This window comes from Euleptes europaea, chromosome 17, assembly GCF_029931775.1.
Source record: "Euleptes europaea isolate rEulEur1 chromosome 17, rEulEur1.hap1, whole genome shotgun sequence".
NCBI lineage: Eukaryota > Metazoa > Chordata > Lepidosauria > Squamata > Sphaerodactylidae > Euleptes > Euleptes europaea.
The window spans coordinates 27,368,947-27,571,645 of NC_079328.1; the positions used below are offsets into that span (position 1 = coordinate 27,368,947).

General features: G+C 45.2%; 7 protein-coding genes across 7 annotated transcripts; 4 read left to right on the plus strand and 3 right to left on the minus strand.

The window, feature by feature from the left end:
- Nucleotides 1-7,676: 7,676 nt before the first annotated feature.
- On the plus strand, nucleotides 7,677-17,620 carry POLR2C (RNA polymerase II subunit C). The gene is made up of 9 exons (XM_056862348.1): nucleotides 7,677-7,763; nucleotides 9,196-9,245; nucleotides 11,269-11,337; nucleotides 11,563-11,615; nucleotides 12,506-12,634; nucleotides 14,029-14,080; nucleotides 15,037-15,205; nucleotides 15,581-15,655; nucleotides 17,485-17,620. Exons 1-9 carry the CDS (start codon nucleotides 7,678-7,680, stop codon nucleotides 17,618-17,620), a joined length of 819 nt encoding a protein of 272 aa, XP_056718326.1. The 5' UTR covers nucleotide 7,677.
- A 20,175-nt stretch (nucleotides 17,621-37,795) lies between these two features.
- Nucleotides 37,796-42,808, minus strand: LOC130489079 (metallothionein-like). The gene is made up of 3 exons (XM_056862788.1): nucleotides 42,770-42,808; nucleotides 38,990-39,055; nucleotides 37,796-37,894 (listed from the first exon to the last, which is right to left on the minus strand). Exons 1-3 carry the CDS (start codon nucleotides 42,798-42,800, stop codon nucleotides 37,800-37,802), a joined length of 192 nt encoding a protein of 63 aa, XP_056718766.1. The 5' UTR covers nucleotides 42,801-42,808; the 3' UTR covers nucleotides 37,796-37,799.
- Nucleotides 42,809-53,147: 10,339 nt separating this feature from the next.
- LOC130489050 (metallothionein-1-like) lies at nucleotides 53,148-56,955 on the minus strand. The gene is made up of 3 exons (XM_056862756.1): nucleotides 56,897-56,955; nucleotides 55,622-55,687; nucleotides 53,148-53,392 (listed from the first exon to the last, which is right to left on the minus strand). Exons 1-3 carry the CDS (start codon nucleotides 56,925-56,927, stop codon nucleotides 53,298-53,300), a joined length of 192 nt encoding a protein of 63 aa, XP_056718734.1. The 5' UTR covers nucleotides 56,928-56,955; the 3' UTR covers nucleotides 53,148-53,297.
- Nucleotides 56,956-84,905: 27,950 nt separating this feature from the next.
- Nucleotides 84,906-113,761, plus strand: BBS2 (Bardet-Biedl syndrome 2). The gene is made up of 17 exons (XM_056862501.1): nucleotides 84,906-85,058; nucleotides 86,838-87,065; nucleotides 88,237-88,362; nucleotides 89,819-89,881; nucleotides 90,938-91,015; nucleotides 94,218-94,322; nucleotides 96,448-96,534; nucleotides 97,438-97,573; nucleotides 98,705-98,844; nucleotides 99,320-99,467; nucleotides 101,970-102,141; nucleotides 103,730-103,859; nucleotides 106,698-106,829; nucleotides 108,018-108,155; nucleotides 109,505-109,617; nucleotides 111,710-111,858; nucleotides 113,643-113,761. Exons 1-17 carry the CDS (start codon nucleotides 84,942-84,944, stop codon nucleotides 113,747-113,749), a joined length of 2,169 nt encoding a protein of 722 aa, XP_056718479.1. The 5' UTR covers nucleotides 84,906-84,941; the 3' UTR covers nucleotides 113,750-113,761.
- A 7,825-nt stretch (nucleotides 113,762-121,586) lies between these two features.
- On the minus strand, nucleotides 121,587-136,484 carry OGFOD1 (2-oxoglutarate and iron dependent oxygenase domain containing 1). The gene is made up of 13 exons (XM_056862595.1): nucleotides 136,301-136,484; nucleotides 134,161-134,306; nucleotides 131,873-131,919; nucleotides 131,280-131,380; nucleotides 130,201-130,317; nucleotides 129,071-129,162; nucleotides 127,348-127,476; nucleotides 126,792-126,905; nucleotides 125,633-125,712; nucleotides 124,053-124,361; nucleotides 123,305-123,420; nucleotides 122,100-122,158; nucleotides 121,587-121,748 (listed from the first exon to the last, which is right to left on the minus strand). Exons 1-13 carry the CDS (start codon nucleotides 136,482-136,484, stop codon nucleotides 121,587-121,589), a joined length of 1,656 nt encoding a protein of 551 aa, XP_056718573.1.
- A 2,430-nt stretch (nucleotides 136,485-138,914) lies between these two features.
- On the plus strand, nucleotides 138,915-149,227 carry NUDT21 (nudix hydrolase 21). The gene is made up of 7 exons (XM_056862556.1): nucleotides 138,915-139,081; nucleotides 143,525-143,725; nucleotides 144,486-144,549; nucleotides 145,608-145,697; nucleotides 146,993-147,068; nucleotides 147,783-147,897; nucleotides 148,947-149,227. The coding sequence occupies exons 1-7, from the start codon at nucleotides 138,966-138,968 to the stop codon at nucleotides 148,966-148,968; spliced, it is 684 nt and encodes a 227-aa protein (XP_056718534.1). The 5' UTR covers nucleotides 138,915-138,965; the 3' UTR covers nucleotides 148,969-149,227.
- A 7,531-nt stretch (nucleotides 149,228-156,758) lies between these two features.
- On the plus strand, nucleotides 156,759-195,078 carry AMFR (autocrine motility factor receptor). Its single transcript, XM_056862461.1, has 14 exons — nucleotides 156,759-157,051; nucleotides 168,536-168,628; nucleotides 172,461-172,625; nucleotides 173,916-174,068; nucleotides 175,153-175,193; nucleotides 179,218-179,350; nucleotides 181,883-182,016; nucleotides 184,342-184,452; nucleotides 185,515-185,705; nucleotides 187,828-187,931; nucleotides 188,385-188,519; nucleotides 190,983-191,066; nucleotides 193,082-193,266; nucleotides 194,931-195,078. The coding sequence occupies exons 1-14, from the start codon at nucleotides 156,776-156,778 to the stop codon at nucleotides 195,073-195,075; spliced, it is 1,950 nt and encodes a 649-aa protein (XP_056718439.1). The 5' UTR covers nucleotides 156,759-156,775; the 3' UTR covers nucleotides 195,076-195,078.
- The last annotated feature ends 7,621 nt before the right edge of the window (nucleotides 195,079-202,699 follow it).

The window sequence follows — 202,699 nt, forward strand, 5'->3', positions numbered from 1 at the left end:
TGAGTAAATACAGCACACAGAATAGCAGGTCTTACTCAGCATCAAAATGCCACAAAGGCTTAGCACTGAAGATGTTTAGAAAAACCTCTTATTTGCCTCTTTAAAACTGAAATCTGCAGACACATGCTAGAGAATCTCCTAGTATTTCACCCATACAGGCAGAGCTTAAAACGGGAGGCGAGAAATCATATTGGAATGTTTTAAATTCACTTCATGGCACCACGAAATGTTACAGGAACAAATGAGAGATACAGGAGACAGATGTGTCTTGCATGAGACATATTAATTTAAACAAGGAGGAGCTGTAGTTGATCCTGGTGGGTTGTGAAAGGAATGGTATACTCAATTAAATATGTTCCAACATTAAAACAATCAAGATGTATACCATTTAAATCCACTATCATATCTCCAACAGCAGCCAATGCAAAATGACTAAGAGTCAGAAGAAGCTGCAGCAAAAAAAATGTAGGAGTTATTCTAACACTCGCATGCTATGCCCAGACTGCTTAGGATTCAGACAGACTTCATTCATCTATCATAGCTCTAGCCCTGCAATGCAGGTACACCTGAGGAAACACTATGTAGCCAGTGGTCAATGCCCATTTGCAATGCAAACAATTGTGAGTAGTAAAGAAAGTGACCTTGTGCAGTTTCAATGCACTTGTCCTATGCACAGACAGTAACAAAACGGGCCACATCACTCTGACTGTGAAGATAACTCCTTTGAGCCCTACCTAATGCTCTAAAGCAATGCTCCTAGTGCTAATATCTTTGCATACCACGATGGCTGTATTCACACCAAACCCACAGTGTGCTTTTAGGAACATATATAGAAACATTACTCCAAGACCAAGAGAATCCAAGCATGCCCAGATCTAAAAAGCGTGCTAAAAGCATTCCAATTATTAGCGCAAGACCCAGCACTCAGTATCAGCCCTACACACACACACACGCCTGGAGTTCTGAAGTGCCACACAAGGGCAGAAATTCATGGCACCAATATCTCTTTGGTGCAAAATGTCATTACAAGATTCAATACACAGAAAACGCAAGGGAGGAATGATTTGCTTCAGCACATGAGCAGCACTGACATGAATGTGTTAATCACAAGGGTTAAAAAAGCTTTAGATAATCCCTTGTGAAAGTAATATGGGCAGTTTCATAGGGCATGGTAAGGACAGAGACTGCAACAACAAAAGTCAAAATCTGATACATAAGCTAAGAATAAAACATGGATTTTCCCCCTTGGTCATTCCCCTGGAGTGTTTGAGGGAGTCTACCCCTAACTGGTTCTTGATAAATCTATTCACCTGCTGCAAAAATGACTGCAGCCAGATTCTGTCAGGAAAAGGGTTTGCTGCCATTTTGCTCAGTTACAAAAAGCTTGTGACACTGTACAAATCTGAGTGGTATCTTATGCTAGGCTTTCTAAAGATTAACCAAGAATTGGGTACCATTTATAATCAGACACTGGGCCACTCTCGGGGCGGGGGGGATTAATGGTGCAGGTGAACAAGCAAACTGCTACAAAGAAAAAAGCCAAGAGTGCTTAGCGGGGACAATTTCAGATATAGACCATCCTGACTGGCATCATGAGAGAAAACAGGAAGCTGTTGAAATCCTTTACCATATTAGAAGAATGAACAGTGCCTGATAAAAGTAATGGGCAGCCCCAGAAGACATGATGCAATGAACGCATCTCTTGCTAGAACAGACCTGAAAACACTTCTGTCAATGGGGCTTCATCCCAGGAAAGTGTTTTTAGGATGACACTCCAGGTTTCCAACTCTGGCTTGGAAATTCCTGGAGATTTGTAGGTGATGCCTGGGGAGAGCAGTGTTTGAGGGAAGGGATCTCAGTGAGGATGTAACCGCAAAGGGCCCATCCTCCAAAACTGACATTTCTTCCAGAGGAGCTCATCACTGTAGTCTGGAAATCAGTCATAATGCTAGGAGAATGCCAGACCCCAAACTGAACTCAGCAACCCAGCATTCCAAGCTTTCTAAAATGCTGTCTTAGTTCTCTGTAACGGCTTTTCAGTTCCCGTCGGCAACTTCCAAATGGTACCCATTCATTATTTTAGGCTAATTTCAGGAGGGGGGTGGGGAAGTCAGGGAAGATCCCCACATTACATAAGAACACACTGGATCAGACCAAGGTCCATCAAGTCCAGCAGTCTGTTCACACAGCGGCCAACCAGGTGCCTCTAGAAAGCCCACAAACAAGACAACTGCAGCAGCATCCTGCAGTAGTAGAAAAGGGCAAGAGTCCAGTAGCACCTTAAAGACTAACAAAAATATTTTCTGGTAGGGTATGAGCTTTCGTGAGCCACAGCTCACTTCTTCAGAAAATATTTTTGGTGGTCTTTAAGGTGCTACTGGACTCTTGCCCTTTTCTACTACTGCAGCATCCTCCTGCCTGTGTTCCACAGCACCCAATATAATAGGCATGCTCCTCTGATCCTGGAGGAATAGGGATGCATCATGACTAGTAACCATTTTAACTAGTAGCCATGAATAGCCCTCTCCTCCATGAACACGGTCCACTCCCCTCTTAAAGCCTTCCAAATTGGCAGCCATCACCACATCCTGGGGCAGGGAGTCCCACAGTTTAACGATGCGTTGTGTGAAGAAACACTTCCTTTTATCTGTTTTGAATCTCTCACCCTCCAGCTTCAGCAGACGACCCCGCGTTTTAGAACAGAGTTGGAAGGTACCATCAGGGGTCACCTACGAATGCAGGGATTTTACAACTACCTCACACACACACACACACACAGTGACCCCCTACTCCATGCCCAGAAGATGGCCAAGATGCCCTCCCTCTCATGAACTACCTAAGGTCACAGCAGAGGCGGATCTACTGTGAACCACGGTCCACTCCCCTCTTAAAGCCTTCCAAGTTGGCAGCCATCACCACATCCTGGGGCAGGGAGTCCCACAGTTTAACTACGCGTTGTGTGAAGAAACGCTTCCTTTTATCTGTTTTTGAATCTCTCGCCCTCCAGCTTCAGAAGGTGACCCCGCGTTCTGGTATTATGAGAGAGGGGGAAAAGCTTCTCCCCTGTCCACTCTCTCCCATAACGTGTATAATTTTATAGAGCTCTACGTGCCACGCGGGCCCATCGGCCTAAAAGCGCTTCTCTCCTCCTCCTCACGGCAATAAGGACAGGAAAGGAGCCGTTGAGGGAAGGGGGGAGGGGAGGAAGCGCCGCCTCAGCTCCAACGACTCTTACCCTCGTTCGTCCGCCGCGTCCCTCGCCCGCCGCTCGGTCACGTCAACGGCGAGCCGACGCCCCGCCGCGCGCTCTGATTGGAGGAGAGGCCGGTTTCTCCCAGCCGCCCCTGCGGCCGCGCGACGCGGCTCTGGCCACGCCCCGTTTCAGCTGGATCGACAAGCGGAACAAAAGGGAGAGGAGGAGGCGGAGCTTGCTGGGATGCCTCTTTCGGGAGGCATGGGGTCGTTAGTTCCGGGTGGTTTCCCCGCTGCCTCTTTCAGCTTGCGGGAGCCGTGAGGAGCTGCAAAAGGAATACAGGCCAGACCACGATGTCACAAAAACGGGGGATTTAAAAATAAATAAATAAATAAATCTCATTATTTTGGAAACAAACCTGACATACAAGAAGGGATTAAACGACCATGTTAATTATATGTATGGAATGGTATAAGAAAATAAAAAAAAATTACTAAAAAAAGGAAACAAACCTGACACTGACCTTCCCGGTCAGCAGACATTGAGTAGCACAGCATAACCAGTGAATGGCATTTGTATTTCTTTCCAGATTTAATTGATATTTGACATAAGTACACTTCACGGCTCCTTGACCTGCTGTGCTCTTTTTATACCCATGCACAGGGAGAATGCTGTCACTGCATATGAAGAAGTAGGTCCTAGAGTCATTGTGACACAGGTAAGGTTGCCAGGTCCCTCTTCGCCACCGGCGGGAGATTTTTGGGGCGGAGCCTGAAAGGGGCAGGGTTTGGGGAGGGGAGGGACTTCAATGCCATAGAGTTCAATTGCCAAAGCGGCCATTTTTCTCCAGGTGATATGATCTCTATCGGCTGGAGATCAGTTGAATTAGCAGGACATCTACTGCTACTACCTGGCAGTTGGCAACCCTAGACATAGGGTTGCCAAGTACCCCTTGGGCACCAGCAGGGAATGGGTTTGTTTGTTTTTTTGCTTGGTTTTTGCCAGGAGTTAGGAAACTCCTGAAGATTTGAGGATGGATCCTGGAGAGGACAGGGCATCAGTGGGCTACAATGCCATAGAGTCCACCCTCCAGAGCATCCATTATCTCCAGGGGAATTGATCTCTGTAGTCTGGAGATGAGCTGTAATTCCAGGGGAATCTCAGATCCCACCTGGAGGCTGACACCCCTAGTGTGACAAAACGTCGGACTAGGATCTGGGAGACCCAGATTCAAATCCCCACTCTGCCATGAAAGCTGACTGGATGACCATGGGCCAGTTATACACTCTTAGCCTAACATACCTCACAGGGTTGTTGTAAGGATAAAATGGAGGAGGGGTTTTTTGGGTCCTCACTGGGGAAAAAGTGAATGAAATAAAGTTTATGTTGGAAGGAAATTTGGTGGGTCCATACCTCTACATTTTATTCATAAAGGCACCATACCTTATTACAAAGGGGCATATATTACTCTTACACAACTACATAATGATATTCCATACCAAAGGTTTCCAACTGCCAACCCTATGAGTTAAATCTTGGACTTGGAAAGGTGTTTAGGATGGCACCGCAAATATTATCGGGATGAATAACAGCAGCTTTTTGATACTGGAGTAAAATCTCGGGGTGTTTCCCCCTCCATACCTCTAAAGTGGGGATCCACTAATTACATCTGAAGAAACACACTGTGGCACATCAGTTTATGTTGGGATAAAACAGTGTTCATCTTTCACTCCTTATTAAAGTGTGTGTGTGTGTGTGTGTGTTGTAATTGCCAAAGCAAACACGTGTTGGATGCCCTCATGCGTGCAAGAAACAAGTGAGGCTCGTAAGAACAAAAAGGGAGTGAACCAGCTGGGTTAAGAACATAAGAAAGGCCATGCTGGATCAGACCAAAGGTCCATCAAGTCCAGCAGTCTGTTCACACAGTGGCCAACCAGGTGCCTCTAGGAAGCCCACAAACAAGACAACTGCAGCAGCATTGTCCTGGCTGTGATCCAAAGCACCTAATATAATAGGCATGCTCCTCTGATCCTGGAGAGAATAGGTATGCATCATGACTAGTATCCATTGTTACTAGTAGCCATGAATACCCCTTTCCTCCATGAACATGTCCACTCCCCTCTTAAAGCCTTCCAAGTTGGCAGCCATCACCACATCTTGGGGCAGGGAGTTCCACAATTTAACTATGCGTTGTGTGAAGAAACAGTTCCTCTTACCTGTTTTGAATCTCTCACCCTCCAGCTTCAGCAGACGACCCCGCGTTTTAGAATAATAGAGTTGGAAGGTACCACCAGGGGTCATCTAGCACGAATGCATGGATTTCACAACTACCTCTCACACACACACACCCAGTGACCCCCTACTCCATGCCCAGAAGATGGCCAAGATGGCCTCCCTCTCATGAACTGCCTAAGGTCACAGCAGAGGTGGATCTACTGTGAAACTAATGAAGCTTAAGCTTCAGGGCCCCAAATTCCGGAGGGCCCCCCGAAGCAACTTTTTTTAAATGAGTGAATTTCTCAACAAAATCGATGGAGTTTTTTAGTGATAGAATCATAAGCCAATGGGTTGAAGTACTTAATATTGACCTTAGAATATGCTCTAACACCCATTTCATATGGCCTCAAAATGTCCCTGTAATTGCCAGAAGCTATTCATAGCCTACATTTTGGGAGCTGGATCCTCAAATCCTTTGTTGGTTATGGCTTAATAGTTCTGTAGTTTTATTTCACCACTGCATGGCCCATTTTCAAGGACTCCACCAACCTGTTCACCACCATCAAGGTCCTTGCAAGGGCAGCAAGGCCCTTTGGACCTTGTTGGATGTTGCCCTATTGTTGCTGGTTGCAAAGGGGGCCCCATAACAGTTCAAGCTTCAGGGCCCCAGAAATGTACGTCCGCCACTGGGTCACAGAATCAGCATTGCTCACAGGTGGCCATCTAGCCTCTCTTAAAAACCTCCAGGGGAAGAGGGCTTAACACCTCCCGAGGAAGCCTGTTCCACTGAGGAACCGCTCTAACTGTTAGAAAATTCTTCCAGTCCCTCTACAGTAGTGAGACAGCAAGGTAGACTTTCTTAGAATGTGGAGGATCCACTTAAGTATTTTGGCTTAGTAGTTTGTGGTAATCTTTTCCCCTTTCTGTAAATGTATTGAGATAGCAAGGGAAGTCTGTTGCTGGGCAGGATAACTGTGTGAAGGCAGTGGGTGAAATGTCATGGAGTGTCAGAGTGAACGATAAACAATGATAGGAGAAACTGGATGAAACTGCAACTGTACTGAGTCGCCTTTCTGTCTGTAATACAATCAGAGATGCATAACTTGTTGATGTATCGTCATAACTTGAATTGGGATAAATAACTCTTCCCCAGTATAACCATGTGTGTGTGTGTGTGTGTGTGTAAAGTGCCTTCAAGTCGCACCTGACTTATGGCAACCCCTTTTCTGGGGTTTTCATGGCAAGAGACTAACAGAGAGGTGGTTTGCCAGTGCCTTCCTCTGCACAGCAACCCTGGCATTCCTTGGTGGTCTCCCATCCAAATACTAACCAGGGCCGACCCTGCTTAGCTTCTGAGATCTGACGAGATCAGGCTAGCCTGGGCCATCCAGGTCAGGGTGTGTGTGTGTGTGTGAAGTGCCGTCAAGTCGCTTCCGACTCATGGCGACCCTATAAATGAAAGTCCTCCCAAATGTCCTATCTTTGACAGCCTTGCTCAGATCTTGCAAACTGAAGGCCGTGGCTTCCTTTATTGCGTCCGTCCACCTCTTGTTGGGTCTTCATCTTTTCCTGCCGCCCTCCACTTTTCCTAGCGTGACTCCGCACCATGCATGCTGCAACTGTAGGCTCGTGGGCTGCACGTCCTAAAGATAGGACATTTTGGAGGACTTTCATTCATAGGGTCGCCAGGAGTCGGAAGCAACTTGACGGCACTTAACACACACACACACACACACACACAGGGCCTCTGAGTCAGCAGCTGCAAATAAACTGTTTTTTCTTGATAACGGTCTTGGGTCTCTCTCCCCCCCAACCCAACCCAACCCAACCCAACCCAAGTTTACCCCATCATTTCCATTACGAGAGAGGATAATTCACAGTGGGTAGCCGTGTTAGTCTGTTTGCAGTAGTCAAAAAGGGCAAGAGTCCAGTAGCACCTTAAAGACTAACAAAAATATTTTCTGGTAGGGTAGGAGCTTTCGTGAGCCACAGAAGTGAGCTGTGGCTCACGAAAGCTCCTACCCTACCAGAAAATATGTTTGTTAGTCATTACGAGAGAGGATCTCTCTCCGCACCATGCGTGCGGCAATTGGAGGCTGGTGGGCTGCAGGTCCTCCCAGGTCGCTAGGGGGCGAGGGAGAGCAGGCGAGCCGCGCCGGCCTTCGCTTCGCCTCTCCGGGCAGGCGGTGATTGGGCCGCCGGGCTGGCTCCGCCCCTCCCCTGGCCCGCCTCGCTGTGGCAGGGAGGCAGGGAGTCGGCGCGCGGCCATGCCGTACGCCAACCAGCCCACGGTGCGCATCACCGAGCTCAGCGACGAGAACGTCAAGTTCATCATCGAGAACACCGACCTCGCGTGAGCCCCGGGCGGGTGGGGGTGGGGAGACCCTCAGAGACCCTCAACGGTTCCAGCCTTCGCGGGTACCCGCGGGTCAGATTTCCGTTGGGGAGGCTCTTTTCAGACAGCAAGGCCTGGTCTAGGGGTTAGGTGGGGGGGGGGGGAAGCTGGGTTCAGATCCCTACTCTCCCTTGGAAGCTCGCTGGGTTGACCTGGGGCCAGTCAGATGCTCTCAGCCTAACCTACCTAACGAGGAGGTTGTGAGGATGGAATGGAATTGGGGGGGGGGATTTGGGGAGGGGCCGTGGCTCAGTACCCAGCTTGCTGGGGGTAAAGGGAAGGCGGCTGGGGAAGGCGCCGGCAAACCGCCCCGCAAACAAAGGGGGTGACCGCACTTGTATTCCCAGCGATGTATGAAGAGTTTGAAAACGTTTTTAAAAATACTGTTCGCACTTTCTGTGTATTCCCACCGATGTATTAAGTACGTGTATTAATGTATCACACATTAACAGATCACTTCAGGATACAATGGTTCCATATTAACATACCACACCCTCATTAGCACATTTATCTTGATACTTATAGGACAATGATTAGCACATTACCTTTGATACTTTTTGCAGGACAATGATTCAGCTCAACCCAACCCCTTTCTGACTATATATTACTCTTCCTACACACTTGACACTGAGAGACACTGTCCTTCAGTGTGACTCCCCTGAAGATGCCTGCCACAGCTGCTGGCGAAACGTCAGGAAAGAAAATACCAAGACCACGGTCACACAGCCCCGATAACCTACAAGAACCGATGTATTAAGAGTTTGAAAACGTTATAAAAAATACTGTTCGCACTTTGGCCCCTTTAGCTGTGAAGACGTTTTCCAACCATTTATAAGCCGTGGTATCCAAAACGCCTTTTAAAGCGATGTTTTTTTATAACATTTTCAAACTCTTAATACATTGCTGGGAATACAAAGTGCGGTAACCCCCAAAGTCTGCCTAGGAAACGTTGGGATGTGACGTCACCTCATGGGTCAGGAATGACCCGGTGCTTGCACAGGAGACCTTTACCTTTTGACCATGGCTCAGAATGTTTGCTTGACATGCAGAAGGACCCAGGTTCAATCCCCAGCATCTCCAGTTAAAGGGACTAGGCAAGTAGGTGATGGGAAAGACTTCTGCCCGAGACCCTGGAGAACCGCTGCCGGTCTGATAGTAAATACTGACTTTGATGGACCAAGGGTCTGATTCGGTATAAGGCAGCTTCATGTGTTCATGTGATGTATGCTGCCTTAAGTGCCTTGGAAGTGGGGTGGGATGGAAATGTACCAAATAAAGTCTGTAGAGGGGCACCAGATCATGCAGGCTCTGCTTTTATCATTTTTAATATGAGCATTTGAAAAAAATGCAGTAGCTATAATTGTGAGTCCGTTTGTTTGTTCTCTTCCAGGGTTGCAAATTCTATCCGGAGGGTGTTCATAGCTGAAGTTCCTACTATAGGTATTTTCCCATTCATTAAGTTTTTTACATCAGCTTCTGAAGATAGTTACTTTGCATAAATACCAGTATATGTTACTATGGTGCCTGCATACAGCCTTTGGATTTTGGCTTGGAATGTCCTTCTCATTCCATCTAGAAAAGCGCAGTGATTGACCACTGTCATACCTTTTCCCTCTGGACATAAGGAAGCATCGACACAAATGACTGGTTCTTCTATGTCCCTGCATGCATAGTGGTACAAAGAAGGCTGGCTTTAGCACACGCACACCCCTCCATGTACTCCCCCTTCCAAAGTTGGTGTTGCCCTTTTCCCTTTTGTTAGTCGTGGCAGTTCGGAGGTCAGTCAGCAGTCTGCTCTTTGCTGTCTTGTTCTCCTACATCTCAGGATCCTTTTACCACTACTCCTTTCCGCATGTGTTTCTTCAGAAAAAAAACCATACTTTTAATGTTGGGTAACCATGTTAGTCTGTAGCCTGCAGTAGCGGAATAAAATTTAAGTCCAGGAGTCTTTGAAAAATGTTTGAAAACCATAATTTCGTTGGCCAGTAAGGTGCTACAGTACTCAAATTTTGTGCGCTACTACAAACTTTTAAAAAATGCAAGTCGAACAATGCAGCCTCCACTTCTGGTTCAAAACTGAAAGCCACCACTAGCCGTGAGGCACTGTAAAGGTAGATGGGGGTTGGGGGTGGAACTCTGGCTCTGCGTCCCTTTGGTGTCAGTTCTGTGCATCTGGAGTTGGTGGCCACTGAATTTAGTGTTGTACAAGGAGTGTCAATCAGAATTATAGTCCCATTAGTTTACATCAAGGGTCTTCAAACATGTTGATCCTGTGGGTGTTATTGGAATTTTGGGAACAGGGAGTGGGCATCACCACAAAATGGCTGCTTTGGGCCAATCACAAAATGTTGGTCATTTCTAAGCTGAGTGTCTTCCTTTGAGAGCCAGCGTGGTATACTGGTGTAGTGGTTAAGAGTGGTGGTTTGGAGCAGTGGATGTAAATTTGGAGAACTGGGTTTGATTCCCCACTCCTCCACATGAGTGGCGGACGCTAATCTAGTGAACAGGGTTGGTTTCCCCACTCCTACACATGAAGCCAGCTGGGTGACCTTGGGCTAGTCACAGTTCTCTTAGATCTCTCTCAGCCCCACCTACCTCACAGGGTGTCTGTTGTGGGAAGGTGATTGGAAGCTGGTTTGATTCTTCCTTAAGTGGTAGAGAAAGTCGGCATATAAAACCAACTCTTCTTCTTTGATGGAGGCAGCTACTTCTGAATGGGTGTTCCCTGTAAACAGAAAGGGGATGGCTCTTAGGCTTTTCTGAAGCACTTCCCTCTCTTGTGAGGTGGTAGAAGGGCAAGACTGGGTCTTTGCTTTGGGTAGGAAGAGTGTGAGCTCCAGAAAGCTCATTGGCAGGTACCGGGAAACCAATATTTCCATAGTGAGGATTCACTGACTTAAACAAAGGAAGTGGAGCACAGTGATTTAAGATTGCCAGAATCCATCGCCTGCAGGGGGTCAGGTCCTGTGACCTCATCAGGAGGTGAGGCTTCATATTGGAAACAAGAATATGTTTGCCATGTGCATTTAGCAGGCCAAGGAGAAATTACCTAGTTTTTAATCCTTAATGAACTAGATCTCCTTAATTAGGAAACAAAATAAGAATACACGCTGCTGTTCCTTAGAAAGCGGATGCATAATATTGTTGTTAGTTGCAGTTGTTCTTTAGCAAGAGAACATGCTCTGTGCCTAAAACCTACTTTATTTGCCATGGCTTCTCAGAGGGCTCTTGGAGATTGTAGTTCTCAAAGACACTTTGCTACAATCCCTGGTAAATTCCAATGAACCAGCTTCCCTGTCAGGGTTTCTTAACAGAATGTTAAGCTACTGTTCTCAAAGTTTCTTAGGAAAAGCTGGGAAAAGTGAACTAGTTTAGGCTTGCAAAGTAAATATGGCCTTGGGATCAACATTACCATAACATCTTAGAACAAAATACATCTTTTTTACTGTCGTTTCATTCTTAGCCATTGACTGGGTCCAGATAGATGCCAACTCTTCCGTGCTCCATGATGAGTTCATCGCACACAGATTGGGTGAGTTCCTTAGCAGCTTTCTCAAAGAGAGGTCTGTGGGGCTTCCCTAGATTTTTATTGTGTTCTTTTCAAATCCCACATCAATCTAAATTGCAGAGCTTTTGAGCAAACTGGTCTGCTGTAGCCTGAATTTTAAAGTATGAAACTCTTTAATTATGATCTTGTCATCCTACCCCTTGCTCAGCCTATGTTGTTATTTTCATTATTTTCTCTCTTGTTCCTCAGGTCTGATCCCCCTCACCAGTGATGACGTTGTTGATAAACTGCAGTACTCCAGAGTAAGTGGAGGGCATTGGACAGCAACTCGATTTCTCATAGGGCTGCTTTGAGAACCGAAGGGTCAAGCCCCCCCCCTTTGTAATCCATCTAAAGTGGCTTCCTAGAACATTCTGTTGCCAGACATGTCACGTTCTTGTATTTCATTTGTCTCTCAATTGGCTTCCAGAGAGAGCCAAACAGGGTTCCATGGGAAGTTGGATTGAGCTCAAGGATCCCTGTATGCTAACATCTAGTGTGTGTGTGTGTGTGTGTGTGTGTGTGTGTGTGTGTGTGTTAAGTGCCGTCAAGTCGCTTCCGACTCATGGCGACCCTATGAATCAATGTCCTCCAAAATGTCCTATCTTTAACAGTCTTACTCAGGTCTTGCAAATTGAGGGCTGTGGCTTCCTTTATGGAGTCAATCCATCTCTTGTTGGGTCTCCCTCTTTTCCTGCTGCCTTCAACTTTTCCTAGCATGATTGTCTTTTCCAGTGACTCTTGCCTTGTCTTGTCCAGTGGCTCTTGCCTTCTCATAATGTGACCAAAGTACGACAGCCTCAGTTTAGTCATTTTAGCTTCTAGGGTCAGTTCAGGCTTGATTTGATCTATAACCCACTGATTTGTTTTTTTGGCAGTCCATGGGATCCGTAACATCTAGTACTGAGGTTTTATAGCAGCCTGAATAACCCTGACTAGCCTAGTCTCATCACAGCCTGGAAGCTAAGCAGGGTCAGCCATGGTTAGTACTTGGATGACCACCAAGGCTCGCCATGAGTCAGTTGCACCTTGACAACACACTATTATTAGTAGTAGTCGTACTAAGGTTCTTCTGGTTTTCAGGGAAGGATACCGCCAGTGACTCTCATTGATTGGGAATTTCCACCCCCTCCTTCTCTTTTTTCCCCTTCAGGATTGCAATTGCGATGAGTTTTGTCCTGAGTGCTCGGTGGAGTTCACCCTTGATGTCCGATGCAATGAAGACCAGACCCGCCATGTTACATCCCGGGACCTCATCTCGAACAATCCTCGGGTTATCCCGGTCAGTACAACATGTTAACCTCTCTTTGGACCCAGCCTCTTGCTCCTTTTCTCCAAAGAGAAATTACTAAGGCTCCTGCCAGGAGTGGTGATTCTATTGTGTTTGCTTTCCAAAGCGTTGTGAGACTCAGAAAGTTCCTTGCGGTCAGAAGCTGGCTGCCTTTCCTGAGGCATCTGGGCAACCGAAGGGCTTTTAGGGCATCAGAAGGAAAGCAGGTCCATCCATCCTTAAGGCAGAGGCATGGAGTACAAACTCCTCCGTAGAGTGAATATTGAAAACCTGACTAAATGAGAGATATCTAGCCATAACTAGCTCCATAGCCTCAGCAACTTTCAAGGCAATAGATTTGTCCAATGCTTGAATGGAGCAGATTGTGAATGTCACCTTTCATAGGCAAGGGAAATTTTGGGGAGAATGGTTTAGTTTGGCGTGTTGGGCCACTTTCTCCTCTACTTCTTTTTTCAGTTTTAATATTCTAGAAGACAGGGATCCACCTTGTGCTTGGAGCTGAACAGCAGGCAAAAAACATTGTTGGGATTCAGCTATACTTTCATACCATAGAGTAGTATTTTAAAAGCATTGGAGAGAGTTACCTCTGCACCTCTTTTCTAAGCCAGAATCAGAAAGTTAAGTGGGATGGTATTTGCTGGGACAAACGGGGACCCATGAGAAATTCACGGGGTGGGGAAATGCCACTCACCTCTACTGGTCCCCAGCCTACTGGTTATTTCTGTTCCCCTACCCTTCTCCTCCTTCCTTCCCACTGTCACATCACCACTCTCCTCTTACTGCTGATGTCCTCCTTTCTCTGTCACCACCTTCGCTCACTCGTTCACTTGTCACTTCTTCCTTCATTGCCTCTTTCATTCACTCACCTGCTCGCTGCCACCACCTCTTTCCTATTTGCTTGCTGCCACGTTGCTTTCCATCTCTTGCCCACCCAGCCTCTGCTGACACCTCCTTCTGTTGTCTTTCTTGCTGCCACCCTTGGTCTCTTCTCCTGGTGTCAGCTACGGCCACCTGCAACAAGGTTTGTGGGGTTGCTGGACAACCCTTAAAATGGCGGTAGAGATCTTTTACCTCCCCTCCATGATACGTTGAAACTTGGTTTGCTGTTATTTAATTTTTAATGTTCTTTTTTCCCCCTGAGATTTTTCTGTAAAATAAGTGTCTCTCCAGTTTTTTTTTTATCATGCCCTTATGGAACTATGTTCAAAAATAGATATGATAGTTTTCAGTAATGGATTCCAAAAAGTGATTAATAAAAGCTCCATTGCCGTGTTGTATGTTTTTTGTTGAAGACTTCATTCTGATCCAACTCTGTTGGCAAACATTGTGTGTAAGTGAGGAACGTGGACTCTGTATTCATAAAACATTTCACCTCCTTTGTACAGGTGACATCCCGGAGCAGAGATAATGACCCCAATGACTATGTTGAGCAGGACGGTATGTATCTAGTGGAATGTGATCTGCAAGGATGACATTTGTTTCTTAGCTTCGGTTGGCAGGTTCCTAAAATGAAACATCAAGATGTGAAGAGTCCAGTCCAGTTTAAAATATTATTTAATTAAACGAGACATTGTTCAGATTTTGTCTAATCCACTCTGATTGTTGGAAAGCAAAATATAAATGTAATAATAAAGTCTGCCCTCCCCTGCAAAAATGGGTATGGGGGCCGAGTCAGGGTTTCACACTTGAAATGTGGAATGGCATCCTGAACATTCACACCTTCTTCATCCCAGTCTCTCCATCCTTAAGGGGAGGATCCCGTTAGTATGTGCTTTGCATTTTCTTCCTCTCATCTTTGTAAGCTGTAAGAAGGGTGGGGCCAGTATTTAAACTTGGCATGTGAAACTGTTCTCTGAACATGTTCTCTTGTTTGTAGCATGCTGGGTCCACTGAAAAATCTCAGTGAAATTTGGCAATCAGAATGCCCCATGGCCTAGCTGAAACTTCAGGCACACTTTGCTTGCCCAGTTCTGCAGAATAAGCCAACGTCCTTATTGCCTTAGGTACATAAAGTTGGGAGCATTTGGGTGTCTTTGGTACAAAATACACGAGAGGGCACAGAGCACATGCTTTTGCATACAGAAGGACCCAAGCTTAATCTCTGCTGCTACCCATTAAAAGGATCATGGATTGCAGAGCTTGGGAAAAATTCATGTCTGCCTTGTTTGAGAGCTGCTGCTAGTTCTGGCCGAGATGAGCCAATTGCCAACACAATATAAGGCAGTTTCATATACCCGTAGCGATACGGGGTACTCAGGTCTCCTGTTCCAGCAGGGTATCAGCTGGTTCTTTTAGGAGCCCTATAATGGCACATCTAAGGTGAGAGTTCCTTCTAAGTAGGTAAGATTGTACTCCTAGGCCTGGAAAGTCACAAACACCTGTGTTTTCTTTAGACATCCTCATCGTCAAGCTACGCAAAGGCCAGGAACTGAGGCTGCGGGCCTATGCTAAGAAGGGTTTCGGCAAAGAGCATGCCAAGTGGAACCCCACGGCAGGCGTGGCCTTTGAGTATGACCCAGACAACGCCCTGCGGCACACAGTGTACCCGAAGCCCGAGGAATGGTGGGTTTCCAGAAATGTATCATTTTAACTTTTGCAGAAGGTCCCAGGTTCAATCCCCGGCGTCTCCACTTAAGGAATAAGGTTGTAGGTGAGGTGAAAGACCTCTGCCTGCAACCCTGGAAAGCTGCTGCCAATCTGAGTAGACAAGACTGATGGACGAACAGTCTCATTCAATATAAGGCAGCTTTAGGCGCATGTGAACTGCATAAGCCTGAGGCGTATTTACATGGCACCAGAGCATGGTTGGACGTTAGAGCTGAATTGGCTTATTGAATGTTGACCTGTAGTTCTGGCATATGAAGAAGTTTAGACGTTCCTTCTTTTGTATGAATGGGAAGTTGTTGCATGAAGCCTCATTTGCCTGTTTGATCCTAGGCCAAAGAGTGAATACTCTGAAATCGATGAAGATGAGGCTCAGGCTCCTTATGATCCCAATGGGAAGCCAGAAAGGTGAGGAGTTGGGTAACTGCAATGGGGTAAGGGGAGCGACATGAACGTTCGTCCTGCTTCTGGCCTCAACGTGTTGTTCGGCGCCATTCTCTGAGTGTGGCCCTTCAGACTCCTACGCTAAAAAAGAAAGAACAGGATGATTTATTTAGAAGGTTTTTATGCCACCTCTCCAGAGCCCGGCTCAAGGTGGCTTACAATTACAATAATTAATTCTCAAATCTGAATTATTGATATAGACCGTCTCATTCTGAGACCACCTCCATAGGCTAGGCTACAGCTTTAGTGGCCAGCTTTTGTGCAGAAGATAATCCCCTTTTCTTTTGCATCATGTGTTTGAGCATGCAAGTACTGCTCATGCTTTTACTGTGCAATGCTTACAACTACCCTGTGAGATGGGTCACCTCTAGGGTTGGACCTGTGGATCTGTTACACTGCTGAATTACAACTAATAATGAAGCTCAAGACTATGCATTCTCCAGGACTTAATAGAGAGCTGGGATTCCTGTCTCATTGCCAATGCTAATTTCTCCACGCCTACTACCCCTCTGCATATCACACCTAATCCAATCATGCCTGCCAATGTCATTTATTTGCTTTTGACATTTATATTGCCGTTGTGTGTCTAATTCACTTGTCTTTACTTAACAGCTAGAATGCGATTCTATCTGTCCTTATCTGAAGAAGTGAGTTGTGGCTCACGAAAGCTCATACCCTGCCAGAAATGTTGTTAAAGCTTTAAGGTGCTACTAGACTCTTGCTCTTTTCTACTACTAGCAGAGGCACTTTCCTCCAGTAGAAGTAGCAGTTCCCTGAACCTGCATCAGGGAATGGCACCTTCTCCCATAGGGGAGAGAAAGAGAGAGAGACTGTGGTGTGGTGATTAGAGTGCTGGGCTAGGATCTGGGAGGCCCAGGCTCAAATCCCCACTCTGCCATGGAAGCTCACTGGGTGACCTTGGTCCAGTCACTCCCTCTCAACCTCATCTACCTCACAGGGTTGTTAGATCACAATGGTTAGCCATGCTACAGCGCATTTCTGAGCCTCCAGGGTGAAAGCCCTTAGGAGGCCAGGAAGGTGCCACGCCGGCGTCCGGGCAGCCAGCGCCGGTGTAAGTGGCCCATACGGCAGCGGGAAGGGCTGGACACTGGTCGTGGGCCGTTGCCACAGCAGCGCCAGCCCGGGACACCGACGCAGCCTTCCACCAGCGTCCGGACGCGGGCAAAGGCCGCGCCAGCATCCCATGAGGCGTTCTTAGGGCGTAACGGCATCCTGGGAGGCGTTCCTGGGGCATAACGGTGCCGGGCTGGGGGCTGGGCCGCCCTTAGGCAGCCTCCAAGGTCCTTTTAGCCCAGAAACGCCCCTTTTTATTTTTGGCGTTTCTGGGCTAAAAGGGTACGCCCTTTTAGGTGGCGTACCCCCCGTGCAACCCTCATAGGGTTGCACAGATTTTTTGCGCTGGGAGGAGGCGGTGCCGTTGCATTGCCTCCTAAGCCTGGCACAGACATTCCTCTCAGGAATGCGCTGTTAGTCTTTAAGGTGCTGCTGTCACAGGGTTGTTGTGAGGATAGAATGGAGGAGGTGAGTCAACAGCATATAAATATAGAAATGAATAAAAGCACTTGATTAACAGGGCAGATACCGGCAGGATCCAGCACCTAACCCGCAGTAGGGGATGACTCAGCTCCCTTATGTCCCCCTCTTTTAATCAACATGCTGGGTAGGGAAGAAAAGGTCTCTTGTTTGTTTTTGCCTTGCTTGGTGTGGAACTTCATCAAGGGCAGTGATCCGTTTCCTTCCAAATCTGTCTGGTGTTGTTTATCCTTGTGCAGGTTTTACTACAACGTGGAGTCCTGCGGCTCTCTCCGCCCCGAGACCATCGTCCTCTCAGCCTTGTCTGGCTTGAAGAAGAAACTGAGTGACCTCCAAACCCAGCTGAGTCAGGAGATCCAGAGCGAGGGAGAGTGAGAGAGTGAATGAACGAGTTGATCTGCATGTGGCCCTAGGCCATGACAAACGTGTCAGCAGTTAATCCAGAGCGAGAGGCTGACTGTAAATTGAGCCTGGTCTCTTTCTTGGTAGCTGTTATGTAAGCAGAGGCAGAATTAATAAGGAGACTGCTGACATTGGGGGGGGGGACGTTGATCCTTGACTGTTGGAGCCACTTGCTTTTAATCCTCCGCAGGAATACGATCTGTGTTGCTCCCTCGAGCCAAACATTTTTCAGCCCTCCCTTACGGAAGCTACTATCCGCAAGTGCAAGGATCTGTTGTTTAGGCCATTAAAAGTGAAGTGTGCTTCATTCCCTGTGGAGGACTTGCTCTCCTGATTCTAGGGAACCTGGGAATGTATGCAAAACAGATTACACACACACGCATACTATTTGTCCTCTGCCTTTCTCTATGCTGGACTTTTGGGGTAAACAATCCCTACCTGGCAGCTGTCCGAGTTATGTAACTGAAGTTTGTTAGCTATTTGTGTTTGTTGCTGTACTGAATAAAAGCCTTTCCCCTGGCTAGCCATGTGTGAATGCTCATCTGGTGCCTTGGGAAGGAGATCTTGGGGCGCTGATCACTTCCCTGCTAACATTTAAGTTAATGAAGGTTGCTCTGAGAATTTCCTTTTCAACAATGTTGTCTGACGGGGGGAAGTCTCCAAATCTCTGCCCTGGCCACCAATACCCAGAACATCGATTTATGTAAAATGCAAAAATCCTAATCCTAAAAATCCTAATGCAAAAATCCAATTGAGCAAATCAGAATACTTAAAAGTTTCTAGTTCTCATTGTGACAGACAAGGACAAAATATCAGAAAATATGTCATCCTGAAAGCCTAAGAGTTACAACTGAGTTCTGAGGGAGATTCCAGCGGTCCTTCTTCGCTGTCTTGGTGGTGGTGGAAAGTGCCGTCAAGCCGCAGCTGATTTCTGGCAACCCTGTAGGTAGGGTTTTCAAGGCAAGAAACATTCGGAGGTGGTTTGCCATTGCCTACTTCTGCGTAGCACCCCTGGGCTTTCTTGGTGGTCTCCCATCCAAGTACTAACCAGGGACGACCTTGCTTAGCTTCCAAGATCTGAAGCCTGGGCCTTCACTGTATTTGGTACAAGCTTATTCCTGTTTCCCTTGCTGGCAATGCAGTAGGTCCCAAGGCAACATTCTTCCCTTCTCATTTGGCTTTAGAGAAGGAGAAGAAGAGTTGGTTTTTATATGCCGACTTTCTCTGCCACTTAAGGAAGGCTCAAATTCACTTACAATCACCTTCCCTCCCCACAACAGACACCTTGTGAGGTAGGTGAGGCTGAGAGAGTGTGACTAGCCCAAGGTCGCCCGGCTGGCTTCATGTGTAGGAGTGGGGAAACAAATCCAGTTCATCCGATTAACTTCCGCTAATCTCCTCCACATGAAGCCTGCAGGGTGACCTTGGGCTAGTCACAGTTCTCTCTGAACTCTCTCAGCCCCACCTACCTCACAAGGCGCCTGTTGTGGGGAGAGGAAGGGAAGGTGATTGTAAGCCGCTTTGAGACTCCTTAAAGGTAGAGAAAAGCAGGGTATTAAAAAAAACACTCTTCTTCAACACCCAGCCAGCACCCGGGTGAGATATAGAACAATTCCAGAATGCTCTGCAACGTGGCAAGGGTGTGTGTGTTACGGGGCAGGCAAGCCAGTGTGAAAAGGGTTTCCCGAAGCTGCAAAGCCTGGAAAATGATGATTTCATGCAAACCACATTTTACTTGATGTTTATCCTCAGTGAAGTGAAGAGTGTGTGCGCGTGGGGGTGTATTTCTCCCTTGAAGAGGCAGAGGAGGGAAAGGCTGGCTCACCCTTGGGGCCGAGTCTTGTCCCTTGAAGCACAGACTTTTTAAGAATGAAAACGAGGTTCTGCAGCCTCTTGGGCTGCACTCCCGCCTGCTTTTGAGATCGGGTTGCTGTTAACTCTCGTCTCCAGATGTTTGTCTGAAGGAAAAGATCCGTTTCCCTTCTCCGACCCCCCCCACAGCCCTTTTCCAGCAAAGAGCTTTGCGTAACTTAACTCTTTTGCAGGCCAGACAGTGTGTTTGGAAGGCCTAGACTGACTGGCTGGAGCTGCTTTCTGCAACGGTGCGCAGCCAGCCAGGCTTGGCCTGGGGACAGCCTGATGCTCTGGAAGGACGATTTGATTTCCTTCCCATGGTGGGCTGGAGAGGAGACGGCTGGTCTGGAACACGTTCTCCATTACCCATCTGGAAATAAATAGCTACAGGAAGAGCCGCATGGATGAAATCCCTTACTGTTAGTCAGAAGCAGGGGCTATTTGTTACATTTGACCTGCTCCCAGTTAATGCCCTGTCTTTTTAAAAGCCATCCTCAAGACTTGGAAGGAACAAATGTTCCCTATTTTGTTATTTGTAGAGCTGTTTAAACTTCTGTCCACACTTGGCTCGGTGGTAGAGCATCTGCTTGGCATGTAGAAGGTCCCAGGTTCAATCCGACTGATCTCCAGCCGATTGAGATCAGTTCACCTGGAGAAAATGGCCGCTCTGGCAATTGGATTCTGAAGCGTTGAAGTCCCTCCCCTCCCCAAACCCCACCCTCCTCAGGCTCCACCCCAAAAATCTCCAGGTATTTCCTAACCTGGAGCTGGCAACCCTATGCATTGCTGTTTCACTCACCATCACCCCTCCAACGACTTTGGATCTTTGTGTTGATTATGCATGCCGTTTCTGACTGTCAGAGGTCACCTTGCTCTCCCCCTGCGTTTCCCCACATTATGCCTGCGTTTTCAAAATCAGGATTAAACAGGTCTCTGAAAATGCGGGTGAAATGCAGGAGGAGAGTGAGGCGACCTCTGACGGTCAGAAATGGCATGCATAATCAACACAAAGACCCGAAGTTATCAGCGGGGGTGATGGCGAGTGAAACAGCCAAGCATAAAAGACCATTATCTACTTCACTGGCAGCAGCTCTCCAAGGTTTCAGGCAGGGGTCCTTCCCAGCCCTGCAGCCAGAGGATGTTTTAAGAGGAGAAGCTAGGCATTGAATTGGAGACTTTCTACATATCGGGTCTGTTGCGTTGCAGAGCTTTTCCTACTTAACACCACACCAATAGGGTTGCCAACCTTCAGATCTCCCACTATTACAACTGATCTCCTGCCGATAGAGATCAGTTTACCTGGAGAAAATGGCTGCTTTGGCAATTGGACTCTATGGCATTGAAATCCCTCCCTTCCCCAAACCCTGCTCTCCTCAGGCTCCGCCCCAAAAAACTCCCTCCGGTTGCAAAGAGGGACCTGGCAACCCTACACACCAATAATGGTTAAAAAAAAAAATTCAGAAGCAAAGTTTGTGATCTGATCTTGCAACCAGCATGTTGAAGGTGAAACAAGACTGAAGGTGGGAGGCAGCTTTCTGATAGGGTTGCCAACCTCCAGGTGATAGCTGGAGATCTATTACAACTAATCTCCAGCCGATAGAGATCAGTTCCCCTGGATAAAACGGCCGCTTTGGCAATTGGACTCTATGGCATTGTACTCCCTCCCCAAACCCCGCCCTCCTCAGCCTCCGCCCCCAAAATCTCCCACCAGTGGCGAAGAGGAACCAGGCAACCCTACTTTCTGAACTGTTTCTCATGCTGGCACCAGCATACTGTGAGGAAGAAGTGGGGGGAACCTGTTTCCCAGCAGCAACCAAGCCAAGGCAAACAACCCTTGCGTAAGTGACCCTCATTCACAGGTTTGTTCCTTTCCAAGATCATCCAGAAACAAGATATTAAGAGACCTACAATGCACCTTTCATCTTTTGTTTGATTGTCCGGGGCTCCCTTTGAAGCAGAAAGAAAAGAACAAAAGAATTGTTTCTTTCCTGGAACCAGTTTGCCGCTATTGTTGTTACCATACTATTGCATATATAAGTGTATTACTTTCGTGGGGAATGGCTCACCCAGGCTCTGTTAAATATGGAGCTGCCAGCATATGGTCTTTATGATCTAATAATTTTAAAGCCAACCTCCAGATTTTAAACATAAATGATGGGGAAAGTTGGAGGGGTGGGGGATCGACCTTGCTGTTTGGAGTTTGGTACTGTTCCGGTTTTCTTTTCTGGGCCAGATTTACATTTCCTCAACAGCTCTTGTGATTCACATTGCTGCCTGCTGCAACAGCAGAAATCCTTTTATCTGTATATTTACATCTTCATATCTCTGCCCCTGGAGTACAAGGAATGCAGTAAAATCTCTAACATAAAATCTGCAGCCCATAAATACAAGGGGAGGCCAGGTCTCCGGGATAAAAAGCCAGTTTTAAAAGCCTGGCAGCTTCTTAGGACTCAGAGATTCTCCAATAGAAGCAATTCAGTGAAGTGCAATCCTTAACAGAGTTACAGCTTTCTTAAGCCACACTGAGAGAGTGTTGAAGTTGTTAAAGTGTCGGATTAGGACCTGGGAAACCCAGGTTCGAATCCCCACTCTCGCCTTGGAAACTTGCTGGGTGACCTTGAGCTAGGGTTGCTAGGTCCCTCTTCACTACCGGCAGGAGGTTTTTGGGGCAGAGTTTGGGGAGGAGGGACTTCAGTGCCATAGACGTTAATTGCCAAAGCTGCCATTTTTCTCCAGGTGAACTGATCTCCATCGGCTAGAGATCAGTTGTAATAGCAGGAGATCTCCAGCTAGTACCTGGAGATTGGCAACCTTACCTTGAGCCAATCACATACTCTCAGCCCTGACCCTGGCTAGTATTTGGATGGAGGACCTCCAAGAAATACCAGGGTCATGATGCAGAGGCAGGCAATGGCAAACCACCTCTGAATGTTTCTTACCTTGAAAACCCCATGGGGTCGCCATAAGTCAACTGTGACTTGATGGCAACAACAACAAAAAAGAAAGGTGTAACTCCATTTAGGATTACACTGTCATTCAGTTACATCCATCAGTTTTAAACCCTGGAGACAGCCACTGTAAAAGGGGGCCGAGATTGCTCTTGTAAAGAATCTGGATGCATCTCATACTAGGGCAACATATTTGAGGTGGTTTCTTAGTATTTTAATGAGAAATTATTACGTTTTGCTCACCTGAGAGACCATTTTAGAGCTTCATGTTTCCACAATATAATTGGTGTTAGGATAGTAGTACAATATTGTGTTTTATTAGCGAATTAATTAAGTTAATGTAATTCCACACTTGCTGGTCACTGTTCTGGTTGAGGTAGTAAAAAAAAAAATGGACTATACCTTTTCAGACTGCATGGCGGAGTGCTTTTCAGAGTTTTGGACTAGGATCTGGGAAAGCAAGGTTTAGATCTCCATTCTGCCATAGAAGCTTGCTGTGTGACCTCAAGCCTGTCACACACTCAGCCTAAGCTACCTCACAGGGTTGTTGTGAGGCTAAAATGTAGATGATGAGAATGTTGTAAGCTGCTTTGGAGGGGAGCAGGACATAAATGAAGTAAAATAAAATGTCAGGAAGAAGGGTTCATTGCAGAACAAATATGTTTTTCTCCAATTTGTATTTTACCTTTTAAAAATGCAGATCGTGGTTTTAAATGTAGGCAGGACAGGTTTATGTAAATAAATATAGATCATGGAGCAAAGGCTTCAGCAAGGTATAATGAGGGGGTGGGTCTTTGGTATCCGAATGGGAGCATTACCTGGATTCTATTTTTGTCTGATATGTTAGAGGTTGTGTAGTGACAGCTTGCTTTCAAAAGTGTACAGAAAGTTGTCTCTGCCACTAGGTGACACCAACCATTTACAGCAGTGGTTCCCAGACTTTTCGGGCCACCGCCCCCTTGGTTCCATAAACTCAACCCCAGCGCCCCTGTACCCTGTCCTATAAAAAGCATTATTCAAAATAGGGGTTTTCATGACGCCCTAAAGAAGATAATAACAATACAATTTCAAAACAGTAACAATTAATTGCACATCTATTCAAAAACAAATTAAAACTTTTTAGTTGAAATTTGTTTAACAAAACTGATGAACTTGATCCAGTGGTACCAGCTCTTCAAAGTCTGGAAAATAATTTTTGGTAGTTTCCACCAAATTAGCCAGAATGGTGCCATAGCTTGCTCTATTGTAAATTAATGAACAACACAGTTGAAGGGGCCCACCTCTAGCACCCCCCTTGCTGCCCCCTTGCGTCTTAGTGCCCCCCTAGGTAATCCCACCGCCCCCCAGGGGGTGGTACTGCCCACTTTGGGAACCACTGATTTACAGCAATGAATGCTGCACTTTATAAAACTAGCAAACTAGAAAGGTCACAGGCGTTTTCTGTCTGACACTCCCCACCGTCAGAAGCTGCAGAGCAAAACTATGACTGACAGCTGCCCAGTGGGTAGCTGTAGTGTTCCAGACAAGGCTGATAGCCAGATAAAAACATCTTATCCTTCATGTTATTGTGGCTTTTGCCCAGAAGAGGGAGACGCTGGCCTGCAATTCACTGCTCTTGGGCACTGTGTAGCTAATACTGTAGGGGAGGGAAGACGGCATGGCATAGCCCAGGGGTCTGCAAACTGCGGCTCCCGAGCCGCATGCGGCTCTTTGTCCAGTTGCCCCCGCTCACACCGGCAGCCGGGCTGCAGAGCCGGCGCGCCTGAGTGAGTGAGCGAGTGCAAGAGAGCGGGCGCACTGTCTCTCCCCCCCCCCCCCGCCGTGGAGAATGGCCAGGTCCCTCTTTCCCTTGCCCTCAATGGTTGGGAGGCTAAAGCCTCCCCATGCCTCTAGCCGCGCGATTGCTGGGAGGGCGGCTCGGTGGCTCCTGCCCCCCCCGCCTATCAGCTGTTGGGTGGGGTGGGCTTCCTTTGGTAGACCTGTCCTCCAGCTCAGTCCCATTGGGAGGCCATGTCTACCCACTGGCTTTCTTGGCGGTAGACCTGGACTCCGAGGAGGGGGGAAAAGTCCCTCTTCAGAGGCCAGGTCTACCAATTGGCTTCTATGGGCCTCCGGAGGCCAGGTCTACTGCCAAGAAAGCCAATGGGTAGACCTGGCCTCCCAATGGGACTCAGCCGGAGGCCAGGTCTACCAATAGGCTTTTATGGCGGTAGACCAGGCCTCCAGACGAGGACTCCAGACGGGGAAGGGGAAATGGCAGGGACTTACAATTTAATTTTTATCAATAAATAAGATCACTATTAAGTATGATATCAAGTTTTATTCAGTGTACTTATAGTTTAATTAAGACTTAAAACTTTAATTAAAGTTCATTAAGTTAATAAACAGTGTACCTATCTATATAGTTTAAGTTTAAGAAATTTGGCTCTCAAAAGAAATCTCAATCGTTGTACTGTTGATATTTGGCTCTTTTGACTGATGAGTTTGCCGACCCCTGGTATAGCCTGATCTTGTCAAATCTCAGAAGCTAAGCAAGGTCAGTACTTGGAAGGGAGACCTCCAAGGAAGACTCTGCAGAGGAAGGCAATGGCAAACCACCTCTGCTTCTGACTTGCCTTGAAAGCCCCTTGCTGGGGACGTCGTAAGTTGGCTGCGATTTGACGGCATTTTACACACACACAGTGCTGTAGGTGTCAGATGAAAGCAAGGGTCAGATGAAAGCAAGGGTCGATGAAGGCCCATCTGATCCTGCAGACCGTTCAGATCCAGCTTGGCTCCTCGGTTTGAGCAGTGTGTCTCTTCAGAAAAGATCTGCCTAGCTGTTGAACTTTCTGATTACCATTTCTGTACTGATTCCAGATCACCGCAGAAAAGTGGCATGTAAGGGAAGCCCTAACCTTCTTGCTAACATGCTAATTTTCTATGTACACAGAAAAACAAAAGCATATTGTAGCTTCAAAAGCCACTGGCATATATTTGACATAGACCTGTATGTAAATCATGTCCAGGCTTGTGCTTGTGGGGTGGGGGTGGCTCCTATGTCTTAAACCCTAGATGGGTTTACCCCTGAAAGATGCTGACTGCAGCTGAAGAGGCATGCAAAGAATGGAGAGCAACCCCTGCTCAAAGCAATATTCCTTTACAACCAGCTTTCATTTACTGAATAAACTGGTTGTTGTTGCTAAATCGAGAGCCCTTTTCTTGTGTGCTCCCAGCCCTCCATCTTCTGATTCCAGGCTAGAAGAAAAAAGCAAAGAGAAAAAAAAAGGAAAAAAATAAATATAGCATTTGCCATCTTTGTATTCTGAGTGTTTTTGAATGATTTCCCAGGCAAAAAAATAAAACAAGCCTCACAGCCAACTGGGGATTTGTCACCTTCCATATAAATGTAATCTTCCAATTCTCAGCATTGCACCATTACACCAGAACAGCTACGATGCTCTGCTCGAGAAATAAAAGACTGGGGGAACGGACAGATGTGCAATTATACTTCTTGCTAAGAGACAAAGGAGGGATGGTACAGTGAGACACTGATAGAAGACTGAGAGAATTACTTCAATGTAGGAGTTCACTGGCAAAAAGAAGAAGGAAAAGAAGAGTTGGTTTTTATATGCCGACTTTCTCTCCCACTTAAGGAAGAATCAAACCGGCTTACAATCACCTTCCCTTCCCCTCCCCACAACAGACACCCTGGGAGGTAGGTGAGGCTGAGAGAGTGTGACTAGCCCAAGGTCACCTAGCTGGCTTCATGTGTAGGCGTGGGGAAACAAATCCAGTTCACCAGATTAGTGTCCGCCGCTCATGTGGAGTGGGGAATCGAACTCGGCTCTCCAGATCAGAGTCCACCGCTCCAAACCACTGCTCTTAACCACATCACCACGCTGGCTCTCCTGGCCAACAAGCCAATTCTTTGACTCAGCATCACACCAGCAGTGCAATCTTAAACGGAGTTATACTCACTGAAGGCCATTGAAGTCAGTAGCCTTAGAAGCATATCACTCTGTAAGGTTGCCAACCTCCAGGTACTAGCTGGAGATCTGCTATTACAATTGATCTCCAGCCAATAGAGATCAGTTCACCTGGAGAAAATGGCCGCTTTGGCCATTGGACTCTATGGCATTGAAGTCCCTCCCCACCCCAAACCACACCCTCTTGTGGCTCTGCCCCAAAATTCTTCAGGTATTTTCCTACCCAGAGCTGGCAACCCTAAGAATAGACTAGGCAAGGCTTAGTCTTAGTAATCACCGGTATCTGGTGATTACTTCATTACTTAATCAAGCCCCCTGAGCCAGGTGAACTGATTATCAGCTGGAGATCAGTTGTAATAGTGGGAGATCTCCAGCTACTACCTGGAGGTTGGCAACCCTATTTGTTCTGCTTAGCATAATGTGGTGAGGTGCTGCCCTACACGTGTCTTGGAAATGACAGAAATCCTGTATCTTGGCCACATATGAGCATCAAGATGGAGGGAGCCAGCCGCCAGGAGAGAGCAAGACTATCCAAAATGGAGGTCTGTGGCAATGTTACAGTGCATTCCTAAGGAGAGTTACTCCAGTCTAAGCCCATTCATTTCAATGGGCTTAGGCTGGAGTAACTCTCCTCAGGAATGCACCGTTAAACAAAGAGCTGGCTTTTCGATTTTGACCAACTGCTCCTAAGGTTGGAAGTTAATGAATGGAGGGGCAGGGACAAAGGAGCAGAGAGAAGGTGTAGTCTGGTAGACCTGTTAGTCTGTTGCACCAAAATAACCAGGAGCCTTGGGTCACTTTAAAGGCTAAAATCTTTCTTTTCTTTTCTTTTAGCACAAGCTTCATGGACTAGAGCCCAATTTTGACAGTGGGAGGTAGCTGACAAAGTCTTATGCTATTATTAAGAAGTCGTTTGTCTTCTTAATTTGTCCTTCAGCCTTCAGCTGCACACCTTCTCTAAAGGGCTAATAACAGGGTTGCCAGCTCTGGGTTGGGAAATACCTGGAGGGCAGGGTTTGGAGAGGGGAGGGACTTCAATGCCATAGAGTCCAATTGCCTAAGCGGCCATTTTCTCCAGGGGAACTGATCTCTGTCGCCTGGAGATCAGTTGTAACAGCCGGATATCTCCAGCCATCATCTGGAGGTTGGCAACCCTAGCTAATAATATTGGCCTGCCTTTCTGGGTTATTGTAAAGAGAAGTCAATTTATTGGCATGAAGCACTTTGAGGAAGAAAAGCAGTAGGTCGACACTCATTAACTAAAATTCTTTGTTGGAGAACCATCCTTTGAGTTGAGGCTGCCTTTGTTTAAAAGAAGAAACAATAACCAGGTTCGTCAGAAGCGAGTCTTTATGCTGGTAGCGCTGCATGCACCAACACAGACCAAAAACAATGTGCTGAGCATTCCAACTTTGTTTGTTTTTTGCATACTCAGGACTCTCAGATAATCCCTTCCCTTTCTTCTCTAGCTCTGTGCCAAAGTTTGTTTCACACATGCTCTTCATGCACAGCAATCCCAAGGCACTGTCTTCCCAAATGGACAGACTTCCCCCGCACCAAGGAGTCACCCTCTAGCTTGGGGGGCAGAGGCATATGTGTGTGTGTGTAAAGTGCCTTCAAGTCGCAGCCGACTTATGACGATCCCTTTTTTGGGGTTTTCATGGCAAGAGACTAACAGAGGTGGTTTGCCAGTGCCTTTCTCTGCACAGCAACCCTGGCATTCCTTGGTGGTCTCCCATCCAAGTACTAACCAGGGCCGACCCTGCTTAGCTTCTGAGATCTGACGAGATCAGGCTAGCCTGGGCCATCCAGGTCAGGGCACAAGACTGAAAATTGATTCCTCCTTCTTCTTCTTTTTTTTTTAAACATTTCACATTTCTAGGCCACCTTTCCACTAGGGTTGCCAGCTCCAGGTTGAGTATACCTGGAGATTTGGGGGCTGGGGCCTGAGGAGGGTGGGGTTGGGGGAGGGGAGGGACTTCAGTGGGGTATAATGCCGCAGAATCCACCTTTCAAAGTGGCCATTTGCTCCAGGTAAACTGACCTCTGTCACCTGAAGATCAGATCTAATAAGGGGAGGTCTCCAGCCACCACCTGGCAACTCTACTTTCCACCCAGATAGGTTCTCCCAAGGCGGTGAACATCAAGGCATCAAAACATTTAAAACTGCATTTTGTGTACGTAAAATATTTAACAACCCAATTTAAAAAGAATAGACATAGAGACACAACACAACAATAAGAGTTTTACTGGAAGAACTCCAAACGAAACAAAAAAGACTTTACCTGCTGGCAGAAGACAATGACTGAGCGAGAGAGAGAGAGACAAATCTCCCTGGGGAGGAAGTTCCAAACTTTCAACACCATGACCAAGAAGGCCCTTTCTCAGTTTGCCACCTGTCTAGCCTCGGATGGCAAGGTAGGGTAGCCAACCTCCAGGCAGTAGCTGGAGATCTCCTGATCAATTCACCTGGAGAAAATGGCTGCTTTGGCAATTGGATTCTATGGCATTGAAGTCCCTCCCCTCCCCAAACCCTGCCCTCCTCAGGCTCCGCCCCCAAAACCTCCCACCGATGGCTAAGAGGGACCTGGCAACCCTATGGCCAGGGCACTCAAAGCAGGTCCTATGAAGATGACCCGAGTGGACAGGTGGGTTTGTATGGGAGAAGGTGGTCGTTAAGGTGATCTATAAAAAGCAAGTGTGTTTAAATCCTACAGAAAGGTCCCAAAACACTCTAATAATTTGCACATCTCCCAATAGTCCAAGCTCATATTACCTAGACAGGACAAATGGATTGTTCACAAACCCTGAAATTTAGAGTCAACGGATCCCAAATTGCCTTAAAGCAGCCAGCAGTCCATCTGAAGGCTAAAAAGACCTACAGTTATATCAGCTTTGACATCAGAGAAGCATTAATGAGGCCGGGTCACATAGGCCTGGCCGTGATCACTCCCCTTCCCATTCTGTAATTTTCTCCAGAAACGAGGTAAAGGTGTTTCTTTCTTCCCACAGTAACTGAAGAAGTAAGCCCTGTCTCATGAAAGCTCATACTGGAATAAATCTTGTTAGTCTTTAAGGTGCCACTGGATTTCTGTTTGGTTTTGTTGAAATAGAGTTACACAGCTACCCCATGAGATTAGGAACAACCAGCCTTTAAAACTGCAAGAGAGATCAGGGGTAAAGAGAGAATGGTCTGACCATGCTAATGGCCCCTTGCTATTTTAGAAAGATATCAGAGACATTTGTTGAACTTAGTTTTGCTATGGAGTATAATCAATTTATTGCCTCTTGTCTGGAATCATTTGAAACTGGCTCCATCTGAATCTTTTCTGCATCTAACAATTAATGCAAGCTTGAACAGGATTTAAGGCACCCTGCCCTTGAACAGGACTTAAGGCACCCTGCCCTTCCCAAACCTCTTTAAAACGTTTTTTTAATTACATCAAATCTCAAGAAATTCTGGTGAACTCAAAAGTGTGCATAAGGTTGCCAGCCTTCCAGTGCGGCCTGCAGATCTCCTGGGATTACAACTGATCTCCATATGACTGAGACCAGTTCCTATGGGGAAAGTGGCCTGCTTTGGAGGGTGGGGCTGTATGTCATTATACCCTGCTGATAGGGTTGCCAACCTCCAGATGGTAATCAAAAAACAAACAGCCTATGGCAATATGATAGCGGCTGAAGAAATCTGTGAAACAGGATATTCATACCGGGAGCCTGTCCCGCTCCGTTCACTGGATGATCACTTTCAAAAGAAATCGATTCTAATGTTGTTTTATATGAGCTGTATAAAATCATCAAGATGTTTATAAATTTATGTGAAAGTAGCATGAATTTACTTGCTTAAAGCTTAACTACCTAAGCTAAAATATACCTTTGAAAATATACTTTTTGGAAACTGGAATTTGAACCTTGCTTTGTGTGATACATTGTATACCCCATATTGCCATAGGCTGTTTGTTTTTTGATTACCTGTGTTGTAACAGCTGAGTAACTATTTTTGTTGACTGAACCTCCAGGTGATGGCTGGAGACCTCCTGCTATTACAATTGATCTCTAGCCGATAGAGATCAGTTCACTTGGAGAAAATGGTTGCTTTGGCAATTAGACTCCATGGCATTGAAGTCCCTCCCCTCCCCAAGCCCTCCCCTCCTCAGGCTCCGCCCCAAAACCTCCTGCTGGTGGCAAAGAGGGACCTGGCAACCCTACCTGCTGAGGTCCTTCCTCTCCCCAGATCCTGCCTTCCCCTGCCTCTACCCTGAAATCTCCAGGAATTTCCCAACCTTGAGTTGGCAACTCTAGTCCATACTGTTATGTGTCGTTGGGTTGGTCCTATGGCTGCCCACTTGAAAGGCTTTAAGAGGGGAGTGGACATGTTCATGGAGGAGAGGGGTATTCATGGCTACTAGTAAAAAAATTAGGCATCTATGTGTCATATGTATATGCTTATGACTTTGTTGTTAATGAGCAATAAACGAATACATACATTTGTGGCTACTAGTAAAAATGGATACTAGTCATGATGCACGCCTATTCTCTCCAGGATCAGAGGAGCATGCCGAATACATTAAGTGCTGTGGAACACAGGCAGGATGGCACTGCTGCAGTTGTCTTGTTTGTGGGCTTTCTGGAGGCACCTGGTTGGCCACTGTGTTAACAGACCGCTGGACTTGATGGACCTTGGTCTGATCCAGCATGGCTTTTCTTATGTTCTTATATAAAAGGTATTACATGGATTGTTTGTGCTCTTTGTTTTCTAGACTTTTGGACTGACACAGCTGCAAAAATGTCTTCCTTGTTCGAGTTGCCAGCTAGTAACATGATGATTCTGCTTAAAGCACTGAAGCAATGAGAGAGAATAGGCCGACGATATCTTCCACTGGTCTTTTGACCAGTGCTCTGCCGGATCTGTTGGAGAGGGGAGAAGGATCTTTGTTGGACAGCTGTGGATCCTGCCTATCACATCCAGGCAGTGAAATGTTTTGTTTTGAGGTTTCTTTGCTTTCACTGGTGCGTGTTCAAATCCTGAATTGGGCTACAAGAGCCCAATGCACACATGCCTACTAATAACAGAGGCCAATTTTAATTCTTTGGGGATATGAAAGGAATAAAAATTGGGGTGGGGGTAGAGAGATGAGGTCCAAATAGCTGGAATGCTTTTTTGTCCATTCTGTTTGTGGCCAAATCATTTGTAATTGAATTACTACTATATGCTTTAGGGTTTCCAGCTCCGAGTTGGGAAATACCTGGAGATTTAGGGGGTGGAGCCTGAGGAGGGTGGGGTTTTGAGAGGGGAGGGACTTCAAAGGGGTATAATTCCATACAGTCCACCTTCCAAGGTGGACAGTTTCTCTAGGTCACTGGTTCCCAACCAGGGGTCCATGAACCTCCAGGGGTCCGCGAGAACTAAATTAAGGTCCGCGAAACAAAGTTATAAACCCATAATAAATTAATATTTTCAATTAAAAGTTCCTTATTATAAAAATATATTAAAATATTATTCTAAGTTTAATGTTTAACTAACAGTTATGATTAAAGTTTATTTTCAAATTCTATGAATTTTTATTTTGAACCTTGGGGTCCCTGCACCGAACAAAAAAGTCCTAGTGGTCCCTGGTCAAAAAAAGGTTGGGAACCACTGCTCTAGGTGAACTGATCTCTGTCGCTTGGAAATCAGTTGTAATAGCGGGAGATCTCCAGCTACCACCTGGTGTCACTTATTATTGTACCACCTGGAGGTTGGCAACCCCACTTTACAGTGGAGTGTGTGTGTGTGCACGTGCCAAAGTGGGGCTTCCCATTGGTTTGAACAAGCAGTGACTGCAGAGAATTTGACATTTATGTGCCATATAAAGCAAATGATGGTTTTTGCTATACTTGATAGGCTGCGACAGAAACTACCTGTTCTGGGTAAACCCCGCCTCCGGTTGCCCTGGAGGAAGGGCGGGGTAGAAATGTCATGAATGAAATGTTTCAGGCGCATTCTCCCACAACGTAGTAATTATAGTGATGATCTCTCAGTTTCAGTTTGTACTCCACACCCCATTCCTAAGTTTCTGACCTCCAGGGTCTCAGGCATTTCAACACATATTTTTCACTTATAAAAGGCTGGTTCCCTCAGGATTATCCTTGTCCCCCAGGGAAGCCTGTCTTTCAGCCAAGCTGTCTCTACCAAGTAACTTCCCGCAACTTTGCCCGTTGTAGGCAGCCAACTCTGCTTTTAATCCTTCTGAAATAAATTCCTGAATTGGTCGGGCCTCCGGCACATACTACGGCCTTCTTTTCCTGTCACACATTCCCTCTCGCTGTCAAGTTCCCGCTGTTCTCCTCAGAACAGCTAACTTTCTTTCTTTTTCTTTTTTTTTAAATATTTTTTTTATTGTTTTCTTCATTTAATACATCAAAACAAAATAGTAATTTAAATATATAGTGACTTCCCCCTCACCCTCCTCCATCCAATAATAAATTGTGTATACTTTTGCTTACAAAAAATCAATCCCCATCTTGTTTTATTAATATATACTTATCTTATCCTGCCTATGATTGTTAATTCGATAGCTTAATATAAACAAAATACCAAATATGTATAAGGGATTAAATTAATGAGTATCCTTTAAACGATCCCATTAATGAACAGCTAACTTTCTTGACTTCCCTTCTTAGAGAAATATTAAACTAATTTGGGGGCAAAAAAATTTCCCAAATCAATTTGCGTTACTGTGGGGCTGCCAACTCTGGGTTGGGAAATTTCTGGAGATTTGAGAGTGGCGCCTCAAGACGGCAGGGTTTGGGGAGCAGAGGGGCCTCAGCAGGATATAATAGTCCACCCTTCAGAGGAGCCATGTCCTCCAAGAGAACAGATCTCTATAATCTGGAGATCAGTTGTAATTCTGAAAGATCTCCAGCCTCAAGGGTGCTCCCCCCAGCATTCTAGCTTTGGATACTGTTAGATTTGGGGAAATTGGGTTGCTGGTGGGGCGGTTATAGGGTTGCCAGGTGCCTCCTCGCCACCAGCGGCAGAGCCTGAGGAGGGCAGGGTTTAGGGAGGGGAGGGACTTCAATTCCATAGAGTCCAATTGCCAAAGTGGCCATTTTCTCCAGGTAAACTGATCTCTATCGGCTGGAGATCAGTTGTAATAGCAGGAGATCTCCAGCTAGTACCTGGAGGTTGGCAACCTTAGGCAGTTAAGTATGAAGGTATTACATTTGGCAAGTGGAATCTTAAAACAATTTTTTTAATTCATCAAGAGTTAAATGCTCCTTTAATGTTTTTTTTTTAATTACAAAACAAAAATCTGTTCATGCTTGAAGTAAAGATTCGGATTCTGCAGTTATTTGTTTTCCAAAGCCTCCTACTCTCAGGCACACCAAGTTCCTTTCAGGAGTGTGGTCATAATAATTCATAGCATTTGGGCAGATGTCACATTTCCCACACAAATGCCCACGCCCGGGCCTTGTTCCTTCTGCTTTCTTCCTCCTAAGGCCATCCCTGTTCCCACTGGCCTGTCTTCTAGCTCACCTCTAGGCGTGGGGAGCACCAAGGTTCATTGCCGTGCAAACCTGCAAGGCAGACAGACACATTTTACTTGCCTAGGTAGCTTGTTATGCATGTGTTCTGTGTGCTCTAAAGGCATGAGTAAATAATATGCCCAACACATACTGTCTGGGTCACAGGCGCATGACCAAACTCATAGTCCAGATGTACATTGGGGAACTCACCTTTAAAAGCGCTCTGCGGGAGGGAGTGCTTTCTCTACCACTTAAGGAAGAATCGAACCGGCTTACAATCACCTTCCCTTCCCTTCCCCACAACAGACACCCTGTGAGGAAGGTGGGGCTGAGAGAGCTCTAAGAGAACGGAGACTAGCCCAAGGTCACCCAGCTGGCTTCATATGGAGGAGTGGGGAATCAAACCCGGTTCTCCAGATTAGAGTCCACCGCTCCAAACCACTGCTCTTAACCACTACACATTGCTGGCCTTTAACCAGCAGCTTGATGCGCAGACGTTAGCAGGTGGTGAAACTCTCCAGAAGGTGAAGAAGAGGCATTTTCTTCTGTTTCTAGCTTCAATGGAGGGCCACAAAAACTAGCCAAGCAATTGTTTTGCTGGTCAGCTGGTAATCCAAGCTGCTCCCATACGAAGCATCTGGCCCAAAACACATTCCAGGCCTTAGAAACTGGGCAGGGGGCTGGTTTAAGGGAGTTGCAAAGAAATAACATTATCTCTTCTCATCTACCTAGTAACAATTGCATGTTTTTAAATTCCAAAGATGGCATCGATCAGGGCTCCACACCCTTGTTGAACCGATAGGCACTTTAGGAATTTTGAGAAAGAGAGTGGGTGCCACCACAAAATCATTGCCACAGAAGAGGCAGTCCCAACAAAAAGTTGGGACAACTGCTTCTGAATAGGGACCACGGTGTGTTCTTCTAAATGCATTCTGAGCAATGGCAAAACCATACTGTGCAATGTGAAAATACGTTTTTGTGCACTTGGGCACGTGGGATTTATTAAGAGCTAGATTGTTTTGTAAAAAACAGATGTTGGAAAGAGAAGAAATATTTGGGGGGGGGGAGATGAATAGTGTTTCTTCTCAGTCTTCATTACCTTACACCAATTGTATATTGGGGACTAATTGGGCTTTTCTTGACTGCAACGTGTAGGTGCTAGAAGAAGAAGAGTTGGTTTTATATGCCAACTTTCTCTACCACTTAAGGAAGAATCAAACCCGCTTACAATCACCTTTCCTTCCCCACAACAGACACCCTGTGAGGTAGGTGGGGCTGAGAGAGCTCTAAGAGCTGTGACTTGCCCAAGGTCACCCAGCTGGCTTCATGTGTATGAGTGGGAAAACCAACCTAGTTCACCAGATTAGGTCCGCCACTCATGTGGAGGAATGGTGAATCATACCGTTCTCCAGATTAGAGTCCACTGCTCGAAACTACCACTCTTAACCACTACACCACACTGGCTCTCTAGTCAGCATAGGAGAGTGTTTGGTTTTGTACTAGCACTCTTGGATTAATTTTCCCCCCAACCAACTCTTCTTCTTCTTCTAGCCCAAGGTCACCCAGCAGGCTTCATGCGGAAGAGCGGGGAATCGAACCCGGTTCTCCAGATCAGAGTCCACCACTCTTAACCATTACACCACGCTGGTTCTCCCCCAGGGAACTCTTCAGAAGGCGGGTCCAGGAAGGGCCAGGCCACTCCTCAGGCTACAAAGGAGAGAACAGCTGCTGTTGGAGGAGAGGGAACAGGGTGCAAGTAAATCCCGTCCCCCTAATAACAGGCCTTCTTAAGGCCCACTGAGGAAAAAGGGGAAGATGGAGGGCATTAGACTCTGTCCCTACCACAAAGGAATCTGACAAAAGGCAAAGGGGTGAAGTTCAGTGCAGGCTCCATGTGTACTGTCTTCCTCACTCCCCTGAAGTATTGTCTTGTCTTGTGCCCTGGCATTCAATAGATGTTAGCCCTGGCAGTAGTTAGGTAGCACTTCGCCAGGTCAGGCCCTCCACTCCTAACTCAGTGATCTGCAGCACGGTGCCCCGTCCATGGCAACCCACCAATGTATTTTCTGGTGTCCAGATCCTTCTTCCCAAAGCAAAGAGCCAATCCTAGTTTTCAGAGGAGCCCAGGAGATATAACGTCTGTGTCTGCAGGAAGCACTCATTTGGAAACAGCTGCCTCCCTTGTAGCAGGATACTTGGGCTGGAAGGGAACCTCCCAGCATTTTGTGGATGGGGCATCCTTCATGATAGCCATTTTGTGGTGGCACCCACTACCTGTGCTCAAAATCCCAGGAATACCTGCTGCCCTTCCCCTTTAACAGAAGTTTAATCTAGGGAAATAGGCACCTGTTGCTTCTCATGGCATGGAAGTAAATAGCATCTCATTGGGGTGGATCCAACCATCTTTTCTGCTGATAAAAACAGGAGGATTTGTCTTCCCTTTGACCACACAAAATACTTCTGTTAAGCATCATAGGACTTACACAGATGTACACCACCTAAGATAGGAGCTGGAGAAAGGAGGGTAGTTGGGCAAGGTTGAGTGGAAGAACTGGTTGGATCCACCCCACAATCTATGAAAGGGACATGCCCAACCAATGGGGGATACTTTCATTATTTTCAAGGCTCCTCTATTTTTATTGCTCCCTCTCATTTTTCCAACCCTTCTGGTCTCTGCTTTTCTTCTAGGATTTCCCCTTCTTTTGTTCCCATGTGTCTTTCTCATTTTCCTTCCCCCCCTTACAAGAATCTTGGGATGGGAAAGCTATGGTACCCCTGCTAGTTTTCCTGTTTGGAGGGAGAGAGGCTTAATTTGAACCCTAACAGGGGCTCCCTGCAGACCCAGAGAAATTGCTTGCTGCCTTTCAAAAGCCCCTACTTTTAGTGAAGAGGTGCGGGAAAGCTGAGAGCAGCTCTTTGCTGTGGGGAAAGTAAGGGTTTTTTGTAAAGTTTCCTAACAAAGGGGAGGCTTTGCGTTCTAGGCGGACACAAAGAAAGGTGGCCAAGCCCAGAGATATAAAGAACTCCGTGTCTATGCCAAAGGCGAGACATTTTATACTCAGAACAGTAGTATGAAGCAGGTCAGGCTGAAAGTGACTGGCTTCGGATTTCCTAATAAGCTTCACAGCTATGTAGAGATTTTTGTACAGTATTACGAGAAGCCCTGCCGTATCAACTTTCTGCTTCTATTGATTCCTTAAACAGCACATAAGCCCTCTTAAGGTATGGCTGTGGTGAGTGTTGTATAACTTCTCTACACCTTCCCACCTTACTCTTCTGTTTTCACTAAGGTGGCAGCAGGTTTTGTAGTAGTGATTAACCCCTACACCACCAAGGTAGTCAGACCAGGATTTAGGAGCCCCAGGTTCAAATGCTATGGAAGCTCACTGGGTGACCTTGGGCCAGGCACATTCTCAACCCAGCCTACCTAACAGGGTTGTTGTGAAGATAAAATAGAGGAAAGGAGAATGATAAGATGATTTTGGTCCTCACTGGGGAGAAAGGCAGGGTATCAATGAAATAAATGTTACATTGACACACATAACTTAACCTAATATGAGCATTTGCCTTGCTGCATATGTACATGGGACACTAGAACGGTTAGGTATCAAAAAGTCTAATCCAAAAGCCATCCGTTGGATATAATATTTGAACAACTGCAGACTCTCACTGTGAGTAGTCCAGCAACCATGAGCATTATTTTTTAAACACAGACAACTTGAAAATGAGTACAAACAGGCTTCTTTCGTGTCAAATCACAGCTTTTATTTTCCTTTCCCCTGCCCCAGCAGGCAAAACAGGTACAAAATACTCATTGTGGTCAAACAGTCATCTTTTTGACCGTACAGAATATTTACAAAGAACAGTGCATTTTTAGTTGCAACAGCTGCATTTACTCGACAGCGGCTCTTTGCAGATGCAGCCCTTGGCACAGTTGCTGCAGCCAGATGGGCAACAGGAACAGCAGCCTAGAAGAGTCCAAACATAAGTAGTTTAGGGCAGGGATTATGGATATTTCAAGAGTTAAGAGCCCAGCAGTTTAACTGATTCAAGACAAAGGTCTTTTATGCATGGCTGTTCACTCGCCATCACCATCTTTGTGTGGAGGGGCTATGGCTCAGTGGTAGAGCATCTGCCTGATATACAGAAGGTCTCCGTTTCAATCCCCGGCATCTCCAGTTAAAGGAACCAGGCAAGTAGGTGATGTGAAAGACCTCAGCCTGAGACCCTGGAGAGCCACTGCTGGTCTCAGTAGACAATACTGACTTTGATGGACCAAGGGTCTGATTCAGTATAAGGCAGCTTCATGTGATTATGCATGCCCGTCTCTGAAAACACGGGCAAACGCAGGGGGAGAGCGAGGCGACTTCTGATGGTTGGAAATGGCATGCACAATCAACACAAAGACTCGAAGTCATAGGAGGGGCGACGGCGAGTGAGCCATGCAAAAAAAAACCAAAGAATCTACTGCAGCGATCCCCAATGTGGCACCTATAGGCACGTGGCACCCATTGACTGGTTCCCCAACACACCTTTGGTGGTGGTGGGGGGGGGGGAAGTGCCATCCCTCATGGGGTTTTCAAGGTGAGAGATGTTCAGAGGTGGTTTTCCATTGCCTGCCTCTGCATAGCAACCCTAGAATTCCTTGGTGGGCTCCCATCAAACTACTAACCAGGCCAACCCTGCTTAGCTTCCAAGGTTAGGCTAGCCTGGGACCTCCAGATCAGGGCAACACCCCTTTGCACCTGCCTTACTGGCAAGGAGCCAGCCCTGGCTTTCCTCAGCACCCTACAGCAGCCATATAATGCACCCGATCCCAAAATTCTTGATGCTGTATTGGATGAGACAATTCATTTCCTGACCCTTCTGTGCTGGTGTAGTGGTTAGAGTGTCAGACTAGGATCTGAGACCTCTCAGTTTGAATTTCCACTCTGTCGTAGAAGCTTGCTGGGTGACCTTGAGCCAATCACACCCACCCAGCCTAAGCTACCTCACAGGATTGTCATGAGGATAAAATGGCAGAGGGGAGAAAGACGGGAATAAAGGAAGTAAAATACACTCACTTTTTTGGCAGGAAGTACATTTGCAATTTTTGCATTTGCAGGAACCAGCACAGGTGCAAGAACCACCTGGAGGAAAAAGGAGGAAAACATAAGCCACACAGTGCTAAGCAAAAAAAAATAAAAAAAATTAAGTCACACATAAGGGTTGTCAGCTGCCTGGAGAAGAGTGTCCTGTCTCTTTAAGAGAGATTTAATTAATGCAAAAGGGCAGCCAACGCTTTTCGCAGCAGACAAGTAAATTACACCCCATGCAACCTCTATTAAAGAGACAGGATCTTTTACCTCTTGGCAAGACTAATTATGCAACTGGCACTTGAATGAAAATGGTTTGCAATAAGGCCATTTTGCCAGTATCACTGCACAGGAAGAGTGTGGGTTAGAACTCCTTGGCCTTGGATCCATTTTCTGAAATTCCTCCCCAACAGCTACAGAGAAATGACCAAAGAGCAGAAACCTTTAGAGTTAACAGCTGCACAGATATAATCAGAATAGTCTGGGGCCATCGTGAGCCAGTAGGGTTGACTTCTAAGTAAAAAAAAATGTACAGACTTGGTTCTTAAGTGTTTTTTCTAGTTGAAAGCTAGTCCAGGCAACAGGATTCCCCCCCCCCCCGCCACAACTCCTTGAATTATTTCCTCCCCAAAGTCCCCTTCCTCTTGTAAAGCCACAAATTAAGATGTAATCCGGTATCTGATTACAACTTCATCTTGAAGTAATAAAGGTTTACACCATGCTGTTTAACCACGTAGAAGTATAGGGAAAAGCTGCATTCTTAAATTATTTGTGGGAGATTATAACAGCAGTTGAGAGTGACCAGCAACCTTGTAAAAGTGGATCCCACATATTAGTTGTGGTGAAAGATGCCAAAAGCCTCTCAAAGTAGATGGAGCCCCTAAAAATACTAGTATTTTCAATACTTAGCCTAGGCTACAATTCTAAGCACACTTACTAAAGAGTAAGGCTCATTTCCTCATTGGACTTACATGTTTATTTAATTCATTTATTCCCCACCTTTCTCCCCAATGGGAGCCCAAGGCAATTTACAACATTCTCCCCCATGTTATCGTCACAACAACCCTGCAATGTAGGTTAGGCTGAGAGTGTGCGGCTGGCCCAAGGGTCACCCAGCAAGCTCCCATGGCACAAGTGGGGATTCAAACATGGGTCTCTCCGATACTAGTCTGATATTCATGACCAGAACACCACACTGGGCCTCGTGCAGCATGGCCTTCCATTAATAATAATAAAAAAGGTACATGAATGGAGAATGAAGTAGGAGAAGAGATGGGGGAGAATAAAGAGCTCTGTGAAGATTGCTCCTGCTCCCCTTAGCAGGGATTGTACTTTCTATCCTGAACCGTAGTGGTTGAAATAGATATTAATAACCAAACATTGCCCTGACCTGGATAGCCCAGGCTAACCCGACTCATCAGATCTTAAAAGCTAAGCAGGGTTAACCCTGGCAGGTATTTGGATGGGAGACCTCCAAGGAATATGAGGGTATTTTTGGGGAGGGGTGGTGGCTCAGTGATAGAGCATCTGAGTGGCATGCAGAGGGTCCTAGGTTCAATCCCTGGCATCTTCCATTAAAAGGACTAGGCAAGTAGGTGATGTGAAAGACCTCTGCCTGAGACCCTGGAGAGTCGCTGCCAGCTTGAATAGACAGCCCTGACTTTGATGGACCCAGGGTCTGATTCAGTATAAGGCAGCTTCATGCGTTCACCATTAGCAAAGTATCTTAGATGGATGAACACACAAAGCTGCTTTTTACATGGCCAAACTGTTAGCCTCTCCAAGTCAGTATTGTCTACTCTGATGGGCAGCAGCTCTCCAAAGGGAGGCCCTTTTCTTTACCTACCTCCTGGTCCTTTCAACTGGCAAAGCTGAGGGTGGAATTCAGGACCGTCTCCACACAAAGCAGATGCTTTACCATTGAGAAACGGCCCCAGGTTACCAAAAGAAGAACTCTTCCACTAAATAACTATCACAAGCTTAAGAACAATTACTTAGAAGCACATGCCATGGAGTTCTAAGAGGCACTGTGGAGCAGTGGTTCAAGTGTTAGAACTAGCTCTGGAAAGACCCAGGTTCAAATTCCCACTGAAGAAAGCGGAGAAGAAGAAAATATTGTTCCACTTTGGGCCCCAATTGGGCCAAAAAGTGAGGTATAAATTAATAGCTTGCCATATACTGGGTACCTGTAAGCTATTTATTATTTCAGCCTAGCCTACCTCACAGGGCTGTTATGAGGATGAAATGGTGTCAGAGAGGATGACGAACCAAATACACCATCCTGAGCGCCTTGTAGTGTAGAATAAAAAGACACTAAATGAATAAGCATGGGACTTCACAGCCTAATCCTAAGTATTTAGAGGAGGGACTGTGGCTCAGTGGTAGAGCATCTGTGTGGCATGCAGAAGGTCCCAGGTTCAATCCCTGGCATCTCCAGTTAAAGAGACTAGGCAAGTAGGTGATGTGAAAGACCCCTGCCTGAGGCCCTGGAGAGCTGCTTCCTGTCAGAGTAGACAGTACTGACTTGGATGGACCAAGGGTCTGATTCAGTAGAAGGCAACTTCATGTGTTCAAAGATGTGTCCTTGGGAGCCAACCCCACAGAACTCAACAAGACATTGGCTGTTGTGTGTGTGTGTGTGTAAAGTGCCTTCAAGTCGAAGCTGACTTATGGCGACCCCTTTTTGGGGTTTTCATGGCAAGAGACTATCAGAGGTGGTTTGCCAGTGCCTTCCTCTGCACAGCAACCCTGGTATTCCTTGGTGGTCCCCCATCCAAACACTAACCAGGGCTGACCCTGCTTAGCTTCTGAGATCCGACGAGATCAGGCTAGCCTGGGCCATCCGGGTCATACCGCACTAGGTATTCCCAGCAATGTATCAAGAGTTTGTAAACATTATAAAAAACATCGCTTTAAAAGGGTTTTTGGATACTACGGCTAAAAAATGGTTGGAAGACGTCTTCACAGCAAAAGAGGCCAAACAAAGTGCGAACAGTATTTTTTATAACGTTTCCACACTCTTAATACATCGCTGGGAATACTCCTAGGCCGGGTGCGGGAAAACGCCATCAAACCGAAGGCTCCTAAAACAAAAGTTCAAAGCACCACTTCAATGAGAAAGAGAAACACACTAGTGAGAAAGGGAACATACTAGTGAGTAGAAAAGGGCACGAGTCCAGTAGCACCTTAAAGACTAACAAAAATATTTTCTGGCCGGGTATGAGCTTTCGTGAGCCACAGCTCACTTCTTCAGATTGTGCACATTCTAGCTGTATCTGAAGAAGTGAGCTGTGGCTCACGAAAGCTCCTACCCTACCAGAAAATATTTTTGTTAGTCTTTAAGGTGCTACTGGACTCTTCGAAGAAGTGAGCTGTGGCTCACGAAAGCTCATACCCTTAAGGTGCTACTGGACCCTTCGAAGAAGTGAGCTGTGGCTCACAAAAGCTCATACCCTACCAGAAAGTATTTGTGTTAGTCTTTAAGGTGTTACTGGACTCTTCTTTAAGGTGCTACTGGACTCTTCGAAGTGAGCTGTGGCTCACGAAAGCTCATACCCTACCAGAAAGTATTTGTGTTAGTCTTTAAGGTGCTACTGGACTCTTCGAAGTGAGCTGCGGCTCACGAAAGCTCCTACCCTACCGGAAAATATTCTTGCTAGTCTTTCAGGTGCTACTGGACTCTTGCCCTTTTCTACTACTGCATACAGACCAACACGGCTACCCACTGTGAATTATACTAGCGAGTGAATGAAAGGGAAAGAAACTCACCAGCAGCGCAGGGGCAGTCCTGAGGATCCATCACGCTCAGAGGCTTCTCGCAGTCGACACCAGCGGCTTGGGACGCAAGATCAAAGCGGCGCGATCAGCTGTTGCGCCCCAAGCCGCTCCGCTCCGCCTTTATAGCCGCCGGGGAGCTGGCGCGCGAGTGCAAAGCGCCTCCGGGCAGCCTCCTCCTCCTGCTGCCTGCGCACGAGCCGCAGGGCGAAGGGTGCAAAGCGCTCGCCCCCTCCCCTCCTTCACCCCCGTGTGCATTCGCACGTCCTTGACCCGCGATCCGGTCTCTCCCTGCCTCTTTCTCAACGGTTGGGACTACGTGCAGATTTTGCCTCTTACACGCCCCCCCCCCAACCCTTACCCCCCACACCCCGGAGCGTGGCGCGATCCGGTCGCCGGAGTCGCGTGCAAATGTTTTCCTAGCGAGTGCCGCATCATCCCTTGTCCCCAGGGCCGAATTAAGACCTTTAGAGGCCCCGAGAGCCGACAAGATTTTGGTGCCCCCAGATAAATGCCACTCAAAGTACGACCAATAATAAACCATCAAAGAAAAATGCAATTTTCAAAATGAAACAAAACTTGCAGTAAGATGGTAAGATGGGAAATAATGTTTATTTTTGTCGAAGGCTTTCACAGTCAGAGTTCATTGGTTGTTGTAGGTTATCCAGGCTGTGTGCCCGTGGTCTTGGTATTTTCTTTCCTGACGTTTCGCCAGCAACTGTGGCAGGCCATCAGTGTTACTCCTCTGAAGATGCCTGCCACAGCTGCTGGCGAAACGTCAGGAAAGAAAATACCAAGACCACAGTCACACAGCCTGGATAACCTACAAGAACCAGTGTTTATTTTTGTATGCTTCCGCTTTTTGGTATACTTCCCCTGGTGAGCAGCTATGTGATTCAGGATGCTGGACTAGATAGACCATGGGTTGATCCAGCTGGGCACCGCTTACACTCTGTAGGGATTTACTTCCTGCATCTTGCCTTAGTGATAAATATTGGGTTTTGCTTCTAAGTATGCATCGGCCTTAAGGGTGCCTAAGCAGCCCTTTGGACTTCCGTGGATTTAGGTACCCCAAACACTGACCAGGAGCAGAACATTCAGTTACATCCATAAAACGGCCAAGTTGCTTTCCTCAATAGATCAAGTTTGTTGCCTACATACTGGAGTGTTCTTGTCAACTCAATCCCATTTGCCTTTGTGAATCTGGTAATTTTGCCTACTTTATACTGAGTTTTGAAATTCAGAATGTTTCAGAATTCAGGACTGATATGTGTGCAATGCATTTTTTAAATGCGATTAAAAAAATGCAACCAGTTTGCAAGACCTGAGCAAGGCTGTCATTGCTGGGATGTTTTGGAGGTCATTAATTCATATGGCTGCCATAGGTTGGGAGCAGCTTGATAGCACATAACGCACACACAGGTGTGAAATGAACCCTCCACTTCTTAGTAGGATAAACAACAATTAAGTCCCCCTCCAAGCTCTAAACAAAACTTCAATATTACATAAAAACTTTTCTCACCAACAGTCTGTAAAACAGAATTATTTTATCCTGTCCACTGTTGTGATGTATAGTGCGCGGTTGTACAAGCTCAGTACAGCAGGTAGTATCTTGCACTTGGAGGGCTGAATATAATTTGGTGTAAATCTCTGCAGAAACCAAATGGGCTCAGGATTTGAATTTATTTGCAGACTCGTGGCCGAGTCCTTCAATCAGAGCCTGTGTATGTGGGAACTATGTATCCCACTCCCCCCTTGCCTAGGATAGGGGGGAGAGATTGAAAACCAAAGATAAAGCTCCCAAATTAAACCCCATTAAAATAATTTACAAAAGGAATGAAACCGTGCTGCCCAGCAATGGGTTCTGTGGGACGGGATTGGTTGCTAAAGGTTTGGGATATAAACTCGGTACAGCACGTAGTACCATGCACTTGGTTGACAGAATATCATTTGAGGGTGAGACTGGCTCCATGACATGGGTTTAGGAATACTAGTAATAGGAATACTAGTAATATAGAAGAGGGCTGGGAATCATAGAGTTGGAAGGGACCCCCAGGGTGTCCAACCCCCTGCACAATGCAGGGTACCTAGTATGATGTGTGTGTGTGTGTGTGTGTAAAGTGCCGTCAAGTGGCAGCCGACTTATGGCGACCCCTTTTTGGGGGTTTTCATGGCAAGCGACTAATAGAGGTGTAATAGTATCTTCCTCTGCACAGCAACCCTGGTATTCCTTGGTGGTCTCCCATCCAAATACTAACCAGGGCTGACCCTGCTTAGCTTCTGGGATCTGACGAGATCAGGCTAGCCTGGGCCATCCAGGTCAGGGCTCTAGTATGATACTGGAATAAGAATTACTACACTGTGAATTAAGTGGTCAGACACTGGATTTACAAATTGATTCTAGTTTATTGGGATATGCTATATGATGTATTGTGTTACCAATTTTTTAAAAAGGAACCCTACGGAGGACGGAGCCTCAGTGGCTCATCTGTAAAAGGGGATTCACATAGGATCAAAACAAAAAGTCGCCTGCCACACTCGAAATCAACTGAAGTTTATGGGGATAACTCAGTGGGTAGCCGTGTTAGTCTGTCTGCAGTAGTAGAAAAGGGCAAGAGTCCAGTATCACCTTAAAGACTTAACAAAGATATTTTCTGGCAGGGTGTGAGCTTTCGTGAGCCAGAGCTCACTTCTTCAGATACAGCTAGAATGTGAATCCATCTGTTTTTAAGTCACTGGTTCCCTACCAGGGGTCCGTGGACCCCCAGGGGTCCGCGAGAACTAAATTAAGGCCCGCAAAACAAAGTTCTAAACCCATAATAAATTAATATTTTCAATTAAAAGTTCTCTATTATAAAAATATATATTCAAATATTATTCTAAGTTTAATGTTTAACTAACAGTTATGATTAAAGTTTATTTTCAAATTCTTGGAATTTTTATTTTGAACCTTGGGGCCCCTGCACCGAACAAAAAAGTCCTAGTGGTCCCTGGTCAAAAAAAGGTTGGGAACCACTGCTTTAAGTAGAGGAGTCTGAATTCACTCTCCTCTACTTAAAGACAGAAGGATCCACATTCTAGCTGTATCTGAAGAAGTGAGCTGTGGCTCACGAAAGCTCCTACCCTACCAGAAAATATTTTTGTTAGTCTTTAAGGTGCTACTGGACTCTTGCCCTTTTCTACCACTGAAGTGAATGGGCTTTGAGTCTGTCTGGGATTGCCGCCTGCCTGTCCACGATTATGCTGCCGGTGACTCGATCTGCGTTGCTTTCGGGACGGTCATCGTTGCCCAGCCCCAGGCGGAGAGAGTGAAAACTTGCAGCAAATATGCAGCAATAAGGGAGTTTTGGTTGTTAGATTAAAAGAGGACATGGAGTCGAGCGCAGCCGCCCCACCGAGGAACGCTATGTCCTCGGCCCGCCTTCGTACGCGCTGCCAGGAGGGTCTTTTACGGACCCCCGCCCAGCAAAGCCACGCAGGGGGCCGTCTGCAAAAACCTCCCCCCCTTCGATAGGGGCCCATCCCGTTGCCCAACGTCTGGGGCGGTGTGCAAACACAAGCCCCTCCCCTAGCACGGGGCAAACCAAGCACTCATCCTTACGCGCGCCCCAGCCCTTCCCATTGCGCAGTGTGCAAGCGCCTTGTGTCTGTGTTTGCAGCCGCGCCTTCCGGGAAACCGACGGTGCTGAGTCAATGGTGACTCAGCGGTTATTTGAAGAAAGGCACGCGGGAGCGAGGGGGGGGGTAATTTGGTGTTCCTTACTTCCGAGGAAACAGGCTTCAGTCCTTCCTGCGTACCTCTAATCCAGTGCCTTTTTGCTCCATTCCCTCCTTTCACCCTTTTGTTCAGAATATAATTTCCCCCCTTCCCGAAATAGTCTTAACTCAAAAGCGAACAGTAGTAGAAAAGGGCAAGAGTCCAGTAGCACCTTAAAGACTAACAGAAATATTTTCTGGCAGGGTATGAGCTTTCGTGAGCCATGGCTCACTTCTTCAGATACAGCTAGAATGTGAATCCATCTGTCTTTAAGTAGAGGAGAGTGAATTCAGACAAGCATTCGTATGTAAATGTTAACAGTATGTCAATGCGAATACCCTATCGGAAAATATTTTTGTTAGTCTTTAAGGTGCTACTGGACTCTTGCCCTTTTCTACTACTGCAGACAGACTAACACAGCTACCCACTGTGAATTATCTGAAGAAGTGAGCTGTGGCTCACGAAAGCTCATACCCTGCCAGAAAATATTTCTGTTAGTCTTTCAGGTGCTACTGGACTCTTGCTCTTTTCTACTACTGCAGGCAGACTAACACGGCTACCCACTGTGAATTATCGAAATCAAACAAACTACAATTTCACAGATGATACATAATCTACAAGACATCACACTTTGATGAATAATGGTCTTAATCTCCCCCCCAACCCTGAAATTCCCACCCCCGGGGAATTCCCTCCTTGTTGAGAACCCATGCTCTAATCCCATGTGTTTGGGTTTAAGATACACTGAACTCAGTGGGACATTCTTCCGATTAAACATAGAAATGACTCTGCTGCCTAGTTGTACTGCACCCCAAAAAGTCTTTGTGAGGTGGGGGCAAATTGGGGCTTCAGTCTTTTACTAGAAGGTCAGCGAGATTTACTGTTGAATAAACATAGCTGCACAGGCAACAGTCCAGAATGATATTGAGGACAATTTGAAAGCTCTGCACCCCAAAAGAAAGTTTGTACCACCATAGATCAATCACCCCCACATTCGGGGTACTGTGGCCTGGTTTTTATTACAGAAAGCTTCTAAGTAAGTGGCTTTAAGATCGCAGTCTTAACACCAAAGAGGACTTGAGGCAGTTTAAAGACAAATAGATTTATTGAAACAAGCTTTTGTGAAGGTTTGCTCATGAAATTTTTCCTTTAAAAAAACCCTGCAAGACTCCCTTTTGCCTTTTGTGAGGCAGTGCAGGAATGTCTATTGTTAGGTAAGTCCCATTTATTCAAGGGGGCTTTCTCGCAGATAAGTGTTCTTTGGACTGCAGCCCTACAAGGTTACCTCTCTGGACTCGGAAGCCTTTGTGCTGATTTGGGGGAGAGATGGCACAGTGGACACAATTGTGACCCACAGCTGGGCGTAGTGGTTGAGAGCGGCAGACTCTAATCTGGAGAACCAGGTTTGATTCCCCCACTCCTCCACATGAGCGGTGGACTCTAATCTGGTGAACCGGGTTTGTTTCCCCACTCTTACACAAGAAGCCTGCTGGGTGACCTTGGGCTAGTCACACTCTCAGCCCCACCTACCTGGTTGACAGATCGTACCCAAAGAGTGCTAGTTAATGGTTCCTCATCCACTTGGAGAGAAGTGACTAGTGGAGTTCCTCAGGGATCTGTGCTGGGCCCTGTGTTGTTCAAACACTGAACATGAGTCAGCAGTGTGATGTGATAGCTAAAAAGGCAAATGCAGTCTTGGGCTGCATCAACAGAAGTATAGTGTCCAGATCACACGAAGTGATGGTATCACTTTGCTCTGGTTAGACCTCAACTAGAGTACTGTGTTCAGTTTTGGGCACCACAATTTAAGAAAGATGTAGACAAGCTGGAACGTGTCCAGAGGAGGGCAACAAAGATGGTGAGGGGTCTGGAGACCAGGTTCTATGAGGAAAGATTGAAGGGGTATGTTTAGCCTGAAGAGGAGAAGACAGAGGGGATATGATAACCATGTTCAAGTACTTGAGAGGCTGTCATATAGAGGATGGTGCCGAGTTGTTTTCTGTTGCCCAAGAAGGTTGGACCAAAACCAACGGGTTGAAATTAAATCAAAAGAGTTTCTGTCTAGACATTAGGAAGAATTTTCTAACAGAGCGGTTCCTCAGTGGAACAGGCTTCCCCGGGAGGTGGTAAGCACTCCTTCCCTGGAGGTTTTTAAGAAGAGGTTAGATGGCCATCTGTTAGCAGTGCTGATTCTGTGACCTTGGGCAGATGATGAGAAGGAGGGCATCTTGGCCATCTTCTGGTCACTAGGGGTGTGTGTGGGGGGGGGAGGTAGTTGTGAATTTCCTGCATTGTGCAGGGGGTTGGACTTGATGACCCTGGTGGTCCCTTCCAACTCTATGATTCTATACCTCACAAGGTGTCTGTTGTGGGGAGGGGAAGGGAAGGCAATTGTAAGCTGCTTTGAGACTCCTTAAAGGTAGACAAAAAGCAGGGAATAAAAACCATCTCTTCTAGATTAAGAGCACAGGATTGCTCCAGTAACAAGTAACGGTTCACATTGTCCCTCAGCTGTTGTCAGGGTATTCCCCTCTGTGAGGCAAACATGGGATTTCCTGCTGTGTCTTGTAACACTTACATAACCTTACGTTCTAGCCAAGTGCTGGGTTCAAATATCTAGGGCAGAGGTTCCCAAACTGTGCCCAACTGTCCCAAACAAAACATCTAGTGCTCCATGAAGAGATTGGAAAGAAAAATACTACTGTCATTCGGTTTAGTACTATAGGTGCTAGGTGAAAATTAGTGCTCCGTGATGAATTGCTCTCCTGAAAAGTGCTCAAAAAGTTTGGGAACCTCTGATCTAGGGTGTCTTTGTCTCCCACCCAGAAAGCCTGGGGCTTCAATTAAATGTTTTGTTTGGTAGCACACTGTTTGGTAGCACAAAACAAAACTCACATTGTTTGGTAGCACAAAACAAATAATATAATTAAAACTGGGGGTGGGAGATATGACATGAGGAGGGCACTTCAGTTTCTCCCTTTTCTAAACCTTCCCTGTACAAAGGCACCCTGGCTGTTTTAACCTATTCTTTCCCACAGCTGGCCGAAAGATTGAAACACTGAACCAGGGAAACAGCTGGAAAGTGGCATTTGAAGGGGAGAATTACCAGGTGAAGCACCCCCCCTCCCTTGATTTCTACTTACAAACCCTGACCTCATGGCAAGAGAAAAGCCATTGTTTTCTGAACATGCATTCCTCATTGTGATAAAGGTGAAGACACATCAGGAGTTGGGGGCGGGGGAATGGGTGAAGTTAGTTTCCAGTGAGGCCCTGAATTACTTGTTACCTTTTCCATGTGTCCTCCCTGGGTGGAAGGTTTAAGCCCTTTCTCCTTAAAAAAAGGTAGAGAAAGTCAGCATATAAAAAACCCCTCTTCTTCATATGTTCCATGGTCCCAATCCAAATATACCCACTATATACTCTGGAATTTAGTTCCTTTAGGGGGGACTCAGCAAGGCTGTCAAAGATAGGACATTTTGGAGGACATTGATTTATAGGGTTGCCATGAGTCAGAAGCAACTTGACGGCACTTAACACACACACACACACAGCAGATGTCTGACTGAAAGTCCTTTGGTAGACCTGAGGAGAATACATGGAAAATGTAATGTGTAGGGCAGAGCCCCCACAGTCTGGGGATGTATAATTTGGGGCATGTTGCCTCCATGTATTTAATCTTCAATTATCCTGCTTTGGAGCACTTATTGCTAAATCCAGGCTTTGGACTAGGGAACAGGGTATGAGGAACTGCAAATAAGGGGAATCAACTTCTGCCTTATGTTTTAAATCTTCTGCCACAGTTGTATAATATTTTCCAGGGAAATGTAATGCCTTTAAATATTGGCACCTAAATTATGGGAATAGTTGATTGGGGGTGGGTGGGGAAAGTTCTTAGGCTTTTCGGCACAAGCATATAAGATCTTTGACAGTAGCATTCATTCTGTGTATGTTTACTCACAAGCGCTGCCTTTTGACTGGAAATAAAAAGGTGCTATTTGTTTAATTTCACAACTGGTGCTTGCAACTTGTGGCATACTGCTCCCAACAAACCTGAAAAAACACAGTGTTCCTAGGATTAGTTAATGCCTCAACCTTTTCAGTGATGATGACTGGAAATGAAATATGACCCCCCCCCCACCTTCTTTCAAGGTTACATGGTTGAATCATGACCTGACAGGAAAGAATCACAGGGAGAAAGTCTGTTCCTTCCGCTGTTTAGCATTTAGAGTCCTGTCCAAAATGTGCAAGTGTCCTTGATCAGAAGAGGAAAGGAAGTATAAGATGCTGCAATCATGCAGGAAGATGCTGGTGGTCATTTGAATAAATGTGGTAACTTTATTCAGGAGAAAAGAATACAAGAACACAAAGCCTACCAGAATATTTCATACCAGTTCCTCTACTCAGCTTAAGCAGATACATGAGAAAAACCTGGGCTGGAACCACTCCAGATTCTACTATCTACTACTGTCTGCTTTAAGAGGGGAGTGGACATGTTCATGAAGGAGTGGGCTATCCATGGCTACTAGTCAAAATTAATACTATTCTCTCCAGTATCAGAAGAGCATTCCTATAAGATTAGGGGCTGTGGAACACAGGCAGGATGGGTGCTGCTGCAGTCGTCTTGTTTGTGGGCTTCCTAGAGGAACCTGGTTGGCCACTGTGTGAACTGACTGCTGGACTTGATGAGCTTACAATTGCTTCCCCCCCGCCGTGCCCCGCCCCGTTCTCTAGATTAAAGGCTGCTGCTCTTAAGAGAGAAGTCAGCCGGGCCCAATTTGAACAGAATGCCAGTGAGACAAAATAACTCATCCGTGGGACTGCAGTCACACATCATCTCATTTAAACCGTGCTGCTCCCTCTGCATGTGCACACAGGCTGGGTAGATGTGCTGGCACAGTAAGGACATGTAGCTGCTTTGCACAGCTCATTATTCAATATGTGCAAGTTTCACATGGCCCATGGGGCATTCCTTTGGCACCACCAACCTGATGTTTAAATCATGCCCTACATAGTCCGGTAGAGGAGCCCTCAAAGCCTTTGGGGGACCTTAATCAGTCAGACTTCCCTGAAGTTCTGGGAGCGGAGGCATGTCTTGTTCCCAGCATCAGAATTAGGGCTCATGTCATATTGCTGTTTCTGCAGTTAACTTTGAAGATAAATCATTCTTCTCTCCTGTGACTATTTTCCTATTAGTTGACCAATTCAGAGCCATGGCTCATAGAGAGATATAACAAGCACCCTCCTTTGAAGGTAGGCAGCTCTGCTACACCTCTGTAGCAGCAATAATAGCTGCATTGGTTCTCGTAGGTTATCTGGGCTGTGTAACTGTGGTCTTGGTATTTACACAGCCCGGATAACCTACGAGAACCAATGAACTCTGACCGTGAAAGCCTTCGACAATAATAATAGCTGCATCATGCTGTTGTAGCGACGGTGGACAATTATTGGGCCCCTGTGCGTTTGGAGCACTCTGCCTTTGCCCACTACCAGTGACTCACGGAGAGGTAATAGTTAGCCGGCTGCAACAGAGAATGTGAGATTACTCTGGTTAGATGTTTCCCTCAAGATTTCCGTGGGCACAGGTCCATTTTATCTTAGTCGAACATTTCAGATACGCTGATATGCTTAGCCAATATCAAAGCAATTGCTTTCCCTAATTTCTCTTATACCACCCTAATCACCCCTTTTATGGGAAAGAAGTAGAAAAGGGCAAGAGTCCAGTAGCACCTTAAAGACTAACAAAAATATTTTCTGGCAGGGTATGAGCTTTCGTGAGCCACAGCTCACTTCTTCAGATACAGCTAGAATGTGAATCCATCTGTCTTTAAGTAGAGGAGAGTGAATTCAGACAAGCATTAGTATGTAAATGTTAACAGTATATAAATGTGAATAGCAGGCGTGATGGGATTAGGTGTGGTATGCAGAAATGTCAGTGATGTCCAGGGGAGAGATGGGTGTGGAGAAATCAGCATTGGTAATGAGCCATGAATGCAAGGTCTTTATTCAGCCCAGATAAATGCATTGACTTTAGTTTGAATATCAACTGTAATTCAGATTTGAATATCAACTGTAATTCAGAAGTGAGCTGTGGCTCACGAAAGCTCATACCCTACCAGAAAATATTTTTGCTAGTCTTTAAGGTGCTACTGGACTCTTGACCTTTTCTACTACTGCAGACAGACTAACACGGCTACCCAATGTGAATTATCTTCATGGGAAAGAAGGTATTTTAGAGAGGCTGGAGCCTGCCCTAGATGAGATTGAGCAGAGCCCAAGCATAATGATTCTAGACTATACTAATTTACAACATGAGCCCTTTCATGCATGACCCCAACCCAGCCTATACAAAGAATACTATCAATTACAATTTTTAAAAAGTGATATAGATACAGAGAGCTAGTGTGGTGTGGTGGTTAAGAGCAGCAGACTCTAACCGGGAGAACTGGGTTTGTTTCCTCACTCCTTATAGGGCAGTTGCTCTAGTCTCCTTCCCTATTTATGGCCCTAGAGGAAAGATTCACTGGCCTGGTTCATATGTGTAGGTCAGTAAGAAGGGAAAGTTGCACACATAGATTTTAAATATCAAATGAGAGGCATAGTTGCATATATGTACACACACTTCTCTTTATTATTTTCAAGTTGCTTAACTTTTTTTTTACATGTAAATGCTAGAAAACGCACAGGCACATATAGAAATGAACAATAAGGTTACATTCTGGCAGGCAATCAAATATACAGATCATCGCTGGGGTGGCGAGACAACGTTCACTTGCAGCAGCTGCACTTCGTGGCAGGCTGCCCTTTGCAGATGCAGCCCTGGGCACACTTGGTACAGCCAACAGGGCAACAGGAACAGCAACCTGGGGATGGGGAGAGAGAAAGAAAGAAAGACAGGTGAGTGGCGCCAACAAGGATCACAGAACGGAGAGCAAGTTGAACTTCATGTTCCTCCTGGACAGGTACAGCCTGGGGCAAGTGTGGGACTATCTGCAGGATACACACCCTATATATTTTTTTTAAAGGCGACAACAGCTGTGATCTGCCTTGCAGATGTGGTATTAGATCAGATTCAGACACCTTTATTGGCATAGAGTATTAGATCAATCTGTAAGAAACTCTGCCACTCAAGTCACATTTCTGGTTCTCAAAGTCGCATTTCTGGTTCTCAATCTAGCAAAACACAGACAGATAGTAATTTTCTGCACACAAACCTCCTCCGCTGATCTGCTCTCGTTCCTTATCAAGGCCAGATGGAGGAGAGGCAGCATCCGGCCTCCCCTCCATCCCACCTAGAAGAAACTTCAGCAGGCAGCCTTTCCCTGAGGAACTTTTTAATTAAAAAATATTCTGATATTCTCACCCTAGTTCTGTAAGATGCTTAGGAAGCCAGGGTGAGGTTGGGCTAAAAAGAGCAGACAGGCTTCCAGTTTTCAAGGAATACCCTTGCAAAGGCAGCTTGCACCCAAGTAGCCACAGCAGCACTCCAAGCTGCAGCGCATATAGTCTGCAGAGCATTTGGAAGGAGAAGGTGAAAATAACCGGGTACTCTGCGCCTAGGTTTACTTCAGCTGTACAGTTTGCACTGCTGTTTCAGCAGCACGTGTTCCCTTCAACACTTTATACCCAATGATCATGCTATGCTTTATGCCATTAAAGGTTTTGGTATTAGTAATGCCCTACTCATGAAGGACGCTTCAGTGGAAGAGCATCTCTTTATCAGCCCTTTGTCCCCATTTGCTTTTTAAGCAGAGCTGCTTAGAACTACACCAGCTCTTCAAACTGGAGAGTTTGAGAGTATCAAACACATTTCATATATGCTAATTTGCACTTCATATATGCTAACAATGATTCGCCTTGCAAGTTAGCATAATGATACAGCAGCAACAGTTGTCTAAAAGAGTGAGCCAGCATGGTGTAATGGTTAGAGTACTACATTAGGCTCTGGGAGATCCAGGTTTAAATTCCCCCCTCTGCTATGGAAGCTCACTGGATGAATAACCTTGGGCCTAGTCTTACTCCACAGGGTTGTTGAGTTTAAAATGGACCAAAAGAAAATATGCGCACTGCCCTGAATTTCTTGGAGGAAGGGCAGGATAAAAGTGTACTAATTAAATAAGCACATAGCACACTCAAGATTTGCACTAGGGCTTCCCAATTCAAGCTCGAGCACTTTGCCATTCTACCGGCTTCTCTGAGATAAAGTAAGATTTCATTGGTCAATTAGAAACCCTACTTTGCTCAGCATACCTGAAGCTGATATTAAAGCAACTTCAAGCTCCAGTTCTGTACTTAATAGCTAATAGGAATGTAGGGATGCAGAAAGGAGAAAAGTTTGAGAAAGTATGCAAATTACATCCAGATATTCCCTTCCCATCACTTCTCTACTATATAGCTGCCCTTTGTGCTAGACTGTAGGGGGGCAATTGATGTCTCCCTTCGTGTGCAATCACATACACACTGCAGGTACCAACCCAGTAGCGTACCAGTTCAGTTTATGCATGACACACCCTAAGTGAGGTCACTACAGTAACTGCGCACAGAAGTTGCTAACAGACTAAAAAAACCCCCAACCCTTACACAAGTTTAATTGCCATGACCTGGAATGGCCCACGCTAGCCTGATCTCATTAGATCTTGGAAACAATGTAGGGTCAGACCTGGTTTGTACCTGGATGGGAGGTAAAAGTCCCCTGTGCAAGCACCGGGTCATTCCTGACCCATGGGGTGATGTCACATCCCGATGTTTACTAGGCAGACTATGTTTACAGGGTGGTTTGTCAGTGCCTTCCCCAGTCATCTTCCCTTTACCCCCAGCAAGTTGGGTACTCATTTTACCGACCTCAGAAGGATGGAAGGCTGAGTCAACCTTGAGCCGGCTACCTGAAACCAACTTCCATTGAGATCCAACTCAGGTCATGAGCAGAGCTTGGACTGCAGTACTGCAGCTTACTACTCTGTGCTATGGGGCTCTTTCCACTTGGATGGGAGACCACCAAGAAAATCTAGGGTTTCTACGCAGGGGTGTGACTCAACAGCACTTTCCATCACCACCAGTTTAATCAGGCCGAACACCAAAACCCAGAAACTCACTTTTCCTGCACGATTTGCACTTGCAATTTTTGCACTGACAGTTGTTGCCACAGGTGCAGACACCACCTACAGAAGGACAGAGGGGAAAAAGGCATTAAGATCATAGACAACTGAAACATGAGTCTTAGGGTATCACCACCACCACCCATAGCAAAGTAGGTCTGACAGACTTATACAAATGCAGAAAACCAATCCCATTTGTCAGGACAAACAGAAGATAAGCAGAGGGAAAGAGAGAGTAGCAGCTTGCAGTGCTCTGAGCATTCCTGAAAGAATCTAGAACTGGACCAATTGTCTTGGGGCACTTTCACACAGCCCAAATAACCCACTCTCAATTCACTTTGAAGGCGGATTTTACTGTGTGAACTGGCAAAATCCACTTGCAAACGATCGTTAAGGTGCACTGAAAGTGCATTATTTGGGCTGTGTTGGGCTAAGGCAGATGTTGCCAGGTAGATTCTCAAGGGTATGTGAGCCACCTTGAGCCAAGGGGAAAAGCAAGACACGAGTGTTTTAATAAGTAAACAGAAATCAGAGGCAGCAACCTCTGACACACACTATAGCGAGCTCAAGCAGCGTAAATAGCCGAACTCCACACCCTTAACTTACCTTGGAACACCCAGAGAAAAGGAACAAAAATAAGACATCTGAACCAGGGTTTCCCCCCTCCCCCTTTGAGCATCTGCCCTTCCAAACGGTTAGCCCACCAGACAGAGACCGTAAGAGCTCACGCACAAAAGGAAAAGTGGTGCAAATAAATGAAAAGGGCAAGAGTCCAGTAGCACCTTAAAGACTAACAAAAATATTTCTGGTAGGGTATGAGCTCATACCCTACCAGAAAATATTCTTGTTAGTCTTTAAGGTGCTACTGGACTCTTGCCCTTTTCTACTACTGCAGACAGACTAACACGGCTGCGCACTGTGAATTATCTGAAGAAGTGAGCTGTGGCTCACGAAAGCTCATACCCTGCCAGAAAATATTTTTGATAGTCTTTCAGGTGCTACTGGACTCTTGCCAACAAAAATATTTTCTGGTAGGGTATGAGCTCATACTCTACCAGAAAATATTTTTGTTAGTCAGAAAATATTTTTGTTAGTCTTTCAGGTGCTACTGGACTCTTGCCAACAAAAATATTTTCTGGTAGGGTATGAGCTCATACCCTGCCAGAAAATATTCTTGTTAGTCTTTCAGGTGCTACTGGACTCTCGCCCTTTTTCTACGACTGCAGACAGACTAACACGGCCACCCACTGCGAATAAAGGCAGTTCCTTTACCACTAATGCAGGGACAGTCTTGAGCATCCATCCTGGGCTCGTTCCGCTGGGCAGCTCCTGGGGGAAAATCAGACGCGCCGGCTGCGATTGGACCGGGGAGACGCGCCCGTGCGCTATTTATGCCGGCAAGCGGGCGCAAAGCGGCCCCGCCCCGCCGGGCTCCCTGCGCACGGCTCCCTCCGTCCCGATGCCTGGGCGTCCCGGGCCAAGGAGGGGGCGGCGCCCCCAGCGCGCCAATGAGCGATCGATGCGCATCGATGGGCCCGCGCACGCCCCTTTGCACCCCGGCCGCGGGGGGGGGGGGCTCCTCGGGCGCGCTTCCCCGGCCGTGCGCACGGGCTCGGGGAGGGAGGCCCCCCCCCCGAGATCCATCATTATTTCTTGAGGCAAGCCTTGTCTTTTAGGGGCACGTTTGGGATCATTTCCTCTCAGCCAGATTTCTGGTTCTGCTGCAGTATGCTCCATGCGCAAGCACGCTCTTCCATTTTGCCTACTGTGCATAGCCTTTAATAATGGCACCTGAAATAAATGTTGTTCAGTTGCTGCAAGTGCGGGCACATGTACAAAAACTACAATGAGGCTTCTTGCCTTTTTGAGCTATATTTATAGCTCTGGAAATTCTATAAGGAAAGTAAGATCCATCTATGATTACAATTTATCTTTACCAACTTCATTGGTTCTTGTAGGTTATCCGGGCTGTGTAACCGTGGTCTTGGAATTTTCTTTCCTGACGTTTCGTTCCTGATGCCTGCCACAGTTGCTGGCGAAACGTCAGGAAAGAAAATTCCAAGACCACGGTTACACAGCCCGGATAACCTACAAGAACCAATGAACTCTGACCGTGAAAGCCTTCGACAATATTTTTTACCAACTTCCTTTAATACATGTTTCCTGCTTGCTAATGGGACAAGGCAAAAGATGATGAAATGTCAACGCATTCAAAGTGTATCTTAGTGACAAACACTGCAGTTTCTCTGTACTGAAATGGAGAACTCTGGAGCACATTATTTCTCACTTTACTAGCAACCTTGGCTGTGAATTGACCATGGGTTAAAGACCCTGGTGGTATATGCTAGGTGCACAACAGCTTTCAGGTTGCACAAAGGCAGCTGGGACAGAGAAGTGATGGAAGTTCTCCCTTTGAAATGTTACAAGCCAACAGTAATTTAGATCTGCCTTTAGGGCCCATCAGAGAATCTAGTAAAAGTCCCTTTTTATTTTAGGCAGGGATAAATGAAATAAACATAGCAAGCAGGACTCCCTTGGGGCGAAAACGCACGGTTGCTTTATCCTCCTTTAATCCCTGTTTTAGCCAGGATCGAACACACATCAGGTGAAACGCATGCATTCGATCCTGGCTGAATCCTGGTTGAAACAGGGATTAAAGGAGGATAAAGCGACCATGCGTTTTCGCCCATGGAGTCCTGGATGATATCCCACATAATGGGAGATATTCACCCTGATATCACTAGTTCTGTTGCAAGATTTTTGGCAGAGGTGATGTCGCTCAAACGTCAAAACAAAACAAGCGTGTAAGCTGCGAGTTGAATGTTGAAACAAATTTTGTGATTTCATGAGGCTGGTTCAGGGGGAATATATTGTTATGGTAGTAGTGATGCTATGATTCGTAATTGTTTTCTACTGTGTTTTAACCTTAAGTATACGTTGGGTGTTGTAAATTGATTATTTGGTGTTGTATTATGTATTATTGTTATGGTTAAGCTCAAGACCTTTGGTCAAAGGAGCTAGTAAATAAATGGAAATGGAAAAATAAACATAGCAGCACAGTTTCTTCAGGGATCGTGGGCTGGGCTGCTCAGAATCAGAGAGAGGTGTGGGACCAATGGTAATCAGGGAAGAAGAGGGAAAGGATCTGCCAAGCCCACAAGAGAGGATTAGCTGGTTTGGTTGTTGTCCACAAGCTCCCCGGTTCAGAAATAAACTGCATGGGAGGTTTTGCCTTGGGTTTGGCCACTCTCTAGATGCGCGTTTCCCCCCAGCCAAATTCTCAACACTCAAAAAGAAGCCCCCATGCAAAGTTTTGAGAATTCAGATGGGGACAATGCGCACCTAGAGAGGGGCAAATCCAAGACAAAACCTCCCGTGCAATGTGGTCTACTCTAGAGGTGGTTAATCATATTGTAGGATAGGAACGGACCACCGGGGGAGGGGAGAAGGCCAGGAGGCAATCAAAGCCCCCCCCCCGTGAGTTTCACATGAACACGTGAAGCTGCCTTATACCCTTAGCCCATCAAAGTCTGTATTGGCCATTTGTGCACGGGAGATTTCGCCTTGGGTTTGCTGCTCTCTAGATGCACATTTTCCCCATCCAAATTCTCAAAACTCAACAATAAGCCCCCATGCAGAGTTTTGAGAATTCGGATGGGGGAAATGTTCACCTAGAGAGCAGCAAACCCAAGGCAAAAACTCCCATGAATAAATGGCCAAAGTCTACTCAGTGGCTCTCCAGGGTCTTAGGTAGAGGTCTTTCACATCACCTACTTGCCTAGTCCCTTTAACTGGATATGCTGGGGATTGAACCTGGGACTTCCTGCATGCGGAGCAGAGGCTCTACAAACTGAGCCACAGCCTCTCCCCTGTGGGGGCTTAGCTTCAAGATAAAAGCTTGCCTAGTTGCTGCAGGAACCTAAGCATATTTGATTGAGTTCCAAAGGGCGTTTACTCCCCGGTAAATGCGTTTTAGGACTGCATCCTTGATTGCTGGCGCTTACTTCCAGAAAGTGTGCCTTTTAATATCAATGCACTCACCACCCCCATTTTCTTGGACTCGTTTTCCTAACTCCTGGTTGGAACTCCTGGTTGGAACAGAAAACATATCTGAGCATGTGCAGAGCATGTTTTCCGAGTCACTACCTCCAGTCCATATTTTGAAATTTTTGCATATTCATAATGGGATATCTTGGGGTTGGGACCCAAGTCTAAACACAACATTCATTTATGTTTTATATATGTTTATATATACTTTATGCACATAGCCTGAATGTAATTTTAAAGAATATGTTTAATAATTTTGTGTACATTGAACCATCAATGGCACTGCTGAGGGCCTGTGAGTAATGCCTGCTGAAAAGGTCCAGTTTTTGGATCACTCCCGATATTGGGACTGTAATGCCAGGGATGCAACATGAAACCTGGTTCTTAACCACTGAACGGCACAGTCTCTCCCAACAACTAGCAACTCGGGTGACTATAGAAACGATGGTTAAACTTGCAAGGAGCCACTGGGCTTCTTGGATCCAAAGAACAGGGTCTAAATAATATAACTGCTATTTCACAAGCTAAAAGTGTCTAGGAGCTAAATCTAGGAAGCTGATGGTTCGAATTCATCCTTGGACACTCGGTGACCTTAGGCAAGTCATCCAGCCTCAGCCCCCTATGTGTGATATGGGGGTAATCATACTAGCTTACTTTGCAGGGTGGTTGTAAGGATTCCACAATGATTAGGAATCTTTGCACACTGAAAATTCTAAGTATTATTCCCATCAATCCCCATTAAATGATCTTGATTCTATATCACAAGAGCCACATGAGAACAGAAGTGTCTAAAATAGAATGGTATCTAATTTCATATTTGAAATTCAGGCCTCTTTTCTTTAATGAGCTGCGAAGAACACACAGAACACATTTACTGAGGGTGGAACTGCAAATTATGTGTATTGTGATTCTTCTGCTCTGTACTTTTTAAAAAATCAAAAGTAGCCACTGTGTGTGTAATTTGAAGGGAGAGAGCAATGGGGAAGGGAGAGGCATTTAACCCTTTTCCCCATTTCCCTGCTGAAAATTGCCACCCCAAAGCTTTTCCCACCATCGTTAGAATCATCCTAGAGTGGCAATTTTCATCAGGAAAAGAGAAAAGGTTAAACAGCCCTCCTCCCAAAGCTGTTTAACGGCACTAGCAGCTACTATTTTCTGTTAACATTATCTGGGGGGAAAGAATCTGTCATGAAGAAGAAAAAGAAAAAGACTTGGTTTTTATAGGCTGACTTTCTCTCCCACTTAAGAAAGAATCAAACTGCCTTACAATCACCTTCCCTTCCCCTCCCCACAACAGACACCCTGTGAGGTAGGTGGGGCAACTGTGACTAGCCCAAGGTCACTGAGCCATCTACATGTGTAGGAGTGAGGAAACCAACCTTGTTCACCAGATTAGCGCCCGCCGCTCCTAACCACCGCTCTTAACCACTACACCACATTGGCTCTCAGTGAGCGGGGCAAATGTGCCTTATACCTATTTTACAGATAGAAACTTCAAGGCAATGTCCAGATTTCCTGCTTGGGCCTGTTAGTACTTGTAGTGCCACTTGCCAAGAAAGAAAGAAAGAAAGAAAGAAAGAAAGAAAGAAAGAAAGAAAGAAAGAAAGAAAGAAAGAAAGAAAGAAAGAAAGAAAGAAAGAAAGAAAGAAAGAAAGGAAAGAGAGAGAGAGAGAGAAAGAGAGAGAAGAAAGAAAGAAAGAAAGAAAGAAAGAAAGAAAGAAAGAAAGAAAGAAAGAAAGAAAGAAAGAAAGAAAGAAAGAAAGAAGATTCCATTGTGCTGAGCCGCCTTGAAAATCAGGTCAGAGAGGCTGCTATGTATAGAAGCAGGATCCTAGCCATTTGCCATTCCGCCATCCTTGGAAACAATGACTTGCCACGACTCTTCTCAAGCCACAGAGCAAATGGGTGTTTCAACCAGCACCCACGTCAAGTTCGCACGTGTCGCCTGCAGACTGCAGTACCTCATAAAGCCCAAATTAGTTAAGTGCTTGCCTTCCCCTTTCTGGCAGCTCTCCAAGCAGGCTGTGGTACCTCACTGCCAGCGCCTTCGCAATAGCAGAATCCCATCACTGCACACCTTATAATTTAGCAGCAGGTGGGGAAAGACATGCGAAACTCTTGCGAGCTGGAAGAACGATGAGTGGTAATGATTTGCTTTCCTTTATTCACGCCGGCCACAAAAGAAGCTGGAGGCTCCTTCATAGAAACTACAGGGTTGGCTGTCTTTGAACATCTAAGGGGTGCAGCCTTGTTTTTATTTATTTTATTTATTTTGCGATTTCTAGCCTGCCCTCCCCAGCCAAAGCCAGGCTCAGGGTGGGTTACATCATTTTAAATATACATCAATAATCTTAAAATTTAAAACAGTGAAATCCCAATTAAAATCAAGCAAAATCCCAAGATGGCACTCAAATTTCTATCATTTTGACCAAGGCAAACAGGCAGCCTACCCCTTCAAATGGATCCAGCACATAATATAAGAAGGGGGAGGTAAGGAGACCAGCGCCATTGAACACTGTGGGATTTACTTCCGAGCAGACATGCATAGGATTGGGCTGAGGTGTAGTGGTTAAGAGCGGTGGTTGGGAGCAGTGGACTTTAATCTGGAGAACCGAGTTTGATTCCCCACTCCTCCACATGAGCGGCGAACTCCAATCTGGTGAACCGGGTTGGTTTCCCCACTCCTACACATGAAGTCAGCTGGGTGACTTTGGGCTAGTAACAGTTCTCTTAGAGCTCTCTCAGTCTCACCTACCTCACAGGGTGTCTGTTATGGGGAGGGGAAGGTGATTGTAAGCTGGTTTGATTCTCCCTTAAGTGGTAGAGAAAGTTGTCATATAAAAACCAACTCTTCTTCTTCTTCTTCCTGTAGTCTGAGAAAATCACATGTAAGACTCTGCTGCTTTTACAACTATTAGTTATAGCAAAGGACATATAATGATAACAATTAAGTGCAACTGAGTTATGGCAGCCTCTCGTGGGGTTTTCAAGGCAAGAGATGAGCAGAGGTGGCTTGCCATTGCCCTCCTCTGCCTAGCAACCCCAGCCTTCTTTGGTGGCCTCCCACCCAAGTGCTAACCATTGCCCTGCTTAGCTTTCAAGCTCTGACAAGCTCAGGCTAGACAGGTCTAGTCAGGCTGCTGAAGGACATCTACCCATCTCCTAAAGAAGGGTTCTCTCCATCCCGTGTACCATCTCCCACCGATCCACCTGTGAAACATGGCTGAGCCTCCAGTTTCTTCCATGCTTGGGAAGCTGTCCAGCAGAAGCATGCAATGGTTTTGCCCCATGTACACCCAAACACGCACGCCTCAATGCCTAGATTGGTTTCCTCCAGAGTAGATTAGCTAATGTCAACTCCACCCATCTCCGACAGGAACAATAGCAGATTATAAACTGCAAACAACGGCCTTTGGATGGGGCTTGCTCAATCGTCACGTGGAAGATGAAAGCCAGCACTTCTTCAAAGAATCAGGGCAGAGAAAGGCAGATGTTCAGACATCGACAAAGGACACCCAGCAGGCCTGTCAACAGCCTGAGACATACGTGAAGACAGAGAGTGCCCGGGGGAAAGGTGCTGGTGCATGCAGGACATCAATTACCCATTGGTGAAGATCATCAAGTGCGTTCATGAGAAATCATCTCCTGCGACTGCCTGTATCTCAATAGGCAGGTCTGGAAAAAGCCCTCTGCTGCAGAGGGGAAGCCGAGGCCACAGGTTTTGGATGCAGTTAGAGAAAGTCAGTAAGCTCAAGCAATCTCAGGCCTGCACCCCCTTCTGGGCTGCCTCGTCCATGCTGCATTGGGACTCTTCCTTGCTTCTCAGCCTTTTGGCTAAGATCAAGTGTATAGACTGGCTGTACCTTTGAAATTGTGCGGTAGCTCATTTGTGGAACTAATCTTGCACGCAGTGAGCCGTAGCACGTTTCTGGACTCTTTGCAAAGAGCTTTCGCCAGCCCTGGCTATGAATGCTGCTGCAACTGGCCCTAGGGTACATACACACATACTGAATAATGCACTTTCAATTCACCTTCAATGCATGTTAGTGATCATTTGCAAATGGATCTTGCCATTTCACACAGTAAAATCCAGCTGCAAAGTGCATTGAAAGTGGATTGGAAGTGCATTTTTTCAGCATGCGTGAGCTGTAAAAGATGTGTGGATGAGAAGTCACGTTGTCGTGGTTGAGATGATTTGTTCCTCTGTTCCTCATTTGCTTGGAGCTGACTGCCAGTTCCAGGTAATAAAGAGATTTATCCCCTAGATACCTTCAACAGATCCAAAAGTCTGGAGTCCCTACTTTGATGGGATGGACCCAGCTAGAGGTCAGTGAAACTCTTCTCTAACAGGCAACTGACAAAAGATCCACTCAGTCAAAAAAATGTAATGTCAATCTCTGAATACGACCATTGGTCCGTCAAGGTATCTGTTGTCTTCTCTGACTGGCAGTGGCTGTCCAGGGTTGTAGGTAAAGGTCTTTCCCAGAAAGAACCTGCTGCATTTCAGCCCTTTTACTGGTGGTGGCAGAGATTGCTTCTGGGACCTTTTGCATGCAAAGCAGGAGCTGTGCCACTGAACCATATGCCTTTTCTAGCTGCAGATGCTGGGGATTGAACCTGGGACCTTCAGCATGGAAACCAGATGTTTTTGCCACTGAGCCACAGCCCCCTTATTTAAGCTGCCTTATACTGAGTCAGACTCTTGGGGCGAAAACGCATAATCACTTTAGCCTCCTTTATTCCCACGCATGCGTTCGATTCTGGCTGAATCCTGGCTGAAACGGAATAAAGGAGGCTAAAGCAACCATGTGTTTTCTCCCTTGGTCTATCAAGGTCAGTATTGTCTATTGTGATCGGCAGCAGCTCTCAAGCAGAGGTTTTTCACCTCCTACCTAATCCTTTTAACTGCAGCTGCCAGGGATGGGAACCTGGGACCTTCTGGCTGCACAACAGATGCTCTACCACTGAGCCATAACCTCATTTCGGAGGTTGGTAGTGGTGGAAAGTGCTATCAAGTCATGCCTGACTTATGGCGACCCCGTAGGGTTAGCAAGGCAAGAGACGTTCAGAGGTGGTTTGCCATTGCCTGCCTCCGCATGGGCTGAGAGAGTTCTGAGAGAACTGTGACTGGCCCAAGGTCACTCAGCAGGCTTCATGTGGAAGAGTGGGGAATTGGAACCAGTTCTCCAGATTAGAGTCTGCCGCTCTTAACCGCTACACCACACTGGTTAGAGCATTTTGGTTATCAAGTGCCAATTCAAAGAAGAAGAAGGTCTTCAAATATCCAGGCCTGGGATTCAGAGGAAGGTGTGTGTGCGTTAGTTGCGTGGGACGGAAAGCAAGCCTCTCTGGGTGTGTCCTTGTCATTTGCCGACTGAATATTTATGAAGGCATTTTCAGACAATGCAGGAGATTGCAGCGAGACGTAGGAGAGAAAGCAGCCTCAGAATGAACTGTCGCCAAAAGGAGAGCCAGCATGGTGTAGTGGTTAAGAGCGGTGGTTTGGAGCGGTGGAGTCTGATCTGGAGAACCGGGTTTGATTCCCCACTCCTCCACATGAGCAGCAGACGCTAACCTGGTGAACTGGATTTGTTTCCCCACTCCTACACACGAAGCCAGCTGGGTGACCTTGGGCTAGTCACAAACTCTCAGCCCCACTTACCTCATGGGGTGTCTGTTGTGGGGAGGGGAAGGGAAGGTGATTGTAAGCTGGTTTGATTCTTCCTTAAGTGGTAGAGAAAGTCGGCATATAAAAACCAACTCCTGCTCCTCCTCCCTCCTCCTCCTCCTCCTCCTCCTTCTTCCTCTCTCCCCACCCCCAGACTGGTGCAGAGTGTGGAGAGAGACAGAGGCTTAGCTACTACTGAGGTGAGCCATCAGTGGTACCTTGTCAAGGGGGCTGCTTGAAGCTGCCACCCCTATCGCTGCAGTCACTGCCTCTGTCCCCTGCCTCCTCCTAGACTGGCTTCTTGTTCCACAGGCATCTTTAAATACAGCACAGCAAGAAGTGAGCTGTGCAAGCCCGGTGTGTGTGTAAAGTGCTGTCAAGTTGCAACTGACTTATAGCAATCCCTGGTGGGGATTTCAAGGCAAGCCATTAAGCAGAAGGGGTTTGCCATTGCCTGCCTCTGCAGAGTCTTCCTTGGAGGTCTCCCATCCAAGTACTGACCCAGCTTAGCTTCCGAGATCTGATGAGATCGGGCTATACTATACCATCCCACACCCCCTGCATGCCCAATAGGCCTTCCTTATTGGGCACGATTCTCTTTCCTGCACTGCGTTTAAAGACACCTGGGGAATGAAGGAAGGGGTGTTAGCTGCACTTGCTCCTGAGGAGGAGAAGGCAGGTGTGGCAGCAGAAGCAAAGCGTGCCACTCCCCAGGTCTGCTACCTGACACTACCCCCTCAACGTTGCCTTATTATAGAACTGGTCCTGGGCCAGACAACACAGATAGTTCTGTGATTAAAATCTCTTGCTAACTGGTGACCTTGAATGCCTGGGGGGTGTTTAACCCTTTACTCCCATGGTTTCAATGACCCCAGTGAAGCTACAGTAAGCCCTGCTGTACCTGTTAATGTGGAGGCTGCCACAGCTCCAGAGAGGCCATTTAAATAATGGGAAAGGAATGGGAGCAAAGGGTTAAACATTCCCCCTCTGTGCTACACATCACTGTTCTTCGAAGGAGGTGCATCAGGCTACTAATTGTTTTGTTTTTTAAATGAAATATTCTAATCATGGAACCTTTACCTTTACCTTTATACTTGGACTCAGGTTAAGGCCTTATGTTACTGAATGCTCTTCCATTAAAAAAAAAAAAAAAGCCCCACGCATAGAAAACTAGCATGTCTTCTTGGCACATGAGCTTTCTATGTGCAGGGAGTGTTTTTGTATGATGGAGCCGCCAGTCAGTTCAGACAGAGGCACACCTAGACCATGGACAGCTCCAAGGGACAACTGACTCAGTTTCATAGCGCACTCCTAAACGAAGTTACACCCTTCTAAGCCCATTCACTTCAGTGGTGTTCAAAGGGTGTGACTCTGTTTAAGATAGCACTGTTATTGTAGTAGCAGGAGCTCTAAGACTTTAAGGTGCTCCAGAAGACTCGTAGTTGCTTTTGATGCAACAGACTAGCCCTGTTACAGTGCATACATGTACAATCTGTATACAGTGCACACTTAATTTTTTAATACATGCGTTGAATAGTTCTCGTGTTACATTCATTGCATGCACAGCCAGATATGATTTCAACTCACAAAGGTGTGATCTAAACTCCACATTTATCCAGGTGCTGGTCCCCAGTTTCATTTGTAAAGTGTACACACGTTGGCTCTTAATTACAAACAGGTGTATGTGTGTACATTCAAGTTGTATGCACATTTCACGTAACATGAACAGGGCTACTAACACAGCTTCCTCTCCAGAATTGATCACCCTGGAATCTCTGTCTTTATATCTTGCACTGGCCAGAATGAAAGCAAGGTTGGATTTGGGACTTGGCTGCAGTCAAAATAATTCTGCATTGGTCAGCAAATATCAGGCAATGGACACTGGGTCCCAGGAAGCTGGATTGGAGTGGGGGGGGGAGTTGTATTCTGTACATCCTGAGAGATTGCTCCCAGGCAATGCAGATATTGTTTTGGCAGGGGGTCTGACCTACAGCAAAGACCTGCTGAGCACCCAAGCCCCACCCAGTGGGTGAGAGCTAGCAGGGACAGAGCCCTGGCTTGGTGCCTGACATTTCTAGGTGTGCCCTTTGTTCTGTCTGCCAATAGCTTACAGGGGCATGAAGGAATGGAGTTGTGGATTCATTTGAGGACTGAGAGAGAGGAGAACATCTGAAGCTCCCTTCCGTGATACCAGACTACTGACCCATCAGCAGCAGGTCTCCAGGGCCTGAGGCTAGAGAACCAGCTTTCCTAAAATGTACTCCTGAGAACTTTCTAACTGGAAATGGCCGGGGACTGTACTGGGGAACTAGTTCATGCAAATAGTGTGTCCTGCTTTGAGTTACAATCAAGACCTCTTCTTTTGAATGGTGCTAACTAGACGGGGAGGGGGGATCCAAGTAATGGCTCTTCTGAAGCATCTTCTGCTTCAATTAAATGAAGGAAAGGCAAGACTGGTATTGAGGGAGAAGAAAGTGGGTGCCAGGAAGCACTTCAGTGGACACCATGATACACTGGGGATGGCTGCCCAAGAAGGACTTCCCTTTGTAACAGTGTAGTTGGATTATGCATCTAGCTGGCTACGGTTACAGGGGAGTATAGGGGAGTACTGCTAAAGGGGGGGAGCCGTGGCTCTGTGGTGGAGCATCTGCAGAAGATCCCAGATACAATCTCCAGCATCTCAAGTTAAAGAGGCCAGCCAGTAGGTGATGTGAAAGACCTCTGTGACCCTGGAGAGGTGCTGCGGGTCTGAGCAGACAGTACTGACCTTAGTGGACTCATGGTCTGGTTCAGTACAAGGCAGCTTCATGTGTGTTCTGTTGAAGGTGGGCAAGTTCCCCTCAGTGATAGGAGCTGGGATGATGTTTTAACTTAATGGCACAAGAACAACCAGATTGTATCAGATGGGGCATCCAGTTAGCATCAGACCACTGACAGCACCAGAGAAGGCAAATAAGAAGCTTCCTACACATAAACCCATCCATATTAATGATGTCTTTTCATAAAGGTAAAGGTAGTCCCCTGTGCAAGAACCTTTCCTGACACATGGGGTGACGTCACATCCCGACGTGTACTAGGCAGACTTTGTTTACAGGGTGGTTTGCCAGTGCCTTCCTCTGTCATCTTCCCTTTACCTCCAGCAAGTTTGGTACTCATTTTACCGACCTCGGAAGGATGGAAGGCTGAGTCAACCTTGAGCCGGCTACCTGAAACCAACTTCTGCTGGGATCGAACTCAGGTCGTGAGCAGAACTTTTGACTGCAGTCCTGCAGTTTACCACTCTGCACCACAGGGTTCCTATGTCTTTTCATACCAACGGATTATTTCATTGTGGCAGTATCTGGCAGCTGCATAGCAGCAGAAAACATTTGGCGGTAGCCCACAGATGACTTGGAATGGAACTGAATACTTTTCAAATTCCTTCAGTCATAAGAGCCAGAGTACTGGTTTGCGCCTCAAGGTTCAGATTATGGAATGTGAGAACGTGTGGTTGAAATTCTGCAAGATGTTTGTTTAGACTCAAAAGCCATTTGGTGACTTTTGGTAAATCTCCGTATCTTAGTTTCAGTCCCCCATTTCTAAAACGGTAATGTTCAAAGTCTGTCTCTTTGGAAAGCAGTGAGTATGAATGAGGGAAATATTATAAAGCATGGGAGCCAGCATGGTGTAGTGGTTAAGAGAGGTGATTTGGAGCGGTGGACTCTAATCTGGAGAACCGGGTTTGATTCCCCACTCCTCCACATGAATGGAGGCTCATCTGGTGAACTGGATTGGTTTCCCCACTCCTACACATGAAGCCAGCTGGGTGACCTTGGGCTAGTCACAGTTCTCTCCAAACTCTCTCAGCCCCACCTACCTCACAAGGTGTCTGTTGTGGGGAAAGGAAGGTGATTGTAAGCCAGTTTGAGTCTCCCTTAAGTAGTAGAGCAGGTCGGCATATAAAAACCAACTCTTCTTCTTCATACTGCACACTGGATTTTTTTTTAACTCTACAAAAATCTAAATCCCTTTTCCAAACCTGCCAAGCAAAAGCAACCAATTTTGTTTGCATGGAGAGCTCTTTGAAGATGGGACTACATTTTTACAAGAGACACAGGGTTGCCATAAAAAAGGGCATCTTGTGCCTGCTTCTAGCCCCATGGTAGCATCTAGTGAAACTTAGGGCATGAATCATGACACTGCAAATTCCTTTGCCACCATCAGCAGCCAATAATGTGGAATGGTGCAATGACATCACTCCAGGCAATGATTTTCATTGGTTCTTACAAGGGACAGGAGGTGAAAAGGACATGGGATGCTGTTTTTGGGCAGCACCCCAATGTCTTTCACTATGTCAAGTTCCAACACAGGAATCCAAACCCACACGTCTGAATAATTTCCACACTGCATATAGTGTTCAAATTCTAGTATTGCTCTACAACAGCTTGCAAAAAGGGTGTACAGAGTCTCGAGAGTGAAATATCTATCTAAATAGAACAATTTCTATTGGCTTCTTTGAAAATTGTCACAGATTTTCATTCTATGTGGCTTTCCTTTTGTAGTATGCATTTCTGTAAAATGACAACCCCCCCACCCCGCAACTCTTGCTCCATTATAGAGAAGCTTGAAGTGGATAACATTTGTTGTCATTTCAGTGGGACTACCTCTTGGCAAGCAGCAGGGAAAATGCCTGAGAAACTTCTCTCAGCTTATGAATAATTTGTTTCCATTTATGCATCTGATCTCTTGTCTGTATATTATGTCTATGCAAAGCCTGAAATTAATTAAAAGGCTCCACTGGCACATCATCACTCCATGTGCACCGATTGCCAAGAATCTATTTTCTGATTGATGTTCAGATTAATAAAATACTGGTTGCTGAGTTGTCTATGTTGGACATGAAGGACAGAGGAAGAGCCCTGCTGGATGAGACCAGTGATTTAGCACCCTGTTTCACACAGAGAGCCAGCGTGGTGCAGTGGTTAAGAGCAGTGGACTCTAATCTGGAGAACCGGGTTTGATTCCCCACTCCTCCACATGAGCGGCAGACTCTAATCTGGTGAACCGGGTTTGATTCCCCACTCCTACACATGAAGCCAGCTGGGTGACCTTGGGCAAGTCACAGCTCTCTTAGAGCTCTCTCAGCCCTACCTACCTCACAGGGTGTCTGTTGTGGGGAGGGGAGGGGAAGGGAAGGAGAATGTAAGCCGGCTTGATTCTCCTTAAAAGGTAGAGAAAGTCAGCATCTAAAAACCAACTCCTACTCCTCCTCTTCTTCTTTTACTCCTCCTCCTCCTCTTCCTCCTCTTTTTCCTCTTCCTCCTACTACAATGGCCAACTAGTTGGGTCAACAAACAGGGCAAATAAGACAAGGCCTTCTCCTAATGTTGCCAACCCCGAATTTCAAAGATTGACTGCCTCTGAATATGAATCTTTACTTTAGTTGCCATGGCTAGTAGCAACTGAGGGATCTCTCCCCCCTAAGTGTGTTAAATCCTCAAAATATTTACTATAACTTATTTGTTTAGCAAATTCGTATCCCACCGGGTTTTTTTCCCAGCAAGAAAATGGCAGGAGAGGAAAGGTTAAAGTTTCCCTCTCTTTTCCCAGAGAAAGAAACTATCCGGGGAGGCTGCATTTTCAAACGGAAAGTAGTTTAATATAAAGGGTGAAGGAAGGTGTCTTCAGCCATTAACGTTCTGTAATCACTTCATCCTCCTTACATCAACCATACACAAGCCAAAACAGACATGATCAGTGTCACATGTGTTAAAGGGAAATTGTGTGCATGCATTTTAGATTGGGACCAGGCAGGGAGAGGGAATTTAACCCTTCAAACCTCTGCCTAGTTTCAGAATTCAAAACTGGGGGTGTGCATAACGGAACTCCCAAGCTGAACACATATGCAAAAATCGCTGTTTCAGATTGTTACTTTGGGTTTCCAGAGTGGAAGTAGGAATCCAGGATTCTTACTGAAATGAAACTACTCTCCCTGAAAATCTGTGTTGTTTCAAGTTTGAGTGCCTACCAAGCAAGCGAGCAAGAGCATGCACATGTGCTCACTGTGTTGTTCTTTGATTCTGCTTGTTTTCCTGGGCGACTGCATTGTTCCAATCTACTGGATCCTGGCCAGGGTCTAGTGCTCCTTTGCTGGCAAACTACAGAGCTGTTGTTGGCCTTGCCCATTCGCAGGGTTGCCAACCTCCAGGTACAAGCTGGATATCTCCTGCTATTGCAACTGATCTCAAGTCGAGAGAGATCAGTTCACCTGGAGAAAATGATGGCTTTGGCAATTGGATTTTATGGCACTGAAGTCCCTCCCCTCCCCAAATCCCACCCTCCTCAAGCTTTGCCACCGGTGGCAAAGAGGGACCTGGCAACCCTACCCATTTGTGGGGTGACACCAGCAGAAGTTCCTCAACAGGGGAGTGAAGCTGTCAAGATGGAACATAGGAGGAGAGGTGGTCTTGCAGATATGAGGGTTCAAGGTTACGCAGGGCTTTGTACATGATAGTTCCTTGAAGTGAACACGGTAGCTGATAGGCAAGCGATGGAGTCATTAGGGATGTATTCCTCTTCTTTAATCAGTCAAAGCCAACGGTTTTTAATTTGGGCCTTTGTTTGATTCAGTTTTGGCATGTCAGGCATAGGGGAGAGGCTAGCTGCTTCACTTCAGAGGACTCCCATTTTGGAGCTGACAGACATGAGAACCTGGCAGCCCCGCCCTTGAAATGAGGCATTATCACGAAGGCCGAAGCGTGCTATCAGGCAATTTCACTTTTCAGAAATGTCCCACCCCAAAATGTACCCTGTAGGTGTCCCTATAGTTTTTCTAATAAGGCCAACAAACTGGATCGTCTCTGTATTTACTGAGCTCAGGCTAAGCACAGCAGAGTTTTGCTTGGGCAATGCTCTCTGGCCCTGATCCCACTGGCAAATGGTATGTCTTTGAATGCCTCGGATGTGTGTTCGGGCCTGTCTGAAAGATGAAAGGCTTGCTTTCCCTTTTGATGTGAGCTGGTAACTCTTGTAAACGGTAAGGGAAGGTATATCCATTGTAAAAGAGGTAGGTGCGTGCCATGTATGGGGGGGGGGCAGGGGAAACAACCATTGCTGCTTTCCCAGCCACTGCCCCCCCCACCAAACTAGGAAGGAAAATCAAACCTGGAAAGGGCTCATGTTGACAAACTGTACTCAGAATTTATCTCAGCATCCCAAATGTGTCTCTTTTCTCATATTTATCATGTGACACACCCCTATTCCCAAAGTAGACGTTAAGGTAAAGGTAAAGGTCCCCTGTGCAAGCACCGTGTCATTCCTGACCCATGGGGTGACGTCACATCCCGACGTTTCCAAGGCAGACTTTGTTTGCGGGGTGGTTTGCCAGTGCCTTCCCCAGTCATCTTCCCTTTACCCCCAGCAAGCTGGGTACTCATTTCACCGACCTCGGAAGGATGGAAGGCTGAGTCAACCTTGAGCCGGTAGACGTTAGGTGATCTAAATTCTCATTATCGTTTAGCCATATTATCATTTATATAAGCTTGTCATATGGGGTTGCCAACTCTGAGTTGGGAAATCCCTGGAGGTTTGGGGACCATGGAGTCTGGGGAGGGAGGGAAGGGAGCTAAGCAGGGATGTGATACCACAGAGTCCATTCTCCAAAGTTGCCATTTCCTTTGAGAGAACGGATCAGATCAGTTGTAATTCCAGGAGAATCCATCCCCCACCTGGAGGTTGCCAATTTTAGCCAGTACTTTTGTAGAGTGCTTAATGCCTTTGCAATCATTATTTGATTTTGCCAAATAGCTTGGAGTTTGTGTTCACAGGGATTTTTTTTTTAAGAAAGGGGGGCAAAGGGCAAAACTTAAAGTGACAAGGGGATCTATGTGCATTTATTTATGTGTCCTCCTGTCCATATGTGAAGCAGGGGATGGGGTGTTCTGTTTTTTTAAATTAAAAAATGAAGTGTGCAGGTATGGTTGCCAACTGCCAGGTAGTAGCAGGAGATCTCCTGCTAATTCAACTGATCTCCAGCCGATAGAGATCAGATCATCCTCTTTGTATGTGACCTCTGTTGGTTGATGCATTTTTCTCATAGCTCAGCTCCAACAGATAGTAATCTGAGCTGAAAGCAACAATTTTCAGGCAACAAAGCAGAACAAGAGCCCTGTTCAGACGTGACAGCCATGTGTACCGGGAGCCTTCCAACTGAGCATAATCCTCCTGATATACACTTTTATCAGTGTTTGAACAGGGGGGATGTGCCTAGTTTGTATGTACATATAACTTTGATACTTGCAAACTGACTAGTAGATTTTTAAGGGTTCTGGTTTATGTGTGCCGAAGATCTATGTGCGTGCAAAATACATGTGCTCCCTTGCTCAGACAAAATTGCAGCTCCTGTGAATAACAGCTTGACCCCTGTGGATAAAATTCAAAGGGTCTTTAATGGAATGGTCAAAAATATGTAGTGTTTGGTTTTTCCCTTCCAACTGACTGATGCTCTGAGCTCATCCCAGGCAGATGCAGTATAGGTGTGAACCCTCAGCTTGGCCATAGACACAAAGCCCACTTGGCAGTGGGCTGTGGCTCAGTAGTAGAGCATCTGCTTGGCATGTAGAAGGTCCCAGGTTCAATCCCCACATCTCCAGTTAAAGGGACCAGGCAGGTAAGTGATGTGAAAGACCTCTGCCTGAGACCCTTCAGAGCCACTGCGGGTCTGAGTAGTCAATACTGACTTTGATGGACCAAGGGTCTGATTCAGTATAAGGAAGGTTCATGTGTTCATGTGTGTGTGTGTTCGCATTTTCCCCCATCCAATTTCTCAAAACTCAACAATAAGGCAGCCATTTTGCATTGGGCCTTGCGCTCCTGGCTGCCTCTGTGGTTGTGCCCGCTACCCCTTCTCAAAAGTCTGAAAGCTCAACGAGATTGGGGATCCCTGTATTTATCTACACGTTCTGCCATTCATGTGTAGATTGTGAAGGGGTGTGTGCGCCTATTTTTTAATTGAAAATGGAGAATACAGGTGAGAGGAGTTTAATGCTACCTTACCGTAACCCTTTTCAGTCATTACATCAATGCTTACCAGCAGCCCAGCAGCCATGAATCTCAGGAGCATGCATTACCCATGATGCTCCCAATGTGCCATGCATTAGAAGTCAACTGCAGAAATCATGTCCACATGCACTGAGAGGCTGGCAGCTACACATAGCAAGAGTGTGGATGACCTATGATGCTCCTGATAGGCACGGTAGCCATTTTGTCTGAGCAGGAATGATATGCTATTTTGCATGGGCATATAGCTTTGATACATGTGAACCAGTGCTCAATTTTTGCATATCAAAGCTTTACATTCATGCAAAATATGCAGATAGTTTCTTTTCACACTACATGGCAGGCACATATAACAGGAGGATCCAGGCATAATTGGGAGGTCTTTGGATGCTTAAGAAACAATATGTACTGGTATTAGAGCCAAAGTGGTGTAGTGGTTAAGAGCGGTGGTTTGGAATGGTGGACTCTAATCTGGAGAACTGGGTTTGATTCCCCACTCCTCCACACAAGCAGCAGAGGCTAATCTGGTGAGCTGGGTTGGTTTCCCCACTCCTACACGTGAAGCCAGCTGGGTGACCTTGGGCAAGTCACATTCTCTAAACCCCACCTACCTCACAGGGTGTCTGTTGTGGGGAGGGGAAGGGAAGGTGATTGTAAGCCGGTTTGATTCTGCCTTAAGTGGGAGAGAAAGTCGGTATGTAAAAGCCAACTCTACTACTACTACTACTACTACTACTACTACTGTGTGTGTGTAAAGTGCCTTCAAGTCGCAGCCGACTTATGGCGACCCCCTTTTTTGGGGGGTTTTCATGGCAAGAGACTAACAGAGGTGGTTTGCCAGTGCCTTCCTCTGCACAGCAACCCTGGTAATCCTTGGTGGTCTCCCATCCAAATACTAACCAGGGCCAACCTTGCTTAGCTTCTGAGATCTGATGAGATCAGGCTAGCCTGGGCCATCCAGGTCAGGGCACCACTACTACTACTATGTTATTGATTAGGACAGGGTTTCATCATTTTTAGCACCTGTCATCTCCTGTAAAAGGGTTATAGAACTGTTGGGACTTCAAGTTGCTTGAAAGCCCTCAAGATCTACATTTAAAACCTCACAGTTTTATGAGCTATTCCATTTGTGGCTTACAACTCGTAAGTTTTCACTGTATAGGATAAGTAATACCGAAACCCATTAAATCTTTCTCTGGACAGACGTATGCCCTGAAATTGCTAAGCCTTGTTGAACTGGAGAAAGGTATTTTGGGGTGGGTTTTTTTTGGGTGGGAGGGTGGCATACTAGTTTTCAGATTTAGAATCAAGCCTTCAAGGAAGCCAACAAAGCAACAACTTATGATGCCAAGGAGATGCCTGTTGGTGCTTGTAAAATCTAGTCACTTTGGTGTTAAAAAAAGGAATGATTGGCATGTAGAAGGTAGTCTACACAATAAAACCACAATAAACCGATATCCTGTGAAGAATCTCAGGAGTGGAGGAACCATTTGGAAACCACCACCCTTCAGGATCCTAGAAGATGTCAAGGGGCTTAAGCAGGCATTTCCCCATCTCCCTCTACCCTGCGCAGATGACCCTGTTGTGTCCTTAATGCTAGGCATCAAAATAAGGAGGCATCATAGTTTCAAACAGGAGCACAGTTTAGTAAGTCCAGTTCTGTCTCTGTCTGGAGCTACAGTGAGAACAACTTCCTTTGTCCCTGTACCTGCCCTAGGGTTGCCAATCTCCAGGTAGTTCACCTGGAGAAATGGCTGCTGTGGAAGGTGGACTGTATGGCATTATACCTCATTGAAGTCCCTCCCCACCCAAAACTCCACTCTCTTCAGGCTCCACCTTCCAAAAAATCTCCAGGTATTTCCCAACCCAGAGTTGGCAACCCTATCCTGCCCACACCAAGTCCTGGTGTGGACTATGGCAGTCTAAAGCACTGGCCTGGATTAAAGCTGTCAAAAACACCACAGACCCCATCCATATGTCCAATCACTGTATAGGGGCAATCACACCCATGCCTGCTCTCCCTCCCGTTTGGAGTGTCATTGTGCAGATGGGGTTGTCTTCACACAGCTTCTCTGTAGTGGTGTAATGTGGTATAGTGGTTAGAGTATCAGACTAGGATACCCAGGTTCAAGTCCCCACTCTGCTATGGAAGCTTGCTGGGTGACCTTGGGCCAGACTAAACTGCCTAACAGGGTTATTGTGTGGATAAAAAGCAGAACCATGTAAGCCACTAGGTTCCCCCTTGGGGGGAAAGGTGGGGGTATAAAAAAAGTAAATACATAAATGCTATATGTCATGGTTTCTAATGGAAGTTTTAAACTAACTTCAGTTTGAAGGGATGTCCACTACTGAAACTAACACACTGAGGCTTGTTTCTTTCTTGGTTATCTTAAGCATGATTTAATCCATGTTAAAATTTTCAGCTACCAGGAAAGAAACAGATACTGGTTTCATAAGGTACCCAGACATCACAACAAATTGGAATTACCTGAAGATTCACAGCTTCAAACTTGGCACACTGCACAAGGGGAGGGAGGAAAGAGTGGGTAAACCTGGGGCAGCTGGGGAGTGGCAAGGCACTCTGATGGACATAAGGATTTTCCTAGGAGAAGAGGACTGACAAGCAGGCATTGGGTTCAAGAGATGTCACATGAAGCTGCCTCATATGGAATCAGACCCTTGGTCCATCGAAGTCAGTATTGTCTACTCAGACCAGCAGTGGCTCTCCAGGGTTTCAGGCAGAGGTCTTTCACATCACCTACTTGCCTAGTTCCTTTAACTGGAGATCACCTACTTGCCTAATCCCTTTAACTGGCGATGCCGGGGATTGAACCTGGGACCTTCTGCATGCCAAGAAGATGTTCTACCACTGAGCCACGGCCCCTCTTTCTTGGTGTCATGATTGTATCCTTACAACAACTCTATGAGTTATGCTAGACGTGGTCGAGGCCAACCAATGGCGTGATGCATGGCTGAGTATGGACTTGAACCCATATTTTTCTGGTTCTTGTCCAACATGCTAACCGCTTCTCTACAGTGTCAAAAAAGAAAAAGAAAAGAAACAAAAAACCTTGGGTGTGGAAGAGAATGGGAAGATAGCACTGGGAAATGAGGCAGGGCCTTATGTCGAGGAATGAATCAGGTGAATTATTTTGGTGGCCAAGTAGCCAAACAGTATATTTTTATAATTTCTCTGTGCTTCAACATTTTTCTGTAGTTATATGAACATCATTTTTCCTTGTATACATCTTGCTTAATGCCTCTCTGTATCCTCCTTGTCTGAAAATTCAGGACTCCCTCTTGCTTCACTTTGGATTCACCAGTTTGCTATTCTGCTCTTTAAAAAGGTACTAGTAGTACTTCCTCGATTTTTGGAATCCACTTGTTGGTGTTTCATATCTGGATTGCCATTGCTCTGGGACACTCAGTTCTACAAGTGTCTCTTTTTAGTTGCATGAGAAGTCCCAACAGTGGTTTGTGGGACTGAATCCTAAATTGTTCTCATCCGCACAACGGCGGGGGGGGGGGGGGACACTTCAACAACTTGTTGTTTGTACGCACACAGAAATGCCAGCATTATTAGAAGGTACAGTTATTGCCAAAAATCTTAATCAAAGTATTTGCCAGTTATAAAAACAACAACTTCATTTTAACATTGGGGCTTTGTGAGCCGGGGGGACAAATGCCAAGCCTGCAATGTGATGGTCAGTTTTTATTTTGGACTCTCCATGAATACTCCCTTTGAGCCCTTATAATTGACATTCTGAACAGTGAAGCGTCTATTGGGCAAAATCCCGCTTATAACAATGCCACACCAATGTTATAATTCGTGTCATGGATCTAGCGACTCCCCTTTCCCCTCTAATTTTGGAATGAAGCATATTTTGTTTTCTCAAAGCCACTTCGGCTCACCATGGCAATGACTGAGTGAGGTTCTCTATTTTTCTAAGGGCTCCTGGAGGTGAAAGAAAGGCTAAACCAGTTTAAGCATGTGGTATGGCTCATGTTTGTCAGCGCCTGAATCAAATGGCAGCCATTCTGTGGTAAAGAGCCATCTTATGAAACAACAGCCTGTGTCCCTAAGGATGGAACAGCGCCGGAATATGCTAAGATTAGCTGCCTGAGAACAATCAGGACAATAAATTAAATCTTCCCCCAGAACACAAAAAATAGCTCCCACAGTGTGAGAAAGTGGCCATCATAGCATACCTGCCAAGATCTCATAACAAACCTACCCCAACCGAAAATACGTTATGAAACCATGATATGAAACCTTTGTCCTGAATATCAAGGCTTGTTTAATCAGACACAAAATGTACAGTTCCAGTATAAAATTGGATCGGCACCATAGCGTCTAGGTTCCTCTTACAATATTTTTCTAACTTGGAACAGCCCAGAGACATGATCGTCTTCTTGGATTTTCAAACAGGTCTGGGTGGCAGCAGGTTTCATTGTATAAGTGAAGCAGTAGCATTAACCGATGTTAAGTCCTCCAGTATGAGACTGTTTGTGTGGCAACATGTCACCGAATGTCTGAAAGTACGTGTTTTGTAAAAAATTGACGTATAGGTTTATTAAGAAATGCTGCATAACTGCAAAAAGAGAAAAAACTCTCTTTGAAGTTGTCTTTCCCAGGCTATCAGGTGGTTAAAAAAAAAAGATGTATTTTGTTTTTTATGGGTCTTTTGCTTGGTCTGAAATTTTCTTTGGTTAGGAAAAAAGAATGCTAGTAAAAAGGCAAATAACGTTAGTAAATTTCACCCCAATGAAGTAGGTAAGATTTAATAACCTGTATTAAAGGTTCCAGGTGTCATGGCCCAATCTTGCCAGAACACTCTGAAGAGGGATATCAGGTATGTTGGCTGGAATCCAAACCCCATATATTCTGCAGAAACTTGAACTTATCGAACAAATTTGTGTGAACTGCATAAATGATGCACGGGTTCATATGGTCAAGAGGAGCTGTAACAATTGAGGCTGTGGGTGTGATTTGGAGAATTTGGCTTCTGAGCAGAATGCCTTTGCTGTGCCCCATTCGAGTTTCCTTTGATCATGGTTACCATTTGTGGATTTACATAGAAGATACCCCGTGGAATTGCATGGATATCTCTTGCATGCACTACTCTGAATCTAATAAGAGGGTCAGTTCTAGTGTGATTCTGGGCAACTGTGATGTTATGAAGTTTTCAAAGAATGTCAGTCTTATGAAGCTTAAGAGGAGGAGAAGCTCCCTGAATTTATTAGCTGGAATTGTGATCCCCTGATGCAAGCATTTGCGATGTATGTACATACTACACACCAAAGGGTAGCATAGGTTATCTGAAAGGTGAGAAGGATTTAGTGTTTCTGCTTCTGTCTATAGAATTGTGTAGTACTTGCCCTGTTGAACTGCATCAGTTTGGGCATTTGTGTGTACTTTGTGAGACCTATGAAGTTCTGGGGAAAGGAGAAATGAATTTGGGGCACTATGAAAAGACACGATTGGTGGGGGGACACTTGAGGGTGTTAGTTCTGCAGAAGTGCAAATGTTATGGGACTTTCACAGAGTTGGGGTATGTGCATATTTGTGTGAGGGGACATCTCTTTGGGGATTCCCTACTCTGGTAATTTCCAAAGAGGATGGTAGATGCAGCATATATGCGTGGCAAGGACTCACAGCATAATGGAATTTTACTGACCTGGGATGTTTCTGTGGAACCAGAGGGCAATTTAACCAAGTAGCTTTTAGAAATGTGTGTGTACGTTGCCCTTTCTAGGCTGTGGAAGCAAGACAGTGCTCCAGATGTTGTGCCTGAGTAATCATACCTGCATTACAGGTATAATCTACACGCAAGCTACACGCAGAAGCTGCTTACAAACAGAACCACAGGAGCCGCTCCCCAGTGGCCCCCCTTTCCTTTAGCACCAAGAACGTAGGCATACACACATTCCAAAGGCTGGAATCTTTCACATATGGGAACGCTCCAGCAGCCTCCCTCCCACCTATTCCTCCCCCTTCAGATACTTTTGCTTCACCCTGCAAAGGAACACTCTGAACTGCTCAATAAGATAGGCTCCATTCATTAATGCGGCGAGGCTCGCGCACGCGCTGTAGAAACTAATGACGTTGCATCGACAAGCTAACACCGCATGTTAAGAAAATGTAGCATTGTTGTATTGGAATGTCAAATGTCTATAAAACCTCTTGCATTTGCCCTGCTTCGGGGGTGACAGGATCGCGGAGCTGTTTGTCTGGATCCTGGCTCACCTGGTTATGACTCCTTGGCCAATAAAGCAAGCCCTAAGCTCAAACCCGCCTCCTTGCCCTCATTAGTCTCATTGGACTCTATGGCAATGGGGGGAGCACTTCACTAAGAGGCTTTCTTGACTGACGTGTCAGGTGCAAGGGGCCCTATGGAATTTGTTTTTAGAGTGGTGTATATGTGTCTATTCTTTGAAGCCGATAACCACAAGATCTAAGGGGCAGTTATCGTCACTTGGGGACAGGAGGGAGAAATACTGTTGTTTGAAAATGTATTATCTAGGATGTTCGTTCTTCCAAAGGAGACTTCTGTGTAGCTGTGTTGTTCATGCTATGGGGCTTTATTAAATCAGAGGAGGTGGGAATTAGACCTAGGAGGCTTGCATTTAACCCTTCCTCCCAAATTTGGTTTATCAGGTGATTTTGAGGTAGTCTGCATATCCCAGCCTAACATTGACCTCACAGGATAGTGGTGAGATTAAAATGGATCAGCTCCACATATGCTACCCTGCTTCCTTAAATACAAAAGTAAATAAGGATATTATTACCGTCAACTTTGGGGTGGCAAAACAGTATGCTTTTATTGATAGGGAGAACAGTGTTGCCAAGAGCCACCGGATGGTCTTTGTCTACAATAACCCTTGACACACATAGCCACATATATTTCTGCTTATGCCTACTAAATCTTGTTTAACATTTCCCCCCGACATCTACTCCCCATCCCCTGCTGGTGGCCGGGAGGGGGGGACCTGGCAACCCTATTTCAGAACAACTCCTCCTGTTTACTGTGCTCTGCCTTCTCTGTGCCCCTAGTGGCTGCAGGGTACAGCTGCATTAGGGGGGGAAAAGTAAATGTGTTTGGTGACTATGGCCATTTATGCATGGGAGGTTTTGCCTTGGATTTGCCACTCTCTAGATGCACATTTTCCCCCACCTAAATTCTCAAAAGGAGCCCTGTGGCGCAGAGGGGTAAGCTGCAGTACTGCAGTCAAAAGCTCTTCTCATGATCTGAGTTCGATCCTGACAGAAGTCAGTTTCATGTAGCCGGCTCAAGGTTGACTCAGCCTTCCATCCTTCCGAGGTCGGTAAAATGAGTACCCAGCTTGCTGGGGGGAAAGGGAAGATGACTGGGGAAGGCACTGGCAAACCACCCCATAAACAAAGCCGTCGGGATGTGACCTCACCCCATGGGTCAGGAATGACCCGGTGCTTGCACAGGGGACCTTTACCTTTACTTAAATTTTCAAAACTCAACAATAAGCCCCCATGCAGAATTTTGAGAATTCGGATGGGGAAAATGTGCATCTAGAGAGCAGCAAATCCAAGGCAAAACCTCCCATGCATAAATGGCCTATAACAGAACCCTGGCTTCTGGGCCATCCAGCTGATTTAAACCCCAGGAATTTTGTCCCCCCCCCTCCAGTCCCCCCTCTCAATGGCCCCGAGGGAGAGTAACCAGTATTTCAGAATAAAAAGCATAATCTATTGTCCCCCAGAAAGATTGGAAAGTATGCAGAGAGTTCATAGATATTCTAAAAGTTCCCCATCATGTGGATACAAAATTCCCTTCCTGGAGCAAACTTTCCCTTAAACCTTATCTTAAAAATAATGGAATGTATAAGCTAAAATGATCAATGCAGCCTTCACCACAGCACACCAACCATAATTGTTCTCTTTTTCTGAGCTTAATAATGTGTGATGTTCTGTGAAATAGAGGAAAAGCACATAAATGCATTGTGACTAGCGGGCAGTCTGTGCTCAGGGTGCATTTTGGAGCCAGTGTAGAAGCATTTTGGAGGAGTAGCTGCATTAGTCTATTACAGCAAAAACAATAAAGAATTTCATGTCACCGGAATGATGATGTTTCTTATAGCAAAGCATTTGTGGGCTACAACCCACAATCAGATGCATACATTTTTATTGATGACAGCTTTACTCCACCCATACTCCAAGAAGTACATGGTCACCCTCCTCACCATTTTAGTAATAAATTCTGGTTCAGAGGTTTTATGGCACAGCCTGACTTTTTCTTGTCAAGTGACTTTGAGATCGGCAGCAGAATATCCCGAAAGACTGAAAATATTCTCACAGTGGTTCATGAGCATTGTTAGGGTTGCACGGAGGCCTGCAAGAAGAAAAATGTCCTGTCCTTTTAATAGAGGTCTAATGTTTGACATGTATTAAGAGTTTGAAAATGTTATAAAAAACACTGTTCGCACTTTCTATGTATTCCCACCGATGTATTAAGAGTTTGAAAACGTTATAAAAAATACTGTTCGCACTTTGTTTGGCCCCTTTAGCTGTGAAGACGTCTTCCAACCATTTATAAGCCGTGGTATCCAAAAACCCTTTTAAAGCGATGTTTTTTACAACAATTTCAAACTCTTAATACATCGCTGGGAATACAAAGTGCGGTAACCCCCCTGTCCTGTTGAAACTTTTCATGGCCAAGAAGTAAATAACATCCCATTAAGCCTCTATTAAAAGGACAGGACGTTTTTTCTCCAGGACCTTTGGCCATTCTAATTGCTATTGTTGAGGTCAGGCTTGAGCCCATCAGTTGAAGGTTTCACACATGAAAACAGGGACCACACCCTGCCCTCTTCCTCATTGTGAACTGCTGAAGGCTCTTCTATATATGTTGCATTGGTTTACTCTGATACAGCCTGTCCTCTATGGATTTAAAAGCCAAGGTGTTTGTTCTTTTGGTTAAAGTTATACCAGGAGAACAATGGTGTTACAATATGTTATCGACAGCTCAAAATGCAATAAGGTCACAGTGTCCACCTTCCAAAGCTGCCAGTTTCTCCAGGAGAGCTGATCTCAGGAGGCTGACGTTGGTTCCCGGTTCCCAGTTCATAGTTCCTTATTCACCTCTCCACTGGAAAAGGAACTGGGAACCAACTCCAGCCTCCTGCTGATCTCATGAACACAAGAAGCTGCCTTATACTGAATCAGACCCTGGGTCCACCAAAGTGAGTATTGTCTACTCAGACCGGCAGCGACTCTCCAGGGTCTCAGGCTAAGGTCTTTCACATCTCCTACTTGCCAAGTCCCTTTAACTGGAGATGTCGGGGCTGAACCTGGGACCTTCTGCATGCCAAGCAGAGGCTCTACTGCTGAGCCATGGCCCCTCTCCAAGATCTGTTGTAATTCTGGGAGATCTCCAGGCCCCACCGGTTGGCAACCTTATTTGCACCTTGAGTCTCAGCGAGAAATAGGGTTGCCAACCTCCAGGTAGTAGCTGGAGATCTCCTGCTGTTACAACTGATCTCCAGCCGATAGAGATCAGTTCACCTGGAGAAAATGGCTGCTTTGGCCATTGGACTCTATGGCATTGAAGTCCCTCCCCTCCCCAAACCCTGCCCTCCTCAGGCTCCGCCCCAAAAACCTCCCTTCTTTGGTGACGAGGGACCTGGCAACCCTAGTGAGACAGGCAGACTGTTAATATAGTAAATAAACAACTAGGGTTGCCAGGTCCCTCTTCGCCACCGGCGGGAGGTTTTTAGGGCGGAGCCTGAGGAGGGCGGGGTTTGGCGAGGGGAGGGACTTCAATGCCATAGAGTCCAATTGCCAAAGGCAACCATTTCCTCCAGGTGAACTGATCTCTATCAGAGCAAGAGTCCAGTAGCGCCTTAAAGACTAACAAAAAATATTTTCTGGCAGCGTATGAGCTTTCGTGAGCCACAGCTCACTTCTTCAGAAAGCTCATACCCTGCCAGAAAATATTTTTTGTTAGTCTTTAAGGTGCTACCGGACTCTTGCTCTTTTCTACTACTGCAGACAGACTAACACGGCTACCCACTGCGAATGATCTCTCTATCAGCTAGAGATCAGTCGTAATGGCAGGAGATCTCCAGCTAGTACCTGGAGGTTGGCAACCCTATAAATAATTGAATATCATTTGTGTGGTATACAATGTTTTTTTTGTTTTTGGGGAGGGAGTACATTTTATCTATCTTCCTGGAGGAGACCCGTGTATATGTTTGTGGGAAACAGAAAGCAAAGGAGGGAGAGAAAGGCCCCTCCACTCTCCTCTCCCTATCCTCATTCCAAACATCCCAGGCCTTTTCGGCTCCACGTTGCGCCCCATGCGGTTTCCACGGCAACGGTTCCCACGGCAACGGTCCCCAGCGGCTTCCGCTCTGACGTCATGACGCTCGGCGCCGGGGCCTGCCGGCCTGCCTGCGGAGGGTCGCCCTCGGCTCTCTTGAAGCGGCCTGACCGGCTGAGGAGGCGGCTGCGGCGCCGAGGGCTTAGGCCCGGGTCTCTTTCTCTCTTCCCCCTCCCCGCCGTGCCTGCTGGTCCCCGCCCGGCGAGCCGCCATGCTGGTGCCTGTCTTCACCCTCAAGCTCAACCACAAAGTCCTGCCCCGCATGGTGGCGCTGGGCAGGTACGACGGCACCCATCCCTGCCTGACGGCGGCCACGCAGGCCGGCAAGGTAAAAATACCCCCCCCCCCCGGGAAAGAGGTGTGCGGGGAAGCCTTAGAAATATAGATTAATAGAGTTGGAAGGGACCACCAGGGGTCATCTAGTCCAACCCCCTGCTCAAGGCCGGCAAGGTAAAAATACCCCCCCCCCGGGAAAGAGGTGTGCAGGGAAGCCTTAGAATAATAGATTCATAGAGTTGGAAGGGACCACCAGGGGTCATCTAGTCCAACCCTCGCTCAAGGCCGGCAAGGTAAAAATACCCCCCCCCCGGGAAAGAGGTGTGCTGGGAAGCCTTAGAATAATAGATTCATAGAGTTGGAAGGGACCACCAGGGGTCATCTAGTCCAACCCCCTGCTCAAGGCCGGCAAGGTAAAAATACCCCCCCCCCCGGGAAAGAGGTGTGCGGGGAAGCCTTAGAATAATAGATTCAGAGTTGAAAGGGACCACCAGGGGTCATCTAGTCCAACCCCCTGCTCATGGCAAGAAATTGACAACTACCTCCCCCCCCCCACACCCCATGTGATCCCTACTCCATGCCCAGAAGATGGCCAAGATGCCCTCCCTCTCATGATCTGCCTAAGGTCATAGAATCAGCATTGCTGACAGGTGGCCATCCAGCCTCTGCTTCAAGACCTCCAGGGAAGGAGCGCTCATTTCCCCCCCCCCCCCCCCGAGGAAGCCTGTTCCACTGAGGAACTGCTCTGTAAGAAAATTCTTCCTAATGTCTAGGTGGAAACTCTTTTGATTTAATTTCAACCCGTTGGTTCCGGTCCAACCTTCTGGGGCAACAGAAAACAACTCGGCACCCTCCTCTATGTGACAGCCCTTGAAGTACTCTTCCATGACTTCAGGGTTTCTGGATATTTTACATCTCTGATAGTGATATACAAATCTGCCCTGTACTTGGACTGGCACAACAGAGGGCCTGCCCACTGAGTACCTGATAAATATGTACCAAAACATGCTCTCACTGATGAAATACCTATATAGATACAGGGCTTTTCCTTACAGAGGTTCCATCGCGGTACACAGAAGGTTTATTTAATTTGGAATTGCTCTCTTGACCATACACATGGAGAATAATGATCTAACTCTCCATACTCTGATGGTATGCATGTGCTATACTTACACACTGGCAAGTGGGGCGTATGAGTTCATGAGTGTTCCCATTGCATCCATGCGCAACATTGGTTCTGCAGTGGATCTCACTGCATATATTTATAAACAATAAAAATACAATCTCCAGATTAGAGTCCACTGCTTCTTACCATTACACATCGCTGGCTGTCAGGACAGTCATGTGCCATGCACCATTTTCCCACCCATGGTATTGCTGGAGAACAGCGGTGAGCTCCTAGCCAGGGTGGGATTAGAACTGGGGACTTCCAGTCCCATCTTCTGGCTTTTGCTGATATGGTTTGCCCTTATTAAGTTGGTAAATAGTACCATGAAGGTAGGCTTGTGTGATTACTCTAAAAGAAGAGACAGTTTTCAAGACACAAATGATTGCCATGGGAGAAGAATGCTAACAGGAAGGGACTGTGGCTCAGTGGTAGAGCATCTGTTTGGTTCATTCCCCGGCATCTCCAGTTAAAGGGACTAGGCAAGTAGGTGATGGGAAAGACCTCTGCCTGAGACCCTGGAGAGCTGCTGCCGTTCTGAGAAGACAATACTGACTTTGATGGACCAAGGTCTGATTCAGTATAAGGCAGCTTCATACGTTCAAAATCACAAGTGGTTGCTAACCAGATTTTAATATTATCACAACATTTTATTTATTTTTACAGGTTTTTATTCATAATCCTCATGCACGTGGTCAGCGCATCAGTACCAACCGTTTGGTGCTTAGTGCCCAGGACACTGACATTTCTCTTCTGAACATTAATGAGGCAGTCAGTTGCTTGACAGCAGGGGTCCTGAACCCCACCCTTGGCTGTGATTCCCTTCTGGTTGGCACGCAGACCAGTTTGTTGGCATACGATGTACACAACAATGCTGACTTGTTTTACGAAAAGGTAAGTTAATTTAACTTATTAAAAATAATTTTTAAGAAAGAAAAATAGAAGAGATTAATGCATGAATTTACTTCGAAGCCATTTTAAATACATGCAGTGCATCTAACACAGCTGGTATTTTCCTATTCTTGGAATTAATAAAGGAACACCATCTTTCTAAGATTAAATTGGGCTTCTGCCTTGATTTTTATATACAAGTGTATCATGAATGTGCGGCTGTTATGGCATATTCCAAATGCTTTTGTTCCCATTCTTGTGGGCTTGGAAGGACACCTGATCTCTGCTATGTTGCAGTAAAGTTGCAAGAGACCAATGGTTTTTTAAAAATCCAGGGAATCCCAGTGCAAAGGATTTGGGGGCTTGTTCCAAGGTTCGTACTCAGTTCATAAAGGATATGAACCTCACCATTGGTCTGCGTGAACCACTGGCCCTCACCATTGGTCTGTGTGAACTGAGAACACTTCCTAAAACATCTTCTGTAGTCAGAAGGTCAGTTCTGAGGGAATTATGTCCACTGTTACTGACTTTCTCAAGCCCTAACAAGCTTTGAAGGAATTCCAGGATTTTGCAGAATGCAGTTTGAAAATCCTTGGACCACAACTAAACGAACACAACGCATCTTCTCACTCAGCATATTAACTTGCAAGGTCAAGTCCACAGTTCGTGTTTGTTCAGTTGTCACATCATTGTTCGGCATTGGCTGAATTCTGTATTCAGTGGGTTCAGAAGCTACGCTATGATACATACATGCACACATGGTGCACAGCATGAAACTTGTTGGCATTGCCTTGTGTTGGACAAGTCTTGTGGGAAAAGCATCTGAGGATTCTAAAAGGCTGGTGACAGAAAACTTACAATGTTTTAGGTTAATCGGCGTTTTCAGAAACCTGGCTCCCCTGCTTTGTGAGCCAGGTTGTAAAATGGGCTGTAAGACAACTTACAGCCCAGTCCATATAAACACATTATATATAGATGTTGTTTTTCTTTGTAGTTGCCCTACTCCTAATTTGAGTTGATTTTTCTTTTGGGGTAGTTTTTATAATATATATCTCTTTGTCATTTATTATGGCAAGCTTCTGGACCATTATGTTTGTTTAACACAATGCTCGTTTGCCTTGTGTGTTGTCTGCATGTAGCAGAACCAGTGTACTTCAGTATCTTCTCTTTATAGGTTCCAGATGGAGCCAATGCGGTAGCACTTGGAACATTAGGAGACATTTCCTCACCTCTTGCTATTATTGGTGGCAATTGTTCCCTGCAGGGCTTCAATCATGAAGGGAAAGACCTTTTCTGGACGGTAAGAGTTTTCTTATAGATCAAATCAAGCCTGAACTAACTTAACTTCTAGTTAAAATGACTAAACTGAGGCTATCGTATTTTGGTCACATTATGAGAAGGCAAGAGTCACTAGAAAAGACAGTAATGCTAGGAAAAGTTGAGGGCAGCAGGAAAAGAGGAAGACCCAACAAGAGATGGACTGACTCTATAAAGGAAGCCCCAGCCCTCAATTTGCAAGATCTGAGCAAGGCTGTCAAAGATAGGACATTTTGGAGAACTTTCATTCACAGGGTCTCCATGAGTCGGAAGCGACTTGATGGCACTTAACACGCACACACACACACACACACTAGTTTTCTGGAGAGTTCAGTGCACAAAGCACCATGTCTTTTTTGTTTTCACAACAGTCCTATGAAATTTTCCATTTTACAGACGGATTATTGAGGCTGAGGCCAAGGCTGTCTTGGATTTTGCAGCTGAACAAAATGTGATGACAGACAACAGCAATCATAGCCTTTCCCCATGATGTTTGAGGCACTCTGCTCAGAGTTCCTAACACCTGGAGACTTTGGGAAGGAAGCCTTCCTGGTCAGAGTTTTCCCTACAGCAGGTGCTTCAGCTAAGTGTTTCATACACTAAAGGAGCATTAGCACTGGTCCTGGAGGCTGCTTGATTGGCTTTCTTATTCCAAAGTGGGGAAAAGCGTATCTTGTAAGTGTAAAAAGTTGTTAGCCATATTGATCCATTCAAAAAATAAAAAAACAAGAACAAAAATTGTGTAATAGCTTGTATTTGCCATTGCGTAAAAAGGAGGACTCTGCCAGCATCTCTTTTGATTATGGCTTGGGAATGAGTGGTTGAGGATCTCCATAAGCTTCTCTTTGTGTTACACTGGGTGGTGGTGGTGGAACGTGCCGTCAAGTCACAGCTAACTTATGGTGACCCTGTAGGGTTTTCAAGGCAAGAGACGTTCAGAGGTGATCTGCCATTGCCTGCCTCCACATGGGTTGAGAGAGTTCTGAGAGAACTGTGACTGGCCCAAGGTCACCCAGCAGGCTTCATGTGGTGGAGTGGGGAATCAAACCTGGTTCTCCAGATTAGAGTCTGCCGCTCTTCACTACTACACCACTCTGGCTCTTTACACTGGATAACCTTTTGTTGTCGTCTCTGCTTGTGCAGGAGTGGGTGGAGTTGCAGCCCTTGCTGAGCCCAAAATATGGCCTCTTTTACAAGTGACAGGGCAATCCTAAGCAGAGTGACATCCTTCAAAGCCCATGGACATAGGATGGTTTAACTCTGCTTAGGGTGGTACTGTGATTTGCTTATAAAGGGTTAAAATCTTGTTGCTACATGCTCTGGGTACTTAGTTGAAAGTGTGTTGCTACTTCTAATTATGTCACTGCAACAAGAAGAAGATTGAACAGGGTTGGGCTAACCAAGCTGAAACGTTGCTATGTGTTTTTTTTTAATTCTAGGTCACCGGTGACAATGTTCACGCACTGGCATTATGCGACTTTGATGGTGATGGGAAAAATGAGGTATGTTTCTGGCTGATGGTATTCACATGAGCATTCTTGTGTAATTTCCTGAAGTAGCAACTTGGGGAGCTCTAGATAGGAATGCTTACAATATAATGTAAGCTGCTAGCTTTTGTGGCATGTCTGTACTTCATACTGAATCTTGTTAAAACTTGTTACGATGGTCTCTCAGTAGTCCATGGGAACAGCAGTTCTGTGGATGAGCTATAGAACATGCACAGAAACTTCAGGTCTACTACAAAAAACTCAAAAACTCCCAATGTCCAGGGTTCCTTTGTGGAAGCGAGTGCTAGTTAAGCTTGGTTACAAACCAGGTCAGCTTTTAATTGTGTATGTGCCCATATGGGATGGGTGGATGATTTGAAGCGGTCTATTTTGATACTTTTTGTTAAAAAATAGTAAAAATAGCAGGTTATCCATCCAACCATCCATCCATCTTTATTACAGTCCACAAGTCATATGGAAGAACAAATAGCAGGTTATGTAAAAGACACCCATCTGGAGGGGCAATGCATGTGTGAGCAGAGCCCCCGTTATATTCTCTCTAGGCAAAGGGAGTGATCCTTCTAATCTAAAGCCACATTTTGCATATACTGACCTATGCTTTGTGCTTGGCAGTAAAACAGGTGTTCTGGCCTGTGCCTTAACAGTTGTGGAACCTGAAGTTTAGGGTTAAGAGGGGTCTCTAGAAGTTGGTTTTTCACATCTCTTGCTTTTGGTTTCCTCCCCCCCCCACCTCATTGGAGAGATGACCTAATGTGTGAATAACCTAATTTGTGAACAGGCATCTTCTGGATCTTGGCTGTACTATCCTCTAAGATGCATCTTAATATCCCAGGGTGATTCAGAAGATGCTAGCTGGCATGTTATATTGTGCATGTGTGTAAGTCCCCATGAATAAAATTAGTTGCCTGAGACAACATGTGAAATGTTTGTGAAAGTCACAAAGAAATTAATATTAGAAGTCTAGACTGGGTTTCTAGAGAGGTCTATGCTGGTAAATAGGTGGTATTATGTATTAAATATTATGTCCCATTCTCCCCCCTCCCCCTTTAGCTTCTTGTTGGATCTGATGATTTCGACATTAGGGTTTTTAAAGAAGATGAAATTGCAGCAGAAATTTCGGAGACTGAGGTAAAGGGAAACATCAAGTTGTAAAAATGTTTTTTAAAGAAGAGAGATATAAAATAGAAAATACAGACCATTTTCGCAAAGAAAAAAAGAATAAGAGAAAACATTCACTTGTTTAAGTTGTAAAAATGTTTATTATGTGCAAAGCTTTAGATTTAGATTGGAAGATCAAACAAATTATGTTATCATGCACCACACATTTTGATTCCAGAGCAGAGTCTTCAAAGAGATGAGAATTGCATATTGCTGCTCATGTCATATGAAGGTGTTGGTGTTGGCACGCCACTGGTGTAGAAAGGGCCTGTCACCAAACGTTCAGGGCCATCATGTGCCAGCCAGGCACAAGCAATCAGAGCATCATAGTGGTTGCATCCCTGAGTGTTTGACTTATTATTTACTCTCCATGCTTTACAGAATTTTTGTGGGGAAACAGGAGGTAGCCTGGGATGAAGGTGACAAACACTGTTGCTATATTAAGGGTGAAGTTACTCTTACTGCAAAATACAACAGGAAGCTGGAAGCTTTCTGTTCTTATTTCTCTGCTAAACAACAGGCGGAAGGCAAACTAACAGCCTACCTTTTCAAGACAATCTGAGAGGTATATTCAAGAAGCTTGATGCTGGAGCATGGAATGAAAAGCTTAGTCACTGACAGTGCAGTCCTAAACAGAGTTACACCCTTCTAAGTCCACGGACTTCAGTGGTCTTAAAAGGGTGTGACTCTGCTTAGGATTATAATATAAACCACTTACAGGGCAGCTATTAAAGCTTATAGTGGCTAGGAATAGACTGCAAAGCCATCCCTGGGATGGAAGAAGGCATCTGTTTTCCCTCTTAATATACAACGATTGGCATAATGGGCAAAATTTGCTGGAACATCTTCTGCTCACTTTCCAGTCAAATTAACAGGAGTTCTGCAAGAGCAACATGCACTTGAGTCATTGCATTAATTTCAAGTAGGGCTTGTGCAGGAGAATGCTCCAGATGTGTTTTGCCCTGACATGGGAAAAGCCTTAGTCCAGGTACTGAGGCTGTGCCAACTTGACAGCATCTCAAATCTGCAAATACCTACAATCAATTAGGCAGTCCCTGCAGACATATTTTCCCCTGCAGTATTGTGGGGGGGGGGGGTCACTAGAAGGGTGTTACTTCAAGACGGTGGCTATCCTTGCTGGAATATTACTGGCCCCATCAAGTGGATTTGTGGAGACTTGATAAAGACAATTCATTGGCCCATGTTTTCAGATTAGTCCCCTCCACAGAAAACTCAGTCCTCAAGAGAGGAAACCTCTGGCATATTTGTGCTTACTAGAAACTAGAATAGCAATATAAAGATAATAAACTCAATGGATACATGATATAGTTTAATATAGAATGGTAAATAGAGATTATAAACTAAGATCAAAAGAAATGGTAGAAATTACCAATATTACTTCTAAAAATCTAAGATTAAGCCGTGTACTGATAGACAGCTGAACAGGCTTTTGCTTTTTTTTCTTTCTTGTAAGTTTGAATCGATAAATTCAAAACGAATCCCCTGGAAGTTTGACTATATTGTATATGTATTGGAATAATTGAGTTTAAGTGTGTTCTTTTCTTTTTTGAAATTTTTAATAAAATATTTTTTTTAAAAAAAGAGAGAGGAAACCTCTGCATTTTTTCAGTGGGTCCCCATTTGGTGTACCTCCATTTCTGCCGGTGGGGTAATATTTATAAGATGTAAAGATAAAAGAATGATCATATAAGCACCCCCTTATTTTACTTCCTGTAAAAGATTCTGAGGAGCGTCGTCCAAAGTGGAGTTACATCCTTCTGACTCCAGTGTGACATCCCTTGCCTTAGAAGGATTAACAGGCTGGCCTGTGATGAGCTAAGCATGCACTCCCTGAAGGGGGTGGGCCCTGGGGTGCCTGGCAGGTCATGTGCGTAGGGCCAGGACGGTGTTTTCTTTGGCCTGGGGGACACGTTGGTGACTGCCCAGTTCACCTGGAAGCTCTTCCTGACCTGTCCCTGGAGACATAGCCCGGCTGCAATGTGTAGATGTGTGAGGGCCAAAACAAATGTTGTATGATGCATCGCTCTTTAAACAAACGAAAGGGTTCCGTGATGGGAAAATTATAGCTTTTCTGGGAACCGTTTGACTCTGCTGCTTAAGACTTTTTATATTACTTCAGTGGGTGTCATTCCTGCCTCAACAGGTTCATCTGATTCTAACTCCTTCAGGTAGTCACTTTGCCCGAGGCTTTATTTGAATGCAGTAAAATGATTTGGGGAAAACTTCCCACCGTCGTTTTCATCAGTGCATCTGTAACCAGTGCTGGCAGTGAAATGGTAGATGGGCCTGATCTTGAGTAGGTGTCAAGTGAAACTCGGAGGGCCGCTTCCCACGCTATCTGCAGGAATCCTGGGCCTCTCTGAAGTCTCTCTCATTTCTGAATTCCTGTTGGAAGAACGTAGAGAGCATGTTGAGATTGTTTCACCCTAGGAAGACATCACAGCACTGCTGGGTTTTGAGAAGCGGCACAATCCTCCGTCTGTGTCAGTCTTCGAGCAAGATGCACATCTCAGTCCTCCACCTCCCCCCTTTGGCCCCTTTCTGGCAGGTCCTGTTGTCCCAGCTGCTGCCCCCCTTGCGTCTGCGTTGGCTACTGCAGCCAAGCTAGATTTGGCTCAAGAGCTGCTAGTTTCTGACTCTGCAAATTCATGTTAGAACAGTTTCCGCAGCCAAGGCTAGCCCCCACCCCCGTTGCCAACTCAGATGCTACCTATGACAAGAAGACATGCCAGAAAGGGGCAGAGGAGGAAGGAGAAGGAATGAGACATGGGCCTTCCTTGCAAATGCAACCTTGCTCATGGGGGGGGGGTGCCCATTTTCTTGGGGGCTGAGTTGGGCACCTTTAATAAGAAACTGAGTTGACTTTCACTTGGTAATCACTTTCCAGCAATTGAACACGAATATGGGAAACACAAACAGCTGTGTCCGGCATTAAAACTCCCTTTTTAACACCCTTATTTAGCATTGGTGAATATTGTTGTGAAAAGGCAATTGCCCAAACAGTATGTTTAAATCAGCATGAATGTAGGCAATATTTGACACATTTAGCTGAAGCCAACAAACACGACTGGTGTGGTTTGGCTTCTGTTGCCATTGAATGTGCTGGGTAATAGCAGCAGTAGTTGATCATCTTTCTCTCTTGTTTCCCCAGACTGTCACCGCACTAACCCCGATGTGCAGCTGCCGATTCGGCTATGCCCTTTCCAACGGGACAGTAGGGGTTTATGACAAGATGACTCGCTACTGGAGGATTAAAGTTAGTATGAGTGGGAATAAGTGAGGAGGGAAGGGTCAGAACCAGGCTGGCTTGTCAAGCAGACCATGACATGGGCAGTTTCAGACTTGTCATGTACATTTGATGTTGGCTTACACAAAACCCCACCCAGCCGATGTAGTTCACCTTTGTGTGCCTTGTGCTTACACACGCTGGGTTGGATCCTGGGGGGAAATGCTGCATCTGTTGTTGTTTTTAAGATTATAGAACAGACGGTAGGCCTGGGATACTCTCCATGCCTGATTCTTTCTTTTGCATCTTGCGCATCTAGACGCACCGACAGAGGTGGGCTACCTTGCTGTTTTGTACACTGCACCCCTTTAAAACCTTACACTGAAGAAAAATAAACATAATAATTCTGCTTTTTTTTTGTGAGTGTGCCGGGCTTGCTTACCTGTATTTTAAAATCCCCTATAACCAAGGTTGTATGACATCCTTCTTGGACAGTCTCAGTGCAAAGAAGCCTGAGAGCAAGCCTGCCTCCACTCCTGGGTTTAATATGTGACTCAAAGCCTGCAGGCATATGCCTCTATGTTCATAGACCTGCTCATGTGCTAGCCCAAGGTTATTTCCTTGGCTGGGAAACTGCACACCAGATAAATACAGGTCATGATGGATCATGCATGGGGTAGCTATTTAACTCTCTGGAGCACCGAGCATATTTTATGCCACTTGAAAAAGAGGGAATATGACCCAGCATAAGATGAACTGACCCTATGAAGGAAGCCGTGGCACTCAGTTTGCAAGACCTGAGCAAGGCTATTGATGATAGGACGTTTTGGAGGACATTAGTTCTTAGGGTCCCCATAAGCGACTTGACGGCACTTACACACACACCCATATTAAAAAACATGTGACTTCTGAAGGTGCCACAAGATTCCTGTTAATAATAGCATTTGGTATTTATATTGTTCAAAAAGTGATATACGTTATCTTGCTATAAGCGAAGAACCACTAGGACTTGTGGGGGGGTCACTTCATTTCCCCCTGTATCCCCGTTCCCCACCCTATTTCCTCTTTCTCTTTTCCTGGCAACCTCCATATACTCTCTCCTTCCCCTCACCAACAAACTTTCTTTTATCTGTCCCCTCCAGTTTTCTGCTTTAATTATTCAGCGGGGTGTAGTGGTTAAGCACAAAGGACTCTAATCTGGAGAACTGGGTCTGAATCCCCACTCCTCCACATGAGCGGCGGACTCTAATCTGGTGAACCGGGTTGGTTTCCTCACTCCTCCACATGAAGCCTGCTAGATGACCTTGGGCCAGTCACAGTTTTCTCTGAACTCTCTCAGCCCCACCTACCTCACAGGGTGTCTGTTGTGGGGAGAGGGAGGGCAGGTGATTGTAAGTCGGTTTGAGACTCCTTAAAAAAGGTAGAGAAAATTGGGTTATAAAAACCAACTCTTCTTTTACTTCATTTGTACCTCACCTTTTCCTCCAAGGCAGCTTACATAATTCTGTCCTCCATTTTATTCTCACAACAGCCCTGTGAAGTAGGTTAGGCTGAGAGTGAGTGACTCTCCCAAGGTCATCCAGCTGGCTTCCACAGCAGAGTGGAGATTGGAACCTGGCTGGTCCAGATTCTAGGCTGACATTCTAACCACTAACTCTCCTCTTTCCCTCCTTCCCTCACTGTGCCAGCCTCTCTGGGAAAAGTCTGGCCAAGTTGCAAAAGTTGTACAATGGCAAGTCACTCAGGTGAGTGGTGTGGCCGCTTCCAGGTCCAGCCAAGTAGCACGAGTTGTGTGGAGGCTGCCTCTGGGCCCAGGCAAGTTGTGTGGCATCAGGTTATCTGGTAGCCACCGCCACACCTGGATGAGTGGTGCAGTTTGCCCGGTTGCCTGGTGGTTGCTGCTGGGCCAGGCCCCGGTGAGTCCTCCGACTAGGACAGAAGAGCAGGAACGGACCTGGAGGCCAAAGAGCCCTGGAAAGGTGTTCTTGGTATGCAGCTCAGTATTACTGCACCTCACTTATGAATATATGACAAAGTAAAGGTTTGCTTTGAGAAATGACTTGTTATTTGTTACTTGTAATTTACTTGTTGCTCTGCAAAGTGAAGTCAATAAAATTGCTTTTTCTAACCTGTTTTTTGTATTTTTCCTGCCCAGTCCAAAAACCAGGCCGTGAGCATACATGCATTTGATCTCAACTGTGATGGTGTGAATGAACTGATTACTGGTTGGTCCAATGGAAAGGTGAGTTTAAATAAGGGAGAGAGAAAGAGCGTGAGCATTTAAGCAAACTCCCATGTGAGCTGGTTGTGGTTCCACGGGGGGGGCGGGGGATGGGACCATAGCTCAGTGGTAGAGCATCTGCTTGGCACACAGAAGGTCCCAGGTTCAATCCCCGGCATCTCAAGCTAAAGGGACTAGGCAAGTAGGTGATGTGAAAGACCTCTGCATGAGACCCTGGAGAGCCACTGCTGGTCTAATTTTGATGGACTAAGGGTCTAATTCAGTATCAGCTTCATGTGTTCATTTTCCATCCAACTAGATTTTGTGTAATTGTCACCTGCAGGCCATGGTTGCTATTACTTGCAATGCTGCCATTGCTTAGTATTCTGTAGCAACATAAATAAAGCTACTTCAGTCAAGACAACTTGTGTATAGTTTAGCTTGCATGTTTTCTTTTGGGTGCTTTTTATCAGGATATTTGTCACAGACTATAGAAGAAACATTGCTGGGATACACATATTAAGGAGGAAAGGGACAAGGGATTCTTGGCAGGGATTGCAGTGTACTCAGCAAACAACTAGAAACCTTATCTGGCTTTTTCTGATTCTCAATTGTTGAGCATAAATTTCCCATTTAATTTTCCCCCCTCTTCAACAATGAGGCAGGAAAAGTTTGACTGGCAGTCTTTAACAGAGGCTGGACAAGCACTTGTCAGGGATGCTCTAGGCTGATCCTGCATTAAGCAGGGGGTTGGACTAGATGGCCTGTATGGCCCCTTCCAACTCTATGATTCTATGATTTGCAGGCTATTTATTGGAAGCTGCATTCTGTAATTCTATTCAAGTGGATTTCTAGCTCATGTATACATATTGAGCAGTTTAAATTTTATTTCTGTCTTTGGGGGGGGGATGCTCTGTACTATAGGTTGATGCACGCAATGACCGGACTGGAGAGGTCATCTTCAAGGATAATTTTGCTTCCTCCATTGCGGGGATAGTGGAGGGAGATTACCGAATGGATGGTAACACCCAGTTAATCTGCTGCTCAGTTGATGGGGAAGGTAAGAGTGTCGAGAACTTTTTCCAGACCTGAGGCCTATAGATAAGTAGGAACAGTGTGGGTGTTGTGTTAAACTATGCCTGTTCTTTTGCTTCTACAGCAGCCAAATATATTGCCTATCTGGCCAAAACTGGCTTACCAGGTCCCAAGGCACATAGCAGTTCTAAGGTGAAATGCAGTGAAATTCACAATGGATCTTCACTCGGCTGCCTCATAAAATCCATCGCACCTGTGTTTTCTGGGATTCCATGTAGCATTTTGGCTACAAACTGATTATGTTTATTGTGAGGGAACAAATAAACATTATATTAGGTGAAATTGCTATATTTGGGTTAATGAAGCTTAACAGTTGTCCACCATTTACTTTGTGCTTTTTATCCAGGAGTTTTTCCTCTCCCTGAATATGATATGTGGGAACTTAGAACAGGAATTTTCAAACTTCAGGATCAAGCAGAATAGTATGTAAAGCCATGTCTGGGGATGCCCCACTAAGTTATGAGTGGCCTGAGGATGCTGCTGTGGTATACCTTGCACTTTGGGGGGGCTTTCTAAGAGCTATCACCAAGACAGGTAACAAGAGGATTGCAGCCCTGCCGTGAATGTTAGTTTACCGGATTGAACTGCATCCCATTACATTTTTTGGGAAGGGCCATCACCCTCTACTGCCTTGACTGTACTCTGATTTACACTGGAGCAATCTATTGTATGTGTGTATGCGTTTGCGTGCTGTCAAGTCACAGCTGACTTATGGTGATCCTGTAGGGTTTTCAAGGCAAGAGACATTCAGAGAGGGTTTGCCATTGCCTGCCTGTGCAGATACGTATGGAGGTGGTTTGCCGTGGCCTGCCTCCATGAGGGCTGAGAGAGTTCTGAGAGAACCGTGACTAGCCCAAGGTCACCCAGCAGGCTTCATGTGGAGGAGCGGGGAATCGAACCTAGTTCTCCAGATTAGCGTCTGCTGCTGGCTCTCTATTGCTGTCAGCCAGTGGAGCTATCTTGGGTGACACCTGGTGTGGATTTGGTCTAGTCTTTTTTCTTTTGACTTTTAAAAAGATGTTCTTCATGCAGGGGCAGTTTTTCTCTGGGTGGTGCCCCATTGCAGGCTCAGCCGCTGTCTCTCTGCTTTGCACAGTGCGAGGTTATCTGCCAGCAAGCCAAGAGATGAAAGGAAGCTTTGCGGACACCACTGCAGAGCAGGACTTGGTTAGAGAGCTTAGTCAGAAGAAACAAAATCTGCTGCTGGAGTTACGGAACTATGAAGAAAACGCAAAGGTAAATATGTATTTATACGAGCGTGGGGGGCAGTACAGCTCTGATCTTGGTCGTGTGCAATACAGTCTTTACTCAAGAGCAAGCTTGGGATAAATTGAGGACTTGACCAGCAGCATGCTGATCTGCATCCCAGTTCTAAGTAAAACTGGCTAGAATTCCTTGCCCGTTAAAGAAGAGTTGCTGATTTAGAACAGCAGCCCTGAATCAACAACTCTGCGTAACCTGCCTGGATTCTTGAGTCTTAAGTAAGGAACTTCAGGAGGCAGTATGAACAGTCACTCAAGCCCCTCACATACCTCCCTAAAGAAATAGCCTGGTCAAAACATTCTGCAAATGCTGGAAGGCTGTCGAAATTGGATGCCTGTGTTAGGGAGGCTCTTCCAGTTCTAAGTCTATTACGTTTGCCCACTTCTGAAATTAACAGCCATAACAAATCCAGCTTTGGTGATAACCGAGTCGGAATCATGTTTTTCAGCAAGTGGAGCTGAACACTCAAGTGACTGAGATGGATGGGCAGAGAGGTGTGATTCCAGCTAACACACAGCTCCAGACGACTCTCGCAGTGAATCTGGGCTCGGGCAGTCAGCCTGCTCATGTCGAGCTGTGCATTGCCACATCGAATGGTGAGAATGTCATTCCAGCTCAAACGTACTGTCGTATGTTGAATCGTTCATCTTTCTAGCTTGGGCAATGAGCACCCACTGCTCTTGATGGAGTACATTTCCATCTGTCCAGATCATGGCTGTGCCTTCTCCATTGTTCTTAAAGCTTCATATTCCAGTTCCTCTAATCTAGGGCAACATCATCAAATGTATCCAAGCTTAACAACTTTCCTTCCAAAAGGGAGCTTGGAAACAGGACTGAAATTCGTCGAGTTATTCCTGCTGATGATTTTTGTTTTTTAAGGGAATATTTGTTCCTGCCTCTTTAAAGAAGACAGAATCTTGCTGTCCTCCAGTGAGGCATTCACAACCCAACTTCAGCAGAATTGGCTTTGACCGGTCCAGGCAGATGTGGTTCCAAGCTACACATAATGGTCTTTGCAGCTCCAAATGCCCAGTCCACAGCCTCATATATTCTAGTTGATTATTTTTAATAGTTATAAAGGTAAAGGTCCCCTGTGCAAGCACCGGATCATTCCTGACCCATGGGGTGACATCACATCCTGACGTTTCCAAGGCAGACTTTGTTTGCGGGGTGGTTTGCCAGTGCCTTCCCCAGTCATCTTCCCTTTACCCCCAGCAAGCTGGGTACTCATTTGACCGACCTCGGAAGGATGTAAGGCTGAGTCAACCTTAAGCCGGATACCTGAAACCAACTTCTGTCGGGATCGAACTCAGGTTGTGAGCAGAGCTTTTGACTGCAGTACTACAGCTTAACACTCTGCACCACGGGGCTCCTGTAGTTATATCCCACCTTATTTCCTTGGTCTTGTGCAACAACAAGAGCACAAAACATAAAAGCCCATTGACAGATAAAACAGAGAAGCTTGCAGGTAGGTAAGCGAAAACATTCCAGGCATTTGTGGCCGACAGCTGCCTTCTGACCCATGGCAGGCTCTAGAATTCATTAAGAAGAAGAGTTGGTTTTTATATGCTGACTTTGTTTACCACTTAAGGGAGAATCAAACCGGCTTACAATCACCTTCCCGTCCCCACAACCGACACCCTGTGAGGTAGGTGGGGCTGGGAGATCTGTGACTAGCCCAAGGTCACCCAGCTGGACTTATGTGTGGGGGAGACCAACTCGGTTCACCAGATTAGCGTCCGCCGCTCATGAGGAGTGGGGGATCAAACCCAGTTCTCTAGATTAGAGTCCACTGCGCCAAACCACTGCTCTTAACCACCGCACCACGCTGGCTGTCCAGCAAGGAGCCACTGGTGGAATCTGGGCAAGAAAGATGTGATATCAGGAAGGAGGCTGGACATTTTAGGAAGGACTGTTTGCCTTGTAGTCACTGGGATTGCTTTCAGACAGGGGGGATTCTCCTGGACCCAGCACTGCGTTTAGGGCTGCAGGCGGCAGTGGGGCCAGAAAGAATCTTTTCACCAGTTACTGCTTATGGGTAGGTGACCACACCTTAGAGAAGGAGAATCTTTCCACCCTTCTAGTCGTTGACTTTGTAGCTAGCGTAAAACATGGCTGCCTGGAGGGCATAATTATACATAAGACATACTGGAACCCAGTTAGCTCTGTGCTCAAGTGCAAGATGTGGGTGTTCATTGCCTGGTGTCTATGATCTGCAAGGGCCACCTATCCCCATATGTACCCACTGCCAGCTACAGTACACATTGGGTGCTATTCCCAGTGTACTGCCAATGTGTCCCTTGGTGATGACAGGATGGGACAGAGGCTTTCAGGAGGCCAGTTATCCTGTCTCCCTAGGAGCGCAAGCTGGTCTTTTATGGTGTCATCTCCCTTTTCTGTTAGCCCTGGCAGAGTCATAGAAGCCTGATGGCCTTTAAAAGTGGCTGTGAGACCTATTTATGTGGATTGGTGTGTGGGAAGTGGAGGCCAGGCAGTTTGTATGTTTATCGCTGCTCTTCGTGGTTGTGGAAATACCAGAATTGCTTTTTGTTGTTGTTGCTATGTTGTGATTTTAATTATTGTGGTGAGCCACCCAGAACACAGGATGGGGCAGGATATTAATGTTTTAAATAAAGAACGTGGCAGCACTCCAGAGAGACAGCTGTTGCTGTCCCTTTGGTATTTACCAGTGGGTCACAAGGGGTTTTCTGTTTTGTGATTCTGACCCTGAAGGTGCATTATATGCATACTGTCAAATGTAAGCTAATATCTGGGTCATATGCTTTTTCTTCTCACCGAGACATTGGTGTGTTACAAGGATTTGTGGATGCTGAAGAGAAGGGAATGTAGCATTTCCATACCAGCTGGCGCTGCTGTGCTTTTATTTGAGTCCTTGTAGTCATCAGTTACTCTGCTGCACTTGTTTTGTCCAAGTATAGACCATAATGTGCACAGTGCTGGTACATCAACCAATGCACCATTAAACTTTCAGTTTACCAGTTTTCCAACCCAACCCCCGTCCTTCTCTTTACTTAACTTTGAAAACAATGCCCAAGAATGAGCCGCTAACTAGTAACGTGTCCTCCCTCTCCCCAAAGACACAATCATCCGGGCAGCGCTGATCTTTGCAGAAGGAATATTTGAAGGTGAGAGCCACGTGGTTCATCCTGGTCTTCAGAACGTCTCAAGTCACATCAAAGTTCCTCTCACCCCTCCCAAAGATGTCCCAGTGGATTTACACATCAAGGCTTTTGTGGGCTACAAGAACAGGTAAGCCTCATGCCAGCAAGTAGAAATTAGGTATAAATAATAAATACATAGACAGTGTTGGATATGGGAGGTTTTTTTTAGCAGTTTCTGGCTTGGCTTGCTGGCTTGAGCTACTCATCTTGGTGGAATGCTTCTTGTTCACTATTGCTCGCAACTTAGGGCATAGGACAGGTTAAGCTGTTGCTCTCTTTAGGTTAGTACTGCCAGCAGCAGCTCTCCAGAGACAGCTCTTTCCCAACACTTTCCTACTGAGATCCTTTAACTGATGCCAAGGGTTTAAGCTTGAACTTGCTGCATTCAGCTCATGTGCTCCTCTGCTGCCACGGACTGATAGATTATTAATTCATTTAGAACATTTATTAATTCATTTAGAACATTTCTATGCCGCCTCTCCAGGGAACCTACTCGAGAGGTGGCTTACAAAGTAAAACATCATAAAAATGCAGTTACCGTTGCTAACAATTAAAAAAAAAACAGCATTAGAAGCCCAGCAGCATGAATGTTACATGGCTTAAAATAAATCTCATAAAACCATTCCCAGGCTAAATGCAGACTATAAAAGCGATGTTAAAAGATCAACCCCTTAATTAAAAGGTTGGGTAAAAAGAAATGCCTTGGCCTGGCGCCTAAAAGAATAGGGTAGGTGCCAAGCGAGCCTCAGGGGAAAGGGCATTCCAGAGGTGAGGTGCCACTGCCGGCGGAGCCCTCTCTCTGATTGCCACCCGCCTCACCCCTAAAGGCAGGGCCCAGAAAGCAGGGCTTGTGAGGAAGCTGGCCTGGTGGATGGTATTGGAGGAGGTGGTCCTTCAAGTACCCTGGCCCCGAGCCATCTAGGGGTTTAAAGATAAGTACCAGCACTTTGCATTATGCCCTGAAACAGACAGTCAGCCTCTGCAGATCTTTCAGCACCGAAGTGACGGTGTGGTTCAATTTGCACGGTTAACATGGTGGAATCCATTATACTGAGTAATCTTGAGATCTTTTTTTCCTGGAAGGAGCAGAAGTTGGAACTGGACAAGCAGGACATTTAATAGTTTGTACCTAGGGTTATTGAAGCTAGCATTGCTTCTGGCATGGTTTGGGGAGAGGAAAACAAGTGACGGTGGAACACTGCTTGTCTTGCCCTGAGCAGACCCTGTTGCTGCCCTGAACACCTGCTTGGCAGTCCATGAGGCCTAGCAACTTGCTCTGTTTTTACAACAAAGACTCAGATTCCCAAGATTTGCTGAATATTAGAAGCCTCAGTAGCACTTTATATTAAACAATATTTTTTTACATTAAACAATTATTTTATATTCTACCTGGGTGACTGTTATTAAGCTGTGTGCTCATGTTGAATGGGTTGGACATGAATACCAATAAAATCTTGAATGGAAGAGCAGTAAACTGGAGCAGGTCGACGTTTTCATTTATATGACAGGTTTTTTCTGTGTCCCATGCCAATGGATGACAGTAATGGGGCATCAGACATTGCTGGATCTCAGCAGTGTAAATTGGAATATAGGTAACATTTATGCCAGAAGCTGAGCAAAAAGTCATTGGTGTCTTGGCGAAGCCCTCTTAGTCATTCTTTTGGGTTGCTTTTCAGCATGCAGTTCCATGTGTTTGAGCTAACAAGGCAACTCCCTCGGTTCGCCATGTATACGCTCAGTAATCCAGACTCTGCTCCAGAGCCTAAGAGCTTTGTAAAATTCACCGTCAGTGAGAGAGTACAAAGGGTAAGCTTTCAGTTGTTGTTTTCCCCCCCCTGATCTTGGATACGGTTAAAGCTTTGTATTCAGTTTAAAATAGCATTGGCAGGTGTGGCTGGCAGGCGTTGTTTCATCCAAAATTCCATGGATTAGAAGAAGAAGAGTTGGTTTTTATATGCCGACTTTCTCTACCACTTAAGGACGAATCAAACCCGCTTACAATCATCTTCCCTTCCCCTCCCCACAACAGACACCCTGTGAGGTAGGTGGGGCTGAGAGAGCTGTGACTAGCCCAAGGTCACCCAGCAGGCTTCATGTGGAAACCTACCCGGTTCACCAGATTAGCACCCACTGCTCATGTGGAGGAGTGGGGAGTCAAACCCGGTTATCCAGATTAGAGTCCACCACTCCAAACCACGGCTCTTAACCACTACACCACTCTGGCTCTCTTAAAATATTAGGCATGATAAGGTGGAAAGTGCCATCAAGGTGCAGCTGACGTATGGCAACCCTGTAGTCTTCAAGGCAAGAAATGAACACAAGTGGTTCGCTGTTGCCTTCCTTTGCGTAGCAACCCTGGACTTCCTTGGTGGTCATCCATCCAGCTTCTAACTAGGGCCGACCCCGCTGAGCTTCCGTGATCTGACTAGCTTGGGCCATCCAGGTCAGGCCATTTAGACACAATATATCACAATCAGCTGCAGAAACAGGATTGTGAAAATAGAAGACAGTGCAGTAAGAGCACGATAATGCATACAATAAACAGTGGAATAGAGTTGAGGGTGCCATTCTAGGTGGCCCAACGGCCGGCCTAGGCAGCTTCATATTTTCAGGAAACGCAACTTACAAATGCAGTAAATAAAACACACCTTGTTTGAAACCTGATCTGGTGTTTTAAAGGCCTTCTCCTTAACATGTTGCCTGGCATTGGGAAGAAGGAAGGCCTGAGTGACGGGGGTTGTAGTCATCCAGGAGGAGAAATATGAACAGTGCAAGGAAAGCCCCTTCAGTGGAAAAATCAAGCGTGACCAAATTGAAGAAGAGTTGGTTTTTATGTGCCGACTTTCTCTACCGCTTAAGGGAGACTCAAACCGGCTTACAATCACCTTCCCTCCCCCTCCCCACAACAGACACCCTGTGAGGTAGGTGGGGCTGAGAGAGTGTGACTAGCCTGAGGTCAGCTGGCTTCATGTGTAGGAGTAGGGAAACCAATCATGTGGAGGAGTGGGGAATCAAACCTGGTTCTCCAGATCAGACTCCACCGCTCTTAACCACTACACCATGCTGAGGATTCCTCAGGGTGGCGGGGGTGGGGGGAGGGAGAGGATTCCTGTTCTGCAGTTCACTTCCTGCTTAGTGATGGGAAAAGGCAGGGCATAGAGAACCAGTTCTTTCAAAGGCAACAGAGATAAGGGAGCAGCCCTGCACTTGTCCTCCAGGTGTAGCTGGGAAAGGGAAAGACCTCCCAACTCACCAGCATCAATAAGCCCAGTCAGAGATGCCTCAGGATGTTGACGGAGGCCACTCATACCCTTCTATACCTGTCTTATCAGCCCATGAAACCTAAGGGGGTGGCATACTCACAGACACACTCAAAAGTTCTAATGTAGGCTTTTCGTATAAGCCAAGCAAGGGGTAGTATAGGATACAGCCCTTGCTTCCTCAGTCCTGATGCCACGACATAATGGTCAATAAACAAAAAAAGCGGGGGGAGAAAGAAGACCCAACCTGAAAAACCAAAAGCTGGGTACCCAAAAGTTGGGCGGGAAAAGGTAAAATAATATATAGAAATATATTTATTTTAGGGCACTCTTATCAGTGTTAAAAACATTAAAATTGATAAAGCATTAAGAAAACCCTGGTATGTGTGTAGGGGTGTATATAAGTTTTCAAAGTTGAAAGCCCACTACGGTGGAATACCTGCAAGTTGTTCTACTCTGGCCTATATTAGTCTCCCATATAATGTACATTTGTACATTGTTTGTGTGTGCATTATATGGGATTGTGTCTGACCACTGATGAAGGCCAGTTGGCCGAAACACATATGGGTTGTGGTTTAAGTTTATCAACCTTAATAGTGGCTATTGTGCTTTGTTTTATCAGCTTTGATGTTTTTAACCCTGATATTGGCACCCTAAAATAAATATATTTCTATATTAATTATTTTACCTTTTTTCACCCAACCTTTGGGTACCCAGCCATGACATAATGCCCATTTCGCTGCCATTTCCAGAATGAAAGAACAAGAGTTGGTTTTTATATGCCAAGTTTCTCTACCACTTAAGGGAGGCTCAAACCGGCTTACAATCACCTTCCCCTCCCCATAACACATATCCTGTGAGGTAGGTGGGGCTGAGAGAGCTCTAAGAGAGCTGTAACTTGCCCAAGGTTACCCAGCTGGCTTCGTGTGTAGGAGCGGGGAAACCAACCCGGTTCACCAGATTAGCCTCCGCCGCTCATGTGGAGGAGTGAGGAACCAAACCTGGTTCTCCAATTCAGAATCCACCACTCCAAACCACTGCTCTTAACCACTGCACCACAGTGGCATAGTTCCTATTGTTTCTCTTTCTCCAGCGGTGTCATAGATCCCAAGAGCAAAAGGCCTCCCTGACTACATCCAGAGTTCAGTATGGCCCATGTAAAAAGAGCCATGCCTTGGTGTGTGCGTAAACGGCAGCATGGACCCCCATTGGGCAAGGACATGAATTTCCTGGTGAGCTCTCAGCTGAGCTTGAGGGCAACAGACTGCTCTTCCTTAGGCTGGTCCTGGCACAGCAGTCACTTGTACGGCTTCGTAATTAGGCTGCTCGCCCAAACTCCAATGTGCCAGGCACAGTGTTACAATGTGTGAATTCATCTTTCAAGGTTGTCATGTGGGTGAACCAGAGTTTCTTGTTAACGGAAGAAATGGAGACCCAAAGCACGTCATTTCAAGTCTGCTTCACCTCCCTGCGTGACGCGAGGCAGCTGCACATCAGAATCAAGGCCAGCGGGGAGGTACTGTTTTTTCCCACCTGGGGTGCTGTAATCAGACTTGTGAACAGGCATTTGCCTGGGGCGAGTCGGGATCTTATCCAGGTGACCAGCCAAGGGAGCTCTTGTTAATGGGAAGTAATTGTTTCACCTGTTAGGCTATTAATGTACCACTAGATACAAAAGTGTCTAGGCAGGTTAGTAAAGCTTTTTTGTGGCTTGTAATGGCTTGCGTATGCATTGGCAAGGCTTAGGGCTCCATTGGAAGAGTGAGGGAGGGGGCCCAGATGGGTACAGAATTTGGAAATGGAGGGGGAGATTTCAGGCTAGCCAGGCAGGTGGGTTTTTTTTGTGGTTTTTTTTTGCCAACTGTTAATCTGATTGGGAGCTGTAGCATATGTCTCTTCATCTACACCTTGTTGCTGTATTGCCAATTCGTAAGAGACAGGTTAGGAACCTTGTAGTGGTTAACCAGTTGGGGCCTTGTGTGCTAGGGAAGGAATAGACAGATTGGTTCAAAATATTATATCGATGGGTCCCCTTTAATGAAAAGGTTTGGATTGTAGTCTTTATTCCCCTTTACAATGTACTTTATTAGACTGCCTCTTTCCTGGGTCTCTTCACACGGGCCCCCTTCCTCCAAGGGACTGCATACGCCTGTATGGCTTCAGCAGTGGTGCGGTGTGAGGCATCCCAGGCGATTCACCTGCATCCTGATGTCCCATTAGTATAGCAAAAGGAACATAATAACATAAGAAAGGTCCTGCTGGATCAGACCAAGGCCCATCAAGTCCAGCAGTCTGTTCACACAATGGCCAACCAGGTGCCTCTAGGAAGCCACAAAGAAGACGAGTGCAGCAGCACCATCCTGCCTGTGTTCCACCGCACCCAAAATAATAGGCATGCTCCTCTGATACCAGAGAGAATAGGTATGCAGCATGACTAGTATCCATTCTAACTAATAGCCATGAATACCCTCTCCTCCATGATTATGTCCACTCCCCTCTTAAAGCCCTCCAAGCTGGCAGCCATCACCACATCCTGGGGCAGGGAGTTCCACAATTTAACTATGCGTTGTGTGGAAAAAATACTTCCTTTTATCTGTTTTGAATCTCTCACCCCCCAGCTTTAGCAGATGACCCCGTGTTCTAGTATAGGAAGAGTTCGTGTGGGGCAGATCTGACACATCTCCTCTTCTTTTCCCTGTGCTAGATCTCCATTAGCACCGATGACATTGACCTGGCTGGCGACATAATCCAGTCGCTGTCTTCGTTTTTAGCAATAGAGGACTTGCAGGTCGAGGCAGATTTCCCAGCGTATTTTGAGGAGCTGCGCAAGGCCCTGACCAAGGTGAGGAGGACAGAAGCTTTTCCAGATTCCGGCTAGGGAGACAATCCCTTGGGATGAAACTGCACTCATTGGAATGGATGGAAACTGTGCAGCTTCTTGGTTTCTTGTCCTAGAGGGGTCCTTGGGAGATTGTGTCCCCTATAAGTTGCTCATCTTCTAATGTAAACCTCAAATGGCGATCTGTACAATGTTCTGAGTTGGAAGAACAGATCCTCCTGAATTGATTTTTGATACAGCATGTTATATCTGCCTTTCTAGAGGGTCCCAGAGAGCACAGCCCGAGTTTCTGGCCAAGGCTTCCAGGGTGTCCTCATCCCTACGTGATTATCCAGTCATTGCTGGGGGTTTCCCTCCATCCATAGTCCACAGTTCAAGCAGTGGGTCCAAGTCCCTCTTAGGTCCAAGGGGGCTGAATGTCCATCCCACACAGGCAACTTCACACTGGGGTATCAGCAGGCTGGAAACTTGTTGCAGCCCTATTCCTCCTGGTCAGTCTTGCTCTAAACTGTCTTCCTGATGCCTTGCAGTCTGGGCAGTTGGCTTCCTTTGGTGGGGTAGAGGTGCCTTCTCTGTTCAGGCACGGCAAACCCTGTAGACTCCTCTTCACTTGCCCAGCTTCCCATGTTGGGAGGCGAGCGTGTCCATCTGCATGCTTCCTGACATTGTTCCACTTCTGATTGCAGCAATCAGTACTGTCAGCCTCTCCCTTTTCACATCAGTGTCCCTTGGCTCACACGGTGCCATTCACTCCGTAGAAGAAACTGGCCGGCTCCTTCAAAAAAGTTTCAGAGGCAGGGCTTTCCTGGTCTATCCCTTTTAGCAGGAGGAGCTTCACTTTGCTTTCAGATCTCCCTGAAACAGAATCCTCAAAGCTTCAAGCCTGCAAGTTAACAGCATTGAAACCATTTTTTTTTCCTGTCACACGCTGTCCCTCCTTATGTCTAGTGGAGCTGGGGAGGGGTCTCCTGGGTGGATCAACAACAGGAAGTGGGACCCGGACCTTTTTGGGGAATGGACTGGAAGCCCAGATGTCCTATAATGAAGTTGAGCACTCCAATGCCTTGGCTTCCTGAGGATATCGGGAGCTGGTGTGATTCCCAGATGAGTGTGTGTGTGTGTGTGTGTGTGTGTGTGTGTCAAAGCCCCAAGGGGCTCAGTTCCCATTTTGATTGGATGCCAGAGTAGAGCTTTTTCCCCAACAGTGCAAAGTCATAAAGTATGCAAGAGGCCAGTAGTCCCACCATCTGGGGAGGGCAAAGCTCATCATGCATGGAGGCACTGACATCATCTGAATCTTCTTGCTGAGTGGATGGTGAACGCCCTTCCATCTGTCCTCCTCACTCTGATAGGTGGATGAATCTTACTCCGTATGTCAGAAGCTCACAACCAATATGGCTGACAGCTCTAACCTCATCCGCAGCATGCTCGTTCGCGCAGAAGATTCTCGCCTCATGGGTGACATGTGAGTTGGCTTTGTGGTGTTTCTCCATATGCTTGTTTGTATATGTAGCTGGCTGTGTGTCTTTGCTTAACTTGGGTATATCTAAGATTTTATTTATTTAGAGCGTTGTTTTTTTTTAAATCTGCCTTTTCCCGGAACTGAACTCAAGGCAAGTTACAGAGATGATGGAAACACAATATACAGTTAAAAACCATCAGAACTGACAAACAAAACTGGCTATTCCCTAAAAAGAAATTCAGGTGGAAATGTCAGAAGCCCTCATGTTTTGTACAGCTTGTGGTATGAGTTAGGAGCAGCCATTGCAAAAGCCCGAGAGCCAGAAGGGGCCAACCGCACATCCCTAGGTAAAGGTCCCCTGTGCAAACACCGGGTCATTCCTGACTCATGGGGTGACATCACATCCCGACGTTTACTAGGCAGACTTTATTTTATAGGGTGGTTTGCCAGTGCCTTCCCCAGTCATCTTCCCTTTACCCCCAGCAAGCTGGTTACTCATTTTACCGACCTCGGAAGGATGGAAGGCTGATTCAACCTTGAGCCGGCTACCTGAAACCGACTTCCGTCGGGATCGAACTCATGTTGTGAGCAGAGCTTGGACTGCAGTACTGCAGCTTACCACTCTGTGCCTCACATCCCTACCAGATGGAAAACCTGATAGGGGCTGGTCTGAGGAGCAGAACTGGATAAGGGAGAAAACTTCCATTGCTGCTTGCTTTCTGTGACTTCCGTGTGGAATTTCCAGGGCAGCCTGGTATGTGCTATAGATGCCGAATTCCTGGCAATCTTTCCTTTTCATTTGTTTGTTCCTAAGCTATGTAGATGGATGTTTTTGAAAGAAGCAGCAATTTTGGCCTGCGGCACGGTTAGTCCTTTTGGCTTTGCTTTCCAAAACAGCCCTCATTGTTGCTGCCTAAAAACTGGGATTGTTGACTTGAGCACCAGGCAGATCACGGGTTGGTGAGCCACAAGCTGTGCAGGCTTGTTGTTGGGGGCTCCCTGCTCCTTCTCTCTGTGTTAGTAGATTCTCATATTTTAAGACCAAGGTGTGTTTATCATATGCAGACATTGCACTTTGAGGTATGTAACTCTTCAGATACTCTCACCATTCCAGAAATGAACATCACACACCCAGGTGAGAAATAGGGGAATGGAAGGATGCAAGTGAGAAATTGCAGCAGAAGCAGCATTGGTGCAAAGATGTATAGCTGCCAGTGCATCTTCACTGATGATACAGGGATTGGTTTTTTTGAACCAGCATGGTGTAGTGGTTAAGAGCGGCTGATTCTAATCTGGAGAATTGGGTTTGACTCCCCACTCCTCCACATGAAGCCTGCTGGGTGATCTTGGGCCAGTCACAGTACTCTCTGAACTCTCAGCCCTACCTAACTACCTCATAAGGTGCCTGTTGTGGGGAGGGGAAGGGAAAGCAATTGTAAGCCGCTTTGAGACTCCTTACAGTTGAGAAAAGCGGGGTATAAAAACCAACTCCTCTTCTTATGATGCTGTACCTTCTGAAGTCATTTTTAAATTCAGGACCTACAGTGCAGCAGATCCAGATCAGGCTGCCTAGATCTAATATGCAATTTTTTTAAACCTCATGGAGTTCTGCAGGAGGCTCAGGTGTCCACAGGGTGGCACTTCTGTGTCTTGCAGTGCTGTTTGATTCTTCCACCTGGCCTTGGTGCCTGTCATCTCCTTGTATATTTCCCATCAATCCTTAGTAGATAAAAATCTGCCAAGAATTACTGGGTTTAAACCGAAGCAAATCAAACATGTAAGAAATGTTCGCTAGCATTTTTTAAGTTTGTGCTCACAATGTAATTTGCTTATATGGAAAATATTTGCATTGCATTGGTACAAGGTGTGAAAAGCCCCCAGGGTGTACCCTGTTTACAGATGTAATTGTATGAAATGGTCACAGTTGTTTTAAAATTGGCCATAGTGAAGGGGACATAGACACAGAATTCATTGAAGTTACTCCGCTGCCCTCTTCAATGCCTCCGCTTGAGTTATCGTAGTGGCTGAATGAGCCTGACTCCTGATTGCTTTCTTTGGTCCTAGGCTTATGTGTTTCTTATGTTTATTCCCCCAGGAAAAATATGAAGAAGCGATACATGGAGCTCTACAATCTCAACAAAGATCTGCTGTCCGAGTATAAAATCCGTTGCACCAACCACACAGAGTTCTTAAATAACCTCAAGGCAATAAACCAGGCTATCCAAAGAGCAGGACGCCTGCGGGGTATGTACTAACCGAGGGGAGATCAGATCAGGATCAGTGGGCATTAGTTAACGGAGGGCTTCTTCTTGTGCTAGCTTTGAAAGGCACAGGTGTGTGTGTGGGGGGGCAAATTCTGGAAGTCGCCTGAATGCCAGGACTGTTTTGGGGTTCTGACGTGCCACGATGTACCTTTGTGTTTAAAGAGTTTCCAAGGCTTTTCCAACAAAGGCATATTTCTTGGTCTTTTAAAAGTAATGTGAGGCTGCATCTCCAGAAAAAGGAGGCGGCCTGTGATGGGGGTTTCAGTATATAAAAAGGGAGAGTGTTTGCTAGGCCAACTGAAGGCAGACATTGGCTTTCTTCTTACGGGATGAACTGAGCATCAAGTTGAGAGTTTGAGAGGAGGAGGAGCATTCTCATGGTCCCTTCTCTCTCTGATTGTAAAAGTACAAGCTCTGGGATGAAGGATGGGGAGGGTCTCAAAAATCTACTGTTAATTCGGATTCATTCGTTGAGTCTAGTGGTAACCTTTACCAGATTTGAAAGTATGAGTGCTGTTTTGAAGTTTGTGGGTATTTTATACTATCCACACAAGAACTGTCTGAAGAGGTTTTACATTTCCTGGCAGCCACAGGAGATTAAAATCCTCTTTTTCTCTTTGGCTGGTGTAATTGTGGCAACTTTCCGTGCCTTTATATTCCATGTGGATTTCTGTGTCCTCTGCTTGGTTTGAGAGACTCTAGTCCATGGCTGTTGGTGTTACACTGCAGTCCCTTCTCGCATTCTCCCCAGGGATTCCATTGGGCAGAGGGGAAATGGAAAGTCATAGCAAAAATTGTACAGCAAATGAGTATTTGAGTTAGTGAGGGCAGGGTATTCCTTAGCTTCATAGGGGAAAACTCCCAAATTTGATCTTTGCTGTTGAAGAAATCCCCTTAAAATGAAGATTTTTAAAAAATCTTACAATTCTCAGAAAAATAATCCAAATCCATCTATAATAAACAACTGCATCATGGATATTGTGTTAATTACTGTACTGCAGAAGCTAGGCAATTGGATTAAAAGGATTCTTGGGTTTCACTAATAAGATTCTTCATAGTGAAAAGTTAAAACTGGATTTTTCTGTTGTGGATTTTTTTTAAAAAAAACCAGTCAGATATGCAAAAACCACTCCCATGTTATCGGATGTCTGCATCCCATATTGCTTCAGGGTTTTTAAAAACACATCTGTCTTAAAGAGTGACTGTGTTATAGGAAGAAGTGTGCCCATGGGGGTGGGGAAGGAGACAATTCAGACATGCCAGTTGAAAATGGGCGTGAAATATTAGGAAAGGATGCATATACATATGCATCATACACTCTCCAATATTATTACCCTGCAAAAATGTTAGCAGTTTTTTGGGGTGGTGGTGGAAGTGAACTTCCTGTGGTTCTCATGATCACATCTGTATTTCATTATGCTTTGAATTAGTTTCCTCCCCCCCCCAAAAAAAAATGCCTCAACATGCATTATGGAAGCCCACCAAGGAATATCAGGGTCGCTATGCAGAGGAAGGCACTGGCAAACCACCTGTTAGATTTTTGCCTTGAACACCCCATAAGAGATCACTCTGCTGCGACTTGATGTCACTTTATACACACACGCAATGTGTTAAACACAAAGAGCTTCTCAAAATGGGTGGGGAATCTCATGTCACAAATGACTCCTCATGACTTGGTTTTGTCTCTCCCCTTAAGGTTGAAAGGTAGATTCCCCTTGTTACAGATGCAATCTGTAATGTGAGTTATTTTATTTTTCTCCCTAGTTGGTAAACCCAAGATGCAAGTGATTGCTGCTTGTCGGGATGCTATCAAGAACGACAACATCAATATGCTGTTCAGAATCATGCGCGTAGGAACAGCCTCGTCTTGATCAGAAACTAGAGGGGAGCTAAATGTGTTTGGATGATCTTCGCAATAGGCCACCAGGTCGGAGACACAGGCAGATATGGTAGCAGCAGGTTGAGCGTCGCTTACCCTGTCAGATCAGCCCCAGCAGCTGCTCGGTAACCAGAATCCTAGCTCAGAGTAGGCTGTGTGGATAGTGTTGTGTATTGCCATGGGACAATGGTTATTTTCCTCGCAGTGGTTCCCAAAGTGGGCAGTAACACCCCCTGGGGGGGCAGTGGGATTACTAGGGGGGCATTAAAAGGCAAGGGGGCAGCAGGGGGTGCTAGAGGTGGGCCCCTTCAACTGTGTTGTTGGATAGGGTAGGGGGCACTGGGGTTGAGTTTGTGGAACCGAGGTGGCAGTGTACCCAAAAGTTTGGGAACCACTGCTCTAAGGGATAGGGGGACAATGAACACACAAATGGTGGAGGAAAAGAGATTTTATCGAGTAGCTTAGGTAGTCTACAGAAGAATCAGTGCAAGAAAATAATGCTTGTGCCCCTTTAACTGTCAAGAACCCCTGGAGAATGGTAACAAATGCAGCCCTGGGATTGGCCAGCTGCACCAGTTTCCATCTGGGCTGAGGGTCATTTCCAGGAGGTACATTCATTGTTGTTCTGTAGGAGTTCCCAATGTAAGCAAGTTATTTTCTTGCGCTGATTCTTCTGTAGATGAGGTTTTTTTTGGTAACTACTTAATAAAAATCTACTTTCCACCACCATTTGTGCGTTCATTGCCTCCACATACCTTAGAGGAAAAGAACCATTGTCCTTCTACAATATATATGGTCAGTTTTCTATATAAATCAGATAGCTTGACCTGAAATCTGTTGTAGGGGGTCTGAGAAAGGAGAAACATCAGGTTCCTGCTGTTGTAATCTTGCACTAGTTTTTAAGAGATTCTGAAAAGCTAAGAAGCCCATCAGGAAGGCCCAGAATCTAAGAGAAGCGCAAAGTAGAAGCAGCTCAGCTGCTTAGCGCCATGTGCAGTCTATTTTTAGAATCAATAGTGTTTTGTAGCAATTTGTTTTTTCAATAAAACAAGACAGACCTCAGCATCCGCCTCTCATTTGTGTTTTTCAAACGGCAACATGCGAGGGAACATTTATATGCTGCGGCTCCGCATGATTCTCCACAGTGGCTCATTTTGTATCGATGCTTATCAGTTTCATTCCTGCCTTGTTGCTAGCAAGGGGGAAAAAACCTCTTTAAGCGTATCTAGTAAAAATGCTTCAGAAAGCTTTAAGGAAAGGGAAGCTTTCGAACTGACTAAACAGTAGGCTGTTGAGATTCAGCTTCATTTTTTGGAACACTTTTTGGTGGCTGTGAAATCCTTTTCTACAATACAGCCAGAAATAGCATGTTTATTGGAATTTGAGAAGCACTGTAGTACAATGACTAGCAGGTCTGACCACAAGGGAGACCCATGTTCAAATTCTCACCAAACACTGGATTATCCTGGGCCAGTCGCACCTTTTAACCTAACCTACCTACAGGGCCTGGGGAAGAGATAAAATGCAAGATCCTTGTATACCACCCTGAGGAAGAGTATGATAAAAACATGATTGGTGACTGCAGTTGGATTGGGCTGGGGGTTACTGTCTGAACCAGGTACCAGTTAGCCTGATCGCATCAGAGCACAGAAACTAAACATGGTCACTCCTGGTTAGTATTTGGATGGGAGACCACCAAGGAATACAAGGGTCATTATGCAGAGGGAGGCAATGGCAAACCTCCTCTGAATGTCTCTTGCCTTGAAAGCCTTACGGGGTCAGTGTAAGCCAGCTGCGCCTTGACAGCAAACACCCTCCCCCATGTGTCTGGAGAAGGAACACTGCTTAGACATGATGTAGCCTTACCTTATACTGTCCTTGGTGGCTAATAGCTACCTTGCATGGGACAGTTCAAACTGTTGGGCTTGAGTCGCCTCCCAGATAGCAACATGCAACCACAAAACATCTGTATTAAATGGGGGAAGAATGTAAAATAATGCTCACACACACTCCTTTTGCTGTGAACATTAGACTGATGAAGGATGTATGACTAGGCCATCTACCCTTCAGTGGTGGTGATTTAGCGCCTCCTTCAATTTCTGGTACTATGAAACTCTTGTGGTATTGTGCTGAAGCCCTGAGCCCATTCATTTTTAAGCCAGTGGTTGCTTGACCGTTTTACAAGCAAAAGTCGCAAGGGGAAAGGTATGATACCACTGCATTATCAGCTGAACCCATCTTCCTTCTGTTGAAGTGATCACAGATCTGTTTTTTTAAAAAAAACAACACTAGAAAGAAACCATTCTCGGAGTATTTTTAACCAGAGCAGCTCCTTCTTCATTCATGGAGAAACCTGTTTGTAAGATGTTGCTCCAGGACAGAAACCGTTTGCTTGCATCAGCTTTTAATGTCCTTCCCTAGGATGTTCAGGCGCAAGCTTGACTTGAAACTGAGCAGGAATCAGGAAGCGTAAGGTCAAAGCAGATTTAGGCAGTACACAGAGGTTAAGAGGCGTCCAGGACACTGTGGGTCATTTGCTGAAGGCCACAGAATTGACAGGAAAACAGAAGGGGGAGATTGCATAAGAGCCTAGACAGTTCTTTCAACTTGCAGCAGAAGCTACTACTGCTATTTTTAGCTGAGGTTCCAGTCCAAAAAACAGGCTTTCTTTTTTCTAGAGGATGACCCTGTGTTATCAGTTATTTATAATAAACAAAGCAGAAATCCCAGAATCCTGTTGTCTCGCCTTGTGTTGCAGTCTGCTTCAAGCTATGGTGGTTGATGTATTTCACGAATTTCAGTGTCTCTTGGTCCCTGTAAACCAAAGCTAAACAGTTGTTCTCTGGGTTGACAGTCAGCAGCTTGAGGAGAGAACACAATGGGAATGGTTAACAAAGCAAACTGGTTAAGTGTTATTTTTACAGGGTGGGGTGGGGATACATCAGTGTCAGGGTCTTGAGCATCTCTGAGCCTATTTCTACACTATCATAAAATCCAAATTATTTAGGTAGACATCTTAGTCACAAGGGGCATCTAGTAATGCAGCAACTGGTTATGCAGTTCTCTGATATTTCTGGAAGAAGAACTCTTCAGCACCCTGCTACCCCGACTGAGTTAAGGAATGTGCTCAAGTCACAAGCTTGGATGAAGCAAGCCTGAAAACTGGCCGGCTGGCTGCTTCTCTCAGCCTTAGAAGAATCCAAGTTTCTTACCTCTTCATCTTCATCTTTTGCAATGTACGAAGTGAAGCCTCCCCATTCCACATCCCAACCTTGAAAGAGGAAAAAATCAGTATTATTTGAAACCTGGCATAGCTTTCAGAAAAATGCCAATAAAATTGTACTGTCTGGATTAAAGTGAAGCACAAGAAGAAAACTAAGGAAGGATGTTCACTGACTAGATTTATATCCTGCCAGTATGACCCAAGAGCTCTCTAAGAGACTAACACAGGACATAGTTGAGGGGGCGGCAATTCTAGGGAAACAATAATGCTGCTTCAGTGCTTCCTGTCCCCCAACCCAGATGGAGGCAGGCAGTGCTTTGTCTTAGTGATGGATGGTGGAATGTTTTCTAGAAATGAACTTCCCAGTGCAGTCTGCACACAAACAAAAATACCTTTTCTAAAACTGCGTTGTTTTGTAAAATTAATTAACATAGCAAGTTGGTACATTATCACTCAAGTTGGACTGTTCCGTTTAACTTGGCTGAAATACAGCAGCGAGTGCACACCAATTATTACGTAAAATGCCTTAGTTTTTTGCTGTAATATAAGAAAAGCAATATAAAAATAATATAAGAGCATATTTACTGAGCTATCCTGTGTGGTATAGTGGTTAAGAGATGTGGCTTGGAGCAGCGGACTCCGGTCTGAAGAACCAAGTTTGATTCCCCGCTCCACATGAGCGGCGGATGCTAATCTGGTGAACCGGGTTGGTTTCCCCACTCTTCCACATGAACCCTGCTGGGTGACTCTGGGCTAGTCACAGTTCTATTACGATCTCTCTCACTCCAACCTACCTCACAGGGTGTCCGTTGTGGGAGGGGAAGGGAAGGTGATTGTAAGCCGGTTTGATTATTCCTTAAGCGGTAGAGAAAGTTGGCATATAAAAACCAACTCTTCTTCTTCGCAGAAGCAACCCCAAAGAACATGGGTACCTAGGGATGCTTGTCTGTGCTTTGGGTTATGCACTGCAGCATCCCAGAGGGATGCTCTCTGGAAGTGCAACCATTCAGGGAGCTGGAAGACGAGAGCACCCCAGGCAATTGGATTAAAAGGATTCTTGGGTTTCACTAATAAGATTCTTCATAGTGAAAAGTTAAAACTGGATTTTTCTGTTGTGGATTTTTTTTAAAAAAAACCAGTCAGATATGCAAAAACCACTCCCATGTTATCGGATGTCTGCATCCCATATTGCTTCAGGGTTTTTAAAAACACATCTGTCTTAAAGAGTGACTGTGTTATAGGAAGAAGTGTGCCCATGGGGGTGGGGAAGGAGACAATTCAGACATGCCAGTTGAAAATGGGCGTGAAATATTAGGAAAGGATGCATATACATATGCATCATACACTCTCCAATATTATTACCCTGCAAAAATGTTAGCAGTTTTTTGGGGTGGTGGTGGAAGTGAACTTCCTGTGGTTCTCATGATCACATCTGTATTTCATTATGCTTTGAATTAGTTTCCTCCCCCCCCCCAAAAAAAATGCCTCAACATGCATTATGGAAGCCCACCAAGGAATATCAGGGTCGCTATGCAGAGGAAGGCACTGGCAAACCACCTGTTAGATTTTTGCCTTGAACACCCCATAAGAGATCACTCTGCTGCGACTTGATGTCACTTTATACACACACGCAATGTGTTAAACACAAAGAGCTTCTCAAAATGGGTGGGGAATCTCATGTCACAAATGACTCCTCATGACTTGGTTTTGTCTCTCCCCTTAAGGTTGAAAGGTAGATTCCCCTTGTTACAGATGCAATCTGTAATGTGAGTTATTTTATTTTTCTCCCTAGTTGGTAAACCCAAGATGCAAGTGATTGCTGCTTGTCGGGATGCTATCAAGAACGACAACATCAATATGCTGTTCAGAATCATGCACGTAGGAACAGCCTCGTCTTGATCAGAAACTAGAGGGGAGCTAAATGTGTTTGGATGATCTTCGCAATAGGCCACCAGGTCGGAGACACAGGCAGATATGGTAGCAGCAGGTTGAGCGTCGCTTACCCTGTCAGATCAGCCCCAGCAGCTGCTCGGTAACCAGAATCCTAGCTCAGAGTAGGCTGTGTGGATAGTGTTGTGTATTGCCATGGGACAATGGTTATTTTCCTCGCAGTGGTTCCCAAAGTGGGCAGTAACACCCCCTGGGGGGGCAGTGGGATTACTAGGGGGGCATTAAAAGGCAAGGGGGCAGCAGGGGGTGCTAGAGGTGGGCCCCTTCAACTGTGTTGTTGGATAGGGTAGGGGGCACTGGGGTTGAGTTTGTGGAACCGAGGTGGCAGTGTACCCAAAAGTTTGGGAACCACTGCTCTAAGGGATAGGGGGACAATGAACACACAAATGGTGGAGGAAAAGAGATTTTATCGAGTAGCTTAGGTAGTCTACAGAAGAATCAGTGCAAGAAAATAATGCTTGTGCCCCTTTAACTGTCAAGAACCCCTGGAGAATGGTAACAAATGCAGCCCTGGGATTGGCCAGCTGCACCAGTTTCCATCTGGGCTGAGGGTCATTTCCAGGAGGTACATTCATTGTTGTTCTGTAGGAGTTCCCAATGTAAGCAAGTTATTTTCTTGCGCTGATTCTTCTGTAGATGAGGTTTTTTTTGGTAACTACTTAATAAAAATCTACTTTCCACCACCATTTGTGCGTTCATTGCCTCCACATACCTTAGAGGAAAAGAACCATTGTCCTTCTACAATATATATGGTCAGTTTTCTATATAAATCAGATAGCTTGACCTGAAATCTGCTGTAGGGGGTCTGAGAAAGGAGAAACATCAGGTTCCTGCTGTTGTAATCTTGCACTAGTTTTTAAGAGATTCTGAAAAGCTAAGAAGCCCATCAGGAAGGCCCAGAATCTAAGAGAAGCGCAAAGTAGAAGCAGCTCAGCTGCTTAGCGCCATGTGCAGTCTATTTTTAGAATCAATAGTGTTTTGTAGCAATTTGTTTTTTCAATAAAACAAGACAGACCTCAGCATCCGCCTCTCATTTGTGTTTTTCAAACGGCAACATGCGAGGGAACATTTATATGCTGCGGCTCCGCATGATTCTCCACAGTGGCTCATTTTGTATCGATGCTTATCAGTTTCATTCCTGCCTTGTTGCTAGCAAGGGGGAAAAAACCTCTTTAAGCGTATCTAGTAAAAATGCTTCAGAAAGCTTTAAGGAAAGGGAAGCTTTCGAACTGACTAAACAGTAGGCTGTTGAGATTCAGCTTCATTTTTTGGAACACTTTTTGGTGGCTGTGAAATCCTTTTCTACAATACAGCCAGAAATAGCATGTTTATTGGAATTTGAGAAGCACTGTAGTACAATGACTAGCAGGTCTGACCACAAGGGAGACCCATGTTCAAATTCTCACCAAACACTGGATTATCCTGGGCCAGTCGCACCTTTTAACCTAACCTACCTACAGGGCCTGGGGAAGAGATAAAATGCAAGATCCTTGTATACCACCCTGAGGAAGAGTATGATAAAAACATGATTGGTGACTGCAGTTGGATTGGGCTGGGGGTTACTGTCTGAACCAGGTACCAGTTAGCCTGATCGCATCAGAGCACAGAAACTAAACATGGTCACTCCTGGTTAGTATTTGGATGGGAGACCACCAAGGAATACAAGGGTCATTATGCAGAGGGAGGCAATGGCAAACCTCCTCTGAATGTCTCTTGCCTTGAAAGCCTTACGGGGTCAGTGTAAGCCAGCTGCGCCTTGACAGCAAACACCCTCCCCCATGTGTCTGGAGAAGGAACACTGCTTAGACATGATGTAGCCTTACCTTATACTGTCCTTGGTGGCTAATAGCTACCTTGCATGGGACAGTTCAAACTGTTGGGCTTGAGTCGCCTCCCAGATAGCAACATGCAACCACAAAACATCTGTATTAAATGGGGGAAGAATGTAAAATAATGCTCACACACACTCCTTTTGCTGTGAACATTAGACTGATGAAGGATGTATGACTAGGCCATCTACCCTTCAGTGGTGGTGATTTAGCGCCTCCTTCAATTTCTGGTACTATGAAACTCTTGTGGTATTGTGCTGAAGCCCTGAGCCCATTCATTTTTAAGCCAGTGGTTGCTTGACCGTTTTACAAGCAAAAGTCGCAAGGGGAAAGGTATGATACCACTGCATTATCAGCTGAACCCATCTTCCTTCTGTTGAAGTGATCACAGATCTGTTTTTTTAAAAAAAACAACACTAGAAAGAAACCATTCTCGGAGTATTTTTAACCAGAGCAGCTCCTTCTTCATTCATGGAGAAACCTGTTTGTAAGATGTTGCTCCAGGACAGAAACCGTTTGCTTGCATCAGCTTTTAATGTCCTTCCCTAGGATGTTCAGGCGCAAGCTTGACTTGAAACTGAGCAGGAATCAGGAAGCGTAAGGTCAAAGCAGATTTAGGCAGTACACAGAGGTTAAGAGGCGTCCAGGACACTGTGGGTCATTTGCTGAAGGCCACAGAATTGACAGGAAAACAGAAGGGGGAGATTGCATAAGAGCCTAGACAGTTCTTTCAACTTGCAGCAGAAGCTACTACTGCTATTTTTAGCTGAGGTTCCAGTCCAAAAAACAGGCTTTCTTTTTTCTAGAGGATGACCCTGTGTTATCAGTTATTCATAATAAACAAAGCAGAAATCCCAGAATCCTGTTGTCTCGCCTTGTGTTGCAGTCTGCTTCAAGCTATGGTGGTTGATGTATTTCACGAATTTCAGTGTCTCTTGGTCCCTGTAAACCAAAGCTAAACAGTTGTTCTCTGGGTTGACAGTCAGCAGCTTGAGGAGAGAACACAATGGGAATGGTTAACAAAGCAAACTGGTTAAGTGTTATTTTTACAGGGTGGGGTGGGGATACATCAGTGTCAGGGTCTTGAGCATCTCTGAGCCTATTTCTACACTATCATAAAATCCAAATTATTTAGGTAGACATCTTAGTCACAAGGGGCATCTAGTAATGCAGCAACTGGTTATGCAGTTCTCTGATATTTCTGGAAGAAGAACTCTTCAGCACCCTGCTACCCCGACTGAGTTAAGGAATGTGCTCAAGTCACAAGCTTGGATGAAGCAAGCCTGAAAACTGGCCGGCTGGCTGCTTCTCTCAGCCTTAGAAGAATCCAAGTTTCTTACCTCTTCATCTTCATCTTTTGCAATGTACGAAGTGAAGCCTCCCCATTCCACATCCCAACCTTGAAAGAGGAAAAAATCAGTATTATTTGAAACCTGGCATAGCTTTCAGAAAAATGCCAATAAAATTGTACTGTCTGGATTAAAGTGAAGCACAAGAAGAAAACTAAGGAAGGATGTTCACTGACTAGATTTATATCCTGCCAGTATGACCCAAGAGCTCTCTAAGAGACTAACACAGGACATAGTTGAGGGGGCGGCAATTCTAGGGAAACAATAATGCTGCTTCAGTGCTTCCTGTCCCCCAACCCAGATGGAGGCAGGCAGTGCTTTGTCTTAGTGATGGATGGTGGAATGTTTTCTAGAAATGAACTTCCCAGTGCAGTCTGCACACAAACAAAAATACCTTTTCTAAAACTGCGTTGTTTTGTAAAATTAATTAACATAGCAAGTTGGTACATTATCACTCAAGTTGGACTGTTCCGTTTAACTTGGCTGAAATACAGCAGCGAGTGCACACCAATTATTACGTAAAATGCCTTAGTTTTTTGCTGTAATATAAGAAAAGCAATATAAAAATAATATAAGAGCATATTTACTGAGCTATCCTGTGTGGTATAGTGGTTAAGAGATGTGGCTTGGAGCAGCGGACTCCGGTCTGAAGAACCAAGTTTGATTCCCCGCTCCACATGAGCGGCGGATGCTAATCTGGTGAACCGGGTTGGTTTCCCCACTCTTCCACATGAACCCTGCTGGGTGACTCTGGGCTAGTCACAGTTCTATTACGATCTCTCTCACTCCAACCTACCTCACAGGGTGTCCGTTGTGGGAGGGGAAGGGAAGGTGATTGTAAGCCGGTTTGATTATTCCTTAAGCGGTAGAGAAAGTTGGCATATAAAAACCAACTCTTCTTCTTCGCAGAAGCAACCCCAAAGAACATGGGTACCTAGGGATGCTTGTCTGTGCTTTGGGTTATGCACTGCAGCATCCCAGAGGGATGCTCTCTGGAAGTGCAACCATTCAGGGAGCTGGAAGACGAGAGCACCCCAGGCTTGCTGCTTTCCCCTAGCACAGCCTCTTGCATCAGAGGAAAAAAACCTTATGCTGGGGGCGGGGGAGAGAGATCCACAGAATCCAGCCCGATACTTCATCCCATCTCATCCAAATGCTTGACAGCTAACAGCACCCCCCCCCCCCCCGCAACTCACCTCCACATCCACAGAAGAACAACAGATCCAAGGCAAACTCTGTAGTCTGGGCATCGTGGACTAGGGTGTAGCAGCCTTCAGTCCATTGTCTCAGCTCTCCAGTGCACTGAGGGACCCTTAAGCCTGACAGAGAGGGAAAAAAACTCCTCAAGCATGCTTTTTCATCTAGTGTTGGTTATATGAATAAACATGCAAAGAAAAACTCTGTACTCGTAAGATGATTTTCAACATGATACCTTTCTAGCCGTTATCTTGCACCTTAGGCAGAATCTGGGGTGTTTGGGGAATGGGGGTTTGTATCTGACAAGGACAGAAGCTGCAGTCATAATGGGAAAGAGCAACGAACTAACCAAAACTGATATTTAAATCATTCTGTGTGCCAGGGTTTTAGTGCTAAGACACAAGAGTTGATGGGAGGTGGCCAGGGTAAAAAAGGTACTTGGCCTAGGTCAGCGAGGCGCCCTGGACTAGCAGGTTTCCAAATTTAAGAGGCTTTCTTCCTTCATAAAAGAACTTGAAACCAGACTCTCTTTCAACGAAAGGCATACTCTGCGCTAGATTTCGGATTCAGTGGTTCTTAAGCTGCAAAACTGTTGTCATTTTCAGAGGTTAATGGATGCCAGTTTTGCATGGCTGCTGTTCCCAAGAGAACGGCTGCCTCTGACGAATGAAGCAGGGCAGGTATCTGCTTCAAACATCTCACTTTGGAGATACTATCAATGGGACCAGGGGGGGGGGAAATCATCACGTTGACTGGGTCAGGATGCTTTTTGTACCGTTTTTGCATCCATTGTTTTCAGAGTTTCCCTGTGGCTCCCCAACACCATTATGCCTGTTGGTTTCCTCTTGGCTGCTCTCTCCTTGTGTGCAGCTGGAAGGATCTCCTACTGCCACTGTTTCTTCTTTTTCTTCTTCCTCCTCCTCCTCAGGAGCTAGGAAATGCAGCTTCAAGCCTGTGAAGTTGGAAAGAAGCAGGAAGAAGGCCTCTGAGCGGAACAGCTCCATGCATTCCTTCAAAATGGCCGGCAGGCTCTCCTCTTCTGCTTTGCCATAACACCTGGAAGACAGGAAGGGTTGCTAGCAGGACCAATTGTGTGTTCCATCCCTCCAAACGAATGATGAAATTCTGCACTAAATTACACTCACTCAAATTAACACTCAGAAATTGTCAGGCAAACAAAGTACTTATCAACTCGTCTGCATAATTTGTCTACTTCCAAGATACAGAATTTGTCATTTTGTGTGGGCGAAGGAAACGCATGAAAGTCTTATCCATCATAAATGCATCCTTTCCTGCCACTAAGAGGTAGGCTCTGGATGGTGCCCGTGAATTAGAACAAATATCACAGCCAACCCATAAGGTGGGGCCACACAGAGAAAAACGGCCACCTGGTGAGATTTGTGGTTGAGCAGGGAGTTGAACCCATTTCCTGTGTCTAAGGGGAAAAGTACACACTGTGAGGTGAAAAACATTACAGGAGAGAGCATGACTCGGGGATTCTATTTCCAACTGCTGTTCTGGTATGCGTGCAACATGTTGGGCCAACGATTTAACCACAACATCATGCTGGTTTTCAATTTAAGATTCATTTATATCTCACCTTTCTCCCTGATGGTGACTCAAAGCAGCTTACATCTTTCTCCTCTCCTCCATTTTGTCCTCGCAATAACCTCCCTGTGAGGTAGATTAGGCTGAGAGTGTGTAACTGGCCTGCAGTCACCCAGCAAGCTCCCATGGCAGAGTGGGAGGTTCAGACCTGGGATTCCCAGTTCCTAGTATGACATGTGGTGGACTCTGATCTGGAGAACTGGGTTTGATTCCCCACTCCTCCACATGAGCAGTGGAGGCTAATCTGGAGAACTGGATTTGTTTCCCCACTCCTACACACAAAGCCAGCTGGGAGACCTTGGGCAAGTCACAGCTCTGTTAGAGCTCTCTCAGCCTCACCTACCTCATGGGGTGTCTGTTCTGGGGAGGGGAAGGTGATTGTAAACCGGTTTGAGTCTCCCCTAAGTGGTAGAGAAAGTCGGCATATAAAAACCAACTTTTCTTCTTCGGCACGCTGGTTCATCAACTTGAAAGTCCTGCTCAACCCTTTCTGCCTGCTGAGAATTTAGGCAGCTGTGCCCACGTTATACAGCTGTAAGAGCTAGCAAGTTTTTTTAAAGCTTAACCCCCCCCCCACAAATGCTTACAGCCAAATTCTTGTCTAGATATTCAAGCTAACACTCATGGGTCTCAGTCCTTGCAAGCCAAATACCTGCAGCACGGAGACAGCAGGAATAAGTTATCTGGATGACCTGTAACCGAAGTGCAGCACTTCCTACCTTTTGTTAGGGGGCCCCCTGCTGTTCCATTTGGGTCCTCCCTTCTTCAGAGCCTCACAGACCAGCTGGAATTTGTCTCCCTACAAACCAAGCACAACAGAACAGTTCGGGTTTTCCTCTGGGCAGTACTACCCACTGGGCAAGAAACCCCTAGCTTCAGTTCTACGATTTGGATTTCACTCTTGGCTTCCCCCCAGGAAGGCAGGGCCAGTCATTAGCCCTAGGGGACACAAAGGAAAGACATGAACTGGTGACTTTGTGATTCTTTGCTCAAGCTCCCGGGCTGTGTTATCTGTTGCTCCCAGACTGCTACCTTCTTGATGTTACCAATGGCAAGAGTCTTTGGCCAGGGGAAGGCGCTAACCACGACCAACTCAGGTTTTCTTTCCAGTCTGTAGCATTGTGAGTGGACAAAATCACTGTGTGAGGCTTTGCATGACATGCTGTTTCAGAAATATGCAGACCAGCTTTGGGGTTCCACTTTGGGGTTCCACTGAGTAACAAACCAGTCCCACTTTGTCGAGGATGTCATCTTTACAGACTCAAAATATACTTGCAGATGTTTGCTTAGTCATAAAAAATGCACTCTTGTGTTCTCCATATCCCACATACCTCTATTATCTCTGCTGCCTTTCATGAGCAGGATACCGTAATTCAATCCTTGCCTTTACTCAGTCTTATGCAAGTTTACACAGAAGCAAAGCCAACTTCCAGGTATGTGAGCATTGTAAAGGATTCCGTATCCATTTTGGTTTGATTTTAAATGCCTTTTGTTAGCTAACTATTAACCTCCCCCCCCACACACACAGTTGAAGCTTCCTAACTTTTTACACACATCCACTGCATATGGAAGTCATGTGCTTTGTTCCTCCAGCATCTTCTCAAGGCCTGCCCTTCATGGTCCTCGTTCTGAAGCTCCAGGTGAAGACCCCCACCCCCTCTCTCCAACAATAGGTTCCTGCTCAAGAGATTAAAATGAACGGCTCCTGGAGAGTGACACAAGTCAGGTATATAAAAGGCCTGATGGCAAATGTTTAGCAAACTATACTACAGACCCCCACCTCTCTCAAGAAGACGGGAATGCTGCTCCTAGTCTTCGTTATGCAGAACTAATTAGTCAGCGTTGCTGTCAGATCAGGATGGCACTGCTGAGACTCACCTTGAGAAAATCCTTCAGCAGGATCTCAGACTGATCTTCAAACTCCTCTTGGATCTGGCTCTGGGACTCCATCTCTAGATACGCCGGATTGATCCAGCGATACAAGATTTCATGCTATGGAAAAATCAAAGAGACAGGCTGGGAACGAGGGTGGGTTATGTTATTATTATTAGTCTTATTAATAATAATAAATATTAATATTAATAATAATAATGTTGCATTTCACTACCTCCCATGATTCCCCCCTTTTATGCCAACGTATCTCTCTGCTAACTGGGGCACACTCCATGCATCGGATGATGTCGGCTCTAGTCCACAAGAGTTTATGCCACAATAACCTGTTAGTCTCTAAGTTGCCACAAGACTCCTTTAGGAGTCTCCCCCGCACCCCGCAATCAGATCATCAGAGATCCTAGTAAGAAAATGAAGGAGGAATGTATGGATCCAGAAAAGCAGCTTTCCCTTCCAGTAAATCAATTAAGTGGCAAGAGTACTTGATTATCTGACTCCATTTGCGGAAGTCAGAATACCTGGAAAAGGAGCAGGGGTTGCTTACATCAAAAGGAATGTGAGGACTCCGTGACAGGAGGGGCTCGACATGGCGTGGTGGCCTGGTGACCGAAGGGCCGTGAAACCAGCCACTCACAGATAACCGACACTTGTCTTTGGAGAGGACTTCAGCCACCTGGAGTGGAAGGAAATTAAAAGAAGTAGTAGTTAGCATCCGCTTCTCCAACCCGGGAGCTAAGTCAACGTCCCAAAGAGGCTCAAGACCTCCTCTGCCAATCTGGAGTTTTGTCCTGTGTCATTTTGAAGACGTATCAAAAGTAACAGCATGTGTATTGGACTCTGATTGAATACCTTGATTTATTGGATTCTCAGATGTTGCTGATGTGTGTATATATATATATATATATATATATATATATATATACACACACACACACACACACACACACACACACATACATATACACACACACACACACTTTTTGATGACTGATGTATTGACATACAATTGGATAATATTGTGTATGCTAGAACTTGTAAAATAGGTTTGGTAGGCCTTTATGTCAAAAATATTTATATACTCTTTAATTATGTCTGTTTAGCTACATGTGCTGTTATTTTTGATACTTTATTGTATTCAGCATAGGTTTTTGTTTTGTATTGTATTTTGAAGACTGGGCCAGGTAAAACATGAAACTGAAGCTACCCTCATCAGTGAAAATACATCCAAACAAAGAAGGCCATGTGTGACCAACAGCTGTGTTTAAAAGCACACAGAGCCCACCATAATCATGCCTAGATTGGTTCTAGGTGGCTTGGAGTTGCAGTGGCTCCTGAGAGACCTTCATTCGGATTTCCCCAAACATCCCTTTTCAAGCAGAAAGAACAAGCCAGGAGGGCATGCCTAAAATACTCAACAGCAGCACCCACAATGGTTTAGGAAGAGGGCATGGCCCTCGGTCAACCTTTCCTGCTATTTGGGAGTCAGAAGGAATTACGGCTCAGTGTTAAAGCATTTGCTTTGCATGCAGAAAGACTCAGGTTCAAGTCCTAGCATCTCTTGTTTAAAAGATAGCAGATATTGGTTGCAAAGGAGTAACCATGTTACTCTGCTGTAGCAAAATAAAGCAAAAGTCCTACAGCACCTTAGAGACTGACAACCATTTATTTCAATATGAGTCTTTGTAAGTCACAGTTCACTTCCTCAGAAATGTGCAGGTAAATTAAACTGGGAGTTCTACTTAAGGGGAAGGTTACAAGGTGGCGGGGGAAGGAAGGATTGAAACAGGAGGGCTGAGAGTCCCGAGAGAACCGTGACTGGCCCAAGATCACCCAGCAGGCTTTGAGTGGGGAATCAAACCCTGTTCTCTAGATTACATCCCCCAGCTCTTAACCACTACAGCACCCAACCTCTGTCTCAACCCCTCCCCCTTGTAAACTTAAGTAGAGCTCCCAGTTTGATTTCCCTCCACGTATCTGAGTTAGTAAGCTGTGGCTTATAAAAGCTCATAGAAATAAATGTTAAGACTTTAATGTGCCACAGGGCTTCTGTTTTATTTGGCAGCTATTGGGAAAAGATGTTTGGGACAGATGCCCAAGAGAGATCCTAGAGAGCAGCTGCCAATCAAAGGAGGCTACATCAAGCTAAATGGACCGATGGTTCAGAGCTCAGTATAAGGCAACTTCATATAAGAGTCTGAAAAATCAGAGGGGGGAAGCAGAACAACATTATGGTTGCATGTGGGCAGGAACAAAACGAGCCCTCTTGCCTGGTGGAAGGAGAATGGCGACACTTCAAAGAAAGCTAGCGAGTTCCACGAAGGGACCAACGACTTGATGATCTGCTGAGGCTGGAAGTGTTCTGGCCGGGGAGAAAAAAAAAATCACACAAATCAGCCTTTGGATAGTTGAATGCATCACCACAATCCTCGTTTTTCCTACTACCACCTCCAGATCAGAAAGCCGGCAAAGGATTTGCATTTTTCGCACCCAGATTTCACCTGCTGCTTCTCCAGACCAGCTGTTTGCATTTCTGTGAATCTTCCTTTGCATCCACCCAAAGCTAATGTGCAATTCAAGAAGTGCTGGGGTTCAGCTCTGCTCTGCCACATCCTTGACTCATAAGCCATGCCCACAGGAGCAAGTAGGAACCAGGCGTTTATTCAGCATTGAGTGTGCATGTGCGAGTTTGCAGAAAAACATGAGAGCTCCACCAATTTGAACTTCTAGAAAAATGGTTCCAGTGGCTTTAAACATATTGAAACTCCTTATGTTGGCAGGATGCAGGCCCAGGGACTAAGGCAGAAGTCCTAGCTCTGTTACCTGAGCCCTCTTTTAACTCGTGATGGTATAACCCAGGACCTATGGCATTTACCACTAAGCTCTCCTGACAGAATCAAGCCGAGATTTAACTTGAAAGAGCCAACATCAAAAATGTGGAAAAGCTCCAGATGAGTTTGCTGACCCCAGCAGGGTAAGGTTTTCAATATTCCCATTTTCATTACAGGTTTAACAGTGCAATCCTAAGCAGAGTTACCCCTTTCTAAGCCTATTGACTTCAGTGAACTGCAAAGGCTGCAGTTTAGCTTAGGACTGCACTAAGAAGTTTCCTCCTGCTTATAAAATCTCAGTCGCTGCAGTGTCTTGGAACATTCTTTTTTTCTGATGAGTCAGGGTTGTGTATCTGTGTGACTGCAGAGGTTAGCTTAGACTGGGGAGAAATCGCACAGGTTTTGTATCCTTGGCAGAGAGTATAAATGCTACACAAGCTATCAAAATGCAGAGATAACCAAGATAGTAAAGGCAGGAAGGTAATGTAACAGGTTGCAATGAAGAGGGATTCTTTTGCTGAAACGTGTAGCCTGCAAGAGGAGGGGAAGGCTCGCAATGCCTCACTTACCGTCTGTGCTGAAAAGGTCAAGAGTGCCCCCGTCACTCCTGTCCCATGGTGGCACAAGGTAGAGGATGAAGGCGATTCGCCGCCCCTCCAGTTCGTCGTGGTGACAGAGCAGGGCATCTGCAATGGCATATAATTCAGCTGAAGGAGCAACTGGGCCAGGACCGGGACTGCCAGGCATGCCAGATAAAAATCAGCAAGCTCAAGTGTTTTGTTTCAAACCCAGCAGGATCGCATTGCCTGGTTCCTACTTGTTACCATAAACAGGTTCGGGCCCTGGTGCTGCTGAGCCAATAAACCACACCAAGAGGGTGAAAGAGGGGGGAAAAACTTATTTCTGTAATCACACAAATAAGATGCCCCTCCAGCTCAAAGGCTTTGAAAAAGAGAAGCATCCTGCAGCTCGCAATCACATACAATATAAAGCATCTCCCCTCCTCCTTCCGGTATACATATTTGGAAATCAAATTTCTAATTGGTACTCATTATTATTCAAGCATGCGTATAACTATCTATGTTATACAAGTAAACTCCCACCGTGATTGAGTGTTCATCCTTAGAGAAGGACCATTTGCTACCAAGGTGTGTGTTTTGGCACACTATATGTAACTAAATAACTCCAGATCACTTTCTACAAGGTCGACCTGAGCTTGTTGTGATTTTTAGTGGTGTTTGTGAAACTCCACGTTCCTCTTGTCAATGTTTCACTCTGTAAAATAAATTCTTTACTTGTGTTACTCACTCTAACCTGTCTTGATCCTTCTTGAGAAAAGAATGGTGTAAGCCTCCTAAATAAAAGTCCTTCAGAGAAAAGGTGCTTGTTTCTCTTACCAGCATATGGAGATAATCGCAATTTTTAAAACTGTATTTATATCCTACTTTCTCATCATGACGCCTCCACAGTGGCTTATAACACTTTAAAAACATACACTAATTCTCTTCATGCCTTCTTAGTCTCCCCTGCTGAGCAAATGCTACAGTATCTTACTCTCAGGTTGAGAGGTCTTTCATGTCCTCCTTGCCAGGCCCCTCTCCGTCCCCTATACAGATGTGTTGATGGAGATGGCAGGGCGTTTCCTCACCTGTACATTCGTATTTGGCACAGGACAAGTCGATGGTTGGCTCCAGATTGACTTGGGCCACATCCGAAAGCCACACCCGGAATTCCTCAAAGAGAACTTTCCTGAGAGACAAGAGGAACCACGGAAAGTGAGCATGCAGAACTTCAGCCGGTACAGCTACCACTGTTGCTTGTGGACATCAGACGTGGGCTGTAACCCCCCTGGGCTTTCTTCTCGAGCTCAAACAGGCCATTACAAAACAGCTGGTGGTTAGGTGGGGGATCCAGCGACTGGGGCAACAGATAAGCAAAATGAATATGTCGTTTGCTTTAACACTAAAACTCAAGTGTGAAGGCTATGCTTGTTTATGCAGAAATAAGCTTCACAGAGTTCAGTGGGGCCTAACTCGCAGCAAGCGCAGGTTAACCAAGCAGGTTAACTTGAGAGATGTACAAAACTGGCACTGAGTTGTCACACTGCAGAATAAGGAGCTTCCTGACAGCACCAGCTGGCTTACTTCCAGGGCTGAATTGACAAAACTGGTTCCTGCTCATCCCATTTGCTTGGCCACCATAACACTATGATTATGCCAGGAAACACAGCAATAACTTTACCTTAGAGCAGCAATGTGAGGCTCTTCTCTCTTCTGGAGGTCATCTGACTTTGCAAATGCAAGAGAAAGCAACAGTTAACAAATTTTATGCTCTTACTCAATATCCTGATACCACTATCTAGACATCCTGTGAGGTAGGTGGGGCTGAGAGAGCTCTAAGAGAGCTGTGACTAGCCCAAGGTCACCCAGCTGGCTTCATGTGTAGGAGTGGGAAAACAAATCCAGTTCACCAGATTAGCCTCCGCCACTCATGTGGAGGAGTGGGGAATCAAACCCGGTTCTGCAGATCAGAGTCCACCGCTCCAAACCACTGCTCTTAACCACTGCACCACGCTGGCTATAGCTCAAGATTCTGGTTCTAGTTGATATCACCATCAAGAGCTGCGGCTCTCCTGGAACATGACATGTAATCTCCTCCCCCCACCCCCGATTGTCCTTAGTGGGCATTCAGTTCTCCCGCATCTGTCTCAATTAAGAAGAAACCTCCTTACTAATGGCAGGCTATGCAGCCGCTTGCCTGAAGATCAAATAACAACTGCCTCCAGTGGATCAGAAAGAAAAATGTTCTCAAAATGTTCTTTCTCTCTTCTTTTTGGGCAACGAACCACTTGCTATGAGTGGCTAAGGCAGGCATATATTTAGCTTTGGCAGATGCACTCGCAGGGCTCATTTGGGCACAATTCTCAGGATACTCTGGTCATTGTCCTGCAGGGTCCCCTACAGCACTGGAGCCTTCTAACAAAGTCTTAATGGTGAATCTGTGCAACTCTCCCCATTTAGCATGGACACACTGGTAGCAATTTGTGCTCAAATGGTCTAAGGAGGAGGGAAATGTTTCTAGTTGCACATATGCCTGACAATTTCACAACTGAGCAAAGATATCTGACGGCCCCCTTTCTCCCCTTTTTTCCATACATTGTGGCAGCATTACCTGATGCACCTCTGACAGTGTAAACATCAGGGGAAGGCCTTGGCCTCTATGCCCTGTTTGCTCTCCAGGGCAACTGGTTGGCCACTATGTGAGACAGAGTGCTGGACTAGTTGAGACCACTGGTCTGATCCAGCAGGGCTCTTCTTATGTTCTACTGCTGATTTGATTTGCTCAATTTATACCTCACCCTCCCTGGCTAATGCTGGGCTCCAGACAACTTCCAGCAAGAGTACACAGCTATAAATACATCAATTAAAACATATCACATTACACTAAAAACTAGACTCAATTTAAAGCATGTAAGGCACCCTAATTCAATAGCCCTTATAAAATACAACCAGGAGGTTGGCAACGATGGGACTCTGCAAGGCCAAATCACTCCAGGGAGCCCACCGGCCAAGGCCAGGAGGGCAAACAATATCACAGAATCATAGAGTTGGAAGGGACCAACAGGGTCATCTAGTCCAAACCCCTGCACAATGCAGGACATTCACAACTACCTCCCCCCTACATCCCCAGTGACCCCTACTCCATGCCCAGAAGATGGCCAAGATGCCCTCCCTCTCATCATCTGCCTAAGGTCATAGAATCAGCACTGCTGACAGATGGCCATCTAGCCTCTGCTTCAAAGCCTCCAGGGAAGGAGTGCTTACCACCTCCTGAGGAAGCCTGTTCCACTGAGGAACCGCTCTGTTAGAAAATTCTTCCTAATGTCTAGATGGAAACTCTTTTGATTCAATTTCAACCCGTTGGTTCTGGTCCGACCTTCTGGGGCAACAGAAAACAACTCGGCACCATCCTCTATATGACAGCCCTTCAACTACTTGAAGATGGTTATCATATCCTCTCTCAGTCTTCTCCTCTTCAGGCTAAACATACCCAGCTCCCTCAACCTTTCCTGATAGGACTTGGTCTCCAGACCTAGATCTTTGTGGTCCTCCTGTGGACAGGAATGGAGAAGGTACAGCAAGGAAGGGGTCAAAGGGTAGGATAGGAAATATGGGGGAAAAGTAGAGAGGGAAAAGAAAGGGAAGGACAGGGAGGCCAGCTGATCTAAAAACTGTTGCTGCCCTCAACCTTATGTTAACACCTTGCATAGCTTTTTGTCCATACAAATCACACAATCCCCAGCACAACATTTGCAGGGGTCAAACGGAGCTGCTCCTTCCTTTTGCAGCAGAAGAAAATTTGGCAGGGGCCAACTCTACCATTTAAAGCCTAAAAGTAACTAATTAGTTCATGGTGTTCAAGGAGAGAAAGTGTGTATGTGTGTGGGGGGCAGATAGAGGTTGGTGATCATGCGTTGTGGAAGGGATGGCCTTTGGGATTCATTCAGAGCTATCATTCAGCGCAAGTACCTGCTTGAATTTGTACAAGTCGTTGCTCTTTTCATGGAAATCCAGGCTCAACAGCTCCTTCTGCAGTCCTTCTAGGAAACTCGCGTTTTGGATGAAGTTTGGGATAACACAGTGGCAGAAGGGAACAGGATCCAGCACAATGGCCTCTTGAGAAAACACAATCAGATTACAGATTCACAAAAGAGCTCCTAATAACAACGCTGCCCTTTGGCTACAGAATGCAGGAACAGCCAGAATATGGACCCCAATCCTAGATGCGAAAGAGCTAAATAAGTGATGAAGGGAGGTCTCACGAAACATATTCAGAGGCCCTTTCTTTTCTAACCCAATTACCGAGGCAAGGGCAAAAATGTCAACTAGCCCTCCATGTGTGGGACTTGCTACTTTGTACATCATTTCTTGTGGTGCCAAGAGTTTAGATTGCTTGTGTTTTTAGACTTGTTAGCTGTTTTGAGTCCAGCTTTGAAGGAGAAAACATGCTGTTTAAATAAACAAAAGAATAAACTAACCCTAGAGTTTATTTTTCACTGCCAGAGAAAACAAATTATATTTGACGAAGGAAATTTCGACTCTCAAACACTTACACCCCAAAACTCTTATTGGTCTCGAATGTGCTTGCCTCTCAAACACTCATACCCCAAAAATCTTATTGGTCTCTACAGCAGACCAACACGACGACTACCCTCTCTCTATATACTATCTCTACATGTTTATAGTTACCATCCCGCAATCTAAAGCCTGACATGCAATAAGTTCCTCCCTCTTCCCAACTGCTGGACGTAGAAGCTTTTGAATAGATTTGGGACTCCAAGACACATTAGATTTGAACCTTGGTCTCCCTGATCAAAATACTTTTGGGGATCCAAAAAGCGGGGGTGGAGGCAGAATATATACTTTTTAAAAGCAAGCGCAGAGCACCTCACGCAGCCTTAAGCGGTACTGCTCATATTGCCAGGGCAGGTGCTACCATTAGGTGAACTAGGCGGTCGCCTAGGGTGCAGACCTTAGAGGGGTGCAGAACTGGCCTGGGGCACAGCTTTAAACAGATTAGTGTCTTGAAGAAAATGCAAATGGCAATTTATATTTTTAAAATTTAAAATAAGTACCACAACAGTGCTATGTGTGTGTGTGTGTTAAGGGCCGTCAAGTCGCTTCCGACTCATGGCGACCCTATGAATGAAAGTCCTCCCAAATGTGCTATCTTTGACAGCCTTGCTCAGGGGACGTATGGGCCTATGGGCAATTGCCCATGGGCAATCGCTGTCCTTTGTTTTAGTACGTCCCTTGCTCAGATCTTGCAAATCGAGGGCTGTGGCTTCCTTTATTGAGTCAGTCCATCTCTTGTTGGGTCTTCCTCTTTTCCTGCTGCCCTCAACCTTTCCTAGCATTATTGTCTTTTCCAGTGACTCTTGTTGTTTCCTGATGTGATACGACAGCCTCAGTTTAGTCATTTTACCTTCTAGCAACACTGCTATGGAATATAATTAATTATAACGTCTTATTAAAAGTTTTGTAGGAATGCATCAGGCTTTTTTTTTTCCTACAAGACATCTGTTTTTGAAAATTGGTTAGCAACGGGAGGGGGGTGGCCACAAGTAGTTAGCCTTGCCTAGGGCGCAAAAAAAAAAAAGAAAAAAAAAGAAAAAAAGACTGGCACCGGCCCTGCATATTGCAATAAACAATTATTGCAATTTTTAAGGTGCCATCGGCTTTTTGCAATAAGCAATTATTGCAATAAACAATTATTGCAATTTTTAAGGTGCCACCGGCTTTCTGCAATAAGCAATTATTGCAATAAACAATAAACAATTATTGCAATTTTTAAGGTGCCACCAGCTTTCTGCAATAAGCAATTATTGCAATAAACAATAAACAATTATTGCAATTTTTAAGGTGCCACCGGCTTTCTGCAATAAGCAACTATTGCAATAAACAATAAACAATTATTGCAATTTTTAAGGTGCCACCGGCTTTCTGCAATAAGAAATTATTACAATAACCAATTATTGCAATAACCAATTATTGCCTTTTGTTTTTATCATGAAATGGCACTGGTCTATGACCTCCTCAGTGAGGACTAGAACTTTGGCGCCGCTGTGTTTTGTTTTTAAAAGAAGGACCCCCGCCTCGCTCTTCGTACCGTGCTTGAGGGCCTCCCTGCGGGCCCAGGCGGCGGCCACTTTCTCCCTCGCGAGCGGCTCCTTCAGCGCCGCCGAAAACTCCGCCCGCACCTCCCGCTTGAGCCGCTTCTTTCCCCCGGCTTCCCCAGGCGAGGAGGCGGCATCTCCGCCAGCCGGGAAGGGACCCCTCCGCCTCCCACTCATCGTGTTCTCCTCGTGCCCCCTCCTGTGCCGGAAACTACAAGTCCCACCATGCCTCGCGCACCAAGGGCCGGCCCAACGAGTAGGTTCTCCAATCAGAAAAACGGACATGGGAGGAGCGATCGGAACCATAGGCTGGAAAAGACTGTCTGTCTCGTGACGTGAAAATGTTATAAAAAAAATACTGTTCTCACTTTCTATGTGTTCCCACCGATGTATTAAGAGTTTGAAAACGTTATAAAAAAATACTGTTTGCACTTTCTATGTGTTCCCACCAATGTATTAAGAGTTTGAAAACGTTATAAAAAAATACTGTTCGCACTTTCTATGTATTCCCACCGATGTATTAAGAGTTTGAAAACGTTATAAAAAAATACTGTTTGCACTTTCTATGTATTCCCACCAATGTATTAAGAGTTTGAAAACGTTATAAAAAATACTGTTCGCACTTCCTATGTATTCCCGCCGATGTATTGAGTTTGAAAACGTTATAAAAAAATACTGTTCGCACTTTCTATGTATTCCTGCCGATGTATTAAGAGTTTGAAAACGTTATGAAAAATACTGTTCGCACTTCCTATGTATTCCCGCCGATGTATTAAGAGTTTGAAAACGTTATGAAAAACACTGTTCTCACTTTCTATGTATTCCCGCCGATGTATTAAGAGTTTTAAAACGTTATAAGAAATACTATTCACACTTTCTATGTATTCCTGCCGATGTATTAAGAGTTTGAAAACGTTATAAAAAATACCGTTCGCACTTTCTATGTATTCCCGCTGATGTATTAAGAGTTTGAAAATGTTATAAAAAATACTGTTCGCACTTTCTATGTACTCCCACCGATGTATTAAGAGTTTGAAAACGTTATAAAAAATACTGTTCGCACTTCGTTTGGCCCCTTTGGCTGTGAAGACATCTTCCAACCATTTATAAGCAGTGGTATCCAAAAACCCTTTTAAAGCGATGTTTTTTATAACATTTTCAAACTCTTAATACATCGCTGGGAATACAAAGTGCGGTAACCCCTGATATCTATGGGTTTTCCCCCCATATGCTTTCCATAACAGACAACGGCGTATCTCTGTTTGGTAAGCTTGTGTTGGGAAGGGAAAACGAGGATTGGTTTGAGGGCGGAAGTACACGCCTGTGTGAGGTTCCTGTCTTTTTGGTCTATCTAGAAGCGGCTGGTAAAGGGCTGGCTAATCAAAGCCAATGACAGTAGAAAAGAGCAAGAATCCAGTGACGCCTTACAGACTAACAAAATTTCAGGCAGGGCTAGAGCTTTCGTGAGCCACAGCTCACTTCTTCAGATCTAAGAACATAAGAAAGGCCATGCTGGATCAGGCCAAGGCCCATCAAGTCCAGCAGTTTGACCACACAGTGGCCAATCGGGTGCCTCTAGGAAGCCCACAAACAAGACGACTGCAGCAGCATTATCCTGCCTGTGTTCCAAAAAGGGTTGCAAACCTCCAGGTACTAGCTGGAGATCTCCTGCTATTACAAGTGATCTCCAGCCGATAAGAGATCAGTTCCCCTGGAGAAAATGGCCAATTTGGTCATTGGACTCTAGGGCATTGAAGTCCCTCCCCAAACCCCGCCCTCCTCAGGCTCCACTACAAAAACTTCCCACCGGTGGCGAAGAGGGACCTGGCAACCCTAGTTCCACAGAACCTCATATAATAGGCATGCTCCTCTGATCCTGGAGAGAGTAGGTATGCATCATGACTAGTATCCATTTTTACTAGTCACCATGAATACCCCTTTCCTCCATGAACATGTCCACTCCCCTCTTAAAGCCTTCCAGTTTGGCAACCATCACCACATCCTGGGGCAGGGAGTTCCACAGTTTAACTATCTGATTCTTCAGAGCTCACACCGTGCCAGAACTTTTGTTAGTCTTTAAGGTACTGCTGGACTCTTGCTCTCTTTTTTTTACGTGGACAGATGAACGGGGCTACCCTTCCTGATCTAAAAGCCAATGAGAACGTCAAAGGCATCCTTTCATCCACCAATAGGAACGGCTGTTTCTCCAGCCAATGAGGACGTCAAAGGCATCCTTCCTTCCACCAATAGGAGCGGCTTTTTCTCCAGCCAATGAGGACGTCAAAGGCATCCTTCCATCCACCAATAGGAGCGGCTGTTTCTCCAGCCAATGAGAACGTCAAAGGCATCCTTCCATCCACTAATAGGAGCGGCTTTTTCCTCAGCCGCTGTCCTCATTGGTTCTGGCGTTCGCACCAATGCGGTACGAGTGACGGTGACGAGGGGCCGGCCTTTTCTTTCCCGCCTCATCCGCTCTCTGTCCCCGTCAGTTGCCTAGAGTGCTCGGAAGGAGGCGCCTCGACGCCGCGTCTCTATGGTTTCCGGAAGAGTGGCCTAGTGGTTCCGGCGCAGGCTTTGGCGGGTGTGGGGCGGAGCGGCGATTGAGCGCGGCTGAGGAATGCTCGTGGCCTTTTAGGCCGCTCCCGCCTCCTCCACACAATGTCCGTCGTGCCGCCCAACCGCTCCCAGACCGGCTGGCCCCGCGGCGTCAACCAGTTCGGGAACAAATACATCCAGCAGAGCAAGCCCCTCACGCTCGAGCGGACCATCAATTTGTGAGTGGAGCTCGTGGGGACCGGGGGGAGGGCGGAAGAGGGGGGGCGGCGGAGGCGGTGCAACTCCACCTCCAGGGTCTCCACGTTGCCCGGTCTCTTCCCAGGCACGCTCGCGTTGCACCCCTTTGAGCACGTCGGCCTAATGAACGTGATCTTGTTTCGTCTTAATAGCAACCCTGTAAGGTAGGCTGGGATGTAATAACTAGCCCACATTGGGTAGTTGTGAGTTTCCTGCATTGTGCAGGGGGTTGGACTAGATGACCCTGGTGGTCCCTTCCAACTCTTATGATTTTATGAAATGAAAGCTGGGAATTCATAGAACCTGGTACACACATTGGTTTAATGCAGGGGCCATTTGGATATTTATAACATCATTCGCGGGCCATACGAAATTATCAACTTAAAAATTTGCCTGCTATATTTGGTCAAACATTTAGCTAAGAGGCAGGACCGGAGACGGCTCTGAGTGTCTGCCACATAGTTTCTCCACGGCCCGGGTTAACACAGTTTCTTGGGCGGTCCTAGCAGCTCCATAGCTAACGACTCTTCTGCAAGGGGGGGAAAAGGTTCCTTTTCTCAGCAAAACAAACTCACATCCGCCTTGAATAGAGGCTATTCCTGTTTCCAGGAGGGGGCAGATCGCCAGTCTTAGATCCTTCTGAGCTAGAGATCTGCCAGGACCCACGAAGGGCCAGACCAAATGATTTCGCGGGCCTTACACAGCCCCCGGGCCTGACGTTCCCCACCCCTGGTTTAATTCACAGTGGGTAGCCGTGTTAGTATGTCTGCAGAAGTAGAAAAGGGCAAGAGTCCACTAGCACCTTAAAGACTAACAAAAATATTTTCCGTTTTGCGGCTGCAAGAATTGTAATAGCTAAAGTTTGGAAGCAAGTGAATAAATCTTCAATTTGTGACTGGAGAGGGAAACTATGGATGTATATGAGGATGGCCAAATTAACAGAATTCCTACATGGAAAAGATATGGAAGAATTCAAAAAAACCTTGGGCAAAGGCCATCACATATTGGGACAAACTGGCAAAAATGGATTTTACTACTTTACTTAGTGAGTTATAGAAACAAGTTTATTTACTTTTATATTATTATTATTAACAACTTTTAAAACTGTTTAGACACTTCTGCGGAAGTCAGGTGAAGGGTCACTTTTTAAGGTGGGTGGAGGGTCAAAAGGGTATTTTGGTTTTGTTGAACTTTATAACTTTGTATAATCATAATTGAAACTCTTTTGTATTTTATTTTATTTTTTGTTTGTTATTATTGTATTTGTTTGTTTTGTTTTATGTTATTCTAGCTGTATCTGAAGAAGTGAGCTGCGGCTCACGAAAGCTCATACCCTACCAGAAAATATTTTTGTTAGTCTTTAAGGTGCTGCCCTTTTCTACTACATTGGTTTAATGTTATATTGATGTAATGATATTCTTGTGTCTCTCCTTCCCTGGAGGTTTTTAAGCAGAGGCTAGATGGCCATCTGTCAGCAATGCTGGTTCTATGACCATAGGCAGTTCATGAGAGGGAGGGCATCTTGGTCATCTTCTGGGCACGGAGTAGGGGCCACTGGGTGTGTGTCGGGGAGGTAGTTGTGAGTTTCCTGCATTGTGCAGGGTGTTGGACTAGATGACCCTGGTAGTCCCTTCCAACTCTATGACTCTATGGTTTGCATGCCTGAGGGCGCTGCTTAATTTCTGAGCATCCGAGGGGGTTGTATGATTTGGTGGTACTTGAGTCTTACACATGCTTCATTTGTTTATTTAAAATATTTGTAGGCTTCTCTTTCATGTAACGCAAAACAGTTTCAGCAACAGTTGATAAGATCATCTAAATTAAAAAGCGAAACACCAGTGCCAGTTCGACTCAAAAACATCAAACCTGTTTGGTAAAAAGCTTCTTATAAAAGTTCTGCCTCTATTTATGAAAAGCAGCAAGCGTGATCTACTCATTTCATTGGGCAGGCTGTTCCGAACAGATGGTACTGCCACAGAAAAAAAAAGCCCTGGCTCGAGGTGTTACAGAGTGCATACTTAGTAAACCTTGTAATGAGGAGCAGAGTGCTTTTGTGGGGTTATACCTGGACACACACTTGCAGCCAGTGTAATAGGGTTGGCCCTACTTGTTACAGTCTCTGCTGAGCTGCTGCTTTTTGTGCTAATTTAAGTTTGTGAGTTGTCTTCATCAACAGCTCCAGTGTAGGGCAGATTGTGGTTACAGTAGCATGGATACATGTTGCCAGAGTTAGCTAGATACAAGAGAGGGTGTGGCTTCTGAGGTTGATGTAACTGTGGGAGGGGAGGCATTCCTGGAAACAAAACCTATCTTGGTTCTTTATCTGCAAAGCTGGGACCAAGAGTCCACCCAGACTTGACTGAGTTGGCCAGCAACAAAGGTACCTCATCTAGAGCTGGTAATGCTGTCCTCTCGTGGCATTTACCTTTCTGACCAGCATCACCTCCATCATGTCTGGATTCATTTTTCATTTGCTTTTATGTAGCCACCTGACCTCAGCTGGTAGCTGGAATCTGTCAGCCAACACACCTTCTGGTGCCTTGTGCAAATATACACTTTGCAGAATGTTCCCTGCACATTGGTGATACCCAACTCCAAAGCTTTGGATGGTCGTGCTGTGCAGTCTTACATAATTATTGAACAATGTAGGAGAGAAACAGAACCCTGTGGCAACAGACATGTCACCTTCCTTGGCATTGTCTCCAGACAATGAGATTCAAAACAGATAAAGGAAGTATTTCTTCACATAATGCATAGTTAAATTGTGGAACTTCCTGCCCCAAGATGTGGTGATGGCTACCAATTTGGAAGGCTTTTAGAGGGGAGTGGACATGTTCATGGAGGAGAGGGCTATCCGTGGCTACTAGTCAAAATGAGTGCTGGTCGTGATACCTATTCTCTCCAGGATCAGAGGAGCATGCCTGTTATGTTAGGTGCTTTGGAACACAGGCAGGACAATGCTGCTGCAGTTGTCTTGTTGATGGGCTTCCTAGAGGCACCTGATTGTCCACTGTGAACAGACTGCTGGACTTGATGGGCCTTGGTCTGATCCAACATGGCTCTTTTTATGTTCTTATCTCTCCTTACCCATGCACCTTGTCGGAGTGACAGAAAAAGCATTGTCCAATTTTCCCAAGTCCAGCAAGCCAGGTCAACCAGGTGCAGATCAAGAACTAAAGAGATTTTGTTTTACGCTGACATGGAATTATAAAATATCACGGTCAAAGGGAAGGAGTTCTCTAGACTTGGAACATATTTCTCAGCATGGGGATAAGATGAGTGATGTTATGAGCTGTGGCTTGAACATTCTGCATCACAAAAGCAGCCATCCCATGGACTAGTCCTAGGCTCCCTTGCCCTTCAAACACCCCAGCTTGGTTGGCCTGTGGGGAAATGCTTCACCCCCAAGAGGTGTCCATATGTTCATCCCTTGTTGATTTGCATGGGCATTGCTGGATTTTGTTTTTCTGTACTGGATTATTTTGGAAACTCAGCTGTGATTCCTGGCTGCAATTATGAACTAACTCCATGTGCTTGTGTGCATGGTAAAATAATAGGTTTGCAATTATATAGAAGCTTTGTTGTATTCCTGGCCAGTTCCAGAAAGATAACTGTGTCAGTCTGTTAAAGCAAAGAGTCTTGAGGATTCTAAAGATTTTTTGGTGTTAGAAACAAGTAATAAAGCTGGCGCTGCATAAGTTTGTGTTGTACATGACAATTGTATATCTAATCCATCCCCATAAACTGCTTCTTCTCTGGCTTCCTTCCTTCTCTCTCCCCCCACTCTTGCAATCTAAACAGTTTTCTCTCTACACATTTTCAAGGAATGGCTCCTCACTGCCTCCCACTTTATATTCTGAAGCCCCCCCCCCATTCAATGAGTCCCATACTAGATGATATAAGGTATTTGTATCATTTATTTCCATCCCCACCCATGTTCTTCTTCCTTAAAGAGAAGTTTTAGTCTGTATGGGGAGCGTTGCAAGCTGCGTTCTGCATTACATGGTTGCTTCTTCATCCTGTCCTCACCTTCTCTGAAATAGCCTCCTCCCGCATCAGTCCCTTGAGTTGCCATCTTGGTTTACTGCTGTGAAGTAGTGGTTGATCCCCTATTCTGTGGATATGTTTTAGGAGATGGACAAATAGTCTTCTTTACCATGGAAATATGGGCATGGGGGGGGGGGAAAGGTAGAGCTAGTGTCAAGTGCTTCTTTTCTCACTGACTTGTAGTCTCACTGCAAATTGCACCTGCCTCAGTGCTTTCATGAAGTAGTAATAGTTGTTGCTTTAAGACAGCAGGTAGAGGTGCTGCAGGACTGTTTGCTATCAGAAGCTACAGGTGGGCCACCTTGAGTTGCATTCAAATCCTCAAGCAGGCAGTTGGGTTTATGTGAAATTCTGTTTTGACATACTGTCTCTTTCAGGTATCCGCTCACGAATTACACTTTTGGGACCAAAGAACCCCTTTACGAGAAAGACAGTTCAGTGGCTGCTCGGTTCCAACGCATGAGGGAGGAATTTGACAAGATTGGAATGCGGCGGACCGTTGAAGGGGTTCTGATCGTGCACGAACACCGGCTGCCTCATGTATTGCTGTTGCAGCTGGGCACAACTTTTTTCAAGCTGTAAGTGAGCATTGCCAAAGACAGCGCTGCCTAATAATGATAAAAGCACTGAAACAGCCTCACAAAGAAGTGCACAGAAATTATTGGCTTGTGTCTCCGCTTACTTTTAGCTGTTTGTGGGGTACTAATGCGTGTGTCCCTCTGCCCTTGTACATTCTTATCACTAATTCAGAGGCTGGCATCAAAGGATAGTCTAGGTCTGCAGATGTTATTCAGTAGTTTGGTCTATTTCATCCTTGATCAGTTAATTAACAAAGGATTAATGCTTGAGTCGATCTATTGTATTTTGATCCCACCCTTTCTCAATGAAGGCCAAGGCAATAACTGTCTAATGCCATTAGTTGAGTTGTATAGATGAATGTAGCTATGAAGCCAAGTCCGCCCAATCCAGTCATTATAAACCACAACACGCTAACCCTTATCCCTTTCAATTTCTAAAATTGCTTTTAAATTTTTGATTCTTGCTTATCTGGAGTCCTCTTAACTTTTGTCTTTGAGGGAAAATAAACAAACTACTTTTTTGGGAAAACTAAATGTATAGTCAGACTACAATGACTTTTTAACACACTTTACTGAATTTTCTAAAACAGCTTAAAGTTTCTGAAAGGTCTACTGTATAATGGAAGATAGGAACTATGGAAATATCCAATTTTGTTATTGACTAGGTTGATCTTTTGGAATTAGTTTTACAACTTGTAATAAAATTAATTGAGGAAGCATCCCTACACCATGTATTTTATTGTGGATTTATTTTCAACAGGCCAGGTGGTGAGCTTAATCCAGGAGAAGATGAAGTAGAAGGTCTCAAACGTTTAATGACAGAAGTAAGAGAACTTTTATCTGGATTTTTATCTTGAGAATCTGGCGTGGATTACAATAATACGTCATTTGTGATTGCATTTGCAAGGAAACTGATGAATGATTCTGAGTACATCTGTAAGGTGCTTGGGGAGTTAAACACTTTGCCACTGCTTTAATGTTACAAATTATGTGATCAAACAGTAGGCAAAAAACACCTTGAGCTTCTTAAACTAGTTGATTGCGATAACTTTAAATATTTGCAATAATGTCATTATTCTGATGGGGCTTTGGTGATATTCAGAACCACCCAGATCTGATCCGCTTCCTTTTAGTTTTGGTACATGCAATAACAATGATCCTGTCACCTTCACCCACCAGAGAAAAACCGCATGTGGCAAATCTTCAACAGGGCTAATATATTTTACTTTACTTTTTAAGTACTATGCAAGGAAGGCAGAGAAATGTTAACATCCTATTGTTTTTTATTGTATTGTTAAAAGGCTTAATGAAATATGAGCCTTATGCGGAAGATAGTAACACACCAACTTCGAGATGTGTGGCCAAATTTTGTGCTGCTATGTGTAAGGCCCGAAAAGATGTAATGTACAAACAGGTACAATTTGATAGATAAACGTTTTAGAAGTTAGCTTGCTTACCTTTTTAGATATGGGAATTTATTGATATATTTTATTTTGTGGACTTTTTGATTGACACTGTTTTATTACATATTTATGTTACTCTTGATTAGATGTGTTCTGTTTTTGGTCAAATGACCGTAAAATAAAGATTGATTGAGCCTTATGCGGTATATATGATTGGGAGGGACCAAATCACAGTTCATTCACTAAACTAGTGTCCTGGTCCTTATTAGCTTAGGTATGTAGGAACCTTGCTTTGTATATATAGGCACAAAAGGAAACCTTGCAGGGTTTGAGTGTGTAAAAGTCCTACTTGGCCAAAGCTGATTCAGTAAGAGACATTGCTTCTATGTATACCGTAAGACTAACATAACGAATTTGGGATGTTCTGTTGTGCTGACACTGAGCATGTGAAGACTTCTATTGCATCTGTGTTTTGACAGATATTGGGCCGTCAAGACGGAGTGCAGCAAGACTGGGTCATTGATGACTGCATCGGTAACTGGTGGCGGCCGAATTTTGAGCCCCCACAGGTAACAACTGAAATGGTATTTCTTTATTTGTTGGACTTCTGGAAGACCCATCCTGCAATCTTGGGGCAGGTTTAGTCATTCTACCCTTTTCCGTTGTATGCAAGTTTCATTAACAACTCTGTCCCTGTCCAGAGGGCACACGAGCTCAGGCTTTGGTGAGCCTCCAGGAAAGAGAATTCCTGAGCTATAGGACAAGGACAAAGGAAGAATATTTTAACTGTGGTTTCCTTGAATTAGAAATGCATGGATGGCAATGATGATATATTTTTGGTTTAATGTTGGTGTCATGCTAAAGCTGGGTGGGAGTGCAGGACATGTCTGCATGGTACATGGGGAGCTAATTGGTTTCTCAGGTAAGTCTTCTTCAGCAATGATGCATGCCATTCTGGAGAGCTGTCTGACCCTCTGGAGTTGCAGTTGGGGGCAGGGGTTGCAGGTTGATGGGAGAAGCAACTTTTTCACCTGTGCCTAATGGCCATGATCCAAAACGTCGAAGTGCATTCTTTAGATGGAATTCCCATTTCTGGCTAGAATCTAAAATCTTGAATTCAAATATTACAGGCAAAAATGGTATTTGCTGTAATTTTCAACGACTCGAATGTTTGTGGAATCTAGTTTCAGAATTTTAGACTTGGGACATTTTGCTGAATTTGCTTTCATTACAAGTCGGTTGTTATTTAAAAGGGCTTTTCATGACCTGAAATATGCGCTTCTTTCCCTTCTGTCTCTTTAAAATGTTGTAACATCCAGCCTGATGAAGAGTTGTGATGAGCTTAAAAGCTCGCACAATGTTTTGTGTTAGCTTGGTTTGCTCTAATAAAGGGAGCCTTGACTTGGATAGTCCAGGCTAGCCCAATTTTTTTCAGATCTCGAAAGCTAAGCAGGTTCACCCCTGTTTAGTCCTTGGATGGGAGACCACCAAGGAAGTCCAGGGGTGCTGTGTAGATGTAGGCAATGGCAAACCGCCTCTGAACATCTCTTGCCTTGTAACCAACTTATAGGGACTCCATAGGGTTTTCAACTTGATTCGGGGGTGGGGGAGGATATCACACAGGTTTTGTTCCCATTTTTGCTTTCTCGTAAGTAGTCATGCATAGGCTCACACTTGATGTATTTTGAACTCTTTGGATGTGTTCCCCTGATTTCCTTCACTATAATCCACAGGCATGTTGAAATGTGCCTTTTTTCATTGCTGGGGTTTGTGGTGATGAAACCCCAGACTTGCAGCATGTGACACAGAATGATGAGGTATATGAGGGCCTCAGTTAATCACATTTCTTTTTTGTCTTCCACAGTATCCCTATATTCCGGCTCATATTACGAAACCGAAAGAGCACAAAAAGCTCTTCTTGGTTCAGCTTCAAGAAAAGGGTACGCTTCCTCTTATGGGCTTTCATGCACATTTTGTGTCTTGCAGAGATCAGTTCAGGAGCCTTGCCTTAAGAGTGTGACCTATACTATCATGCACAATGATACTGGTTAAGTTTGTATCCCATGATTTCCTCCAAAGAGCCCAAGGTGGCGTTGTACACTTTATCACATCCCAGTGAGCTCTGTGGGTGACTTAAGAAGGGGCTTAAGCGAAGGCCTTTCTGCTGCAAGGCTTTTTATCTGCTGTGTTCCCCAATGCTGTCACTGACGCATACTGAGAGTGCCTACTGGTCACATTATTTCACCTCGCTGGAGTCGGGCTGTGTATTCCTATTTGATTTTGGGTTCAAGAATCTCGCTGCTTTTAAAGTTCAGGATGGGTGGTAACCTAGGGGCCCAATCCAGCCAAAGATACATACTTGTTGGTATTTTTGCCATCCGTGGGGGAGGCTAAGTATAAGCGTAAACTTGTCTCATGGACTTCAGTGGGAGTTAAAAATGATCGGATTTGGCCAAATTGTTCTGTTTCTGTGATATGCTACGAAGTGCTTGCAATTGCCATGTGATTAGGAATTAACTGGGAAGCCTTTCGAATAATTCCATGTTGCATATGACACAATGTTGTATTTACCTGAAAAAAAAATCTCTGCTGTTCTGTTCCTTTCTTGAAGCACGCCGGTCTCTAATTAGCGCTCACTTGTGTGTGTGTTCTAGCTTTGTTTGCGGTCCCCAAAAATTACAAACTGGTAGCTGCTCCCTTGTTTGAGCTTTATGACAATGCACCAGGCTATGGACCCATCATCTCCAGCCTTCCCCAGCTTTTGAGCAGGTAGAGTATGCTGTGTTCTGGTTTCATTCTGCAGTCTGGAGAAAATCAAGAAGCTAGCCGAGTGACCTTGGGCTAGTCACAGATCTCTCTGAACTCTCTTAGCCCCACCCTACCTCCCAGGGTGTCTGTTGTGGGGAGGGGAAGGGAAGGTGATTGTGAGTTGGTGTGATTCTTCCTTAAGTGGTAGAGAAAGTTGGCGTAGAAAAACCAGCTCTTCTTTTATCAACCTCCTTGCTTGGTTTTTAAAAGACTGGTTGAGTATTGGTTCTTGTAGGTTATCCAGGCTGCGTGACCGTGGTCTTGGTATTTTCTTTCCTGACTTTTCGCCAGCAGCTGTGGCAGGCATCTTCAGAGGAGTAACACTGAAGGACAGTGTCTCACACTGTCCTTCAGTGTTACTCCTCTGAAGATGCTTGCCCCAGCTGCTGGCGAAACGTCAGGAAAGAAAATACCAAGACCATGGTCACACAGCCCAGATAACCTACAAGAACCAATGAACTCTGACCGTGAAAGTCTTCGACAATATACTGGTTGAGTAATTTGAGGATTGGGATTCATATGGGTCCACATCTATACATCACTCAGCAGTGTTCTCTTTGCATTGTTTTTCCCCTACAATTCTTAATAGTATATTGTGAATGACGTCCCTTTTAAAGAACCCTTTCTCCCATATGAGCTTGACTTGTGTGTGATGATCATTCGCTGAGGTCCTGTTCTGTATGCTTAGCAGCTGACCAGGCGAATGGACCTTTTTGGTTGTTACTCCTCCCCTTTACCCCTCACATTGAGAATTTGCACTTGAAAGGTTCATGATGGAATTCAAACTAGGCCTCTCTGCCTTGCCACCCTTTTTCTATTTTCCTATTATATTTTTTTTCACGTAGATATCTGGTGAAGTGAGCTGGGACTTATGAAAGCTCATATTGAAATAGATGTTAGCTTTTAAAGGTGCCACTGGATTTGTTTTATTTTGAAATGTGCACAGTATTTCCCATCTAAAGGATCCATAATGCCGACTGATTTCTTAATCTTTTTTTTTTTTTTTGCAGGTTCAATTTTATTTACAACTGAATTTCCTTATTCTTAAAAGTGTGTGGAAGAAGCTGTCTCTGTGAGAACAGCTTCAAAATGTAGAAGGACACGTGACGCAAGGATTTTTTTATTTCTCTTCCTTTTCATCCCCTTCTTTTGCTCCCCAAATTTCTACCATCTGAATAGGAAAGTGAATCTTGACTGTTTAGATAGTGGAATGATGAGTGTAGTTGCGTTTTAATCACCTATGTTGTAATAGTCACCTGATTTTTTTTTAAAAAAAAACATTAAACAAAAAATGTGTTAAGTTGTGTTTTGCTCTGTGTTTTACTTCTTCCAAAGAGACCAGTCGAGGGGCCTTTTCTATTGGTGACTGGTACCACAGCATCCTTGGTGAGGCTAACAAGTTATAGTCGTCAGCCATTTGAATATAGTTTGGAAAAGCAGTGTGCTTCAAACTCATAGCAAGGTCCTTAGGGGATATGAAATGACTGTGTGCAGGAAGATGAACCTACAGCAGACTCTGAACCTGGAACTGGATTGGTAGGTGGAGGTTCAACTTGCAGATTTTCTCTTGGCCCCTTTCAAAGAAGAGTCAAGCCAGGCCAGCAAGGAAGCCTCTGAACAACAATAGAACAGGCAGCTCCTGGTGCTTATAAAAATGTTTCAGGTAAAAGTCTCAGGTGCCTGTCAAAACCTTCCGGATCTGGCTTTCTCAGTGGTGCAAGCAGGCTGCTGCTGCTCTTGGTTACAGGTGGTCTCTGCATCTACCTCTCCTTTTCCTCCAGCTGGACCCAGACTTGACACATGAAGGCTACATTTAGACCCATTGTGATGTTTGAATAACGTCCAGTAAATTCAGGTTTGTTGGTAGGCACCAAACCAGGATTTCAAACTAGGGTTTGCAGCTGATCTGTGGGCAATTGTTATATTGCACCCTTGCAGTTCTTTGGTCACAGGCATGGCAATATGGGAAGGCTGTCCTCCCCTGCTAGCAGGCAAAGGGGAGGCGAGAATCCGACAAATCGGGGTTTATGCACAAACTGGGACATGTTGCTGATGTTTGAGTAACTAGAGCTTGTTGCACAAATTGCTGTGTGAATGCAGTCAAGGTCAGAACTTGATAGGCTGGGCAAGAGGCAAAAGTTAATGCCAGGGAAGTTTGTCATAGGGAAAACTTCCAGGGACGTAAACGTTTCCAAGTTGCAACGAAAGTGTATTTCATTTGAATGGGAAAGTTGCCGTTTATCTCTTATGAAACTTCATATAGAGGCATGCTGAAGATCTGTCAAGTGATCTTTTTATATTTTGAATACCCATAACACTATTGAGCCATATGTGCTGTTCATTCAGGCCAGTTCGCTTAACTTCCAGCAGATTTCTACTCAAGAATGTTTATCTGCAGTTCATATCTCGCTACTGAGTGAAGACGATAACCACTTTCAGATTTAGCAAATGAGATTACTTCCGTTTCTGAGTACCGGTTGTAACTTTGGTGTCTTCCCCCCAGTGTAATAATGATTAACATTTTATTTCAGCTTTGCTTCTAAATCATGTTTGGTTTCTCTCCAATGGTGTGGAAAACAAAGTTACTCTTCTGATCTGTCTCTGAAAGAGGAAACCTGGTTTGCTATTTTCCACATTCCAGTTCTGACTGTGCATCAGGCAATTAGAAAGGGGGGCTGATTTAATAAAAAGGTTGCATACTCCAAGGCAACCTGGTAGGCTGTGAATGACTTCATCACATAACTGGTGAGCAGTTTGTGGGTGGGGGCTATATATCATTAGTCACTGTGTGAAAATATCTCTCATACCGGTTTGGCATTTTTCTTTCCACAAATGAGCAAGCAATGGAGCTGCCTGTAGACAACAATAACTAACCTATTATTAAACCCCATTTCTCAAGAACGGATAGCTTGTAAGCTTAATGAGGCTGTAGAACAGGGGTGTCTAACTCAATTGTTAACGAGGGCCGGATATGAGATAAATGTTACTTGGTTGGGCCAGGCCTCACCAGCCCAGATTGAGAGTGGAGGGGGTGGCTGCCTTGGCTGGCTCGTGGGCCAGATAAGAGCTCTCAAGGGGGCAGATCTGGCCCTTGGGCCTTATGTTTGACACCCCTGCTCTAGAGACTTTATTGGGTGACTAAACAAACCTGAACATTTACAAAATCACTTGAGACTTGGACCATCCGCATCACAAAATTGAAGGGTTAAAGAATAATTTCACTCAACACTTTGTAATTTCATTAACATGGCTCAAATGATCCCATAAAACATGAGGTTGCAAAAATTCTTCCTTGTGCACTAATTGTCTCTAAACTTTAACTCACTTAAGGTAAGTCTCTCGTGCTAAGTGAATAAGGTGCCATAAAAATAATCCTTCGGGATGTTGTGGAAATGGCTAGGAAGATCCCAAGGCAAGTTAATGTCTTAGAAAGTGGATAAAGGCATAAATGTAAATGAGCAATCACGTTCATTCATTGTGCACCTAAACGCTTTCTTCAAACAACTCGCTTGTGTTTGCCACAAATTAGTAATGATGTAATTTGTCTGGGAGACTTGGAGGCAAAAAATCTTGAAAAAAAACAAGAAATCTGTTTAGAGAAAAACTGCGTGGCCAGCAAGTGGCTGTTGTGAGAATTAAAATGGAGACATAGGGTGCTTTGGGACCCTGTTGGGGAGAACAGTGGCATATAAATGAAGTTTTAAAAAGTTAAAAGTTGCTTGATCAGTTGCTCAGCATCTGGTTAGCTAGATAAGAATAAATGAAAATTGTGGATGTTCTAGGGAGCCAGGCAGAGTCCTTGTTGCTGGGGGATCGTGTGGTGGTACGTCCTCATTTACTACAAGCTCAAGTTGTAGGACCGGAATTACGCCATTGGAAACAGTTGGATTTGTCTCCATATGTTGTATGATTTACCACTAGCCTTCCCACAATACTAATGCACTCTGTGTAACCTCTTTGCTTGCATGTTGTGTTTGTATTTATATCCTGCTTTTGAGAAGGTCTCTGAATGTGCAGTTCACAACTATGGGTTGAAATCAGAGATATTATCAAGGAAGAATGTGCAAAGACCATTGCTGCAGCCAAAAGAAAAGCGTCAATGGATGACTGATGAAACTCTTAAAATTGCTAAAGACAGTCAAGAAGCAAAATTAAAAGGTGACAGAAATAGAATCAGAAGGCTAAATGCAGTGTTGCAGCAACTTGCACGCAGAGTGAAAGAGAACTATTATAATAACCAGTGTAAGAAAAGAACAAGATCTGAGAAATCAAAGGGAAACAAAGCACGGTTACACATGCTGAAAGATCAACACAGAAATTAACTGGACAAAATAAAAGATGGAAACTATATACTGAAGAACTATACAAATGAGGTGAATGGATGACAGATTCCTTCAAAGAAGAATCTTTTGAAGAAGAACCAGCAATTTTCAAAAGTGAAGTGAAAGCTGCACTGAGAGCAACTGGGAGAAACCAATCACCAGTCGTAGATTAGATATCAATTGAGCTATTCCAAGTCATAGAAATGGAGTCCATCAAAATCTTAACAAGACTGTGCCAACAAATATGGAAAACAAAACAATGGCCCACAGACTAGAAATGCTCAATCTACACCCCAATTTCCAAAAAAGGAGATGTGAAAGACTGCAGCAACTATCAGCATTAATTTCTCAAGGGAGTCAAGTAATGCACAAAATCTTATAACAAAGACTTTATGAAAAGACAAGAGTCACTGGAAAAGGCAATAATGGTAGAAAAAGTTGAAGGCAGCAGGAAAAGAGGAAGACCCAACATGAGACAGGTTGACTCAATCAAGGAAGCCAATGTGAAATGCCTGAATCATTATATGCTATGGGAAATGTATTCTTTGATTTGAAATATATTCTTTGTAATCAATAAAGTATAATCTGCACTTATGAATATGCCATACTCAGTGTATAAGAGTTGGCATCTATTATAAAGTCACACCAAGCACCCATGGATGTTAGCAGGCCTCAAACCTAAAGAGGCCACGTTTTACCCTCTACTTAGAAGTTAATTAGAGAAGCTATAGACGATCTTAGTATGCTTTCATAAGCTGGTTTCCCACAGATAAAAACCAGCTAGGAACTTCCATAGTTAGAGCCTTGGCAGAAATCAAGGTCTATGATAAGAAGGCAGTAACTTAGGATCAAACAGAGCAGCACCTGACACTGAAAAGTCTTTTTGCTCATTAGTGAACATGAGATCGTCACTTTCTCTATAACCGCCTTCAGTTCTGTAATAGGTTATGCTAATGTGGGGGTCCTGAGTATTGGGCATTTGGGTTCTTACGTGTGTATTACGCCTCTGTAACCACCCATTATCGAAGTCTATATTCGTGCTTGGAATCCTTTGATGTGTGTGTGAATTGTCCTGCACTTTGGGGCAATTTTCACCAGGCGTTTTGTGTATTGGCCAATAAAACAAACTGCTCTGAATCTTCAACCTCCTGCTGTTTTATTGTTATTGGATATTGATACAATAAGACATGTCAAATGCCTTCAAGGCTATTAACGATAGGTCATTAATCCATAGGGTGGTCATAAATCAGAAGCTCCTTGATGGCACTTAACATACTCTACCAGCAAGTTTACAGTCTAAACACAGGAAGGGCAGTGAAAGAGCAAATACTACCCCCACTCCGCAGCCTCTCCTCTGCTGGTCTCTGTTGGAATTGGGTCCCTGCTGTGCTGCAGAAGTAGATTCTTCAAGCGTTCAAAAGATAGACACCCTCTACATCTAGCATATTACAGCAGGCAAAACGATTTCTTACTCTAAACTTAAAATCACGTTGCTGTCATATAAGGTTCCTAGTTTTATTTTAGTTAACCCTCCAACCGAGTTTGGAGAATTCGGATGGGGGAAATGTGCAGCTGGAGAGCAGCAAATCCAAAGCAAAACCTCCCATTGCCTAATCTTTTCCCGCGGCCGCCCCTGACAAGTGAGCATTTTCACTGTTGGGTATTTAGTGGCGAGCTTTGTTGCATGTCAGACAGTCAAGGGTTAATGTTAATTAACCAAGTGGTCAGCAGAGTATCCATTGCAGACGTGTTTGCTTGTCACATACACAATCTGCATTTTACCGGTACTGCTTTCGTGTTTTCCTTTGTGTAGAAGTGAAAGCAGTATTCAGTTTGAGTTTCGATACCAGCCTAGAAGGATGGAGAGGCAATCTTGTCCTTTAAGAATGCCTACTCGAGAGTAAGCTTAGTACCTACCAGAGGCTTTTGGCAAGGTCAGGAAACTTAGCAATGTAGAAAGGATTATTTGTTTTACTCCCAGTGAACCTTACCTTTGAGTTTAGCTAGTAAAGATTGTTTTTACTAAGACAAATGACTTTGTTTCTTTTGTGCGTGTGTGTGTGACTGCGCTTTACTTTCAATAAGCCATAACCACGATCCCATCCCTCTGAATGGTAGCAGTATTAATTAATAATCCCTCAGAACCCTAACATTCACACATCCCGAAAAATGCACTTTCAATGCACTCTAATGACCGTTTGCAAGTGGATTTTGCCGTTTCACCCAGTGCAATCCAGCTGCAACGGGCATTGGAAGTGCACTATTGAGGACGTGTGAAAGCGCCGGGCCCGAGAGGGAAGGAAAGCCGGACAGACTCCCACATGTGGTGGGAATGCCCAGAGGTTAGGGACTTTTAGACACAAATTCTAAAAATTATAAGGAGAACATGTAAAGTATCCTTAACCATAGATTGTAACCTAATGTTAATGAGCACAACAGGGAACTCGGGGGTAAACAAGAGGGATCAGGCCATATTCAAGGCTATGTTATCAGCAAGGAAAGCAGTAATAGCTCTGGGTTGGAAGGATAAAAGTAAATGGACTATAGAAATCTGGCACAACTATCCGTTTGAATTTATACGGTCGGATATAGTCGAGATGATGCGCCAGAAGACTTCATGGGAAGACGAGAGCAGGGAAATCACGAGTCGATGGAAGACCTACTTAGAGTGGGTATCAATGGAAGGAAGAAAAGACATTTGGTGGAAGACCCAGACTTTGTGCCCGTGGCTGGGGTTAAGAGACTAAAAAATTACAAAGAGAAGGAGTGGGGCTTGGGAGGGGAGGGATGGAAGGGAATGAGAAAAGGACGTTATACAAACAATGTATGTAGAATAAGAAATATTTATTTTTTTTGAAGGTGTTGCAAAGTGAGGCTAGTTTAAAAAAAGGTCAACAGAGTAATCAGCCCATTCAGTGGGTAGGGTATGAGCTTTCGTGAGCCACAGCTCACTTCTTCAGATACCAGATAGCTGTGGCTCACGAAAGCTCACACCCTACCAGAAAATATTTCTGTTAGTCTTGAAGGTGCTGCTGGACTCTGGCCCTTTTCTACTACTGCAGACAGACTAACACGGCTCCCCACTGTGAATTATCTGAAGAAGTGAGCTGTGGCTCACGAAAGCTCACACCCTGCCAGAAAATATTTCTGTTAGTCTTGAAGGTGCTACTGGACTCTTGCCCTTTTTGACTACTGCAGACAGACTAACACGGCTACCCACTGTGAATTATCTGAAGAAGTGAGCTGTGGCTCACGAAAACTCATACCCTGCCAGAAAACATTTCTGTTCGTCTTGAAGGTGCTACTGGACTCTTGCCCTTTTTGACTACTGCAAACAGACTAACACGGCTACCCACTGTGAATTATCTGAAGAAGTGAGCTGTGGCTCACGAAAACTCATACCCTGTTTCGTCTTGAAGGTTCGTCTTGAAGGTGCTACTGGACTCTTGCCCTTTTTGACTACTGCAAACAGACTAACACGGCTACCCACTGTGAATTATCTGAAGAAGTGAGCTGTGGCTCACGAAAACTCATACCCTGCCAGAAAACATTTCTGTTCGTCTTGAAGGTGCTACTGGACTCTGGCCCTTTTTGACTACTGCAAACAGACTAACACGGCTACCCACTGTGAATTATCTGAAGAAGTGAGCTGTGGCTCACGAAAACTCATACCCTGTTTCGTCTTGAAGGTTCGTCTTGAAGGTGCTACTGGACTCTTGCCCTTTTTGACTACTGCAAACAGACTAACACGGCTACCCACTGTGAATTATCTGAAGAAGTGAGCTGTGGCTCACGAAAACTCATACCCTGCCAGAAAACATTTCTGTTCGTCTTGAAGGTGCTACTGGACTCTTGCCCTTTTCGACTACTGCAAACAGACTAACACGGCTACCCACTGTGAATTATCCTTCCTGAAAGGCGCTGAAGATTTTGCGTATTGTGTTTGTAATTGTTCGGTTACTTGAAGTTCTATGTCGCGCTGTTGTATCCAATGTTTGATTTTATTGTAAGCCCCTTCACCTTTGCCCACAAGTCGGTTTATTGAATCCAGAACCCCTCCCTTATCCTCCAGCGGGGATTGGTATCAACAGGGTGACGCTCTCCTTCTGGGGATCTCCCCGCCGAGGAATCAACAAGACGCCATGGAGAGAAGGGAATGGTATAAAAAGAAACCATTAAAATGAAATAAAAAAGGAAAGGAAAGGCGGGCAGGCTCTCCTCAGGGGAAAGCGCCGTTTGTTTGGGCCTCCGCTGAGACAGGCCGGTCCCGCCTCCGCCGGGCGGGGACGGAGGGAGGGAGGGAGCTCGACCGGGCCTGGCAGCCGCGACGGAGCGGGCGGGTTCCTGAGGGAGGCGCTCGCCCGCCCGCCCGCCCGCCCATCCACGCGAGTCCCGGGGCGGACGGCGCGGCACTCTGGGCGACTGACGTCCGCGCCGGGTCGGGGACTAGGCCTCGCTCCGCGCTAGGCCGTTGCCGGGCGACGCCGCGCCGGGCCGCGCCGGGCCCAGCCGCCGCCATGCCGCTGCTCTTCCTGGAGCGCTTCCCTTGGCCCAGCCTGCGTACTTACACGGCGCTCAGCGCCCTGGCGCTGGCCGGCAGCGTCCTCAGCGCCTACCGCGCCCTCGGCCAGGCCCCCGGAGGACAGCTCGCCGCGCCGGCCCAGTCGCCACACGCGCCGGCCGAGGAGGAGGAGGAGGAGCGGCTGGCCGCGGAGGACAGGCCGCCGCCGGGGCTCGGGCCCAGCGGGCTGGATGTCGCCTACTACTTGCTCTCCGACGGCCTCTGCGTCTGGGTGAGCGGCCGGGGAAGGGCCCGGGGTGGGGAGGGGCTGCGCGGGCTCGGTGGGGGCAGGGATGGCGAAAGGCCTTCCCCCCCCCCCCAAAAATATTTATTTAGCTTTTTACTTACCTCACCTGTACCCCATTCCTACCCCCGAAGAAGGAGCGACGGTGGGGTTTTTGAGGGGGGGGGGAAAGCAAATGATGTGGGGTTTTTCGGGGGTGATGGATTTGACAAGGAGAGCAGCCCTATCTAGGCGTTTTAGCTACAACTTTTGGCCTGGAAGATGAGAGAATTTGGGTGAGCCGTATGTAGGCTTTTTAGCTATAAGTTTTACAACATATTGCATAATTCTGTGATTCTACAATTTAAAATGTTTTTTGTGTGTGTTTGTGTGTTAATTGTCCTAACTTTTAGCTATAAGTTTTGTAAGATATTGCATGATTCTGTGATTCTACAATTTTAAATGTTTTTGTGTGTGTTGTGTGTTAAGTGTCGTCACTTTTAGCTGTAAGTTTTACAACATAATTGCATGATTCTGTGATTCTACAGTTTTAAATGTTTTTTGTGTGTGTTAAGTATCGTCACTTTTAGCTATAAGTTTTATAAGATATTGCATAATTCTGTGATTCTACAATTTTAAATGTTTTTTGTGTTTGTGTGTTTTGTCCTCACTTTTAGCTATACGTTTTACAACATATTGCATAATTCTGTGATTCTACAATTTTAAATGTTTTGTGTGTGTTAAGTGTCGTCACTTTTAGCTATATGTTTTATAAGATATTGCATAATTCTGTGATTCTACAATTTTAAATGTTTTGTGTGTTTTTGTGTGTTAATTGTCCTCACTTTTAGCTATGAGTTTTACAACATATTGCATAATTCTGTGATTCTACAATTTTAAATGTTGTTTTTTTTAACCATGAGTTAATTGATATTCTGGAAGTTTGAATTATTGTATTGGTTCTATTTTTATTGTTCTCGGACTGTATTAAATAAATATGATGTGGTTTGTTTGTTTTGACAAGGAGAGCTTTGAAGCAAAATGAAGCAGGCTGTACAGGTCATTTTGCGTGGGAGGTTTTGCTTTGGATTTGCCACTCTCCGGATGCACGTTTTCCCCATCCGAATTCTCAGAACTCTGCATGGAAGCTTATTTTTGAGTTTTGAGAATTCAGATGGGGTAAATGCATCTAGGGAGCGGCAAATCCAAGGCAAAACCTCCCATGCATAAATAGCTTGTGAGGGATTCTGTGTGGATAGTTGAGCAAATAGCTGGGGGGAAAATGGGCAGGGCACACACATTCGTGCAAGGAAGTGAAGGGGTAATGGTGGTTGTCGGGTTGGGCAGCTGTGGGGTTTCAGCTCTTACAAAATAGACCTGAGTATTTGGTTTATTTAATTACCCCACCTTTCTCCTTGCTTACATTGTTCTTCCCTTCTCCATTTTATCCTTACAATGGCCCTGTGAAGTGGGTTAGGCTGAGTGTGTGTGTGACTGGCCCAAGGTTGCCCAGCAAATTTCCATGGCAGAGTGAGGATTTGAACCGGGGTCTCCAAGATCTTATTCCTGCATTCAACCCATTGCACCACACTGGCTCTCAAAATAGAAATATAGGCATTTGGAAGTAATAGTGCTAGGCTCAGTAGGTGAGGATTTAGTCTCACCAGTGAAATAGTTTAATTGAGTGACCCTGCTGCAGTTTTCCTAATTTTCTTGTGTTAAGAGCATAAGAAAAGCAATGCTGGATCAGACCAAGGCCCATCAAGTTCAGCAGTCTGTTCACACAGTGGCCAACCAGGTGCCTCCAGGAAGCCCACAAACAAGTCGACTGCAGCAGCATCCTGCCTGTGATCCACGGTACCTAATATAAAAGGCATGCTCCTCTGATACTAGAGAGAATAGGTATGCATCATGACTAGTATTCATTTTGACTAGTAGCCATGGTTAGCCCTATCCTCCATGAACATGTCTGTTCCCCTCTAAAAGCCTTCCAAGTTGGCAGCCATAGCCACATCCTGGGGCAGGGAGTTCCACAATTTAACTATGCATTGTGTGAAGAAATACTTCCTTTTATCTGGTTTTAATCTCTCACCCTCCAGCTTCAGCAGATAACCCTGTGTTCTGGTATCATGAGAGATGGAGAAAAGCTTCTCCCTGTCCACTCTCTCCATACCATGCATAATTTTATAAACCTCTATCATGTCTCCCCTTAACTGTTTCTTTCCAAGCTAAACAGCCCTAGGTGTTCTTATATGGTGGTGGTGTTCTGCTGGGTTCAGTCCCACCACTTTTATTTATTTTATTAAAAATCTTATAAGCCCACTAAGTAACTAAGAACCAAGACACGTAACAAAAATTAAGACCATTTCAAAGCACTGATAAAAAAATCAATTTAAACAGCTGGAAGATCTAATAAATATTACTTTTGTTCCCAAACTCCTACCAGACTGTAACTGGAAGGTCCTCTTAAACAGTTCAGATTTACAGCCCTTATAAAAATACAAGGGAGATGAAGTGTTCCTTAGATCATTTGAGAGATTGTTCCACAGGATGGGTTGGCCTGTAATCAGGCAACAGCTAAATGCATCCTCGCAGGCTTTGGGGAGTTGTCTGGTATACTGAATGTAGCTACGCACAGGTTGATATTGGGACAGACTTCAAGGATTTAAGCCACAGGTCATGAAAGGCTTTAAAGGTAAGCACCAGCTCCTTGAAATGATCCTGAAAATGTATGGGCAACCAATGCAGTTAGCTTAAAATAGGGGTTATGTGTTTCTTGCGGCTGACCCCAGTAGCAAAAGGAGGCCTCATTCTGCACCAGCTGTAGTTCCCCAGTCATCTCCAAGGACAGCCTTATTTAGAACATGCTACAGTAATTCATTCTTCAAGGTTACTTTTTGCATGGATCAGTTTGAAGAAGAGTTGGTTTTTATATGCTGATGTTCTCTACTACTTAAGGGAGAAACAAACAGGCTTACAATCGCCTTCCTTTCCCCTCCCCACAACAGACACCCTGTGAGGTAGGTGGGGCTGAGAAAACCCTAAGAGCTGTGACTAGCCCAAGGTCACCCAGCTGGCTTCATGTGGAGGACTGGGGAAACCAACCCAGTTTGTCAGATTAGTGTCCACTGCTCGCGTGGAAGAGTGGGGAATCGAACTTAATTCTCCAGATTAGAGTCCACTTCTCCAAACCACCGCTCTTAACCACTACACCACATTGGCTTTCTCTTTGGCCAGGTTGTCAGCAGTCTCTAAATAAGGAGGAAAGCTTACAAGCTAAATGCAGTTGCAAAAACAATGCATTTTTGCTGCCAGTGACCCTGCTTCAATAGGCAAAATTCCCTCCCATCAGTAAGAATGGTAAGTTCTCCATAATGATACACACATTGACTCCTTGAAAGATTTTATAAACCATGACTGATTAGATCGCAGGCCTTACCGAATCCCGCACCCTGTTAGCATCCCTGAGGGAGGCCAAACTGAAATGATCCCTGCATCTAGAGCCAGAAAGTAGACACCCCAAACATGTAGGCATCCATGTCAGAGCAGATGTGAGACCAAATGTCTACGTATGACACTGTTTTGGCAATCATCAATACTTGAGATACCCTAAACAATTGGACTTGATGTGATTCAGCTGATGCAGTGGTAGCAGAGAGATGAGCTCTCAAAAGCTCAAAAGCATTCAGATGGGATCTATACAGTAGGAACTTTCTGCCAGTAATGTTCCAGGCATCTTCCAGGAAACTGAGTGAGGACAGCTGGGAGCGACTCTGTCAATAGTCTGCTGGAGCCTGTTATGTTAGGCCCCCTTTAGGCTCCTAGAAGCCCCATAGAATCAGAGTTGGAAGGGACCACCAGGGTCATCTAGTCCACAATGCAGGAAATTCACAACTACCTCCCCCTCACACCCCCAGCGCATCTTGAGATCCTTCAGTGGGGAGAGGAAGAGGAAGAATGTTACCTTCTAGCGGACATTAAGGAAAAACCCAACCCCATCTGACCATGGTGTAGTTAGCTCTGCAGCCCCTTTAGACTACCAGAAACCTGCTCAGTGGAAATGATTAAATCTGGCATGTGACCTTTTAATCCATAGGCACCCAAAGCTGTCTGGGGTAGGCCTGTAGTAACTATAAAGTTCTGAACCTAACCAGGTAAGGTGGCCTCCACATGGATATTGATGTCCCCCAGGACTGTCATCCTTTGGACTCTCAAAGCCAGATCAGGGATGACCTCTGCTGGCTTAGACAGGTTCCCATTGAAAAGCCGGGTAGATAAACAAGACATCCAACCTGTCCCTTGGATCCTAGCATCAGGTACACATAATCAAGGCCTGTATTAATTTGTCCTGTTAAAATCCCCTAAGTCCATAATGCCTGTGAAAAAGAATTCAGTGGCTTGGTTTAGACATAACTGCAAACATAACTGTTGGTTTGTTGCTGCGACAGCAAGCCTGGAAGAAACTTGGGGCTTGCTTGCTTGATCCCTTCTCCCCTATTCTCTTGGGGGTGGTGAGATGGTTAAGTCCATGTTTGTGGCAAACTATAGATTGCCAGAACATCTGAACTAGTAATCTATAGTCTGTGTTTACCATACAAACCTGGGCTCAGAACCTGTTTCGGAATTCTGGATATAATGGCAAACTTGGAAATAACTGACTGTCTTGCTGAGTGCGTAAAGGAAAGGGAATAGAGGTTGTGTGAGCAAGCTCGAAGATTCTTTTTTGTAGTGGAAAAATTGTGGTTGCTGCCATATCTGAACCTAACCAACAGCTTGTGGAATGTGTATCTGCAGGCAGCTCTTATGCCACATATGATATGCCTGGAATGAAATCTACTAAATTCAGGTTAGAATTGCTTCATGAAACGTGAACTGTGAAAGAATGGGAGTAGATAACCATTCTTTTAACACTCTTAAATCATGCCGCAGTGCCACTTAACAGGCTGTTAAACGGAAGAGGAGGTAACTCAATTGAGTTAAGCAATTTGGACTGTTCACTCCACAAAACGTATGACCCATAAAGTTGTCCGATTACAATTAATCTCCTAAAATAACCCACCCCTTATCCCACGCTGTTTTGCGCAGAATTTCCCACAGCTGTCATTTCAGTGTTGGGAGCCTTGCGATGCAGGAAGCGGGACTAGCTGTGCTGGGGAAGGGGGGCGGTAGCGGTGCCAGGATACCATCGGGATTCCTTGATGCCAGGAGAACAACCTGTCTTTCACTGGCCTGAAATCACCCGTTCAAAAGCAGTAAGCCTAGCCACGTCAGTTGCCTTGGGGTAGGCATTAATGACTGTGACTTGATGACTGTTCAATGGCTTGTGCTGAATTCAGCAACCTTGGTTGCCTCAGTGCCATTACTGTAGTTACGTTTAAATTTAAGCTGTGTAGAATTCATGCCTGGCCAAAGTACGCAGGGATAAACAAGAGACAGGTAGAGTTTACTTAGGCTGAGCTGCGTCTTGAAGCTGAAATGCAAAAAAGCATTGCAGCTCTTCAGATGCTTGTGGCTTATAATGGCATGAAACATTGAAAGTAGATGTATGGGACGCATTTGCTAAGAAGGCTTGGCTTGAAAAATCTCAGGCTGCAAAAAAACAACAACCTACTCTGCATCGAAATGTAGAGTAGGATGATGCCAGATTGTATAAAAACTATAGGGTGTATTTGATCTGCAGTGACTTTGAAAGTCACCTTTTGATACTGGTGTTAGTTGAGGTGATGAGTATGTATATGTGAACTAACCCCAATCCTTCTTGAATGTATCCTGAAACTAACTAGGTTTCCTCCACCTAATGATAGAAACCCTGCAGCTAGCAGGAATGCACCTTCCAACATTTGTCTCCATAACGATCTTTTTATGCTGTGCTCAAATCTTTACCATGTGACTTTACCATGCTCTTTTCTGAAGCAAGCCCTCATATGGCTGAGTTATTACCACATTAAAAGCAGAGTTATACTGTACTAAGCACTTGAATTTGTATTTTTTTCCTGAGATGGCAAGTTACTTTTTTCATGCAAGTGCTCTTTTACCTATGTTCCTTGACATGGGAAGATAATTTGGAAAAGTGACCAAATCATTAAAAATTGTGAATTGGTTCTTAGATAAGGGATTCTTTTTTGAATATTGAGAAAGCCAGTTATATTATCTTTAGTGGCTGTCCCACTAACTCTGCACACCTTTTTTATGATTAGGTAGAACAAATTTATAAAGTTGTGTAGTCATAACCATCTTGTTCCCAAAATACTTGCACATTTTCAGAAAACTCATTGTTTGCCTCACAGTTACAATCCAGTTAAATTATATTGCCAGCCAAATAATTATGGTTGGCAAGTAAGCTATCTACTTACAGGTACACACCCACCAGCAGTTAATATACACAATGATAACATACTAATTTTATATAGCCTTCTATGTAGGTGGTGTTTGCAGCACTTCATAGACAGAAAGGCAACATGGATGTTTTTAAAATGGGCAGTGGTTAGATGGAAAGAAAAAAATACACAAAGAGGGTAACCAGCACAAGATACTCATTTGGCATATATAACAATCTTCTTTATTAGGTGTCTGGACAAAAATAAAACAAAGAGGGTTTAATGCTGTAGAGAGCCCCGTGGCGCAGAGTGGTAAGCTGCAGTACTGCAGTCAAAAGCTCTGCTCGATCTTGATGGAAGTTGGTTTCAGGTAGCCTGCTCAAGGTTGACTCAGCCTTCCATCCTTCCGTGGTCGGTAAAATGAGTACCCGGCTTGCTGGGGGTAAAGTGTAGACAACTGGGGAAGGCAATGGCAAACCACCCCGTAAACAAAGTGCCTAGTAAACATCGGGATGTGACATCATGGGTCAGTAATGCTTGCACAGGGGACTACCTTTACCTTTTTTTTTTTTAATGCTGAGGAAGTTGAAGTAATTTCAAGATTTGTTGTCCCAGATTGATTATAGCTTTGCAGATCACTACAGCCAGCGTGATATAGAGGTTAAGTGCGGTGGTTTGGAGTGGTGGACTCTGATCTGGAGAACTGGATTTGATTCCCCGTTCCTCCACATGAGCGGCGGATGCTGATCTGGTGAACCGGATTTGTTTCCCCACTCCTACACATCAAGCCAGCTGGGTGACCTTTGGCTAGTCACAGTTCTCTTAGAGCTCACTCAGCCCCACCTACCCCAAAGAGTGTCTGTTGTGGGGAGGGGAAGGGAAGGTGATTGTAAGCTGGTTTGAGTCTCCTTTAAGAGGTAGATAAAATCGGCATATAAAAACCAACCTTCTTCTTCTTTGCGAGTGATTTGCTAGGCTATCAGTGTAAAAGTTAGACACAATAGGCTTTTCCAGTTTTAAGTCACGCATGTGGAGAAGGCCAGCCTGACCCAAAAAAAAAAAAAAAAAAAGCTGCTATCCTGTACATCTGGTGACTGTCTGAAGCTCACATCAAAATAAACATTGTCAGTCTTTAAGGTGTCACTGGACTCTGGTCTATTTTTGCCACAATACAATAACATGAATACCCTTTTGCAATCTGTCAGTCTTCCAGCCACTGTATTTTCCATGTAATGCAGTCAAGCGTGTCAGTTTCTACCATATTTCTTAACTTGCTGTGGCAGTTCTTAAAAATTACATTGTGTGTTCCCAGTGTGGTAAAGCATGGTGTAGGGTACTGGTGGGCATTGGGAGCAGCAAGCAATGTTTGTTTGTTTTTTGGGCAGTTGAATTTTTATTATTTTCTGTTGTAACACAAATATTGCCAGCCAGGCATCAGAGCCCCAATCTGGGGGAAGGTAATGTGACAAAAATTAAATCTCCTTCTCATCATGCCAAGTGGCTTCTCCCCACACCGCTCAGGTCTCCCAAAAAAACCCAAGATTGGGTGGAATGAGCTCCAGTACACCACCCAGAGCTTTCTTAGTTACCCAGTGGCTCCCGTGTGGCAAAGATAATGTGAAAGGGCAGCTTCGGAGGAAGACAGGTGGGACACGAGAACTGGGGAGCAGCAGCTGGAAATGACGTCCTCTGAATGTCCCACTCACAGAGCAAGACGGGGACAGAAGAGCCAATGAAATATTACCCGGGGAGCTTGCTGAGGATGCTCAAATTCAGCCAGGGGTTCCTGCCCTTGCAAATAATTTCAGGCTGAAGATAAGCCACACCTCGAAAGGCAGGGGAACTCACAGTTCACACATGCACCAGAGGAACAAGGGTGTCACTTTCACGGCAAGGAAGCAGATTGTCCAGCATGGACGCATTGGGAGCAGCAAGCAATGTTGTGCAAGGGAGAGAGGAAGTGGTGTCTAAAGGCTCAGCAGTCTGATTGGGTAGCCTTTGCAGGTGAAGAGGGTGTGTTTTGCAAGTGAACAATTGGCACATGTGGAGGGATTATAGGGTGAGATGGGATTCTGTTGTTGTGTTGGTGGTGGAAAGTGCTGTCAAGTCACGGCCGACTTAAGATGGCCCCTTAGGGGTTTCAAGGCAAGAGATATTCAGAGGTGGGTTTTTTTGCCATTGCCTGCCTCTGCCTACCAAACCTGGACTTCCTTGGTGGCCTCCCGTCCAAGTGCCAACCCTGCTTAGCTTCCAAGATCTGATGAGATCAGGCTAGCCTCGGCCATCCAGGTCAGGGCACGTTGTTGTGTTACTATAGGGAGCATTAATCAACTAATAGGATTAAGGTGTTACATATGTTTTTACAGCTCTGAATTCTGTGTAAACCCATGTTGGTCTCAGACTTGCAACAACTAGCTAACCTCTGGAAATTCATTACTTGGATTAATGTGGCTTCTTGGCTTGGGATAAATCCTCTGAATAAACAGTTCCAAGGCCCTAGATCAGTGATGGCGAACCTTTTACAGACCGAGTGCCCAAACTGCAACCAAAAACCCACTTATTTATCGCAGAGTGCCAATGAGGCAATTTAACCTGAATACCACCCCCAGAGGGGGCCCAGAGGGAGAGGCTAGGGTTGCCAAGTTCCTCTTCCCCATTGAGTGGGAGGTTTTGGGGGTGGTGCCTGAGGAGGGCGGGGTTTGGGGCAGAGGGCGCCTCTTTCGCACCCACCGGTCAGCCACGCCCCTCCGCCCACACAGGCGCCAGAGAAGCTGCCGGCCATGCTGAGTGTGGGCTCTCGGCTTCTGTTCCCCGCTCTCCCACCCGCCTGGCTGGCCGCGCACGCTCCAGCGGCAGCAATGGCGGCAGCTTCAGTGGGAGAGTCTGGGGGCCACCGCCAATGATGTGGGAGGTTCCCCACCCCTGGGCTACAGCCTCCCCCATCCGGAGCGGGGCAGAGCCGGAAAGGCCAGCGGCTTGGAGGAACCGCGCGTGCCGGCAGAGAGGGCTACGCGTGCCGGAAGTGGCACGCGTGCCATAGGTTCGCCAACACGGCCCTAGATTCTCTCCTTGGCTACAGGCAAATTACTTTCAGGCTTCAAAGTGGTACATACTGGCTGTTGTGCCAGTACACTGTCAACAGTCCTGATGTTAGGCTAGTGAAAGGTGCAATTACATCATGCCCTTGCTTTGAACCATTATGCCACAAATGAGAGGCCCGATTCATTAATACATTTTTTTTAGCTTCAAGTGATTCATTTCCTCTTAATTAAAATTAAAGTTTTAAGTATCTGTGATTCGCTTTCCAAACTGTTAATTTCATTTGCACTTTTTATTTACAATGTTATTTTTGTTTTTTTTAGAGTTCAAGCCAGAAAACTGGCATTGAAGTACAGCAAACTGTGTGGAAATATTTATCTGTGGCTTGAGCCAATTTCTCTTTTGCAGGCAATTGCCAGTGCAGCCCTTCACATAAATAGGACCATAGATCCTTTTTGTTCAGGCAGAGAATTTGATACCCCCTCCTTTCAATTACCAGACAAAGGCTGGCTGGGAATAGAATCAACTGGATCAGGTTAGGCGCTTCCAAACCACTGGATTTTAGGGCAGGAGTTTATTAAGAAGCGTATGACCCACCTGTCCAATCCCACCCAGTGACTTGAGAGTCCCATGTCCCTCAGTCCGTGTGGCCCCAAACATTGCTCACAGGCAATTTAGGAATCAACCGGAAATGCAGTGGTAACCTATTAGGAGAAGCCCATTCTATCATATGGGGATCTCAGGGTATATGCACATAGGTTATTGATTTTATTTTTTGAGAATATTTCTGTACAGCCTCTTCAGAGTTCTACTTGAGGTGGCTTACAATTGACAACCAGGGTATAAAAGCCATTAAAAAGCACCCACACCAAGAACACACATAATTGCCAAAAGAACTCAGAGGTCTTTCCAGTAATAAGTAAGCTTTTTTTAAAAAAGTGCTAGGTAGCCATGAAGGTAAGGCGGCATGGTATAGCCCGATCTGCGAAGCTAAGCAGCGTCGGTTCTTGGAAGGGAGACTCACCAAGGAAGGCTCTGCAGACACACAGTTTGAACTCTGCTCCAGTAGAGCAGCCTTTTCAATTGTAATGCTCCCCATAAAATTTAGCGGTATCTTTTGACTTTTATCAGCCCTCCCCATACTTATCTCACCTGTGTGATCCTTCGCAAAGTAGAGCCATTTCTCTGGCCAGATTTAATGTTTTGCCATCTGCGCTACTCGAAGGCAGATTTCGGAAAATCCCTCTGTCTGACAAGCTTTGCCCTTGTGGCAACAATTTTATTGAAATGGTTGCTCATGTCTTATTTTATTGTAGTTTCCACACAGAATCTCATAACGAACTTTTAAGCCCCCTGTTGGTTAATAGACTGAGTGTCTCAGATTCTTTTAATGTTTCCTATTTATTGAACAATCGTTCGCCCCAAATATTGGAGACAGTGGCACAGTTTTTAAAGTTTGTTTTAAAAGCCTGCCAAACAGTTAATTAGATGGCAATATCAACAAACAACTCTATTCGATGTAACTGTCTTTTAACTATTCTATAAAGGGCACTTTTTAATATCTCCATTCCTTTTGTACCCTTCTGTATTATGTTTTTATGCCAGTAAAGGAAGATGATGATGATGATGCTGTCCTAAAAGGGTCTACTCAAGAGTTCTTTTAGGTCTGTTCAGTGGGGCTTTATTCCAGAACCGTGTTTTTAGGATTGCACTGTTACTTATCTACAATGACAAGTAGCACTATTTTTTTAAAATCCATTTGCTTTATCTGTATTTTTTAATTGTATAATGTTTTTGTCTTGGTTAAACAGTTTAAGAAACGCATCAAATAGTGGATGATTATTTTTAGGACACCACAGCTTTTAGTCCTTTTTAAAGTGAGGCACAAATGGCTGAAATCTGTACCTATTCTGTCGCTTGCCTGTTGGAATGGAGATGGGGGGGGCGGTTAGCGAGAGGGTACTTTTGGACGGAAGTGCCAAATAAATGGAAGCAAGATTGCGTTTAGGCTGGCTTGTGGTAGACTGAGTGTTGTTGCTTTGCATGGTTTACGTTTTTAAAGGGGAGTTGTTACTTTTTTAATTCATCCTGAGACTTGCTAAACCAAACATCCGCATGCATTTTCTCTTTGCTCCAGGTACTGGTGAATACTGCTTGCTGCATTCTGATGCTGATTGCTAAACTAATTCAGTGTGTGGTGTTTGGTCCTCTCCGTGTTAGTGAGAGACAGGTAAGGAAAAACTTTTGTGCTTTGCTGACAGGTTGCCTTACCAAATAGCTTTGTGTACCACGATTGCAGATAGGGTGGTGGGTGTTAATTTCAAAATATATTTGGATCCTGTTCCTTTGGCAGATTCAAAGTTTGACAATAGCAAAGGTTTTTGTTTGCTTGAGAACCTTTTTGTGCATTGTTAGTGTGTCTGTTACTACTAGCTATTCAGATTTCCATTTTGGAAATAAAGCAGATTCTATGAGGGACGTAAATAACTACAGATTATGGGGCATGCATTGCTGCTGCCAACCTGCGTCTTCCCCAGGCACCACCTTGGTAATTTCTACTAAAAATTATGTAACATTTCTGTGTTCATCATTTCCCTGCTCCATGCGAGCAGTGACCAGTGGATTGAAGCAAGGAAACACATTTTTCAGCTATGTATTACCTGGGACTGTCATGGAGGGAGAGACAGACTGGAGGCAGCTCACAGACCCCTGGTAACATCTGGTTAGGCTCTTGGTTCATGTAGGTCTATGGTGAGGGGACCCTTATCTGTCTAGTAGAGCCAGTGTGGTGTAGTAGTTAAGAGCGGTGGTTTGGAGTGGTGGAGTCTCATCTGGAGAACCGGGTTTGATTCCACTCTCCTCCAGATGAGCACCGGAGGCTAATCTGGTGAACTGGATTGTTTTCCCCACTCCTACACACAAAGCCAGCTGGGTGACTTTGGGCTAGTCACAGCTCTCTTAGAGCTCTCTCAGCCTCACCTACCTCATAGGGTATCTGTTGTGGGGAGGGGAAGGGAAGGTGATTGTAAGCTGATTTGATTCTCCCTTAAGTGCTAGAGAAAATCAGCATATCAAAACCAACTCTTCTTCCTCTTCTTCCTCCTCCTCCTCTTCTGTGAGCATTGCAGTGGGGATTTTAACCCTGGTCTTCCAGATCCTAGTTCAGTACTTTAACCACTGCACTGTGCTGGTTCTTCCTAAGACATTCCTTGTAATCCACTGCAATGTGTAGGGCTTTTGTATAGTGGTTCCTCAGCAGACAAATAGGTGTGGAAAGGGTTCTCTAAAGAAAAGAAGCTTGACAATTCCTGAAATAGAGTGGTGAATTTGAAAAGAGGCCGTGGCTGGACATCCATCATGGAGCGCCAAGGGGACATGCGTTAGACTAGAGTTATGGAGAAAAACAAACTGTTCAGAAGACCTATTGTGGTCCTTGGTACCCGGCCATCACATGCTTGGTGCCAAAGCTCTCTGCAGGAGTAAGATGGGGCTATTGGGGATCAGTGAGCCATGCAACAATTTCAACCAAGGATTAGTTTATCTGTCCGCTGCACAAAGGCAGGATGTTCTGCCCATGGAACATGAACCAGAAGGAGTTCTGGTTTTTTCCCAGGTACAATTTAAATGCAGTTTTGCACCATGAAGTCTTGATACTGTTTTGTCGTAAAAATGTATGTTCCAACTCTCTGCCCCTACGGGCTTCTGTGAGCTAATTAAAACAATTTATAACAAAAATTATTGTAAAATATTTTTATTTGGCAGAGGATGCGAAGGTGGCTTTACTCTTGCTTCTTTGTGGCAAGCTTTCTCTTCTCCCTACAGCTGCCAGGTTACTGGGATGAGCGCACAGAGTCTATGGAGAAAGGTGGGAGTTGTTGGCGAGGATAGGCCTCTTCTTCCATCCCTGGTCCACAACTCAGGGAGACTTGCTACTTACTTACCTGTCCTTCAGCCCCTGCAGTGTTTCAGGGTGGCAGCCCCAAGCCCCGCCCCGCCATGGCCTTGCCTACTTTCCTGAAACATGGCGCAGGTGTCATATTGGAGAATGGTGCCCAGAAGAGCCATAAGTGGAATGTCCAAAGAGCCACACGTGGTTCCTGAGCCAATGAATGAGTATCGCTGATCTGTCCAATGCAAATTGCATGCTTCTGCAGCTGCAGTTTGTCTCAGGACTGTGCAGGAAAGCTGTGATGAGGTTTAATCCTTCAACCTCCACTTGATTTTTTCACTGTTCAAAACCATCTTCTTTTGCTGTTAGCCTTTTAAAGGAAAAGATTCCCGTAGACCAGTGGTTCCCAAACTTTTTCAGACCACCGCCCCCTTGGGTCCACAAACTCAACCCCTGTGCCCCCCTCTACCCTTATCCTATAAAAAGCATTATTCAAAATAGGGGTTTGCATGACACACTAAAAAAGATAATAACAATAAAATTTCACACCAGTAACAATTATTTGCACATCTATTCAAAATCAAATTAAAACTTTTTAGTTGAAATTTACTCAACAAAACTGATGAATTTGATCCAGTGGTACCAGCTTTTCAAAGTCTGGAAAAAAATTCTGATAGTTTCCACCAAATTTGCCAGCATGGTGCCATAGCTTGATCTATTGTAAATTAGTGAACAACACAGTTGAAGGGGCCCACCTCTAGCTCCCCCTGCTGCCCCATTGCCTCTTAGTGCCCCCCTAGGTAATTCAACTGCCCACTTTGGGAACCACTGACATAGACTATGGAGTGGAATATACTCTAGCCATTAAGAATGGGCACAGTAATCTCTGTAGTCTAAAGACTGATTAGGACTTTGACAGGAGGAGTATCCTCCAGGTCACCTGAAAATTCCCAGAGTTACCTATCTTTATTACTCAGCAGTCCTTGTTTATGGCTGTGAATTGCTTTGTTGATGGATTCAGATGATTGTGGGTGTTACTGATCAGCCAGAGAATGTTTTCCATCCTGAGCTAACTTTGCTTTCAAACCTGAGCTAACTTTGCTTAGGGAGGCACCTTCTTAATTCTGTATTTGATGGTTCCCTCTTGGGAAGGATTCTTCTAAGAGCAAAGGGTAATTACTCATTAATTAAGACTAATTGAGTAGAATGAGTGATACCAGCAGCCTTTAGGAGCCAGCTACTTATGCAGCCTTGAACTGGCATCTGGAGTTCAAAATGGGTCCTAGGGGATGAGCAGGCCTCAGATTAGAGTGTCCCCCATCAACACATAGTCCTGATTACTGCACCTGATGCCCAAATTCTTACTAATTCCTGACTTTTTAGCATATATCCACATGTAGCTAAAGTAGCAATTTAAGGCCCCCTGAAGTTTGTGTAAGCCCCCAAAGCATTTTATTAGAATTAGGAGACACCCACTCTTAACTGTTTTTAGTTTCCGTGCTAGCTGTCATGATTACTGTGATAATTTTCTTGAAAAATAAAATTGCAACCTACTGGGAGCAGAAACGTTTGCATGATTTTAAGTTCCAAAGATTTTTCAAAAGCATCAAGATGTCTTTAAAGGCTGATTCTAATTCTAGAACAAATCTTGAATAGGTGACGCACGTCTACCAAATGTCAATGTGTGCTCCTAGAAATGCCTGTCTCTTAAATCTGTGCTTTTTAAAATTGTGGCTGGCATAAGTAGAATGCCTGTCTAATTGGACCTTTCAGTTATGCCTATTTCAAGCAAGGGGCACAATTCAAAGTCTCCTGTTCTATTCATACAGGAGTAAATGAAAGTTAAACAAGAACTCAGATACCGATGTATGTTTATACTGACAGTATTCCTGGTGGATTGGCCAATATACCCTTGGTTTCTGCTTCAGATTCCACCAACCCTTTATGATATAGTCTGCAGAAACTTTGGTACCTGTTACTTGTTTGATAAGAACTCTTAGGATTTCAAAGAATCTTTGGTTCCATGATGATAAAGCTGCAGACTTATGGCAAATTCTTAATCTGGAAAGTGTTAAGCATAATAATTGTAAAATCAATTACATGTGTGTTCTGGAAACTTCATTCTTGAAAGGTTCTTTTTAAAACTCCAAATGATTTTTATTTTCTTTTTCAGCATCTCAAGGATAAGTTTTGGAATTTCATCTTCTACAAGTTTATCTTTATTTTTGGCGTGCTAAATGTCCAGACAGTGGAAGAAGTGGTCATGTGGTGTCTTTGGTTCTCTGGGCTTGTTTTTCTCCATCTCATGGTTCAGCTTTGCAAGGACAGGTTTGAATATGTAAGTTTTTTTGCTGTTTGCTTAGAGCTGGGTGGATATGCATTTCCTTTAGGTAGGAGCATTAGTATTCTCATCAAGGAATAAATGATAACATACCGTATGTTCTGCGCAGTCATTTTACTTGAGGTTGATTGAAAAATGGGACATCTTCCCATGAACTGTGGAGGTAGAAAAGGGCACACAGGTTAGGTTTAATAACTGGTTGGTTTATTGGGGGTGAAGAAATAGCACCCTTAGAAGAGGAGTCTGTACTCAGAACCTGGGCCCTCCCATCACACCCTTTGTTCTCCCATTCAAATTTCACTTGAGGCCCATGCTGTTTATTTATTTAAGATATTCATATGCTGCTTTTCTCCCCAGTGGGCCAGCCAGAGCAGCTTACATCCTCATTGTCCCTTCTTCCATCTTATCCTCACAGCAACAACCTTGTGAGGTAGATTATGCTTAGGGTGTATGCCTGGCCCAAGGTCACCCAGTGAGCTTCATTGGCAGAGTGAGGATTCAGGCCCAGCTCCCCCAGCTCTTACTCCAATGCTCTAACTGCTACACCAAAGTGGCTCCCAGTTTCCCCTACTGCTGTTACGGAACTCCGACATGGTGTCAAGATTAAGGAAGTGCTGTGTGACTGCGGAGTTGGTGAAATTGAAACCCTAGGACATCTACTTCTTTTTTGTAAAAATTGGAATAAGGAGAGGGCCAGGTGGATCACACCCATTCTAACAACGTATAATCTTCCTCTAGAACTCTGGATCGTCCCTTTTCCCTTTATCAGATCTAGAGGTAGATACTGAGAGAATGTATCAGGTGGCAAAATACTTAACTCAAGTAATGGCTTTAAAACTGTCCTACTAAATGATACAGGTATTTTGCTCCAAGAGATATTGTTCAACTTGTATAATTTTATTGTATGTATTTTATGTATTTATGAATTTTAGGTATTTTATGTTTATACGTATTTGCTTGTGTATTTGCTTATGGCTTTGTTAATGAGCAATAAATCAAACTCAAGATAAGGTCTCCTGGAACATCCCTGTACAGGAAGTCAGCCAGGCCGGCTGCACAGCTTCTGCTGGCTCTGTTGCGTAGATAAGCTGGTGGTCAAACCAGATTGAAGGATCCTGCCTGAAGGGATCCAATGTGCTTGAAGCAGCTAATCTCAGCCCTATGAACAAAAGCCATGACATTGTTCCCTAGCATGCTCATTGAGCTGGGCTGGGCAATCGCTTTGAAAGTCGAAGCGAGCACGTAGATGTTTTCTTAACCCCACCCCCTTTATTTTGTATATTACAGCTCTCTTTTTCTCCCACTACACCAATGAACAGCCACATCCGAGTCATGACCCTGCTGGTAGCTATGCTGCTTTCCTGCTGTGGATTGGCGGTTGTGTGTGGCATTATTGGCTACACCCATGGAATGCATACATTATCTTTCATGGCAGCTGAGGTGAGCGTTCCAATTGGGGGTGTTTGTTCACTCTTTTGTGTCTTCCTTCATTTACGAATCATTCTGTGTATTGATTTTTGAAAATCTTTAGCAAGGATACATCAGACATTATTGTTCTCTTGCAGAAAAATTGGGATTACTGCAATATTATGCTCCAGAATGTAAATTACCTTCATGGAAAGCAGCAGTAGCAATGAGGCATTAACATTCTATTGCATATGCAGCGCTGTGTGTCTCAGCCCCCCCCCCCCGATGCCCCTTGAACTGGAAAATATTTCAGTGCCCTAAATACAATATGATCTGATTCAGCAAGTTTATTTTGTCTTGTCTTTACTAAATAAAATGTTAATTTCACGTCTCAACGTCAATGAATACTTGAGCTGAATATCTGAGTAGGAAAAAAAACAAGTGTGGTTTAGATGTGACATTAAACATAGGAAAATGACCCTGAATGTAAGATGATCTTTCTCCCAAAATAAGAGGTTATACATAAAAGTAGATGACCCTAAATTTAAAATTACTCTTACTAAAAAAAGTTGCAATGTAAACAATTTTTTTTATTACATAGTATTCAGAATACAATAAACAATACAGACTACAGAGGAAAGTAATTATTTTTGCAATTTGCACCTCTTTGTGTTATAACTGTTGACAGTTGGTATTGGATCACGCTCTTTCAAATGTAAAAAGACAAGAGACTGGCTTTTTTAACCCCTCTCCCTTAAGACCTAACCTATTAGGCAAAGGCTCAGATAAATTTACCAACTGGCAGTGCAATCCTAAACTGAATTACTCCCTTCTAAATCCATTGAAATCAATGGGTTTAGAAGGATGTAACTCTCCGGAAGTTTCAGAGTTTCTGATGAAGTTTCTGATAAAAGGAGCTTTGACTCTCGAAAGCTCATGACCTGAAAATACCTGGCTCATAATGCAGAGGCAGGCAATGGCAAACCACCTCAAACCTCTCTTGCCTTGAAAACTCCACTAGTTGTCATAAGTCGGATGTGACATGATGGCAAAAACGAGACAAGTTTCAAATGATGTTCTAAGAGATGCCTCTTCTTTTTGCTTTGTTCCCTTATAGTCTCTGCTTGTTACAGTGAGAACTGTTCATGTGATTTTACGGTAAGTTGAAGCTTGGAGCCTGGTGTGAGGAAGGAGGTGCCCTCCTTTGGGGGGCAAGACTGGGTGGGGGGTGGGATGGAGAGCTGGAAAGTTTAGATTAAGGGGCAAGGTCTGTGGACCAGAGCCCTTGAGTTTCTCTCACTTGTATACTAGCAAAACTATTCTGTCATGCAGGCAAGTGAAGGGGCCGTGGCTCAGTGGTAGAGCATTTACTTGGCATGCAGAAGGTCCCAGGTTCAGTCCCTGGCATCTCCAGTTAAAGGGATGTAAAAGACCCCTGCCTGAGACCCTGGAGAGACGCTGCCAGTCTGAGTAGACAATACTGACTTTGATGGACCAAGGGTCTGATTCATTATAAGGCAGCTTCATGTGTTCATGTGAAGTCGTCTTCTGCTCGCTCATGGAGTTTCTCTGCAGCAGCCTTAGCGTTATGGAATGGCCTTCGTGAATCAGCTAAGAGGGCCTTCAGGAAGTTTTACAGGGAGGGGCTAAGCTCTATGGTAGAGCGTCTGCTTGGCATGTAGATTTCTATGGTTGAAACTATCACATTCTACTATGGATAGGAGGTTACTATGGCTTATTCAGCAATTTCATACTGACCTCACAGCTCAGGTTCGCTGTGGCAACCAAGGAGAACTAACCGAGCCCTTTGAACTGGTCAAGGGAGTTAGACAAGGTTGCCTCCTTGCTCCTCTCTTGTTTAACCTATACCTGAATGATATGGCAACCAATTTCTCAGAGTTTTGCCACCCCCCAAAGCTTGCAAGTCATCCCACCCCGATTCTACTCTATGCTGACGATGCAGTTCTCCTGTCCCGCACAAGAATTGGTTTGAAAAGATCTTTGCAAACTTTTTCTGAGTACTGCTCTAGGGAAGGTCTTAAAATAAACCATCATAAATCTAAGATTATGATCTTCACTAAGAGGAGAAAATTGCCTCTTTTTCGCTGGGTATTAGATGGCTTTGAGGTTGACCAAGTCAAGGAGTTTGTTTACCTTGGCATTCTTTTTTCCCGTAACCTAAATTGGAAAGCCCATCAAAAAGCAGTGTCCAACAAAATTAAACCTGGGGTTGGTGCTATTGTCAATTTTTTTCACACCAAAGGTGGCAAATATATTCCAGGGGCTATTCACGTTTTTAACCTGAAAATTACCCCAATTATCCTCTTTGGTGTTGCCATCTGGATTACAGTCATCAATGAATCTATAGATCGTCCACTGCTTCAGTTCTTACGAAAACTTCTAAATGCCCCTCGATGTGTTGCTGGTGTTACTCTTCGTTCCGAGTTTGGCCAAATGTCACTTGAAGCTAGGGTGTGGTTGGCCGCCTTTAAACTACACCTTAAACTGTGCTTTAGCACTGAGGGGTTCCTAGCTACTCTGAAGCATGACCCTTTTAAATCCTCATGGCAAAAAATCTTAGATGAGAAACTGGCGTTGTTGGGCTTCTCGCAGGATATGTTATCAGATCTTGGGAAAGCTGAAGCTTTTGCCAAAATTAAAAAGTGCATTAAAGAGCTTGATTATAACAGCACTACTTTTCGTGCTCGTCGTGTCTGTTCATCCCAGTTCTTCGGAATACCCCCTCCACGTGGTCTGCCTGCCTATACATTTTATCTAACAACTCCTCGTCTCTGTAGAGCTTTTTGCTTGGCTAGATTGAATGCTAACCCTTCTATGGTAATGCAGGGCAGAATTCTGAATATACCATACTCTGACAGGATCTGCCCTTGCTCTTCTGGCTCTATTGACTCATTAGCCCATGCCCTTTTGGAATGCCGCTTTTACGAGGATCTTCAATCGCACTATATTTCCCCCCTTTTAATATACAAATCCAATGCCTCTGTGACTGACATAATGCCTTTTTTACTAAGTGATAGGGACCCCAAGGCTACATTGTCAGTGGCAAGATTTGTTTCAGTCCTTATATCCCTCCAACACTAGATATATGCTGCTCAAGATCAATTGATCAAGGAGCTTCTAAGGGATAAAAGGAAAGCTTGGCATGTAGAAGGTCCCAGGTTCAACCCCTGGCATTTGCAGATAAAAAGGATCAGATAGTAGGTGATGTGAAAGACCACTGCCGGAGACCCTGGAAAGCTGTTTCCAGATGGTCTGATTCAGAATAAGGCAGCTTCATTTTATTTATTTATTAGATTTATATCCCACCCTCTATCCTGGCCAAGGCTGGGCTCAGGGCGGGTAACAACAGCAATATATCGTCAAATACAGTAAAACATTCAATCTGCACAATATTGTCTAAAGCAACAATTCTCAATTAAAAATAATTTAAAATCAGGACAGATGGTGCTTAAAATTTGGCACACATGGGGCTTGGCCAACTTGGGAAAAAACAGCCAGGCTCCCCCACTTGGATGGTAAACAGTAGAAAAAAAGAAAGCGGGGAGAGATAGGGAGGCCAGTTCTGATGGAAAAATGTTGCTGCCCTCAACCATAAGGTCTGGCAGAACATCTCGGCTTTACAGGCCCTGCTGAACTGTGTAAGATCCTGCTGAGCCCTGGTCTCAGCCGGACACTCCTCAGGCTGGGGACCACCTGTGACCCACCTGCTTAGACCCCATTAGCACCCTAATGTCAGCTCAGCCGTCTATCCCTAGCTTCCCATAAACAGACACACTCAGGCAGGTGACCCTAAGCAGTGCTGATTTATTAGGAGCAAAAAGACAGATTTAAGAAGTTGACTGCCTCTCATGCAGGAGAGGGTGCTAATGGGGTCTAAGCAGGTGAGTTACAGTCTAAAAGCATTCTAGGCAGAAAGCAAACAAAAGTGAAACCACAGTGCAGTACTAAGAGATAAGGATTCCCAGAGAATCAAAGACATAACAGGATTTGCAGCATGAGAACAAAACCTTGACCAGCAGCCTTGACAGGAAGCCAGCCTCTGTAACTGCCAGCCTCTGTAACTGCCAAACTCCCAACTTCCAAAGAAGCAAAGGCCTGACATTGGCATCTGATGAGCATAATGCTCTCCACTGGGGAGTATCGGGAGAGGCAGCCCCGCAGCTACGAAGGTCCCAGACCATTTAGGGCTCTAGAGGTTAAAACCAGCACCTTGAACCTGATCCGGTATTCCAGCTGGAGCCAGTGCAGTTGACAGAGCAAAAGCACTGGCTGGATGTGAGCTCTCAGCGGGGTCCTTGTAAGACCCTCGCTGCTGCATTCTGAACCAGCCGGAGCTTTCGGATCAGTCTCAAGGGCAGTCATCTGCAGAGCGAGTTACAGTAATCTAGCCTGAAGGTGACTGTTGCATGGATCACTGGCTAGGTCGGGGTGGGAGAAGTAGTGCACAAACTTCCTAACCCGGCGGAGATGAAGAAAAATAAGAAGAGTTGGTTTTTATATGCTGACTTTCTCTACCACTTAAGGGAGAATCAAACCAGCTTACAATCACCTTCCCTTCCCCTCCCCACAACAGACACCAAGTGAGGTAGGTGGGGCTGTGAGAGCTGTGACTAGCTGAAGGTCACCCAGCTGGCTTTGTGTGTAGGAGTGGGGAAACCAACCCAGTTCACCAGATTAGCCTCCGCCGCTCATGTGGAGGAGTGGGGAATCAAACCCGGTTCTCCAGATTAAAGTCCACTGCTCCAAACCACTGCTCTTAACCACCACACCACGCAGGCTCTGGGAAAAAGCTGACCATATGCTAAGTGGAGCTGTACAAGAGAGGCTTTTGGGGGTGACTAGTGGGTTTGGTAGTTGTTTAGGGCCTGTGTTTTTCCTAATGGCGTATGTTTGGATTTGTTAATCTGTTGAGATCTGTTGTGTTAAATTTTTTGTAAGTCTATTTGGGTGCTGTAGGGTAAGAAGAGTGGGCTAACATGTTTCTAGTAAATAAATGCTGTGTTATAGATCTCCTGATGTAGAATTAGTAATAGGAGTAGGGTAAACAGGTGTGCACTGAAGAGCATTAGGAGTAGCCTGTCGTTGCTCCTTTATTATTTGTAAAACTGACAACATGCTGTTCCAAAGTAGTCGTGATAACAGGGATCTCTCTTCCCCCTAGTTACGTCATTCATCTCTGGGATCTCAACCATGAAGGCACATGGGAAAGCAAAGGAACGTATGTTTATTACACGGATTTCATCATGGAGTTAACTCTTCTGTCACTGGATCTGATGCATCACATTCACATGCTGGTATGTGGCATTAACTTTGCCAGTTCCTGTACCTTACAGGTTGAGTAGAACAGAATTGGCTTGTGTCGAAGAGTCACAGTTCAGTGTTGCTATCTTGTAATAATAAATAATTTTTATTTGTGGCTAGTATGTCAGATAAAACAGGTAAAACAGAAACTGACCATACAGAGTAGATGTCTACAACCAAGGCCAACAAAATTAGGAATCACCCAATTTTACAATTCCACAGATTAAGGATGTACATTAAGGCGACGTAGCTTCATTGCTACTGCACAATATTTTGCAGCCTGGGTGGTGATTGGTGAGCTGTCTCCCAGCAGAAACCTTTTGGTCCATTCACCCTCATCATCAGAGCCCTTTTCCCTAATCAAAGGGTCAATAATATTGAAGCGGACTGACTTGTAGAGGGGACATCTAAAAAATACATGCTCAGTGGTTTCCAGCTCCCCTGTGTTACATGGGCAAAGTCTCTCCACCCTGGGGATCTTCTTAAATCTCCCTTCTAATATGGCAGATGGTAGGGCTGCACATCTGGCTTGCTATCTTGTACATTTTCCATAATTGAAGGGTGGGAGCATTTGGAAGGGAATCTTTGCTTGCTGCGTTGGCCGTAGCTGTTCCCACTAAAGCAGAGGCAGAAGCTGCTCTCTAAGCTAACCTTTTACTTGCCTCTTTGGCATTGGGACCTGTTGTGCCAAAAACTGGCAAGTGGTGCTTTGGCTACCTTAGTGATACTTTCCCACGACTGCATCACTTTGAGGCCCCCTAGAAATATTTCAGCTAGATTCTCTAATCTAGCTGTTCTTCTGCAGACCAACACGGCTACCCTCTGAAACAAAAAATATTTTGTTACGATGTTGCAGGTACCTTAATTGCTTGTTACAAAAGACAGCTATACTGACGAACAATGTCAAACAGAAATTTCACGAGAGACTCTTCCCCCTCCCTCCTCTGGGGTGTAGACAAGTAGTAATTAGAATTTTGTGTTCTTTCAAGTTATTTCTTGTTACAGTTTTTAAAATGACATTCCACTGCACTGTAGGTCTGGCAGAAAGGACATTTTGATAATACCCCACGTCAGTTCACTGCTTAAGTTCTTAATCCTTATTCCCTTTGGGCGTTGTGTGTTCATGTGTGTTTGCTGCCCCCTCAAATGCAGATTGTGAGAATTGGGGAAGTCTTGATGCCCAGCAGGGGGAGGAATATTGTATGATACTATAGACACATGATGCTCTAGGACAGGGGTCCCCAACAGAGTGTCCGTGGGCACTACAGTGCCCTTCGGAAACTTTTTCTGATGCCCACCGAGTGTTTTTAGGAAGTCGGCAGGTCCAAGCAGGGCTTTTAGACTGTGAGAGATTTGATTGACTGCGCAGATTTTTTTAAATGTTGCTTTGGCAGCAGCTGCCACCACAGCACAAGCATTTGCACCGTGTTATTGAAGTTACGCTATGGCAAACATTTTGTGTCTGACTCTGCCTGCTGTGGCAGCCATTTTATTTTTTAAAATTATTTTTATTACATACCAAGAAAACAGGAAAAAGCACAAAAATATATAGAATACATAGCAGTCCATACAATTTGTTACTTAATACTTTAAAAAACAATCCAATATAATATATCAAACTGAGATTTCTACCATATACACTATTATTCCATCATAGTACTATAATTGCTGCTAAACATATGTTTATGCTTGCCTAGTCAACTAAATATCTGCCTCCCCCACAATCTGTGATTTCTGATAATTCTGTGTTACAACTGTACACTTTTGAAAAACCAATACCTTAAATATATAATCCTCTATATTTCTCCTATCATTTCTATATATGATTCTTTCCATCTTACTGCTTTAATCATTGCTGTGGCAGCCATTTTATTGCAGCCATTTTGTTGCTATACCCACCAGTCCGGGTATAGCCCGCAGGCTCAAAAATGTTGGAGACCCCTGCTTTAAGAGGTGCGTGGGCCCAAACCTTACCATTAACCCCAGCCTGAAACCAGAGACCACTCCCCCCCCTCCTTATTTATTATCTTTACCCACCTAAGTCTTGAAATAAATTTAGGGTATTTTTCCCCCTATTCCCCTGAGACTCCTCCCTCCCCTCCCTGGCCCCCACAGTCTAGTGGCATTCCCACTTTATACCTCCATGGTCTTCATCCCTCCCCCTCCCCAAACATGAATAAAGCCACAATAGGTGGCAAGCACACTTCTTTGCTCATTATAATGCTGATAAGACTCCCCCCAAATGCAAGCAGCCTGAGGTTTGGACTTTTTGTTTTGTTCTGGGAAGAGAAAAAACACACTCTTGCTTGTTGGAAGCCCAGAACACCCTTTGGGAAGTTGCTTTCCCCCCTCTCATTTCCATCAAGCCTGCATCTTTCAGAATGCTGCTGTTCCTGGGGGGGTGGGGGCTTCCAAATGAGAGAGCTGTGTGTTCCATAAGGTGTCTTCTGTTTTCCAGTTTGGGTGGGGAGTGGGGGGGATGTGCCCCAGTGAAACTGATGTGCTCTTATGTCCTTCTCTTTAAGCTATTTGGCAATATCTGGTTGTCGATGGCCAGCCTGGTGATCTTCATGCAGCTGCGTTACCTGTTTCATGAGGTTCAGCGTAGACTTCGTCGCCACAAGAACTATCTCCGTGTGGTTGGGAACATGGAAGCGAGGTGGGCATGTGGATCTACTGTTGGGCAATGATTGCAGGAGTGGAGGGGAGTCCTGATATACAGGCTTTGGAAAAAATAAGAACATAAGAAAGCCATGCTGGATCAGACCAAGACCCATCAAGTCCAGCAGTCTTGTTCACACAGTGGCCAACCAGGTGCCTCTAGGAAGCCCACACACAAGATGACTGCAGCAGCATTGTCCTGCCTGCGTTCCACAGCACCTAATATAATAGGCATGCTCCTCTGATCCTGGAGAGAATAGGTATGCATCATGACTAGTATCAATTTTTACTAGTAGCCATGAATACTCTTCTCCATGAACATGTCCACTCCCCTCTTAAAGCCTTCCAAGTTGGCAGCCATCACCACATCCTGGGCCAGGGAGTTCCACAATTTAACTATGCGTTGTGTGAAGAAATAGTTCTTTTTATCTGTTTTGAATCTCTTACCCTCCAGCTCCACAGATGACCCCACATTCTGGTATTATGAGAGAGGGAGAGAAGCTGTCCACTCTCTCCATACCATCTTGCCCTGTGATAACTTGCTGATCCAGATATCCAGCTGCTTTTTATCTTTAGGAAAAAGCATGTAAATAGGAAAAAGCAGGGAGGACCTGCAAGGCCTTACCGGGGGGGGGGGATTTAATGTTCCCCTCCCCTACTATTTCTTCTTCTCCTTCCTGAAGGCCTCTGTAGCCTCTCCCATTTTTCTGTTTCCTTCTTCCCACCGACCAGACAGCCTACCTCTTGTCTGCCCCCCTGTTTTCAGCTTTCCCTCCTTTCTCCCCCTTGGCAGCCAGCGTGGTGTAGTGGTTAAGAGCGGTGGTTTGGAGCGGTGGACTCTGATCTGGAGAACAGGGTTTGATTCCCCACTCCTCCACATGAGCAGCGTACACTAATCTGGTGAACTGGGTTGGTTTCCCCACTCCTACACACAAAGCCAGCTGCATGACGTTGGGCTAGTCACAGCTCTCTTCAAGCTCTCTCAGCCCCAATACCTCACAGGGTGTCTGTTGTGGGGAGGGGAAGGGAAGGTGATTGTAAGCTGGTTTGATTCTTCCTTAAGTGTTAGAGAAAGTCAGCATATAAGTACCAACTCTTTTTCTTCTTCTACCTGGGAAAATCAGCAGACCAGAAAAGGAAAAAAGATGCTAGATGACAGTTTTATTGTTCTACAAAGCCCCTGTGTGTTTCACCCTAAAAGCTTCATCAGTCCTCCTGTTATTTGTATCTAATGTAAAATTATGTTTTTATAGATCCCCCTGATGAAGCCTTTAGAGTGAAACACACAGGGGCTTTGTAGAACAATAAAACTGTCATCTAGCATCTTTTTCCCTTTTCTGGTTTGCTGATTTTCCCAGGTAGAGGCTGCCAATGTAACAACAAAGCTGTCTCCTAACATCTCCCCCCCCCTTTTTTTAGGATGTAGTGATGGCCACAAATATAGAGGGCATTAAAAGATGACTAGATGTGTTCATGGAGGATTGGTCCATCAGTCGCAACAAGCCCTGGTGCCTAATGGGAGTCTCCGCAATCAGAGGCAGAAAACCTCTGAATATCAATGCCAGACAACATTGGGGGAAGGCCTTGGCCCTCTGACCCCTGTTGGTTGGCCCTCCAAAGTTACTGGTCGGATACTGTGTGAGACAGGATGCTGGACTAGATGGACCACTGGGCTGAACCAGCATAGCTCGTCTTATGTTCTTGTGCCTGCTGAGCTGATAGGAGTAGCGTGGCCTGGATTCTTTCCATCCACTGACTAGAAGAAGTCTTAGTGGGAAATGCCAGTGTTCCGTTCATCTAATATTATCTAGCCGCCTAAAGACGTACGTCATGTTACTGTTCTTCTCTTGTTTGTCTTCACAACCCTTTGAAGTTATTTTAAAAACTGGTCAGGAAATGGGGCTATAAGAAGGCTGATGCAGCATGTAGATCTTCTGTTTAAATGAAGTTGTGTGCTGCTCTTTTGTACTTGGTATTCCATGCAAGGAGTGCTCATGTAAATGCAGTGTTCTTGCCACCCTAAATGGCACATTGGCCTTGGGTGACTTTTCCCGGATTCCCTGGCTAAATTCTTGACTGAACCAACCACTTAAGCTGGTGTCCCAGATTCAAGTATAATTCCAGTGTAAACACAGTAAATACCTGGTAGCGTTTTAGCTGCCATCCCGTTAGCGTAAAAAGAAAGCATTTTAGCTCAGATGGTATCCGCTGGGTGCAGCTAATAAGTAGATTTTTTGGTGGGAAAGCTTTGTTCATATCTAGTTGTTGCTGTATGCACCCGGGCAACCGTTGGCGGACTGTTATTTTGTGTTCCTTGCTGTAGGTTTGCAGTGGCAACACCGGAAGAACTGGCAGCCAACAACGATGACTGTGCCATTTGCTGGGATTCCATGCAGTCCGCACGTAAACTCCCTTGCGGGCACCTGTTCCATAAGTACGCACCTGGGAAACAAAAGCCGGGTAGAATAAGCTGTGTACTCTCATTTGTCTGCAGCTAATTATTGGGTTGGAGCATATCCCAGTGTCTTTGTTTTCCCCCGCACAGTGATTTCCCTAAGAATTAGAAGCCAACGATAGAGGTCTGGTTCCATTCAGTTACTCACTGCCCAGGAGTCCAGCAAACAGGGATATATGTACGCTGATCTAGCACTGGAAAAATTACTAGAATGGAATTTTATTTATGTTATGTATAGTCTGCCTTTCTCATGGGGATTTAAGGCGGTTTACACGTAATGACTGAATAACATCAACAAAAATCCTCCTTATAGAAAAATTGATGTCCAGGGAAAGTCCTGTGGAATGCGGCCCTTAAATTGACTCATTTCCATCACTTCTCTTATTTAGATGAGCAGTAAAGACCTGGCTATTCAGGAAGCCTTTAGAGCCCTATTGAATAACTTTGTGGGCTGGCTCATCTTAATATCTGCTGTGATTTTAAATAAATGTATCTTCCAAGGTTAAAGAGGAGCCCCGTGGCGCTGAGTGATAAGCTGCAGTACTGCAGTCCAATCTCTGCTCACGACCTGAGTTCGATCCCAACGGGAGTTGGTTTCAGGTAGCCAGCTCAAGGTTGACCCAGCCTTCCATCCTTCTGAGGTCGGTAAAATGAGTACCCAGCTTGCTGGGGTAAAGGGAAGATGACTGGGGAAGGCACTGGCAAACCACCCCGTAAAACAAAAGTCTGCCTAGTAAACGTCAGGATGTGATGTCACCCCATGGGTCAGGAATGACTCGGTGCTTGCGCTGGGGACCTTTACCTACCTTTTACCAAGGTTAAAACGAGTCAAGTAAAGAAAACAATACAAAAGCAGCTAACAATAAAGGCCCAAACCACGTTATAAAGAAAACAATACAAAAGCAGCTAACAATAAAGACCCAAACCACGTTTAAGTATCACTGAAAACCTCTAAACAAGCATTCCCAATCTGTTGATTTTCCAGTGAGCACTTTGACGTTCCTGTTTTAAGAGGCTCACTTTACCTTCCCTCTTTGCCAGCTCTTGCCTGCGCTCCTGGCTAGAACAAGACACTTCCTGCCCCACCTGCAGAATGTCTCTGAATATCACCGATAACCGTCGTGCCAGGGAGGACCATCAACGAGAGAACCTGGATGAAAATTTGGCTCCTGTGGCGGTGGCTGAAGGCAGACCTCACTTGAACCAGCACAATCACTTCTTCCACTTTGATGGTTGGCTTATTTGGCTTATACCCATTTTCTTGACTAAAACAGTTTAGTGACAGGAGAATGTCCTGTTCTGAGAAGCTTCCTTTCTGGAGTTAATAGTCACTACTTGGCTTTAAAAAAAAAGCAAGCCATTTGTTTTGCTGCTCTTGAAGGGTGAGCGTTCTGTTTTATGTGACATGGTGATGTGGCAGAATTGCAGGTTCAGCTTCCGACCCTCAGTGGACAAAGCAAAGCAAAATAGCCTGCATAGCTGTTAACATACAACAGAGATAAGCTGTGTAGATGGCTTTCAACATGAGGATATTCTCCAGGAGGTTCATCAGAAAAGTGTTTTGACAGCTTTAAATTGCTCCACATGCTTTAAATTGTTCCTCACTTTTTCTAAGAAAAGTTTGCATTTGCGGCCTCATACACTTAAGTGGGCCCTCTCAAACCAGCAGCTTACTGACCATTAATATAAAAAGGGGTATCTGTTGATTATATACATGTTTTTTTTTATTTCTTAGATTTTCTGAACAGGCCCCGTTGTGTGTTTGCAAAACATACTGTGCGTTTTTCGTAATCTAGTTTTGCCATTTATGGGAAATGGCAGGGAGCTGTCCAGGGTATTGAAGTCCCAATGGTAACCCTGCCACAAGACTAGTACATCATATTCAGCCCTCCCTCCAGTTTCTGAGGTTCCAGCAGATATTACCCAAACACTTTCTAGAGCCCATAACAGCTAAACAGTTGCTTCTTTTATAAACCAGTGTCCACAAAATGTGCTATTAGTATTTTCAGATAAGAGATACATTTACAAACATTACTACTTAGCGGCCCTTTAGGGAACTTCAAGCCTTTGAAGGGGGGGAAGGATGGTTTAAACCAGTGGTTCACAACCTTTTTCCGTCCGTGGCCCCCTTCCGACCTTGTTTCCTTCCTGTCCTACCGGTAGAAAGGTAGCTATTTAAATGTTTTGTTTGTAAATAGCCAAGGAACAAAGAAGCATAAACAGCCACACAAAATGCACACATGCAGTTCTTATTGGGAAACTGAAATTTACAAAAAATACCCCACAAAAAGGGAATACAACACACTAATAAACAACAATGTTCACACACAAGGGAGAACAAAGCCTCTACCACCATTGCACATACAAAAAAGCGATACAAAAATCCACAATTGCAAACGATGCGTAGAAGTGCAATGAAAGAAGTCATGTGTTAGGTTTTCATGTGTTTCTGTTTTCTTCACTTCTCACTTATCCCTCTGTGGCCCTCTAGTCTCGTGCCGCTGCCCCCCATTTAAGCAATTTTCACCTGTGGCCCCCTTGGAATATCCTGGGCTCCCCCGGGGGGCCATATAGCCCCAGGTTGAGAACCACTGGTTTAAACAATGACAATGGTTGGAGGGGCAGATCTTCTAAAGCATATTTTGGGGAGGGGGCATTATGTAAAAAAGGGGGAAATTAGTATTGAATAATACAGTGATAGCACCTGCAAGAACACCACCTGAGCATTTGTGTGTTTTATTAGATTATTTGAGACAACTGTAAGTTAGATCCAGTGTCCCCATATGGCAGTATCAGTGGAATTGACATATTTATTGTTCAGGGCTGCAGGAAGACACACTTGTGACTATTGTTTTATATACCACTAGTCAGTATTTGTGGTGATTTGAAACAACACGCTTTGTTATAGTGTAGGACCTGTTTGTATTTGGTTTTGTAGCTACACTGAGTAAAAGGCAATGTTCTTATGTTTAAAAACAAACTCTAATGTTGAGGAATCTGGTTTCTGCTCTCAGTGCCTCGTTTTGTACTCATGCAAAATTACAGCATCTGTGGCCATGACTCTGTAGCCTCTTAACTTCTGAAACATTAGATAGGCTTTGATGCTTTTCTTTCATTTAACAAATTAACAGTTCTTTTCTTCCTTCTCCATCATTTCTTCCGTTGCCCATCCTGATTATAGCTTTACTCATTGATAGTTCCAAAAAGTGGAGGTATAGCTTAATTTTTTTCTTCTGTTCTCCTTATGGTGGAATTTACTTTGAGCGTTTTAATTCAATGGAAAATGTACATGATTGCAAGTTAGGCCTGAATTATTTACTCAGAAGACATTTTTTAACGGTTTCTTTCTTGCAGGTTCCCGCATAGCGAGCTGGCTACCCAGTTTTTCAGTGGAGGTGATGCATACCACCAATATCCTTGGTATTGCACAGGCAAGCAACTCCCAGCTTAATGCTATGGTAAGTCCAGTTGCACACTGTTGGCTCCTGCAGTGCTAGCGTAGCATCGTGGTTAAGAGCGGCAGACTCTAATCTGGAGAACCGGGTTCGATTCCTCCACTCCTCCACACGAAGCATGCTGGGTGACCTTGGGATAGTCATACTCTCTCAGCCCCACCTACCTCACAGGGTGTCTTTTGTGGGGAGGGAAAGATGATTGTATGCCGGTTTGATTCTTCCTTAAATGGTAGAGAAAGTCGGCATATAAAAACCAACTCTTCTTCCTCTTCCTCGCATCAGCACACAAATAATTTCTGGGAGACTGCAGGTGGGGATGCTTTTTTGCTCTGTAGTGGTGAAAGGTGGAGCATTTGGGGATTCGGGGCGTGCTCACTTACAAAAAAAATGCTGATGAGTTTTAACATGCCAAGCTTGGATCCCAGATGGTCATGGTGTCAACACTGCTTTTTCCAGGCACATCAGATCCAGGAGATGTTTCCTCAGGTCCCTTACCACCTCATCCTGCAAGATCTGCAGCTGACTCGGTCTGTCGAAATAACCACCGACAACATTTTAGAGGGCCGTATTCAAGTGCCTTTCCCAACACAGGTGCGTCAAACATAATGCACAATGGGCCTGATACTTCTGGTCTGCGCTTGCTTATGGACTGCGCGTTTCTGGTACCATCTGCTAGTTAGTGACTGTATTGCCCCTTTCATCTGCAATGTTAACAATGCTGAATTTTTTTTACCCTGAAATGCGAACACTTTATTTATCATTCTCTTGTGTCATGTTAACCTGTCTACGTAATTATGATCGCTGAAAACCCAAATGTTATATATTCCTCTCGTTCTACTTGTGTCTTTCCCATGCTGATCATCCTTTTTAAAAATGAATAAAAGTTTATTAGTTTTTGCAGAGGCATAGTACAAGAAACACTACGTTACATAGCAAACATACATTTACCAAACCTAAACCTTAGTGAGTCAGGCAGATTATAAATAACAGACACCACATCTCATCTAAATTCAGTGAGATAAGCAGTCTATAAACAACCCATTAATAGAAAGGGAATTTAACGAAAAAAACTAAATTCAGTAGTTCCATTTTTACTGTTTCTTTGATTTGACTTTATTTCAGTAGTCAATGAAGGGGGACCAAACTTTAATAAATTTATATTGTGATTGTTTCACTCCTTCCCCAAACTCCTCACATGCAGATATTTCTCCCATTACCATTGAGTACCATGTTTCCTTAACCATTTATCTGTCTTGGGTGTTTTTTCTTGCCTCTGCGCTTGTGCAATTAACATTTTGGCAGAAGTGAATAAATTACCTATCAAATAAATATTATTAATTGATACTCTATTTGGCATGATATTCAAAAGTGCTGCACCAGAATCCAGTTGTAATTATATATGAGTGATTTCTCTTACTAATTTAAATACTCTGCTCCAAAAGATCTTTATAATTGGGCATTGCCACCAAAAGGAGCCCCGATGCGCAGAGTGGTAAGCTGCAGTACTGCAGTCAAAGCTCTTCTCACGACCTGAGTTCGATCCCGACAGAAGTCGGTTTCAGGTAGCCGGCTCAAGATTGGTTCAGCCTTCCATCCTTCTGAGGAAGGTAAAATGAGTACCCAGCTTGCTGAGGGTAAAGTGTAGACAACTGGGGGAGACAATGGCAAACCATCCGGTAATCATAGTAAACGTTGTGATGTGACGTCACCCCATGGGTTAGTAATGACCTGGTGCTTGCACAGGGTACTACCTTTACCTTTACTGCCACCAAATATGAATAAAAGACCCAATGTGCCTTTTACATCTCAAACATAAATATGTTATAGAGGGTGATATTTTGCTTAATCTATCTGGCATCATATACCACTGATACATAAGTTTAAGAATGCTCTCCCTGATTGCAACATTCATTGATTTTTTTATACCCTTATGTAGATTAATCCACTTGCTTTCAGTTATACATATTAACAGATCCTTTCCCCATATTTATTTATATGTAGTCGCTTTTAAATCAGCATCAGCAAGTATAGCATAGATGGTTGCCACTAAGCAACTCTGTCCAGGGATAATAAAATTGACTGAAAGCTGTTAGGAGGCCTAGGTTTTTAAGAAGAGGTTAGATGGCCATCTGTCAGCAATGCTGATTCTGTGACTTTAGGCAGATGATGAGAGGGAGGGCATCTTAGCCATCTTCTGGTCACTAGGGGTGTGGGAGGGGGAGGTAGTTGTGAATTTCCTGCATTGTGCAGGGGGTTGGGCATGATGACCATGGTGGTCCCAACGCCATGATTCTATCTATTTGAATCTGTATACAGAGTAAGCAGATTCAAATAGATAGAAACAAAGCTTCTAATTTGTGATTATTGAAAAAAGGCAATACCACATATTTATATCTATATTGTACTTCCGAAAAAGATGTAATAATACCATCCTTAATGAAGCCTGTTATTCAAATCTATCTTTTCCCCAATGCTGAAATTACTTTGTTGAAATTACTTTGTTGGAGAGCCTAAGAAAACTCTACATGGTGTAACAAAGGCATACAAATAGAAGATTGCGGTTCTAATCCAATTTGGCATTTATCCCAACTTTTTGCTAATACGGATCAAACTGCATTTAATTCATGTCAATCCCTTTTTTTCAACTAAATCCAACTAGTTAATGAACATGGTAACCCACTCTGTTGAATCTCCCAAATCTTCTTCACCGAACCAATAGAAAAGAGAGCAGTAAGACATATATAGCATCGTAATATCTTCCTATATTTAGAACAGCTAACCTTTCTTTATCCCACATTTATTGCATTTATTGCTGACTTTTTCTAGGTTTTTTTAAAATTCCAAATCAATTTATCAAACTTCATATTTTTTGTGATGTAACTTACTTCTAGAGGGAGTGCAGTCATAATGCCAAGTATTCATTCTAATTACCAAGATCTTATGTAACCATGATGATTTATAGCTGGACCAATGTTTTAAGTTGCTGTCTTTTTTAGAAGTAGGGATTTTGTTCCATTTTTACATCAGTTCAGTTAGTTCTGTTTATGCTTTCAGCGATCAGAGAGCATCAGACCTGCGTTGAACAGTCCCTTGGAAAGGCACAGCACTGATCAAGAGGATCCTGAAGAGGCTACTCAGGTAACTGGCAAAAGCAGGAAGAAGGAGCATTAATTAACAGCCAAGGGATGGGTAAACAAGCACACACAGCAGCTTGAAGTCCTAGAAAGGTCTCCTGGTGCACATCCATCCTGCGCTTTGTTGCTGGTGTGTTTGTGAAGATGCCATTACAGGCAACCTCTGGCTAAAAGGTGTAAGCAGGCTGCCATTGCGAGCGTAATTGTCTCTGCTGGGATTGCCTTGAGGACTCTTAAGTCATGTTTTAAGGGAGGAAGTCTCGGGGGATTGACAGAGGAGAGCTCTTCATAATACTAGCTCTTGTAACAAAAAGCGTTGGATGTATTATTAAAGGGAATGTTTCCCTTCCAGTAAATAGCTAGAATTTCTTTCTCTTTGAAGCTGGATTGGGAATGTTCTTGTTCCTCAGTTGGTGTCCCACAGGCCAGAACCTAGGGTTCTTAGTCTCTGTAGCTTGAAAAAGCTTTTTCCTCTTACCTATCATTTCTTGGAGAGCCAGTGTGGTGTAGTGGTTAAGAGCAGCAGATTCTAATCTGGAGAACTGGGTTTGATTCCCCACTCCTCCACGTAAAGCCAGCTGGGTGAACTTGGGCTAGTCACAGTTCTCTCAGAACTCTCTCAGCCTCACCTACCTCACAAGGAGTCTGTTGTGGGAGAGGAAGGGAATGAGATTGTAAGGTGGTTTGATTCTCCTTAAAAGGTAAAGAAAGTCAGCATATAAAAATCAACTCCTCTTCCTCATATTCCTGCACCTTTCTTTCCTCCTTTCCCACTACTGGGCACCCATTTGTTCCCATGGCACTGGCCAGGTTGGACAAACTCTCCACTGATCTTTGCCTTGTTTACAGTAGGAGCAAGATCATACTTTCCTGCCCACTGTGTGTGTCTGTCCCGCTAGGTAGCCGCATAATATTTAATCAGGGTGTGGTGATGGAAAGCGCTGTCAAGTTGCAGCCGATAAATGGCAACCCTGTAGGTTTTTCAAGGCAAAAGATGAACAGAGGTGGTTTGCCATTGCCTGATTCTGCGTAGCAACCCTTGGTTGTCTCCCATCCCAAGTACTAACCAGGGCTGACCCTGCTTAGCTTCTGAGATCTGCCGAAATCAGGCTGGCTTGGGCCATCTACGGTTTACATGTGTGACTCAAATGGGCAGAGGCTGAATGAGTAACGTCAGTATCCCAGATAATCTGGAACTGGCCACACGGTCTGGGCCAGAATCCCCGGGATCTTTACCTAGGCATACTTTGCTGCTGCTAATTAAGTGGAACTTGCTTAACAGAACCATCCTGAAGGCAACCCTTCTGCTCTTTTTATTTTTTTATGAATGGACAGGGAGGGCAAAGGTGGTCAGCTTATGTGGTCACTTGCCTGCATGTTAAGAATGAAGAAGAAGAAGAGTTGGCTTTTATATGCCGACTTTCTCTACCACTTAAGGGAGAATCAAACCGGCTTACAATCACCTTCCCTTCCCCTCCCCACAACAGACACTCTGTGAGGTAGGTGGGGCTGAGAGAGGGTGACAGCTCAAGGTCACCCAGATGGCTTCATGTGTAGGAGTGGGGAAACAAATCCAGTTCACCATATTAGCCTCCGCCGCTCATGTGAAGGAGTGGGGAATCAAACCCGAATCTCCAGATCAGAGTCCACCACGCCAAACCACCGCTCTTAACCACTACACCACGTTGGCATGAAGATCTGACCTCCCCATTATGTGCTCTGAGCATCTGTTGGCTGAAAAACGTGCCCCTCCACCCTGTTTCCTTATCCCATGGCACTTATTTTAGGGCGAGGCCAAACCTTTTGATACAGTTGAGCAACATTTGCACACCTTTGAAATATCAATAAAACACATTCTGAACAGATTGGACTCCCCCCCCCCCCCCACATCTCTCCAGTTTCTTACTGCTCTTTTGATGGCTTTGAGTCAACACAATTCTTCTTGTTAAGAGACCAAGGATTATGAAGAATGGCCTGAATTTTCTCTCTCCCCCTCTTCTATTTTCTTCTGCATGGTAGACTGAGAGAGTCCCTCTGGAACTTAATTCACAACTGGAAGAAATGGCAGAGTTCAGCGAGATGGAAGTAGATTCGGCCGAGACGGAAGACTTTGAAGTGAGAGGGAGCCGCTTTTCTAAGTCGGCTGACGAAAGGCAGCGGATGTTAGTGCAGAGAAAGGAAGACCTTTTGCATCAAGCTCGCAAGTAAGCCTGTGGATATGTGGGAGGGGGGTATCTCTGAGGTCCGGTTTTCTCCTAGTAATCATAGCCGGGGCTTTTAAGAACATAAGAAAGGCCATGCTGGATCAGACCAAAGGTCCATCACATTCCAGCAGTCTGTTCACACAGTGGCCAACCAGGTGCTTCTAGGAAGTCCCCAAACAAGACAACTGCAGCAGCACCATCCTGCCTGTGTTCCACAGCACCTAATATGACAGCCCTTCAAGTACTTGAAGATGGTTATCATATCACCTCTCAGTCTTCTCCTCTTCAGGCTAAACATGGAGAAGGTACAGCAAGGAAAGAGGCAACAGGTAGGATAGGAAATATGGGGAAAGGGGAGGGAGGGAAAAGAAAGAACATAAGAAAGGCCCTGCTGGATCAGACCAAGGCCCATCAAGTCTAGCAGTCTGTTCACACAGTGGCCAACCAGGTGCCTCTAGGAAGCCCCCAAACAAAACTGCAGCAGCATTATCCTGCCTGTGTTCCACAGCACCTAATATAATGGGCATGCTCCTCTGATCCTGGAGAGAGTAGGTATGCATCATGACTGGTATCCATTTTTACTAGTGGCCATGAATACCCCTGTCCAGCATGAACATGTCCACTCCCCTCTTAAAGCCTTCCAAGTTGGCAGCCATCACCACATCCTGAGGCAGGGAGTTCCTCAATTTAACTATGCGTTGTGTGAAGAAATACTCGCTTTTATCTGTTTTGAATCTCTCACCCACCAGCTTCAGCAGATGACCCTGCATTCTGGTATTATGAGAGAGAAAAAAGCTTCTCCCTGTCCACTCTCTCCACGCCATGCATAATTTTATAGACCTCCATCATGTCTCCCTGTAACCGCCTTCTTTCCAAGCTAAACAGCCCTAAGCTGTTATGTTGAAAGTCCTCTCAAATAATCTTTCGTTAGTGCTGCTCTGTCTCCACGGGGTGAGGGAACCATTCATTTTGTAAGTGGAGGAGCAGCAGCAAACGCTTCTGCCAGGGGAGCACCAGTCAAGCAACTGCCTGGGCTGGATTGGTGTAAGACTCAGACCTAGATAATGGCTTTGAAGCCTCCTAATCCTCTGCTATGTTATACCACTGTGAGACACAGCCCTGACTTGCCTCCTTCTCGTGGACAAGGACACAAATGTCCATCGTGCAGCCTGAGAGAGAATGCAACCGTGCAAGGACGCAGGTTGGCAGATGCCGTTCTCAGGGACTGGACTTTCGAGCACTGCGTAGCTCCTAGCTGCTCTCCAGCTGTCAGAACAAGGATAAATTGTGCAAAATAGTAAAAGTTTCAAACAGCATTTTGCATGCTTTCATAATTAATGGCAGGTCCCGGGGTGCTGTGGCTCAGTGATAGAGCATCTGCTTAGCAAGCAGAAGGTCCCAGGTTCAATCCCCAGCATCTCCAGTTAAAGGGACTAAGCAAGTAGGTGATGTGAAAAACCCCTGCCTGAGACCCTGGAGAGCTGCTGCCTGTCTTAGTAGACAATACTGACTTTGATGGACCAAGGGTCTGATTCAGTATAAGGCAGCTTCTTGTGTGAATGCAAACTAAGAACCTCTATAGCTAGAGTGAATTTTTCTGTTGTTGTTTTGGGTCTGTTTTTTGTTCTGTTTTGGTTTTACCCGCATGATTTTTCTCCTTCCAGGCGTTACCTCAACAAAACTTCAGACGAGACAGTCTCAGACATCCCCCAGCAGGCCGAAGGAGCGAATTCTGACCCCATCACCTTGCGCCGCAGAACATTGGCTGCTGCAGCGGAACGAAGACTCCAGAAGCAGCACCCGTCCTAACACTCCCCCACCGCGTCCTGGGTCATCTTTTCCACGCAAGCGACTTGAAACCGTTCTGTGCTCTCCCTGTTGGCTGAGGGAGGGGGTCTCTTCAGAGCTCAGCTAGCTGTGCTGAGGATACGTGAGCAGGCTGCATCTTCAGTGTACAAAGCATGTGGTATCTAATAAGTGTTTGAACAGCTGACAAAATTAATCTTTATGGGGTCCTTTTGGTTTTGGTTTTATTTTAAGTGTGACATTTATTCCTCCTTTGCAAAAAAAAAAAAAAAAAAGTCGGCATTTAAAGCCACGGTCACGGACTGCTGCTTAACATAAGTTGCAGGGGATGTCAGCCGAAGAGCACCATGTCCATTCAGCTGCTTGCCGGTATGTCCCATTTAAACTCTTCCCAGAGGGGAGCGGAATCAGTGAGAAAAGAAGTATTGACAAAGTATTCTGTCCTTGGCAAGCAGGTGCCATACCAAGCCGTTGTGCGTCTCGTCAGTGAGTTTTCTGAAAATGTTACGTAGGCCTTTGCAGACCCTTTTAGCCGAAAGGTGGCATTTCTACGCACCGGAGCACAGAGATGACGCGAATCCTGCCTGCCTGAAGGGGAAGACATCTCTATAGAGCAGGCGGTGTTGAGTTAAAGTTTTAGAGTGGTGGTAAATGAAGTGTTAAACTCTTCTTGGCTCTGAGACAGTGTTTTTTTTATTTAACATTGCTGAATGCCTTGTGCAGGAGGCCGGGTTTTTCCCCCCACCCCCCATGCATTTCATCGCAATATTAGGCCGCTTGATTCAGCACTGTCCGTAAAGCAGATTGACAGCGACGAGAGGGTTGAAGTCTGTTGTGGGGGTGGGGCGGTCTGCAGAGCAGGCTCCATCCTGAAAGGGAGCGGGGGGTGGGTGGGGGTAGGCTATTGTTTCAGAGGATGGGAGAGTGCAAAAGGATCTATTTTTTTAATCTTGCATTTTGCAATAATACAGTTGTGTGTTTAATCAGATTGACGAACTGGAGACAGTTGAGGGCTACTAGACATTTTTAGGTTAGGCGTGGTCAGACTTTTCTCTAGTATTAAAACTGCCATCGTAAGCGGTGGTGGAGTAATTTTAAGTGTTTGAGAAGTAGGAATATCACTGTTCTTCAGAAGGTTCCCAGTGGTGTTTAAAGAAAATTACTGGGGAAAAATACCTTTTTATTGCAGGTTTTTAGGATATTTGAAGGCAAATATATATATGAATTGCGTAAGTATTCCGGCAAAGATAATTTATTTTGATAAACCCCCTTTTGGGAAGCCTTACTTTGCAATGCTGTTAGTAAACTTTGAAAAGACAACTCTTTCGTGATTTCAGTTTTGCTCAGAGCCACAGCTCTTTATTGTTAAAAATAAAATAAAACTATTGATCAGTGTTGGAAAATGTTTCAGAAATGTCTTTCCTAAAAAACTCATGGAAAGATCGTGGAAAGCTATTGGGATAAGAACACTGAGAAGAAGATCAGTTGGTTTTTATATGCTGACTTTCTCTACAACTTACGGAAGAATCAAATCGGCTTGCAATCACCTTCCCCTCCCCACAACAGACACCCAGTGAGGTAGTTGGGGCCGAGAGAGCTCTAAGAGAGCTGTGATTGGACCAAGGTCACCCAGCTGGCTTCATGCGTAGAAGCAGGGAAACAAATCCAGTTCACCAGATTAGTGTCTGCCACTCATGTGGAGGAGCGGGGAATCAAACCCGGTTCTCCAGATCAGAGTCCACCGCTCCAAACCACCGCTCTTAACCACTACACCACGCGGGGGGGGGGGGGCAAGGCAGAAAAATAAAGAGGATGGAAGAGGAGGAATTTGAGAAGCAAGATGGGTACAGGTTTGTAGCTGGAAATGGGTATGCAGGTAGATACGGAAGATGGTTAGGGAAAGGTATGCATTAATGCATGGGGCTGGAGGGGAAAAGCAAGGTTTAGAATTGGGAGTGTTTATGAAGGAGAGGAGATCTGACTTGGAATGTCATTCTGTAAGCTGGAGCTTGGGATGGGGGGTGGGGAGGGAAATGGAGATGACAGAGATCAGAAAGTACATGTAGCTCCATACAAGAGGAAAAGCCCTCCCACCAAAGGGACCAACTGCCCCCTTTTGCCCTGCACTACCCAGGTAACATTTGGACAGGAATCTCTCCTGCTGCTTTGTTTAGGAAGATGACTGAAAAAGAAACTGATAGTTGACTAACCTCCATTCAGCAGCAGCCAAACCAATGACATCACCTGTACACCCAGTACAGACAGGAGACAGAATGAGGTGGAAGAGTACAGAGGTGGGCGAATGGACTGTATCACTTCAGACCACAGGAGAGGGATTATATATACTGTTCACAGTTCCTCTGGATCAGGGCTTCTTAATCCTTCCCACTCTCAACCCCTTTTCGCCCAAGATTTTTACGCGACCCGGAGTATATTGGTATATAAAATAGGTATACAAATCAAACATTTACTTATAATAAATCATAAAGAAATTTATTTTAAAACAATTCTTTGGTATACATATAATTTTACCATTTACTGTTGCGTAACTGAATGCGGGGGTTGCAAAAAGATCAGAGGTTCCCTAACTTTATGAGTCGTGGAGCACTTTTCAGGAGAGAAATTCATCACGGAGCACTAATTTCCACCTGGCACCTATATACTAAACCGAATGACAGTAGTATTTTTCTTTTCAAACTTCGCAGAGCACTAGGAGATGTTTCATGAAGCACCAAATGCTCCACGGAGCACAGCTTGGGAACCTCTGCTCTAGATTAATCATTCCTTGTATTTTGGAAACTAGCATTTACTCATTTGCGGGAAGGTTTTAACACGGAGCACGAAACACACAGATGTCCCCACATGGAGTCTTAAATGGTACAGCTCTTTCTATCACCTCCAGATTCTGCTGCATGGGTGAAATGGGCCTTGGACATCTACTGAGCTCACAGCTCTGCCCTTCAACAATGAGGGCTGACAGACATGCCCATGTCTTTCTATGGGACTGAATCCAAAAGGAGGGGTGTGTGCTGAAAACACTTGAGACCTCCCCCCATCCCTCCGTGAACAACCACTGCATTGTTTACCAAGCACATGTTTCTCTCTGTGCATACATAGCCTGACAAAGGCAGCTTTGACTCTTGAAAGCTTATAACCCCCAAAATCTTGTTTGTCTTTAAGGTGCTACTTGGACTCAAATCTAGTGGCATACTTCTGGAAATTGCACAAATGGACAGTTTTCCTTCCTGGATGCAGGAGCTGTTTCGGTTTCTAGGTAGAATTGTGCAGCATGGAGGAGGCTTTTTGTACTCATGAAACAAGGAAGAGGAACAAGGGAATTAGCAGGTTTTAATCCCTGATTGCCAGAAGTTGCCGGTATAAGATAATGGCAATAAGAGCCACCTCTGACCATATTGTCAATTGCCAATGTGTGGTAGAACGAGAGCACAAGTTTCATACTTTAAGGCCACCAACACAGTAAATCCTGTAGTGGTAAGTTTCACAAGTTAATTATGAAGACAATACTTCGTTTAGTCCATCCTTAAATGGTCATCAGCAGAAATTCAGTATTTGGACACGTGCTCCAAAAGGTGTTTCTTAAGTTATCTTGGAAGAGAAGTACATTGGTGATATGTACTAATATTTTGTGAAATATTCCTGTAGAATCTGGATGCTAGGCTATGTATTACAGTAAATTGATGGCCCCATAATTATTTTGTGTCTCTACTTTGACCATAACTTTGACTTCCTCTCCCCCCCTCCCACTTCCAGGCAAAAAAATAGTGTCACGGGTCCCTTTGGCTTGGATCCCTTTGTCTTGGGGAATCCTTTGTATTGTCATCTATCTCCCGTGACTGTTGGCTGCATGTTCTACGGACTTTTTTAGGGAACTGACAGCCCATTCCTGACCTCAAAGGACGAAAGCCCCTTGCCGGCATCCTGGGGGGTGGGGGGTTCCTGGGGCGTGCTGGGGGTGGAGCTGCCAGTAGGCAGCTTCCTATCCCCTTTCGGCCTGGCACGCCGGCGAGTACAGCGTTGCTGCGCCTGCTTTTTTGCTGGTGCAGCCTTGCTGTTCTCAATGGGGCAAAATGCCCCATTAAAAAAATTTAAAAGCTTTGGAGCGGCCCGGCAGTGCCTCAGCCATGCCATCCCTGGCCACCGAAGGCTCAGGAACGGGCTGTCTATGTGCTCTGTTAGTACAGCTGAGCTCTGGTGCCTCTTGTGCTGGAAGCGAAAGCTCAGAATGGTCCCTGGCTTTTCCAAACAGCCAACTTGGGTAGAGTGTCTGCAGTAGCATTTCAGCATGTGGCAACCAGCACTGTTAGGCTCTCCGTGGCTTCCTTGTTTCTCTTCCTTCTTTGCTGCCTGAAGATACCAGGCAGTGTTGAAAAGGGTGAATGAGCAAGCAGTGGTATCAGTGCTGTCAAGAGGGTGCCTGTAGCAGCTGTCAGAACCAACAGCTGCTACAGCTATCTGGAGGCTTATGTGCATAGGGTTGCCTGCCTCCAGGTGGTGGCTGGTGATCCCCTGGGATTACAACTGATCTCCAGGCAGCAAAGATCAGTTCACCTGGAGAAAATGGCCACTTTGGAAGGTGGACTTTATGGCATTACATCCCACTGAAGTCTGTCCCCTAGAATCATCGAGTTGGAAGGGGTCATACAGACCATCTAGTCCAGCCCTCTGCTTAACGCAGGATCAGCCTAGAGCATCCCTGACAAGTGCTTGTCCAGCTGCTGCTTAAAGACTGGCAGTGAGGGGGAGCTCACCACCTCCCTAGGTAGCTGATTCCACTTTTGAACAACTCTTACTGTAAAAATTTTTTTTACTAATATCCAGCCGGTACCTTTCTGCCCTCAATTTAAACCCATTATTGCGAGTCCTATCCTCTGCTGTCAACAGGAACAGCTCCCTGCCCTCCTCTAAGTGACATCCTTTCGAATACGTAAAGAGAGCAATCATGTCGCCCTCAACCTCCTCCAGACTAAACATTCCCAACTCCCTCAGCCTTTCCCTAGTCCCACTCTCGTCAGGGTCCACCCCCAAAATCTCCAGGTATTTCCCAACCCAGAGCTGGAAACCCTATCTGTGAATGTGGAGGCTAGTTCAAAAGCTCCTACTTAAATCGCCCCTGAACTTAGACAAATTCAGTGGGGCTTAATTCTTAGTTAAGCACACAGATGATTGAGCAGCAACCCAAAATAAAAGCAGGGACTGTAATCTTCAAGCACCAAAGCAAACTCTTCGTTCTTCAACTCATAGGAAGTGATTTTCCCTGTGTTGTTTTTAACGGTTTATCCCAGGGAAAAACAATCTGTTCTAGTCGGATCGAGTTTCGAAGGAACTCCTTGCTTGTTTCTTCAAGGGCTAGATGAGATTGTAGAGATCCCTGATTGGATCTCCCATCTTTTAAAATAGCAATGATGTTTAGCCTGGAGAGGAGACGACTGAGAGGTGATATGATAACCATCTTAAAATATTTGAAGGGCTGTCATATAGAGGATGGTGCGGAGTTGTTTTCTGTTGCCCCAGAAGGTTGAACCAGAACCCACGGGTTGAAATTAAATCAAAAGAGTTTCCGGCTAAACATTAGGAAGAACTTTCTAAGAGTTAGAGCGGTTCCTCAGTGGAACAGGCTTCCTCGGGAGGTGGTGAGCTCTCCTTCCCTGGAGGTTTTTAAGTATAGGCTAGATGGCCATCGGTCAACAATGCTGATTCTATGACCTTAGGCAGATCATCAGAGGGAGGGCTGGAAGGTTAGCATCAGGGTTTGGCTCTCGTGGCCCTTTCTTGCATGCCCAGGGTAGTGCCAATCACCACTTTGGAGTCAAGAAGCAATTTTTCCTCCAGGCCAGATTGAACAGGGATCCTGGAGGTTTTGGGTTTTTTTGCCATCTTCTGGGCGTGGAGTAGGGGCCACTGGGGGTTTGGGGGGGATGTAGTTGTGAAATTCCTTCATTGTGCAGAGGGTTGGACTAGATGACCCTGGTGGTCCCTTCCAACTCTGTGATTCTATGATAGCGTGTAAATTGGATCTTGCTGGGGAGGGTGAGGGATTGATACTTTTCACCAATGTACATAATTGCCTCCAAAGCTAATTGCCCCAATAGGGGAAACATGCAGGCACCTGCGGGGACAAGGGTCCCAAACCACCATTTCCAGATGGCTCACCAAGTATACAGTTTTCTGCCTAAGGCATGTATGCATCACTTCTGCAGCAACGAGGCGAAGAGACTTGCAAGTCTGCTGCTCTATCCCCATGGGCAGGTTGCCTCACATTACCTCGTGCAATGCTTTCCCGATGGAGTTTCAGACATCCAGCTGCCTCTCACCAACTGGACAAACTAAGTAATATATGCAGCCTGAATAGCCCAGACCAGCCAAAGCTTGGTAGAGCTTGGAAGCTAAGCAGGCCAGGCCGTGTACTTCGATGGGAGACCACCAAGGAAGTCCAGGGTTGCAATGCAGGGGCAGGCAACCGTAAACCACCTCTGTCTCTTGGCTTGAAAGCCCCAGTTGCGATTTGACAACACTTACTGTTACTATATACATGTACGAACCAGCCTCTGCCTCATCAGTCATTGGTGTGTCTGTTTTGGGAGGGTCCGTGTCCACTTGCCAAGAGACAGCAAGTACCTTTGGAAGACGCAGGTAGGTGCAGTTTGTGGGGATCCACTTGCACACATTCTTGCAAGATGTTAGAAGCTCAGTCCAAGTTGCTCTTTGGCAGATGGCTGGGGCATGCAGCAGTAATTGTTAGGCTGCTATGTGTTGGTGGAGGGAACTCCCTGCTCTTGAGCATGCCAGATCTGCTGGTAATACTGTGTACAGTTGGAATACTGCGTACAGTTCTGGTCACTTGGAATACCGTGTATAGTTCTGGTCACCACATCTAAAAAAGGATACTGCAGAGCTTGAGAAGGTGCAGAAAAGAGCAACTAAAATGAGTAGGGGACTAGAGCAACTGCCCTTTGAGAAGCTAAAACACTGTTTAGCTTGGAAAGAAGGTGGTTAAGGGGAGACATGATAGAGGTCTATAAAATTATGCATGGTATGGAGAGAGTGGACAGGGAGAAGCTTTTCTTCCTCTCTCATAATACTAGAATGTGGGATCATCTGCTGAAGCTGGTGGGTGAGAGATTCAAAACAGATAAAAAGGAGTACTTCTTCACACAACACATAGTTAAATTGTGGAACTCCCTGCCCCAGGATGTGGTGATGGCTGCCAACTTGGAAGGCTTTAAGACGGGAGTGGACATGTTCATGCAGGAGAGGGGTATTCATGGCCACTAGTAAAAATGGATACTAGTCATGATGCATACCTATTCTCTCCAGGATCAGAGAAGCATGCCCATTGGGTGCTGTGGAACACCGGCAGGACAGTGCTGCTGCAGTTGTCTTGTTTGTGGGCTTCCCAGAGGCACCTGGTTGGCCACTGTGTGAACGAACTGCTGGACTTGATGGACCTTGGTCTGATCCAGCATGACCTTCCTTATGTTTTTATGATTATGGCCTCTCCCTGTAACTTCAGGAACAAGGGAAATTTTTCTTACACAGAAGTGCAAGATTCAAGTCCAGCAGCACCTTAAAGGCCCACAAAATTTCCAAGGTATACAGTTTCAAGAGT

What these genes read in the sequence shown, in the direction of transcription:
- POLR2C (XM_056862348.1), top strand. Translation starts at nt 7,678, where the DNA reads ATGCCGTACGCCAACCAGCCCACGGTGCGCATCACCGAGCTCAGCGAC. An exon ending in ATAAACTGCAGTACTCCAGA is followed by an intron (nt 11,616 to 12,505) that starts GTAAGTGGAGGG and finishes TTTCCCCTTCAG; the next exon opens with GATTGCAATTGCGATGAGTT. An exon ending in TACCCGAAGCCCGAGGAATG is followed by an intron (nt 15,206 to 15,580) that starts GTGGGTTTCCAG and finishes GTTTGATCCTAG; the next exon opens with GCCAAAGAGTGAATACTCTG.
- NUDT21 (XM_056862556.1), top strand. Translation starts at nt 138,966, where the DNA reads ATGTCCGTCGTGCCGCCCAACCGCTCCCAGACCGGCTGGCCCCGCGGC. An exon ending in TCAAACGTTTAATGACAGAA is followed by an intron (nt 144,550 to 145,607) that starts GTAAGAGAACTT and finishes GTGTTTTGACAG; the next exon opens with ATATTGGGCCGTCAAGACGG. An exon ending in GGTTCAGCTTCAAGAAAAGG is followed by an intron (nt 147,069 to 147,782) that starts GTACGCTTCCTC and finishes TGTGTGTTCTAG; the next exon opens with CTTTGTTTGCGGTCCCCAAA.
- LOC130489050 (XM_056862756.1), bottom strand. Translation starts at nt 56,927, where the DNA reads ATGGATGCTCAAGACTGTCCCTGCATTAGTG. An exon ending in AGACTGTCCCTGCATTAGTG is followed by an intron (nt 55,688 to 56,896) that starts GTAAAGGAACTG and finishes GTCCTTCTGTAG; the next exon opens with GTGGTGTCTGCACCTGTGGC. An exon ending in GTGCAAATCGTGCAGGAAAA is followed by an intron (nt 53,393 to 55,621) that starts GTGAGTTTCTGG and finishes CCCCATCCCCAG; the next exon opens with GTTGCTGTTCCTGTTGCCCT.
- BBS2 (XM_056862501.1), top strand. Translation starts at nt 84,942, where the DNA reads ATGCTGGTGCCTGTCTTCACCCTCAAGCTCAACCACAAAGTCCTGCCC. An exon ending in GGAAAGACCTTTTCTGGACG is followed by an intron (nt 88,363 to 89,818) that starts GTAAGAGTTTTC and finishes TTTTAATTCTAG; the next exon opens with GTCACCGGTGACAATGTTCA. An exon ending in ATGGTGATGGGAAAAATGAG is followed by an intron (nt 89,882 to 90,937) that starts GTATGTTTCTGG and finishes CTCCCCCTTTAG; the next exon opens with CTTCTTGTTGGATCTGATGA.
- LOC130489079 (XM_056862788.1), bottom strand. Translation starts at nt 42,800, where the DNA reads ATGGATCCTCAGGACTGCCCCTGCGCTGCTG. An exon ending in GGACTGCCCCTGCGCTGCTG is followed by an intron (nt 39,056 to 42,769) that starts GTGAGTTTCTTT and finishes TTTTTCCTCCAG; the next exon opens with GTGGTTCTTGCACCTGTGCT. An exon ending in ATGTACTTCCTGCCAAAAAA is followed by an intron (nt 37,895 to 38,989) that starts GTGAGTGTATTT and finishes GGACTCTTCTAG; the next exon opens with GCTGCTGTTCCTGTTGCCCA.
- AMFR (XM_056862461.1), top strand. Translation starts at nt 156,776, where the DNA reads ATGCCGCTGCTCTTCCTGGAGCGCTTCCCTTGGCCCAGCCTGCGTACT. An exon ending in ACTGTTCATGTGATTTTACG is followed by an intron (nt 175,194 to 179,217) that starts GTAAGTTGAAGC and finishes TCTTCCCCCTAG; the next exon opens with TTACGTCATTCATCTCTGGG. An exon ending in TCACTTCTTCCACTTTGATG is followed by an intron (nt 185,706 to 187,827) that starts GTTGGCTTATTT and finishes TCTTTCTTGCAG; the next exon opens with GTTCCCGCATAGCGAGCTGG.
- OGFOD1 (XM_056862595.1), bottom strand. Translation starts at nt 136,484, where the DNA reads ATGAGTGGGAGGCGGAGGGGTCCCTTCCCGGCTGGCGGAGATGCCGCC. An exon ending in ACTTGTACAAATTCAAGCAG is followed by an intron (nt 131,920 to 134,160) that starts GTACTTGCGCTG and finishes GCATTTGCAAAG; the next exon opens with TCAGATGACCTCCAGAAGAG. An exon ending in TGCTGAAGGATTTTCTCAAG is followed by an intron (nt 125,713 to 126,791) that starts GTGAGTCTCAGC and finishes CTTGGTTTGTAG; the next exon opens with GGAGACAAATTCCAGCTGGT.